The sequence below is a fragment of the Ranitomeya variabilis genome, chromosome 1, assembly GCF_051348905.1.
Source record: "Ranitomeya variabilis isolate aRanVar5 chromosome 1, aRanVar5.hap1, whole genome shotgun sequence".
In the NCBI taxonomy this organism is placed as follows: Eukaryota; Metazoa; Chordata; class Amphibia; order Anura; family Dendrobatidae; genus Ranitomeya; species Ranitomeya variabilis.
In genome coordinates, this window is record NC_135232.1 from 1,111,528,810 (window position 1) to 1,111,817,167 (window position 288,358).

Below are 288,358 nucleotides of genomic sequence, written 5' to 3' on the forward strand. Positions count from 1 at the left end.
GTGTTAAGTCCAGGGTCTGCGGTCAGTACAGTTACCACATTCTCCAGAGTACGTCTCATGCCGCTCCTAGGCCACCAGATCATAACAAGCTTCCTCTTTGAAACCTACTATTTTATATATGGAATTGAAAGAAAAATGGCAGCAACGTTGCGTAGGACGTCAGAGAAGACACTGCCGGGAAAACAACACTGGCACTTTTCTGAAGTGTGTTCTACTTCAAAAACTATGTAGGTACGTCGACATCTAAAAGTCACCGAGTGCCCATACCCTTATGGTGGTATTTGTAGCTGTTGAACTACTGGGTCGCTGACAGAAATTACAATGATAAAAAATTTGAGAGGGGAGTTTAAGGGATTTTGAGCGCTCCTCCTTTAACTTCTGTAAGAATATGTGAATTTTCCCACTAAAACTACAAAGGTCGCTATACCGTAAACGTGTCCATTTGCAACGATTAGCAATGTAGAAGCAGAAGATGCACCAAAGTTACTGCACCGAGGCAGTGGAGACAGGCCAGGGTCAAGACAGGTGGAGTTCTTTTCCAAAAGTTAGATGGGTAGACATGGATGTGGGCAGAAAACAAGTTGATCTATGCAAAATATGCAAATTACATAAACATCTTTGCATAGGTAAAGAACCAAGTGGACGTTTTTGCTCAAACAGGACAATGGACGAGGGTCTGTAATAAAATCCAGGGTTTCAACTGACAGGTGTCTGATCCTGGGTTTCGTCACCACTTCACACGGCTGGAATCTAGCAAAGGAGAGCAGCTCGAGTAGTGTTAACATACACAAGGAGACATAGAAAGTCAATGGCAGCTCGAGCAGGCTTGGCGCATATGAAGAGAGGGAGGGAAGCTCAGTTGTAAAAAGGACTAGCAACATACAGGTGTGCTGCATGTTGTCCCTAAAGGGAAGATTTCACCAGGTTTTTGCTACCCTATATGAGAGCAGCATGATGTAGGGGCTGAGACACTGATTCTAGTGACGTGTCACTTGCTGAGCTGCTTGCTGCAGTTTTCATTAAAAACTGTTTTATCTGCTGTAGATCTACTGTAGATCTACTGGTTTGCTAAAGGCTGAGCTCTGTATAACCCCAACCTCACCTCTGGTTGGCTATTTTCTGTGTACACTGTGCATAGGCTGAAAGCTGCCAATCAGTGATGGGGGCGGGATTACACAGAGCTCATTAATATGGAGGAGTACATAGCAGAAGGTTTACTAGTCCTCTAATGATAAAATCACAGTTTTATCAGCAAGATAAAACAATAGCAAGCAGCCCAGTACGTGACACATCGTTGAAATCAGGGATTCTTCCCCTACATTGTGCTGCTCTGAGATTAGATGGTGAAAAACTGATGACAGATTATCTCTTAGGTTGCTTGCGGATGCAGATGTGGCAGGCCACATCTTCCAGGTGACGCATGATGTCGTGTGCTAAAGAGATTCCCAGGATTAAAAAAAGGTGCTTATTTTCTACACAGTACCACCAATGTCTACAGACAGTGTCTGTTATTGCAGATTATCCATTTTTAAATTACTTCTACAATACTAAACAAAGCTTTTTGGACAAAAGTGGTGCTGTTCCTGAAAAATGAGCAAAACTTTTTTTTTTCCTACAACACTTTCAGCGATCCACCTGCGGCTGTTAACTAGCTAAATGCTGCTGTCAATCTCTGACAGCAGCATTTATCTCGCGCTTCCGGGAAGAGCACCGAAAATCCCGCCCATCGGTGACCCCATTACATGATCGCAGGTCACCGATGGGTTGGCATGACAACCAGAGGTCTACAGTAGATCTCTATGATTTTCATAACCAGATTGCTATAAGTGGCAATCGGCGCTTATAGCAAGTGAGCATTTCTGCTACATACAGGCGATCTGATCATCGCCTGTATGTAGCAGAGCCGATAAAAGTACTGAAGCTTTTAGTCTCCCATGGAGACTATTGAAGCATGCAAAAAGTAAAACAAAAATGTTTTTTAAAAACATAAAAAAAAAATAAATATATATATATATATATATATATATATATATATATATATATATATATATATAAAAGTTCAAATTACCCCCTTCCACCCCATTCAAAATAAAACAATAAAAAAATCAAACATACGCATATTTGGTATCGCCGCATTCAGATTCACCCGATCTATCAATATAAAAAAAGAATTAACCCGATCGCTAAACGGCGTAATGATAAAAAATGTCAAAACTCCAGAATTACGTTTTTTTGGTCACCACAACTTTTCATTAAAATGCAATAACGGGCGATCAAAAGAACGTGTCTGCACCAACATGCTATCATTAAAAAAGTCGGCTCAGCACACAAAAAATAAGTCCTCACCTGACCCCAGATCACGAAAAATGGAGACGCTACGGGTATCAGAAAAGTTATTTATTTTTTTTTAACAAACTGGATTATTTTTCACCACTTAAATTAAAAAGAGCCTACATGTTTGATGTCTATGAACTCGTAATGGCCTGGAGAATCATAATGGCAGGTCAGTTTTAGCATTTGGCGAAAATGGTTAAAAAAAACAACCGTGGGATTGCACTTTTTTTGCAATTTCACCGCACTAGGATTTTTTTTTTCCTGTTTTCCAGTACACGGTATGTTAAAACCAATGATCCCATTCAAAAGTACAACTCATCCCGCAAAAAACAAGCCCTCACATGGCCATTTTGACCAAAAAAAATAAGAAAGTTATGGCTCTGGGAAGACGGGGAGCAAAAAATGAAAATGCAAAAACAAAAATACCTCTGTTTGTTAAGGGGTTAAATGCATATTGCCATCACAGACATTAACAAGTGTGACAAAGTCTCTAGCAAAGTATTGGAGGGGAGATATGTTTCACTAAAGGTACCGTCACACTAAGCGACGCTGCAGCGATAGCGACAGCGATGCCGATCGCTGCAGCGTCGCTGTGTGGTCGCTGGAGAGCTGTCACACAGACCGCTCTCCAGCGACCAGCGATGCCGAGGTCCCCGGGTAACCAGGGTAAACATCGGGTTGCTAAGCGCAGGGCCGCGCTTAGTAACCCGATGTTTACCCTGGTTACCAGCGTAAAAGTTAAAAAAACAAACAGCACATGCTCACCTGCGCGTCCCCCAGCCTCTGCATCCTGACGCTGACTGAGCTCCGGCCCTAACAGCACAGCGGTGACGTCACCGCTGTGCTTTCACTTTCAGTTTAGGGCCGGCGCTTTAGTGTCAGGAAGCAGAGGCTGGGGGACGCGCAGGTGAGTATGTACTGTTTGTTTTTTTAACTTTTACGCTGGTAACCAGGGTAAACATCGGGTTACTAAGCGCGGCCCTGCGCTTAGTAACCCGATGTTTACCCTGGTTACCAGTGTAAAATATCGCTGGTATCGTCGCTTTTGCTGTCAAACACGGCGATACACGGCGACCTAGCGACCAAATAATGTGCAGACCTTCTAGCAGCGACCAGCAATTTCACAGCGGGATCCAGATCGCTGCTGCGTGTCAAATACAGCGATATCGCCATCCAGGTCGCTGCAACGTCACGGATTGCTGGCGATATCGCCTAGTGTGACGGTACCTTAAGGGTGTCAGCTTCAGTGATAGCAACCTAGGAAAATGTTCCAGCACACTATGTGCTGAAAAGGGTTAATCAGCCATGTTTAGTGCTACAGTAGGTTCATTGAACAGCTGTAGAGTGGGAGGAGTCCAGAGGATAAATACCCAGTCTTCTAGAGCATTCGGTGTGGGGTGGGCCTGGAGGTGAAACCTCTGGGCCTCACGAGGGATGTATCTTGCTGGAAATGTCATATAGCTTCCCATTGTCCCCTGACCACCAAGCAAATGGATGGTACCACGGGACACCGGTGTTCATTCCACGCATATCCAGCTTGCAGTGTGAACTGTCCACCTGAATATGGACCCAATGGGCTTCTCTTCTGTGTAATGGGAGAAGAGAAGAAGGTAGTATCACCCAAGGCAGACATTCCTGAGATAGGGATGACCAGAGGAAATTTTAGGTTCACCCAACATAGGGACCTAACTCTAAAAGTGTTCAATAAAGTAACCAATATAAACGGCACAGCACAGGAGTCGGGGGCCGACATCTGGTTTCCCTATTTCATGTTGAATGGGAAATTATTGTACTGGGTTACTAAGGTGAGGGAGGAAATAGCGGAGTAATTGTTGCTACCAGGACCCTATAGACATAGGGTGTTGGACATGGCCCATTTACATGTGTTGGGTGGCCACTTGGGGACAGAGGAATCTCAAGAACGGGTCATGGTAAGGTTCTATTGGTCCGGATGTCGCCAGGAAGTCCTAAGATATTGCGAGTCCTGTCCCAACTGCTACTACCTCTCACTTCCAAAATCCACTCATGCTGCTACCCATCAAGGCAAGGAAAGGGAGGGACCCTGTTGAAACTCCATGTTGGCTGGACAAGCCAAAAGGGGACGCTGAGGATGTCACAGTGACAGAGCCACTGTCACCAACCCAGAAACAACAGGGCCAAGAACTGCTTCAGCGGAACGGGGACCTGTTTTCAGAGTTGCCAGGGCGTACACAGGTCGCTGAACATTAAATCTTGACGAAACCACATGCGGGTGAGCCAAAAGCCGTATAGAATCCCCGAAGCCCGCCGCACGGTAATTTCAAAAGAGGTGAGCAAAAAAATTGTGACCCTGGGTGCAGTCAAGGAATCAAAGAGCGGCAGATTCAGCCCCACCGTCCTTATGCGGAAGCCTGGTGGAGAGTGGCATTTTTGCAGCAGCCACAGGAAACTAAATATGTCTAAATGTGACGTGTATCCGATGCACTGTATCGATGATCTCATAGAGAAGCTAGGTTCAGCCAGATACATCACCGCTCTGGACATAACGAGAGGTTACTGGCAAATCCTTCTCTCAGAGTGCAAAGTAGAAGATGGCCTCTTCTACACCTGACGCTTGCTTCCAGTATACCAGAATTCCGTTCGGGCAGCAAGGAGACCAAGCTACCTTCCCGAGGGCCATGGGATGGATCTTAGGCCCTCACAAAAAGTACACCAGAGCTTTCCTCAATGATATTGTTATATTCAGCCTGAATTGGGGAAGTCATCTGCAAAAGGTCCAGGCCGTGCTGGATGCACTGAGTGTTTGGGGTGTGTGATTTACCATAAACCCCCAAAAAAGTGTGCTATGAGTAAAGAGAAGGAAAAATACTTGGGATACATTGTTGGAAAAGGTGAAATAAAGCCACAAGGGAGAGCAATCCAAAATTGGCATTTCTGGGAATGTTGGGATACTATAGGCAGTTTATCCGAATTTCGCCATGGTAGCCGCATCCCTAAATGACCTTCCTAAGGGCAAGAAGACGTTGATGGCCAAATGGTATTTTGAAGCAGAGAAGGTGTTCCTACAGTTGAAACTCAGGGCTACAGGACTTCAACTTTCATGTGAAACAGAAGCCTAGGAAGCTGTGTGGTAATGCAGATGCCCTGTCTAGACTTTCCCGTTTGGTGACTGAAGGTGCCAAAACCTCTTTCTTTGGGCAGAGGTGGGGGATATGTGACAAAGTCGCTGGCAAAGTACTGGAGGGGAGGTATGTTTCACTAAGGGTGTTAGCTTTAGTGATAGCAACCTAGGAAAATGCTGTAGCACACTATGTGCTGAAAGGGGTTAATCAGTCATATTTAGTACTAGGTTGACTGAACATCTGTAAAGTGGGAGGTCCTGAGGATAAATAGCCAGTCTCCTAGAGCATTCAGTGTGGGTTGGGCCTGAAGTTGAAACTCTGGGACTGTGTTTTCATGTTAAGGAAAGCTGAACATTTTGTGCCATACGTTATGCTTTTGTTTTTCCTCTTAGGTCAGGAACATTGGGTTCATTTTTGCTAATGTTGCACTGGTTTATGCAGTATGCATACTTTTTTTTTAAAACTGAATATTTATTGATTTTTCAAAAACCAGTGGAAGATTTAAAGAGACAGTGTTCCTGTGTCTACCTCTATGTGCAGCCAAGTGAGCCAATCTACCACACCAAATATACCATAAATGCCTTGTGAATGTGGGTCCCACCTCTGGGACCTGCACCTGAGTCAGGAGCACCGTGGTCAAGGTAGAAAATGAGTGGACTGAGGCTGAAAGCCATTGATGCATTGGCATAGAACTTTCAGAGGAATTTTACAGTATATGCAATAAGTTACAGCTTATAAAATACTGAGCAGTATGTTGTGTAAAAAAAAATCTTAAAATGTAACAAACTTTTCACCAAAAAGAGTGCCCACATTGTATCGCAGCAATTATATCAACCTTTATAGCACACTATAAAACAAAGATTCCAAAATCCCTGACCGTCTATATCAATGTTCTAAAGTATATAAGCTGGTTTTGTTGGGGATACCTATAATCAAGACCCTGTTATTACAGGCGATGCAGCATTCCGCCCAGATTGCAGGGAGTTCCCGGTTGTGCTGTAGGTATCATGTCTCATCTTTATGCTTCCTGGACGAGTACAATAGTTGTGAGTTTTGCAATACAGGTGCCATTGTCCCTGAAATTATAGAGCAGAAGTTCTAAAAGTGAGTGGAGAAGTTATCTCCAGGCTTTGATGAGAATTACGACAATTACTAATAAGTTCTCTTTCATGTGCTGAGTTAATAAAACTCAAGTGATCCAATCATGGGAATAATGTCATCTATAAAAAAGGTCAGAGCACAGGACGAAACTTGTAGCTTCTGGGCTCTATTCTTTATTCTTCCCCCTAAAAATAATTGCAGACTTTAAGGGACCAAATTCACCCACTAAGGCCCCTTTCACACGTCCTGATATTACCGGTACTGGGAAAACAAGTACCGGTTCTATCCGTGTCCGTGTGTTACATACGTGTTGCATCCGTGTGCCGTCACTGTGCTGCATCAGTGTGTGCCGTACCCGTGTGCCTCATCCGGATTGCATGGCTGAGCAGTGGCATGATGCGACCGCTCAGCTGTAAATCCAGGAGACACTCAGCATGAGCGGGCAACTTCAGTGAACTGCGCTGATATCATTGAGGTTACCGCAGGTCACAGGCAGCCGCGTTCCCACGGACAGTTCAGTGTAAGCCGGAAGATTAACTGCAGTAACCTTTGTGACATTGTTGCCACCACACAAGAGCAAGTGAGAAGAACGAAGGCTAACTCAGAGTTAGAATGGGAAGCAGGGGAACGTAGCTACCTAGACTTGCGGTGCTGCGCCCCCTGCTGGTAGAACCTCAGATGAACTCAAGCGTGAGAAAATAATCAGAAAAATTCCCACGCTCGAGTTCATCTGAGGTTATGCCAGCAAGAGGCGCAGCACCGCAAGTCTAGGTAGCTACATTCCCCTGCTTTCCATTCATTCCCCAGATTTTACAGCCAGGAGCACAGCTGCATTAGCAGAGCTCCTGCTTGTAAAATTATTTAACCCCTTCAGATGGATTTACATCGTGGAACAAGACTGAACGACGGAAGGTATGGGATATTGTTGATTTTTTATTTTAACTTTGTTTCAGGTGACAAGGGTCTTCAATTGGATTGAGAGTATAATAAACTATTACAACACCCTGTGTCTTTATTTCAATAAAATACTTTTTTCCTAATGTGTGTGTGCTTTATTAACCATTTACTACTATTGGATTAATAATGGATAGGTGTCTTATTGACACCTCTCCATTATTAACCTGGCTTAATGTCACCTTGCAATAGCAAGGTGACATTAACCCTTCATTACCCCATATCCCACCGCTACACGGGAGTGGGAAGAGAGTGGCCAAGTGCCAGAATAGGCGCATCTTCCAGATGTGCCTTTTCTGGGGTGGCTGGGGGCAGATGTTTTTAGCCAGGGGGGGCCAATAACCATAGACCCTCTCTAGGCTATTAATATCTGCCCTCAGTCACTGGCTTTACCACTCTGGCGGAGAAAATTGCACGGGAGCCCACGCCAGTTTTTTCCACGATTTAACCCTTTATTTTTAACAGCTAGAGCCCCAAAATTTTGCACACAGACACTTGGAACATTATTAGTGAGGAATATGTAAAAAAAATAAAGGATATGAAATGGTTTACTGTATGTAAACCATGTCTCATATCATGTCGGGTATGGGAAGAAGATAGGAAAAACCGGCAATTGAATTACCGGCTTTTCTGCTATCTAGCGCTGTATGAAATATAAATATATATATGCGTCTCACTGACATATATATATTATATATACACTCACCGGCCACTTTATTAGGTACACCATGCTAGTAACGGGTTGGACCCCCTTTTGCCTTCAGAACTGCCTCAATTCTTCGTGGCATAGATTCAACAAGGTGCTGGAAGCATTCCTCAGAGATTTTGGTCCATATTGACATGATGGCATCACACAGTTGCCGCAGATTTGTCGGCTGCACATCCCAAAGATGCTCCATACAAGGCAGGATGGATCCATGCTTTCATGTTGTTTACGCCAAATTCTGACCCTACCATCCGAATGTCGCAGCAGAAATCGAGACTCATCAGACCAAGCAACGTTTTTCCAATCTTCTACTGTCCAATTTCGATGAGCTTGTACAAATTGTAGCCTCAGTTTCCTGTTCTTAGCTGAAAGGAGTGGTACCCGGTGTGGTCTTCTGCTGCTGTAGCCCATCTGCCTCAAAGTTCGACGCACTGTGCGTTCAGAGATGCTCTTAGGCCTACCTTGGTTGTAACGGGTGGCGATTTGAGTCACTGTTGCCTTTCTATCAGCTCGAACCAGTCTGCCCATTCTCCTCTGACCTCTGGCATCAACAAGGCATTTCCGCCCACAGAACTGCCGCTCACTGGATTTTTTTTCTTTTTCGGACCATTCTCTGTAAACCCTAGAGATGGTTGTGCGTGAAAATCCCAGTAGATCAGCAGTTTCTGAAATACTCAGACCAGCCCTTCTGGCACCGACAACCATGCCACGTTCAAAGGCACTCAAATCACCTTTCTTCCCCATACTGATGCTCGGTATGAACTGCAGGAGATTGTCTTGACCATGTCTACATGCCTAAATGCACTGAGTTGCCGCCATGTGATTGGCTGATTAGAAATTAAGTGTTAACAAGAAGTTGGACAGGTGTACCTAATAAAGTGGCCAGTGAGTGTATATATATACCCCTATACTATGTGTAGACATTTATTTTCTCTATTCTATTCTATTCTGTCAGTGTGATTTTACTGTACACCGCACTGAATTACCGGCTTTTCTATAGAACACCGCTGCGTATTTCTCGCAAGTCACTCGCATGGTCCGTGTGTAATCCGTATTTTTCTTGCCCCCATTGACTTTCATTGGCGGATTTTTGCGCAATATGCTGACAAACGCAGCATGCTGCGATTTTCTACTGCCGTACAAGACCATAAAATACGGATGCGTAAAATACGCCAGATAGGAGCTGGGCCATAGAGAATCATTGTACCATGTGCAATCCGTATTTTCTGCGCCTCTCATACGTCCGTAAAACTCGCTAGTGTGATGCCGACCTCAGAGTCTGATCCGAGTGTCATCTTAGTGTGGTCGAATTCTCTTGTATGAGGGAATCGCAGCACAACTGCAGAGAAGATGGAGAACTTAATTTCTCCATCTTCTCCATTGTCTTTGTACTAATCAGACTGCACTGGGATAACATCCGAATGCAGTACAATGTTTCACACACATCCATAGGCTTGTGTGGGTGCATGTCAGCCGAGTCTTGCAGCCACTCGATGTGATTGTTTTCTCGCGAATCGGCATGAGAAAATAATCACTGATCAGTTCTGCCCCATAGAATAACAGTGGTCAAGCCACTATCCAATAAAACATCCGTGTTATATACCAGTGTGAGGGAACCCTTAGGCTACGTTCTCACTAGAAGATTTTGATGACTTTTTTATGTTGCAGATTTTCTGCACCAGTTACCGTAGGTAAGTTTGTTGACTTGTGTTTTTTTCATTTAGTTTTTATTGCATTTTTGTCTCTTTTTGGTGTGTCATGTTTAAAGTTAATGTTTGTTTTTGATTCTTTCTCGTATTTCGCTTTGATAAAACATTATTGATACAGTCATGTGCGGATTACATGCGTTTTTAGTGCTTTTCCGTGTCTAAGGCAATTCTATGAGGAAATTTTTTTTTTTTTTTTTTGCCGCAGCATCAAAAACTAATTGTGGGAACTTAACCTAACCCAATCTGGAGGGTTTAGGGAGGGATCCATCAGGCTGCAGCGCTCGGCTTGTTAGGAGTTGTGAGCCAAGCACATGATCTCAGTCAGGTGGTGACTCACATCCAGAACAGGAGAAGCTGCAGGGAGAGAAGGAGGAAGTTTTCTCAGAGTTTCTAGTCTGTGATAGATGAGGACTGGTGTCCAGGCTGAGGACATGCTCTTGTAGACATGAGGACCACGCTGACAAGTCTCCGCTGGACGACCCCGGCTCTGGGCCTCCTGCTAGGTGAGTGCTGATCCTTTTTAAAATCAATTTTATAATTTTGCTTAAAACATGTCGGGGCTTGTATATAAATATATGGACTAATAGATGTCACAGAGCTACCATCGGTAATTCCTATTTTTTAATTTGTTTCATTGCAGTCCTATGTAAAACTACCGGCAGCACGTTCTGATAGCAACTAACAATTTCAATTTTACCGAGTTTCGTTTTTTTTTTTTTTTCTCGGCGCACATGTGGTTATTGTCCAGTCTAACACGCTCATCTAATTGCACCTTTTATGCACGCTTAAAAAAAACATAAACGATTATTCGTCGACTCTTGTGTCAATAGCAGAAGATCTGTTGATAATTATGAATTTGTATGATGGAAAATCGTTAGTATAAACTCCTCCACTAATCGATGCTACATCTGAACAAAAATATCAGGCAACGATCGACTTCCAATATCTTCGGCCGAGGCTCATTATGATCAATCTGTGTGAAATATCCCTTAGCAGAGCTGGTTTGTGGACCTCCCCTTCCAACATTCTCCCTCTACACCAGGGGGCACAATTTTTTATTTTTATTTTTGCTACTCCCAATGCCCACAAAAAGGGGCATTTCTATTTCATAACTAAAAACAGTATATGCCAAAATAAAGTGTATGATTTTTTTTATTTATTTTTTTTATTTATTTTTTTCAATTCCACTTTGGAGAATAGAAGTTCCACTGCTTTAGAGAAAATAAATAGAGGTGGCCACACATAATGACTATTTACATGTAGTTTTGACATTTCCGGAAACAGACAAAGTTTTCACATACCATAAAATATGATGGAGAGACTGGCAGACACCGGCAGAAGACGCCCCTGTGCAAGAACAATATATGGGTGGCAGTGGACCCACCAGTAACTAATGCTAGGGACCTACTTTTCAACTACATGCAAATATGACAATATCCTAAACCATAAATTTATATAACTGGGTAGGTTTCTAAATGAATAAGGTGCTGCCTTTGTCTGTATATAGTGATTCAATTATATTGTGCCAAATACTGCTCCTATAAGCCTGGGAAAGGGACAATTAAACACGGAGCTTCCCAGGATAGTAATATCAGCTCACGGCTGTATACTTAACTATTAATGGTTATTTAAAAAGTGAGGACCCCCTCTTTTTTAATAACCAGCAAAGGCTAAGCAGACAGCTGCAGGCTGATATTAATAGGCTGGGAAGGGGCCATGGATATGCACCCTCTCAGATTAATAAAAATTAGCCTTCAGTCGCTCCATAAATAGCACATCCATTAGATTTGCCAATTCTTGCGATTAGCCTCTGCTCTTCCCGATTTGCCCTGGTGCGGTGGCAATCAGTGTAATGAATAGTTTTGCGGTTGATGTTAGGCCTCTTTAACACTTCCATCTTTTAGCTCCCGTCACAATCCGTCAATTTTTGAGAATGCAGGATCCTGCAAAAAAATTTGCGGGATCCTGCATTTTCTCATAGACTTGTATTAGTGACGGATTGTGACGGATGGCCATCCATTTCATCCATCTTTCACTGGATCCTGCATAAAAAAAACGGTCCGTCGGGCAGAGAAAATGTTCAGAGGTACGTTTTTTTGCACGTCAGAAAATCGGTCAGCGACGCATCCTGCGCTACCCGTCACTGGCGTCCTGACTGTGAAAAGCAGGAATCCAGTGATGGGTCCCGTCTTTTCACACTGAGCATGCGTGGAAGAATTCCCCGTCAGGGAAATTCTCTCTCACTCCTTCTTTTTACTATTGATGCTGCCTATGCAGCATCAATAGTAACAAGATATATATTGTTAAAAATAATAAAAGAAAAATAAGAAATCACAATATTCTCACCTACCGACGTCCCGCGCAGCGTCACCGATGCTCCCGGCAGCTAGCGTTCCTAGTAATACATTGCGAAATCTACTATTCTAAACTAAATATTGTGTAGACATTTATTCTACCTATTCTATTCTATTCTGTCAGTGTGATTTTACTGTACACCGCACTGAATTGCCGGCTTTTCTAGAGAACACCGGTGCGTATTTCTCGCAAGTCACACGCATGGTCCGTGTGTAATCCGTAATTTTCTCGCCCCCATAGACTTTCATTGGCGTATTTTTTGCGCTATATGCTGACAAATGCAGCATGCTGCGAATTTCTACACCCGTAACATACCGTATATTACGGATGCGTAATATACGGCTGATAGGAGCTGCCCCATAGAGAATCATTGTACCGTGTGCAATCCGTATTTTCTGGACGTATTTTCTGCGCTCATACATCCGTAAAACTCTCTAAAGTGATGCCGGCCTAATGGATGCTTCATTTTTGAGGCAGCTGAGGGCTGGTGTTATTAGTCTGGGATGGGGCTGATATCCATGGCCCCTTCCCAGTCTATTAATATCAGCCCACGGCTGTTTGCTTAGCCTTTGCTGAATATTAACAATAAGGGGTACTCCACGTTTTTGTTTTTTTTAATTACCAGTAAAGGCTAAGTAAACAGCTGTTAGCTGATATTAATGGACTGGGAAGCTCCATGTTTATTGCCTCCTTCTCAGGCTATTAAGACCAGCTCTCAGCTGTCTGCTTTCCCTCAGTTGGTTAATAGAAATAAGGGTGACCCCAAGCCATTTTTTTTATTTATTAGGTAAATACAAGTACAGAAAACTACACATGCAAAGTACTGATTTATATATGTATGTCTGTCAATCTTTAGTACAGTAATTCTCTGTCATTAGTTTATGTAAAAGCTGATGTTAAAAGCGGATTACATAAGGATTGTAATCGCATGACATACGGATGATAGGTAAGAAAAAAAAAAAAAAGCATGACACTCTCTCCAATTTTTCTGGCTGAGAATTTCAGCTACTTTATACACACAGGTGTGAGGGAACCCATATGCACAATTTTTCACCTGTTTTGGAGGTAGAAATGGGCCCCGTTACTTCTTGAGCTGCTGTATGGTTGTGGAGCGCCCCCACACCGCCGCAGGGCCGAGGGGTACCCGGAGCCGGGCCTCTAGGTCTCAGTCCTGGGGTTGTCACGGTGGCTAGACCCGGTCCGTGGCCCCGTCTGTCAGTGGGGGACGTCCGGTGCAATAAGTGATGTTGTAGCGGTGCAGTTGTGGGGTGCAGGTCGCGGTAAATAACGAGGACACCAGGTTGCAGTCTCTTTACCTCTTTACTGAAGCTCTCTGGGTCCTCAGTCCGGAATACGGCTCACCAGGCTGCGCAAGTCCGGCCGGTCCAATGGCACTTCCAGAGCTCTCCTTGCAGGTGGAAATCGGTGCCTTCCTTCTAGCGCTATGTGTTGCAGTCCTTCCCTGCTGTGCTTACGGAAAGTACCCCACAACTGTTGTGTCTGTTTCTCGTGTTCCCTCACAACAACTTAATTCGCAATGATCTTCCTCGTCCCTCCAGATACTATGGTAGGAACGCACCCGTATGACGGGGAGGCTCGGAGATCTTCCGGGACTCTATCTGCGCCCCTCTCCTGTTGGTACCCCCCTTTGCCTTCCTGGGTGATGCGTGAGACAGTCCGCCTCAAGCTAACTGCCCTGCCGTAGGTCTGAGGTATGGCTTGAAACTCTTTACCTCCTCGGCGTTCCGGCCACCGGTAGTGCGCCTCAGTAAGGTGCTGCCTCTTTCAGCACAACCCTCACTGGTATCTCCTTTCGCTTGATTTCGTTTCTCACTCAGCACAATCTATCTCGCTTCTTAGTCCTTCCTTGGGCACCGCCGCTATGCTGAGCAGGCACGGTCCCTTTACGTTCTTTCCATGCCAAGCCTCTGCCAGGATCCCACCCCTGGCAGAGACCCTACAGTCTCTCCCTTCACAACACCCTCTGCCACCAGGTGTTGCTCCGTTCAATCCCGTCAGCGTTCTCTCTAACTTTCTGCCTGACCCCCAGTTTACCCACTATGGTGGGGAGTGGCCTAATGAATAGCACCCTTAGCTCCCCCCGGAGGCCCAGCTGTGAAATGTCTTGGTGACTGTGATACCTGCTCAGAGAACTCCTTCCGTGCCATCGAACGCAGCATGGCCCCCCTTAGTGGCTGAACCATGCTACTGCAACGACCAGGACTCTGGGGCGCTGCACTCCCCCCTGGTTAAACACAGTACTCCGGGACTGGGAAGAAAAACAACAATACAGGTTAGCAAAAAGACATACAATTTTGTTGAGTGCAAATAACAATAAGTATACTTAAGTAGGCTTCCCTTTATGGGAGGTGAGGACACTTGTAACGTTACAAACATAATTAACCTTATAATTTACAGAGTATAAATAACTTCTGTTACCCAACCGGGTATTCTATTTAGTGCAATTTTTGAAATAATAACTTAACATTGCCTTTAAGAAACTCACACTCTTAGTCTATCAAAGGCCATCCTATAATCACATTATAAGGCATTTCAACTTTACATTCTCCTTCTTGTGAACCTGCAGGACCGCCTGTCCCTACGGCACCAGACCTACTGCCTCTCCTTTCTTCTACAGGACCGCCCTGTTCAGCCAGGGCCTACTGCCTTTCGCTACTATACACAGTATAGACATAACATTCCTTTCGGTTGAAGAACTCTGAGCCAGCTCTACTCGGCCCCTTTAAGGACTCACTCTCTAACCCCTACGGGTTCACTCTCTGTCCTTAGTAACAAAGTAACTTTTCAATGGGGACGCAGGGTTTACCTTCTATCCTCACCCTCATTATTACTTCTCTTACTTTCAACTATGCAGACCTCCACTTCTACCCCTACGGGCTCTCTGCATCCTTCCTGTCTTCAAAACATTATTCAAATTTCACATTTTAACAAATTCAACACATATAACTCGGCATGTAAAACAGTTACATTTCTTTTCAAGGCATCATTATGGCATTACTGTTCTGCAACAGTATCTCTCTCAAGTTCAGTTTCTCACATCCCCTTTAAGAGGAGACCAAGTCTTTCTAAGATAGCTCGTCTTCTCAGCCTACCGGCCCATGCAAAGGTTCCGGCATGGTATCTTCGCAAAGTGTCTTTAACTAGAACCGGTAGGAAAGGTATCTTCACAAAGTGTCTTTGGTTCAAACAAATAGGGCAAACATCTTCGCAAAGTGTCTTTGGCTAAAACCAGTAAGGAGCACCTTTAAGAAGGTGCAAACTATTTACAAAGGAAGTTCGAATCATGCACAGTCCATGATTTCTGCAGTTTGTATAACTTTTGTGCAACATCTTCAGAAAAGGAAAACAAACAAAGAGGATCCCGGGTTAACAGAGGGATCCATTAACCCTGGGCGGGTTTAGCAGCAACAGGAACAGTTAAAACAATAAAGTAGCAACTATGTACATTTTCATAACATTGGAAGCTATGTCTTACTGAGGTTCTACGGGAGGTGACCTTCTCCCTGGCTTCACCAGACTCACAGATCGGCCAGGTGAGCCAGGACGCCGTTCTGGTCCCAGTAAGGATAGAATCCCTCTCCGGGAGGTCCTTCTCGTCGGTAGGTGCACCCGCCTCTCCGGGGCGCGGTGAGGTCGAACTTCCCCTGGTTCCGCGGGGTCAGGTCCCGCTGCCTTTCCTCCAGGACTATCCTCTTCTGGTGTCCCAGCAGCAGCCTGGAGGGCGACACATCGTTGGACCCCCCGGGCAAACCAGCCCGTCTCACTGGTGTTCTTTCTCCACCTCGTATAGGTGACGGCGTCCCCCGGCTCCAGATTGCAATCAGACCGCCTGCCAGAAGGTTCCACCTCTTCTCGGTCCACCCGGACCTGGATCGGCTCCCCGATCTCCTGTATGACCCCTCTCCCTTGCTGGGGATGGAAGGCCACCACAACACCCCAGTGTGAGGGCGAAATCTCGGGGAACCTAACCAAGTCCACTTGTTCTGCAGGCTGGGGCCGGCTCCGCCACCCTGCCATAAGGCGCCGTAAGTGCTCCGCATCCGGCATGATCTTCAGACCCGGTGCAGGTAGGGCGCCTTCAGCCGGGTCCGGGTAAGGAGCAATGGGAGACAGCTTAATCTCGGTGGGTTGGCCCACCCGGGTGAGCACGCGGGCATCGGCCCTCAGTCGGCGGGTCAGCTGGCGGGCCTCGGCCGCAGCCACACGTTCCTCCGATAACGGCGTCGGAGGTCGGCCCATCGGGGACTCGGTAAGGGTCAGACCTCCCAGCAGCGGTGCCTCGGAGCCTATCTCGGACGCCGCGGCCTCAGACTGAGCCGACTCAGCTCCGCGTGGTGCTTCGGGTGCCGCCATCTTTTTCTCCTCTCCCGCGTCTTCTTCCCGCGGTCTCTTCCGTGGGCGGCCCCGTCCCCATGGTCTCCACCCTCCGACCAAGATCAGGAGGCGTACCTCAGCTGTTGACGGGCACGTCCTCAGGACACAGAAATACTTAGACTGGGCGGCCATTACTGTTCGCGCTCTCCAGCTCGTCTACGCCCACTCCACGCCCCTCTTCTCTTCCTGCGCTTTCCTCAGCGCTGCAATGGCGGCGAATTTTGGCGGCAAATGGCACAGCACACAGTCTTGCAATAAAGTACAGTCCAAACACAGTAAATCACAGTCTCTAGGCACACATGACCTGATTCTTCAGGCTTAAGTAGATCCTGTTCGTGACGCCAAGTTGGAGTGCCCCCACACCGCCGCAGGGCCGAGGGGTACCCGGAGCCGGGCCTCTAGGTCTCAGTCCTGGGGTTGTCACGGTGGCTAGACCCGGTCCGTGGCCCCGTCTGTCAGTGGGGGACGTCCGGTGCAATAAGTGATGTTGTAGCGGTGCAGTTGTGGGGTGCAGGTCGCGGTAAATAACGAGGACACCAGGTTGCAGTCTCTTTACCTCTTTACTGAAGCTCTCTGGGTCCTCAGTCCGGAATACGGCTCACCAGGCTGCGCAAGTCCGGCCGGTCCAATGGCACTTCCAGAGCTCTCCTTGCAGGTGGAAATCGGTGCCTTCCTTCTAGCGCTATGTGTTGCAGTCCTTCCCTGCTGTGCTTACGGAAAGTACCCCACAACTGTTGTGTCTGTTTCTCGTGTTCCCTCACAACAACTTAATTCGCAATGATCTTCCTCGTCCCTCCAGATACTATGGTAGGAACGCACCCGTATGACGGGGAGGCTCGGAGATCTTCCGGGACTCTATCTGCGCCCCTCTCCTGTTGGTACCCCCCTTTGCCTTCCTGGGTGATGCGTGAGACAGTCCGCCTCAAGCTAACTGCCCTGCCGTAGGTCTGAGGTATGGCTTGAAACTCTTTACCTCCTCGGCGTTCCGGCCACCGGTAGTGCGCCTCAGTAAGGTGCTGCCTCTTTCAGCACAACCCTCACTGGTATCTCCTTTCGCTTGATTTCGTTTCTCACTCAGCACAATCTATCTCGCTTCTTAGTCCTTCCTTGGGCACCGCCGCTATGCTGAGCAGGCACGGTCCCTTTACGTTCTTTCCATGCCAAGCCTCTGCCAGGATCCCACCCCTGGCAGAGACCCTACAGTGTCTCCCTTCACAACACCCTCTGCCACCAGGTGTTGCTCCGTTCAATCCCGTCAGCGTTCTCTCTAACTTTCTGCCTGACCCCCAGTTTACCCACTATGGTGGGGAGTGGCCTAATGAATAGCACCCTTAGCTCCCCCCGGAGGCCCAGCTGTGAAATGTCTTGGTGACTGTGATACCTGCTCAGAGAACTCCTTCCGTGCCATCGAACGCAGCATGGCCCCCCTTAGTGGCTGAACCATGCTACTGCAACGACCAGGACTCTGGGGCGCTGCAGTTGCACCAATGATATGTCTGCCCCTGGATGGAGAAACTGAAGAGTCCTAAATATGGGAGACCGGAGATGGCTTGGTGCCGCACACCTGGGCAGTGCAGAAGAGAGATTTCGCACCCCTTCTTGTATAGGTTGTCTCGTGAATTTAATCCATGTATTCATGCACAATTAAGGCTATGTGCACACATTCCGTTTTTTCCGCTATAAAAACTCGATAAAACCGCAAAAAAAATGCATCCATTAAGCATCCTATTAATAGAATGCAATCTGCAATTTTTGTGCATATGTTGTGTTTTGTTCAGCGAAAAAAAAAAAAAAAACGCATTGCGGAAAAAAACGCAGCATGTTCATTAACTTGCAGATTTTTCGTGGATTTCCCACTATTTAATGCATTGGGGAGCTCCGGGGAAAAAAAAAAAGTGAAAAATCCGCACGAAAAACACGCAAAAAACGCATGCGGATTTCCTGTGGGAAAAAGTCCGGTTTTGTTCAGGAAATTTCTGCAAATAAACCTGACGTGTGCACATAGCCTAAGACATACAGAACGGGGTTGAGTAGCATGTTACATTTCCACATCGATGTTGAGAGACCCCGTCGCCTGCCAGGTGAGAAGGTTGGCGAGCTAACCATTGCACGATCTGTCCCACCCAGTGTGCCGTAGGGTATCTTAATGGCTGATGTGTAAATATAAAGACGTAAACTAGCAGAATGACTGTATAGGTCCTAGTACATCAAGAAAGATTATACCTATCCTGTAGCAATCCAATGTACTAGCTGTGAAGAATAAAGCTTTGAAGCCATATGCAAATTACTCTGGGAGTGCATTGGGGGCGTGTTAAGCCATTTGGAGTATATTGACACTCCCACATCGGATTACTACAAGGCAGGTGTCATTTTTCTTGTTGTACTAGGACCTATGTACCAGTAGTTTCAGTAGAATAATCATTCTGACAGGTTCCTCTTTAAGTTAAAAGTATAAGTTTACCAGCCATAGTTGTACCTAATGTCAAGCTCCGCTCTCCTGTACCAGACGCACACGTTGCGCTTCATCAGTTTGTCAGACTTTCAGCATGTCCGTGTTACTTCATGTTAATCACTTGATTTAGATTAATAATGGCAGACGTCATCTTCTTCCCACTCATTACTTTTCTATCATTTTTCCACAGCATGGGCAGTCATGTGCCAGCTCACCACCACCATCACCCCCTCAACCTCGCCCGATACCAACTGCACTACAGTAAATACCTCGTCCTGCGGGGCCTGCGCCCCTGGAACACATTCCGACAATGGTGAGTAAAGATGGGGGTAATAAGTTGTGAGGGGGGCTCCGGACCCCCATTCTAGAGATAAAGTTGTGTATTTGTAATAAATGCACTTTATTGGGACACTCCCATCAAATTGTAATATTCCGACACCACTTACGGACGCCTGCTGAAGGGGAATTGCGACCTGTAGTAATTCCTTTACAATGAACTTACAATTTAGGCAACTATAATGGATCTTTTTTTTTTTTTAAGATTTCTAACATTTAGATAATTTCAAAGAAATTAGCATTACTTTATTTAAAGTGATGACATCCTGTCTATCGTGACCATTGAAGATAAAGGTGCCTGGATATTGACCTTTGTGGGAACACTAAGGGATTTCATTAGGGGCACTATCTGTGTGGGTACACAAAAAAGAACTATGCGGGTTAGGGATGTGGACTAGCTGTCACTCATTGCTGTCCTTCAGAGTTAGGATGTATGTCTCTGAGACTGTCCCGGGTAGAGGAAACTGTGCCCGCAGTGAAGAGTAGAGGAGAATTTCCGCTCTAGTAGTGAGTTGCCCCTGTAGCGAGACCAGAACTGCGGAAGAGCAGGTGGCAAAGATGGCCCCTCAAAGGGAGCGAAAGAAGAGACCAACCCCTGAGGAGACCGAAATGTAGTCACCAGGAGAAAGTGGTGAGTTTCCGCCCCATGAGGGAGATCATGCACAAAAATTTGTCGTCAAGTCTTTACCCAGGAGTAACAGTCCTGTGGGTGAAGAGTAAGGAATTAGAGACTGAGTGTCTGCAAAGACTTGGTGACTAAAGAGGGGGTGCCACCTCCAGCAGAGGAAGCAGCCCGGAGCGACGGGTCTGGAGAACTGGACAGTCCTTAGAGGGGATGCGAGGCTTTTACGGAAGAAATGTCTACAGAGGGACTGTACATAAGTAATTGCTGAAACATTTAAGAAGTCTATACCTCGATAAATGTTGTCAATTACCAGTAAGACAGATTCCTCCATGCCGCCCTGAGAAAGGGATCCCCAGCCGGGGTCCGTCCTGCAGGCTACACGAGGTCCCGTATTCCACATAACGAGGTTTGATACAATGATATAAATGGTCAAATGTCGTGTTCTCATGTTGATGTTCTCTGTGTAGGAACGCTCTGTGGATTTGGGTTATTTCCCTTTTTTGTGGTCCTGTGACTCAAGAATACAAAAATGACTGGATTAAAAGAAAATAAACAAAACTATCAATAGTGTTCATTATACACAGTGGCCAGGGGGATTTTGGGAGACAAAAAATGTAACTGTTGACTAAACGTGAAGATAATCTAATCGGTGTCCCCATGACTGCAATTCCTTTCGTTTAATACCTCATTCAGACACTCATGGTTTGTCGGGGGGGGGGGTTTCTTCTTTTTTTTTATACTAGAGAAAAGGCGGTGTGTGCAGAATTAGATTTTTTTTTTTTTTCTCGGTCCTTGTCTGTTTTTACGATCAGTGTGGCATATGCAAAAAAATGTTCTCTCAGCATTTTTCACAGAACATGTACCCATTAAAGTCCATGGGACTGTCACATGTCTGTGTGTTGTTTTTTTTTTGTTTGTTTTTTTTTTATAAAAAAATTGTGTTTTGAACAGTTACAGATCAAATATAAAATTCACACATTCAAATCAATGGCTTCGTGAAAAAAGGCAGCTCACCAGTGCCACATGCATGATGTCCACTTTCTAATTTTTAAAATTTAAAATGGAGGAAAACTGGATTTATTTCCCCACGCACCACAAATTTTTATTTTTCCCGTCTCCCATGACAGCACACCTGAGAGAGGGGATCCGCCCAGTCAGGACAGGAAACCTACTGAAATAAAAGGGCGGTACCTCTCCCTCGCTTCAGTTGGGTTTCCTGTCCTGATGGGAGCCCTAGTTCTGGAATCACGGCGGTTTTGAAGACTCACCCACTCCTGTCCCGGCACTGGAAGAACAGGCAGAGAGCCTGTATGCCGGCCTTCAGGCTGTGGAAGCGCCGTTCGCAGGTCCTGGGGCCTTCGCGCACGTGCAGGCGTCGGTTCAGCACAGTCTGGAGTCCTGTGGCTCTTCTGCGGCTGCCACGCCGCTCTCTGCCCCCTCTGCTGCTGCCTTCGGCCCTGGGCCTAGCTTCCGGGTGCGCAGCAGGCGTTGCGCGCAGGGCACGCTGGGAATGGGCGTGCCCGCGTGACGTCAGTGCTGCGCGCTGGATCCAAGATGGCGGCGCCCATAGACAAACGCTGGCCGATTCACAGGGATCTTCTGGCGGTCTCCTGGTGGGCGCAGAGGTGGGAGAGGAGCAATTTCTGAACCGGATGAGGCGGTCAGCAGAGTGGATCACCCTTCAAAAGGTGGTGAGTCCACAGTGGAAGTGCTCACATCTACAGAGCTCCACTATGGAGGATTGTATGGAGCAGCACCCAAAACAGCCATTGCTACAGCAGCAGCAGCAAGAGATCTTACCAGGTGCTATGTCTGGTCACCAGCATACTAAGAGGAGAAGCGGCAGTCGTCCGGATCGAAAGTCGCAGGACTCCTCAGCTTCTAGGAGGGACGTTGTCCGTACTCCAGATCGGCCTCAAAATCCGGTACCCTTGAGTGTCAGCGGGTGGTGAGTGATCTTCGTGAATTTCACATTGGTGATAACAGGCTACATTTCTCTGCTTACTTGTCAGGCTCCGAGGAAGGCTAGCGCCAAGTCAAAGAACAAAGAATGTGCCCTCTGTAAAGTCCCGCTAGCAGTCCAATGGCAGAAAAGCCTCTGTGCGGACTGTATCCAAAAGACTATTCAGGCTGAATCCCCTGGCTTTGCCTCTAGCCTCAGGGCCATGATTAGGGCAGAGGTTAAAGGGTCTTTAAAATCAGTCCTTAAAAAGAAAAGTAGCAAAAGCCTAGAGACTGTTTCGGATTCTGGTGCCTCAGTCTGGCGAGGAATATCAAGAGGAACCTCTGTCTCCCTTTTCATCCTCTTCTATGTCCTCTGGCTCCTCTTCAGATAGCGATGTTGGGGGTCGACCATGCTTTCTAACTGAGAACACAGACAAACTGGTGAAATCAGTTAGGGCTACAATGGGCCTTAAGGATGAGAAAGCGTCTAGATCGGTAGAGGACGTTATGTTTGGTGGTTTGGAGGAGAAAAGGAAGCGTACTTTCCCAGTTAATACTAAAGTAAAAGCCCTTATAGAAAAAGAGTGGAAGAAGCCTGAGAAGTCTGGTAGCCTTCCCTCAGCTTCTAAGAGACGGTATCCTTTTGAGGAAAAGGATTCAGAAGTATGGGATAAAGTCCCTAAGATTGATGGTGCGGTGGCTAGGTCATCTAAAAAGTCATCCCTACCCTTAGAGGATTCGGGCGTCCTAAGAGACCCTTTAGACAAAAAAGCAGATGCTTTTTTGAAACATACCTGGGAGGCAGCCGCAGGAGGTCTAAAACCGGCAATAGCCGGAACATGTGTTGCCCGCTCCCTTATTGTCTGGCTGCAACAAATAGAGGATCAGTTGAAATCTAAAGTGCCGAGAGAAGAGGTCTTAGCCAATATGGCAATGGCACAAGGAGCGGCAGCTTTCATAGCAGATTCCTCAGCAGACTCTGTAAGACTAGCAGCTAGGGCAGCGGGATTGTCTAACGCAGCAAGACGTGCCTTGTGGTTAAAGGGGTGCCCAGGGGACTTACCCTAAAAAAATAGACTTTGTTCCATTCCGTCCACCTCGACAGACTTTTGTGTTGACAAACTTGACACCACACAGAAAACTTCCGGAGGAACAGCTAGCTCTGGAAACAGAGGTATTGGGGCTAGTTCTAAAACGGGTCCTAGTAGAAGTTCAAATGGAAGAGGAGGGAAAAGGTTTTTATTCCCCTCTCTTTTTGATATGAAAACCAGATGGCTCGCTAAGGACTATTGTCAACTTAAGAAAACTCAATCGGTCAGTAATAAATTACTCCTTCAAGATGGAGTCGGTAAACTCAGCAATAAAGATGCTGTTCCTGGACTGCTTCATGGCAGCTATAGATTTAAAAGACGCTTACTACTAGTAGTCCAATTCATCGGGACTATCAAAAATTTCTGAGGGTAGCAGTGTTTGTCCAAGGGCAACTCAAACACTACCAGTATGCTGCCCTTCCATTTGGTCTATTGATAGCGCCAAGAATATTTACAAAATTAATGTCAGAGGTCATGTCCTTCCTCCGTTCCCGGGACATAGTCATTGTTCCGTACCTAGACTACTTCCTTGTAATAGGCAGATCAGTGGATCACTGTCTTGCACAAATAGAAGAGGTGACTACGACCCTAGCAGTGTTAGGTTGGAAAATAAATGTCGCCAAGTGGAGATTAACACCAGAGAAAGTTCAGTCCTTCCTGGGGTTGGTTCTGGACTCCACGCGCCAACTCTGTCTCCTGCCGGAGAGCAAGGTATCCAAAATACAAAGTCTTGTGGAATTGGCGATACATCAGCCTGTAATGACACTGAGGAAGGCGATGTCCCTGCTAGGGTCACTAACATCCTGTATTCCCGCTGTAAAATGGGCACAGTTTCACCTGAGGCAATTACAGTGGGAGGTCCTGTCAACACAAAGATTGTTTGAAGGGCGTTTTGGAGGGAAAAGTTCACCTTTCAGTAGGCGTCAGAGATTCCCTAATCTGGTGGTCAGTAAGGGATCACTTGAGCTCAGGGGTTCAGTGGCTAACTCCGATAGAAGACGTGATCACAACAGACGCGAGTGGTACAGGATGGGGTGCACATCTAGGGACCCTTTCGATACATGGATCCTGGTCCCATACAGAAACACATCAGACATCCAATGTAAGGGTTATGGGCTGTAGAAAGGGCAGTAAGACATGTCCTTCCTATCCTTCAGGGTCGTCATACCAGAGTTATGTCCGACAACTACGCAGTAGTAGCCTATATCAACCATCAGGGGGGGAACAAGGTCCCTTTCACTTATGGGGGCAACATTTGTTCTTCAGTTAGCAGAATCTCACGTACTGTCCCTCACAGCTCTGCACATAAAGGGGGTCGAAAACACGAAAGCGGACTACTTAAGTCGCAAAAAGCTAAGACAGGGAGAATGGTCGCTGAGTCCCAGGGTATTCCAACAGATAGTGCAGGCCTGGGGCAAACCGGTAATAGACTTATTTGCCACTCTTCACAACAGGAAGGTGGAGAGGTTCTGCTCGTTAGACCCGAGGGGGAACCCAGTTGCAGTAGATGCCCTTCAAATACCGTGGAAATTCAGCCTCACTTACGTGTTTCCACCGATAGCATTAATTCCGGTAGTAGTAAGGAAGATCAGAATGGAGCAGGCGAGAGTGATTCTGATTGCTCCATTGTGGCCGAAAAGACCATGGTTTTCTCTCCTAAGACAAATGTCGGTAACCGATCCATGGATTCTACCAGAGGTTCTGGACCTGCTTACCCAGGGACCAGTATGCCACTCTCAATTGAAGGGCTTCCATCTGGCAGCCTGGAATTTGAGAGGGCATTACTAAGCCGACAGGGATTCTCGCCAGGGCTAGTCTCCACCCTGTTGAGAAGTAGGAAGCCGATTACATCGAGAATTTATGGTAGGACATGGAAGCGGTTTCTAGAGCTCCTGTGGGTGCTATTTTAGAGTTTCTACAAGCAGGCTTACAACTAGGGTTGGCAACCAATACGCTTAAAGTTCAAGTGTCAGCGTTAGGAGCTTTATATCATTGTAATTTAGCCTCCAATAAGTGGGTAGCCCGTTTCATTAAATCATGTAGTAGGTCTAGACTGTAGTATTTCAGAAAATTCCTCCCTTGGATTTGAATCTGGTTTTAGATGCTCTAACTAAAAGTCCTTTTGAGCCTTTGCAAGAGTTATCTGTAAAATTTCTCTCTAAAAACAGTGCTACTAGTAGCTTTAACGTCTGCACGTAGGGTGAGTGACTTGCAAGCCCTGTCCATTTGTCCTCCATACACACAGATATATGATGACAGGGTGGTTCTAAGACCAGATCCGGCTTATCTACCTAAGGTAGTTCTTAAATTTCATAGGAGTCAGGAGATTGTATTACCCTCATTTTGTGTTAATCCTAGAAATCCAGGTGAGGAAAGGTTTCATACTGTTGATGTAAGGAGGTCTATGTTACAGTACATATCCTTAACCAGTCAGTGGAGGAAAGATCAGTCTCTATTTGTAGCTTTCCAGGGTAGCAGGAAAGGTCATGGGGTGTCCAAAGGTACTATTGCCAGATGGATTAGGGAGGCCATTAGCTTTCCCATGCTGCATGTGGCGTTCCGATCCCTGAAGGCATCAAGGCTCACTCCACCAGGGCCGTGGCTACTTCCTGGGCTGAAAAAGCAGAGGTATCGATTGATCAGATATGTAAGGCCGCTACCTGGTCCTCACCGTCTACCTTCTTCAAACACTACCGACTGAATTTATCTTCCTCTACTGACCTTACCTTTGGTAGAAGGGTACTGCAAGCGGTGGTCCCTCCCTAAGGTGTTCCTTTCTCCAAAAATCTCTCAGGTGTGCTGTCATGGGAGACGGGAAAACACCAAGGTTACTTACCGGTAGCTGGTTTTTCCGGAGCCCATGACAGCACCTGTACATTCCCTCCCTTCTTTTTCACCCTATGGTGCGCACTTTTAATTGGGTGTTTTTTGTTATTATTATAATGTGGTGGTAGACTGCCATGTGAACTAACCAAGGGGGCCTCTCATGCTCTGAAAACCAACTGAAGCGAGGGAGAGGTACCGCCCTTTTATTTCAGTAGGTTTCCTGTCCTGACTGGGCGGATCCCCTCTCAGGTGTGCTGTCATGGGCTCTGGAAAAAACGGCTACCGGTAAGTAACCTTGGTGGGCTTTTTTTTTTTTTAAAAACCCAACTCAATTCTGTCACAGATGAGCTTTCATTTTGACAGCTGTCATTTTATATTTTTAATTAAAAAAAAAATAAAATAAAAAAATTTGAGGGTCCCCACTATTTTTAATAACCAGCAAAAGCTAAGCAGACAACTGCAGGCTAATATTACTAGGCTGGGAAGGGACGATGGATATTAATAATAAAACCAGCCCTCAGCCACCCCAGAAATTGGAAATCCATTAGATGCCCCAATTCTGGCGATTATCCTCTGCTCATCCCAATTCCCCTGGTGTGTTGGCAATCGGGGTATTAATTTTGGGGTTGATCTCCACTGACATCAAGCCCAGGAGTTAGTATTGAAGAGTTGTGAGGCACCCCCATTACTAACCCCGTAGTCAAAGAAATAATGCGGGTGTCTGATTGACAACTCTTCATTATTAACCCCTGGGCTTGATGTCAGCTGACATCAAATCCAAAACTAATGCCAGAATTGGGGCATCTAATGCATGCACTATTTCTGGTGAGAATGAGGGCTGGTGAGATCAGCGTGACCAGGAGACAACTAATTGTCTCCTCCTTGGGAGTTGTCAAAGAGCGGGACACGTACCTGCCCCTGGAAACAAGCAGTACAATTCGCATTGTTCCCAGGCGCCAGTGGTTGAAGACAGCTCTCATCATTGTCACTTGGTCTCCATGAAATCAGCGCAAACAGGAGACAATGATGGGACTTGTATTCAGCACTTGCTGTATCCCTACTGTGTAAAATAAGTAAATAATAAAAAAAAATAGCATGGGCTCCCATGTAGTTTTCATTTATCCAGCAGAGGGAAAGCCCATGGCTGATGTTAATAATCTAGGGGACAATACCCCATAAGGTTCCCAGGCTATAAATAACAGCTCACAGATATTTGCTTAGTCTTTCCTACTGAATTTAGGGGGGGGGCAGAAAAAAATGATGTTGGGTACCCCTAAAAATTCAAACAAGCAAAGGTTAAACAGACAGCTGAGAGTTGATATTAATGGGAGGGGCCAGAAATATTTAACATCCCCCCCCCCCCATCATCCTCTGGCTGCCAACATCAGCCCTCATCCGCCTCAGAAAAGGAGCATCCATAAGATGCGCCAAATCTTGCTCTTAGCCTCGCATTTCCCACTTGCCCTGGTGCGGTGTCAAGTGGGGTAGTAAGGTTGGGGTTGATGTCACCTTTGTATTGTCAGCTGACATCAAGCCCAGGGGTTAGTAATGGAGAGACATTAGACACCCTCATTACTAACCCCATAGTCATATTGTAAAAAAAGACAGTCAAAATAAAGTCCTTTTTATTTTAAATTCAACACCCTGTTACACATTTATTTAAAAATAAAGAAAAGTTATACTCCCCTTACACCTATCCCATTGAAGCCCATGTCCTCTGTGTGTGTAAAAAAACAAACACATCCTTCACTTGTCCGAGGTGCAGATAAGCCATACTGTCCTATGTCGTAATCCATATCTGCGATATCTGGTTTTCAACATGAAATGTTACTTCTTCCCAGGCGCCGGTACCATGACACACAAACGGCACACAGACTTGACACACTGACAGCAGACACGGATGCACTGATGTCACATGCAGACACAGATCTCGCCAGTGCTGGTTTTTACAGTACAGGAATCGCCAGGACGTGTGAAGGAGGCCTAACTCTGCTGCCTCATTAGTGAATGGATCCATCAGGCGTGTCATCTCAATCATGTATTTTGTAGATTGAAAGGGAAACCCCGATGTAAGTGCTCGGCAAAGAGCACAGGATAAATGTGACCTTTTTCAAAATGTTATGTTCCCCCAAAATTTCACCAATTAAGGCTTCTTCTCAACCCACAAAAAAAAGTCCCCACTCGGCTCCTTCATCTGTTAATAGAAATACACGAGGCTTCCACGTTACTAGTAGTACAAAGGCTCTTCATCCCACAAAATAAATGCCCCCCTACCTTCTGAGCCCCACAGTGTGCCTAAACTACAGTTAACGTTGACATGTTTGGCATTACTGTATTGATGAGAGCCCACATAATTTACATGGTCCATATCTCCAGAAGCAGGAGCTGGGCACAATGTACGGCACTGTAATGGCAGATTTGCAATTTTCACTTGACAACATCCATTGCTGCTTGATTCTGGAAAACACCCATGGAGTCAAAATCTTCACTAAACCTGTAGATGAATTCTTAGAGGGATGTCATTTCCAAATTGGGGTCACTTGAGGGGGTATTCTGGTTTTCTGGCACTGGGTGGCTCTGTATATGGAGTCTGCAAACTATTTTATGAAAATTTGTTCTAAATGCGCTCCATCCCGCTCTTGTCTCGTGATGTGGCTAAGCAGTACCTGTACAGCCACATAGAGTATTGCTACGTTGAAGAGGTAATGTTTACCTATTTCCTTTTGTGAACATGTAAAATCTGGGGTAAACCACTTTCTTTCTCGCTTCATTGGGTGTATGCTGCTGTCACTAGGAGGCTGACACTATGCAAATAAAGAAGAAATAACTCCTCCCCGGCAGTATACACCCTCCGACGGGCACCGGGCAACTCGGTGCAAAAGCAGTAGTAGGAACAAGTATAAACCAAACTCATCCTATGTACCAACCCACAACAATGGCCAGTACGGTACAACATAAAGGAAGGGTGCTGTGTCCCCCAATGAAGGCTCCAAGAAAGAGATTTTACCCCCAAACCAAAAATCCCTCTTTCTTTCTCGCTTCATTGGGGGACACAGGTAACCATGGGACGTCCAAAAGCAGTCCCCAAGGGGCGGGATATTATGCAGAAAGAGAGAGACTTAGGTCGGCCGGTGAGAAACTGCCGCCTGCAGTATCTTCCTACCCAGGCTCGCAGAAGCCTGAGTATGCACCTTGTAGAATTTAACAAAGGTGTGAATGGGCGACCACGTTGCGGCCTTGCAAACCTGCGAGGCCGAAGCTTGGTAACGAACTGCCCAGGAAGCTCCCACAGCCCGGGTACAGTGAACCCTCACACCTGGAGGAGGCTGTTTGTTTCGGACACGGTATGCCTCCAGAACCGCAGAACAGATCCAACGAGCAATCGTGGATTTGGAGGCAGGGAGCCCCTTTCGACGCCCTTCTGAGACGACAAACAGAGGATCGGACTGACGAAAAGAAGCAGTTCTGGTAAGGTAGACCCAGATAGCCCTGACAACATCCAGTTTGTGGAGAGATTTCTCCAAAGGATGAACTGGGGAAGGGCACAAGGAAGGGAGGACGATGTCCTCATTGATGTGAAACGCCGAAACTACCTTTGGTAGAAAAGAAGGAACCGGTCGAAGAACCACCTTGTCCTGGTGCAGGATTAGAAAGGGAGAATGACAGGACAACGCTGCCAGCTCGGAAACTCTCCTAATAGAGGTGATGGCGACCAAGAAGGCCGCCTTCCATTTGAGAAGCGAGAAGGACATGTCGTGAATCGGTTCAAAAGGCGCACTCTGGAGAGTGCCTAACACGAGGTTGAGGTCCCAAGGTTCGATTGGAGGATGGTAAGGGGGGCTATATGAGCGACCCCTTTTATAAAGGTCCTCACCTCGTTACTCTTGTGAAAATGAAAAATGTGGGGTTTAAACAAGGTTTTTTGGGAGAAAAAAATAAAACAAAATAAAAATATTAATTTTCAGTCCAATGTTTTAAAATGCTGTGAAACACCTGTGGGTTCAAGGTGATCACTACACCTCTAAATTTACTTGAGGGGTGTAGTATCCAAAATGGAGTCTTTAGGAGAGGTGGTTCCACTGTTTAGGCACATCAGTGGCTCTGCAAACGACACATGGCGTCCACTACCTATTTCAGCCAATTTTGTGTCCAAACGTCAAATAGTTCTCCTGCCGAGCCCTGCTGTGTGCCCAAACATTAGTTTTCCACCACACATGGGGTATTGGCATACTCAAGAGAAATTGGACAACAAACTGTGTGGTCCATTTTCTCCTGTTGCCCTTGTGAAAATGAAAAAAATTGGGGCTAAAGCTGCATTTTTGTGGGAAAACTTAATTTTCCTTTTTTCCTTCCACGTTGTTTTAATTCCTGTGAAGCACCTGAAGGGTTAATAAAGTCCTTGAATGTGATTTTGAGAACCTTGAGTGTCACTTTTGGGTATTTTCTGTCACACACACACAGGCCCCTCAAAGGCATTTCAAATGTGATGTTATCCCTAAAAAAAAAAAAGTTGGTTCTGTAAATTTTGTTGCAAAAATTTAAAATTGCTCAAATTTTAACTCTTCTAAATTCTTAGCATTATTTTTTTTAAACCATTTTTTGGTGATCTATATAAGAATTGTGGTAAATGTTAACTACTTTGAGTTTATGGGCATAAAAATTCAATGTCTTTAAAATTGCTACGTTTTTCTAATTTTTCTAATTTGATATTTTTATAAATACAAATCGTATAGACCAAAATTTACCACTAACATAAAGTACAATGTGTCACGAAAAAATAATCTTCGAATTATTGGGATAAGCGTTTGAGTTATTACCTCATAAAGTGACAATGGACCGTTTATATAAATGAGGTTTGGTCATTAACGTACAAAGTGGCTCTGTCCCTAAGGGGTTAAACAGAAGAGGCAGTTACCCGCGTGATGTCTGATGGCCCGTTCCCTGACCTCACTGCAGAGCTGTGTTTAATTATACCTGACACAGATGCGTGTTCCTCTCAGCTTCAGCATTCCTTCTCTCAGGCAAACTGGGCTGCAATATTATGAAAAACCACAGCAATTCTAGGGCAAAACTTTGAGGGGTATTCCCATCTCCAGGATCTTATCCCAATATATGGTAGGTGTTGCAATAATAGCAAATACCAATTAGAAATGTTGTATAGTTCTTCTGATTCGCTATGTCTTTTTCCTCATGTGCAGGCATTGCAGGACCTTATGTATCCATGGCTACGACCACTAGCAACTAGCTGACACTATATCAGTGGTCGTAACCATGGATACCTAAGGTCCTGCAATGCCTGCACATGAGGATAGAGACATAGCGAATCAGAAAAACTATACTACATTTCTAATTTAATTATATTACACCTTATACATACTGGGATAGAATCTTGGTGATGGAATATTCATTTAATTTTTTATACCCCTCATATTATCCATGAAAACCACTCAGTGCATCATTTTCCTACATCCCTTTTGACCTGGAGGAAATATTCTGGTTATCATTGATTTACTTTCCAAAATAATGCCTCTCATGGGGCAGGATTTTTCTTTCTTTGCTCGACCCTACAGAGACATTATTTGGCTAGGAAACTTAAGTGGCCGAGGTTTTCCTTCCTTTTTTCATAAATCGTCTCATTTTATAAAGAGAAGTGAAACTGTTGGCCAATGTGGTCCAGTAATAACCTTCCACTCCCTCCCACTCCGACCATGTTCATTTGTGATAAGATAATGATTAATCAAGTTATCTTCTTATATTTTCCGCAATGAATACATAGCAAGATTGTTGATTAGCAGATTTTACAGTGGATACCACCGATATGCACAGGCGAAATCCACACTGAAAATCTGCAATGATCTTTCAGACTTGTCTGCATACACGTGGACACAAGCAGAAAAGGGCCCCTATGCAAGAACAATATATTGGCCCTTTACCATACCTTCCAACTTTCAAAGCCTAGAGATGAGCTATCGACTCACTGGTCTGTGGTCCAACGTCCAGATCGATGCTACCTGGCAGCTGGAGTCCACGAATCTCTAACCTTCTGGGGTCCCCGGCGCAGCTTTTGATTATCCCAGACTGGCGCAACTTCATCTGTGTGCCCTGTTCATCTCTAGTTGGGACCTGTGGATTTAATTTTTGTTCCTTCATTCAGTAGGATCCGACAGAACTTTCTCATCTTTATGTAACTTCACTACATGACATCCAGCTTTTGTGTCTGTATGGTCGTGTTCATGTGAGAGGCAGAACCAGGGCCGTAGTCCTGGCTGAGGATTGCGGTATATCTGGGCCCTGGCCTCCTATCACATGCAAAAAATGTCCATTAGTCAGCGTACCTGTGACCTCTTTCTGCACCGTCAGGATCTTCTCTGCATTGCTGAAAACTCTCTCCACACTGTTTTGCACAGATTGAGACACAGTCCATTTCAACTTTCATATGAACAACTTTACTGACTTCGTTACACAGCGTTACAACGGTTTGGCGTACCCTCATCTGTTTCGCACCAGACTTATGCTACGTGCACACGTTGCGGAAAGTCCTGCTGATTTTTCTGGACTGATTTTGGTAAATCCGCAGGTAAACCGCACTGTGGATTACCTGCGGATCTACCGCAACCTGCGGTTTTACAACTGCGGATTCCTATTATGGAGCAGGTGTAAACCGGAGCGGAATCCGCACAAAGAATTGACATGCTGCTGAATAAATGCAGAGTTTCCGCATGTTTTTTTCCGCAGCATGTGCACTGTGGATTTTGTTTTCCATAGGTTTAAATTGTACTGTAAACTCATGGAAAACAGCTGCGAATCCATAGCGTCAAAACCGCTGCGGATCCGCAGCAAAATCAACAGTGTGTGCACATAGCCTAAAGGTCTTCAGCCTCTGAAGTCAGCTGCCACATGGTGAGCGACCTGCCCGACTGCACTGTCCCTTGCGGTAATAGTGTCCTCCTTATTCACACTCACTGTGTTTGGGGATCCCTCAGCTGTTTCGCACCGGATCTGAGGGCATCAGCCCATGCAATGAGCAGCCTGTGTACCCACCTTGTCCTGTCCTTGTTCCCAGACTGCGTTCCAACTCTGCTGCAGCCTGATACTGTCCTGGCCTGCTACTGTGGCTGGCTGGGCTCCTTCATATATAATGTTGCGGGGCTACTGGGTTTTCCTGGGCATTAAGCCCGTCTGGACTGACGGGGCACTCAGGCCCTCCTGAGCTGTTCAGATCCCAAGCTACTCTGAACAAAAAAAAACCAGGAAGCTTTCTGTTATCCCACAGTAGCCCCTCCTAAATTAACTACTGTATTTACTAAATGTAACTTCTGTCTATACTATGCCCACTATAATGCCCCCCATCTAGTGGCCAGAAATGGGCACTACATCTTCCCTATAGTAAAACATACGTAATACAGGAGCAATAGATAAATACACCATGAAATATACTATCAAACAGTAAAACCTTATATGTACGATCAGACATACTGGGACGAATGTGGGGGAAATAGTACCGCCTTTGTACCCCCTTACATTCACACGCAGCAAATATACCATATTTTTTTGTTTTCTAAAGGGTCTGCACCAAACTACACAAAAACATACACAAAAACAATCTTCTGTGATAATTGCTGCATTTTTTTTCCCCCTTATTTAATGCATTTTTTTTTTGTGCAGATGTAAAGGCACGTTTTAAATTTTTTTTTAAAATACAGAAAAGTTTTAATTCTGCACTTAATATAGTATCTGCAGTCTCTTACATGCATTTTTTTTAGGCTTGGGTACCACAACTGCACTGTTCAGCAGCGCAGACCACAGGGGGCACAGTTTTCATAAAATCACATGCACTTTGTTTGGACAGTTAAATAGCAGAAGTTTTGTGCAAAATAGCAGTAGAAAATAAGCTACATATGAACACGGTCAAAATTTTGAAGCAAAGTAGGTGTGTTTCCATGAAAACTCTGCCCTCCGTGGTCTGAATATGCTGCTGAACGCTGCGGTTTTGGTGCATTTTTCCTCTATAGACTTCTTGTGGAAAAAAAAACAAACACATGACTAAAAACCTGTTACTGCATTTTTTTTTTAGAAAAATATTTGGAATTGAGTCTTCAGTGGTTGACACCTTTTTAATGGCTAACTGAAAAGATGGTAACAAATTGCAAGCTTTCGAGACTACTCAGGTCTCTTCATCAAGCATAGACTAATACAAATTCTGAAGAATCAGATATTTATGCATAACACAGCACAGAAAATGCTGTAGATAAGACAGGTGATGTGAAGCAGAATTACCATTATGCGAGTGATAAACAGTTATGTCCATTAATATTGGACCAGTTCTTAGATAAGTAATGTGAATGTTTTATTGTCCTCTGATTGGGGTCTGGTTCTGTTATGGTGACCCCACATGGTCTAAGGAGCAAATTCCTTAGTTGGATGTAAAAAGACATAAATCCATGCAACACATTCATTCCTGCACTAAGACTGTCAAAGGTCCTCATCAGCTTATATTCCCAGACTCTTCTGTCTCTCTGAGATTTCAAGTTGCCTTTGAATACAAGTAATTTCATGTCCATAATGCTATGGGGAGACAAAAATGTATTGCCACAGGTAGATCTATTCTCTTTTCTTTTATTGTGTGGCGATGAGAGTTTATCCTTCTTCTCAGTTTCTGCCCTGGCTCCCCCACATACAGACCCCCAGTTGGACATTTAGTACAAATAATTAAGTACACCACGTTAGAAGTGATGCAGCTGAAAGTACCTTGGATCTTGTAATCCTGATGTGAATTGGGGATCATTATCTTGTCCGTGGTCCTTATAATTGGACAGGTTTTACATTTTTTTCTGGTTGCAAGGAAAGGTTCCTGCAGCTGTTGGAGAGGACAGCGAGCTTCTGATAATGATACTTCTTAGATTTGGGGGCTGCCTAAAACACAGTAGTGGAGGGTCTGGAAAAATGGATTGTAAGTGTGAAGCCCCAGGGTCCTGGTTGTCACAGTGGCAGTGCTTTCCTCACGGGGAGAGTGATGTTATGCTTGGAAGCGATGAAGGATGGCTCTCACCAGGTAACACAAACATGCAACATGTTCACACTCCAGGCCAGAAGGAGGAGCTTTTGATCCTATTTCTAGGTGACTCCCCTGCATACAGAGATATATTGTGGGTTGGAGGGTAAGTTAGTCAGATAGTGCCGGAGAGCAGACTGGAGCGGTCTGAGGCAGGAAGGACATATGAGGAGCTGTGCAGCCACGAGAAAGTGCTGCAGCTCCTGGACATTGATAGTACCAAAAGCCGAACAGATTGTAGTAAGCGTGTGGGGGAGCGAAGCACAAGAGATGGACACAAGTGGAGCAGAGCAGTGAATTAGCTACCTCCCTGACTGGCGCAGATTACCAGTAGCCGGAACACCGAGGTTGTGAGGGACTCTAAGACTGACAGCAGAAACTGTCAGGACAGCTGGATTACACATCACCTGTCCGTCTTTACACCCAGGAGGCACAGTGACACATAGAGCCCGGGTCATGATAGAGCTCCTGTAAAAAGGCTCGAGTCACCTGCCATACGGGTTTATGTCCCACCTTTATGGAGGACAGAGAAGAACTGTGAGGACCTTATCAGAAGCCATAGGCAGTAACGGACTACACCACCACCGCGCTATGAGGAAGGCTTTTAACTCCACCTGGTGAAGGGGACTCTGAATTCGCTTCCAAGCCAGCCAGACCCTGCCTATCCTGTGATCTGGTACCCTGGACTGCAGTTGCCTGAAGCTTCAGTAAACCAGGTAAAAGACTGCAAACCTGTGTCCTCGTTTTTCACTGCATCATTCACCATCTCCATTTATCTACATGAGAGCCCTGGGGACCTACTTCACCTGTGGGAAGTTATACCATCTAGCTGCCATACCATCACCCCAGGGGACCCCTTTAAGCAGTCGGTCCCTACTGACTGAATACCACAGGTGGCGTCCCGAACAAACGTTATTCTCAAATTCCCCTTAAAGACCTTCTCCTTTATTTGGGTGCCCAGGGCCACGGACCGGGTCGCAGCCACCGTGATATCTCCTTTAAGTACCGGACCCGGTACAGAGTACCCCACTGCCCTGGTATGCGTTCCATAAGCGGGCATCTTTTTGTAGTAAAGGTTGTAATTTCTGTGCCGCTCCCCTTAGCACCTCCAGACTTGGATTGTAGGTGACTACTAGAGGCATTCGATTATTTTCTTCTTTAGCTTTGTAATGTAGCAGGTGATTCCTTGATATTCTAGTTGCTCTCATAATTTGGTTTTGAATTGTTCTCGGATGGTAGCCCTGATTCAAAACAGTCTTTCTGAGGCGACCAAGGTGTTCATCCCTATCCATGGGGTTGGATACGATTGTATCTGATGGCTTGGCTTTAGACAATAGAGTTTTTTGTGATTTGGATGGAAACTGTCCCATTTAAGGTATGTTGGACGGTCGATTGGCTTCTGATACAGTGATGTCTCTATTTTATTGTTCTGCAGCTTAATGATGGTGTCCAAAAAGTTAATTTCAGTGCAGGAGTAATAGTGTCAAGTTGATGGTAGGATGAAACTGATTAAACTGTTCATGGAACTTCTTTAGCTGTGGCTCAGACTCCGTCCAGATGATTAAAATATCATCATTGTAGCGGTAGTAGGCCAGAGGCCTGATGGAACATGAGGACAAAAAGTCGCTTTCAAGTTGGCCAAATCAGGAGGTGCTAAGGGGAGCTGCATGGAAATTACAACCTTTACTACAAAAAGATGCCCGCTTACAATCCATTTTTCCAGACCCCCCACTACTGTGTTTTAGGCAGCCCCCAAATCTAAGAAGTATCATTATCAGAAGCTCACTGTCCTCTCCAACAGCTGCAGGAACCTTTCCTTGCAACCAGAAAAAATTAAAAACCTGTCCGTTTATAATGACCACAGACAAGATAAAGATCCCCCATTCACATCAGGACTACAAGATCCCAGGTACTTTCAGCTGCGTCACTTCTAATGTGGTGTATTTAATTATTTGTACTAAATGTCCAACTGGGGGTCTGTATGTGGGGGAGGCAGGGCAGAAACTGAGAACAAGGATGAACTCTCATAGCCATACAATAAGGGGAAAAAAAGAATTGATCTACCTGTGGCAATACATTTTTGTCTCCCCCGATCATAGCAGTATGGACATGAAATTACTTGTATTAAAAGGTAGCTTCAAATCTCAGAGAGACAGAAGAGTCTGGGAATGTAAACTAATGATGACCTTTGACACTCTCAGTGCAGGAATGAATGTGTCGCATGGATTTGTCTTTTTCAACAACTAAGGAATTTGCTCTTCAGACCATGTGGGGTCATCATAACAGAACCAGACCCCAATCGGAGGACAATAAAATATTCACACTCCTTATCTATGAACTGTTCCAATATTTATGGACATAACTGTTTATCACTCACATAATGGTAATTCTGCTTCACATCACCTGTCTTATCTATGGCATTTCTCTGTGCTGTGTTGTGCATAAAAAATGTGATTCTTCGGAATTTCTATTAGTCTATGCCTGATGAAGAGACCTGAGCTTGCAATTTGTTACCATCTTTTCAGTTAGCCATTAAAAGGTATCAACCACTGAGGACTCTCAATTCTAAATATTTTTCTATCCACTGGCTAACACGGTACCAAGATACATATCTTTCCTGCATCATGCATTTTTAAGTGCAGAATCAAAGCTTTTCTGTACTATTGAAAAGTGTTAAAAACTCTGCTTCATGGCTTCCCAGAGAGAATCTGATCAATCCATCTGCCCTAATCGCCCATCCATGACCCAAAGAATATCCTATAGTAGTTGTATATGAAGAGAATTTTGAGATATCGGAGTAGACGCTGCTTTCGGTCACGGCATTCCTGCAGGCCTGAAGCCTTGGCCTAGATTTTGGATCTGCACGCATCTCGGCAGCAGGGCGGGTGGTGAGTACCGGACAGAGACAGAATTTGAAGGGGAGGAGACCCCATAGTGTGAATGTTGTCACGGGGTGAGTCCAGCTTCCCTAATATTCCCAAATGGTTGACGCGAGGCCATGCGAGGAGACCATGAGTCTGTCTGCAGATGCTCTCTGCTTACCTGCGGGTGACACCTCTCTTCTCCGTGTGCGGGCAGATCCGGCTCCCTTCCCCTGGAGGGCCCCGTGTGTCGGGGGGGTGGTCTGCTGGGAGAGCTGGAGGTGGAATCCGGGACCCCAGACCCCCCTCTCCATATACTTTTTTTTTTTTTTTTTTTTTTCGCCATGCGCGGCCATCTTGTAGGCTCCCTATTGTTTTGTAGTCAAAGGGCGCTGATTCCCGATACAGAGACACTGAAGGGGTTTCTTTTTACACTGGGTTTCGGACTCTGCAAAGCCTCATTTGAATTGCAGTAGGTAATAGATCACTGCACAACCTGTCAACTCTGCAAATATGCAAATTTATATCATACTATTTCTCAATCCTCTGCAGAAGATCTGAATCTTGACATAAGACACTATATCATGTGTACAAGCACCATCTAGTTTTCTTTGTGGAAGATGGCAGCTTACAGACTTATCTGGGGTACATCACCACCTTTGTACCACAATCTATGGATATCCAGATAAACCAGAAACTTTTACAAAGGTCTGACATCAATATCAATAATGCAATATAACATTAGACCTGGTCTAATTACACCTAACCTGGAACTCCTGGGAAAAAGTGTGACATGGAGATGATGGGTTGAGCACAAAAGCCACCTTGCCCTAAGGCTCTAGACACCTAATATGGATGAATTCTCCTGCCCTATTTCTATTGACTTTGCTGAGGATGCCTGGAAAACACAGAGAACTTGACATAAGATCTTCTACTCCACCTACATGTGCTGAAGAGTTGCAGAGTAACACAATTGGGTGATTTTTCTCACAGATTAACCCTCCCCTGTCTAACATGGCTCCAATGCCTAACTCATCAAGTAACTTAAAGGGGTCTACCAAACGCCCCAGACAGTCCACCCGCAAGGCCTCTGTTGACCTCATGAAGGAGCCACCTTCTGTCTTTCCATCTCCAGAAGACTCGGGTCAGTCATGTGCAGCGCCCCAGAGTCCTGGTCGTTGCAGTACTGTGGCTCCGCCACTATGGGGAGCTATGGTGCGTCCGATGGCACTGAAGGAGTTCATCTGATCAGGTATCACAGACACCAATACATTTCACAGCCGGGCCTCCGGGGGGAGCTAAGGGTTCTATTCATTAGGCCACTCCCCACCATAGTGGGTAAACTGGGGGTCAGGCAGGAAGTTAGATCAGAAAGCTGACTGGATTGGACGAAGCAACACCTAGTGGCAGAGGGTGTTGTGGAGGAAGAGACAGTAGGGTCTCTGTCAGGGGTGGGATCCTGACAGAGGCTTGGCATTGAAAAGAACGTAACGGGTCCGCGCCAGCTCCGGGAAGCGGCGGGACCCAAGAAAGGACTAGAAGCGAGATAGATTGTGCTGAGTGAGAAACGAGATCAAGCAATAGGAGAATTCCAGTAGGGGTCGTGCTGTAAGACCGGAGCAACGCTCTACTGAGGCGCACTACCGGTGGCCGGAACGCCGAGGGAGTATTATAACATTCAGCTTCAAGCAATACTCTAAACAGCGGCAGGACAGTCAGTTTAAGGCGGGCTGTCTAACTCAAATCACCTATGAAGTCTTGGGAGGCAATTGCGGGAGAGGGGCGTCTCTAGGGTCCCGGAAGAACTCCAGGCCTACCCGACAAATGGGTGCCGTTCTAACTGTAACATCAGGAAGGGATGGACGATTAGAAGAACATCATTTAATCGAGTTGTGAGGGAACTTAAGAAACAGACACAACAGTTGTGGGGTACTTTCCGTAAGCACAGCAGGGAAGGACTACAACACATAGCGCTAAGAAGGAAGGCACCGATTTCCACCTGTGAAGTGAACTCTGGAGGTGCCATTGGACCGGCCGGACTTGCGCAGCCTGGTGAACCGTATTCTGGACTGAGGACTCAGAGATCTCCAGTAAAGAGGTAAAGAGACTGCAACCTGGTGTCCTCGTTATTTATCGCGACCTGCACCCCACAACTGCACCGTTACAACACCACTTATTGCACCGGACGTCCCCCACTGACACACAGGGCCACGGACCAGGTCTAGCCACCGTGACAACCCCAGGACTGAGACCTAGTGGCCCGGCTCCGGGTACCCCTGGGCCCTGCGGCGGTGTGGGGGCGCTCCAGAACTTGGCGTCACGAACAGGATCTACTTAAGCCTGAAAAATCAGGTCATGTGTGCCTTGGAACTGTGATTTGCTGTGCCTGAACTGTATTTTATTGCAAAGACTGTGGATTGTCACTTGCCGCCAAAAGTTCGCGCCAAAAGCCGCCGCCATTGCTACGCCAGAGAAGGAGGGCGTGCCATGGGAGGAGACTACCAGGGTGGCGCGAGAAATGGCTACCGCCCCCTGCGCTTCTGGCTGCAAAATGAGGACCTGCCTTCAAGGAGAGGACGACCCCCTGATTCGCAACGGCGGGAAGCAGGAGATGGAGAAGCTCGGCCCCGGAGAAATGGCGGAGTCCGATGCATGCATTGCCACCGATCAGCGGACCATGACGAAGAACAGCGAGTGCCGGAACGGGGAAGGAGCAGTCCCGGTTTGCCCCCGTTCACCGGAGGCGGACCCGTGTCCCCTGCAGCCGGAGGATCCGAAGCCCCTGGAACGGATAGCGGAGCTGAGTCCACCAATCCCGACCTCGGAGCCAGCGGAGGAGGAACCACGGCGAGTGGAGCCGCGTCCGGGGACCGTATTGGAGGAGCCGCAGTCCGGGCAGCAGCCGACTCCAGCGTTCTTGTCAGCGGACCGGATCGACACCGGTGGAACCACATCAGGCGCAGGTACGACAGATACCCCTGCCCTAACGCTCGACCCCGCTCCCGCGACCGATCCTCCCCGCCGCAGTAATCCTTCGTTCACCATCGAGCGGGTGGTACTCGGCCCCAGCGCGATCGGGAAGTTGCTGCCGCCACTACCAACCAGGTGGGGGGAGCCCATAGAGATGGGCCCGGATGGAGTGATGTTCCGGTGGGACACCCCCTGGGTTGAGCAGGATGGGGTTCCGGTGGATGGTCTCACCATCGCGATACTTACCTGGGACCAGTACAATCAATGCGTGCTCCAGCACTGGAAACAGCGAAATGAAGTTGAACAACGGGAGACGCAACGCAAGAAGTCTGTGCATGGCAGGAAAGACGTGGTAAAGCGAGGAAGGGTGTTGGTCTTCCACCCGAAGAAAGGATGGGGCTCAATACAGGAACCGGGCCTATCGACTGACGTCTTCGTTGCCAGCTATGACGTGGAAACTCCCTGCTGTGATCGGGATGGCGAACCATTGCGAGAGGGGGATCAGGTGACGTACGCCCATCACTGGAATGAACAGGGGTGGCGTGCCCGGAATGTTCAGCGATGTGAGCCTGAAGGAGTGTCACCTGTGGCCCCGATCATGGTTGATCCAGGTTTGCCCGATCTCGTTACTGTTTCCACTGTGCGCTTTGTAGTAGCCCCCGAACTAGCCAGCAGGATCAGTCTTCAAATTCAGACACCGGGTGACCTGGAGGTCCCTGCGGGGCCTGCCGCTGGTATCCGTGCCACAGTAGTCGGGGGCCCGGAGCCAAGGCCACCTGAACAAGAATAAACCTCGATACCCTGAATCTGTAAATAGTTACTGTTCCACTACTTTGTTGCTATACCCGTAAAGGGTTAACTCTTAAAGGGATCCCTTTGTTGACCCGGGATCCTTCTTGTTTGTTTATTTTTCCTCAAGTTTTAAAAACTGCTGAATCATGAACAGTGCATGATCCGAACTCTTCTTTGTAAATAGTTTACACCTTCTTAAGGGTGTTTCCTACTGGTTTTACTTAAAGACTCTTTGTGAAGATACCTTTCCTACTGGTTTTTACTTAAACAAGGACTCTTTGCGAAGATACCGCACTGGAACCTTTGAGTATGGACTGGTAGCTTGAGAAGATACGCTACCTCACAGAGACTTGGTCCTCTCTTAAAGGGAATGTTCACATGTTTGCACTTAGAGAAATGGTATTGCTTTAAGACTGATAGATAAGAGAAAATGATGATGCTTACATGTAAAAGTTATATGTACCCAACTGGTTAAATGTGAAAAGATAGTTGATAATGGTGATAAGAAAAAGGGGGGGAATAGAAGGTAAACCCTGCGTTCCCCATCGAAAGTACAGAAAGTGAACCTGTAAGGGTTAGTGGGTGAGTCATTATAGGAGCCAAGTAGAGCTGGCTCAGCGTTCGCAAACTGAAAGAAAAGTTATGTTCTATACTGTGTATAGTAGTTGAAAAGGCAGTAGGCCCTGGCTGAACGGGGCGGTCCTGTAGCGGAACGGAGAGGCAGTAGGTCTGGTGCCGATAGGACAGGCGGTCCTGCAGATTCAAAGTAGGGGAATGAGAAAGTTAAAATGCCTTATAATGTGATTATAGGAAGGTCTTTAGTGGATAAAGAGTGTATGTCCTTAAAGGCAAAGTTAAATTATTGTTCAATAATGTTTGCACTTAGTAGAATACCCGGTTGGGTAAGAAAAGTTAATTATAGCATGTTGCTATGTTATCTAACCATGTTTGTAACGTTCAAGTGTCCTCACCTCCCATAAAGGGAAGCCTGTTCAAGTATACTTACCGTTATTGCACTCAAACAAAACTGTATGTCTTTTTGCTAACTTGTATTGTTATTTTTCTTCCCAGTCCCGGAGTACTGTGTTTAACCAGGGGGGAGTGCAGCGCCCCAGAGTCCTGGTCGTTGCAGTACTGTGGCTCCGCCACTATGGGGAGCTATGGTGCGTCCGATGGCACTGAAGGAGTTCATCTGATCAGGTATCACAGACACCAATACATTTCACAGCCGGGCCTCCGGGGGGAGCTAAGGGTTCTATTCATTAGGCCACTCCCCACCATAGTGGGTAAACTGGGGGTCAGGCAGGAAGTTAGATCAGAAAGCTGACTGGATTGGACGAAGCAACACCTAGTGGCAGAGGGTGTTGTGGAGGAAGAGACAGTAGGGTCTCTGTCAGGGGTGGGATCCTGACAGAGGCTTGGCATTGAAAAGAACGTAACGGGTCCGCGCCAGCTCCGGGAAGCGGCGGGACCCAAGAAAGGACTAGAAGCGAGATAGATTGTGCTGAGTGAGAAATGAGATCAAGCAATAGGAGAATTCCAGTAGGGGTCGTGCTGTAAGACCGGAGCAACGCTCTACTGAGGCGCACTACCGGTGGCCGGAACGCCGAGGGAGTATTATAACATTCAGCTTCAAGCAATACTCTAAACAGCGGCAGGACAGTCAGTTTAAGGCGGGCTGTCTAACACATATCACCTATGAAGTCTTGGGAGGCAATTGCGGGAGAGGGGCGTCTCTAGGGTCCCGGAAGAACTCCAGGCCTACCCGACAAACGGGTGCCGTTCTAACTGTAACATCAGGAAGGGACGGACGATTAGAAGAACATCATTTAATCGAGTTGTGAGGGAACTTAAGAAACAGACACAACAGTTGTGGGGTACTTTCCGTAAGCACAGCAGGGAAGGACTACAACACATAGCGCTAAGAAGGAAGGCACCGATTTCCACCTGTGAAGTGAACTCTGGAGGTGCCATTGGACCGGCCGGACTTGCGCAGCCTGGTGAACCGTATTCTGGACTGAGGACTCAGAGATCTCCAGTAAAGAGGTAAAGAGACTGCAACCTGGTGTCCTCGTTATTTATCGCGACCTGCACCCCACAACTGCACCGTTACAACACCACTTATTGCACCGGACGTCCCCCACTGACACACAGGGCCACGGACCGGGTCTAGCCACCGTGACAACCCCAGGACTGAGACCTAGTGGCCCGGCTCCGGGTACCCCTGGGCCCTGCGGCGGTGTGGGGGCGCTCCACATGCATCTCGGAAGAAGCAAGAAACATGTCAGTCCATTACAATGAGCCAGTCCTACTCTGTGGCTAATCAAGGAAACACAATATCCTCTTCTGCAATGCATTCAGACCTAATATGGTCTGCGGGTATTGACTCAGGCCGTGCCAACGAAGCAGGACATTGACTTCCTAGCACAGAGGATAGAGACATCACACCAGCAAGCCAATGACTTGCTGTGAGATTAGAATAATCTTTTGGCCTCCAGGACAACAGTTGCAGAAGGTGCTTCTAGGAATCACTTAGATAGCAGGATTCAAGATCTGGAAAATAAACATGAAACCCTCTTTGCTCAGGTACAAAATACGTGCCTTCTCATCGATTACCAAGAAAACGGTGGCAGAAGAAACATTTGCATTAAAGGATTGCCAGAAAATGGAAGCAAGGACGATCTGAAATCTACTGTTATCGCCCTTTTTAACAAAATCTCACAAAGACCCCCAAGATGCAACTTTCGTCATTGACACAGTGCATAGTCATGAGAATGGGCATCATTGACATTAATAATCCAAGAGATGTTTTATGTAGACTCCACTATTTTACAGATAAAGAGGACATTCTGCTGAACGCATGGGTTGCGGACCTCATATCCATGGATGAAGCAGAAATTAAACTTTTCCCAGATGTCTCGGGTTGTACTTTCTACATGAGGCGTATCATACAACCTCTGCTGGTAAAAATCGGTAAGATTGGTGCTTCATACAGATGGTCACCCCTTCCATCTAATTGTTAAAAAAGAGAATGCTACCTTTGCCCTCAAACGACACACAGATTTTCCTGCACTCTTTAACTTCGTGGGTCAAGAACCAATTGCTAACTGGCCCTTGTTAGATGGATATCCTACCATGCCACAGAGGTCAAGACAGAAAAGACAAGATCACATGCCACAAGATCCTATCTGAGACCAACAGGAACATTTCACTCCTGTTTATGAATCTGAGGACCTCTCTCCAATATTGATCTTTATTACACCACCCACCATATTGGCAAAACTCACCTGAGATGTTTAAGCTGTTAAATCTTTATATCCTTTTTACTTGCTCCTGTCTTTGCCTTGATACCAGTTAATGTTGTTTCATGGTCTGTTTTACTGGAGATTTTTTTAGCTATTTGTTTGGATAAGTATTTTTGTCAGAAATAGACCTTATCGGGCAGACAAGGGTAGCAGGGGAGTCGGGTGGGTGATGTGGAGGGAGGCTGAGGAGGAACATATGAAGCGCCCCCACTGCCGCAGGGCCGAGGGGTACCCGGTACCGGGCCTCTGAGTCTCTGTTCTGGGGGTTGTCACGGTGGCTAGACCCGGTCCGTGACCCTGCTGTGGGGCGTCCAGTGAAAGGTGGTGGTAATGGTGGTGAGGTAGCGGTGCTGTGCAGGTCGCAGTAAATAACGAGGACACCAGGTTGCAGTCTCTTTACCTCTTTACTGAAGAATTCTGACCCCCTCAATCCGGAATACGGTTAACCAGGCTGCGCAAGTCCGGCCGGTCCGATGGCACCTCCAGAGTTCCCTTTGCAGGTGGAAATCTGTGCATTCCTGCTAGCGCTATGTGTTGTGGTCCTCCCCTGCTGTGCTTACGGGATAGTCCCCACAACCGTTGTCTGTTTCTCGTGTTCCCTCACAACTCGATTAGATGTTCTGCTAATCCGTCCCTCCCTGATGTTACGGTTGGGACACACCCGTATGACGGGTAGGCTCGGAGCTCTTCCGGGACCCTAGAGTCGCCCCTCTCCACAGGTTGCCCCCTATGTCTTCGTAGGTGATTTAGGTGAGACAGCCCGCCTGTGACTGACTGTCCTGCCGTTGGTTTGAAGTATTGCCTGGAGCTATATAGATATACTTCCTCGGCGTTCCGGCCGCCGGTTGTGCGCCTCAGTAGGATGTTGCCTCGGTCTTACAGCACGACCCCTACTGGTATTCTCCTTCTTGCTTTGATCTCGTTTCTCACTCAGCACAATAAATCTCGCTTCTTATCCTTTCTTGGGGCACCGCCGCGATACTGTGCAGGTACGGTCCCGTAACGTTCTCTCTGGTTGCCAGGCCTCTGTCAGAATCCCACCCCTGACAGGGACCCTACCGAATCTTCCCCCACAACACCCTCTGCCACAAGGTGTTGCCTGGTTCCAACCCAGTCAGCTTTCTCAACTAACTTCCTGCCTGACCCCCAGTTTTACCAGTATGTGAGGAGTGGCCTAGTGAATAGTACCCTTAGCTCCCCCTGGAGGCCCGACTGTGAAATGTATTGGTGTATGTGATACCTGGTCAGATGAACTCCTTCAGTGCCATCAGACGTAACATCACTCCCCTTAGCGGCAGAGCGACATTACTGCAACGACCAGGACTCTGGGGCGCTGCACTCCCCCCATCCCCCCCCCCCCCCGGTTAAATCCAGTACTCCTGGACTGGGAAGAAAAACAACAATACATGTCAGCAAAAAGACATACAATTTTTGTGAGTGCAATAACAAGTAAACTTTAACAGAGCTTCCCTTTATGGGAGGTGAGGACACTTGAACGTTACAAACATGGTTAAATACTTTGAATAACTTAGTATAAATAACTTTTCTCACCCAACCGGGTATTCTACTTAGTGCAAATTTTTTTGAACAATAATTTAACATTGCCTTTTAAGGACGTACACTCTGCATCCACTAAAGACCTTCTTATAATCACATTATAAGGCAATTAACTTCATTCTCCTTCTTTAAGTCTGCAGGACCGCCTGTCCTAACTGCTCCAGGCCTACTGCCTCTCCTTTCCATACAGGACCGCCCCTTTCCATACAGGACCGCCCCTTTCCGCCCGAGCCTACTGCCTTTTCCACTACTATACACAGTATAGAACATATCATTTTTCCTTCAGTTCAAGATTACTGAGCCATCTCTATATGGCTCCTAGGAGGACTCACTAACTAACCCCGTCCGGGTTCACTTTCTGTCCTCATTCTTCCATCAACATTATCAAACATTTCTCACAATTAACTAGTTAGTTACATATAACTTCTTCATATCAGCATCATTACTTCTTCTCTCAAGACATTGCCATTCAACCATCTTAAGGCAACGCTGTTCATAAGTGCAACACGTGTGAACATCCCCTTTAAGAGGGGACCAAGTCTCTGAGGTAGTGCAACTTCTCAAGCTGCAAGTCTGTATGCAGCAAGGACACCGGTGCGGGTTCCAAGAACCGTATCTTCGCAAAGAGTCCTCCTTTTAAGTAAAACCAGTAAAGAGCACCTTTAAGAAGGTGCAAACTATTTACAATATCAGTTTGTGAATCATTCACCGTCCATGATTCGGCAGTCTTTAGAACTGGTGCAAAAAGTGGAAAGAAAAACAAAAGCAATAGGGATCCCGAGTCAACAAAGGGATCCCTTTAAGAATAACCCTAGACGGGTTTGAGCAGCAAAAGCAGGAAAGCAACAGTTAACTATTTACAGGTTCAGGTTTCCGAGGTTTAGTTGGACGGCTTCCAGGGCTGCACCTGGCACTTAACCCCTCTTGGCCTGGGAAAAGTGAGGTCCAGGGTTACACCCAGTGCTGGACAAACACCGTTAATCCGTCTTTCATGTACGGTTAAATCATGCGCAGCGATGGAGGTCTGCGCAGCTTGAGTATGGGCATATGCTGCAGCAGAGGTAGCAGCTGCTACATGATCAGTCACTGGAACAGAGTCAGCTGCTGTGGCACTAGCAGTCACTGAAGTGGTGTCAGGTGTCAGGGCAGGGTCGTCCTTCATACCTGCTTCAGACGTGGTCCCTCCGGTGCCGGTCTGCTCCGTCTCCGCTGGGGCCTGGAACTCTGGTTGCGGGGCCTTGTGCTGCGACGTTGTCATCTCTGCTTGCAGCATCCCGCTTTCCAGCAGGGCCTTGCTTTCCAGCTTCGGAGTGCTGGAACTTCTTTCCTGCTCCGGACCAGACGAGGTTGCTGACAGGCGTCTGGTGAGGCTCCCGATGAAGGTCTTCTTCCACCCGGCCTCAGTGCTCAGCTGCGTCTGCAGGGGTTGGCGGATCAGCCCGTCCGCTCCGGTCTGCAGGAGGTCAGCGTCAACTGTGGAGGTCTGGCTGCGGTGCCTCTCCGGGTAGCTGGGGGAGTCCTCGGCTCCGACCCCACGCTCCGGCTCCGGGCGGCTGGCCATGGCGTCCTCCATGTCGCTGACTTCTTCTTCCTGGTCCTTTTCCTGCTCTCTCCTTCGTGGGCGGTTTCGTTTTCGTTGTCTCCGCCCTCCATTGAGGATGAGGAGGCGGATCTCGGCTGCTGACAGACACGTCCTCAAGGGGCAGAAATACTTAGACTGGGCGGCCATTGTCTTTCGCGCTCTTCAGCTTGTTTATGCCCACTTCCATGCCCTTCTTCTTCTCCTGCACTCCTCTTAGTGCTGTAATGGCGGCGGTTTTGGCGGGAACTTCTGGCGGCAAGTGGCAATACACAGTCTTTGCAATAAAGCACAGTCCAAGCACAGTAAATCACAGTTCCAAGGCACACATGACCTGATTCTTCAGGCTTAAGTAGATCCTGTTCGTGACGCCAAAAATGAAGCGCCCCCACTGCCGCACGGCCGAGGGGTACCCGGTTCCGGGCCTCTGAGTCTCTGTTCTGGGGGTTATCACGGTGGCTAGACGCGGTCCGTGACCCTGCTGTGGCGCGTCCAGTGAAAGGTGGTGGTAATGGTGGTGAGGTAGTGGTGCTGTGCAGGTCGCAGTAAATAACGAGGACACCAGGTTGCAGTCTCTTTACCTCTTTACTGAAGAATTCTGAGTCCTCAATCCGGAATACGGTTAACCAGGCTGCGCAAGTCTGGCCGGTCCGATAGCACCTCCAGAGTTCCCTTTGCAGGTGGAAATCTGTGCCTTCCTGCTAGCGCTATGTGTTGTGGTCCTCCCCTGCTGTGCTTACGGGATAGTCCCCACAACTGTTGTCTGTTTCTCGTGTTCCCTCACAACTCGATTAGATGATGTTCTGCTAATCCTCCGTCCCTCCCTGATGTTGCGTTTGGGATGCACCCGTATGACGGGTAGGCTCGGAGCTCTTCCGGGACCCTAGAGTCGCCCCTCTCCACAGGTTGCCCCCTATGTCTTCGTAGGTGATTTAGGTGAGACAGCCCGCCTGTGACTGACTGTCCTGCCGTTGGTTTGAAGTATTGCTTGGAGCCTAATACTTCCTCGGCGTTCCGGCCGCCGGCTGTGCGCCTCAGTAGGATGTTGCCTCGGTCTAACAGCACGACCCCTACTGGTATTCTCCTTCTTGCTTTGATCTCGTTTCTCACTCAGCACAATAAATCTCGCTTCTTATCCTTTCTTAGGGCACCGCCGCTATACTGTGCAGGCACGGTCCCGTAACGTTCTCTCTGGTTGCCAGGCCTCTGTCAGGATCCCACCCCTGACAGGGACCCTACCGAATCTTCCCCCACAACACCCTCTGCCACAAGGTGTTGCCTGGTTCCAACCCAGTCAGCTTTCTCAACTAACTTCCTGCCTGACCCCCAGTTTTACCAGTATGTGAGGAGTGGCCTAGTGAATAGTACCCTTAGCTCCCCCTGGAGGCCCGACTGTGAAATGTATTGGTGCATGTGATACCTGGTCAGATGAACTCCTTCAGTGCCATCAGATGTAACATCACTCCCCTTAGCGGCAGAGCGACATTACTGCAACGACCAGGACTCTGGGGCGCTGCACAATACAAGGGTTTCAACATGGACTTGAATGTCGTTAATGTTAGTAAAACTTTTGTGCTTCCTTCTTACTTTTCGTCTCCTAAGTATATTCTCTTAACAGGAAATTGTCACCTAAGTCTACCTTTTATTTCATCAACAATATACTCTCATTGATCCACCTAATAAAATTATTTCTGACCTCTATCCTGGGAAAGAGAGACTCAGTTTTGTTTTTTTTCCCCCCCTATGGGTAATTTTCCTTATCCCCCCTAACCTCCCAGTTCATGGAGGCTGTCCAGAAATTCACCTTGGACATTTTAGCATTAGCTTTGTTCTCTCCTTTTGCAATCTGTTAAGCTTTTCTTCTTTCTTGTTCTCCCTCCTTTTTGTCCATCTCTTGTCTACTTCCCTTGCCAAACCCATTGTCTCCTCCTGTCTCCCCCTGCCCCTATACCTATCCCATTTTATTACAGAATGACTCATGAACAGTATTCAGAACTCACGGTGGGCTCCTTAAATGTTAAGGGGACTAAATTGCCCAGAGAAGAGTTCTATACTACTAAATCTCCTGAGTAAAAAAAAACTAGACCTCGCATTCCTACAGGAAACGCTGTATTGCCAAAATTAAAACTTATAAGCTCTCTAACTATAGATTTCCAACGGGGTACCATAGTCCCTCTCCTAACTCCAAATCCAGAGGCTCATGCATACGAATATCTCGTTCAGTACCGTGGGTGTTCAGTGACTCCTGTACCAATTAATGGTCAAAAGGTCTCATAGGTCCCAATAAGGTAAAGTTTGCTTTACTGTATCTATCCCACTCGGGACAGGACACAGCCCTTTCTGGATACTTAGACCAGGTGGCGACTTTTGTGGAAGGAACACTGATACTAGGGGCGAATTCAGTATATCCTTTGATCCCTCTATAGACAATTCTAAGGGTACATCATCTTTCTTGCCTCATACATAGATGTGTATTGGGAACAGTTCAGGAACACCAATTGATTGACATCTGGAGGCTTCTCCACCCAGCAGACAAGGATTTTTCCTTCTACTCTAACCCCTATGAAATATATACAAGAATTGACTATTTCCTGCTAAGACATCATTACATTTCCTTGCTACTTAAAGCAAATATAGATAACTTTATCTTCTCTGATCACGCACTTGTTAGTATCTCTATAGCTCTTCCCACTTTTAAGACGAAACGGTGTCACTGGCGTCTGAACCGATCTCTCCTTGATGACCCATTAGTCAAGACTAGGGTTGAGCGAATCGGATCGGACAAATTAAAAAATCGCCCACTTTCGGCAGTCGGGTTTCATGAAACCCGACCTGATCCTAGTGTGGGATCGGCCATGCTGTCGGCGATCTGCGCGCCAAAGTCGCGTTTCATATGACGCTTTCAGCGCCATTTCTCAGCCAATGAAGGAGGACGCAGAGTGTGGGCAGCGTGATGACATAGGTCTCGGTCCCCACTATCTTAGAGAAGGGCATGACAGTGATTGGCTTGCTTTCTGCAGCGTCACATTGGCTATAAAGGGGCGTGCACGCCGACCGCCATCTTACTTCTGCCGATCGTAGCATAGGGAGAGGTTTCTGCAGCTTCGTCAGAAGCAGGGATATAGTTAGGGAGGGAAGATTAACCCCCAAACCGCTTGTGCTGTAGCGATTTCCACTGTCCAACACCAGCTTTTTTTGCAGGGACAGTGGAGGCTAGATTTTTGTGCATCAGCTCTGTAGGTTATAAGGCTCCCTGATAGTTGCGTTGCTGTTTGTACGCTGCTGTGCAAACCAACTGCTTTTTTTAAAAGCAAATATCCTGTTGCTCCTTCTTGCACAGTTATCTTGTTTTTGTCCACACTTTTGTGTGCAGCAGTCCTTTTTATTGCTGCCATACTTGTCCTGAGATCATTGTAGGGAGATTGAAATTGTAGTACAGTCCTTGTATTTTTTCATATATCTTCCAGCCACTGTCTGCCACTTACATTGTGTTGTTTTATACACTGGGCCTGAGTTTTGGTTCAGTCTCCCCCCAAAAAAAGGGAGATTGAAATTCTCAACAAGTTTATATACACCTTCTACCTCATTTTACAGTACCATATAACGGTTCAAAGTGACAGGAGACAGCATTTGTCCAGTATGGTTACGAACTATTTTTCCTCCCTTTATCGATGTTCTCCCTCACAGGTCATTCCCCATTGATTACTGGGCATCTAAAATAGACACCTGGCCTGAGTTGGCAGAATATGCATTACAGGAGCTTGCTTGCCCAGCTGCTAGTGTGCTATCAGAAAGAGTCTTCAGTGCTGCTGGTTCAATACTGACCGAAAAAAGGACACGTCTGGCTACCCAAAATGTTGATGACCTAACCTTCATTAAAATGAACCAATCATGGATTTCAAATTATTTTGCCCCACCTTCCCCTGCTGACACGTAGCTTGCCTGAAAAATGTCTTGCTTTTTGGCCTCCTCTTACTGACTGCTCCAATTCCTCCATTTGCAGCTGCTGAATGTCCACCATAGGCCATTTTTTTACCTCCTCTAAATGGGCTGACTCCCCCCACAGGACCGTGGTCACCACCTGGCGCAAGCACCTGTGCGAGTGCCAATTGCCTGGACAGCTGGGTGTGCCCACTCTTGGGCGACGGGGCTGGCACAGGGTCCCTCATAGTACAATGAAGTGTCTCTGGCGGTGGTGCACACCCAACGTCAGACACACCGTCGTAATATGAGGGTCCCTGTGCCAGTACCGCCGCCCACGAGAGAGTTCCCCCCAGCTCAAACAGTGCTCTACCACTTGAAATACTTACCTCTCCCTGCTCCACCACTGTGTAGTCTGTGCTGTTAAATCCTTCAATGGCACTGCCAATACAAATTTGTTAAAATGATAGATGATAGTTAAAATATACAGGGGCCCTGGCCTCCATTTAGACCAGTTAATACTTTACGCCTACTACCACTGTCTGCTACTCAGCAGAGGAGCTCACCCCTGTACCTAGCTATGCCACCTGTTTATTTATGAACAATTTTTTGGCAGACATTTTGCCCACTTTATTATTTGGGCCTACTCACTGTGTCTGCCACTCATTAGTTGTCCTCCACTGAACAAACCAATGCAGCCTGTTTAGTCCTGTTACCAATTTTGAACTGCATTTAGCCCACTTTATTATTTGGGCCTATATCTGTGTTTCCTCCTCATCCTGCCCATTGCCCAGCCACTGCTAGATGAGTCTGCTGGTACATTGACCCAGACCACTACATTCCCCTTGCACTCTACACAGCCAGAATCTGACCCTGCTGAAAGTCAGGTTCCCCTTCCCGCATACTATACCACCTTACACGGGGACAAAGAGGAAGGTGCAGATGAAAGTGCAGGTTCCTTCATCAGGTGGGGGGGGGGCATACTTGTTGGCAACGTCCCTGACACAGGGCCCCTCATAGTACGCAAAAGTGTCTCTGCCGGTGGGAGGCGCCACTGCCGTCAAACACACTGCCGTACTTTGAGGGGCCCTGTGCCAGTGGCAATGCTAATGAGTGGGCCCCCCCTGCTTGCTCAGGATCACAGCACTTGCAAAGTTGAAATACTTACCTCTCCCTGCTCCACCGCCGTTACGTATTCTGCTTTTCCTGGGCCTACGAAAATCTTGAGCCAGCCCTACCCCCACAACTTTAGCCAAATGACCCCCAGTTTTTAATGCCTAACTATTATTATAAAGTAAATTAAGATTGACAAGCTTCAGTAATAAGAATTGATGTTTTTGGCATTAAAATGGGCACTGTAGGTGTTTTCCTGTCCTCCACTCACTGCCAACTTTGATTCCCCATTGACTTGCATTGGGTTTCGTGTTTCAGTCGGCCCCCGACTTTTCGCAATAATCGTCCGATTTCACCCAACCCGACTTTTCACAAAGTCGGGTTTCGCAAAACCCGACTCGATCCCAAAAAAGTAAAAGTTGCTCAACTCTAGTCAGGACAGATTTGCAAAATTCCATGGACACATTTTTCAGAAAACACTGTGGAGGGAACAGATCCGTGTATTGTGTGGGAGGCACACAAGTACATGATTAGAGGTATTCTTGTCAAACATGGGGCCTGCAGGAAAAGGGAACGAGCTCGAGAGAGAACTTGTCTGCTGGGTGAGATTGAAAACCTTGAGGGATCACATAAATGCTCTGTCTGAGGACATCAGAAGGTCTTTAATAGTTAAATGTGAATCCCTACGCTCATTACTCCTACACACAGCAAAAGCACATCTCACTAAATGTCAAGGTTATGACTACGAAAATGGCAACAAAAGTGGTAAGTCCTTGGCTAGAGCCCTTAGATTACGAAGAGCTAACACATATATTCCTTCAATAATGCATCAAACGGGGAATAACAGGAATCGCCTACTCTGACATCACAGAACTTTTAAAACTTTTTACTCCTTTTATACTCAATAGACACATCTAATCCAACTACACATAGTGCTGATTTTAAATCGCGTATTAGAGCATATATTGAAGAGTCTGACCTCCCATCTTTACAGAAAGATGAAATAGACTAGCTCAAATCACCTTTTACTATGGAGGAATTACAAACTGCGGTAAAAGAGACAAAAACAGGGAAAGCCCCCGGCCCAGATGGGTTCTCTGTACCATACTACAAAAATGTCTATGGAGTCATTGTCTTCAACCCCCCCCATCTTATTTCCAGTCTCAATGCTCTCTAAAGGCTCATCCTTTCCAGGAGACTCACTGCAAGAACACCTCTCGGTCATACACAAGGACGTAATCTCAGTGCGCAAGTTACAGACCTATTTCTGTTTTCAACATAAACTTTAAGCTTTCTGCAAAAAATGATCGCATCTAGAATAGCTCCTCTTCTCTCAAACATCATCCACCTGGATCAGGTGGGGTTCATGAGGGGTAAGGAAGCAAGAGACAACACAACAAAAGCTTTGAACCTAATTTAAAGAACTAGACTCAAGTCACAGCTACTGTCTGCTGATGCAGAAAAGGCATTTGATATGGTGAACTGGACCTTCATGAATGAGACGCTCTCCCCACTAGGCCTGGAGTCCAATATTCTACTGTGGATTTTGGTCTCATACCCAAAACCATCTGCCAGTGTAAAAGTAAATGGGGGTCCTCTCCAAGGATCTTAATATATGAAACGGTACAAGACACGGGTGTCCGCTATCCCCGCTGATCTTCCTTCTCACATTAGAACCTTTCCTCAGTAGAATGCGATCTAACAATGACATAGCGGGTCCCTGCATTGATGGCTCTCCGTACAAAATTGCGGCTTATGCAGATGATCTGCTTTTCTTTAACAAACCAAAAACTTTCCTACCCAATTTAATTACAAAATTCAGCACTTAACGATAGCTTCTCAAACTGTAAAACTAACTTTTCTAAGTCTGAAGCCTTGAACATCAACATTCCACACTCTGTCCTAAATTCATCTGGATGGGAAAACCACATTAGAGCTACATTGTCACCCTAAATCCTCAGAGGGTTATAGGCTTCCAGATTTCAGATCATATTATATTGCCTCTCACCTTTCAAGAGTATTAGACTGGTGCAGGAATTGGTCTGGGAAAGCATGGGTTGGAATTAAACAGAGCTTTACAAACACCCCATTAATAACCATCCCCTGGCTCGTGATATCCACGGTCTCTACACTCAATTCTCATCCTATAGTTGGGGCCACCGTGGCATCCTGCAACAATCCCTCGGAAAATTTACCATTCTATTCCTCCATGTATCCTGTCTTGGGCAATCCACTTTTTTCCCCTTTGGAATTGAGGATGAGGTTTTCCGCTCCTGCTTCGAAAAGGGCAATTATAGAGTGTCACATTTTGGACAAGAGAACATTTGGCAGTCAAAGACCAACTTCAGGTTCTCAAAACAGCTCTGCCCTTTGGCCACTGGAAAATTGGGCAACTTGCTCGTTTTTTCTATTCTTTGCCACCGATAACCTTTTATAAAAAATGAGAACAAATTTTGAGATAGAATGTTCAAAGACCAGCCACTTAAGACACAGCTTGTCATTCTCATATTCCCTCCTGATGGAACCCCCAGACCAGCTTAAAACACTTTTTCAAACTCAATGTGAGATGGACCTGAATTGTACTGCAGCGCCCCAGAGTTCTGGTCGTTGCAGTACTGTGGCTTCGCCGCTAAGGGGAGCCATGGTACGTTCGATGGCACCGAAGGAGTTCCTCCAATCAGGTATCACAGACACCAATATATTTCACAGCTGGGCCTCCGGGGGGAGCTAAGGGTGCTATTCATTAGGCCACTCCCCACCATAGTGGGTAAACTGGGGGTCAGGCAGAAAGTTAGGGAGAACGCTGACGGGATTGAACGGAGCAACACCCTGTGGCAGGGGGTGTTGTGAAGGGAGAGACTGTAGGGTCTCTGCCAGGGGTGGGATCCTGGCAGAGGCTTGGCATTGAAAGAACGTAACGGGTCCGCGCAGGCTCCTGGAAGCGGCGGGACTCAGGAAAGGACTAGAAGCGAGAGAGATTGTGCTGAGTGAGAAACGAGATCAAGCAGAAGGAGAATACCAGCAGGGGTTTTGTTGAAAGAGGCAGCACCCTGCTGAGGCGCAATACCGGTGGCCGGAACGCCGAGGGAGTGGATTAGAATACAGCTTCAAGCCATACTCTAAACAGCGGCAGGACAGTCGGTCTCAGGCGGGCTGTCTACCACATATCACCTATGAAGTCTTGGGGGGGCAATTGCGGGAGAGGGGCGACTCTAGGGTCCCGGAAGAACTCCAGGCCTACCTGACAAACGGGTGCCATTCCAACCTGAATACAGGGAAGGGGTGGATTGCAGAGGAACATCAAATCGAGTTGTGAGGGAACTTAAGAAACAGACACAACCGTTGTGGGGTTACTTTCCGTAAGCACAGCAGGGAAGGACTACAACACATAGCGCTAGAAGGAAGGCACAGATTTCCACCTGAGAGGAGAACTCTGGAGGTGCCATTGGACCGGCCGGACTTGCGTAGCCTGGTGAACCGTGTTCCGGACTGAGGACTCAGAGATCTCCAGTAAAGAGCTAAAGAGACTGCAACCTGGTGTCCTCGTTATTTACCGCGACTTACACCCCACAACTGCACCGTTCCATCTCTATCATTACTACCACCTATTTCACCGGACGTCCCCCACTGACGGACAGGGCCACGGACCGGGTCTAGCCACCGTGACAACCCCGAGACTGAGACCCAGAGGCCCGGCTCCGGGTACCCCTTGGCCCTGCGGCGGTGTGGGGGCGCTCCAGTACCTTGACAAATGATCAATGGAGGCGCTTCTTTATCTTGACACGGAAAACATCCATCAGCTCACGATTTCAAGAGGCCGGGTACATATGACTTTCTCTATGGTGCAGAGTTCCAACTCACCTACACTCTATATTTCCAGAGGCCAGTCCTATGTGTTGGAGATGTAGGGAGGAGGAAGAAAGCCTTCTACATATTTCTGGGAAAAAGTACAACTAGTGATTCGTAGATTCACGGATCTCATTTCTGACCTTGACTCGGCTATCGCTCTCCTTCAGCACAGTGACATCCCCCTAAAAACGTATAAAAACTCGATTCTGAGACACCACCTCGACAGTCTCACTTTAGTTCAACGATCACCAACACTCATGATAACTTCTACAAAACATGGTTTTATTGACTGGAATTTAGATCCTCAGCAGATTACCTGGACCCTATGGAAGATGGATAAGCATACACCTCAAGATGTTCTCAGATGTCCCCCTTTTCCCTTCATATTCCCTTCCCTCATTCCTCTTGTCTTGGTGTTTGTGTTATGTCTCTTAATTCTTTCTCTCATTCTTTTGCGTTAATTTATTTGGGCAGGTAACGATTCGTTTCAGTACGACTCATAAATCTGCTGTTTTACTCTAAAAATGTTGAATCAATGTATAATTTGCAATTATACTGCAGTATATACTCTTATCTTTTTGTTATATAAGACACGCTACTGATGTTTTCAATTAAGGCTTCTGTTATGAATTGTACTTGTTTCCCTTTACAAAAATTAATAAGTTAAATAAAAAAAGGCTTCATATCTGTCCCACAATTGCATCAAATAAGAGGGAAAATGCATAAAAGAAAAGCTGCAAATAAGCAATAATCAGAGAAGATTGTTATTGCGTTGTGTGATGAGGACACCCGCAGAAAAAAAGCAGCAGAAACAATTCAGTATTTTCTCTAGATGTGAACACTGCTGTAGCATTACAGTTTTATAAAGAAAAAAAATTATGGGTTTAATAGAGAACAAATATCAATTACGCCATTTTTTTTTTTACGTCATTTACTGATTCTTGTACATGCAATCGTTAAAGCAATTACCAAATTCTACTGTCTACGTCATCGTGGGCTGTGGCTCCTAGATAAAGCAAAAGCATGAAAACGTGGAAATGTGAGTTTCGGGGAGAACGGGGAAGTCGGGATGGAGGAAAAGTGAATAATTAATGTACTGAGCAGAGAGAAGTGGCCCTGCCCCAGAGTTCACAGGAGACCATGATACTTGACATGCAAAGCACTACGATGGTATTGCTGTGTATGTTACAAGTGTTAGGAAAATCGCTGGTTCAAGTCCTCTAAAGACACGAACATATACAGTAAAAAATTAAAATGAAAAATTTTTTTTTTTAAATAACCCAACTCCCCCCCCCCCCCCCCCCCATTAAAAATAAAAAAATAAATAAAAATAAACATTTGATTTTGCTGAGTACATAAAAGTCCGATCTATTAAAATATAAAATTAATTAACTCGGTAGGTGAATGGCACAATGATGAAAAAAAAATCGAAATACCAGAATTACACTTTTTCGGCAGCTGCAACAATGCAGTAAGATAAGAATCTATCAAAACATCGTATCTACCCCAAAATGGTATCAAAATCGTCAATACGGGGCGCAAAAAAATAAACCTCCAAATTCTCAAATTCTTATTTTATTTTTTTTTTACCACTTTTTTTTTTTTTCTTCTTATTTAACTATACCTGTTTGGCTAGGTCGGTTTTACTGTATCGTGAACATGGTTTAAAAAAAAAAAAAAAAAAAAAGCAATTGCAGAAGTTTTGCTTTTTTTTATTTTTTCTCTACTTTGGCACGCTTGGAATTTTTTTCCAGTTTTACAGGGCATTGCATGATAAAATAAACATTTTTCATCATTGAAAAGTACAACCCTGGACACAGGACATTGTGTGTGGGGGTAGGAATTTCCCAAAGCGGAGACTCTCTGTGATATGAAATCTTTCCTTTTCTTCCAGATACAGAATCTTGTTTCTGCTGCGTCAGTGGCTTCTGTGTAAGTCCTTCTGATTGCCCGCCTTGCTCTTCTGGCTTTTACCAGCCATGGGGCGGTCAGGTGTCATGTCTGCCGTGTCCCGCTGGACTTTATACCAAGTAAGGAACCATTTCATATTTATAAAATGTATCACAGGGATTGTGTGTATTTTCTCAGAAGAAAGCGGCAGTGTGTTTTTGTTTGTGTATATATTTTTTTTTTATCCTGGACAATGTATAATAATAATCTTTTATTTATATAGCGCCAACATATTCCGCAGCGCTTTACAGACATTATCGCTGTCCCCAATGGGGCTCACGATCTAGATTCCCTATCATCATGTCTTCGGAATGTGGGCGGAAACTAGAGCACTTGGAGGAAACCCACGGAAACGTGGGGAGAACATACAAACTCCTTGCAGATATTGTTCTTGGTGGGATTTGAACGCAGGAACTCTGTGCTGCAAAGAAACTATGCTAACCACTGAGCCACCATGCTGCCCAATGTCTTTTTAAATTGGAGAAAAATGTATTTAAATGTTTTGAAAGTTTCTGAATATTCAGTAAATAAAACTTCTGCAGTTGCTCTGTTATTCCTCCTGGAAATGTATGTACAGGGTGGGCAATTTATATGGATAGACCTAAATAAAATGGGAAAGGTTGGTGATATCAACTTCCTGTTTGTGGCACATTAGTATATGGCAGAGGGAAAACTTGTCAGCCATTTTGAAGTCGGCCATTTTGGATCCAACTTTATATTTTCAAATGGGAAAGAGGGTCATGTGACACATCAAACTTATTGAGAATTTCACAAGAAAAACAATGGTGTGTTTGGTTTTAACATAACTTTTATTTTTTCATGAGTTATTGACAAGTTTATGACCACTTATAAAATGTGTTCAAAGTGCTGCCCATTGACCATAAACGGTAGCACTAAATTGGAAAAAAAAAAAAAAGTCCCCATCTCTAGAACTATATGATGGAATTGAAGAAAAAATAAATCCATAATACTCAAGGAAGCAGAGGAAATAAAATAAGAGTAAAAACTGTCATTTTTTTTTTACTTGGTGACAGGTCCTTTTTGAATGGAACTTGCACACTGTGAACTCCCAGTTTTACAATTTATGCACAGTGTAAACTTAAACGCTTAGTTTAATAAATGAAAATTGTAAATGCGAAGCATCATTTATATCATAGAATGTACCGTTTCCCTGCAGTGGCTGCTACTGGGGAAATGTAGTATTACAGGCCAACATTGTTTTTTCCCCAGATGACCTGCATACAGTCGTTCTCCATCCAGTCACCAGGTATAAGCTCTGTCATATAACGTCTCTGTACTTACCATGGATATCTGAGCCGTGCATTTCTATTTTTCATCACAGCACTACGGGAAGTGTAATCTGCCAGTCGTGCGACCCTGGGTATTTCACAAATGAGACGGCATCTGTATCTTGTAGGCCTTGTGAAAAAGGTAAGACCAGACGTGTACATTAACTAAAGTGGTGCCCAGTACTAACAGATCTACATTAATGCCCCTTTATCAATCTACATAATCTAACATTTCTCAGCCTTCCTTGCAGGTGCAGTATCTGCTCAGAACTCTTCAGTGTGAACTGTAGCTTACACTAGAAACTTACATATGCCAGGAACACTAACACTTCCCTGTATTATACACGCTCGGCTAATCTGCCAGGGACTGTCAACCGTATGTACTAGTGCAGCACCCCAGGTCACTGGTTGCTGCAGTGATGTTACTTTTCCTTCGGAGAAGGTGATTTCATGCTCAGAGGCAAAGGAGTTCTCTTTACCAGGTAAGGCACACACATGCAACACATTCCGAATCCAGGCCAGGAGGGGGAGCTCAATACCCGGATTCAGGGGAGCTTCCCTTTTTTTGTTTCCTGACCTGGAGGAGGAGTTAGGTTAGTTGCAGGGAGACACTGAAGTGGAAGGACGTCTGGAGCAGACATGAGAGGTCTGGCAGCCACGTGGAGCTGCAGCCTCTGGAAAGGAGCAACAACCTGAGGGGTTGTATGTGGAGTTGCTGGAAGGGAAGGGGCACCAGAAAGAGACAGAGCTCAGAGGGGAATTGTGGCTGGGCACCCTCAGACAGTGAGTGCAGACCATACTTTGCCAGCAAGCTTAAGGCCGCAGGGACCTCACACATAATCACTACTTGGAAAAGGCTCACGGACCTCTACTGGTATAGGAGAACTCCCACTTGCCTCTAAGTCGGCCGGACCACCATCAATCCGTGCCTGGTACCCTGGACTGTGGCCTGTCACTCACAAGTAAACCAGGTAAAGACTTATCACTTGTCTCCTCTATTTATTCACCGGCTACACCATCTACGCCACACACCTGGGGACCCCGCTTCACCTGTGGGAAGTGTAACATCTGGGCAACATCTCCCTATTGACGGAACTCCACAGGTGGGGTCACCACAAACATTGAACATTAACCCCTTTAGCGTTGATGCCCAGGGCCACGGACCGGGTCGCAGCCACCGTCACATCCCTCTCTTGCGACCGGACCCGGTACCGAGTACCCCACTGCCCTGTAGACGCGTCACTAACGAGCAGCAGAATTGTGAATGCAGCTCTAGAATATAGTGGAGAAACACATACACAACATATTTTACATGCGAACAGTTCAGTGTCAGTCAGCTGGACATACAGTCGAATGATCCTGAAATTATTCTGCTCATTTATAAATCTGATAAGTGTTATTTAAATACGGTGAAAAAAAAAGATGAAAATATCCCATGACACTCCTGGTCTTAATTATTTCTGTGTTTTGCTTTCGAAGCCAAGAAGGAGGTAATGTCACTAGGGGGATAATAGCTAAAAAATGTACATAATTTTAAGAAAAGTCTCCTATTTCAGACAGAAATACTGTGTATCACATATACAGAAAAGGATATAATTGGTATCTCATTGCTCCTTATGATGTGTGGGTCCCATATCATTAAAGTGCAAGTGTAAGGCAGTGGACAAGAGAGAAGAAGAGTACAACTGAAGATAGCTGAGTAATTTCAAGTCAACACCATCATCTGTTGGTCAAAGGCACAAGTGAGGGTAAAGAAAGAATTACAGTAGTAGGAACCTAATAGTGGGAACCTATTTTCCAACCGGAAGGATTTGAAGACGACAACAGGTCAGGTGACATCTGTGTCACAGTGATTAATTATAAAAGACCTGGCAGAGGCGAGAAGAGGGAGTTGGCGTCAGAACCTGGACAGGTTGTGTGGCTGAGGGGGACTTGCAGTCACTATCGCCACATAAGGGTCCAAGAGTGATCAGATGTCGAAAAAGGCCTGAGCTGAGAGGAAGATCGTTGACCTTGGCTGATGGGAAGATCTGATACTAAAAGCAGTGCTAATCAAATGAAACAAAAGGAGTGATCACACCGTACTGGGCTGTTGCATGCTTGATTAATCTTGCGGAGTACTGTGTCCAAAAGTACTGACCCACAGAGAAATCCACAAAAATGTATAAGGGAGGAAGGCATGTTAAAATTTCATCAAGGCTTTATTTCACATTTACAAAAGATAAAATCTTCACGTGTTAGCAGGAAACACTGACACGTTTCTGGATTACAGTGAGAAAAAATGAACTATTCCTCCCACCAAGAGACACAAAGTATCGCTAAAGAAGGTGAAAAACGTGACCCCATAGGGGCTTCTCTGGTTTGGGAAAAAAATTATGTTCCAACAAGCCATTAAAATGAATTCTTTCAGTTCCTCTGAATACGCACTATGTCGGTCCAAATTGAAAGAGATGGCTTGTAACGCTAAATCGTATGGGAGGTAAGAATATAAATTCTGTCACAAGATATCTATCTATCTATCTATCTATCTATCTATCTATCTATCTATATATAATTGTCTAAGGGTTTTTCTGTCTGTCTGTCCCGTTTATTCATTCTCTGATTGGTCGAGGCCGCCTGGTCCTCAACCAATCAGCGACGGGCATAGCATGGCGACGATGATGTCATAATGGAAATCCCGCGTCTCTGATTGGTCGAGGCCGCCAGGCCTCGACCAATCAGCGACGGGCACAGTCGGAATCATCATTGTCCATATACTACGGGGACATGCATATTCTAGAATACCCGATGCGTTAGAATTGGGCCACAATCTAGTAAAAGTATAATTGTCTTCCCACACCATATTATCAAAGGCTTGTAGAACTGAAGTACTATCACGTAAAAAAACAGGCGTGCGTAATAGTAGGGGCTGAAGGTGTCGATCAACCCATGTGCTTAGTTAGGCCTCTTTTACACTTCCGTTTTTTACAATCAGTCACAATCCATCAAATTGTTGAAAAGACGGATCCTGTGCAGATTGTAAAGAACGGGTGCACTGGGTCTGTTTTTTGACGGATCCGTTGAGGCTATGTGCGCACGTTGTGTATGCATCTTTGCCGCGTTTTTCTGCTGCGAAAACGCATACACAACACAACCCAGGTTAAAAATAATAAAAAATAAAAAAATCGTGATATTCCTTCCGGCGTCACCCACAGTCTTCCTGTGGCCTTCCCGATGCTGCCGGCAGCTCCCGTTCCCAGTAATGCCTTGCAGGGCCGCCATCAGGGCATTACTGCCCTGACTGGCGTATGGGGCCCGGTGGCCAGAGGGGGCCCCATACGCCGCATAAACAGGGCCCTTAGTGGCGCTGCGGCAACACTATTGACGTGCGGGCGTGGGGTCAATAGTTAACAGCCGCCAGCCATTCGGAGGCTGGCAGTTGACGTCAGCCGTAGGGCGCACGTTGACGGCATCTGACATGTCAGTTGCCAGCAAGTGCGCGCTTCAGCTGAGTGGAGGGAGCTTCGCCTTCGCTGCAGGAGTGCGGCCAGGTAAGAAGAACTTTTTTTTTTTCGATCCGGGGGGCCCCGGGGCAGAATGCAGGAGACACTGGGGGCAGAATGAAAGACATGAGGGCAGGATTGGATCATGGGGCAGGATGGATATGATGGAGACAGATTGGGCAGGATGGGGAGATCATATGGGGCAGAATGGATACTCATGAGGGCAGGATGGGAGAACATATGGCTGGAGCCAGGAATGACACACACAGGGCCCAGGATGGGGAAATATTATTACCATAGGGGCTAATTAAGGGATATTACTGCAGTCATGTATTCATTTTATTTTTTGAGGATACCGTTTTAAATGGGGGGGCGGTCCTGTTACTGTGTAGAGTGATACTATGTCGCCTTTTTTTTCTTCATGTGGTGTAATGTAGAAGTTGGGAAAAATTAAGTAATGTGTTCTGCAAGTGGAGCTCGAGATAACTGTTATTTTCTGTAGAGACGAGCCCTGGCTGGAAGAAATGGAGGGCTGTGCTGGATGAAAGATGAAATACAAAGATGAAGGACTTCACCTAGAGATGTCACTGGTGAGTCAGTGTGTTACCTATACACTGACACTATACACTGTATACTATATACAGAGCTCCTGTGTATAATACCACCAGTGATGACTATTACCTGTACACACACTGCATACGAAGTACAGATCTCCTGTGTATAATGGCACTGATGGTGATAGTATTGTTTTTTTTTATTATTACTGATCAGTATTGTAGTATTCAGTCACTATGTTATTATTATTTATTGTTATAGCGCCATTTATTCCATGGCGCTTTACACGTGAACTATGTGGTGGTAATATGTGGTCTGGTCATGGTGTTGTGGTATTTGTTCCCTGTATTTGATATTATTCGATCACTGTGGTGGTAATATGGTGTCTGATCATGGTGTTGTGGTATTTGTTCTTTGTATATATTATTCGGTCACTGGTGGTAATATGTGGTCTGGACATGGTGCGGTGGTATTTGTTGGTTGTTTGTGATATTATTGGTCATTTTAAAAATTGAAAAATATACCTAAATTGTATTGCATATTTTAACAGATATTTAGTAGATTACAGTAGAGTAGGGCCCGGCCAAAAGTGTCTACCGTGTTATGGTGGTGGCTTAAAAAAAATCTTTTGGCCAAATCAAAAGCTGCCGGCTATATGTGTGATCTGGTGATGGCGGGAACTGGAATGTGTGATAGATGAGAAGTGGAGTTTTTTTCCAAGAGAGAGCGGTGGGACTGTGGACATTTCAAGGGGTGGAGGCGGGGCTGGGGTGGAGCCTGGGCGGAGTCTCAAAGGGGCCCCAAAAATTTTGCCAGTATGGGGCCCCAAAATTTCTAGTGGCAGCCCTGATGCCTTGCGAGCAATGAACTGTGATGACGTAGTGGTCTCGCGAGACCGCTACATCATAGGGTCATTTCGCTATGCACCACTAGGAACCGAAGCTGCCGGCAGCATCGCGAGCATCGGGAAGACTGCGGTGACGCCAGAAGGTAGGAATATCACAATAGATCCAGGAGAAAATGGACCTATACAATTTGTTCTGCAATTTCTCCTGAATACAATAATACCCCACATGCGGTGGAAAACTTCTGTTTGGGCGCACGGCAGGGCTCAGAAGGGAAGGAGTGCCAATTAATTCTGGAGCACAATTTTGGCTGAAATAGATTGCAAATGCCTTGTCACATTTGAAGAGCTCCTGACATGCCAAATAGTAGAAACCCCCCACAATTGACCCCATTTTGGATACCACATATCTGGAGAAATTCATCTAGGGTGTGTAGTTAGCATCTTTAACCCTCAGGCAATTCAATGAATTGTATAACATTGGGAAATTACTATATTTTTTTTCCACTAAAATGTTACTTTGGTCCCAAGTTTTCAATTTTCAAAAGGGATAATGGGAGAAAAAGAATGGTACAATTTACCGTATTTTTCGGACTAGAAGACTCACCGGACCATAAGACGCACCCCAAATTTGGGGTGAAAATTGCAGAAAAAAAGATTTTTTTATAAGATGGGGGTCCGTCTTATTGTCCGAATTTAAGATCTCTTACCTGAGGGCAGGCAGTGGCACAGCAGGGTCACAGGAGGCATGGTGGTGGTGGCAGAGATGAGGTGATGCTGAGGTGCGGTGGGCGGAACGGCGTGCACCTGAGCAGGGTCCCATCCTGCTTAGGTGGGCGACGCCATGGCCTGGTGTCCATGGGGAAGTTGCGGCAGTGCTGTGGCGGCGGCAGATGTGCGGTCACTTCCTCAGGTGGCAGCGGCCAGGGTCCCTTCCACATTTGAGGTGACGCCACTGCAGTATTGAAGGAGAGCAGCAGAGCTGGGTGAGTCACGGTTTTCCCGGCATTGTGGCGGCGACAGAGGTGCGGGGATGATGTGGCGTGGTGACCGATATGGCGTGAGCAGGGTCCCGTCCACATTTGAGGTGAATCCGCGGCCCGGTATTGAAGGAGAGCAGCAGAGCTGGGTGAGTTACGGTTATTCCGGTGGCGGCGGCCATCTTTCTGAGGCCGCGCGTGCGCAGATTCAGTACTCTGCTTCCCAGGGCTTCAGGAAAATGGCCGCGGGAGGCCGCGCGTGCGCAGATGGAGATCGCGGCGGCCATTTTCCTGAAGCCGAGATCTCAATCTGCGAACTCGGCTTCAGGAAAATGGCCGCCGCGATCTCCATCTGCGCACGTGCGGCCTCCCGCGGCCATTTTCCTGAAGCCCCAGAAAGCAGAAAACTCAATCTGCGCACGCGCGGCCTCAGGAAGATGGCCGCCGCCACCGGGAAAACCGTAACTCACCCAGCTCTGCTGCTCTCCTTCAATACCGGGCCGCAGATTCACCTCAAATGTGGACGGGACCCTGCTCACGCCATACCGGTCACTGCGCCACATCATCCCCGCACCTCTGTCGCTGCCACAATGCCGGTAAGCCTATGTTCCAACTATAAGACGCACCCTCCATTTTCCTCACAATTTTTTTGGAGAAAAAGTGCGTCTTATAGTCGGAAAAACACAGTAAGCAACTTCTCCTGAGTACGCAGATACCCCATGTGTGGTCAAAAACTACTTTTGAGGCACAGTACAAAGCTCAGAAGGGAAGAAGCGCCATAATGGAGTTCAGATGTTGCTGGAATGATTTGAGGTTGCCATGTCACATTGGCAAAGGTGCCAGTACAACACCAAGTCCCTATAATTGACCCAATCTTACAAACTACATCCCTCAATGAATTCATCTAGGGGTGCAGTGATCATATTGACATCACATGTGCCTCACAGAATTATGATATGTGGTGCGCCTAGGTCCCTCCACTACCCAGATTACATTTTCACACTGTGAAATTTGTAAAAGTGGCACCAGTATTTGTCACACAATTTCTGCTGAATGTGGCAGTATCCCATATGTGGCCGTACAGACTACACTTCTTGACCACATGACGAGACTCTGGGGGGATGGAGCGCTATTCGACTCCTGGAGAACAAATTAATAGAACAGTTTGCGGACTCCATATACAGAGCCCTTAAGTGTTAAGAGCAGAATCCCCCTCAAGTGACCCCATTTTAGAAATTATACCCTTTTTTGGGAATTTCTCTACAGATGTAGTGACTAGGGTTGAGGGAAACGGATCGGACATTTTCAAAAGTCGCCGACTTTCAGCAAAGTCGGGTTTCATGAAACCCGACCCGATCCCACTGTGGGATCGGCCATGCGGTCGGCGATCTTCGTGCCAAAGTCGCGTTTCATATGACGCTTTCCCCGCCATTTTTTCAGCCAATGAAGGAGTGTGGGCAGCGTGATGACATAGGTTCCGGCTTGCTTTGTGCGGCGTCACATGGGGTAAAACCGCCATCTTAACGTTTGGGATATAGCGATTTGCACAGTGAAACACAAACTTTGCAGGGACGGAGGAGAGAGAGAGAGAGAGAAATAAATACCCATTGACCTGCATTGGGTTTCGTGTTTCGGTTGGCCCCCGACTTTTCACAATAATCGGCCGATTTCACATGATCCGACTTTCGAGACAGTCGGGTTTCACGAGACCCGACTCGATCCTAAAAAAGCAAAAGTCGCTCAACCCTAGTAGTGACAATTTTGACTCCATGGGTGTTTTCCAGAAACGAGCAGTAGTGGATGATTTCAAATAAAAATTGCAAATCTACTATTGAAGTCCCCAGTACCTTTCAGACCAGTACGTTGTAGGGACCAGGTCATGCTTCTGGAGACATGCACTCATAAATTAGGCGGGCTCTCATTGCTGCACAAATGCTAAATATAAAACCTACTAGGGAAAAAATGAGCAAAAACCCTGCCATAAATAAAAAGCAAAAAGTGCATCTAAATAAGTTTTTAGTAATACTGTTTTTGATCAAAAATAGCATAAAAGCCATCCCACCACGACAAGGTAACTCTTATCCTACACTGTCTAATATTAACCTTACCATGTGTCAATGTTTGACCTCAGTGTGAATAAGGAATGCCAAACATGTAGACGCTTTATGTGGTTTAGGACAGATATATATCTTTGTACCGTGTTAGCCAGTAGATAGAAAAATCTTTAGAATTGAGCCACTGAGGACTCTAAATTCTAAATATTTTTTTTATGTGGTTTAGGCACATAGAGGCTCAAAAGGGAGGGGGCATTTGGAAGTACAGAATTTGCTGGATTTCTTTTGGGGTGTGAGGAGCCATGGTACTTTTTCTAGAGCCTTTGTACTAACAGTAACTTGGAAAGCCCTCTATGTCGGGGTCGTCACGACAATAACCCTCATTCACCAGTCATTCCAAATTAAAGTATGCGCAGAGCATCTGGTACCGGGTAAGAATGAGTCAGACAAAAGCTGGTTCAATCTTAGTTGATGCTCGTGCGTCCACAAGTGTCGGCAATGATCACAGCAACTGCGTTTATTTCCGGATACACAGTACTATATTGTTCTACAAAAAGGAATGCATTAGGCGGGGTTTAAGCAGTATATGTCTAGTATTCAGTCTTTCTGATTTGTCCTGATGTCTCCTGGCGAATCCTCCTTTCTTCACATTCCTGAAGTTTCAATTTCAGAAGAAATGATACTTCTTTCCTCAGAGACAAAAACTAGGGCAAAGGTGAATACTAGCAGCCATTTTAAATACAGTTACATCTGCAAGCATAGGAAAAACTTATTGTTTCACAGTATAAGATTATATAAAAGTACAAAAAGGTATAAAGATATATATTTTCACCTTGACAATCCCCCCCTAAACACTAAGTTTTTCCCTTCAAGAAAGATCCTTCGAGACTGTCCATGTGATGGGGAAAGGGGAGGTGGATTTCTTCATTCAGACACCTCAGAAGCTCTCCCCTTGCGAGAGGCCTCCAGGCAGCTGAACCCTTCACTAACCTCACATGGAGTTCTCCTGCTGTCCCTAAACTAAGTCTCTTAGCGTCATCTGAGAATAGGGGGTTTTGTCTAATTTCTTGAGGGGGACATACTTAGGGATCTCCCCTGGATTAGTACCATCGTACTCTAGTGGGTCTACTTCTTGATTGAGGAAGGTGCCAGTCGGAATTGCTTTGGCAATAACCTTTTTATACAAGGGAATGACACAACAGAGAATTATCGATCCAATTATAAGGAGGGCAATCAATACCAAACAAGCTTGTTGAAAGAATCCCTTGAGCCCACCCAACCAGCCGGAAAAGAAAGATGTGTCTACTCCAGCATTAGTTTTCAATTCTGCTGCTAACCCAGTTATCTTTTTAAGGGCTATCATGGTTTTTCCGTTTACTCCAGAGTTCTGAGGGATATAGGTACAACATTCTTCTCCTACCATCCCACAAACTCCTCCTTTCTCAGCTAAAATCATATCAAGGGCTAGTCGGTTTTGGAGAATCATTCTAGTGTTAGGGCTTAATTCCTCAACTATACCCTGAAAGGCATCTTGGCTAAAGTTGACGAACCTTTGTTCACTGTAATATATGTAATTGATCCAATCAACATTTTTATTAATCTGCACCTGTGGGATTAGAGAAGCAAAGCCGGCATAAATCTGGTTCTGAGCTTTAAACTGGTCAGGCACCCCCCTTGGCACTCCAATGGCATCAATATATACTAGTGGATCTTCTTCATAACTCATGTGGAGCTGATCGAGACTTCTCCTCTTTCTGGTAGGTTCATCTGGTACCTCTGGATTCCAAGGTAAAATCTTGAGCTGCATAGCCAGTTTAACTAGGGTGCATTGACCTGTCCAGGCATTAGGCAACCTAGGACGGAGCTTACCATGTCCACATAACCAATAAATATCATACATATATTGTGTATGTTTAATTAGCAAGTCAGTATCTAGAGAACTGTTCTCTTTGCAGAAACCTGTCTCGAAGATCCCTACTGGTGTACCTGTGGTGTCGTGGGAATTATAGCAGGTGTAATTGTCAGTTAATACGGTTACTTCTCCTGGGACCTTTAGTTTGGGTTTCTCATGAATTAGTGGGACGTAATCTGGGCAATCAGTGGACTTCAGACCTTTCAACAGATTCATGACACAGGCAGTGGTGTTGTCATCAGGAAAAAGCAATGCATGTGTGTACAGATGCGTATTCGCAGCAGCACAAGCAATACATCCTACAGAGATATTCTGGACTCTTACATTGTATCTCACCCATTCTAACCATAGGTTTTTCCTTGGGGCTGTTTGTGTTTCTATGGAGAAAACTTCTTGCCAACTGAGACCTGGAATGGGGATTACTTCATTAACTACATTTTGCAAACGCTCACCTGGGCCTGTTTTAGCTGTACTGGTAACAGGGGCCTTGGTTGGTCTGAAGCTAATATCCTGGAGCTGTATGTGGCCTAAATTTCCATTGTATCCACCATTAAATACATAATGATAATGCCTTCCCAGTACAAACGTCTGCAGGTCAGCAGATTGGGGGCTTTCAAGATTTAGGAGGAGGGGGTGACAGTTTCTACCCCATTTACAGCCCCTAGGTGGTTGCGGAAGGGCTGTTAGATGCATTCTCCCATGAAGACTCCTACCTGTCCCATCCTTAGGGAACATGGCTTCGCTAGGTTTATATCCCCAATCATCCCCCGTATTCCAGGCAGCATCTGACCAATAATAACAATTATTGTTGTCATTTCGGGTAACACACATATAAAACTGGATGATTCCCTCTACCACCCGTTGAGTCTCATGGCACTTGACTACATCACAGAAATCAAATCGCCAGATATTTACCGGGGCCGTTAGGTTCACCCAGAGAATAGTGGCACCAGAATTCTTATTTACAATAGGGGCCGAAGAGGTAGGTGCGAGGATGGCCCCCAGCCCCTGGACCAAAAACAACAGCAACATTTTCCTTCAATCATTACTGTGACTAAACGCTGGTTCGGTCTCTTTTACAATGTGAGGCGTGGATCCAGCTAGGTTTTCTTTCGAGCTTGACAGCTGTGGCTGTGGTCAGGAGCACTTGGTATGGTCTGTCAAATCTTGGTACCAGGCTCTTCCGGAAGTGCCGCTTTATCACTACCTAGTCTCCTGGCTCCAAGGGATGGTGTCCAGGAACCTTGTCTGGGTCTGGAAGAGAACTGAAGACAGTTAAATGCACTTTGGCAAGGTGTCCATGTAAGGCCTGCACATAGCTAGTCAAGTCCTGGTACTTGAGCTGCAACTGTTGTGGAAAGAAACATTCAAGATTGGGGCTCCTGCCAAACAGAATCTCATATGGTGACAGTCCTGTCTTCCTGTTTGGGGTATATCTTACTGAAAACAAAGCTAGAGGAAGGCATTCTGTCCACGGTTTACCAGTCTCTGCCATTGCCTTCTGGATTTTAAGCTTAAGAGTTCCATTTAGTCTCTCCACTTTTCCACTGCTCTGCAGATGGTACGGAGTATGCATGCTTGACTTACCCCCAGTGCTGCCATTACCTCTGACATGATCTCTCCAGCAAAATGGGAACCCTAATCGCTTTCAATAACTTCAGGAACTCCACACCTGCATATGATCTCAGCCATCAGTTTCTTCGCCGTTGTCTTAGCCGTAGCTTTGGCAACTGGGTAGGCTCCTGGCCAACCTGAAAATAAATCAATGCAGACCAACACATACTCATACGTCCCTACCCTAGGTAACTGAATATAATCAATCTGCAGTCTCTGGAATGGGTAAAGGGGCCGGGGAGTGTGTTTGGATGGGGTTTTCACTGTCCTACTCTGATTATGTGTGGCACATATCATGCAGCTCTGTACCTGCCTTTCTGCGCAGGTGGAAAACCCGGGGGCAATCCATTGTTTCTGTAGGGTGTCACACATGGCCGTCTTCGAGTGGTGCACATTCCCGTGCAGAACCTGTGCCATCATTGGGTACAGTACCTGTGGTAGGCAGACCTTTTCACCCCTCCCCCATAGTCCAGTGACGGTATCAGAGCAAGCCCCTATCCTTTGCCACCTATCTTTCTCCTCCTTACTTGCCTGTTCTTGTAACCGGGCTAAGATGTCTTTTGACACAAGTGGAGATGGTGGGGTGTCTAGGTGATGTACTTTAGAGGCTACAGGAGTGCTTGCTGCTTTCTTGGCAGCCTGGTCTGCCAGTGCGTTACCCTTTGCCTGTCCATCAGTGCCTTTGGTATGTGCCTTTACCTTTATGATGCCTGCTTGGGTGGGAATCTGTAGTGCATTCATAAGTTGCTGGACTGCCTCAGCATGTTTAATGGGGTGGCCATTTGCTGTCAGGAAAGCCCTGGCTCTCCAAATAGGCCCATAATCGTGTGCAATGCCAAAAGCATACCTGGAATTAGTGTAGATATTTACAGTCTTACCTTCTGCTAGTTTGCACGCTTCTATGAGCGCCTTGAGCTCTGCTTCTTGTGCAGACATATGAGCTGGCATTGACTCTGCCTTGATTACCTCATGTTCTGAGACCACAGCATATCCGGTACAGAAGCGTCCTTGGTCATCTTGGTGACGGGATCCATCTACAAAAAGCTCAAAATCAGCATTAGATATAGGCACACTAGAGACAGTAGGGAGACCAGCCGTTTCCTGAGACATCAATTCTAGACAATCATGTGGTTTGGAAATCTGATCTTGTTCCTCTGGATCCATTCTAGAAAGAAAAAGTGTGTCCTTTTTCATGTCACCTACTCCTCATCAACCAATCCCCCCCTTTGGATCCATAGGAACTAGAGAAAAGTAGCAGGGTTTAGGACAGTGCACCTTTTCAAAGTCACATTAGTAGGCATGAGAATAGCACACTGAAGACACAGCTGTCCAGCCACAGACATGTGGCTAGGTTGTACTTGGTTAAGGATACTATGTACATCATATGGGGTATGGACCGTCAGTGGGTGATCCAAAACAATCTCTGAAGACTTGTGTAGCAACAGCTGGACAGACAACACAGCCCGAACACAGGAGGGGCTTTCTCTTGCCACTGTATCCAAGCGGTCGCTGTAATAAACAACAGGTCTCTGTTTGTCTCCATGAAGCTGAGTCAGCACACCTGTAACATGTCCTGCATAGATGAGCACTGTCTGCAAGGCAGTCTGCAATACTGTACGGCAGTGCTCGGGTGTCTTGTAATCATATACGGGGCCTGCGGCGTGTAACACTATATCACAGGGAAAATTCCCCTCCTTGGGTGGACATAGCGTCTCCTGGTTGCAAGGGGCCATAAATGGCAAGGTAGGCCTGACACTCTTGGGCTATGACTGGGCCTCCCTTTTTTTTTTTTTTTTCCAGCTATCTGTTGGGCCAAACCACCTCTATGTGACAGGGTAGAGTTGGCTGGGTTCACTATGGCTGCCACCTGGTGGGTAATTATATCCCCATACCCTACTGAGAAAAGAACCTGGGAGCCCTGAGGTGTGATGTAGTAGCGTGAATGACAGGGGAACCAAACTTCAGGTTCTTGGAGAGTCTGGCCTTGTAGGTGTGAGGGTTTCACGGGAAGAGGAGATCTAGGGGCCTTTCCGGGCTGGGGGTCTGCCATCTACACCGATTAAAACAAGCTCTTGGTCTGAGAATTGACATGACAGGTCTTGGGAGGGAGATTCCCAGACATAGGGTTAAAAAGGGATATTGGAAGGTGAGACTGGATTTGTGTACGGTGGGAGGAGGGCAGGAGCTGAAATCTGTTACATGGGCAACTGATAAGGAACTAGAACTGCGTCCTTGTACTGCGGTGGGGGCTAGAGAGCGAGTAAGAATCGCTGTGGCTGCTGATTTAACCTTTAATTTCCCTGCTGATACAGAATGGGCTTTTTGTTACAATGAGAATCTCAGATCTTTAAATACTATCATAAGACACGCATAGAACTTCTCGGCAGTCCAGGATATATTGGTGCCTTGGCTTTAAGGGACATAGGGCTTACAGTCGGGAGTAGAGGCTTAATTACCTGGGGAGGGACCATATTATCCAACAGGGAGCCCCCCTATTTCAGATTATTATTTTTAATTATTTATCTTTCTAACACATTACCCTCAATCACTTTCTCAATTCCTTCTTGCACCACAAAACATCCAGTTTTTTATCATAGTAATAGACAACTTTCCTTTTTCAACGTAGCAAAAACAATCAAAATTCACATCCTCTGTTGATCTTCAATTTACTATATATCAACCACTCAACTTGAAGCAGGTAAATCTTTTACCAATCTTTCAATTACACTGATAACCAAACAATCACTTACAAATTTCCTTCTAAAACTAGGTACTAGATTTCACTTTCAATTTACAATATTTCTTTATACTTCAAAACAATATTGTCGCTTTAACAAAACACAGATCTACCAGCGCATACTACACCAAGAAAATACAGAGCGAACGCAGCTACAGTATATGCCCAGTCCATTCCAAGGACACAGAGATAAGAAAAATCACAGCATTCCTCTACACAGAGAAAGAAGAAAACAATAACACAGCTGTGTGACCCCTCCCATCGGGTATTTTAGAAATAAACACAGAAACGGAATACAGCAGTTCTCAGACTTAATTTCTACAAAACCTTCCTCTGATCCTCCCTCTCAATCAACCTCTTTCCATGCTTCGTTCTTTAAGCCTCGCGCAACTTGTAAATGAGCTTGCGCTTGTTCTCACAATCCCTTATCCTTCAACATGCCCCTTTTGTTCTCTATGAGATTGTGCCATGTAGACGGCTGCAATCTCCCTGACGAGGGCAGTCCTACATGCTCGTACAACCTCTCAACATTCTTGACTGCCTTCTTACCCTCCCGTGACTCTACTATTGTCTTGACTTCCACAGCATCCTCACTTAACTTGTGGGGCACAGAATTCTTCTGCTTTAAGATACGCAGCATGACTTTACAGAATACTATGTCCTGCTACAGCAGACCACTGACAGCGATATCAACACTGTGTCCTATACCACGGAACTTCGCGTTCAACGTACTAGGAAAAGAGCCTCACGCTCAATATTTCCTGTCCCTAACCTGAACAACAGTGATTAACAGACTATCCTGTCACGATATTCCAAACCGTCGGGAGGCGGTCTCCTAGTGAGAGCCCTCCACAAAAAATACAGGTGGTCCCCTCTCGGGACGTCTTGAATTACCTAGTTGGTACAATATCACAGAAGCTGCATCTCCTAATCCTTTCTCTAAGCCGCCCCGCAATCTACAACTTGCTCAATCTTTCACTCCACTTCACTACTAGACAATAGTCACGGGTAGGGTGGTTGAATGGAGTACAGTGACCGGTGGAGGAGGTGTGGTGTACATGAGGACGCGCAGGATGCGACGTCTCTCAGTTGCTGGTTCAGAGCGTGGCACGGGATCGCGCTCGGTCTCACCACTCGACCGGTCACCTCTCGGACCCAAGGAGACCACAGACAAACCAATAACGGCTGAGACACTAGCAAGTGTGACACATACAAAGTATATGATCTCCACTTACCGTGTTTGGAGGGTGATCAGTCCTCGAGGTCAGCCACTACGGGTGTCATCCACGGACGTCCAGGCATGGGTCCAGGGGGTCTCGGATCGCTGGCCACGCCCCACGTTGGTCACGCCAAATTGTCGGGGTCGTCACGACAATAACCCTCATTCACCAGTCATTCCAAATTAAAGTATGCGCAGAGCATCTGGTACCGGGTAAGAATGAGTCAGACAAAAGCTGGTTCAATCTTAGTTGATGCTCGTGCGTCCACAAGTGTCGGCAACGATCACAGCAACTGCGTTTATTTCCGGATACACAGTACTATATTGTTCTACAAAAAGGAATGCATTAGGCGGGGTTTAAGCAGTATATGTCTAGTATTCAGTCTTTCTGATTTGTCCTGATGTCTCCTGGCGAATCCTCCTTTCTTCACATTCCTGAAGTTTCAATTTCAGAAGAAATGATACTTCTTTCCTCAGAGACAAAAACTAGGGCAAAGGTGAATACTAGCAGCCATTTTAAATACAGTTACATCTGCAAGCATAATAATAATAATAATAATAATTTTATTTATATAGCGCCAACATATTCCGCAGCGCTTTACAACTTATAGAGGGGACTTATACAGACAACAGACATTACAGCATAGCAGAAATCACAGTTCAAAACAGATACCAGGAGGAATGAGGGCCCTGCTCGCAAGCTTACAAACTATGAGGAAAAGGGGAGACACGAGAGGTGGATGGTAACAATTGCTTTAGTTATTTGGACCAGCCATAGTGTAAGGCTCGGGTGTTCATGTAAAGCTGCATGAACCAGTTAACTGCCTAAGTATGTAACAGTACAGACACAGAGGCTATTAACTGCATAAAGTGTATGAGAACATGATGGAGGAACGTGATTATGTTGTTGTTTTTTATTAATAGGCCACACAGGGATAATTAGGTTAATGCGTTGAGGCGGTAAAACAGCATAGGAAAAACTTATTGTTTCACAGTATAAGATTATATAAAAGTACAAAAAGGTAAATATATATTTTCACCTTGACCTCTATATTTACGATACCACATGACGGACCAGAGTAGGGACCTTTTTTTGTGGATTGATTTGAAGCTTTTGTTAGGAACATTTTATATAACATATGGGATCACATTTATCCTTCGCTCTACACTGAGCACGTGCATCGGGATTTACATCTAAATCTCCAAGTGAGCTGATTCAGATGAAACACCTGAGGGATTCATTCACTAATGAGGCAGCAGAGTTACTCTGGACTCCATCTGGCTGTAATGTGCCCAGGATGGCACCCATGGGTGAGCTGCTGCTTCGTAACACCTTGGCACATTACAAATAAATCTTTTCCAAGTACATAAGTGTTGTGCTGTGTACATTGCATTGTACTCACTTGAAGCCCGGAGGCCTTCACTGTCTCAATGTCCATAGTTCCTGGACCAGCCGCACACAGGACATTTCAGTCATTTTCTTACATTCAGATTGAACTATGCCTACTTTAACAGGTCATTAGCCATAGGGATTCCTTGTCCAGTACCGCAGTATTCCCGAGCTCCGCTACTTTTTCCTCATGGGGTATCCCGTCTGGTTTCCTCTGTATGGAAAGGATTGAGGCACTCTCCTCAGTGCCTATTTTGGGCCGTAGACTCCAGACGTGGCAGGAGGCTCTGCAAGAAATTTGGTATGACCTCATACTGCCAGAACAATATGGACTTCATGAGCCACAGGTCCTATGGCATCCACAGTTCTTCCATTTGCCTCATTATATGGACTCTTCTGCCGGAGGTTCCATCTGCATCATGTGCTTCAGAGATTTACACAGTGTAAGCGCTCAGAGCAGAGCGCAAGATAAATGTGTGCCTATCCTTACTGCAATCTTTGGGAGGCACAGTGAAAAAATCAACAACAGGTGAAGAATTGGTTTTATTTATTTTTACGCTGTTCCTCCTGCGGTATAAGTGATTAGACAACTTTATTCTTCAGGTCGGTGCGAACACAGCGATACCCGATTTTATTTTTTGTTTTGATGCTGTCACACACTTAAGTTTTTTTTTTTTTGCTGCAAAAAGTCTTTGTATCGCCATATTCTGATAACTACAATTTTTCTGTATGTCTGTCAACAGTCATGTGTGGGTTTTTCGAGAAACTATTTGACATTTTTATTTGTACTGTTTTGGGGCAAATTACATTTTTTTGATCGCTTTCCATTCTGATATTTGGGAGGTAGAATGATCAAAAATCAGCAATTTAGGAAATCTGTTTATGTTTATGTCTGTTTAATGGCTTTCAATGTGGGGTATAATTGATAAGGCAGATTTATTCTTCGGGTCAGAACGATTACAGCAATACCTCATTTATATAATATTTTTTATGTTTTACCGCTTTTACACAAACTATTTTATAGAGAAAAATATATATTTTTGCGCCTCTTTATTCTAAGCGCTATAACTTTCTTACTACTTCGCGCATGGAGCTGCAAGCTGCATGGTAGCTTGATTTTTCTGTGACAAAATTACGTTTTCATCGATGACACATTTATCTACATTTTTTACTTTTTGATCGCTTTGTATTTCCACTTTTTGTTCGGTATGGTGAAAAAAAACTTTTTGCCATGTTTTATTATTTTTTTTATGGTATTTACTGAAGAGGTTAACTGTGACAATTTTAGAGGTCAGGTGATGCCAATGAGTTGTACTTCTTTTTTGTTTGTTTTTACATAAATTGGTATAATTTCTTTTTGTGATATTTACAAAAAAAATAAAAATTCTTACAATTTTTTTTTCAACTTTAAAATTTAGCGTTACAATACACCAGTTTGCAATGCATTACACCTTTCAGTGTTACACATACAGAAGCCTTTTAGATTATGCTCCTGGCATGGTCTAAACAGGCTACCGTAGCTGACAGACCCGGATGGCCTCGGGTCTCCATGATGACAACCGACAGCCCGTGATCACATTGAGAGGAGCCAATCGCGTGGGAAAGGAAGCCTCGTTCCATATCAGTGAGGCTGTATAAACCTTTTATGAAAGTTTACCCTAATTCTCCATCCACCTACCTGATTGACATCTCCTCAGTGCCCCTCTTTCCTGCTACTGCTGCTTAATTTCCACTTATCTAGCCTCAATGACAGCTCCTGAGGGTCCCTCCTCTCTTCTGCTACTGAATCTCTGTGCACCTAGGCGGCTGACTGCTCCTCAGTCTCTCCTCCCTGCTGCTGAATCCTCTTCCCATTATCTGATTGACAGATCCTCAGTGTCTCTCCTCCCTGCTGCTGCTAAGATCTCACACTGCTCAGCACAAGCTGCAGTTGTCAGGCTGGGTGGACAAAGCTTAAATACACTTGGACACATGAGATATTTCATCCTATGGCTTATCTCCTAAAATGCTCTTCTTAATATAAGGATTATATAGCCATTCTGAAAGGTATAGATTTTTTTCAAAGTACACCAGCCTCACCAGGTTAGAGATCTATCTAATGTATGCTGTTTGTACTGTGAAATTTGGTGACCCATCTCCTTGAAGTTGTATATAAAGGCTTCTAGTGACAGTATCAGGAACTGTAATGGTATGGTGGTGATCACCCAGAAATGGAGATACGGTAAGTAGGAAACTGCTGACTGGACTGTGGGACAACCTGATGGGAGGAAAACTCAAGGATAAGTGTTTCACAGCTGTAAATGCTTTATATATATCGGACACGATAAAATACAAGGAGCCAGCCTGCAGCATCCTGACATTGGGCACCAGAACGATCTATCAGATGATTACTTAAATATTGTGATTGTCATTATCTTTTTTGTTTAAGGTCACTTTGCATCTGCACAGAATGCATCGCTCTGCAAGCCTTGTCCGGAGGACACATTTTGCAAGTAATTTTTTTTAAATTCTGTCTTATTTCATTTTTTGTATATAATTTTTTTTATTTTTTTTATTTAGTGACTTGCAATGTTCATACATAGAGTACAAGATGTAATTCACATATTGTCTCCTGAAAAGCCCCAACTGCTGCTCTGCTCCTTCATGCTTTACGCTGCAGATCTGCTTGGCTGCTCCATAGAAGCTCCAGTTCGCCAGGATGCCAATGCATGGAGAATGGATTTAAATTGCAGTACAATTAGCATAAACTTGGAAATGGAAGAATTGGGAATATACAGTGTGTACTGAAAGTATTCAGAAACAAAAAACTGTAAAATAAATTATTCCCCTGCTATTCCGCAAAATATACAGTTGGTGCAGAAAGTATTCAGACCCCTTTAAGTTTTTCACTCTGTCATTACAGCCATTTGGTAAATTCCATAAAGTTCATTTTTTTCTCATTAATGTACACTCTGCACACCATCTTGACTGAAAAAAACCCAAAATGTAGATTTTTTTGCAAATTTATTAAAAAAGAAAAACTGAAATATCCCATGGATATAAGTCTTCAGACCCTTTGCTCAGTATTGGGTAGAAGCCCCTTTTGAGCTAGTACAGCCATGAGTGTTCTTGGGAAAAATGCAGCAAGTTTTTCACACCTGGATTTGGGGATCCTCTGCCATTCTTCCTTGCAGATATTCTCCAGTTATATCAGGTTGGATGGTGAACGTTGGTGGACAGCCATTTTTCAGGTCTCTCCAGAGATGCTCAGTTGGGTTTAGGTCTGGGCTCTGACTGGGCCAGACAAGAATGGTCACAGAGTTGTTCTGAAGCCACTCCTTTGTTATTTTAGCTGTGTGCTTAGGGTCATTGTCTTGTTGGAAGGTGAACCTTCGGCCAAGTCTGAGGTCCAGAGCACTCTGGAAGAGGTTGTCATCCAGGATATCTCTGCACTTCGCCGCATTCATGTTTCCTTCAATGACAACCAGTCGTCCTGTCCCTGCAGCTGAAAAACACCCCCATAGCATGATGCTGCCACCACCATGTTTCACTGTTGGGATTGTATTGGGCAGGTGATGAGCAGTGCCTGGTTTTCTCCACACATATCGCTTAGAATTATCACCAAAAAGGTCTATCTTCGTGTCATCAGACCAGATTATGTCTCATAGTCTGGGATTCCTTCATGTGTTTTTTTAGCAAACTCTATGCGGGCTTTCATATGTCTTGCACTGAGGAGAGGCTTCCGTCGGGCGACTCTGCCATAAAGGCCCGACTGCTGGAGGGCTGCAGTGATAGTTGACTTTGGTGGAACTTTCTTCCATCTCCCTACTGCGTCTCTGGAGCTCAGCCACAGTGATCTTGGGGTTCTTCTTTACCTCTCTCACCGAGGCTCTTCTCCCACGATTGCTCAGTTTGGCTAGACAGCCAGGTCTAGGAAAACTTCTGGTGGTCCCAAACTTCTTCCACTTAAGGATTATGGAGGCTACTGTGCTCTTTGGAACCTTGAGTACTGCAGAAATTCTGTTGTGACCTTTGCCAGATCTGTACCTTGCCACAATTCTGTCTCTGAGCTCCTCGGCCAGTTCCTTTGACCTCATGATTCTCATTTGGTCTGACATGCACTGTGAGCTGTGAGGTCTTATATAGACAGGTGTGCGCCTTTCCAAATCAAGTCCTATCAGTTTAAACACAGCTGGCCTCCAATGAAGGAGAACCATCTCAAAGAGGATCACAAGGAAATGGACAGAATGTGACTTTTATATGAGTCTCTGAGCAAAAGGTCTGAATACTTATGACCTCAACAGGGCACACAAAGTACGCCTGCACCGGAGCTGCGGCATGAAGACGTCACCGTAAGAAGATGGGAGGCCCCGGACCGTGACACCCACTGCAGTGGGACCGCCCCTGGGTGAGTATAATCTAACCTCTTTTTCTGATCTTTCAGGTTACATCGGGGGCTTATCTACAGCATCCCAGAATGCTGTAGATAAGCCCCTGATGCCAGTGGGCTTAGCTCAACCTACATTTTGGGGGTGACCGGTTCCCTTTAATGTGAAAAAAAAGAACTTTTTTGGATTTACCAAATGGCTGCAATGAAACAGAGTGAAAAATGTAAAGGTGTCTGAATACTTTCTGTACCCACTGTATATTTTGCAGAATAGCAGGGGAATAATTATATTTTTTTTTCCCCTTTACGATATGTGATCACTTCCAGATTGTCAAACGACCCCCACAATCCTCGCAGTGTTAGTTAAAGGTTACTCCCATCATAGCAAGTTATCCACAAGATAGGTGATAACTTCCTGCTCGCCTAGGAATGGGGGCTTTAAATGCCCATTTGAATGGAGCAATTGCTGCTCATGATGGCGTCTACTGTTGTCTATGGGACTGGGGTACATAGCCGCGCTCATCATGAGCAGCCGTTGCCCCATTCTTAAAATCCATGGGGTCCCAGATGATTATATGGAAATATCCTTTAAGCGCCTATTCCCATGAATGAAGTGATGTCTCAGTTCCCTGAAGCGCTGCCAGATGCTCGTTGGCCATTGAACTTTTTTGTCTTTGGAGGCCATGTAATCTGTGTAACTAATAATATATTTCTTTTATGTCTGCAGCACATCCTCGTGTACCCACTGCACAATGTGCCCTGAAGGGCAGGAATCTCTCAACCTCGGCTCCGCAGTGTGCACCTTGTGTCCTCCCGGTAAATATTAATGCATCATTAATTCTGTGGGAACGGAACTCTGCAGATCAGATTTTGCTTTTCTTGGTCCGGCCATCCATACACATTGGATACAAGGTCTCTCATGGAGATATTAGAGATTGGGCATGTTGAAATTCTACATGCCTGACCCTGCCTAACCCATTGCTGGTGAAGTCTGGTATCTGCTTATTACCACTCTCCATAATAAAATAAACACTCGCACAAGCCAAAGATTTGGCCGCCGAAGAGTGAAAGTTGCAGATTCGGCCACATTCTATGTGGGCTCTTTGTTAGGATGGCTAATGTGTACCGGAGAACAAGCCGGATATCTTCTCCTGTTCCCATATTATTCTCCTGTTCCCATATTCTCCTACTTGTTTTCGTCACCTACCTAGGTATGTATAAAGGACATGGAGACGATCGATGCAAATATTGCCATGATGGTGAATACCAAGTGAATTCGGGAGGAGAACGCTGTGAAGAGTGTCCTAAAGATCACTACTGTCCTGTAAGTATATAGGTGCACGGGGAAGAAGACCCAGTCTTCCGTAAGGGTTATTAAAACATTGGTCTTCAAGGTTTTCCATTAGAATTCCTCTCCCCACCCCAAAAAAACTGGATTTTGATGGAGTCATTCACTATTGAGGCCGACATTGTCAATTTGGACTGCTTTGCATTGTGGTCAACCATCGGACCGATTTTTATGGACGTCTGAATGTACCCGGATAGTGAATGGCTCCATCTGGGTTTCCGTTTACCTCCTGTATCTCAGGGACTCCGATAGAAAGTCCAACTCTCTGTTCATCAGAGAACACTGTGTGTGACCTTGACCGTATGAAACCGTAATGCAGCCCCCCTTGGAAATCTAGACTTGGACCATGAAAATCGGATGTGATGTGATGTCTGGACCGGCCACGGTTTTGCAGCCAGAAGGACACATATGAGGCTGTCCAGTTCGGGTCATGCGTCCATACTCCGACAACAACACTTCGGCATGATGTTAACTCAGAATTCTCTTGATCAGTCTGGAAATCGTGGTCTGTACTTGACGGTGAAACCTGTGTATATGAAGCTGGCCTGTTACTGTAGGACGGTGGAAAGAACAACAAGCGTCCAAAAGTTTCAACGAGAGGGTGGGAGAGTAATGTGGACGAAAGGAAGCAAAAGTCAAGCCCTGTACTTAGATTATTTGGCTTTACTTTCTATATTATTATTATTATTATTAATTTTTATAGCGCCATTTATTCCATGGCGCTTTACATGTGAAATACGGGTCAAATATAGACAAATACATTAAACATGAGCAAAAAACAAGGCACACGGGTACATAAGGAGGGAGGACCCTGCCCGCGAGGGCTCACAATCTGCAGTAAGTAACTTCATAAGATGTCTTCTCTTACGCACAGAGTCCAGATATTAATCCCATCAGTTGTCCTGAAGATGCTTTTTGTCCCTCTGGGAGCTCCGAACCGAGTTATTGCATGGAGACATTCTTGCGTAAGGATGGAGAGTCCTGTCGACTGGCTCCTTTAACTATCGCGATACTTGTAGTTTGCATAGTTGGTAAGTTGAGCAATTTCTATGTTTCATTACTCAGTTCCAAGAGTGGAAGGCAGTGTTCTTTTAGGACCATCCCAGCCAGCACTGCAGCTTCAACTGCAAATGTAGATGGCAACTACCAAACTCGCCCATTTTCGCATTATGAGCTGACCATCATATGGTAAGGGCTTTTGGCTGATGTTAGTTGGCAGAGGCTGGCTCAACAGATATTAAGGGGATTGGAGTCCGAATGGGCATGTTTTATCGTACTTGCAACTGTATCGGCATCCTGGATGCCAATAAGGTTGAAAGCAATTTTGGAAGAGGGAGTGTCACTGATGCTCCCTCCCCCATTTAAGGGCCCCATTCCTAGGATGTCACTATTTTGCGTCCACTGTGCCGAGCAGTGAAGAGCTTCAGATCACTAGCTGCCGAGACTGGAGCAGCAGGGAAACAACGAGAGAGAGAAAAAAGAAAAACAAACAAAATGCACAGTGCCACCAATGCCCATGTAGTTCGGGAGCACGGAACAGCATTTTTTTTCCTTGCAAGCAGCGATGAGCTGAATAGGAAAAGGGATACAACTCCACGGAGTCAAACATTTCTTTATTAGTTAATGAATTCAGTTCCAATAGTGAGGGTTTAAATACTCTATCAAAGGCATCGCATAGCTATGAAGTGCACAGTCCATGACTCAATGGCCAGATGACCATCATAAGGCTGGATAACACCAGAAACTTGTAGACCGCCTGGTCTGTTGTCTGACCATTGAGTCATTTACTGTGCACTTCATAGCCATGTTATGCCTTTGATATATTATCACTAATCAAGAAAAGTTTTACTCTGTATGGAGGACTGTCAAAGGCCATTATACTGTACGGAGCACTATGCAGAGCCCATTGCATTATACTGTATGGAGCACTATGCGGGGCCCATTATACTGTATGGAGGGCTATGTGGGGCTTGCTGTTTGTTCTGTATGGAGGACTATGTCAAAGGTCATTATACTGTATGGAGCACTCAGTGCTCCATACAGTATAATGGGCCCCAGAGTGCTCCATACAGTATAATGGGCCCCACAATGCAGAGCCCATTACATTATACTGTATGGAGCACTAGGTGGGGCCCATTATACTGAATGGAGGACTATGTGGGGTCCATTATGCTATGTGGAGATCACAATACTTAGCTGGGGGTGGTAAAGTAGGGTCATCACACATTGTGTCTGGATGAATTCATGGTGGGATATCCTACTGTTCGGGGGGGGGCACTTTTGCTGGTATCATACTTTATGGGGGTAATCAAAGGGGAATCAAGGGGCTTCAATAGGAGGAAAATTACTTTGAAAGGGTGTGTTCAGATGATCAGTAATCGGCAGCGCTTTGAACGCAGCATGTTTGCTGCCTCCAAAGCGCTGTCGGCTATTAAAGGAAAGTCCGCATGTGATCACAGAACCGTGTGGATTCACCGCGACCAATAAATTGTATTGTACATCAAGGCTGGCCGGCGACTTTGTCAGGGGTTTCTTTTTTTTTTTTACATTTTGTCCCCCTGTATTGAGTTTGACATCATTGGCCAAGTGTTCCCAATAAGGCAAACAGAGTGCATGTGTGGGAAGGTTTAGTGTACATGGTGGTATCCACCCCCCCCCCCCCCCCCGCAAAAAAAGGAAAAATCAGCTCTCGTAATGTTTTCTCTTTCTCGCTTCAGTAATACTTCTTGGCGTGATGTACATAATTGGAAAACAGATGTCGTCGAGAAGACGGGTCATAAGTCTGAGCCCCAAGTCTCCTCTTCTACACCCAAAGCGATCTAGTTCTATATATGGGATCACATATGACGCAGAACCTGTATACGCTGGATGGTAACATGGCGGCCCACCCTATATGACGCCACCTGTGCTCACTGGATGGATGGTGACTGGCGCGTGTTTCTACTGACTTGAAACTACATTGTTGTTCTCTTATGTTCATTTATTATTTTGTACATTCTGTGAATAGTCTTTATGCAAGGTTCTCTCTCGTTCTGCAGGTCTGTGGGGTATAGCACTCTTATTTATAGTGGTTTGTAAAAATGTTCTCCTGTACATACAGTTGTAAAACGTGTTACATCATATGTGGATTTTTTTTTTTTTTTTGGCCACTCCACCCCCACTTATTGGGTTATCAAGGCTAAGTGCCATATAAACAAGCATTTGGTTTGTGGGTTTTTTTTGTAGCTTTTTTTTTTTTTTTTTTTTTTTCCTTTACCAGCGTGGTATAATGTTTTTGGTTAAAATAAAAAATTTAAATAAATGCAATAAACATTTTCTCATGAAGCGGTAATAGATCTTGGACCCTAAAATGCAAAAGGTGGCTACTTTTGTGTGAGTAAGCAGCCAATGGGAAGATGATTGAGTGACATGAGGAACATATTTCGCATTGTGATCTTGAAACACTGAGCCCAGACTGTGACTATTTTGTAGAAGATTTGTGCCAAAATTCTGTCTGGGTATTCTGGACCCTTGTTCACGTGTCCGAATCCATATGTATAAGCCAAAAAGGCTACAAAACACAGTAGCCCTGATCATCAGTTTGCACCAGAATTCTACCATAAAACAGAGTTGTGCAAAAATTTTGTGAAAACAAAGTTGCAAAATTTTAAGTAGTAACTTCTCAAAGTGATTGGCCACCATGGAAGGGGCATGGCCAACAAAGCCATCCACCATACTAGACACCAGAAAGTGGCACAAATTACAACAAATGTTCTCCTGATGCTCACTGGCGTATATTTCTTGGTTCATGGTGACTAGAACATGTGCCAAAATCATTAATGTCTAAGCCAGTCTAACTCCAGCACACGATCCATCCCAGACTATGGCTACTGGGCTGGCAATTCTATTTGCTCATCTTAGAATTTTGCCTACGTAAAAGGAGTATGGTCATTCTCCGATGATCCCTCTGAGGTCCAGAAAATGTAAAGTCAGGATTACATAAAAGGGCTGTGAGCACTGAATGTTTGGCTCAAAAATTCTCTCAATCCTCAAAAACTTGAGTTTTTGCTCCGAAAACCCTATACACAGTACCCGGGACTTGCTAGGAGGCCAGGAAAGGTTTCTTCGGCAAGAACCAACTTGACTCTTCAACCATCTCTCGTGCTAATTATGCTTCTCCATAAAATGTAAACCGGGTTTGGTGGTTGAGAAACTCATTTCAAGCTTTTCTGTATTTATCAAAAAAAATACGAGTGGTTCTTGGAGATGGGTGAGGAAAAACAACGTTTAGTTGTGTCACTGCATTGGATTGTATATCATAAGAGTATGGATCTCCTGACCATCGGTGTATGTGACTGAGCACAGACAGACGGGAGTAGTTTGTTCTTGAATAGTGAGGAGCGGACCGGTGGAAGTTTAAAGTTAAGTTTGGGCGAGTACCAGAACCTAAAGTGCGGTTTGGACACCTGAACCCTATTGAAATGCATGGGATCCTGGACTTTACATATCGCTCTCTGACATCCCACCCTCGGAAAACCAGACTACCAGGTGAAGTGAGTTTGGCAGATAACATCGGACACTTACCTTCCAGTACAGATACTGAACAGTACAAGTCAGGTTTGCTCATCGCTATTATAGAAGTATTTTCTTGAAAGACAGCAAAAAAAGTTTGGGAGCCTTGAAATATACTTATTTTTGATATATCCTCTGCTCAGTAAAATGCCCACAGCTTCTGTATCAGTGTGCATAAACTTTCTATTGAGCTCCTGCGGAAGGACCTGAACTGTTACATTTCTTTGGGTCCTGAGAAACTTTCTCACCGCTGATTGCTTGGTGCTCTGCAGATTCCAGGCCTCCTCTAGCGGTATCAGCACAAACACTGCACTCCCGCCGAGCAGCTGCACCTGCCTTACTTCACCAAGCACAAGGCCAAGCGTCGGATGGAGTGATCTAAAGCCACCACCAGTGGACTCTGGAGGAGATGTGTTCTGTGCAGTGATGGATTACACGTCTTTATCTGCTTCTCATAGAAGGGTTTGGTGAATGCCAGGTGAACGTTACCTGCCTGTATTGTGTTGTACAGTCTTAGGATAAAACTACGGGGGTGTTTTGTTTTGAGGAATCAGCCCATTAGTTCCAGTTGAAGAGGTTGTCCACTACAATATGTAGCAGGTGAATCGTTCTTCAAATATCTTGCATTTCAAAATGTGCCTGTGAGTGGCGCTATCCGCTCATCCCCATCACTTGATTTTCAGCTGCCTCTGATGTCACAAATTTAAAAAATTGGAAGATGATTCGGCAGGACCCAGTCTCCCGAAGTGACTGGGCTGTGGGCAGAGCTTCACCGCAGGTTACAGTCTAGTATTGCGCAGACTCTTTCCTGCACAGAGAGCAGCAAGCCCGCACAATAATGTGCGGTGAAGTTCCAGCCACAGCCCAGTCACTCGGGAACATTGGGTCCCGCCTTGGTGATGCCACATCATCTTCCAATTCCAGAAGTTGACGTGAATGCATCAGATATCGGTGACAGCTGTAGCTGTGGAATCACGTGATGGTGATGAGTGGACAGCGATAGCATCACGCACAGGCACATTTGGAAACTGGGGTAGTTGAAGGAAGCCTTATTTCCAAGGTTTCTTGATCTGCCCACTACACGTTGTAGTAGACAACTGCTGTAAGGGAAATCTTAATGCTTCACCGTACCAGCTATTATGGACAATTGCAGCTTCCAGCTTTGTGGGAACAGTTTGGGGAAGACCCATTTCTGTTCTCCATTACTGTGCCCAGTACACAAGGTCCATAAAGACACAGAGGGAAGAACAAGACCACACAGAGCCCAGACCTCAGCCCCATCCAACACCTTCTGGATGAAGCAAAATGGAGATTGTGAGCCCATCCTCCCCCAACATCAGGGTCTGAGCTTACAAACCTTATTCTGGATGAAGGAGCAAAAATTCCCAGACTATTCCAAAATCTTATAGAAAACGTTTTGACAAGAGCCAAGGCTGTATTAATGTCCAAATGTAGACCGGGGGGGTCAGAAAAAGCACAATTTTGTTCAATAAGGCCCCGATTTATCAAAGTAATTGTGGAGTAAATAGCTTTGAAAAGGCACAATTTTTGCAACTTTTGAAGGTCTTTCCCATTTCTACCTGCTCTGCCAAAATGGGCACAATGGGGGCCAGACAGGGACAGGAGTCAGGTTAGTGGCGAAGAAGCCCATGCCTTTTACTGAATCAGAAGCATCAGACGAGTGGCATGTGCCTCTTAAGTCAGAGGTGTTTGAAGCCTACATGTCCCCTCATTAAGCAGAGAAAAAAAAAAAAAACACGCTGGAACCAGGGCCATGATGTAGAAAGTGTATATTTTATATCTCTCATGACAGGACGCTAACTAAACACAGCCGAGTGCAATGACATCACTACAGCTCTGTACATAATCAGGTGCCTTGTTGGGTGGGATGTGTAGCTTTCTTTTGGCGCAGTTACTACAACCGGTCCCTTCTGGGGGGGGTCAAGGTCATACAGCGATATCACAGCTTTAGTAGCAGGGTGGTTCAACTGCACCGATCACCAGGAAACCCCATGATAATTGATGATAGATTCTGTTTAAAAGGGAATCTGGATGTAGCATCATATAGAGACAGATGGGATGGTAAAGAAAAGATGAACGAGTCTCCAATTTCAACAATGTGTTACTTACTGGGCTGCTAGCTGCAGTTTTGATAATATCACAGTTAATGGCTGCAGACCTACTAGTTCTTGGAATGCTGAGCTCTCTATAACCCCGCCCACACCACTTGTGTACACTACGCATTAGCTGCTTTGTGCCCATCAGTGAAGGGGGCGGGGTTATACAGAGCTCAGCATTCCAAGAACTAGTAGATCTGCAGCCAATAAAACAGTGATATTATCAAAACTACAGCTGGCAGCCCAGTAAGTGACACATCGATGGAATCAGGAATTCTGTCCCAACATCATGGTGCTCTCAGAGAATCTCATCACCAGGTTTTTGCCATCAATATGCTCTAACTGTGGGAAATCAGATAGCTGAAATGTGCCCATATTGGGCCCGTGTAAAAGCAGTTTTATGCATCTTTTGGAAAATAAATCACAACCGGACACATTAAGTAATGAAAACTCTATTCGGACAGCTTGTGAAAAACAAAAATAAAGATACATTTTTGTATTAAGTTCAAGTTGAATAATTGATAAAATAAAGGCATTACATGTAATAAAGTGCGTCTTTCATTGCTGATGAACAGTTTTTTTTTGTTTTGTTTTTTTTTAAACAACTTCAACAAATGGGAATCAGAAGTCCAGATTCTTCAATATACGAGTTGTGACTATATCCGGCCTTTAATACCAGGATCCAATAACGTACAGCCTACTACTTATACAGATTTATGCTCTTCCTTAGGACAAAATATAAAAGGGAGCTCAAGATCTACAGTTCAACCTATTTTCTAAAAAATACGCTTAAAGATGGAGGTGCAGACGGATTTAAAGGGGCCGAACTATGCAAATATCTTCCCTCCCCCGAGCACCTAAGAAGTGATGTCCGAGATTAGAACAACATGGCTGCTACCAGTTATGCCGGATTCACACGTCCCTATGTCGTGGTCCCATTACGGACCGGTCACAGGGCTTCCTGACCCCCAACGTCACAGCCTCACCTATGCCTACGAAGATGATGAGTTCGGGTCAGGAGAGCTGCGGCCGGCCCGTAACTCACAAGTGTCATATTGCACCTCATACTCCTTCACTTCGAATGGAGCAGAAATGCAATACCAGACCCAACCTGTAGGCCGGTGTGGCGCTGTTGCTGCAGGAAAGCAGCTATGCTTTTCTAATCGTGGACAAACCTTCTAAATACCCCTTTATGAGGTCAGATCATGCAAAAATATCAGATGTTCCCTTTTTATCTTATTTTTTTACATATTGTAATAAATCAAAAAATTTGATCCCGACAGATTTTATTAAACATCAGTTTAGGTTTGATAAGGATCTCCAAAATGCACCGTATAAATCAAATAAACTTATCACTACCCGCCATCACCACCAGGAGGCGCTGAACAGCACACTGAACTCAACAAATATGTATGCAGTGAGCTCCCTCTAGTGGAGGCACATGGTAGTTAAATGATAACATTTTAGCTATGAGGATGGAGGACCTGCAGGGCATCGGGAGGCAACATTCACACCCCAAGCACATACTTATGCCCAAACTCCACAGACTCAGATGCCTATGAAGCTGTCGTGATCAGTGACCAGACTTGGGCACCACATCCAGTGAAACCGGCCATACAGTGACATAGTTACCGCCGCATATAAAAAGATATGTAAAAAAAAAACCAAAAAACATTCTGCACAGTAAAATGAGCTATAAAATGCATGGTGTTAAAATTGGACATTACCTTCCACGATCGCCAAGAATCCTGGCCAAGTAATCCATCCACGGTCCTAAATCCCAATTTCTACTTTTCCCAGTAAAAAGGAGAGAAAAAAAAAAAAAAAACACACCTCAAAAATATTTGCCAAGCCTGCTTTCTATAACAGCCACCTTTGCAGAATGAAAACCCAAAACACTAATGATGAGCGACATAAGGTGTTATCTGAGCATGCTCCAGTGCTAACAGTGTCTAACGGCGTGCTTGAAAAACATGTTAAAGTCCCCGCGCCGGCACGTAGGGATTGCTTAACAAACAGGCAATCCCTTCATGTGTTGCGCTCTCAAACAGCTGCGAGACATGCAGCTGTGGGGACTCGAGCATGCTCAGATAACACCTTATCAAGATACGTGTACAATGTGTATTCTCCCTGACCCTGCACACATACATTGATTATCCACAGAAAATGACGCTAAAACTAAACGGTGTGGTGGAGTCCCAGCCTGAGCGTACGGAGGTATATGACACCATGTAACTGTATAAAAATAAAAAATATAATTTTATATAATATATATTTAAAAAAAAAAACAAAAAAAAAAAAAAACAACTTCCTCCTCCCAAAGGAGAGTTCTCAGAAGCTTGAGATGACAAAGCCATGAGGTTGCAGGTTTACATCAATCCTTAAAAGCACACGGGGACGCTCCGCAGCAGCATGGAGGAATATTTTGCAGTCCCATTGCAATATTTAAAAAAAAAATTAAAAAAAATAAAAGTTAATTTGGGAGCCACACTTAATAGCCAGGTGAGGTAGCAACTGTACATTTGTAAAACGAGCACACTACTGTGACTGAATACAAGAGAAAAACTTTATAATAGAAAAACCCATAGCAATAACGTTCTCACAGTCAAGCTTAAAATGTTAAGAACGTGCTAAAAATAAAAATGCGGTTGACAGCACAGTTTAACTGGCAGGTCATATGGCTGTGTGACCGTGGAAAAAGGGCCATTGGAAATGTTACAGCCCGCTGTGCGCCATTAGCGATACCGTTTTATGTAGCACATTTTCAAGACTGTTGCATGCAGCGCTTCATTAACAATCTCACTGAATGCAGCGCACCATTTTCAAGACTGTTGCACGCAGCGCTCCATTATCAACACTGTTGCACGCATCGCACCATCAAAACTGTTGCAAGCAGGGCGCATTATCAATCTCATTGCACGCAGCACGCCATTATCAAGCCCGTTGCATGCAGCGCTCATTTATCAAGACTGTTGAACGCAGCGCTCCATTATCAATCTTATTGCATGCAGCGCACCATTTTCAAGACTGTTGCATGCAGTGCTCCATTATCAACACTGTTGCACCATCAAAACTGTTTCAAGCAGGGTGTATCCTCACTCATTGCACGCAGCATGCCATTATCAAGCCCGTTGTGTTGCACGCAGCGCGCTCCTTTATCAAGACTGTTGAACGCAGCCGCTCCATTATCACTCATTGCACGCAGCACGCCATTATCAAGACTGTTGAACGCAGCGCTCCATTATCAATCATTGCACGCAGCACGCCATTATCAACTGTTGAACGCAGCGCTCCATTATCACTCATTGCACGCAGCATGCCATTATCAAGACTGTTGAACGCAGCGCTCCATTATCAAGACTGTTGAACGCAGCGCTCCATTATCACATCGCACGCAGCACACCATTATCAAGACTGTTGAACGCAGCGCTCCATTATCACTCATTGCACGCAGCACACCATTATCAAGCCCGTTGCGTTACATGCAGCACTTATTTATCAAGACTGTTGAACGCAGCGCTCCATTATCAATCTCATTGCATGCAGCGCACCATTTTCAAGACTGTTGCATGCAGCGCTCCATTAGCTACACCGTTGCACACATCACACCATCAAAACTGTTGCAAGCAGGGCGTATTATCACTCATTGCATGCAGCATGCCATTATCAAGCCCGTTGTGTTGCACGCAGCGCTCCATTATCACTCATTGCAAGCAGCACACCATTATGAAGCCCGTTGCGTTGCATGCAGCGCTCATTTATCAAGACTGTTGCATGCAGCGCTCCATTATCAACACTGTTGCACGCATCGCACCATCTAAACTGTTGCAAGCAGGGCGCATTATCAACCTCATTGCACGCAGCACGCCATTATAAAGCCCAAGTCTTAATAATGGCGCGCTGCATACTACGGGCTTCAAAATGTTGTGAAAATGCACACAGCGGGGCATTGAACCTGGTGCTGCCATTATTGAGCCTGCAGAGCACCATGCCTCCACTATTGACCCCAGTGCACACAGCACTGTCATCAATAAGCCCTTGCAGCAAAAGAACCAATTTAAAAAAAAAAAATCTAAAAGTATTGGGTTAAATGTACCTAAAGTTTCTTGGAAAAAAAAAGTGTAAATGCAGAGAACCTTTAGGACTAGTATAAAAACAAAAAAGCGTAAAAGATATGGATTTCCACGGCGGAGCCAATAGTGTCTTGTTTTACAAAAAGAAAATATTTGCTGTAAGCGGCTCCTTCCCATTGGTGAGGGATATAGCGGTAATGCAGTGTAAGTGTGGGTGTCGTATTATACGGAGAGTGAGCGATGGCAGGAGCAGTTGGCGATCAGTGCAGACGCAGCCAAGGCTGCAGAGGGTGGCTCAGTGGGTATGTTCTGTCCTGAATCGGGGTATATCACAAGAGGGTACAGCAATCAAAGCGATAAGCTTCAGTCTCCCCCATTATCGATATTCACAAACAGTCCTATGTACACTAGTGTTGCAGTCCGCTCGTTATCTGCTCCTCAGGCTCTTTTTACACTTGGCTTTCGAGCGCTCGTTCGGCATACATTCAGCTTGTACTTCATTGAACTCGTCCGGGTCGTGGTCCAGACAGCAGAGTCTGCCGTCCGACGTCTTGCTGTACAGTCCATCCTCGTGGTGACTTTTGCAAAATGAGTTTGGACACACGCTGCAAAAGCTCACCGAAGCCTTTCCACAGACATCGCAGTGATGCCACGGGCAATCCCACTTCCCTGTAAGTAAAGTTCATATCAATTAATGTGTTTTTCATCACACCCCAGCTCCAAATCACCCGCACAGACACTGAATTATTCCACAAGCACCACTAGGGGGAGCTCACTGCTCTCAGTAAAAGTGAATGCGGTGAGCTCCCCTTAGTGGTGACAGCAGGGATCTAGAATCCTGTAATGTCACACCGCATCTATGCATCAGAAAGAGCGACAGCTATAAAGCTATATTAAAGGGGTTATCCAGTGTGTCACAACTGATGGCCTACCCTTACAATAGGCTATACATAGGGGGTTCATTATTCAGCACCACCTTTTGGGTCTTCAGCTGGCCAAAACTATCAAACCATCACTAGCCAGCGATCATGCCTGCTGGAGAAGGCAATGGGTGCCAAAATTGATGCCCTATTGGGATTCAGCTCCTGAGCCCGCTCCATACATCATTGCTACCACCACTACATCCTGTGGAGGGCGCTGTGGCCCTCACAGCCTTCTCATCACTTACCTCGCCACCGCAGCCCCCTTAAACCTCTAACTGGTGGGGTGTGCTGAGGGTCGGACCCCTACAGACCTAATACGGTTTTTATTTAGACTAGGCCATCAAGGATGTTAATGCTCAGCTTTAGGAAACCGGCGCAATACATGTTGGGCGTTACTCACCGAACGGCGGTTTGCTGAGGTCGAGACACGACAGGTGGTAGGTCTTCGTACACAACTTCCTGTCGCAGAGAATTAGCTCGCCACCGTCGTTACAGCGGAAGCAGTAATCCTCAGATTCTTTCTTCCCTTCGCCTTTAGTCTTGCGTCTTTTCGGCTTTTTCTTGGCCTTCTTGGCTTTCTCGTCATGCGATGACGCTGTGGAATTCTAAAATATCAGACGGAAAAAGAACCGTGAAGGCGAGCTCTGGAGTCTGAGGGGATGCCGAACCCAGTTACCAGGGTACAGGCTGCAACCATGATGGCCACGGCTGTGACATGGGGGGCAGTGGCAAGTCTGAACCACATCTTTTAAGCTAGGGTTTAGACATGTTGGTGGGAGGAGGCACAGACCACCTATGTTGGTCGAGGAAGAGGCATCAAATGGAGTGCGCCAGATCGGGCGACTATATGTGAGGAGTGAGGAAGTTCGGATAAGGTGTTCTCTGGGCAAACTCGAGAGCTAATAGTGTCTCTGGCGCGCTCAAATAATATGTTCAAGTCCCCACGGCTGATCGACAGCCACAACACCTGCAGGAACAGCTGTGAGACACTCGACGACAGCCACAACACCTGCAGGAACAGCCGTGAGACACTCGACGACAGCCACAACACCTGCAGGAACAGCCGTGAGACACTCGACTCTTGATGCCCAAACTGTGCGGATCTTCCCCGCACCACCCCCGGTGATTGACAGGCCTCTCCTTATGTACGCTGTTTGGAGAAACACGGAGCCTGCTTGGATTAACACCCGATAGGTCTCCTGACAGCAGCATAAATGCCCACACACATTAATAGGGGAACACAATGGACAATTGTTTCCATGATTGTTCTTTGGATGGTTTTCATCTATAATGCTTGGAGGCCTTACTGTAGCAGGGGAGATCTTGTATCCCCTATAGGGCCTATACATTGCTGAGGATGGATGGCATTTGTCACCCATGTGCTTGGCATACGACATACGCTCGTATGCGCACATCGGCATTATGAGCACATATAGACAAACCTTGGGTCGATCTCCAAGGAATCCACTACAATTGGGAGCCCCGCATCTGCAGACGGTTTTCTCATTTCCAAGGCAATCCAAATTATAGTTGAATGTTAGCTCTTCTCCTGCAAAATGAAGAGATATAGAAGGAGAAAGAACACGACCCTTGTATGCCCTGAACAAGCAGCACAGAGGATCGCCTTGATCACACTAGAGAGGTCTTCGTAAAAGCAGGAAGGTCAGGGAGAACAACCCTTTAACCCCTTCACCCCCGGAGCTTTTTCCGTTTTTCCGTTTTCGTTTTTCGCTCCCCTCCTTCCCAGAGCCATAACTTTTTTATTTTTCCATCAATTTGGCCATGTGAGGGCTTATTTTTTGCGGGACGAGTTGTACTTTTGAACGACATCATTGGTTTTAGCATGTCGTGTACTAGAAAACGGGAAAAAAATTCCAAGTGCAGTGAAATTGCAAAAAAAGTGCAATCCCACACTTGTTTTTTGCTTGCCTATTTTGCTAGGTTCACTAAATGCTAAAACTGACCTGCCATTATGATTCTCCAGGTCACTACGAGTTCATAGACACCTAACATGACTAGGTTATTTTTCACCTAAGTGGTGAAAAAAAATTCCAAACTTTGCAAAAAACAAAACAAAACAAAATTGCGCCATTTTCCGATACTCGTAGCGTCTCCATTTTTCGTGATCTGGGGTCAGGTGAGGGCTTATTTTTTGCGTGCCGAGCTGGCATTTTTAATGATAGCATTTTGGTGTAGATACGTTCTTTTGATCGCCCGTTATTGCATTTTAATGCAATGTCGTGGCGACCAAAAAAACGTAAATCTGGCGTTTCGAATTTTTTTCTCATTACGCCATTTAGCGATCAGGTTAATGCTTTTTTTTAATTGATAGATCGGGCGATTCTGAACGCGGCGATACCAAATATGTGTAGGTTTTTGGTTTTTTTTATTGATTTATTTTGATTGGGGCGAAAGGGGGGTGATTTAAACTTTTATGTTTTTTTTATTTTTTTCACATTTTTAAAAACTTTTTTTTTTTACTTTTGCCATGCTTCTATAGCCTCCATGGGAGGCTAGAAGCAGGCACAGCCCGATCGGCTCTGCTACATAACAGCGATCATCAGATCGCTGTTATGTAGCTAAAATGCAGGTGTGCTGTGAGCGCCGACCACAGGGGGGCGCTCACAGCCACCGGCAATCAGTAACCATAGAGGTCTCAAGGACCTCTATGGTTACAATGGAGGAGCATCGCCGACCCCCGATCATGTGACAGGGGTCGGCGATGCGCTCATATCCGGCCGCACGGCCGGATGCGGTAGTTAAATGCCGCTGTCTGCGCTTGACAGCGGCATTTAACTAGTTAATAGCGGCGGGTGATCGCGATTTCACCCGCCGCTATTGCGCGCACATGTCAGCTGTAAAAAACAGCTGACATGTCGCGACTTTGATGTGCGCTCACCGCCGGAGCGCACATCAAAGCGGGGGTCCCGACATGTGACGTACTATACCGTCACATGTCGGGAAGGGGTTAAGTGACGGTATATTCTAGGATTTAATTTTGTTACCTATCCACGATAACTTGGGAACCCCAACGATACCAAAAACAGTCACAGATGATGGAGGAGAAGCGTGTGCTGAGGCATTTCAGGACCCCATTCGTGGGGTTGTTGTCCCATCTGGACCGGAGCCCTGAAATCTGTTTCCTACCCGACAGCATCCGACTTCTCTTTTCATTAGACAGTCTGTTCAGTTGCGTCGATGACGTTGACACAGACCGGCTAATCGAATCACTATCGTAATAAACCCTCCACCGGGAGTAAATGGACTCGGATCGTTACCTGCAGGGATGTCCCGCACAGCTAAGAGGCCCACACGGGTGTCTCCATTTACGGTCCATTTCTGGGTCTCACAGTTTGGCTGACAGCTGTGGTTCATGAAGCGGGAAAAGTTGCCCTTTGGTCCTGCGTCAATGATCCGGTCCTGCAAGAAAATACCCAAACGGTCAGACATTAAAATGGACACAAACCTGCTTCTTGTCACTTGCATACCCTGACCTGTGCTTTTTTACATGTATATTTGCATGGGTCAGGAGATGGTGCAGGCAGTGTCATACAGCCAGCATCTGCCTCTTACACCAGCGATAGGAGCTGCGGACCATCTCACACTGCGACATGTAGTTGGTGCCCTCCTTCTGCCGTTCATCGCACCCCTTACACCCTACCACATGATTCGGGGCAGACAGGCTGCCAGCCCAGATCGGTGCCTGCGGATGACCCCAGCAGCCATCTTTGTACAGGGATTCATAGGAAATCGGAATCTAAACCAATTTTAGTGTTCAATACTCTTTCCCTGTGTCATTTCTCATCTAATATATAATTGCCTAGAATACTACTTCCTGCAATTTGTGCCAACTTCCGTGGCTTTGTCCGGAGCTAATGTCCGGAGCTAATGTCCGGAGCTAAGTGACGTCACCAGTGTCCTACACCCAGGCAGAGCACAGTGGCCCCAGGCAGAGCACAGGGGCCCCAGGCAGCATATGGGGCCCCAGGCAGAGCACAGTGGTCCCAGGCAGAGCACAGGGGCCCCAGGCAGAGCACAGGGGCCCCAGGCAGAGCACAGTGGCCCCAGGCAGAGCACAGGGGCCCCAGGCAGCATATGGGGCCCCAGGCAGCATATGGGGCCCCAGGCAGAGCACAGGGGCCCCAGGCAGAACATGGGGCCCCAGGCAGAGCACAGGGGCCCCAGGCAGAGCACAGGGGCCCCAGGCAGCATATGGGGCCCCAGGCAGCATATGGGGCCCCAGGCAGAGCACAGTGGCCCCAGGCAGAGCACAGTGGCCCCAGGCAGAACATGGGGCCCCAGGCAGAGCACAGGGGCCCCAGGCAGAGCACAGGGGCCCCAGGCAGCATATGGGGCCCCAGGCAGCATATGGGGCCCCAGGCAGCATATGGGGCCCCAGGCAGAGCACAGTGGCCCCAGGCAGCATATGGGGCCCCAGGCAGAGCACAGTGGCCCCAGGCAGAGCACAGGGGCCCCAGGCAGCATATGGGGCCCCAGGCAGCATATGGAGCCCCAGGCAGAGCACAGGGGCCCCAGGCAGAACATGGGGCCCCAGGCAGAGCACAGGGGCCCCAGGCAGAGCACAGGGGCCCCAGGCAGCATATGGGGCCCCAGGCAGCATATGGGGCCCCAGGCAGAGCACAGTGGCCCCAGGCAGAGCACAGTGGCCCCAGGCAGAACATGGGGCCCCAGGCAGAGCACAGGGGCCCCAGGCAGAGCACAGGGGCCCCAGGCAGCATATGGGGCCCCAGGCAGCATATGGGGCCCCAGGCAGAGCACAGGGGCCCCAGGCAGCATATGGGGCCCCAGGCAGAGCACAGTGGCCCCAGGCAGCATATGGGGCCCCAGGCAGAGCACAGTGGCCCCAGGCAGAGCACAGGGGCCCCAGGCAGCATATGGGGCCCCAGGCAGAGCACAGTGGTCCCAGGCAGAGCACAGGGGCCCCAGGCAGAGCACAGTGGCCCCAGGCAGAACATGGGGCCCCAGGCAGAGCACAGTGGCCCCAGGCAGAGCACAGGGGCCCCAGGCAGAGCACAGGGGCCCCAGGCAGAGCACAGGGGCCCCAGGCAGCATATGGGGCCCCAGGCAGAGCACAGGGGCCCCAGGCAGCATATGGGGCCCCAGGCAGAGCACACACCAAATCGGAGGCCGAGGGGCCCCGCCAACCAAATCGGAGGCCGAGGGGCCCCGCCAACCAAATCGGAGGCCGAGGGGCCCCGCCAACCAAATCGGAGGCCGAGGAGCCCCGCCCACAAAATCGAAGGCCGAGCGGCCCCGCCCACCAAAGCGGAGGCCGAGGGGCCCCGCCCACCAAAGCGGAGGCCGAGGGTCCCCGCCCACCAAAGCGGAGGCCGAGGGTCCCCGCCCACCACATCGGAGGCCGAGGGTCCCCGCCCACCAAATCGGAGGCCGAGGGTCCCCGCCCACCAAATCGGAGGCCGAGGGTCCCCGCCCACCAAATCGGAGGCCGAGGGTCCCCGCCCACCAAATCGGAGGCCGAGGGTCCCCGCCCACCAAATCGGAGGCCGAGGGTCCCCGCCCACCAAATCGGAGGCCGAGGGGCCCCGCCAACCAAATCGGAGGCCGAGGGGCCCCGCCCACCAAATCGAAGGTCGAGGGGCCCCGCCCACGAAAGCGGAGGCCGAGGGTCCCCGCACACCAAATCGGAGGCAGAGGGACCCCGCCCACCAAATCGGAGGCCGAGGGGTCCCGCCCACCAAAGCGGAGGCCGAGGGCCCCCGACCACCAAATCGGAGGCCGAGGGGCCCCGCCCACCAAATCGGAGGCCGAGGGTCCCCGCCCACCAAATCGGAGGCCGAGGGGCCCCGCCCACCAAATCGGAGGCCGAGAGTCCCCGCCCACCAAATCGGAGGCCGAGGGGCCCCGCCAACCAAATCGGAGGCCGAGGAGCCCCGCCCACCAAAAGTAAGTGCGGCCCCAAAAGTAAGTGCGCCCCCGGGTGCAAAAGTAAGTGCGCCCCCGGGTGCAAAAGTAAGTGCGCCCCCGGGTGCAAAAGTAAGTGCGCCCCCGGGTGCAAAAGTAAGTGCGCCCCCGGGTGCAAAAGTAAGTGCGCCCCCGGGTGCAAAAGTAAGTGCGCCCCCGGGTGCAAAAGTAAGTGCGCCCCCGGGTGCAAAAGTAAGTGCGCCCCCGGGTGCAAAAGTAAGTGCGCCCCCGGGTGCAAAAGTAAGTGCGCGCCCCCGGGTGCAAAAGTGCGCGCGCCCCCGGGTGCAAAAGTAAATGCGCCACCGGGTGCAAAAGTAAGTGCGCCCCCGGGTGCAAAAGTAAGTGCGCCCCCGGGTGCAAAAGTAAGTGCGCCCCCGGGTGCAAAAGTAAGTGCGCCCCCGGGTGCAAAAGTAAGTGCGCCCCCGGGTGCAAAAGTAAGCGCGCCCCCCAGTCCCGTGTGTGAAAAGTGCTGCTGTAAAGCTGGTAGCGCTGTTCAAGCACCATGTATTTCCTTCAGGAAATGCCCATCTAATATATAATTGCCTAGAATACTACTTCCTGCAATTTGTGCCAAGAAAGAACATACCAATATACATAGTTATTGATACATATTATTTATTATTTACATTATTGTTCTTAAGCAAAGAACCGTTGTTGTGGCATTTGCCACAACACGCAAAGTTGTTGTCTGATGTCTTTCATCCCTCTCCTCATAAGCATGTTCATGGATCCTGTGCAACTGTACCTTAAATAACAAGAATTGTCAAGAGCTGGTGAGTGCAGCCATTTTTTGTTCTTTCTTACTATTATTTATTAATTGTATTATTCTTACATTTGAATAAATAAAGTATATATGGATTCTAGACTCCCGATTCTTTAGAATCGGGCTGCCATCTAGTTATTACATAACAATTTATGAACATCTATGGCGAATATAATATATATATATATATATATATATATATATATATATATATATATATATATATATATATATAATCTCTACTATATCATTGTCTAAGGGTCACTTCCGTCTTTCTGTCTGTCTGTCACGGATATTCATTGGTCGCGGCCTCTGTCTGTCATGGAAATCCAAGTAGCTGATTGGTTGTGGCAAAACACCCACGACCAATCAGCGACGGCCATAGTCTGGCAGCTAAATGGCTGCTGCTTTACTGCCCTGCAGTCAGCGCTGAGCGCTCACACAGGGTTAATGCCAGTGTTAACGGACCGCGGTGTAACGCACTCCGTTAACGCAGCTATTAACCCTGTGTGACCAACTTTTTACTATTGATGCTGCGTATGCAGCATAATAATAATAAAAAAAAGGTTATTCTCACCTTCCGACATCGCCCGCTGTCCTCGGGAGTGCAAGCGGCAGGTTCCAGTGCGAAGGATGCTATGCGAGAAGGACATGCCATGATGTCACGGTCATGTGACCGCGATGTCATCACAGGTCCTGCGCTCATACCAACCCTGGGACCGGAAGCTGCCGCGTGCACCACACACAGGCGCCAGGACTTCAAGGGGCCCTCGGAAGGTGAGTATATGTTTTTATTTTAACCCCTTCACCCCCAAGGGTGGTTTGCACGTTAATGACCGGGCCAATTTTTACAATTCTGACCACTGTCCCTTTATGAGGCTATAACTCTGGAACGCTTTGACGGATCTTGGCGATTCTGACATTGTTTTCTCGTGACATATTGTACTTCATGTTAGTGGTAAAATTTATTCGATATAACTTGCGTTTATTTGTGAAAAAAATGGAAATTTGGCGAAAATTTTGAAAATTTTGCAATTTTCCAACTTTGAATTTTTATGCCCTTAAATCACAGACATATGTCACGCAAAATACTTAATAAGTAACATTTCCCACATGTCTACTTTACATCAGTACAATTTTGGAACCAAAATTTTTTTTTTTGTGACGGAGTTATAAGGGTTAAAAGTTGACCAGCAATTTCTCATTTTTACAACACCATTTTTTTTTAGGGACCACATCTCATTTGAAGTCATTTTGAGGGGTCTATATGATAGAAAATACTCAAGTGTGACACCATTCTAAAAACTGCACCCCTCAAGGTGCTCAAAACCACATTCAAGAAGTTTATTAACCCTTCAGGTGTTTCACAGGAATTTTTGGAATGTTTAAATAAAAATGAGCATTTAACTTTTTTTCACACACAATTTATTTCAGCTCCAATTTGTTTTATTTTACCAAGGGTAACAGGAGAAAATGGACCCCCAAAGTTGTTGTACAATTTGTCCTGAGTACGCTGATACCCCATATGTGAGGGTAAACCACTGTTTGGGCGTATGGCAGAGCTCGGAAGGAAAGGAGCGCCATTTGACTTTTCAATGCAAAATTGACTGGAATTGAGATGGGACGCCATGTTGCGTTTGGAGAGCCCCTGATGTGCCTAAACACTGAAACCCCCTACAAGTGACACCATTTTGGAAAGTAGACCCCCTAAGGAACTTATCTAGATGTGTGGTGAGCACTTTGACCCACCAAGTGCTTCACAGAAGTTTATAATGCAGAGCCGTAAAAATAAAAAATCATATTTTTTCACAAAAATGATCTTTTTGCCCCCAATTTTTTATTTTCCCAAGGGTAAGAGAAGAAATTGGACACCAAAAAATGTTGTGCAATTTGTCCTGAGTACGATGATACCCCATATGTGGGTGTAAACCATTGTTTGGGCGCATGGCAGAGCTTGGAAGGGAAGGAGCGCCATTTGACTTTTCAATGCAAAATTGACTGGAATTGAGATGGGACGCCATGTTGCGTTTGGAGAGCCCCTGATGTGCCTAAACATTGAAACTCCCTACAAGTGACACCATTTTGGAAAGTAGACCCCCTAAGGAACTTATCTAGATGTGTGGTGAGCACTTTGACCCACCAAGTGCTTCACAGAAGTTTATAATGCAGAGCCGTAAAAATAAAAAATCATATTTTTTCACAAAAATGATCTTTTTGCCCCCAATTTTTTATTTTCCCAAGGGTAAGAGAAGAAATTGGACCCCAAAAAATGTTGTGTAATTTGTCCTGAGTACGCTGATTCCCCATATGTGCGTGTAAACCATTGTTTGGGCGCATGGCAGAGCTTGGAAGGGAAGGAGCGCCATTTGACTTTTCAATGCAAAATTGACTGGAATTGAGATGGGACGCCATGTTGCGTTTGGAGAGCCCCTGATGTGCCTAAACATTGAAACTCCCTACAAGTGACACCATTTTGGAAAGTAGACCCCCTAAGGAACTTATCTAGATGTGTTTTGAGAGCTTTGAACCCCCAAGTGTTTCACTACAGATTATAACGCAGAGCCGTGAAAATAATTTTTATTTTTTTTCTCAAAAATGATTTTTTAGCACCCAGCTTTGTATTTTTACAAGGGTAACAGAATAAATTGGACCCCAAAATTTGTTTTCCAATTTGTCCTGAGTACGCTGATACCCCATATGTGGGGGGGAACCACTGTTTGGGCGCATGACAGAGCTCGGAAGGGAAGGAGCGCCATTTGGAATGCAGCCTTAAATGGATTGGTCTGCAGGCGTCACGTTGCATTTGCAGAGCCCCTGATGTACCCAAACAGTACAAACCCCCCACAAGTGACCCCATATTGGAAACTAGACCTCCCAAGGAACTTATCTAGATGTGTTGTGAGAACTTTGAACCCCCAAGTGTTTCACTACAGTTTATAACGCAGAGCCGTGAAAATAAAACATCTTTTTTTTCCCACAAAAATGATTTTTAGCCCCCCCAATTTTTATTTTCCTAAGGATAACAAGAGAACTTGGACCCCAGAAGTTGTTGTTCAATTTGTCCCGAGTACGCTGATAACACATATGTTGGGGTAAACCCCTTTTTGGGCGCACGGGAGAGCTCGGAAGGGAAGGAGCACTGTTTTACTTTTTCAACGCAGAATTGGCTGGAATTGAGATTGGACGCCATGTCGCGCTTGGAGAGCCCCTGATGTGCCTGGACAGTGGAAACCCCCCAATTCTACCTGAAACCCTAACCCAAACACACCCCTAACCCTAATCCCAACGGTAACCCTAACCACACCCCTAGCCCTGACACACCCATAATTCTAATCCCAACCCTAATCCAAACGTAAATGTAATCCAAACCCCAACCCTAACTTTAGCCCCAACCCTAACTTTAGCCCCAACCCTAACTTTACCTCCAACCCTAGCCCTAACCCTACCCCTACCCCTAAACGTGACTGAAATACGTGGCACTGAAATACGTGGCACTGAAATACGTGGCACTGAAATACGTGGTACTAAAATATGTGGCACTGAAATACGTGATACGTGGCACTGAAATACGTGATACGTGGCACTGAAATACGTGGCACTGAAATACGTGGCACTGAAACACGTGGCACTGAAATACGTGGCACTGAAATACGTGGCACTGAAATACGTGGCACTATGACTGTCAGAAAATGTTCATTAAACGGTTAGGGGTGAGGTTAGGGGTAGAGTTAGGGTTAGGGTTTGGATCCCTTTATCACCTTGATGGTGGTGGGTGGCTTTTCAGTGTGTTTTCTGTTTTTTTTTTCGAAAAAATGCATGCGTTTTTAACGCAAACAAACGCATGTGCTTAAAAACGCAAGAAAATACTGCAGGTTGTATTTCTGAAAATGAACGTATGCAGAAAAAAAACGCATGCGTTTGAAAACGCGACCAAACGCGTACAAAAAAACCGCATGCGTTTTCAATGTTAAATATAGGGAAAAAACGCATGCGTTTTTTTGTGCAAAAAACGCTGCAGACAAAAACGCAAGTGTGAAACCAGCGACGCTTTTTATAGCAAAAAAGTTTTTGCGTCTCCACATTTTGAGACCTATAATTTTTCCACATTTTGCTCCACAGAGTCATGTGAGATCTTGTTTTTTGCGGGACGAGTTGACGTTTTTACTGGTAACATTTTCGGACACGTGACCGTTTTTGATCGCTTTTTATTCCGATTTTTGTGAGGCAGAATGACCAAAAACCAGCTATTCATGAATTTCTTTTGGGGGAGGCGTTTATACCGTTCCGCGTTTGGTAAAATTGATAAAGCAGTTTTATTCGTCGGGTCAGTACGATTACAGCGATATCTCATTTATATCATTTTTTTATGTTTTGGCGCTTTTATACGATAAAAACTAAAATATAGAAAAAATAATTATTTTGGTATCGCTTTATTCTCAGGACTATAACTTTTTTATTTTTTTGCTGATGATGCTGTATGGCGGCTTGTTTTTTGCGGGACAAGATGACGTTTTCAGCGGTACCATGGATATTTATATCAGTCTTTTTGATCGCGTGTTATTCCACTTTTTGTTCGGCGGTATGGTAATAAAGCGTTGTTTTTTGCCTCGTTTTTTTTTTTTTTCTTACGGTGTTTACTGAAGGGGTTAACTAGTGGGGCAGTTTTATAGGTTGGGTCGTTACGGACGCGGCGATACTAAATATGTGTACTTTTATTGTTTTGTTTTTTTTATTTAGATAAAGAAATGTATTTATGGGAATAATATATATATTTTTTTTTTATTATTTATTTAGGATTTTTTTTTTTTTTTTTTTTACACATGTGGAAAATTTTTTTTTTTACTTTTTTACTTTGTCCCAGGGGGGGACATCACAGATAATTGATTTGGCAGTGTGCACAGCACTCTGCCAGATCGACGATCTGCTGTGCAGGGCTGCAGGCTTACCAAGTGTCTGCTCTGAGCAGACACTCGGTAAGCCACCTCCTTCCCTGCAGGACCCGGATGCCGCGGCCATCTTGGATCCGGGACCTGCAGCCAGGAAGGAGGTAGGAGACCCTCGCAGCAACGCGATCACATCGCGTTGCTCCGGGGGTCTCAGGGAAGCCCGCAGGGAGCCCCCTCCCTGCGCGATGCTTCCCTATACCGCCGGTACACTGCGATCATGTTTGATCGCGGTGTGCCGGGGGTTAATGTGCCGGGGGCGGTCCATGACGGCTCCTGGCACATAGTGCCGGATGTCAGCTGCGATATGCAGCTGACACCCGGCCGCCATCGGCCGCGCTCCCCCCGTGAGCGCCGCTGATCGGTGATGACGTACTATCCCGTCGGCGGTCATACGGGCCCACCCCACCTCGACGGGATAGTACGTCAAATGTCGGGAAGGGGTTAAGTCTTTTTTAACCACGCATATAGTGCCCACATTGCTATATACTACGTGGGCTGTGTTACATACTGCGTGGGCTCTGTTATATACTACATCTCTGTGCTATATACTATGTAGCTGGGCAATATACAACGTGACTGTGCAATATACAACGTGACTGTCCAATATACTACGTGGCTGTGCAATATACTATGTGCTCTGTGTTATATACTACGTAGCTGTGCAATATACTATGTGGCGGTGGCGGTTCTGTTATATACTACGTCGACTGTGCAATATACTACGTGGCTCTGTTATATACTACGTGGCTGTGCAATATACTACATAGCTATGCAATATACTATATGCCTCTACAATATACTACGTGGCTATGTTATATATTACGTGACTCTGCTATATACTACGTCGCTGACCAATATGCTACATACAGTCATGGCCAAAAGTATTGACACCCCTGCAATTCTGTCAGATAATACTCAGTTTCTTCTTGAAAATGATTGCAAACACATTCTTTGGTATTATCTTCATTTAATTTGCCTTAAATAAAAAAAACATAAAAAGAATTGTCGTAACGCCAAATTGGATATAATTCCACACCAAACATAAAAGAGGGGATGGACAAAAGTATTGGCACTGTTCGAAAAATCATGTGACGCTTCTCTAGTTTGTGTAATTAACAGCACCTGTAACTTACCTGTGGCACCTAACAGGTGTTGGCAATAACTAAATCACACTTGCAGCCAGTTGACATGGATTAAAGTTGACTCAACCTCTGTCCTGTGTCCTTGTGCAATACACTATGTAGCTGTGCAATACACTACGTGACTGTTATATACTATGTGGCTGTGCAATATACTACGTGGCTGTCCAATATACTACGTGGCTGTGTCGGTTCTGTTATATACTACGTGGCTCTGTTATATACTACGTGGCTGTGCAATATACTACGTGGCTGTGCAATATACTACGTGGCTGTGCAATATACTACGTGGCTGTGCAATATACTACGTGGCTGTGCAATATACTACGTGGCTGTGCAATATACTACGTAGCTATGCAATATACTAAGTGCCTCTACAATATACTACGTGGCTATATTATATACTACGTGGCTCTGCTATATACTATTTCGCTGGCCAATATACTACATAGCTGTGCAATATACTATGTGGCTCTACAATATACAGTACTACATGACTATGTAATATACTACATGACTATGTAATATACTACATGGCTGTGCAATATACTATGTGGCTCTACAATATACTACATGGCTATGTTATATACTACGTGGCTCTGCTATATACTACTTCGCTGACCAATATACTACATAGCTGTGCAATACACTACATGACTTATATACTACATGGCTGTGCAATATACTATGTGACTCAACAATATACTACATGGCTATGTTATATACTACGTGGCTCTGCTACATACTACGTGGCTGACCAATATACTACATACCTGTGCAATACACTACGTGGCTATGTTATATACTACGTGGCTGTTACAGTGCCTACAAGTAGTATTCAACCCCCTGCAGATTTAGCAGGATTACACATTTGGAATTAACTTGGCATTGTGACATTTGGACTGTAGATCAGCCTGGAAGTGTGAAATGCACTGCAGCAAAAAAGAATGTTATTTCTTTGTTTATTTTTTTTTTAAATTGTGAAAAGTTTTTTCAGAGGGTCATTTATTATTCAGCCCCTCAACCCACCAGAATTCTGTTTGGTTCCCCTAAAGTATTAAGAAGTAGTTCAGGCACAAAGAACAATGAGCTTCACATGTTTGGATTAATTATCTCTTTTTCCAGCCTTTTCTGACTATTTAAGACCCTCCCCAAACTTGTGAACAGCACTCATACATGGTCAACATGGGAAAGACAAAGGAGCATTCCAAGGCCATCAGAGACAAGATCGTGGAGGGTCACAAGGCTGGCAAGGGGTACAAAACCCTTTCCAAGGAGTTGGGCCTACCTGTCTCCACTGTTGGGAGCATCATCCGAAAGTGGAAGACTTATGGAACTACTGTTAGCCTTCCACGGCCTGGACAGCCTTTGAAAGTTTCCTCCCGTGCCGAGGCCAGGCTTGTCCGAAGAGTCAAGGCTAACCCAAGGACAACAAGGAAGGAGCTCCGGGAAGATCTCATGGCAGTGGGGACATTGGTTTCAGTCAATACCATAAGTAACGTACCCCACCGCAATGGTCTCCGTTCCAGACGAGCCCGTAAGGTACCTTTACTTTCAAAGCGTCATGTCAAGGCTCGTCTACAGTTTGCTCATGATCACTTGGAGGACTCTGAGACTGACTGGTTCAAGGTTCTCTGGTCTGATGAGACCAAGATCGAGATCTTTGGTGCCAACCACACACGTGACGTTTGGAGACTGGATGGCACTGCATACGACCCCAAGAATACCATCCCTACAGTCAAGCATGGTGGTGGCAGCATCATGCTGTGGGGCTGTTTCTCAGCCAAGGGGCCTGGCCATCTGGTCCGCATCCATGGGAAGATGGATAGCACAGCCTACCTGGAGATTTTGGCCAAGAACCTCCGCTCCTCCATCAAGGATCTTAAGATGGGTCGTCATTTCATCTTCCAACAAGACAACGACCCAATGCACACAGCCAAGAAAACCAAGGCCTGGTTCAAGAGGCAAAAAATCAAGGTGTTGCAGTGGCCTAGTCAGTCTCCTGACCTTAACCCAATTGAAAACTTGTGGAAGGAGCTCAAGATTAAAGTCCACATGAGACACCCAAAGAACCTAGATAACTTGGAGAAGATCTGCATGGAGGAGTGGGCCAAGATAACTCCAGAGACCTGTGCCGGCCTGATCAGGTCTTATAAAAGACGATTATTAGCTGTAATTGCAAACAAAGGTTATTCCACAAAATATTAAACCTAGGGGTTGAATAATAATTGACCCACACTTTTAAGTTTAAAATTTATAAAAATTTAGCTGAGCAACAAAACTTTTTGGTTTGTAAGATTTATGCATCTGTTAATAAATCCTGCTCTTGTTTGAAGTTTGAAGGCTCTAACTTATTTGCATCTTATTAAACCTGCTAAATCTGCAGGGGGTTGAATACTACTTGTAGGCATTGTATATACTACGTAGCTTTGCTATATACTACGTGCGCTGTTACATACTACGCCGGTAGTGTTATATACTACGTCACTGTGCAATATAGTACGTAGCCTGTGCTATATACTACCTACATATTCTAGATTACCCGATACGTTACGATACCGGGATTGGCATCTGCACCGTCGCAGCTACAGCCACAAAATTTTGCCCCCGCGCATTCCAATTCACCAAACAATTTTGCCCCTATCTACATAATGGGGAAAAAGTGAAAGGAAAGGTGACAGCCAGGAGGAGATGGCATACAGGTATATACTATATACAGGGGAGATTACATACACGTATATACTATATACAGGAGATGACATACAGCTATATATTATATACAGGAGGAGATGACACAGGTATATACTATATACAGGGGAGAAAACTTACAGGTATATACTATATACAGGAGATGACATACAGGTATATACTATATACAGGAGATGACATACAGGTATATGCTATATACAGGATAGATGACACATACATACTATATACAGGGGAGATGACATACAGGTATATACTATATCCAGGGAAGATGACATACAGGTATATACTATATACAGATGACATACAGGTATATACTATATACAGGGGAGATGATGTACAGGTATATACAGGAGATGACATACAGGTATATACAGGAGGAGATGACATACAGCTATATATTATATACAGGAGGAGATGACATACAGGTATATACTATATACAGGGGAGATGACATACAGGTATATACTATATACAGGGGAGATGAATTACAGGTATATACTATATACAGGGGAAAAAGAAACCCAAACAACCGGATAATAGAACCACAGAGAAACAACATACAGGAAGTAAATTATAAAATGCCTTTATTATATATCATTGGCAACAACATAAATCAATAATTTGTGCGCTATACCGGACTCAGAGCCAATTAATATATATGCTCTACATACATAATGACGACCCTGTTAGCATGTGGCAGTAACCTCAGCAGTGCAAAAAAGTGTGCAACAGTGCAAAGAAGCTCTGGTATACAAAGCATATACACCAGAGGTGTGTTTTATATAAGGGCTTAAAAGTGCCTTGTGCCATCACAAAATACAAATATCATATGCCAATATAAGGATAAAGTGCAGAGTGACAGCAAAAAAAGATAGGAGAAAAGGTTAATATGTGCTGGGTATTACCTACAGGGATCGCCATGTCCAATATAACGCACCCCGACGCGCGTTTCGGACCTACAGTCCTTCGTCAGGGGTAGCTATTGTTGTAAAACGGGGGCTTTTTATATGAACTGATCTATCACCGCGGCCCGGGCGTGTGCGGCGCGTGCGCGGTCAGGAGGATCCGGAAGTCCAGGCATCCGCATCACGTGACCGCACGTACGGGGGCTGAGTACCGGACGTTGCCATGACACAGAGACGTGGGACGACGAGACTCCGGATCACAAACTGCGCACGCGCACCACCAGGAGCGCGACCTAGGAGACCAAACAGTATGTGCGCAAATCAAATCAACGGAGCGCCCCAACATGTAATAATAATAAATAATAATAATAATAATTTTATTTATATAGCGCCAACATATTCCGCAGCGCTTTACAACTTATAGAGGGGACTTATACAGACAACAGACATTACAGCATAACAGAAATCACAGTTCAAAACAGATACCAGGAGGAATGAGGGCCCTGCTGCTCGCAAGCTTACAATCTATGAGGAAAAGGGGAGACACGAGAGGTGGATGGTAACAATTGCTTTAGTTATTTGGACCAGCCATAGTGTAAGGCTCGGGTGTTCATGTAAAGCTGCATGAACCAGTTAACTGCCTAAGTATGTAACAGTACAGACACAGAGGCTATTAACTGCATAAAGTGTATGAGAACATGATGGAGGAACGTGATTATGTTGTTGTTTTTTATTAATAGGCCACACAGGGATAATTAGGTTAATGCGTTGAGGCGGTAGGCCAATCTGAACAAATGAGTTTTTAGTGCACGCTTAAAACTGTGGGGATTGGGGATTAATTGTATTAACCTAGGTAGTGCATTCCAAAGAATCGGCGCCGCACGTGTAAAGTCTTGGAGACGGGAGTGGGAGGTTCTGATTATTGAGGATGCTAACCTGAGGTCATTAGCAGAGCGGAGGGCACGGGTAGGTTGGTAGACTGAGACCAGAGAGGAGATGTAGGGTGGTGCTGAGCCATGGAGTGCTTTGTGGATGAGGGTAGTAGTTTTGTACTGGATTCTGGATTGGATGGGTAGCCAGTGTAATGACTGGCACAAGGTAGAGGCATCGGAGCAAGACCGGATACATACGGTGATTAACACAGCAGCAGTTACACGTATATCCATACTGTAGATTACAAACAATTCACCAATGTAACTACATATATTGGCATAAACAGTGGTGTTAATCTAACAAATATATATATATATATATACACACACACACACGGGGAGATGACATACAGGTATATACTATATAGAGGAGGAGATGACATACAGTTATATACTATATACAGGGGAAATGACATACAGGTATATACTATATACAGGAGATGACATACAGGCATATACAATATACAGGAGGAGATGACATACAGTTATATACTATATACAGGGGAAATGACATACAGGTAATATACTATATACAGAAGAGATGACATACAGGTATATACTGAGGGGAAAATAAGAGGTGTGAGGTGAAAATGAAGAGGTGTGAGTGCAAAAGGAGAGGAGTGAGGGGAAAATAGTGGAGTGATTGGAAAAAGACAGGTGTGAGGTCAAAATGACAGGTGTTAAGGGGGGGAAATGAGAGAAGTGAGGGGAAAAATGAGGTGTGAGGGGGAAAAAGACGTGAGGGAGAAAATGAGAGGCGTGATGGGAAAATGAGAGAAGTGAGGTGCTATAACTAACAGTTAGTTACTATGTCTGGGCAACGCCGGGCTCTTCAGCTAGTATGAATATATAATTGGAAAAAATTGCATGTACATACCGTATTTTTCAGACTATAACACGCACTTTTTTCCTCCAAATATGTGGAGGAAAATGGGGGGTGCGTCTTCTAGTCCAGATGTCCCTAATAAGGCTGTGGTGGGAAGGTGGGGGAGCAGCAGCGGGTCACAGGACGCCCGAGCCGGCTACCGCGGTTAACTCCTGTGCCCGCTGCTAAAGAAAGTGCCCGCTGCTAGACAAATGAATATTCACTCCATTCCACGCCCAAAGGACATTTTTTTGCTTCACTACAATTTCCTGATATGGAACTGGGCCCACAAGACTACTGGGATACAGGTGGTCAAGGAACACAGCAGGGCTTTTATGAGAGACACTAGATGGCAGCCCGATTCTAAAGAATCGGGAGTCTAGAATCCATATATACTTTATTTATTCAAATGTAAGAATAATTTGGTGGGCGGGGACCCTCGGCCTCCGATTTGGTTGGCGGGGCCCCACGGCCTCCGATTTGGTGGGTGGGGTCCCTCTGCCTCCGCTTTGGTGGGCGGGGCAGCTCGGCCTTCGATTTGGTGGGCGGGGCTCCTCGGCCTCCGATTTGGTTGGTGGGGCCCCTCGGCCTCCGATTTGGTGGGCGGGGACCCTCGGCCTCCGATTTGGTGGGCGGGGCCCCACGGCCTCCGATTTGGTGGGCGGGGTCCCTCTGCCTCCGATTTGGTGGGCGGGGACCCTCGGCCTCCGCTTTGGTTGGCGGGGCCCCACGGCCTCCGATTTGGTGGGCGGGGTCCCTCTGCCTCCGATTTGGTGGGCGGGGACCCTCGGCCTCCGCTTTGGTTGGCGGGGCCCCACGGCCTCCGATTTGGTGGGCGGGGTCCCTCTGCCTCCGCTTTGGTGGGCGGGGCCGCTCGGCCTTCGATTTGGTGGGCGGGGCTCCTCGGCCTCCGATTTGGTTGGCGAAGCCCCTCGGCCTCCGATTTGGTGGGCGGGGCCCCTTGGCCTCCGATTTGGTTGGCGGGGCCCCTCGGCCTCCGATTTGGTGTGTGCTCTGCCTGGGGCCACTGTGCTCTGCCTGGGGCCCCATATGCTGCCTGGGGCCCCTGTGCTCTGCCTGGGGCCCCATATGCTGCCTGGGGCCCCTGTGCTCTGCCTGGGGCCCCATATGCTGCCTGGGGCCCCTGTGCTCTGCCTGGGGCCTCATATGCTGCCTGGGGCCCCTGTGCTCTGCCTGGGGCCACTGTGCTCTGCCTGGGGCCCCATGTTCTGCCTGGGGCCCCATGTTCTGCCTGGGGCCCCATAAGCTGCCTGGGGCCCCTGTGCTCTGCCTGGGACCACTGTGCTCTGCCTGGGGCCCCTGTGCTCTGCCTGGGGCCACTGTACTCTGCCTGGGGCCCCATATGCTGCCTGGGGCCACTGTGCTGTGCCCCCATATGCTGCCTGGGGCCCCTGTGCTCTGCCTGGGGCCCCATATGCTGCCTGGGGCCCCTGTGCTCTGCCTGGGGCCCCTGTGTTCTGCCTGGGGCCCCTGTGCTCTGCCTGGGGCCCCTGTGTTCTGCCTGGGGCCCCTGTGCTCTGCCTGGGGCCCCATATGCTGCCTGGGGCCCCTGTGCTCTGCCTGGGGCCCCATATGCTGCCTGGGGCCCCTGTGCTCTGCCTGGGGCCACTGTGCTCTGCCTGGGGCCCCATAGGCTGCCTGGGGCCCCTGTGCTCTGCCTGGGACCACTGTGCTCTGCCTGGGGCCCCATAGGCTGCCTGGGGCCCCTGTGCTCTGCCTGGGACCACTGTGCTTTGCCTGGGGCCCCATATGCTGCCTGGGGCCCCTGTGCTCTGCCTGGGTGTAGGACACTGGTGACGTCACTTAGCTCCGGACATTAGCTCCGGACATTAGCTCCGGACATTAGCTCCGGACAAAGCCACGGAAGTTGGCACAAATTGCAGGAAGTAGTATTCTAGGCAATTATATATTAGATGGTGGGGGGAACCTTTAACGTTTGTGACATCTGGCTGCAAACTCTATCTTGTTCTCTGGAAGACGAAGTTCCTGTCTCTCTGATTCCAACAAGAGCTCCAAAAATTCCTGCAGCTTCTGGGGTTCTAGACTTGCCTTCTATAGATTTAAGAGCCAACCTAAGTTTTTTTTTTTTTTTTTTTAAGGTAGAGATCTCTTAACTGAACCCCGCAGTGATGGACTGAATTTCATATAACTAGGAAGTAGTCTAGATAAGGGACAACACGTCTTTTGCCTGAGGTGAGCCATTACCTCGGCAATCACTTTTGTAAACACCAGATGGGTTACCGCTAGACCAAAAGGAAAGACCCTGTACTGAAAGTGACCAACTATTCTGCCCATGGTTACAGCCACCCTGAGGAACTTCTGGTCTTTTGTGAGTGGGCATATGATAATAGGCATCCTTCAGGTCCAAGACCGCCAAGAAACAATCTGGAAAGAGGATTTTTATTGTTGATTTTATAGACTCCATCTTGAACGACTGAACCTTTAAGAATCTGTTTAAGCCTCTTAAGTTGACTATAGTCCTGAACGTTCCATGTGGCTTTCTTATCAAGGATAGTAAAACCTTTCCTCTTTTTCATAGAATGTTAGAGTTGGAAGGTACCAACCAGGGGGTTGGACACGATGACCCTAGAGGCCATCTCTAACCCACTCAGGGAGATCGTATAGGGACTTCTAGAAAAACAGCGTTTTCCACCAAATCCAGGACTTCGGATTCCAATGCCAGCTGCTTACTCGGTGAGGCCTGTGGGGGTTTTTGGGTAAACTGAGTTAATGACTGAAATTCCAGCCGTAGGCTTGTTCTCATCAGGCAGAGAATCCACTTGTTTCCAGATACTCTTTCACAAGCAGGGAAAAAGGGGAAGAGAGCATTAACCACCACCTAGGAACAGGAGTCACTGGGAATAATAATAATAATTTTTATTTATATAGCGTCAACATATTCCGCAGCGCTTTACAACTTATAGAGGGGACTTGTACTGGGAAGATTTTTTACCATCATGGGTGGGAACTCCAAACATAAAGCCTCTGTTCTTTTTTCTTAGATCACCCATCTATTCAGATTTCCGGAGAGGTGGGGTTCTCCGATTAAATCTTCTTTTCCAAAAAAACTTTATACTCTGGTAAGGACAGATAAGGAAACCCTTTTTGCCATCTCCTGCCTTCTCCAAAATATCGTCCAGGGCTGGGCTGAATAGATATTCCCCTTCACTTGGAATAGAGCATAACTTTTATGAAACAGATATTTTTTATTAAAGTTTTCAGAACATAACAGAATTTCCAAAATACCCCACAATCTTTTCCCCATTCCTAACCGCTCCCCCCCCTACCAAACCCTGGTCCAATGATAAAATATATCAAAAGAAAAATACAGACATAGATAAGGCACATATCCCAAGGCACCAGTCATGGAGTACAACTAAATCACTTTCAGGGTGATATAAACATGGTATCACGAGAATAAACTTACAGACGGTAAGCCCGGAACATTCAACCATCCTGCCCAAATTTTCTCAAACACTGCCGGTCTACCCTGTTTAAGATAAATGGCCTTCTCTCTGCATAGTATGAGGTTTAGCTTATTTACATATTCTTTCCTCGTGGGAACTTTATCTGAGATCCAGTGATATGCTATTAATTTTCTAGCAGTAACAAGCATTCTGGCAACAGCTATTTGTGAATAATCATCTCCTCCCGCCTCGTCAACATATCCAAGCACACAGACAATAGGATCTCTGGGAATATCCTGCTCTGTGGCAATATATATTAAGTTGAGAACCATAATCCAGAATATTTGTATACAGGGACAAGTCCAGAACATATGTAGGATATCTGCATTATCGAGCGTACACTTGGGACATTTTGAATTTGGCCTTAGACCTAAATCAAACAGCCACTTAGGAGTCCTATAAACAGGGTGGATTGATTTAAATCACGCCGATTTAAATCATGATTTAAATCACGATTTAAATCAAAAGATTTTTTTCTATTTAAATCGGATCGATTTAAATCATGATTTTAATCATGATTTAAATCACTGATTTAAATCAAAAGGTTTTTTTTAATATAAATCACGATTAAAATGAGAAGTGAGAGCAGTGCGCATGTGCGCCCATAGTTACACGGACGAAACTAGGGGCAACGATCTAACGCCAGGGTGAGGGGGGGACCCCAAAGTAAGTAAAAATCTTTTTTGTTTTACTATATGGCAATAGGTAGGTGTTTAAAAGCAGCATGTCTTAATTGTATAAACTATTAATAGCCTCCACATTTTGTTCATACTGCCCCTTTAATTCCACACTTCTAGCTTGGTTTCACTTTTGGTTTAGTTTCTTTTTCCATTCAGTTGACATGCCCAAACTTGTTGGATAGTCAGCAGTACTTGGCTGTAGTAACAATCAAACTTCATAAGTGATCTGTGTGAGCCATGGCAGGTCGTAAGAGAGACCCTATTTGGGTTCATTTTGTTGAGATGCCAGCAGCAGATCTTGGAAAGAAAGGTGCAAGAGCAAAGTGCAAATACTGTCAAAAGGATATCCAAGGACTTGTTTGCCGTTTGAAATCACATTATGAAAACTGCAACCAGAAGGGAAATGAAGATGTTGATAGTGAAGTGTTTCTTTGGTCATCTTCATCACCGCACTTCTCATGATGTTGCCTCATTCACACCACCAGGCCTTGCATCTCTTTGTTGCATCGTTTGCATTTTGCACGCATGCCTGCCTTACCGATAGGCGAAGGAGCTTCATTAAAATATTCCCAAACTGGGTCTCTTTTACGGCCTGCTGCCATTATAAGGAAAGAATGTAATAAACCTCAGATCGTACACACAAACAGATCCAGACTTGTCTGTCTGTGGCTATGCTGCAGTATTGTGCTCAAAGTTTCACTTTCATTTTTTTGTCTGCTTGCCCTTCCTCCTCAAAACACTTAGATTCACATTCTTCTTGTGTTGTGCAGATCTATTCCACTCCAAACAATCAGAAACATATTGTCTAACTTCTTGGACTTGGCACTGAAGGGGTTGATTCTGTATTCATAGGTTTGTAGAACAATAGGATTAAGGTCTTTTTCTCAACTCTGTTCATGTTGTAACATTTTTGCCATGAAGAAGAGGCTGGGACCTCTGCGGAGTCAAATTCAGTTTTGAGAACTGCGTAAGTAAAGCGAGCGTCTGTGATAATATAGGAGAGAAACTGCCCACTAATCCTACAGAAACCTCTGGAAGAGCATGGCATTGTGAATGTTACACATATACAGCCTTTATTCTACTGAGTTAAACATCTCAGCTTTATCTCATGATGGAAGAACCTTTGGATGGTAAAATATTTTCCTCAAAAAGCAGTTTATTGAAAAAAATCCGATTTAAATCAAAAAAATCCGATTTAAATCAAAAAAATCCGATTTTTTTTAAAAAACATTGATTTTTATCCACCCTGCCTATAAACGATATATAGTTGAGACAGACGGTTAGGCTCACTGAGGGACAACTTAGGGATCATTTTCATTATTGACTCCCATTGATCTACCGAAATCCCACCACTTGTTGTTCCCATTTCGCTAATGCAGTCATCGGGTGACCTAATAGCACCCTCGAGAGGAGCTCCGCGTACACGAATGAAATTAGTCCCCTTGTAGATGCCTGTAAACCGAGCCTATTAATAACAGTATCATGATGTATAATAATAGGGTGTATATGAGTCTGCATTATATAAGCGTGTCTTACTTGTAAATACTGATAAAATATAGAATGCTGAAGTGAGAACTCCTTTCGTAAGTCCTCAAATGATTTAAAGACACCCCCATCTATCAGCTGTGAGAGCCACCAGATACCCACTCGTCGCCATTGCGCAAAACCCTTCAATGTCCTCAGTTGCCGCAGATATGGATTATCCCATATAGGGGTATACCTCGTGAACCCAGTAATTCACCTTAAACTTTTAATTTTACCCCACACTTTGACCATAAGCATTACCGTCGGAAATTTAGACACCCACGGTTTAAATTTGTTCGCCTCTAACTTAGACAAAGAATAGAGCATAACTTTCATTTAGCCTGAATATGTCCCTGCCAGCACTTCAGCCAGAAAACCTAACTGGCCGTATTGGAAAGCGCTGCCGACCTGACCGCCAAGTCTTACTGAATCGGCTGAAGCATCTGACTGGAATGATGTTGCTCCCCGCGTTAGCGGAACTGTGGCTAAAACATTGTCCCTAGACTCCTTATCCTTTATCTGATCTTCTAAGTGATCTGACCAGATTATCAAATATCTCGCAGTACATGTTGCTGAAATTGTTGGCTTCAAGGCTCCATCTAAAGCTTCCCAGGTAGAAAGTTGTCGGCCTTCCTGTCCAGGGGATCGTTTAGCATCCCCGTATCTTCAAAAGCTAGAGCAAATTTAGGAGCTTTATCCCAGGAAGACTATGCAGCTTCATCAAAAGGACACTTTCTTTTGAAAGATGGGGGAAAGGAACCTCTTCTGGTTTCTTCCACTCTCTCAAAAGCTTGAATTATTTTGTTAATGGGTTCGACGCTTCCTCTGCTCTAGGCCACCAAACATGGATCTAACCGGTTTCACCAACTTATTGGTATCCTCTATAAGGAATCAGTGACGCCCCGCCTGTATAATCATTTGATGAGGACATTGAAGAGGATTCTGAAAACCCATCTTCATCCTCTGATTTGCTAGAAGCATCCGACTCTGGAGATAAATTGCTAGAACTTTTACTTCTGTTTTTCTCCCATCTTCTGCTTGGAACAGGGAATTTTTTACCTCGGCCCCAACGATAGATCTTGGCTCAGAGGCAAAAGTTAGAGGACTGATGGATCCATCCACCTTACTGGTGCTCCGGCTCTGCTGCCACCTGCAGTGCCAAGTCTTCCTTCAGAGTGACCACCAATGCCACAGTATCGCTGACCTTCCACCTGCTGCTGCTCCTCCTCCATACTGTCTGAGGGGATTGCAGGAGCAAAGGGAACCTCTCTACAGGCGGTCTCACCGCAACTTAACGTAGGACCTGCCCCCGATACAGCCCGTTTATCCTCAGGTGACTCTTCCGGGGCCCATCCCTGAAAGTTTCAGGTAAAATGTCACAAGAGGGCGTCATCAGGGCACGCCTCCTGGGACATGCGCTGTCTGAAAAGCGCAGAAGTCTGCTAACCACATAGGTGATGGCACTCCCATGAACCCACTACTGTAGCTCCTTCAGGTCCCCTGCACCGGCCCCGAGTGAGTGGACCGGCTAGGCCTGGGAATGATCTTGTTTCTTCACGCACCACTTGATCTCGACGAAATGTTCCCCCGTCAACTACAGAAAACCAACTGATGCGTGGGAGAGGTACCACTCTAAGGCTACGTTCACATTTGCGTTGTTGTGTGTTGCGTCGGCGACGCATCGGCGACGCAACGCACAACGCATGCAAAACGCATGCAAAACGCATTGTTTTGTGACGCATGCGTCTTTTTTGCTTGATTTTGGACGCACAAAAAATGCAACTTGCTGCGTCCTCTGCGCCCTGACGCGTGCGCCGCAGTGACGCATACATCACAAAACGCAAGTGCAACACATGTCCATGCGCCCCCATGTTAAATATAGGGGCGCATGACGCATGCGGCGCCCGACGCTGCGTCGCACAACGCTAATGTGAACGTAGCCTAACACTGTAGGTTTCTTGTCCTTGAAGGGCGGATCCCCTCTCTACCTGGTGCAGTCATGGGTGCTTGAAAAAGTTGTTCTGCAGTTTGCACAAGAGCTGTAGCCACACAAAGTGGTTAAATATTGGCTCACCCTTCCCTGATAATAATAATCTTTATTTATATAGCGCCAACATATTCCGCAGCGCTTTACAGCTTAACAGTTTCAAACACAACAGTCATAAGTAACAACGTTAGCAATACAATAATTAAAGCAAAATAAGACGACCCTGCTCGTGAGAGCTTACAATCTACAATGAGGTGGGGGGGATACAAAGTACAGGTGTGTTTACAATGATGTATTTCCCTGATGTAAGTAGCATATACAGTTTGCATGTATGCATGTAAGCACATCATGGAGCAGGCACACACAGGGCATGTTCCAGGGGTTGGGTGGGTGCCATCAGTTAGGTTAACCATTGCTACCATGATGTAGTCATGGGGCGCAGTTGGATACCATCACATCTGGAGACCGGCTGATAGCCCCCCCCGTCACAGCTACCTGTTAGACATCGTGGGAGATTATGATTCTTAAAAACTACAAATCTTCAAAAACAAAATTAAAAAAAGAAAGACTTCTGGAATAAAAATTTTTAAGCCAAGTATCCAACTACTAAAGCGAGGTACCAGCCCAGCAGGAGCATCATACTGTAAACGGAGAGCCTGCACAGGACTAGGAGTTTTTCCATTTTACCCTGGTGGCTCTGGAGGGAATATTAGGGATTATTAGGTCACCATTGTATAGAAAAAGAATAGATTGTGGTATGCAGCGTCTACACAGGTTTTCATTGAGTTTGCAGCAAAACTGTTCACGTTACAGGCAGAGCGGTTCACAGTCACGTACCTTGTCAATGGTCAGCATGTAAAAGTGCATGATATCGTTCTCTTGTGCGCGGCGAATTCTTGCCATACACTCCTCTTCATCTATAAGCTCCCCTATATATTCATTTACAAACTCTCCCTGCAAATGAAAGACATTAATTAATAAGACTTTTTACATTGCTTTGGGCGACCTCCGTGCTTCCCTATAGGGAGGAAAGAAGCATGCACATGACTTATAATAGTTAAGTGACTTTCCCCTTTATAGGGAAACAATGAATCTGCACAACTAAAGAGTTCGTTCCATTTTCATAGATGACATTGTCAGCTAGAGATTGTAAATATCCATTAACCATTTTGCTACAGTAGAGCATTTAAGTCCTTAATCTAGGTCGCTGATCTATGAAAATGTTACAAATCTGTAAGAACCCGAGCTCCTGGATCTGTTCTCTACCCTTGTCTCGGTGTTAGAGAGACTAGAAAGAAGGAGTATTTGCCGAGATCTAAAGTGTGGAGAGGGGAGAAAGCACTTACAGTCTCAGGGAGGGCAGATTATATATATATATATATATATATATATATATATATATATATATATATATACACACACACATATGGAGAGGCAATTAGAGGAAGATGAAAGCTAGTGAAGACTGCAGCATCCTGGACAACACATCCAGCCTATATTACAGAAAAATTAACTTAAGAGAAAAATTGTAAACTTGCAAAAGGTGGGAAAATGAACAGGGGGTCTAAAAATGAATGAAGGATGGAAGATAGGTTGATACTGCAATTTTATTAGCCAGCCACTAACATTTGTAAAAAAAAAATTAAATCATTTTTTCCATGTCAAGAGGTGTTTATAGTCTTTAAAGTAAGATCAAGCTGCAGATTACCTTTTTTATGTCTCTTGTAGCAATGAGACCCCATCCTTTGCCCTCGGTTTTGATGATCTTAGTTTCTGGATACAGACGTTTGGTGAAATTCTGATTCTGACATTTATCCCCAGCGGGGCACACTTGTGGGTGGCATTCGTACATCAGCATACGATTCAGACATTCAGAGTCAAGTCCGCAGGGTTTGTAGCTGGTCGGCTTACAATTGCACTTGGGTATTTCAGAGATATCAGCAGTGTAAACTTGGACTTTCCCATAAGGTTTGTTTACCTAGAGGAAAAATAAAACTTAGGCTGGGTTCACATTGCGTTTACAGCGGCCCGTTCAACACATACGGTAATGGGCTGCTGTAAAAGCAAGTGCCGGTATGGCAGCACGCTAGCGCAGACAGAGCATCTGCTAGCTCTATCTGCGCTAGCAGTGATGGACCCGGAAACGCTGCAGCCCGCATCTCAGGGTCCGTAACTGAATGACGGCACATCCCTAGCGCATGCCCATTGTGGGCGTGCGCTAGCGATGCGTCCGACATAGGAAGTAATGGCGGCCGTAACGGACTACGTTACACCGCGTTTATGCCGCTGTGTAACGTAGTCCGACTAACAAACGCCCATAACGTAATGTGAACCCAGCCTTAGATTAAAAGGTGTTAAGAGAAAAAAAAAATCCGCTATTCACAAAACGCATGCCCACTAAGCCCCCCAGATCTTGACAGCGTGAGAATCAGGTGCTCACTTTTAATGGATTGCTAGTGAGCATGCACGACCACCGCTTCATTCACTTCTATGGGAGTTGTCTGTGGGAATGATGGTGCAGTACAATGAATGGAGCAGTGGTGGCATATGCTCACTAGGACTCCATTCACACAGATCCCCATTCTTACCAATGCAGCCGCTGTTATGAGCAGAAATCTCATCATCGTACCTTTATGTGCTTATAAGGAGGCGGCTTCCTTTCGTTTTCCTGAGTTTCTTTTGCTTTTCGTTGCAATTCGATCTCAATAAATCGTTCTTCAGCTTCTTGTAAAGCTTTAAGGGAATAAAAAGAAGTAGAATTTACTGAGCATTTATTTTCTAATAAGAAAAAGGTTTCTAACATCCAACCAGAAATTAACCAATGTCAAAAACCAGCCACACAAATGCAACAGCACAACACTAATATATTTTTTTATGTATATCTATATATATAATTGTCTAAGGGTCTGTTTGTCTGTAACCGAAATCCCGCGTCGCTGATTGGTCGCACCCGGCTGGCCTCGACCAATCAGCGTTCATAAATAAACTACATACATATACTAGAACGAGAATAACATGAAGGACAGTCTGTGAGGGAGAGAATAACATGGAGGACAGTCTGTGAGGGCGAGAATAACATGGAGGACAGTGTGAGGGCGAGAATAACATGGAGAACAGTCTGTGAGGGCGAGAATAACATGGAGGACAGTGTGAGGGCGAGAATAACATGGAGGACAGTCTGTGAGGGAGAGAATAACATGGAGGACAGTGCGTCAGGGAGAGAATAACATGAAGGACAGTCTGTGAGGGAGAGAATAACATGGAGGACAGTGTGAGGGAGAGAATAACATGGAGGACAGTCTGTGAGGGAGAGAATAACATGGAGGACAGTGTGAGGGAGAGAATAACATGGAGGACAGTCTGTGAGGGAGAGAATAACATGGAGGACAGTGCGTCAGGGAGAGAATAATATGAAGGACAGTCTGTGAGGGAGAGAATAACATGGAGGACAGTCTGTGAGGGAGAGAATAACATGGAGGACAGTGCGTCAGGGAGAGAATAACATGAAGGACAGTCTGTGAGGGAGAGAATAACATGGAGGACAGTCTGTGAGGGAGAGAATAACATGGAGGACAGTCTGTGAGGGAAAGAATAACATGGAGGACAGTGCGTCAGGGAGAGAATAACATGAAGGACAGTCTGAGGGCGAGAATAACATGGAGGACAGTCTGTGAGGGAGAGAATAACATGGAGGACAGTGCGTCAGGGAGAGAATAACATGAAGGACAGTCTGTGAGGGAGAGAATAACATGGAGGACAGTCTGTGAGGGAGAGAATAACATGGAGGAGTCTGTGAGGGAGAGAATAACATGGAGGACAGTCTGTGAGGGAGAGAATAACATGGAGGACAGTGCGTCAGGGAGAGAATAACATGAAGGACAGTCTGTGAGGGAGAGAATAACATGGAGGACAGTCTGTGAGGGAGAGAATAACATGGAGGACAGTGCGTCAGGGAGAGAATAACATGGAGGACAGTCTGTGAGGGAGAGAATAACATGGAGGACAGTGCGTCAGGGAGAGAATAAAAATGTTCCCCGTTTTTAAGTTTATCATATGGTAAAATAAATGGTGTCTTTGAAAACTAAGTCATCCTGTAGAAAACAAGCTGTCATACAGAGATAGAGGACTAATAAAGTTTTGACTCTTAAAATAAAGACAGGAAAAAAACAATGGCAGTGTGTCCAATGGGTTAAAAAACATAAATGTAAGCACTAATGTTTATATGAATACTAGACGGTGGCCCGATTCTAACGCATCGGGTATCTACTATATAATCGTCTAATTCTGTCAGGTTTTCTGTAATGGAAATCCCGTTGGTACAGACCAAAAGTTTGGACACATCTTCTCATTTAAAGATTTTTCTGTATTTTCATGACTATGAAAACTGTACATTCACACTGAAGGCATCAAAACTATGAATTAACACATGTGGAATTATATACTTAACAAAAAAGTGTGAAACAACTGAAAATATGTCTTATATTCTAGGTTCTTCAAAGTAGCCACCTTTTGCTTTGATGACTGCTTTGCACACTCTTGGTATTCTCTTGATGAGCTTCAAGAGGTAGTCACCGGGAATGGTCTTCCAACAATCTTGAAGGAGTTCCCAGGATGCTTAGCACTTGTTGGCCCTTTTGCCTTCACTCTGCGGTCCAGCTCACCCCAAACCATCTCGATTGGGTTCAGGTCTGGTGACTGTGGAGGCCAGGTCATCTGGCGTAGCACCCCATCACTCTCCTTCTTGGTCAAATAGCCCTTACACAGCCTGGAGGTGTGTTTGGGGTCATTGTCCTGTTGAAAAATAAATGATGGTCCAACTAAACGCAAACTGGATGAAGTAGCATGCTGCTGCAAGATGCTGTGGTAGCCATACTGGTTCAGTATGCCTTCAATTTTGAATAAACCCCCAACAGTGTCACCAGCAAAGCACCCCCACACCATCACACCTCCTCCTCCATGCTTCACGGTGGGAACCAGGCATGTAGAGTCCATCCGTTCACCTTTTCTGCGTCGCACAAAGACACGGTGGTTGGAACCAAAGATCTCAAATTTGGACTCCTCAGAACAAAGCACAGATTTCCACTGGTCTAATGTCCATTCCTTGTGTTCTTTAGCCCAAACAAGTCTCTTCTGCTTGTTGCCTGTCCTTAGCAGTGGTTTACTAGCAGCTGTTTTACCATGAAGGCCTGCTGCACAAAGTCTCCTCTTAACAATTGTTGTAGAGATGTGTCTGCTGCTAGAACTCTGTGTGGCATTGACCTGGTCTCTAATCTGAGCTGCTGTTAACCTGCGATTTCTTAAAGTAATGATGGCCACTCATTTTTCTTTACTTAGCTGCTTTTTTCTTGCCATAATACAAATTCTAACAGTCTATTCAGTAGGACTATCAGCTGTGTATCCACCAGACTTCTGCACAACACAACTGATGGTCCCAACCCCATTTATAAGGCAAGAAATCCCACTTATTAAACCTGACAGGGCACAGCTGTGAAGTGAAAACCATTCCCGGTGACTACCTCTTGGAGATCATCAAGAGAATGCCAAGAGTGTGCAAAGCAGTCATCAAAGCAAAAGGTGGCTACTTTGAAGAACCTAGAATATAAGACATAATTTCAGTTGTTTCACACTTTTTTGTTAAGTATATAATTCCACATGTGTTAATTCATAGTTTTGATGCCTCCAGTGTGAATGTCCAATTTTCATAGTCATGAAAATACAGAAAAATCTAAATGAGAAGATGTGTCCAAATTTTTGGTCTGAATTTTATTATCATTTGAACAATTTCATGTAAAATTTGGAATCCCTCATAGGGATTTTTATAGATGTCTGCAGCTGAAACATGCCATATTGTACCAATTCCCACTTCCTAGAATGCGACTATCTAGATATCCACTAATAGGAATATTGTCAACTCAGGGACCTACAGGTGTGGTATCCTCCCTGTATACCTTTTTTGTTAAATTCCAAAATTGCTTCTACCCAACTGGCTGTGGAGGTTAAATAGAGGCACCAAATCTCCTCTATCACTGATGACCAGTGGAATGAAGCACTGGAAGCGCATACGATGGTGTCTCCAGCAGCAAATAATAAATTAATTCAATTATATATGTTCCAACAATCCTATTTACCGTATACACTCGAGTATAAGTCGACCCGAGTATCAGCTGATACCCCTAATTTTGCCACAAAAAACTGAAAACTTAATGACTCGAGTATAAGCCTAGGGTGGAAAATGCAGCAGCTACCGGTAAATGTCAAAAATAAAAATAGATACCAATAAAAGTAAAATTAATTGAGACATCAGTAGGTTAAGTGTTTTTGAATATCCATATTGAATCAGGAGCCCCATATAATGCTCCATAAAGTTCATGATGGGCCCCATAAGATGCTCCATACAAAATACGCCCCATATAATGCTGCACAAATGCCGATTATGGCCCCATAAAATGCTCCATACAGTCATTTGCCCCATGTAATGCTCCATAAATACTGATTATAGCCCCATAAGATGCTCCGTACAGTCATTTGCCCCATGTAATGCTCCACAAATGCTGATTATGGCCCCATAAGATGCTCCGTACAGTCATTTGCCCCATGTAATGCTCCACAAATGCTGATTATGGCCCCATAAGATGCTCCGTACAATCATTTGCCCCATGTAATGCTCCACAAATGCTGATTATGGCCCCGTAAGATGCTCCGTACAGTCATTTGCCCCATGTAATGCTCCACAAATACTGATTATAGCCCCATAAGATGCTCCATACAGTCATTTGCCCCATGTAATGCTCCACAAATGCTGATTATGGCCCCGTAAGATGCTCCGTACAGTCATTTGCCCCATGTAATGCTCCACAAATACTGATTATAGCCCCATAAGATGCTCCATACAGTCATTTCATTTGCCCCATATAATGCTCCACAAATGCTGATTATGGCCCCATAAGATGCTCCGTAGTCATTTGCCCCATGTAATGCTCCATAAATGCTGATTATGGCCCAATAAGATGCTCCATACAGTCATTTGCCCCATATGCTGTTGCTGCGATAAAAAAAAAAAATCACATACTCCCCTCTCGTCGCTCAGGTCCCAGGCACTTTCTATATTCACCTGTTCGCGTTCCACCGCTGTCAGCCGCCGCTACGTTCCCTGTCCACTGCACTGACTGCTCAGGCAGACGGCGGCACGCACTAATCGTGTCACCGCGCCCTCTGACCTGAGCGTCAGTGCAGAGGATGCAGAAGACACAGCGGCAGCCGGCGAAGGTGGAACAGGTGAATATTGCGCACTGCTTATACTCACCTGCTCCTGGCGCTGTCCCTGCTTCCCCGGCAGCTTCTTCCTGTAGTGAGAGGTCACATGGCACCGCTCATTACAGTAACGAATATGCGGCTCCACCCCTATGGGAGTGGGGTCGGGTCCATATTCATTACTGTAATGAGCGGTACCATGTGACCGCTCACTACAGTAAAAAGCTGCTGGCGCTGGGGAACCAGGGACACCGCGCCAGGAGCAGGTGAGTATGATTAGAGGAACTATGCTACATTTCTAACTGGAGATGCTCATTAATTTATTATTCCTACTACATAATGGAATGGGTTTTTAGGTTAAATGTTTATATTTAATAAAATTTTTTTTTTTAGCTTTTTTTGTAGTTTCATGTCACTCAAATAGTACCTTGCAATATTTAGACTGGGCAATAGGCGTTATAGTTGACTACTATGGACCGACAGATTGACTGACCCTTTTTGATTTGTATGGAGACATTATATGCTCATGCTTTGACTTGGGAAAAGGTCTTTGTGAAGAGAAAGGGAGGTGGTGAGCTGTGACCTTACCTATTGTGGATTCTGTGTAATCTATTGTATATAGAGGTGTTATCAGTCATTGTAGAGGAGGTGAGCTGTGACATCACCTGTTGTGAATGGTGGATCCTGGGTTATCTACTGTATATAGAGGTGTTATCAGTCATTGTACAGGAGGAGGAGGTGAGCTGTAACGTCACCTATTGTGAATGGTGGATCTTGTGTTACCAACTGTATAAAGAGGTGTTATCAGTCATTGTACAGGAGGAGGTGAGCTGTGACATCACCTATTGTGAATGGTGGATCCTGTGTTATCTACTGTATATAGATGTGTTATCAGTCATTGTACAGGAGGAGGAGGTGAGCTGTGACATCCCCTATTGTGAATGGAGAGTCCATATTATCTAATGTACAGAGAGGAGTAGTTCGTAATCCTGTCTGTGATGTAATGAGGCTGCTGAAAACTGCTGTACAGAACAGAAAGTGTGAGTCCAGTATAAAGTATAGAGAGGCTTTAATACACACAGTGCTATAAAAAAAAATCCTCAAAACTTTGAGATATAGAACATGCAAACCAAATTTAATGTGAACCTGTCACCAGGTTTAACCGATATGAGGCAAGACCACCACATTACAGCACTCCAAATTTCTGCAGTGCGCAGGCGCAATATGCTGATCCCTCAACAGGGCAGAGAAGTACGCCTGTGCAGGAGCACGATGCCGAGGAGACTGTGTGGATGAGGTAGGGACTAGTGATGAGCGAATGTACTCGTTACTCGAGAATTCCTGAGCACGCTCGGGTGTCCTCTTAGTATTTTTTAGTGCTCGGAGATTTAGTTTTCTTCGCCGCAGCTGGATGATTTTCAGCTACTAAACAGCATAAGTACATGTGGGGATTCCCTAGCAACCAGGCAACCCCCACATGTACTTATGCTGGCTAACAGATGTAAATCATCCAGCTGCGGAGATAAAAACTAACTCTAATGAAGTAAATGGCCAAGATGATTGATCACATTTGCAAAATGCTTGTAAAATCAATCATTTTCTGATATATTCTCTTTGCAAAACTATGAGTCGTGCATAACTAAACCCAGCCGCCCCTGATCAGAGAGAAGCGGGAGCAGGAGGTAATCACTCGCCTGTCCTGGTGGCCACAAGGGGACATCCCATCAGTTATACTAGTCGATCTATTAATGGATGGTCACAACCCCTAACACCTGAGAAAACACATACCTCTTGGATATGGCCACCAGTCCTTGCTGGCTGTATGTGACACTCGACAGTTCTGCATTGATTTTGGGAAGTGACTGGCAGCTCTCATCACTAATATAAACGGTTATGCGAGTGTGGCGAATCATAAGGAGCCCGATTACACCGACCGATATGATTGAATACTGTAAAAAGACATTTTATATCAAGATTCGGCCATTTTTGTAATCTCACCATTTTTAAACACTTTGCCGATGCCTTTCACGCCGTGATGTTTAGAGCCACGATCCCCCTCCATGTACGGAAACACCCGTGCGTGGTGCGTCCAGTAATAGTCTTTGGAGCCGAAGAAGTAAACTGGGAACTCCCCGATCTCATGTTTCATTTTCTGGATATTTGGAGGGATGTTTTTGGGGTGACGTACTTCTGCGGGCCACCATCTATTAAAAAAAAACAAAAACAAAAAAAAAACGAAAGCAAACATGTTTACAATGACATACTACATAATCCAGAATTATTTTCCGTGGCTGGAATCACACGGATTTATTTTGATGAAGTTTTGTTTTCTGAACCAAGGCCGATTTAATAATTTAATTTTTCTCACTTCATCACATAAGATTTTGGGTCAAAATGTGCGTGTGATTCCAGCCCGTTATGGACCGGCTTTGGGTCTCCTGACCCAAACACAGCAGCCTTATACACAAGGCTGTCAAGTTCGACTCAGACGATACACGGCCAGTCTGTACACCACGGTTTCCAGTTTTGGGTAATAGATGGTGGTCTTTAACCCCTTCACCCCCGGAGCTTTTTCCGTTTTTCGCTCCCCTCCTTCCCAGAGCCATAGCTTTTTTATTTTTCCGTCAATTTGGCCATGTGAGGGCTTATTTTTTGCGGGACGAGTTGTACTTTTGAACGACATCATTGGTTTTACCATGTCGTGTACTAGAAAACGTGAAAAAAATTCCAAGTGCAGTGAAACTGCAAAAAAAGTGCAATCCCACACTTGTTTTTTGCTTGCCTATTTTGCTAGGTTCACTAAATGCTAAAACTGACCTGCCATTATGATTCTCCAGGTCAGTACGAGTTCATAGATACCTCACATGTCTAGGTTATTTTTCACCTAAGTGGTGAAAAAAAATTCCAAACTTTGCAAAAAACAAAACAAAACAAAATTGCGCCATTTTCCGATACTCGTAGCGTCTCCATTTTTCGTGATCTGGGGTCAGGTGAGGGCTTATTTTTTGCGTGCCGAGCTGGCATTTTTAATGATAGCATTTTGGTGCAGATACGTTCTTTTGATCGCCCGTTATTGCATTTTAATGCAATGTCGTGGCGACCAAAAAAACGTAAATCTGGCGTTTCGATTTTTTTTCTCATTACGCCGTTTAGCGATCAGGTTAATGCTTTTTTTTTATTGATAGATCGGGCGATTCTGAACGCGGCGATACCAAATATGTGTAGGTTGGGTTTTTTTTTTATTGATTTATTTTGATTGGGGCGAAAGGGGGGTGATTTAAACTTTTATATTATTTTTATTTTTTTCACATTTTTTTAACTTTTTTTTTTACTTTTGCCATGCTTCTATAGCCTCCATGGGAGGCTAGAAGCAGGCACAACGCGATCGGCTCTGCTATGTAGCAGCGATCATAAGATCGCTGCTACACAGCAGATTTGCAGGTGTGCTGTGAGCGCCGACCACAGGGGGGCGCTCACAGCCACCGGCAATCAGTAACCATAGAGGTCTCAAGGACCTCTATGGTTACCTTCCTGACTCATCGCCGACCCCCGATCATGTGACGGGGGTCGGCGATGCGCTCATATCCGGCCGCACGGCCGGATGCGGTAGTTAAATGCCGCTGTCTGCGTTTGACAGCGGCATTTAACTAGTTAATAGCGGCAGGTGATCGCGATTTCACCCGCCGCTATTGCGCGCACATGTCAGCTGTAAAAAACAGCTGACATGTCGCGACTTTGATGTGCGCTCACCGCCGGAGCCCTGCATCAAAGCAGGGGACCCGACATCTGACGTACTATAACGTCAGATGTCGGGAAGGGGTTAATAAAGACCCTGAATCACACAATACATGGTATCCTGTCCCTTCTGATCTTGTTGGGACAGTATGGTCTTTAGGAAAATCTGGGTGTATTGACCTTGAGTAGTGATGAGCGACTGTGCTCAGATAACGTGTTATCTGAGCATGCTCGGGTACTAACCAAATGTCTTTGGTGTGCTCGCAAATATGTTTGAGGCTCCGCGGCTGCATGTCTTGCATCTGTTCGACATCTGCAACACATGCGGGGATTGTCTTAACAAACAGGTAATCCCCGCATGTGATGCGGCTGTTGAAAAGGAGATTTTTGTGTACTCACCGTAAAATCTCTCTCTTAGCCTCTAATTGGGGGACACAGGACCATGGGTGTTATGCTGCTGTCCACTAGGAGGCGACACTATGCATAATCTGAAAAAGATTAACCGTGGCTCCTCCTCTGCAGTATACACCCCTGGACGGCGTCAACCTTCTCCAGTTTTGTGCAAAAGCAGTAGGAGGAATGTAACATGAATAACATAGGCAAGCCTATAAGAAGGCCACCATGTACGAGCTCAAAGAACAATATGAGAACTCAACAGTAACAACGGCCCGAAAAGGGCAACAGGGTGGGAGCTGTGTCCCCCAATTAGAGGCTAAGAGAAAGATTTTACGGTGAGTACACAAAAATCTCCTTTACTCTGTCGCCTCATTGGGGGACACAGGACCATGGGACGTCCCAAAGCAGTCCCTGGGTGGGAAGCAATGGACGAATATTGTGCAGACAGGCCCCTATACTTGGGGCACCGCCGCCTGCAGAACACATCTACCCAGGCTCGCTTCCGCTGAGGACTGGGTATGAACCCTGTAGTGTTTAGTATAGTCCAAGTGGCCGCCTTACACACTTGTTGTGCCGAAGCCTAGAGCCGAATGGCCCAGGAGGTCCGTACCGCCCGTGTAGAGTGTGCCGTAATACCGGCTGGAAGAGGAGAATTCTTAATGCAGTAGGCCTCTTGTATGGTGGATGTGATCTTCCTGGCAAAGGTAGCTTTGGAAGCTGGCAGACCCTTGCGGCCGCCTTCCGGAAGAAGGAAAAGGGATCAGACCTCTGGAAGAACGCAGTCCTAGACACATATACGCAATGCCCTGACAAGGTCAAGCGCATGCAGAGACTTCTCCACTCTATGAACCGGGACCGGACAAAGGGAAGGCAGAGAAATTTCCTCATTGAGGTGGAAGTTGGACACAACCTTCGGAAGGAAGGATGGGACCGTACGGAGAACTACCTTGTCCTGGTGAAAAACCAGGAAGGGTCGTCTGCAGGAGAGTGCTGTCAGTTCAGACACCCTGCGTAGCGAGGTGATTCCCAAAATGTGTTTTTTTCCTGGTGGCAGAGAAGGCGGAGCGGGACCTCCTTAAGGGGTTCGAAAGGTGGTTCCCGCAATGCTGTCAGGACCAGGTTGAGGTCCCACGATTCTAGTGGTCATCTGTAGGGGAGAACCAATCGGGAAACCCCCTGAAGAAAAGTCCTTACTCGCGGCTTGGTAGCAATGCGCTTTTGAAAAAAAGCACAGAGAGCTGACACCTGGCTCTTAGGCGAGGCCAGGGACAGCCTGGCCTCCAGACCCGATTGGAGAAAAACCAGGTAGTTTGGGGAGGGAAGAAGGGAATGGGGTCTGGCCGCAATATTCGCACCAGGTAAAGAGAACTTTCCATGTACGGTCATAGATCTTGGCAGAGGCTGGCTTCCGTGCCCTGATCATGGTCCTAATGACGTCCGTCGAGAGCCCTGCCTGGGTTAGAACCCAGGTTTCAAGGGCCACGCCGTCAAATTGAGAGCCCCTGAGTTCTGGTTGTAGAACGGGCCTTGTGATCGAAGATCCGGGCGGTCGGGGAGGCGCCAGGGGGCGTCTGCTGAAAGTTGTACGACGTCGGCTTACCATGTACGTCTGGGCCAGACCGGTGCAATTAAGATGGTTGGAACTCAATCTTGCTTGATCTTCCTCACCACTCTGGATAACAGGGGGAGAGGTGGAAAAATGTACAGAAGCTGGAACTGGGTCCAGTCCTAAACCAGAGCGTCTGCTCCGAGAGACCGCGGATCGTGTGCTCTGGCCATGAAGTTGGAGACCTTGGCATTGAAGTGGGATGCCATTAGGTCCACATCTGGGGTTCCCCAGCTATGGCAGCTCTGGCAAAAAATTTCGGGATGGAGAGACCACTCTCCCGAATCTATTCCTTGTTGCCTGAGGAAGTCTGCTTCCCAGTTGTCCACACCCGGAATGTGGACCGCCGAGAGAACCAAGCCTGTATCCTCCACCCAGTGGAGGATGTGTGACACTTCTCGCATCGCCTGGGTACTGCGGTCCCCCCTTGGTGATTCACATATGCCACAGTCGTGGCATTGTCCGATTGTATTCTGATGTGAGAGGCTGCCAGTAAGTGATGGAAGGCCCTCAATGCCAGGAGGATGGCACGAATTTCCAGGATGTTGATGGGCATGGTCGCTTACACTGGGGACCACTTGCCCTGTGGTGTGGTGTGGTGCACTGCACTCCAACCAGTCAGGCTCGCATCGGTGGTCAGAACCTTCCATTGACCTGTGAGAAAGGATTTCTCCTTCGCTAGCGAGGTTGGCTTGAGCAACCAGTGCAGGGACCTCCTGGTTGACGACATTAGCTGGAATTACCTGTCGAGAGGAAAAAGGATTTCTGTCCCAGGACTTGAGAATGGCTAGTTGGAGAGGCCTGAGGTGAAACTGGGCCAAATGGGACCGCTTCTATTGCTGCCCCCATCCTGCCGAGGACTCATGGAAATCCGGAGAGGTGGAGGGGGTTTGCGGAGGAGGATGCGAACTCCTAGGCGGAGAGCCAGTGCCTTGTCCCTGGGAAAGAGCACTAGACCCCTGGAGGTGTTGTATAGCATTCCCAGGAAGGTCAGAGACTGACTCAGGGTTGGTGATGACCTTTGTAGGTTGACTAACCAGCCCATGTGACTCAGTGTCGGTTGTGATGGAGACGCTGAGCTCGCAGTCCTTGAAGGTAGGAGCCTTGATGAGTAGATCGTCGAGGTATGGAACAACTACTATGCCTCTGGAGTGCAGGATGTCCATGGTGGCTGCCATGACCTTGGTAAACACTCTGGGAGCCGTGGCGAGTACGAACGGGAGAGCCACAAACTGGTAGTGGTCCTGGTCGATTGCGAACCTGAGAAAAAACTCTGATGAGCAGGTGCAATCGGTATATGCAGGTATGCGTCTTGTATATCTATGAAGGTGAGATATTCTCACTTCTCCATGGACGCAATGATGGACTGAATTGGAAGTGACAAACCCATACGTATTTGTGGAGTTGCTTTAGGTCCAGTATAGACCGTACTCTGCCTCCTTTCTTGGGGACTACAAATAGATTGGAGTAGAACCATCAGAAGCGCCCGGCCGCTGGAACCGGTACTATGACTCCTGCTTGAAGAAGCGAGGAAACCGCTTGGTGGAAGGCACGAGCCTTGGCTGGTGGTTTTGGGGGAACAGAGAGGAAGAATCGGTTCGGTGGGTTGGAAGTTGAACTCTATCTTGTATCCAGAAGACACTAGTTCCCTGACCCACCTGTCTTCTGTAGTAGGCATCCAGACTTGCTGAAAAGAGCAAAGTCGCCTATGGGTGGGATGTCTTCCGGAGTCCTTGAGTCATGAGGAGGAAAAAAGTCTGAGGTTTTCCTCCTTTGGGCTTTGACTGGCCTGCTTTTAACTGCCAGGTCTTGTCCGACCTTCGCGTCGACCGTGAGTTGTCCCGTGTGGGGAACGGTTACGTGCTGGACGCGAGACGGACCAGCCCGAGGAATTCCGAAAGGATCGGAATCGGGTTTGTTACACTTCTTGTAAGTGCGTATAGGTTTCAGTGGAGGGAGAGAGGTACTCTTACCCCTGGTGGCGTTGGGTATCATTGTGTCAAACTCTTCACCGAAAGTCACCCACTGAGATACGGGAGGTGCGTGAGGGACTTCTTTGAGGCTGCGTCCGCTTTCCATTCCGCAGCCAGAGGATACGCCGAATCGTGATGGCGTTTGATGCTATCCCCACTATGCTCCTTGCTGAATCCAGAGCTGCATGAAGCATGTAATCTGCTACAACGGCTATTTGAACCGCTTGGTCCGACAGCTCAGGAGCAGATGCTTGGAGGCCAGCTTGTAAATTTTTGGCCCAAGCCAGGGGCCTTGGCAGCCCAAACTGAAGCGAGCGCGGGAGCCAGGGAGGCCCCTGCCGCCTCGAATAATTGAACGAGCCATGCGTTCTACCTGCCGGTCTGCTGCGTCCCTGAGGGTTGAGCTATCTGGCAGTGAAAAGAGGGTCTGTGCTGCTAGTCTAGAGACTGAGGGGTCCACTTCGGGTGGATCTGTCCATTCCTTGGTGTCCTTCTGTGGGAAAAGGTACTTTGCCTCCAGATATTTGGGATTAGCAAATTTGTTCCCAGGGTGTGAGAGCTGCTTTTTAAGGATCGCTTTAAACTCTGGGTGGTTAGAGAAAACCTTAGGCGGCTTCAGAGGTCCATCAAAGGAAATCTTGTTCTGGGGCCTCTGGTGGCAGATTAGAAATGTTCAGCACCCGATGGATGGAAGAGATTATGTCCTCGACTAGCACTGTATTGCTAGGGGGATTGGGATCAGGGACCCCTCCGTTAACAACCCAGCTGTGATCTTACCCCACCAGTTTGCCCCTAGGTCCAGCGCCGAAGATCCACAGTTCTGTGCCCCCCGGAGACTGGCTGGCCTGGTCCTGCTGACCGGGAGATGCAGGGTTAATCCTTGCTGCAGTAGAAATGGCTGCCGAGGAGAAGAGGCAGGGGGAGAAGGGGACGGAGAGCTGAGAAAAAAGGCGGCAAAGCTGTGTAAAAACGTGCCCTTTCTGTCTCGATCCACCCCCTCTATGACACCGTAGAGTGTCATATTTGTCATCCGGGGGCGAGCTGGGGGGGCGAAGAGGAGACGGTGGCTTCTGCTAGGCCGAAGCCGGGGCCTAAATTAGATGCCTGATGCCCAGAAAGGCTCCAGGCCGACGCGGAAGTCCGAAGGGGGGGGGGGAAGGGTCGGATCTGAATCGCACCCCCCCCCCCCCCGGATTTAAAGGCAGGATGGCGGTGGGGCTATAAGCGGAAGGGGGAGCCCGTTGTTGGGGTCCCCCTGAGGCAGTATATAACTGGTGCTGCCGCAGAGACAGGGGCGCAGGGAGCCCTGTGTCTGTATGTGCCATGCCTGCCTGCACTCCCCCCGGCCCCGACAGGAGCCCGCAGCTGGGCTGGTGTCCCTGGATGCAGGCGCAGTGTGCTGGCCCATTGCTGGGAGCTGTAGGATGCTGCCTGTACAGGCCCTACCTGAGGCGTCTTAACCTAATGCCCCCAGAGGGGGATTAGGGAGGGTGCTGTTGTCACCTTCAGGGGCCTTTGTCCTCGCCTTGACCTCAACCCAGAAACCAAGTGGAATTGGGGAAGGAGGGGGGGGGTCTCGACTTCGACCCAGCACCCGAGGGACTGGGGAAGGAGTGACATGGGGAATAGCCATCTCTACTTCAAGCGGGCACCCCATAATAGGGGGCCGAGGAAGGAGCCATGCCGGGAGTCTCACAGGAGACCCACTTTTCTTCATCTGTAATCCGTCAGAAAAAAAACGTAGTAAAAAATCTTAGGTGTGCCTCCTATGCGACACTAAGCAAAAACTGGAGAAGGCTGACGCCGTCCAGGGGTGTATACTGAAGAGGAGGAGCCACAGTTAATCTATTTCAGATTATGCATAGTGTCGCCTCCTAGTGGACAGCAGCATAACACCCATGGCCCTGTGTCCCCCAATGAGGCGACAGAGTAATGTATTTTTCTAACAGGTAGAAGACACTTGGTTAGCACCCGAGCATGCTCAGATAACTCCTAAACTGAGCACGCTCACATCGCTAATCTTGAGCTTTTTTATGGCTTCCGCTCACTTTCCATCCCTCTACAAGCAGTGCCATTTGTACAACACTCGTACCTGTAGTTGCCTAGCTTCACCCAAATAATGTCCTGAAATCGTGGCTTCTTTCCCGCTCTGCAGTCGTTGCAAAACCAGGTGCCGTTGGGCATTTCAATATTCAAGCAGTCAGGATGAAAAGCAGCAGGACAGGACTCGCAGCACAGCAGATTGCCACCTACAAATATAAAGAGGGCACAGAAGTATTGGATTGTGTTATTACTTTGCACTCAGTGTCTTAGGGCAGGATGTAACCGTGCAGACAGACATACATACCTTTGGAGCACACGAAACACCAGCATATATTGACGTGGGCATGGTGACTTTTGCCCTTTTTGGCGACAAAGTGAGCAGAGCAGATGATGCTGTACGGGGAAATAACCGTGCATCCTGCAGATATACAGGAGTCTCCCACGTGGTATGCCACCGGGCAGCGGACACAACGGGTCAATTTAGCTAGAAAACAGGAAGAACAGCATCTTAAACATCCGGCACCAGAAACCTTTATCCAAGCACAGGACACACCATGGACGGATACCCACTGACCTTTGACTACCCGGGTACAGGAGCGCTGGGGCATAAGACAGCTGGCACAGCGATGCAGCGGGCAGCGCACGGTTTTCCCATCAATTATGGCATTAGGATACATCTGTAGACAGGACCCGTGGTAAAATTTGCCACAGTTTGATGCGGTGCAGCGCTTCACATCGCCATCCTTTTTTTTGCATATAAAACATGAGTGAATACCTGCAGAGGAACACAAAGCCACGGGGGCGTCAGAAAGCCATGATGGGGGGGGGGGGGGGGGGGGAGGGGGCTTTCAGAAAGGGTGAAAATTAAATATTGTTTTCTATTTTGTTTCTACAGCCCTTAAGCAGACCTATGCGCATCCATGACGATAGATTGCAATTCCGACACAGACAGACACCAGCCAGTCACACGTTCCCTCCACAGAGAAACCCTCGACAGTCACACGTTCCCTTCCACAGAGCGACCCCGCCAGTCACACGTTCCCTCCACAGAGAGACCCTCGACAGTCACACGTTCCCTCCACAGAGAGACCCTTGACAGTCACACGTTCCCTCCACAGAGAGACCCTTGACAGTCACACGTTCCCTCCACAGAGAGACCCTTGACAGTCACACGTTCCCTCCACAGAGCGAACCCTGCCAGTCACTCGTTCCCTCCACAGAGCGACCCTTGACAGTCACACGTTCCCTCCACAGAGCGAACCCCGCCAGTCACACGTTCCCTCCACAGAGCGACCCTTGACAGTCACCCGTTCCCTCCACAGAGCGACCCTTGACAGTCACACGTTCCCTCCACAGAGCGAACCCTGCCAGTCACTCGTTCCCTCCACAGAGCGACCCTTGACAGTCACACGTTCCCTCCACAGAGCGACCCTTGACAGTCACCCGTTCCCTCCACAGAGCGACCCTTGACAGTCACCCGTTCCCTCCACAGAGCGACCCTCGACAGTCACACGTTCCCTCCACAGAGCGACCCTCGACGGTCATACGTTCCCTCCACAGAAAGACCCCCACCAGTCAGGCATTCCCTCCACAGAGCAAACCCCGCCAGTCACACATTCCCTCCACAGAGCGACCCCCGCCAGGCACACATTCCCTCCACAGAGAGACTCCGCCAGTCATGCTCCCTTCTGTCCTTTTCTTCTTGCTAATCTATCAGACGGCACAAAAGCACATAGGGAAATAGGACTGCAGACAATACTAGAGTGCTAAATGTGTGGTGCAGGTAATTTTATCCTCATCCTCCTACCTGATGTACATTCTTCACATTGAAATGGGCCATTTGGTCTTTCTGAGCGTCCAAGACATGATAAATGGAAAGCAGAGAAGCACAGACCTTCACATAACACGAGATCACCTGTTTTTTCACAGAGCTAGAAGGAAAAAAAAATATTGAAATGCAAAATAACGAGAAAAAAAATCTGCACAATAAGGATGATTGTTGGGTATTGGGTAAAACAAATGAAAAATAATGAAAAAAAATTATATATATATAATATATATATATTTGATTAGGAAAAAACAATGAAGAGTAAAAAAAATATATATATACAATTTTTTTACTCCATTTTTTTCCCACCCTTTTTAAATATGGCCAACATGAATAGGGCAAGGTGCCTCCTATGGTTGTCTGGGCCATTCTGTTGCACCATCACTTGAATTTTTTATAATATATCTACATGAATATACACATACTTTCCACTTGAAACTCTTAAAAAAGAATTTATCCTGCTGTGCGATCAGCTGATCACTGTGGATCTAGTCTGTTAAAGGGAAATGTGCTACCAAAAAAAAAGAAAAAAAAAAAGATTTTTGTGAGATTTATTTTTTCAAATGTGTGTCAAGTTTTTTTCATATGATCTTCATTTAAAAAAAGAAAAAATAAATAGTAAATTTGCAATTTTCAGACTGGCCACTGGGGGCAGTTTTATACTCACACTTCGTGTACTTTCAGTAAGTTTTTCATCAGGCTCACTATCACCACAGACAGGATTACAATTACCGGTAACACCACTATACAAGGCTCCTTTCACAACAACATTTGCACACGCTCATTAGCAGCTTCAATACAAAAATAGGGTCATTGTGGCTAATGTTCATGCATTTCCTGAAAAGTCTCAGTGGCATGTGAGAAAATTGCAAGATTTAACATTTTTATTTTTAATACAGATTGTGATTTGCCGGAAAAAAAAATTCTGAAAATTAATAAAAACTACATTTTAAACATATAAAGTTTATTAAAAAGTATACGGATGTACATAAATCAATGCAAATACAGTTTTCATAAGGGCAAGATCTACGCCAATGAGATATTAAAATGTGAATATGCACAATATCAACAGTGACATTACAATAAAAGTAAAAAACAAGTATAGCCACCATGTGCGTTTTTCTCATTAAAAACAAGGGATTACAGATATATTATGATTAGTCGGAAGTGAAGCAAAGGTCCTTCTCAACCTCAGAGTCCTCCTTTATGACCCCCACAGCTGACTATAAGGGTACGTAAGGCGAGACAGCGGAGGTCCGAGAAAAGCAAAGTCCATCTGTCTGAGATTTTAGAAAATTTATCGTGGTGACATCGGCGTATATAAATGCTATTTTAAAAAAGTCAACAGACAAGTTCATCGGCGATATAAAAAAAACAATAATGGGTACCCTCCGAGACATCCAGTATCCGACAACACACGTTCGGGTGACAAACAAGGGCCTGGATTCATCACTGCATTTACGCCTGGCTTTATGTGCCATTTTTTAAATTGCTTATACGCGTGTTTGCAAGTGTGTTTTCTTTTTTTGTTTATCACTGTAGATCAGGGCGACGGAGTCCATTTTGGTGGAGTCGGAGTAATGGAAATTGAGGAGTCGGAGGTTTTTATTTAAAAAAAAAATAAAAAATAAAAAAAGGGGGATAAAAGATAGCAAAACAAAAAAAGGGTGTTAACACCCCCCCCCCCAAAAAAAAAAAAAAAAAAATAATAAAAAAGGGGGTCTAAAAGTGTAAGAAAGGGACTTTTTTTTACAGGTTGTGTGGAATGCACGAACTGTGTGCGCCATTTTGATGAATTTGACACCCTGTACCAACTGCAAAATAAATGGCCCCGACAATACATAAGGCACAAGTTTGGTATCATGCGGCTCAGCAGCACCTCAGCTAGTGGGCAATATCTTACACAGTAGGTGGAGAATTTGGGAACTGGGCCAGCAGGAAGTGCCCAAGTTGTAGGAAGTGGAATTCTTCCTTTAGGGTATTGAATGGCTTAAAGCCAAATAGATCAGAGATAAACATACCAGATATGCCCTCTAAGGCAGTGCTCTTAACTGCTGAACTGCTGCCCAGACAAATTAGTGGACAATTTTTACACTGTGTTCCAAATTATTATGCAAATTGAATTTAAGTGTCAAAGATTTAATTGTTTTGTTTTTCAAATAAACTCATGGATGGTATTGTGTCTCAGGGCTCAATGGATCACTGAAATCAATCTTAAACACATGTGATAATTACCGTATATACTCGAGTATAAGCCGAGATTTTCAGCCCAAATTTTTGGGCTGAAAGTGCCCCTCTCGGCTTATACTCGAGTCATGATCGGTGGTGGGGTCGGCGGGTGAGCACTGTCATATACTTACCTGCTTCCGGGGCTCTTGACGCTCCCCCTGCCCGTCCAACGGTCTTCGGTGCCGCAGCCTCTTCCCCTGTTCAGCGGTCACGTGGGACCGCTCATTAGAGAAATGAATAGGCTGCTCCACCTCCCATAGGGGCGGAGCCGCATAATTCATTTCTCTAATCAGCGGTGTCGGTGACCGCTGACAGAGGAAGAGCTGCGGCACCGAAGACCAGCTGTCCGGGGGAAGGAGCGGGACGCCGGGAGCAGGTAAGTATCGCATATTCACCTGTCCTCGTTCCACACGCCGGGCGTCGCGCCATCTTCCCGGCGTCTCTCCGCACTGACTGTGCAGGTCAGAGGGCGCGATGACGCATATACTGTGCGCGCCGCCCTCTGCCTGATCAGTCAGTGCAGGGAGACGCCGGGAAGATGGCGCCGAGGAGCTGCAAGCAAGAGAGGTGAGTATGTGTTTTTTTTTTTTTTATTGCAGCAGCAATGGCACAGATTTATGTGGAGCATCTATGGGGCAATGGTGCAGAGCACTATATGGCACAGCTATGGGGCAACGGTGCAGAGCACTATATGGCACAGCTATGGGGCAAAGGTGCAGAGCACTATATGGCACAGCTATGGGGCAACGGTGCAGAGCACTATATGGCACAGCTATGGGGCAACGGTGCAGAGCACTATATGGCACAGCTATCTATGGGGCAACGGTGCAGAGCACTATATGGCACAGCTATCTATGGGGCAACGGTGCAGAGCACTATATGGCACAGCTATGGGGCAACGGTGCAGAGCATTATATATATGGCACAGCTATCTATGGGGCAACGGTGCAGAGCACTATATGGCACAGCTATCTATGGGGCAACGGTGCAGAGCACTATATGGCACAGCTATGGGGCAACGGTGTAGAGCACTATATGGCACAGCTATGGGGCAACGGTGCAGAGCATTATATATATGGCACAGCTATGGGGCAACGGTGCAGAGCATTATATATATGGCACAGCTATGGGGCAACGGTGCAGAGCATTATATATATGGCACAGCTATGGGGCAACGGTGCAGAGCATTATATATATGGCACAGCTATGGGGCAACGGTGCAGAGCATTATATATATGGCACAGCTATCTATGGGGCAACGGTGCAGAGCATTATATATGGCACAGCTTTATGTGGAGCATCTATGGGGCCATAATGAATGGTATGGAGCATCTATTTTTAATTTTGAAATTCACCGGTACCTGCTGCATTTTCCACCCTAGGCTTATACTCGAGTCAATAAGTTTTCCCAGTTTTTTGTGGCAAAATTAGGGGGGTCGGCTTATACTCGGGTCGGCTTATACTCGAGTACATACGGTAGTTCTCCAGGTGATTCTAATTAAAGGAAAACTACTTAATGATGTTCCACATTATTAAGCAGGCCACAATTTTCAAGTAACATGGGAAAGAAAAAGGATCTCTCTGCTGCCGAGAAGCATCAAATAGTGCAATGCCTTCGTCAGGGGTGAAAACATAAGATATTTCCTGAAAACGTAAGCGTGATCATCGTACTGTTATGAGATTTGTGGCTGAATCTGACCACAGATGTGTTTGTGCTGATAAAGGCATAATGAGGAAGGTTTCTGCCAGGCAAGTTCATCGGATTAACAGAGCAGCTGCTAAAAAGCCATTACAAACCAGCAAACAGATATTTGAAGCTGCTGGTGCCTCTGGAGTCCCTCGAACCTCAAGGTGTAGGATCCTTCAAAGGCCTGCTTTGGTTCATAAACCTACTATTCGGCCACCCATAAACAGTGTTCACAAGCAGAAACGGTTGCAGCGGGCCCAGACATACATGAAGACTAATTTTCAAACAGTCTTGTTTACTGATGAGTGTCGAGCAACCCTGGATGGTCCAGATGGGTGGAGTAGTGGATGGTTGGTGGATGGCCACCATGTCCCAACAAGGCTGCGACGTCAGCAAGGAGGTGGAGGAGTCATGTTTTGGGCCGGATCATGGGGAAACAGCAGGTAGGGCCCTTTAACCCCTTCACGCCGCAGCCCTTTTTCATTTTTGCGTTTTTGTTTTCGCTCCCCTCCTTCCCAGAGGCATAACTTTTTTATTTTTCCGTCAATATGGTCATGTGAGGACTTATTTGTGGCGGGACGAGTTGTACTTTTGAACGACACCACTGGTTTTACCAGGTCTTGTACTAGATAACAGGGAAAAAATTCCAAGTGTGGTGAAATTGCAAAAAAAGTGCAATCCCACACTTGTTTTTAGTTTGGCTTGTATGCTAGGTTCACTAAATGCTAAAACTGACCTGATATTATGATTCTCCAGGTCATTACGAGTCCATAGACAACTAACATGTCTAGGTTATTTTTTTAACTAAGTAAAGAAAAAAAATTCAAAACTTAGCTAAAAAAAAAAAAGCGCCATTTTCCGATACCTGTAGCGTCTCCATTTTTCATCATCTGGGGTTGGTTGAGGGCTTATTTTTTGCGTGCCGAGCTGATGTTTTTAATGATACCACTTTTGTGCAGATATGTTCTTATGATTGCCCGTTATTGCATTTTAATGCAATGTCGCGGAGACCAAAAAAACGTAATTCTGGCGTTTCAAATTTTTTTCTCGCTACACTGTTTAGCGATCATGTTAATGCTTTTTTTTATTGATAGATCAGGCGATTATGAACGCGGCGATACCAAATATGTGTATGTTTGATATATATATTTTCTTTAATTGTTTTATTTTGGATGGGGCGAAAGGGGGGGTGATTTAAACTTTTATATATTTTTTTCATATTTTTAAAAACATTTTTTTTTTTACTTTTGCCATGCTTCAATAGCCTCCATGGAAGGCTAGAAGCTGGCACAACTTGATCGGCTCTGCTACATAGCAGCGATCATCAGATCGCTGCTATGTAGCTGAAATGCAGGCTTGCTATGAGTGCCGACCACAGGGTGGCGCTCACAGCAGGCCGGCATCAGTAACCATAGGGGTCTTAAGGACCTCTATTGGTTACCATCCTGACGCATCGCCGACCCCCGATCATGTGACGGAGGTCGGCGATGAGCTCATTTCCGGCCACGCGGCCGGAAGCGGTAGTTAAATGCCGCTGTCACTGTTTGACAGCAGCATTTAACAGGATAATAGCGGCGGGTGAATCGCGATTTCACCCGCCGCTATTGCGCTCATGTCAGCTGTTCAAAACAGCTGACATATCCCGGCTTTGATGTGGGCTCACCGCCGGAGCCCAAATCAAAGGGGGAGACACGACATGCGCCGTACTAGTAAGGGGCATGTTGTGAAGGGGTTAAGGTTCCTGATGGTGTGAAAATTACCTCTGCAAAGTATATAGAGTTTCTGACTGACAACTTTCTTCCATGGTATAAAAAGCAGAAACGTGCCTTCAGGAGCAAAAATCATCTTCATGCTGACAATGCCCCATCTCATGCTGCCAAGAATACCTCTGAGTCATTGGCTGCTATGGGCATAAAATGATATAAACTCATGGTGTGGCCTCCATCTTCCCCTGACCTCAACCCTATAGAGAACCTTTGGAGTATCATCAAGCAAAAGATCTATGAGGGTGGGAGGTAGTTCACATGAAAACAGCAGCTCTGGGAGGCTATTCTGACTTCATGCAAAGAAATACAAGCAGAAACTCTCCAAAAACTCACAAGATCAAGGGATGCAAGAATTGTGAAGGTGATATCAAATGATTCCTATGTTAGCATGTAACTTGGCCTGTTAGGATGTTTTGGAGTTAAATAGCTTTTTGTTCAGTGAATGTGACCTCCTAATGCTGCAAATTCCACAAATGAGCATTTTCAGTTCTTTAAAACATATCAAATGTTTAGAAAAACTACTGTGCCTAATAATTTGGAACAGCACATTGAGGTTTTATTCATTTTAGAGATTATACTGTTATCATTGGGAGGTTTCTTCAATAAAATTCGATGTATACTCTATCGGGTGATGACTTATTAGACTGACTGTCATTTGCACCGACCATTTAGGAAAGTCCGAGAAAAATATCGTTTGCATAATAATTTGGAACATGGTGTGTGCCTATACAACACACCAGTCAGAACAGTATATGCAATGGGTGAGCGAGGGTCATATGGATTGTCCCACAGAAAAAGTACACTAATCAATACATCTTGGAATAATAATTTGCACAATTGGATTTGTTAATAAAATGTTCCTGTGCTGAGATAATCTTATAAATGTGCCCCTGCTGTGTACTGTGTAATGGCTGCGTCTGACCGTGCAGGAACATGGGCTGATCTTACCACAGCTCCTGGGCGGGGGAGGACGCGAAAGAGTTTACAAACAGGACAGAACAGGATCATAAATGAAACTTTGCGTCTCTGAGGTAAAAGAAAAAACCTTGCGTGCCTGAGGTAAAAGAAAAAACCTTGCAACTGAGGTAAAAAATAAACCTTGCGCCTGAGGTAAAAGAAAAAAACACCTTGCGTCTCTGAGGTAAAAGAAAAAAACCTTGCATCTCTGAGGTAAAAGAAAAAACCTTGCATCTCTGAGGTAAAAGAAAAAACCTTGCATCTCTGAGGTAGAAAAAAACATTGCGTGTCTGAGGTAAAGGAAAAAAACACTGCGTGTCTGAGGTAAAAGAAAAAACCTTGCGTGTCTGAGGTAAAAGAAAAAAACCTTGCGTGTCTGAGGTAAAAGAAAAAAACCTTGCGTGTCTGAGGTAAAAGAAAAAAACCTTGCGTGTCTGAGGTAAAAGAAAAAAACCTTGCGTGTCTGAGGTAAAAGAAAAAAACCTTGCGTGTCTGAGGTAAAAGAAAAAAACCTTGCGTGTCTGAGGTAAAAGAAAAAAACCTTGCGTGTCTGAAGTAAAAGAAAAACCTTGCGTATCTGAGGTAAAAAAAAAACATTGTTTTTAAATAGGCAGGGAGAGGCTTTACCTCACAGGAAGAATCAGCTGTGATTCCCTGCTGTCCTGTCTGCAAACGCTCTTTTTCCGTGTTCCCCTGCCCTGGAGATCTATTTTGTTTAGACCATGTCTCTGCACGGTCAGACACCGCCATTACACAGGGCAGCGCACAGAGAACCATTGACCCAGACTAGTGTAGAGCTGTTTTATCTGGGTGATTGGTCCAAATCTCAGCTTTGGCTAAAAGTATATATTTTTTTAAACATAGAAACCCGATGTAAATAAAAGGCGATTATCACATTCCCTTTAAACCCCCTGCTTTCTCTAGGGACATTGTCTTCTAGACTATGCGGAGAGCACTCTTATCGAACGCCGGCTAGATCCGCAGAGAACAACTGACCGCACACAAGGCTGAACTTCAAAAAAAAGTTTGAGTACATTAAGCAAATAGTTTTTTTTGGGGACTAAAAAGATGTAAATGCAATAAATGTTCAAAATTGTGGTTTTTCAGCTCGTGCCAAAATACTCGGGGGGATGCTGATAGTTGCAGTTCTGGAACACTGGAGTGCCACAGATTGAAAATCAGGTTCAATACTTAATTTAAAATAGGGATCAAAATTTGGAAATTGGTTCGTCATGCCATAAAATGCAAAGCAAGAATTGATTCGTACATTGTATACTGATTTGTACATAGAAAGAAGCACTGAACTGTTCAGCCCCGTCATGATGCACCGAGCGCCTGTGCTTGGTTTGAACAGTCATTCTGAGCTGACACGAGTCCTTTTGAAAGGGGTTGTCCAATGAAAACAAGTGATAATCTACCCAATGCTGATGGTCCGACCTGCTCTTTTATCCATGATATAATGGGGAATCAGTGCACGATTGACCGCCGCTCCATTCATGCTTTTTGGGGCTGCTGAGTGCAGAACTTTTCTTTTTTCCAGAGAATGAATGGAGCAAGTGTCGGACGTCTGACCTGCCGCGCCATTTTGTAAAGGGCATATGAGTTCCCTATTCTACAGATGGGGCAGATACAAGAGGTCAGACCCCCACTGATCACCGGAGAACCCCTTTACTTTCCATTATACCCTAAATAAGCTTTATCGGCAATAGGAGTCACTGCACGCCCAGAATAAGGTGGCAGGTGGGATTCGGGATCAATCAGGGCGCCATACTATTACGTAGTTAGCTGGTGCCATGAAATGTAAAGTTGTCATGTGTTACCAGGCACACAAGTTCCTTCTTTCCTTTTTCGGATTTCTTGCACATTAACAATTCATCGGCACTTTCAGAAGGAGACTCTGATCTTTCATCAGACACCTACGACAGAAGAAAAACGTAGTTTAAAAACATCGGACATCACCACTATCTGTCCATACGCATAACATTGTGAAGAGACTTTGAACCAAGAATTGGACAATAGTCCGTGTCTGCTACGCCAGAGCCCTGCCAACCTTCTTACCTACATCCCTGTGCCTCTTCCGATACGTAGGACCTGTAACTTCATGCGTGCACCATGCCGCAAAGATTAGATTGCATCGGGCCTACTAATCAGAAGGGCACCAGTGGCTAGCAATTTACTCACAGCGCTCCGATCTGGCGGTCACGTACTGCCAATATGGCTGCTGGACCAGGACTTGGCTATTTTTTTTTGTTGTTGTTCAACTAACCATTGCAAAAAAAATAAAAAATCCCTTGTCTGCAAAATACCGCCATATAGTCCAAGCATGGCGCTGCACATAAAACAAAGGTAAAACAGGACGGTGCATACCTCGTTCTCAATCATAGACACAGGAGATGAACTCTTGCTCGCGGCCAGTGTGACCGAGGCCAGGTCAGAATTGCGAGTCCTCTTCTTCAGTGGCTTACAGGCATCAGACAGGTTATGCACTGCTGCAAAACAAAAAGTCTCCCTTTACTGCACCACTGTGGACACTAGCTACTAGTGAACATTATACTGGTCAACACAAAAAAGAAAATATGTCTGTTTTATGGAGTTTGATGTGCTTATTCCAAAAATATGCACAGTTTTGCTCTATCACAAAGTTTCTGAGATAGAAGTATTTTTGTTATTACTTTATTTCTGCATTTTCAATGTATGTGGTTTTTCCTATGTTACTCCCATTTCTTTGCTTGTCTTAATTGTGAATTTTCTTACAGGGACAACATCAGTAAAGGTTTTAGTGAGTTTTATGGGAAGGAGTATTGACAGTGCAGTCAATCAATGACTGCTTCTCGGAAAGTCACATGTTATGGGGAGGAGCTAACTTATGAGGCGGTAAGATTTGAGTCAGTCAGAAAAAGAGTGATGGCAGCAAGAACTGGTATGTGAGACTGACAGGAGACAGGCCTCTACAGGGATCGGAGCCCTGCCACAGAGCGAGAGAAGGGAAGGCAGCAGACAGCCACCATTGTGAGAGAACTTTCACTGCATTTCTGGGAGGGCAAGTCACCTTAGAGGGAAGAAAACAGCTCAGCCACTGAGGTGTAACTGAGTGAGGGTCTCCACAGAGAGAGAACCTGAAAGCAGCCAATATCACACTGAGAAACTTCCTGTCTGCAAATGTTCATCTGTAAGGAGTAGGCTGACCCGTTTACCTCACAACTGTATATAGTTATCTACCAGATTACCGCCAGTAAAATCAGTTCTAAATACAAGCTGCCGGTCATCTCTCAGGAAATATCTACATATAGTCGGTCGACTCATCGCATTTTTTTTTTAGTTTGTCACCACCATTGAACTGAACTTACTCTACTGTTGATCTGATTTAAAGCAGAAAAATGCCCCGACAGAGTATCAACCATCCAAACAGATTGTGCTGTGTGTGTCTCTTTTACACCAGAATGCCAAGTACGTTCACTCATGATATTAAAAAGATGTACCAGATGTACTTTAAGTGTCCACTTGGTGATCAAGACAAAAGCTGGGCTCCTCATGTGATATGCTCAAATGGTCTTCATGCCTGATTGAATATGAGGAAAGTGGCCATGCCATTTGCTCTTCCCATGATTTGGAGAGAACCCAAAAATCAGAGGGATCACTGCTACTTTTGTTTTGCCAAACTGAAGGGCTTTTCTACAAAGAACAAACATAAGATAAGATTAATTACCCTGAACTTGAATCTGTGATTAGTCCAGTTCCACATGATGGTACCTTGCCAGTTCCTGTACCACCATGGTCTGGAACTAGAATATGAAGACTATGGAGCTGAAGCTATTGGCGAAGACATGGAGACCTCAATTCAAGATGAGTATGTACCTGATGGACCAGCCGAGCAGCCAGAATGCTTTACTCAACATGAGTTAAATGATCTCATCAGAAAACTTTCATTTTCAAAAGATAAAGCTGAACTACTTGCATCTAGGTTGAAACAGGATTTTCATGATGATGTCAAAGTGTGTTATTACCGAAACGGAAGTAACTCTTTAGCACAATTATTTAGTTGATGGACCAATGATGTACTGTAACAATGTGAACGGCCTCTTTGAAGAACTGAATGTTGCAGATTGGCGATTGTTTATTGACTCATCCCAGAGAAGTTTGAAAGCAGTGTTGCTTCACAATGGTAATATGAAACCATCAATCCCTATTGCTCACTCATGTCATCTGAAGGAAAGTTATGAAAATTGTCAGTTGTTTTGGATGCTATACAATATACGCATCATCAATGGAATATCTGTGAAAATTTGAAAGTGATTGGTCTGCTAATGGGAATGCAAGGAGGTTTCACAAAATATTGTTGCCTCTTATATTTATGGGACAGGATAAATACAGATTATGTGCGTCGTGATTGGGGACAGAGAAACATCTATGCTCCAGGTAGAGACAATGTTCAGCATAATCCTTCAGTTACTCCAACAAAAATCTTTCTTCCTCCACTACATAATAAAGTTAGGATTGATTAAAAACTTTGCGAAAGCCATGGCAGAGACAAATTAACCCCTTTCTGACCTCGGACGGGACAGTACGTCCGAGGTCAGAAGCCCCGCTTTGATGCGGGCTCCAGCACATTTCACAGAAATTATCTCTAAATGATAAGGAATCGAGCTTCACATGGATCTATGAAAACTTCTTAGGAAAAAAAAAAATCTCCAGAATATGTTGAAGGCGATGAACAAGGCGAGAGGTTTCACCAGGACATTGAAGTAATGGAACACCGCTACCAGGGTTTTTGGAATGACTCAATGATGGCATATTACTGTTGGATGTTATATAGGGACAACCCTGAAAAATCGTATCCACGACAGTCTAATGTCAAGCACTTTTAATTTCTGCTCATATTTTGCATGTGAAATTATTTTGGTTCAATAAAAACTGTTTTGTAAGGTGAAGCATTTTTTTTTTCTTTCCTGATATGTAGATTACTGTTTTCTTAATGTTGCCAGTATATTTCCTATACCTTATAATAATGATGCTGCTCCGTGGAAACTATACGTGCTACAGAAAAACGATATACATATTTTAAATCAGGACAAAAAGAGGATTCAGAAAAAGTACAAAATCACCTGTGATGATTACAAAAAGAAAATGTTTTTGTAGATCTGTGTTATGAAATTAAAATGATGCAGCAAAGCTTCTAAACAAAAAGCAAACAAACAAAAAAAAACAAAACACAACAATCTCAGAAACAAGCCAGGACTGCAGGTTAGGCTGGATTGATTGACAGGTCTCTCCTTATACGTGTATAGTGAGGCCCATCAATCAAACCAAAGCTGGACAGGTAGACACCATGGGGAACCTCCAGGGGACACGTGTCCCTATTACCCAGCTCATTTTAATACTATATTTTTTTTTGTGGGGTCGGCTCCACACACCCAAATTTACAGACTGATGTAGAGACCGGCCGCTGGTCCTGACTTGAATCAAACACCCAAAATTAGGGGTCTCAGAGGCCAGACCAGCCGTGATCATAAATTATAAAAAAGGGTCAATCTGTGCAGAAAACCACACTTGGAAGATGTTTTGATATATTGTTATATATTTGTAAGGTGACCACCCATATTTGCCAAAGTAAACTTCTGGGTGGGTGGTCTTTCTCATAGAAGATGGCCAGTATGTAGAATTAATGTCACAAGATATCGGATCTGGAGAAGATGATGTGCGTTACCTGTCTGGGTCCTAACGGGGGCGCTTTCTCTGCTACGACAGGGTCTGGAGGACTTTTCGTTATTGGTCTCCACATTCTAGAGTTTTGGGGAGAAAAAAAAAAGATCAATATTTCTTAACCTTACAGTTCATCAGTATCTTAAAAGCCTATTTCTGCATGAAATGAGCGGCCGATAGGTGAGACGTGGGGGGCAGGGAGGGGGCAACATAAGAATAGTCCCATCATGCCGTACACCTGTCCTTGGCTGCCATCTAGCGGACACACTGCAGAAGGGCAGCCTTCAACCAGCAGCTGCGTAAACAGGAAGTGACATGACGCTGTACCTCTGCAGCATGATGTGCATGGAGAAGGAGGGGGTACAAAAAAAAAAAAAAAAAAAAAGAGGCACAAACTGAAATCTGTGGTGACTGAATCGAAGGACGGGCTTGTGATTGCTGTTTTATTAATGTAGAGCTTATATGTAAACCAGACATTACAGCTCATTCCATTGACGAGATTCCAAGAAGGGGGGGGGGGGGGGGTATGGTAGGAAAAAAACAATTTTTTTAACTTATTATTATCCTTTTAAAATGTCTCCTTTATGGGATTATGGAGAAATTGGAGTCTATTCATGGCAAAAAAAAGGTCTTAGCTGCAGATTTAACTTGCTAATGTGTTACGGAGACATTAGGGGGATTTATTAAAGTTGGGGAAAAAAAACAAAATAACACCAGAAGTTTTCAATAGTCAGAGAATGACTTAAGCAATCGGATTGGCTGCTGTGGGTAAAGGTGCCACATTTATATGTGCAGTGTATACCCGGGGATCCAGGCCACCCGATCTGCCAGGAAATCTGCCGCCACTCCAGTCTGCACTGGTAGTAAATCTGCGGGAACCTTGTGACTTACAGATCTGTGCAAGGAGGAGGTCATTTGGCCTTTTCCCCAGGCTTGGACTGGATAGCTGCATCCTTTCCGCTGCTACAGATCCGGTGCTGGCCATGTAGACATATTGCACGGCGTACCACTTCTAAAGAACGCCATTTGTGTCATCTCTGCAAACAGTTTTCTGCATACACACGGCTGGAAAGGGCAGAACAATCCTGCAGACCTCTGAAATATCTCACTCACCCAGAATCTGCAGAGCGCTGCACGCAGAAAGGAAGGTTTGTTTTTTCTAAGTGCGTTTAATTTTTTTTAAACTATTTAATTTTTTTTTTAACTGCATTTAGTCTTATTACTTTTATAAGAGCATTTTTTTTTAAGTGCATTTAATTTACGTGAATTTAAGTGATTTTTTTTATTTTTTAAGAGCATTTTTTTAGTTAACAGCATTTAATTTTTGAAAGTGTATTTAAGTGTATTTATTTTTATAAGTGCATTTAATATTTTTTAAGTATTTTTTCCACTTTTTAAGCGCATTTAAATTTTGTATTTCTAAGTTTTTTTTACTGCATTTACCATAGTTGATTTTACATTTGTATAGTGCATTTAAATTTTATGTTTGTTTTTTAGTTAACTGCATCTAATTTTGTATTTATTTTTAAAGAGGTAAATTGGGGAAAATTGCAATAAAAACGGTTGCAATGTGGGAATAAAACCACCCCTCCCATCAGTAGTATTATAAATTAGTATGTAAGAGTGAATGATTCTCCAAGCGATTCGGAGGTCTTGCGGCTACATGTGGTACTACAGGACAGGATATGGTTTTATTATTATACATTTTTATTATTAGAAGGACTGATTATTGTGAGGTATAACACTTATAGGATATATAGGGTCTGGACGGGTGCAGCAGGATCTGTTGTCTTACAAGATTGGATAGTAATATACTGTAGCAGTGAGAATACATGGGGGGGCTTTGATCAGTTGCTTCTACAATGTTGAGGGTACATTTAAAACTTAAGGGGGTAATATTTTTTCATACATGCATGTATTTGGGGCTTAAATCATTTTTGCAAATTGGGTTTCATTAAGAATTTTGCACCATTTGACTTCCCTAGTCTCTGTGCTGCACCGACTGCAGAATGAGTTAACTAAGAATCTGTCAGTGAGCTCAGCCTGGTGGGAGATCTTGTAACTCTAAAAGGAGTCAGACGGCAGTATAACTTGGGCAACGATCACAATGGCCGGCGGCTCTGCCGACCAGAAAGTGACAGCTGCATAGGAATACATGAAGAGATCAGGTCAGGAGAGCCGACGGCCAGGCCATGATCCTCGTCCGCCGTGTGACTCTTCCCCAAGGCTGTGGTTCCTACAAAAGAATGAAAGTATGAAAACCAAAAATCTATTTAAAACCCGAAATATCATAAAAAAAAAAAAAAAACCCGTATAAAACGTTTCAGGAAAAAAAAAAAAAATACCACTGTTGTCTGTAAGACGTCATGAGCTCATTTAAGGCTATATGCCCACGTTGCAGAATCTTTGCAGAATTTTCCTCATCCAAACCGTACTCCCTTGCCAGGAAATCCGCTTGCATTTTTTTTGCGTATTTGTTGTGTTTTTCTCGCGTTTTTAGTCATACGTCCCAATACCATTCTTTAGCGGCAAAATCGCCGCAATTCTGCAAAATTAATGAACATGCAGCGGAAAAAAAAAGCAGCATGGGTACAACAATGCGGAACGCCATTAAAAATAATGGGATGCGTTTTGAAAGCTTTTCCGCAGTGGAAAAATGCTGCGAAAACACAACGTGGGAACACAGCCTGAGACTGTCGAAAACGTCAGTGGAAATCGCTTCTGGAAACTCTTCCACATTCAGGAGTTTCTCATTTTCTAAAAGCGGTTTTAAAAGACTTTTTGCAGCATTTTGATTGGACGGCACCTAGTTTGGAGCATGAGCTTTTTTGCCCAAAGTGGAACAAAAAAAAACTATCAAAAACACAGAACAGATGAAGAACAAAGTGGTTTGACAATAGACATAAAGAGGTAGTCTTCAGCGATTCCTCAGGCAGTTTTTCTTTGGAATGGATGCACTGGACAAAAAAAAACCCTCCTGTTTTAGGATCCCACACCACATCAAAGTTGATTGAACAAGGCCTGTAAAAGCCGTTCAACTTTGATGTGGTCATAAATCAGCACAGCAGAGCCAAGAAAGACATATAAAATTTTGCCAACTTTCCCATCAGACTGAGCTCACTCATGGATTCTTAGTTAACTCCTTCTGCAGCCAGCATTACACTTATGGAAGAGAAATTGTTAATGAAGTCCAATGGCCAAAATCATTTTTTTTTAGCCCAAAAGACATGCATTTACGGAAATAAATAAATAAAATGATTGTCCATAAAGATTGATTTAGATTAGATTGATTTAGACTTCCGCCAGTCTTTGGTAACCGATGTAAAGCTACGTTAAATCGGTCACATGGCACTTGTTCTGCATAAAGAAGAATGATCCTGTGTAAAAGTAACCTGGAGATTTAGGCTCACCACGATGTTGTTGAAGTCTACCAGTGTGACACTAGGAAAGGGTTAAAGCCAAGTGACAAACCTTTTGTCACTGAGCAAATCTCATAAGATCGCCATTATGTGCTGTATCAGTTTGGCAGTGAATGTAATATTTTTCCTCTGTGTTCACAGTTATACAACGGGCTTCTTCCCAACGGCTGCACAATGTCGTCGTCGGCTGCAGGGTTAGATCTACTTTGTTAGTATATTACTACTATGGCAGATGGAAAGACGTTACCTTCTGAGTCTGGGTCCTGAGCCTCTTCCTAGGAGCCGCTTCCTCGTCGGGGGCTTTGCCGTCCGCCTCTATGTGGCTTCGTGTGTTTTCATGCAATCTACCTTTAGAGGGAGGTTGTGAAACGTGTATGAAAATCCCAGGAATAAGAAAGGTGCTCCTCTCCAGCCCCTCATATAACATTCGGTCACATTTTATATGCCAGATCTAATAGCAAGTAGGCCTTTTTTTTCCTGCATATATGTAAAAGATGATAGCAGCAAAGCAGTCCCCAGCGGACAGGTCCGAGGCTTACGCCATAAATGTATGATCCATTGGTACGCCAACAATTGCCAGAGCTGCCCCAATTGGCTTTTCCATGGAGAAAGCACAACATTTTCTGCCAGTCTGGGGGTGGGAGGTGGGGGCATACTGCACTTTTAATGCATTATTTTTGGTACCCTGCCAAATGGATCATACATTAAAGTCTAAAGTTTGAACCCTAGGGGGTCTAGGTGCATGATTGCTAAACAACAAAGGGGGCAAATGAGCCGATCACCAGACCCCCCCCCCCCATCTATCAACCCTGGGAGTGAATCCATTTAGGACACCAAAAAAAAAAGGAAAAACCAGAGCACTGGGGAATTTCAAAATATCTGGTGGAGCTATGCAGGATGTGTGCGCGGAGGGGGCTGGCTGGTTCATATCAAGCCAGCCAATGTATAGGAAATAGGGAGTAATTAGCGCTATTTTATACGATTCCAAATCTTACTATGTGCATGGTACTGGGTTGTCCATTTCTTGCAAATGAGTTTAGTTATAAAGTTTGCATTTTCCATTATTCTAAATTATTATTAATATTTATCATTTTAACAGGTTGTGGCTTCCTGCACATTGAGCTTTGATGTGGTCATAAATCAGGCAAGAGGTGATCACAATATAAAAAAAAAAAAAAAAAAGAGACAAACTCCCCATCTGACCAATTCTCAGTTAACTCACTCTGCAGCTAAAGCAAGACAGCGCAATACAGAAGCTGCAGAATGCAAAACGGTGCAAATAAATGTCATCTCTGCTTGAAATTGGAAACACATGGATACACAAGATAAATCGGCACAGTGTTGCATTAAAAGGTGCACTTATCTGGAATTCATCCGGCGCTGTGGTTTTTCCTTGTACTTTTTCGGCTACTAGGTGGCTCGTATGTATGTGTAGTGTGCACAAAGACAGGACGTAAAGCAACGCCAGGTAAAAGGTCAATTGTTTTATTTATTGCTGGCTAAGGTCACCCATTTAAAACCTTAAAGAAAGTGAAAGCGTCGGATGCACAGCATATAAATAATCACAGTTTTCCTTCCGTCATCATCATCATCATCATCATCACTGTGTTTAGCGTGATTTTTTCCGGTAATACATGCGACTCGGATAAGTGTCCGCCCCGCGCACAAAGGAAGAAGAGAATGGGAAGGAAACTTTTGTCATCTCGGACATAGCTAGCATAGTTGCAACAACCACTATAGTTACTCCATGTAAGAAAAAACAGATGAAATGACTTTGTTTATTAGGATGGACAGGTTTACCATTAGGGAGGACCACTGTGCCGATACAACGTGTGACTGCACAACGAAGGGGAAAGGGGAAAAAGAACCACGAGAACAGAAAAAGAAAAAAAATATATATATTTTTTTTTGACAAGCAGTCTCTTCATAAGGAAGCCGTACGACAGTAAAAAGTACAAGTGTGTGTCCAGAAGCCGGCGACCTCGGAGAAAGCGAGCTCCTCGGCACCGGACTCGGCTTAATATCTAACTGGACGGGAGTATATATATATATATATATCCAAAAGAGATGCTGAACCAAACTCTGCAACTTTGTGATATTACATGCAGTTGTGAGTGGTGTTTTTTTTTTTTTTTTAAAAAAAGGGTTAAAAAATAATAAATTGGGGAAAAACATAAAATAAAGAAGTTAGAAGAACCCATCTCTACGCTCCATTTACAAAGAATTCCATTTCTGATCGGAAGTGAACGGACAACATGAATTTCATTTACTTCTTGATCTCCTCTCTGGTCGCTCTTCGCACACATTTCGCTCGACGTCCTCCGTGGCGCTCTTCTGCTTTGTACCTTGGAAGGATACAGAAGTTTTTTTTGTTTCATTGTTCGCCAATATTCCATGACAAATTGCTGAGAAAAAGGGCAAAAAAAAAAATTCACTGCTCCAATGGTGAGATACTATGATCAAAGGGGGCGGGAGGACGGACCGCCAGAAATGCTTTTAGGGTGGCCTGAGATACAAAGTAAAGTTTTTTATGGGTCGCTACCTACAAGAGACATTTTTCTTCTGAAGGACCAGCGCCAATTTACAGACTTGCCAGGATGCCGGCCCCCTTTGTGTATGTGAAGGGGACCGGCTGACGGTCTCGTGTCATTTACAGTCACATTTCATTGTATTATTTATTTATTTTTTTTTGGGGGGGGGGGCCTTATAGCAGCATTTTATAACCTAAAAAGACTTTATGCTGGACCCTGGGTGTGGTATTAAGCCGACTTAAAGAGGAATTCCCATCTCCAAAATCCGATCCCATTATGTAGTAAGTGTAATAATATTAGCAAATCCCTTCAATTAGAAGTGTAGCATAGTCTTTTTTTTTATTCGCTGTCTCTTTCCTCATGTGAAGGCATTGCAGGACCTTAGGTATCCATGGTTACATCCACTGATGAAGTGACAGTTAGCTAGTTGCTAGTGGTCGTAACCATGGATACCTAAGCTCCTGCAATGTCTGCCCATGAGGAAAGAGACAGAGCAAATCAGAAAAACTATACTACATTTCTAATTAGAGGTATTTGCTAATATTATTACATCTACTACATGTTGGGATAGGATCTTGGAAATGGGAATTCCCCTTTAAGGACACAAGAGGTAAAGAAAATTGAAAATTAAAGGGTTGTCCAGCTAAAAAAAAAAAAAAGTCTTAACCCATCTCTTCCCATCGCAGCAAAGTTCAGCTGTTTATTTTCACTCCCCTTCTTCCAAGAGCCTTAAAGGGGTATTCCCATCTCTAAGATTCTATCCCAATATGTAGTAGATTTGGAGTTACCTTTTTTTTTTTTTTTTTTTTGCTTCGGGTTACATAACTTTACAACTAGAAAGATTGGACTTGTATGGATGAGGAGACAATTTTTTATGCATATATTTTTAACAGGAAAAAAAAAAGTCTCTTGAAATTTTAGGATTTGTTTTTAAATATTTCAAAAACATTTTTTTTATTTTTTCATACTTAAGGGACTTGAACCTGTGATCGTCCGATCACTTGTTCTATATACTTCAATACCACCATCTCAGTATATAGCTAAAATCTCAGTCTCTTACAGCTTGAGTCAGGGAACGCACACCTTAAATACCGCTGTTCGAAATGGTCAGCAGCATTTAAAGGGGTTAGCAGCAGTGATTAGAGCTAGCTCCGCTCGCTGCTGCTACAGGCAGAAGCCGGATGTGTAACACAGCCTGCATGTACAAGATATGGTGCGGGCTCGGCTCCTCAGCCTAATCCAAATACCAGCAAACAGATTGACAAACCCAAGTTTCTGTGACAATGGAGGCCTCCTCTAGATTAGTAGGCCATATGAAGGCATGCAATTACACTTTAGCTGGACAATCCCTTTAAAAAGGGGTCTTACAACTAGATATATGCCATAAAAGACTAATCAGGGGTGGGAACAGAAATTAGTTCCCATTACTAGACCCCCAAAACAGGTTTTTAAACTTATCCTATTAACTTGAAATATTCATTTCCTAAAAAGGAGCATCAGAGATTGATAAATGTAAACTGTCGCCCATGTTCAGCCGCCTCTATATCGTACTTGCACCGAGAAGTGTTTCTTCCCTCCGTTTAAAAAAAAAAAAACAAACAAAAAAAAACTCTATTTGCATTTGGATAAAATAACTGCCCACATAGTATAATGGATAGAGCTCGTAAAAACAATCACTTTTGTAATTTACTGCTTGTTAAAATTTGCAGCCGTTCTTGAGATATTAACATTTGTTTAAAAGCTCATTGCCCTGGAGACCGACCATGGCTGATAAGCAGCAGAGATGGTCGGTCTCCTAGGCAACGAGTTAGAAGCATTAGTGTTAATATCTCAGGAACAGATGAAAATTTTAACATGCAGTAAATTGCAAAAGTGATTGTTTTTACGAGGACTATCTGACAATATTGATATCTAGGAAGATGGGAATAACCCTTTAACTCATAATGGATTATTTCGAAATGAGACTTGTATTTTTTTTTTAGCCTTATTGACCACTTAATAAGCAGCATTTTTAAGCCGTAATTTTAAAGTTTTCTGTTCACGTAGCAGCATAAGGGGTTGTTTTGTGAGTGAAAAGTGGTGCTTTATATACATGCCCCATAGTGGTGCTATTTTTTTATGGCCTCTTATTTGGGTGGGGGGAGGGTGAAAATCAAAATCAGCCACCCCAATTGTTTTAATGTGCTTTTTCACTGCTGTTCAACATTATTTTATGTCTTATTCTGATTGCGGTGGTAACCAAGGATAATATTTTTAGATTAAACTTGTTTTCCTTTAATTGTAGACTCAGCCCTGATTTTTTTTCTCCCATGACATTATAGTTTTCCCTTTTGCTGGAGCATTTTTTGTTAGAAATCTTAATCCTCTGTTACTCCTCCTTCATTCACTTCTAGGTGTTTTATCTATCCACTTTTATTTAAAAAAAAAAAGCTGGACTTCTTGTGCCACCTTTAGGAAATAGCAATCTTAAGGGGGTTAAGCACTAATTGGCATTTTTTTGTTATAAAAATGTATATATTTGGGGCTATAATAAATATTTTTTTAACAATTGGGTTTCATTAACAATTTAGCACAATTTGACTTTTACAGGCTGTTTCCCAGAGCATTCAACTTTGTTGTGGTCTATGGTAATCTCAGAAAAAGACAAAAACTCTCCAATCCGTCAATGAGAGGGAACTCACTGATGAATTCTCAGTTAACTCATTCTGCAGCCAGAAATAGGAAATGCAATACGAAGGCTATAGAAAAAAAAGGTGCAAAATTTCTAACGTAGCCCAATTATAAAAATGATTTTTTTTAGCCCTAAATGCATTTAAGGGGAAATAAAAAAAAAAGTGTCCTTGGAGTCAATGTCTGCAACACAACGAAGACCAAGTCTCCTTCCATCTGCATTCAGATGTTTCACGGTACTTGCCCCTCATCAGCGCAGAACAAGGGTCTGGGTCAGAGACCACGGACTTGAGTCTAGAAGGGGTGGTAGGGACTGCCAGAGAGATAATTTGCAGCCTCCATAAGAAAAAAAACCTACACTCCCCATTTCCAGGAGGAGTAACAGAGGGACAACACAAGGAACATTTATTTTATGGGGCGAGCAGACTTATCCACTTACGTCAACCGCCCACAGACAAATGTACATTTTACATAAGGTGTGAAGGCGCCCCTTTAATGAAGTGGTCTTAAAGGCATTGCACTTAACCTTTCAATAAAGAGCTAACTAAACGGCGGTTACAGGAAACAGCAGCGTTATAACGGTGAGGCGGGTTACAGCTCCAGATAACGGCCGTACATATTATACAGAATATATTCGGGTCGTATAGCCATCGTGGGTGCCATTTTTGTTTTTTTCTAACTAAAAATGGCAGCAAAAGCTGCGGCAGAACCACAACGTGTGTGTATAATTCCTTTAGTAAGAAAAATGAATAATTACATAAATTGAACTAAAAATATGCAGTCAGGCGCAAAAAAAAAAAATTGGTACAGACGCTTCCAATATGGCGGAAAGCATCTCGGCCAAATGTAAAAACCAGGAAAGGGAGGATTTTTGTTGTTTTTTTTTTTTTTTTTTTCTTTCCTCCCGTTGGCTTTTTTTTTTTTCATTGCTATAAAATAGACTCTACATCTGCGTTATACGTAAAACAATAGAAGAGGAGGACGAGGAGGAGATGTAACTACGTCAGCGGGAACATACAAAACAATGGCCGATAGATATAGTAAAAGGGATTAGTAGAAAGGTGGGGTTTTTTTTGCTCCCATTTAAAAGCATGATGAAAGCTATTTAAATGCCTTAGAGTACAGTGCAGTATCATGTTTACCAGAGTCTTCTTCAGATTTGGGCGAGGTGATTATGGCAAACTTTGTATTATAGCGGGCTTTTTGTTTATCGCTGAGCATGTTCCATTGTGACTCGAGTAACTCTTCGATCTCTTCGCTGGAAGCGTCGGGATGTTCGCTTATTACCTAGGGAAGGGAGAGAAGGGGGAAGAGTTCACAAAAATCACGGCAAATCCTTCTACATACACGTGTGGCACTGACAATTGAGGAACTCCAACCTTATACGATACGGACAGTGAGGGTTTTATTTAAAATGCTACACATCACCCATTTTTTACCATTTAACAGCATACACTGATTGTTTTTTTTCAGTTGACCTTTGCAAAATCCCTTTCTCGTTGACTACATTGGGGGAGGAAACAGGTATACGACTTGCGGAAAGGAAGCTTGCCATCGAGTAGAAGTAAAAAAAAAAAAAAAAAAAAAAAAGCTTTGGCGGCGACACCTGGTGAGCTATACCCGCTGCTCCTCAGACATCAGGAGCAAGGCTTAGTGCCAAAGCAGTGGGAGAGTAACACAAAAAACATTCACTAGGAAAAACAAAACTAGGAATCAATATCACTTGAAACCAGGAAATAAAAATCACAGACAACCAGAACGGACCCCAGGACCAAGGACAGAGGGGATTCTCCACCACCACTGTATTCAACGAGATACAGGAAAGATATATATCTTGGTACCGTGTTAGCCAGTAGATTGAGGACTCTCAATTCTAAACATTTTTCAACGAGATAGGGATTTTACAGCAAGTACAAAAAGAGGGATTTTTGGTATTCACCTTAAAAACTCTTTCTTGGAGTCTTCATTGGGGGACACAGGTAACCATGGGTGTATGCTGCTGTCGCTAGGAGGCCGACACTAGGCAAAAAAGGAAAATAGCTCCTCCCCAGCAGTATACACCCACCGACAGGCACCAAGTATCTCAATCTTAAAGCAGTAGGAGAAGCAACCCAAACTCAACATATGTACCAACCCAACAACAAAGGCCCATAGACCCAAAAGCGATCCCCTAATGAAGGCTCCAAGAAAGATTTTACGGTGAGTACCAAAAATCGCTCTTTACTGCTTCATTGGGGGACACTGGTAACCATGGGGCTTCCCAAAGCAGTCCCAAGGGTGGGAACAGAAAGAATGCAAAGAAAAAGGACTTCGGTCAGCCGGTGCGTAAACGCCGCCTGCAGCACCTTCCTTCCCAGGCCTGCATCAGACGAGGTATGGGTATGAACCCCGCACAATCTCGCAAAAGGTGTGCAAGGACGACCAGGAAGCGTTCTTACAAATCAGTAGAGCCAAGGTCTGGTGACGAACGGCCCAGGAAGCCCCCACGGCCCGAGTGGAGTGAGCATTCACCCTCGGAGGAGGCTGTATGTCCTGAACGTGGCATGCCTCCAGTATTGCCAAACGAATCTAACAAGCAATAGTGGACTTAGAAGCTGGGAGCCCCCTACGACGACCTTCAGAGAGGACGAAAAGGGCATCGGATTAACAAAAGGAAGCAGTCCTTGAGAGGTAGACTCAGATAGATCTGACCAGATCTATCTTGTGGAGGGACTTCTCCAGGGGATGGACCCGAGAGGGACATAGAAAAGGAAAGACAATGTCTTCATTGATGTGAAATGAAGAGACCACCTTAGGTAGGAGGGAACAGGCCTGAGAACTACCTTGTCCTGATGTAGAATCAGGAACAGGGAACGGTAGGACAATGCCGCTAACAAACTCTCCTGATGGTTGTAATGGTGCCTAAAAAGGCAACTTTCCATGACAGGAGAGAAAACAAAATATCCTGAATGGGCTCAAAAGGAACATGCTGGAGCGCGCCAAGGACAAGGTTAAGATCCTATTACATTATTTATGTAAGCCACGGCCGTGTCGTTGTCCGACTGTATGCAGAGCAGCTGGCCTGTGAGGTGGGTCTGCCAGCGGCGAAGGTCAAGGAAAATTGCTCAGATCTAAAGGAGATTAATGGGGAGAGTGGCTTCTTGGGCGTTCCAGCGGCCCTGTGCTGTGTGATGTAGAAAGAAAGCTCCCTAACCGAGGAGACTGGCGTCGGTGATGACGACCTGCCACTGGAGAGGAAGAAAGGACTTCCCGCGTAGGACTGAGGCTGATAGCATCCACCAGGTCAGGGACTGCCTCATCTTGAAGCAGAAGCACGGGCCGATCCAGGGAGACGGTCATTTTGTCCCAAGCCGACAAGAAGGCCAGCTCAAGAGGACAGGTATGGAACTGGGCAAACGGAACGGCTTCCATGGCGGCAATCATCTTTCCCAGAACGCTCATGCAGGAGTGTAGTGGAAGAGGAGCTGGTTGCTTTAGCGTGTGGATCGCCTGGCAGAGGGATGAAAACTTCTCCTTTGGAAGGAAGACACAGGCTTTGGTTGTGTCGAACCTCATACCCAGGAACACCAGGTGCTGAGCTAGGGTCAAGGAGGACTTCTCTCTGTTGATCATCCATCCGAGTTGGATTAGAGTGTCCAGAGAGAGCAGAAGACTCTGGTCGCAGTCTCGGCAGGACGGCCCCTTGATCAGAAGATTGTCCAAGTAAGGAATTAGGAGAATCCCCTTCGAAGGATGGAAAAAAACAGCTACCATGACCTTCATGAACACTCTGGGGGCAGAGGCCAGGTCGAAAGGAAGGGCCGTGAACTGATGAGGATTCTCCTGGATTGCAAACCGTAGGAATCTCTGATACTAAGCCAAAATGTTTGCATTGCAGAAATGCACTCCATCCTGAAACGGTGGGTCCGAACATGACGGTTCAGTCGCTTGAGTCCAAAATCGGACTGAGCAATCTGTCTTTTTTCGGGACTACGAAAAGATTGGGAGTAGAACCCTGAAAACTGTTAGCAGGGAACAGACAGCCTGAAACGGATGTCTTGGCGGGAGAGACGGAAAGAAATGCTTTCCTGGGGAAGGGGGTAGAGAAAAGTGGATTTTGTAACCAGAAGTGACTCTCTCTTTGACCCAGGCGTCGACCACCGACAACCAATGCGTCCTGGAAGAGAACAAGTCGGCCTCCCACCCTGGAAAGATTCCAGGGTGAGGGGAGACCCGTCAAGCCGAGTTGAACCTGTTGGCGCAAGATCCTGAAGGCTTGGAAGAGCGACTCTTTGTTCGCCAGTGAGAAGCTGGTTTGAAGGACGGCTTCTTCCTTTCCCCCTGGGCAGAAGAGCGGTCCTGTTGTGAGGAGGTCCCTGAAGAAGAGGGGCCGAAAGAAGCAAAATTGAAGAGACCGCTTCATATTGAAAGGGTGCTTAGGTTTGGACTGAGGCAGCAAGGTGCTCTCCCCGCTGGTAGCATCCGAAATTATTTGATCCAGCTTGGACCCGAAAAGTCTAGAGCCCTGGAAGGCTAGACCAGTGAGGAACTTTTTTCATGGTGGATCTGTATTCCACGCTTTCAACCAGAGGATGCGGTGTATAGCAAAGATGTTGCTAGAAGCCCTGGCAGAGCAACCTGCCGCATCTAAGGAAGCAGACAAAAGATATTTGCCGGCATGGGTAATCTGACCTGCCAAATCCGCCATCTCCTCCGGAGGAGCTGCCGCTAGAATACCCGGATTAAACATTTTTACCCAGGTAGACAGACTTTGTCACCCAGGGGAGGCAAAAATGGGGCAGAGGGAGGCACCAGCTACTTCAAAACCGATTTAGCCAAGGATTCAATCTGTCTATTCGTAGAATCCTTAAGAGATGCACCGTCCGGTAGAGGCAATTGTCTTAGAAAACAGGCGAGAAACCGGTGGATCCACGTTAGGGGATTCTGCCCACTTACCAATGAGGTCTGGACTAAAAGGGATAGAGCATGTCAAGATGCTTCCTTCCTGGGAAACGATTCTCAGGGTGTTCCCAGTGTTTAGATAAGATTGCTTCAAACTTCCTGTGATTAGGGAAATTCTGGGAAGGACGTTTTACCCGTTTGAAGGAAACGGAGTGCTCCTGAGCAGGTGCCTCGTCCTCCTTTAGGCTCAAAGTTTGGGTAATTGCCAAGATGAGGCTATGTACTATATCCTGCAACTTTGAGGTCTGGTCCGTATCGGACTCGACTTAGAATCCCCATCCGACCTAAAATCCGCCTCCGGGGAGGGATAATGGGGTGAAGAATGCATCCAGGAGTATGCAGAGGGACCGGAGAACCAGAGGAAGAACTGGAAAGAGACCGCTTCCTTTGAAGCCAATTTGTCCCTGTGAAGGTCGCAGTCAGGTGCGTGTGAATCACCGTTGGAGGTGTTTAAAGCACTTGTGGCTTTAGAAAAATGTGGAAGTCGCTCCAGGACCTGGACCAGGGACTGTGAAACTTTTGTCAGGTAGGAGACTGACAGACATGGCAACAGCCCACTCTGGAGGGAGGGGTGTGCTCTCATCCCAGGTGTTAGAGGGCTCGTGTGGGGCAGACATGGTGGTGGGGCTGCAGGACTGGCAGAAGGGGGGAGGGCTGGCCTGAAGACCACTTCTTTTTGCAGAGTGCACAGGCGTAGTGAATTACAGTGGCCTTAGAGGGGCATGAAGAAACCTCTCAAAGGTTGGGCATAAGTTGAGCCTTGGGGATACTGCTGAGAAGGAGCCCAGACAAAAAGAATCAGAGCATACCTGATGCCAGCGATGACCAGCAGAAAAAGCTGTGAAAGCCGTGTTCCCCTGTGAGCAGAGAATCGGCAAATCTGAGAAGCGCAGAATACAGCGGTATCCCCCCGTGTGCAGAGCGTCCTCTGGTCTGCAGTGAGCGCACAATATGGTGACGTACTAAGCCAGATGCAGGCTCACTGCGTCACCCGCAGGCTTAAGTCTGCCGGCCGGTGAAAGGAAAAGCTAACATCCTATTGGCTGAAATGCTGGGGGCTTGAACAACCTGAGAGATCTGCCGGCCGACCAAAATCAAAAAAGCCCCCTGCAATTGTCTGATACGCCGTGGGCAAGATGGTGCAGAAGACTGCATCAATCCCTTAAAAGAAGGGGGAAGGTCACCGCTGGTAACCGCCGTCTTCCTCCCAGCCCTCTCCGAGGAGAGGGGTGAGGAGGGGAAAAGGCAAGGACTGGCCACCGGAATCACCCGTAAGGGTGACAGGGAATAAAGTCCTGCCTGTGGGTCTGAGAGTGGGCGGTGTGGGGGACACAACACTGCTCCCTTGGTCGCATACGTACGGGAAAACAGGGTGAGAAATTACACCCCGTTACCCTAAGAAAAAGGAACCTGAAAAATAAAATGAAAGATTATCAAACACAGAATCTTCAAAGGAAAATGCAAATCTGGGAGCAGATCCAGGTCCACCTCCTACAGCCACTAAGCTTAAACTGAGGTACCTGGCGCCCGTCGGTGGGTGTATACTGCTGAGGAGCCATTTTCCTTTTTTGCCTAGTGTCAGCCATGGTTACCTGTGTCCCCCAATGAAGAGATAAAGAAATCCCAATTTTTGTAATAGCATTAAGGGGACACATGACCGGGGAAGGGTGTCCTAGAACAGCTAACGATGTGCACCACCTAGCAGACAGTGCCATATTACAACTTACACCTAAAGCTGGCATAGGATGAAACCATAGAGTAGATTTAGAAGTTGGTGGAGGTGTGGACAGAGGCCCAGGTGGCAGAGTCTTGCAGATTGGTAAAACAGAGGTCTAATGCTTGATCGCCCAGGAGGTCCCCGATCGCCCTTGTGAAATTAAACCAGAAGCGTGCAAATTTGTCATTGGCCTTTAGGGGTTCCACAATAGCATAACTGAATCATTTGGAAATGGTCGTCTTGGAGGCCGATCGTTTCTGATGTGGTTCTCAGCCTGGATGGTCGTATCTTGGCACCGTTCAGCTTGAAAACTGTTTATCGCGGACATGGATTATGGCGTGGGACAGAACATTGGACAGGTGAGGGATATCGTTTTTTATTTTATTACAGTATTACAGTGTCAGCAAATTGAGATTCTGTTTTGGCTTTTATCCCAAGTCATGAGACAAGGCTCGTTAACGGGTCGACATTGACTGTTAGGATCGCTACTTCCAATAGGTGGCACTAGAGTTCTAGTCCACTTGCTCTCTGAAGAGACAATTTGCATATTTCCCAGAGGAGCATTGCGGCTTTAAGTCTCCTCATCTCCACATGCTTAGCATGTCACTCTCCGCAAGGAGAAATGATACATCTTATTTTATTACAGGAAACTTTGGATTCACTATAATGGGCGTTAGGGGAGTATAACTTATTTTAAAATAAAGTAAAAGTGTGTTTTTTTTATTTCAAATAAAGGACTTTATTCTGGCTTTGTCTTTATTTACTGTACTACTATAGGATTAGTAATGGATGGGTCTCTTCTAGAAGCTTTTCCATTAGTGGGCTTGATGTCCCCAGATAATACAAAAGGTGACATAAACCCCACAAATATGAACCCGACTTGCCACCACCACAGGGCAAGTAGGAAGAGTGGGGCAAAGTGCCATAATTGGCGCATCTAATAGATACACCTTTTCTGGGCTGTTGCGGGCTGCTATTTTTAGGCTGAGGGGGGCAATATCCATGGCCCCTTACAGCCCCCAGCTGTCCGCTTTAGCTTGGCTGGTTGTTAAAAATGGGAGGGGGGGGGGGGGGGGGAAGGGACCCAAGCCATTTTTTTAACAGTATTTAAATAGTTAAAATGGTGTGAGGATCCCTCTATTCTTGATAACCAATCTTGCTGAAGCGGACAGCTGAAGGTTGCAGCCCACAGCTGTCAGTTTTGCCTTACTGGTTATCAAAAAAATACAGTGGAAACCAACACCTTTTCTTTAAAAAAAAAAAGAAAAAAATTAAATTATTTATTTATTTACAGCGCAGGTGCCGGCTGATAAATACTCCCATCAGCCGCCGCCTGCTCTTGGTGTTATAAGCAGCAGGCATAAGCTGATGGGAGTAGTAGTCCCGTCAGCCGAAGCCAGTGACCGGAGGTAAACTTTTTACCTCCAGTCACAGTTGCGTGCTCACGATATGATAGTGTGGGAGCCGCGGCTCTCTCACCTGTGGTAATGAGTTTACCGCCGATCAAAGGGAGTGTTTGCCACGCTGTCATGCACATGACAACATGGCAAACACTGGATATTTGGCCCCCCCATTCAAGTGACTGTTCCGCCAGACCCGAACATCCAGGGGTTCGCCCATCACTACATCAGTCATTGTACTGAAGGAGGTGATCTGTGACATCACCTGTTGTGAATGTTAGATCATATCTTGTGTTATCTACTGTACATGGAGGTGTTATCAGTAGTGATGAGCGAACGTTCTCAGATAACGTGTTATTAGAGCATGCTCGGGTGTTATTCTAGTATCTTGGACGTGCTCAGATAACATGATCAAGTCCCTTCGGCTGCATGTCTCGCGGCAGTAGATAGCCTCAATACATGAGGGAATTGCCTAAAAGGCATGTGTAGCGGCTGTCTACCGCCACTAATCATACAGCTGCAGGGTCTCGAATTATCCGAGCATGCCCAAGATACTCACATGCTCTAAACGCGTTATCAGATCATGTTCACTCATCACTAGTTATCAGTCACTGTACAGGAGGAGGAGGTGAGCCGTGACATCACCTATTGTGAATGGTGGATCCTGTGTTATCTACTGTATATAGAGGTGTGATCAGTCATTGTACAGGAGGAGGAGGAGAGCTGTGATATCAACTATTGTGAATGGTGGATCCCGTGTAACCTACTGTACTACTGTATATAGAGGTGTCATCAGTCACTGTACAGGAGGAGGTGAGCTGTGACATCACCTATTGTGAATGGTGGATCCTGTGTTATCTACTGTATATAGAGGTGTTATCAGTAATTGTACAGGAGGTGGTGAGCTGTGACATCACCTATTGTGAATGGTGGATTCTGTGTTATCTACTGTATATAGAGGTGTGATCAGTCATTGTACAAGAGAAGGAGGTGAGTTGTGACATCACCTATTGTGAATGGTGGATCCTGTGTTATCTACTGTATATAGAGGTGTTATCAGTCAATGTACAGGAGGAGGAGGTGAGCTGTGACATCACCTATCAAGATTGGAGGATAATGTGGCATTTGCTTTGTATCATACACTACTATCACCTGAAAGTGGTCAGTTTCCTGTGACTTTTCCGAATAAATGCCGTGGTGGAGGCTAGCTACTATGAGGTTTCCCATACACTACACACGAGAGGGGATTCCTGCTCTCTGGTTTCTATGCAAAACATCCTCAGAAGCAGCAGGAAAAACATTACACAGCAGTACTGAGCAGTGTAGATGTGAGCCCAGCTCTGGGGTAAACTAAACAATAAAAAGCAGAAGCACAGTCAGTGTGTGCTTCTGCCTCTCCATGAACATCTATAAGCAGCTGTAACCTGATCCCTCAGTGAACTTAAAATCCCATCTTCTCTCTCAAGACAGATTTTAGCAGTATTAAAGTGAATGATGAATTTAGGAGGCAGAGGTGAGAAAGATATGGCTCATACATGAAGAAACCGTTTCTTATAGTCACTTGTGCTATACATTTATGTCAAGTTTGTTAAAATAAAAGAATCCCCAAATAAACCATGTGCAATACTAAGAAACTAATGCCGCAAGGTAAGGAAAACACGGATGACCAACCTCGTCTTTGTGCTTCTGGCAAAATACTAGAAACTGGTTCACAGCATCTCCCTTTCTTCCTCTTGCACCGTGCCCTCCGGATTTCCTTTTCTGCGGAGGTGACGTCATGCCACTTTTCGGCTCCGAGCTCGCGGTAGTGGTTTTCCAATCAGGGTCAGTGTCTTGACAGCTAGAAGATGAATTCCTGGACGCCCTCCGCCTCTTGCTGGGCACTTCATCATCTTTCTTGGGGCTCTCTGGTGGCTCGTCTTCTTCATCATCTTCTTCATTGTTAGCCTCCACGGGGATAGCCGCTTCCCCGGATACTTTAGGGTTAAGATGGGGACGGTCCTTGATGTAGATGAAAGTAAACTTATCCTTCCTCTCCTCCTTAGACATAGATATCGCTTCTTTAGCTTGCTCTATACCCATGTCCCATTGGGTTTTAAGTTTACCGGAGATCGGTTTTAAAAGCTGAAAAACAACAACAACAACAAAAAAAAACATTAAAAGGGCAACTACATCACGGCAGACCACTAATATTAATTGGTGGGGGGCCAAGAGCTTCCAAAAATGCAAGGGAACCAGTGGTAAGTATTTCTGGGGCAAGTGCCGCCGCCAAATAGGGGATTCTGCACTAAACCGAAGATGCATCATTCTGGGGATGGTGAGGGGGTGACTTACAGATATAGGATCACTTATAAAGATAGAAATAAGCATTGGGGAAAAAAATTTGCAAAACATACAACAACAAACATTGACGTCAGTTACACACCTTGAGTTTTTCAGCTTTGGGCGCTTGTTTCGCGCTCTCTTGGCACAGACGATCGTACTCGTGCTCTCCTTTGAAGTTCACTAAACTCTTCTCAAATATCCAAGCTCTTTCAGGTGCGTTGCCAAAAAACTGCACGTGGTATTGGCGGATACTCTTTTTTTGCCCTAAAAAAACATGACAAAACATTAGCACCTAAAAAGCGTTTGTCATGGTCAAATTCATATCTACAGACAAATGTTGGTAACGACCGCAATGACTAGAGGCTACAAGTAAGAGCATGAGTGGAGGGGCCCAAACGCTGAGAGTCCCCCCCCCAATCCCAGACGCCGGGAGCCCCCCCCCCCCGCCAATCACAGACGCCGGGAGTCTCCCCCCACCAAACCCAAACACCGGTAGTCCACCCCGCCAATCTCAAACGCCAGGAGTCCACCCTGCCAAGCCCAAACACCGGGAGTCCCCCCCCCCCCCACCAATCCCAAACACCGGGAGTAAACCCCCCCCCCACACACCAATCCAAAACACTGGGAGTCCCACCGCCAGTCCCAAACACCAGGAATCCCACCGCCAGTCCCAAACACCAGGAATCCCACCGCCAGTCCCAAACACCAGGAATCCCACCGCCAGTCCCAAACACCAGGAATCCCCCCGCCAGTCCCAAACACCAGGAGTCCTCCTCCCCCCCACCAATCCCAGAGACGCCGGGAGTCCCCCGCGACAATCCCAAACGCCGGGTGTACCCCCCCACCAATCCCAAACGCCGGGAGTCCCCACCCCCGCCAATCCCAAACACTGGGAGTCCCCCTGCCAATCCCAAATACCGGAGTCCCTTTGTCAATCCCTAACACGAGTGTCTGATTGGCTCACCATTGTGGCCACATATATATGGAGGTCACACTAGCAAAATGAATGATGGGTGTGGCAACAATTCATCTTTTTAGGTGGATGTATAGGGTCTTACCGATTCAACAGATATCTGTGACCCATCAAATGTGGATATATATTACACCCGATATAAGAGAAGATTTTACCTTTCATCTTAGTGTGGCTGTGCAGGACAGGGTCGGACGTCACCATACATGGCCACCAGGGATAGCCGGACACTTTGGACCAAACCAAATCTCCAACTGAGAATTTTGTTTCTTCATGTTCTTGGAGGTCGGAGGTGTTCAAATCCGAAGACGACTATGGGGATAAAATAAATATTACAGCAAAGATTCCTCTGCCCAGAACAAGGCGACTTAAATTGTGCATGCGCCGATCCTATACCCTATACCGTATGGCACAAGCAGGAGATTATGACTGCAGTGTGGATGACGAAGAGGACAACATCCACGGCAAGCAAGAGAAAAAGGGCCTGCTTTGCTAAACTAGTTTGCTAGCTTATAAAACACAAAGTTTAGGTTTGGAAACACCAATACCTTCTCTTCAGGGGCTTCAGATGTACTGGACTCTTCTGGAGTGGTTTCCTCACAGGTTTTATCCTCCTCATTTGGCTCCAACTTTATACTTTTCCGTTTCCTTCCTCTCTTGCCTTTTGTCTCCGTCGCCTGGGGTTTCGGAGCTTCTTCCCCTTGCTCTCCACATATAGAAGATTCGAAAAGGGGTTTCCCGTTCATGTAGGTTTTGGTGATTTTCAGTTTTATCTCTGGGGATCCGTTCTTGGTTGGAGTGGTGTTGGGTGGAGTCTCAAGGCCTTGAATTTCTTGTGCGTCGATACGCACTTTGGCTTCTTGAGCTCCCGATTCCCCATTAAAAACCCGAGACGTCAGATCCTTCAGTTTGTCCGTCGGCAGGAATGGCAAGGCGTCATGGCCGTTCAGCTTCTGTATTACTCCCTCTTTTTGTATTGTGGTGGAAATCTGTGCTCTTCCCAGGAAGACCGAGCACTCCCGACTCACTTCTGGGGTTGACGTCTTGGCGGCGGGATTGGGAATGATATGAGGAACTTGCTTCATTGTGCTCAAGTGTTATAACTTCTGTGCAGAACTTCAAGTAGTCGTCCGGACTCACACCACTGCAAAAACAAAAGTGGGTAAAAACCTTCAGAAACTGGGTCCTTCTTCAAAAACAAACCATGGGCCAAGACGACACAAATACTGTATCCCATTGTCTTTACCATCCTACAACATACATTATATGGACCATTTCCCATAAAGCCAGCCACACAGGTTAAATAATTTTATACTGGACGTTTAAAGACACAGCGAGGGCAAGCTTTTAATAGGGCAAAAGGGGACAATTTTTTTTAAAAACATTTCTTTATAAACTTTTCTTTGAAAGCGGCGACTTAAACTGGAGTGTACACATGAACAGAGGAGATGATAGACATGGCCATTGGGTGGCCATACACATTAGATGCAAGCCGATTGCAGCCTGTACTCACTAATCCTTAGACATAAAATGTTAACTATCAGAAGATTATCTCCCCCAACGTCATCTGCCCTGTGGCCCAAATACATATTAGATGGTCAGTGGTCCTGCCAAAATATGTGCAATACACATGGCCAAGCTTAGCTTTAGTATAATACTATTATACTCCATGTACAATTACTAAATGCCCAGTCCGGTTACTTAACCCCTTCACCCCCAAGGGTGGTTTGCACGTTAATGACCGGGCCAATTTTTACAATTCTGACCACTGTCCCTTTATGAGGCTATAACTCTGGAACGCTTTGACGGATCTTGGCGATTCTGACATTGTTTTCTCGTGACATATTGTACTTCATGTTAGTGGTAAAATTTATTCGATATAACTTGCATTTATTTGTGAAAAAAACGAATATTTGGCGAAAATTTTGAAAATTTCGCAATTTTCCAACTTTGAATTTTTATGCCCTTAAATCACAGACATATGTCACGCAAAATACTTAATAAGTAACATTTCCCACATGTCTACTTTACATCAGTACAATTTTGGAACCAAAATTTTTTTTTGTGACGGAGTTATAAGGGTTAAAAGTTGACCAGCAATTTCTCATTTTTACAACACCATTTTTTTTTAGGGACCACATCTCATTTGAAGTCATTTTGAGGGGTCTATATGATAGAAAATACTCAAGTGTGACACCATTCTAAAAACTGCACCCCTCAAGGTGCTCAAAACCACATTCAAGAAGTTTATTAACCCTTCAGGTGTTTCACAGGAATTTTTTGAATGTTTAAATAAAAATGAGCATTTAACTTTTTTTCACACACAATTTATTTCAGCTCCAATTTGTTTTATTTTACCAAGGGTAACAGGAGAAAATGGACCCCCAAAGTTGTTGTACAATTTGTCCTGAGTACGCTGATACCCCATATGTGAGGGTAAACCACTGTTTGGGCGTATGGCAGAGCTCGGAAGGAAAGGAGCGCCATTTGACTTTTCAATGCAAAATTGACTGGAATTGAGATGGGACGCCATGTTGCGTTTGGAGAGCCCCTGATGTGCCTAAACACTGAAACCCCCTACAAGTGACACCATTTTGGAAAGTAGACCCCCTAAGGAACTTATCTTGATGTGTGGTGAGCACTTTGACCCACCAAGTGCTTCACAGAAGTTTATAATGCAGAGCCGTAAAAATAAAAAATCATATTTTTTCACAAAAATGATCTTTTTGCCCCCAATTTATTATTTTCCCAAGGGTAAGAGAAGAAATTGGACCCCAAAAAATGTTGTGCAATTTGTCCTGAGTACGATGATACCCCATATGTGGGTGTAAACCATTGTTTGGGCGCATGGCAGAGCTTGGAAGGGAAGGAGCGCCATTTGACTTTTCAATGCAAAATTGACTGGAATTGAGATGGGACGCCATGTTGCGTTTGGAGAGCCCCTGATGTGCCTAAACATTGAAACTCCCTACAAGTGACACCATTTTGGAAAGTAGACCCCCTAAGGAACTTATCTAGATGTGTGGTGAGCACTTTGACCCACCAAGTGCTTCACAGAAGTTTATAATGCAGAGCCGTAAAAATAAAAAATCATATTTTTTCACAAAAATGATCTTTTTGCCCCCAATTTTTTATTTTCCCAAGGGTAAGAGAAGAAATTGGACCCCAAAAAATGTTGTGCAATTTGTCCTGAGTACGCTGATACCCCATATGTGGGTGTAAACCATTGTTTGGGCGCATGGCAGAGCTTGGAAGGGAAGGAGCGCCATTTGACTTTTCAATGCAAAATTGACTGGAATTGAGATGGGACGCCATGTTGCGTTTGGAGAGCCCCTGATGTGCCTAAACATTGAAACTCCCTACAAGTGACACCATTTTGGAAAGTAGACCCCCTAAGGAACTTATCTAGATGTGTGGTGAGCACTTTGACCCACCAAGTGCTTCACAGAAGTTTATAATGCAGAGCCGTAAAAATAAAAAATCATATTTTTTCACAAAAATGATCTTTTTGCCCCCAATTTTTTATTTTCCCAAGGGTAAGAGAAGAAATTGGACCCCAAAAAATGTTGTGCAATTTGTCCTGAGTACGCTGATACCCCATATGTGGGTGTAAACCATTGTTTGGGCGCATGGCAGAGCTTGGAAGGGAAGGAGCGCCATTTGACTTTTCAATGCAAAATTGACTGGAATTGAGATGGGACGCCATGTTGCGTTTGGAGAGCCCCTGATGTGCCTAAACATTGAAACTCCCTACAAGTGACACCATTTTGGAAAGTAGACCCCCTAAGGAACTTATCTAGATGTGTTTTGAGAGCTTTGAACCCCCAAGTGTTTCACTACAGATTATAACGCAGAGCCGTGAAAATAATTTTTATTTTTTTTCTCAAAAATGATTTTTTAGCACCCAGCTTTGTATTTTTACAAGGGTAACAGAATAAATTGGACCCCAAAATTTGTTTTCCAATTTGTCCTGAGTACGCTGATACCCCATATGTGGGGGGGAACCACTGTTTGGGCGCATGACAGAGCTCGGAAGGGAAGGAGCGCCATTTGGAATGCAGACTTAAATGGATTGGTCAGCAGCCGTCACGTTGCATTTGCAGAGCCCCTGATGTACCCAAACAGTACAAACCCCCCACAAGTGACCCCATATTGGAAACTAGACCTCCCAAAGAACTTATCTAGATGTGTTTTGAGAACTTTGAACCCCCAAGTGTTTCACTAAAGTTTATAGCGCAAAGCCGTGAAAATAAAAATTCTTTTTTTTTTTCACAAAAATGATTTTTTTAGCCCCCAGTTTTGTATTTTCACAAGGGTAACAGGATAAATTAGACCCCAAAAGTTGTTGTCCAATTTGTCCTGAGTACGCTGATACCCCATATGTGGGGGGGAACCACTGTTTGGGTGCATGACAGAGCTCGGAAGGGAAGGAGCGCCATTTGGAATGCAGCCTTAAATGGATTGGTCTGCAGGCGTCACGTTGCATTTGCAGAGCCCCTGATGTACCCAAACAGTACAAACCCCCCACAAGTGACCCCATATTGGAAACTAGACCTCCCAAGGAACTTATCTAGATGTGTTGTGAGAACTTTGAACCCCCAAGTGTTTCACTACAGTTTATAACGCAGAGCCGTGAAAATAAAACATCTTTTTTTTCCCACAAAAATGATTTTTAGCCCCCCAAATTTTTATTTTCCTAAGGATAACAAGAGAACTTGGACCCCAGAAGTTGTTGTTCAATTTGTCCCGAGTACGCTGATAACACATATGTTGGGGTAAACCCCTTTTTGGGCGCACGGGAGAGCTCGGAAGGGAAGGAGCACTGTTTTACTTTTTCAACGCAGAATTGGCTGGAATTGAGATTGGACGCCATGTCGCGCTTGTAGAGCCCCTGATGTGCCTGGACAGTGGAAACTCCCCAATTCTACCTGAAACCCTAACCCAAACACACCCCTAACCCTAATCCCAACGGTAACCCTAACCACACCCCTAGCCCTGACACACCCATAATTCTAATCCCAACCCTAATCCAAACGTAAATGTAATCCAAACCCTAACCCTAACTTTAGCCCCAACCCTAACTTTAGCCCCAACCCTAACTTTACCTCCAACCCTAGCCCTAACCCTAACCCTAACCCTACCCCTAACCCTAACCCTAAACGTGACTGAAATACGTGGCACTGAAATACGTGGCACTGAAATACGTGGCACTGAAATACGTGGCACTGAAATACGTGGCACTGAAATACGTGGCACTGAAATACGTGATACGTGGCACTTAAATACGTGGCACTGAAACACGTGGCACTGAAATACGTGATACGTGGCACTGAAATACGTGGCACTGAAATACGTGGCACTGAAATACGTGGCACTGAAATACGTGGCACTGAAATACGTGGCACTGAAATACGTGGCACTGAAATATGTGATACGTGGCACTGAAATACGTGGCACTGAAATACGTGGCACTGAAATACGTGGCACTGAAATACGTGGCACTGAAATACGTGGCACTGAAATATGTGGCACTGAAATACGTGATATGTGGCACTGAAATACGTGATACGTGGCACTGAAATATGTGATACGTGGCACTGAAATACGTGGCACTGAAACACGTGGCACTGAAATACGTGGCACTGAAATACGTGGCACTGAAATACGTGGCACTATGACTGTCAGAAAATGTTCATTAAACGGTTAGGGGTAGAGTTAGGGTTAGGGTTTGGATCCCTTTATCACCTTGATGGTGGTGGGTGGCTTTTCAGTGTGTTTAAATGCATGTGTTTTTAACGCAAACAAACGCATGTGCTTAAAAACGCAAGAAAATACTGCAGGTTGTATTTCTGAAAATGAACGCATGCAGAAAAAAACCGCATGCGTTTGAAAACGCGACCAAACGCGTACAAAAAAACCGCATGCGTTTTCAATGTTAAATATAGGGAAAAAACGCATGCTTTTTTTGTGCAAAAAACGCTGCAGACAAAAACGCAAGTGTGAAACCAGCGACGCTTTTTATAGCAAAAAAGTTTTTGCGTCTCCACATTTTGAGACCTATAATTTTTCCACATTTTGCTCCACAGAGTCATGTGAGGTCTTGTTTTTTGCGGGACGAGTTGACGTTTTTATTGGTAACATTTTCGGACACGTGACCGTTTTTGATCGCTTTTTATTCCGATTTTTGTGAGGCAGAATGACCAAAAACCAGCTATTCATGAATTTCTTTTGGGGGAGGCGTTTATACCGTTCCGCGTTTGGTAAAATTGATAAAGCAGTTTTATTCTTCGGGTCAGTACGATTACAGCGATATCTCATTTATATCATTTTTTTATGTTTTGGCGCTTTTATACGATAAAAACTAAAATATAGAAAAAATAATTATTTTCGTATCGCTTTATTCTCAGGACTATAACTTTTTTATTTTTTTGCTGATAATGTTGTATGGCGGCTTGTTTTTTGCGGGACAAGATGACGTTTTCAGCGGTACCATGGATATTTATATCAGTCTTTTTGATCGCGTGTTATTCCACTTTTTGTTCGGCGGTATGGTAATAAAGCGTTGTTTTTTGCCTCGTTTTTTTTTTTTTTTTCTTACGGTGTTTACTGAAGGGGTTAACTAGTGGGGCAGTTTTATAGGTTGGGTCGTTACGGACGCGGCAATACTAAATATGTGTACTTTTATTGTTTTGTTTTTTTTATTTAGATAAAGAAATGTATTTATGGGAATAATATATATTTTTTTTTTATTATTTATTTAGGATTTTTTTTTTATTTTTTTTTACACATGTGGAAAAAATTTTTTTTAACTTTTTTACTTTGTCCCAGGGGGGGGACATCACAGATCATTGATCTGGCAGTGTGCACAGCACTCTGCCAGATCGACGATCTGCTGTGCAGGGCTGCAGGCTTACCAAGTGTCTGCTCTGAGCAGACACTCGGTAAGCCACCTCCTTCCCTGCAGGACCCGGATGCCGCGGCCATCTTGGATCCGGGACCTGCAGCCAGGAAGGAGGTAGGAGACCCTCGCAGCAACGCGATCACATCGCGTTGCTCCGGGGGTCTCAGGGAAGCCCGCAGGGAGCCCCCTCCCTGCGCGATGCTTCCCTATACCGCCGGTACACCGCGATCATGTTTGATCGCGGTGTGCCGGGGGTTAATGTGCCGGGGGCGGTCCGTGACCGCTCCTGGCACATAGTGCCGGATGTCAGCTGCGATATGCAGCTGACACCCGGCCGCGATCGGCCGCGCTCCCCCCGTGAGCGCCGCTGATCGGTGATGACGTACTATCCCGTCGGCGGTCATACGGGCCCACCCCACCTCGACGGGATAGTACGTCAAATGTCGGGAAGGGGTTAAAGAATGACTCTATGGAATTAGCAAATCTTCTCAAAATTTAATGTGCCAACAACTTCACCCAAAACGTCAATCGTTGCAACACTCCGAAAAATCACACACAAAAAAAACCCCTAAGGCTATGTGCACACGTTGCAGATTTGCCTGTGGAGTTTTCTGTGCAGATTCTGCATTTCTTGGCAGAAAACGCAGGTAAAAAACTGCACGGATTAGATGTGGTTTTGATGCGGATTTTCATGCGGATTTGTGTACGTTTTGTAGGCTAAATAAAGATCTATTATTGAACAAAAAAAAAGTACTGTGACGTCTGTCATGATTGATGCTACCTATGCTAATAGGTTGTTTTATGTTGTGGTTTCTGTAATATTTTCAATAAAAATTTATATAAAAAAAAAAAAAAAAAAAAAAGAATTGTGATGAAATTTCTTGTCCAACCTCTTCATTTACATACTCCATTGAACAGTGTTTACACACAGTAAGATAGAGGATAGACCTATAGATAGAGGATAAGACCTATAGATAGAGGATAAGACCTATAGATAGAGGATAAGACCTATAGATAGAGGATAAGACCTATAGATAGAGGATAAGACCTATAGATAGAGGATAAGACCTATAGATAGAGGATGCATTATAATAAAGAATAAAATGATGAATACCAGGTCTGCATCCAGTCATGGAAGCCCGGACTGGACCACTGGTCATCTGCTCCGTTCAGGGAATCATTGTCACCCAAGACGACAGACCAACCAGGAAAGACCCGTAATTCACGACTCGGCCGTATGAGATACCGTATACCCGGCTGTACGGTTTTGCCATCACACATTCATATCTTTACTTGCAAATGCATTAAAAAAAATACATGGGGGGTAGGGGGCAGCTGATAGACGCAGACGCCAAGCTCAGGGACTCCGGCACTTAGCCGCTTCTCTTCCCACTGCCCTGTAGAAGTGGCATATGGGGTAATAGTTTGGGGGTGATTCCACCTTTGAATTGTAAGGAGACATCAAGCCGGCTTAGTAATGGAGAGGCGTCAATAAGAAACCAATCCATTACTAATCCTATAGTTGTGAAAGGGTTAAAACAGACAGCCAGAAAAAAAAGTATTTTAATGAAAAAACACTACACAGTTTTGCCAATCCATGCAGTGCCCTCGATCTCCTGAAAAAAAGGAGATTTTTGTGTACTCACCGTAAAATCTCTTTCTCTTAGCCTCTAATTGGGGGACACAGGACCATGGGTGTTATGCTGCTGTCCACTAGGAGGCGACACTATGCATAATCTGAAAAAGATTAACTGTGGCTCCTCCTCTGCAGTATACACCCCTGGACGGCGTCAGCCATCTCCAGTTTTGTGCAAAAGCAGTAGGAGGAACGTAACATGAATAACATAATTATGCCTGTAAGAAGGCAAATATGTACGAGCTCAAGAAAACAATATGAGAACTCAACAGTTACAACGGCCCGGAAAGGGCAACAGGGTGGGAGCTGTGTCCCCCAATTAGAGGAAAAGAGAAAGATTTTACGGTGAGTACACAAAAATCTCCTTTACTCTGTCACCTCATTGGGGGACACAGGACCATGGGACGTCCTAAAGCAGTCCCTGGGTGGGAAGCAATGGACGAATATTGTGCAGACAGGCCCGTATACTTAGGGCACCGCCGCCTGCAGAACACATCTACCCAGGCTCGCGTCCGCTGAGGACTGGGTATGAACCCTGTAGGGTTTAGTAAACGTGTGTAGGCTAGTCCAAGTGGCCGCCTTACACACTTGTTGTGCCGAATGGCCCAGGAGGCCCCTACCGCCTGTGTAGAGTGTGCCGTAATACCAGCTGGAAGAGGAGAATTCTTAAGGCGGCTGGCCACTTGTATGGTGGATTTGATCCACCTGGTAAGGGTAGCTTTGGAAGCTGGCAGACCCTTGTGGCCGCCTTCCTTAAGGAGGAAAAGAGAATCAGACCTCCGGAAGGACGCAGTCCTAGACACATATATACACAATGCCCTGACAAGGTCAAGCGTATGCAGAGCCTTCTCCACTCTATGAACCGGTACCGGACAAAGGGATGGTAGTGAAATTTCCTCATTGAGGTGGAAGTTGGACACAACCTTCGGAAGGAAGGATTGGACCGTACGAAGAACTACCTTGTCCTGGTGAAAAGCCAGGAAGGGCAGTCTGCAGGAGAGTGCTGTCAGTTCAGACACCCTGTGTAGCGAAGTGATTGTCAATAGGAAAACCACCTTCTGGGAGAGAAGGCGGAGCGGGACCTCCTTAAGGGGTTCAAAGGGTGGTTCCTGCAATGCTGTCAGGACCAGGTTGAGGTCCCACGTTTCTAGTGGTCGTCTGTAGAGGGGAACCAATCGGGAAACCCCCTGAAGAAAAGTCCTTACTTGCGGCTTGGTAGCAATGCGCCTTTGAAAAAGCACTGAGAGGGCTGACACCTAGCTCTTAAGCGAGCCCAATGACAGCCTGGCCTCCAGACCGGATTGGAGAAAACCAAGTATTTTGGGTAGGGAGTGGGGTCTGGCCACGAGATTCGCACCAGGTAAAGAAAGCTTTCCAGGTACAGTAATAAATCTTGGCAGAGGCTGGCTTCCGTGCCCTGATCATGGTTCCAATGACGTCCGGCGAGAGCCCTGCCTGGGTTAGAACCCAGGTCTCAAGGGCCACGCTGTCAAATTGAGAGCCCCCCTAAGTTCTGGTTGTAGAACGGGCCTTGTGATAGAAGATCGTGGCGGTCGGGGAGACGCCAGGGGGTGTCTGCTGTAAGTTGTACGATGTCGGCGTACCATATACGTCTGGGCCAGTCCGGTGCAATTAGGATGGTTGGAACTCCCTCGTTTGATCTTCCTCACCACTCTGGATATCAGGGGGAGAGGTAGAAAAATGTACAGAAGCTGGAACTGGGTCCAGTCCTGAACCAGAGCATCTGCTCCGAGCGACCGCGAATCGTGTGTTCTGACCATGAAGTTGGAGACCTTGGCATTGAAGTGGGATGCCATTAGGTCCACATCCGGGGTCCCCCAGCAATGGCAGATCTGGCGAAAAATTTCGGGATGGAGAGACCACTCTCCCGAGTCTATTTCTTGTCGGCTGAGGAAGTCTGCTTCCCAGTTGTCCACACCTGGAATGTGGACCACCGAGAGAACCGACCCTGTGTTCTCCGCCCAGTGGAGAATATGTGACACTTCTCGCATCGCCTGGGTACTGCGGGTCCCCCCCCTTGGTGATTGACATATGTATGCCACAGCTGTGGCGTTATCTGACTGTATTCTGATGTGAGAGGCTGCCAGTAAGTGATGAAAGGCCCTCAATGCCAGGAGGATGGCACGAATTTCCAGGATGTTGATGTGCAAATTGCCTCTTCTGAGAAAAAGAGGACTTAACTCTATAGCACCACCTGTTGGAAGTAGCGATCCTACAAGTCACAATCAACCCATTAACGAGTCGTGCAATATGACTTAGGATAAAAGCCAAATCAGTATCTCAATTCGCAGACACGGTGTTTCGGGCTGTTGGCCCTCGTCAGTGCGAAGCATGAGAACTGATTTGGCTAGGTGAGAGGCTCTGGACTGGGGTCTAAGTGGTAACATTTCTCCTTGTGGAGAGTGACATACCAGCTGGCTTGTCAAGGATGGACATGGTCGCTCCTACTGGGGACCACTTGCCCTGTGGTGTAGGTGCACTGCATCCCAACCCTTCAGGCTCGCATCGGTGGTCAGAACTTTCCAATGACTTGTGAGAAAGGATTTCCCCTTTGCTAGCGAGGTTGGCTTGAGCCACCAGTGCAGGGACCTCCTGATTGACGTTAGCCGGAACTCCCTGTCGAGAGAGAAAGGGTTCTTGTCCCAGAATTTGAGGATGGCTAGTTGGAGAGGCCTGAGGCGAAACTGGGCAAATGGGACGGATTCTATTGCTGCCCCCATCCTGCCGAGGACTCTCATGGCAAACCGGAGAGATCGAGGGGGTTTGCGGAGGAGGGTGCAAACTCCTAGACGGAGAGCCAGTGCCTTGTCCTTGGGAAGGAGCACTAGACCCCTGGAGGTGTTGAATAGCATTCCCAGGAAGGTCAGAGACTGACTTGGGGTTGGTGAAGACTTTTGCAGGTTGACTAAACATCCCATGCGACTCAGAGTGTCGGTTGTGATTGAGACGCTGAGCTCGCAGTCCTTGAAGGTGGGAGCCTTGATGAGTAGATCGTCCAAGTATGGAACGACTAGTATGCCTCTGGAGTGCAGGACGTCCATGGTGGCAGCCATGACTTTGGTAAACACTCTGGGAGCCGTGGCGAGTCCGAACGGGAGAACCACGAACTGGTAGTGGTCCTGGTCGATTGCAAATCTGAGAAATCTCTGATGAGCAGGTGCAATCGGTATATGCAGGTATGCGTCTTGTATGTCTATGGAGGCGAGATATTCTTCCTTCTCCGTGGACGCAATGATGGACCGAAGTGACTCCATGCGGAAGTGACGGACCCGTACGTATTTGTTGAGTTGTTTTAGGTCCAGTATGGGCCGCACGCTGCCTCCTTTCTTGGGGACTACGAATAGATTGGAGTAGAACCCTCGGAAGCGCTCGGCCGTGGGGATCGGTACTATGACTCCTGCTTGAAAAAGCGAGGCGACCGCTTGCTGGAAGGCATGAGCCTTGGCTGGTGGTTTTTGGGGGACAGAGAGGAAGAATCAGTTCGGTGGGTTGGAGGTGAAGTCTATTTTGTATCCGGAAGACACTAGTTCCCTGACCCACCCGTCTTCTGTAATAGGCAGCCATACTTGATGAAAGAGCAAAAGTCGGCCGCCTACGGGTGTGGTGTCTTCCGGGGTCCATGAGTCATGATGAGAAAGTGAGATTTTCCTCCTCCTCTGGGTTTAGACTGGGCTGCCTTTGACTGCCAGGTCTTGTCCGACCTTTGCGTTGATCGTGAGTTGTCCCCGCGTGGGGAACGGTTACGATTTTGTGCTGGACGCAAGACGGACCAGCCCGAAGAATTCCGAAAGGATCGGAATAGAGTTTGGTTACGCTTCTTGTAAGTGCGTTTAGGTTTAAGTTGGGGAAGAGAGGTACTCTTAGTTGGGGAAGAGAGGTACTCTTACCCCCGGTGATGTTGGATATCATCGTGTCCAACTGTTCACCGAAAAGTTGCCCACTTAGGTAGGGGAGGTGTGTGGGGGATTTCTTTGAGGCTGCGTCGGCTTTCCATTCCCGCAGCCAGAGGATATGCCGAATTGTGATGGCGTTTGATGTTATCCCCGCTACACCCCTTGCTGAATCCAGAGCTGCATGAAGCATGTAATCTGCTACGACTGCTATTTGAACCGCTTGGTCCGACAGCTCAGGAGCGGATGCTTGGAGGCCAGCTTGTAAATTTTTGGCCCAGGCCAGAACGGCCTTGGCAGCCCAAACTGACACGAACGCGGGAGCAAGGGATGCCCCTGCGGCCTCAAAAATTGAACGAGCCATGCGTTCTACCTGCCGGTCTGCTGCATTCCTGAGGGTTGAGCTATCTGGCAGTGAAATAAGGGTCTGTGCTGCTAGTCTAGAGACTGGGGAGTCCACTTTGGGTGGGTCTGTCCACCCCTTGGTATCCTTCTGCGGGAAGGGGTACCCCGCCTCCAGATATTTGCGATTAGCGAATTTTTTCTCAGGATGCGAGAACTGCTTTTTAAGGATCACCTTAAACTCTGGGTGGTTTGAGAAAACCTTAGGCGGATTCAGAGGTCCTTCAAAGGAAATCTTGTGTTCTGGGGCCTCTGGTGGCGGATCAGAAATGTCCAGCACCCGATGGATGGAAGAGATTATGTCCTCAACTAGCGCTGTATTGCTAGGGGGATTGGGATCAGGGACCCCCTCCATTTCCTTGTCTGAGTCGGAGTCACAGATGCCTTCCGAATCCTGTGTATCACTGAGGCGTCCCCTGCTGGGTGAGCTGGGGAGGAGGCCTTCTCTGGTCGGGGACTGCGGAGATCTGCATTGTCTGTCCCTAGAAGGGGACAGTCTAGATGACCTGGAACTACGGTGTCTCTCCCTAGAAGGGGATGACGAGTGCTATGGGATGACGTAGATGGACTGTGGGTCCGCTTGCGTCCTGACCTAGACGTGGATGTGCCAGGTCGTCCTGTCCCTGAGCCAAGCTCTCCCTTTGCTGGGTAACGGTCATAGCCGAGGCATGACTCTGCAGAGCCTGAAGCAATGTGGAGGTTAGGTTATCTATAGACTGCGTCATAGATTGCGACATCTGAGTGACCCATTCCAGCATGGCATTAGACACCGACTGCATTGGCAGGGGCCTCTTGGGGCTCTGACAAAGTAGTCTGAGTGCAGCCCTGGCAGTGTGGGTATATACTGCCACTGGGGAGAGCGGTCCTGCAGGCTGTGCAGAATGCATAATAGCAGTCCTGCCTGATTCTCTTGGACCTTGAGCCCGGCATAGGGCTACTTGCAGATGGACCTTACAGGGGTAGCTATGCAGAGGATCCTATAGGGGAGCCTTATAGGGAATATGGATTCACAGCCGAGTAAAACAACCCAGCTGTGATCTTACCCCACCAGTTTGCCCCTAGGTCCAGCGCCGAAGATCCACAGTCCTGTGCCCCCCGGAGACTGGCTGGCCTGATCCTGCTGACCGGGAGATGCAGGGTTAATCCTTGCTGCAGTAGAAATGGCCACCGAGGAGAAGAGGCAGGGGGAGAAGGGGGGCGGAGAGCTGAGAAAAACGCGGCAAAGCTGTGTAAAAACGTGCCCTTTCTGTCTCGATCTGCCCCCTCTATGACACTGTAGAGCAGAGGTGTCAAACTGCATTCCTCGAGGGCCGCCAACAGGTCATGTTTTCAGGATTTCCTTGTATTGCACTGGTGATAATTTAATCACCTGCACAGAATGATTCCAGCACCTTGTGGAATGCTAAGGAAATCCTGAAAACATGACCTGTTGGCGGCCCTCGAGGAATGCAGTTTGACACCTCTGCTGTAGAGTGTCATATTTGTCATCCGGGGGGCGGGCTGGGGGGTGGAGAGGAGGCGGCGGCTAGCTAGGCCGAAGTCGGGGCCTAAATTAGATGCCTGATGCCCAGAAGGGCTCCAGGCCGGCGCAAAAGTCCGGGAGGGGGTCGGATCTGAACCGGACCCCCCCCCCCGGATTTAAAGGCAGGATAGCGGTGGGGCTGTAAGCGGAAGGGGGGCCCGGTGAGGGGTCCCCCTGAGGCAGTATAGAGCTGGTGCTGCCGCAGAGACAGAGGCGCAGGGAGCCCTGTGTCTGTATGTGCCATGCCTGCCTGCACTCCCCCCGGCCCCGACAGGAGCCCGGAGCTGGGCTGGGGTCCCTGGATGCAGGCGCAGTATGCTGGCCCATTGCTGGGAGCTGTAGAATGCTGCCTGTACAGGCACTACCTGAGGCGTCTTAACCTAATACCCCCAGAGGGGGATTAGGGAGGGTGCTTATGTCACCTTCAGGGGCCTTTATCCTCGCCTCGACCTCAACCCAGAAACCAAAAGGAATTGGGGAAGGAGGGGTGGTCTCGACTTCGAACCAGCACCCGAGGGACTGGGGAAGGAGCAACATGGGGAATAGCCATCTCTACTTCAACCGGGCACCCCATAATAGGGGGCAGAGGAAGGAGCCATGCGGGAGTCTCGCAGGAGACCCACTTTTCTTCATCTGTAATCCGTCGGGAAAAAACGGAGTAAAAGAGAAAAAAGTCTTAGGTGTGCCTCCACTAAGCAAAAACTGGAGAAGGCTGACGCCGTCCAGGGGTGAATACTGCAGAGGAGGAGCCACAGAATCTTTTTCAGATTATGCATAGTGTCGCCTCCTAGTGGACAGCAGCATAACACCCATGGTCCTGTGTCCCCCAATGAGGCAACAGAGTAAAAATAATAAACCAACACAAATACTCCCTGGTCCGACGCAGTCCATTTAATAACGAGTGTCCCACGACGATCTCCCCCTATAGAGCTGTCACATCAGGAGATATGACTGCTCTATAGGCCTTCAGTGACACACTGACAGGAGACAATGGAGAGCACCACTGAAGAGGTTACCTGAGTTCAGGCTCTCACTTTACGGCAACGCTGCGTGAGAATTTTCCCACGCAGCAGTGCTGCAAGTGACAGCGACCTCTGACGGCAGAGTGATACAGTGCGGAGGATTACCTCCTGTCACTGTCACCGGAGCTCTGGAGAGCGGTCGCATCGGCCGATGTGACAGCTCTCCACGGGAAATCGTCATGGGACAGACACTGGTTATTAAATGGATTACATTGGATCAGGGAGTATACTTTTTTTTGTTTTATTTTTTTTCCAGGTGATCGAGGGCTTTGGGGACTAGGAGTTTGGTGAGTATGTACTGTATGTCTACATGTGTGGGGTTTTTTTTAACACTTGAACACAGTAGGCGGATGATGTGACTACAACTGTCCCATCATTCGGCTAGCCGTCACTGTAGCAGGCATAGCTGGATGGGACTAGTAGTCCCATCAGACGATGCCAGACACACACAGCCCCGCACACACAGAGACAAACACCCGCACATCTTCTCCGCTCACACACAGTCTCCTTCCACACACATTCTCCCCTCCCAATCTGCAGCGTTTCTCGCAGGCACATCCGAAGCAAAACCGCAGATCTTTTTTAAACCTGCGGTTTTGCGGACACAATGGAAGTCAATGGGTGCAGAAACGCTGCAGATCCGCAAAAAAAATTGACATGCTGCGGAAAATAAATTGATGCAAATCCGTGTGTTTTTTTCCGCAGCATGTGCACAATTCTCAATTTGACATTGACTAACATTGCTTATGCACTACACTGCGGATTTGAATAAATTCCGCGGGTCCAAAAACGCTGCGGCTCCGCATCAAAATCCGCAACGTGTGCACATAGCCTAACAATCAGATTTTAAAAATAAAAACTCGGGTTCTAATCTTTGAAAGCAGAGTTGATTGTGCAAGCGCTTATATTCATACTATGAACACTGATCTACAAAGCCATCCACAACCTGTCCCCTCCCTATATCTCTGAACTAATCTCCCACTATCTTCCCTCATGTAATCTTCGATCCTCCCAAGACCTCCTACTCTCCTTCACACTTATTCGTTCCTCACATAGCCACCTCCAAGATTTCTCCCAAATATCGACCATCCTCTGGAATTCCATGCCTCAACACGTCCGATTATCCACCACCCTCGGATCCTTCAGACGGAACCTGAAAACCCATCTCTTCAAGAAAGCCTACAGCCTGCAGTAACCATTCTGCCGCCTCGCCATCGCCAGAGTGGCCGCCTCGCCCCTATCTTCTGCCTCTTCCCCACTATCCCATAGAATGTAAGTCCGCAAGGACAGGGTCCTCTCCCCTCTGTACCAGTCTGTCATTGTAAACTTGTTTACTGTAAACGATATCTATAACTCTGTATGTAACCCCTTTCTCATGTACAGCACTATGGAATTAGTGGTGCTATATAAATAAATTATAATAATAATATAGCCGGAGAATGCAGATTTGTTACAGGCATTTACATACATATTAACAGGGTTGTGTCGGCGGCGTGCACATACATTTCTGCTATCCACCCATTGACTGGAAAAGTTGCAGAATGAAATCTGCAATACAACTGGTCAAACGTTCATCAGACTCCCGGTTTCAGCAAAATGATCAATATACAGTTGGTGGGGGATGGGAAAAAAAAAGGTGAAAGTGCACCCATCCAGAGTGCGGCCCCTGGCGAGGAGGCTGGAAGGGCGCCCGTCCAGAGTGCGGCCCCCGGCGAGGAGGCTGGAAGGGCGCCCGTCCAGAGTGCGGCCCCCGGCGAGGAGGCTGGAAGGGCGCCCGTCCAGAGTGCGGCCCCCGGCGAGGAGGCTGGAAGGGCGCCCGTCTAGAGTGCGGCCCCCGGCGAGGAGGCTGGAAGGGCGCCCGTCCAGAGTGCGGCCCCCGGCGAGGAGGCTGGAAGGGCGCCCGTCCAGAGTGCGGCCCCCGGCGAGGAGGCTGGAAGGGCGCCCGTCCAGAGTGCGGCCCCCGGCGAGGAGGCTGGAAGGGCGCCCGTCCAGAGTGCGGCCCCCGGCGAGGAGGCTGGAAGGGCGCCCGTCCAGAGTGCGGCCCCCGGCGAGAAGGCTGGAAGGGCGCCCGTCCAGAGTGCGGCCCCCGGCGAGGAGGCTGGAAGGGCGCCCGTCCAGAGTGCGGCCCCCGGCGAGGAGGCTGGAAGGGCACCCGTCCAGAGTGCGGCCCCCGGCGAGGAGGCTGGAAGGGCACCCGTCCAGAGTGCGGCCCCCGGCGAGGAGGCTGGAAGGGCACCCGTCCAGAGTGCGGCCCCCGGCGAGGAGGCTGGAAGGGCACCCGTCCAGAGTGCGGCCCCCGGCGAGGAGGCTGGAAGGGCACCCGTCCAGAGTGCGGCCCCCGGCGAGGAGGCTGGAAGGGCACCCGGCACCCGTCCAGAGTGCGGCCCCCGGCGAGGAGGCTGGAAGGGCACCCGTCCAGAGTGCTGCCCCCGGCGAGGAGGCTGGAAGGGCACCCGGCACCCGTCCAGAGTGCGGCCCCCGGCGAGGAGGCTGGAAGGGCGCCCGTCCAGAGTGCGGCCCCCGGCGAGGAGGCTGGAAGGGCGCCCGTCCAGAGTGCGGCCACCAGTGAGAAGGCTGGAAGGGCACTGCCCAGAGTGCATTTTCCGTATCGTCACCCGAGACGACACACCAACCAGGAAAGACACATAATTCCCGACTCGGCTGCATGAGATGCCGTATACCCGACTGCATGAGATGCCGTATACCCGACTGCATGAGATGCCGTATACCCGACTGCATGAGATGCCGTATACCAGGCTGCATGAGATGCCGCATGAGATGCCGTATACCAGGCCGCATGAGATGCCGTATACCCGGCCGCATGAGATGCCGTATACCCGGCCGCATGAGATGCCGTATACCCGGCCGCATGAGATGCCGTATACCCGGCCGCATGAGATGCCGTATACCCGGCCGCATGAGATGCCGTATACCCGGCCGCATGAGATGCCGTATACCCGACCGCATGAGATGCCGTATACCCGACCGCATGAGATGCCGTATACCCGACCGCATGAGATGCCGTATACCCGACCGCATGAGATGCCGTATACCCGACCGCATGAGATGCCGTATACCCGACCGCATGAGATGCCGTATACCCGACCGCATGAGATGCCGTATACCCGACCGCATGAGATGCCGTATACCCGACCGCATGAGATGCCGTATACCCGACCGCATGAGATGCCGTATACCCGACCGCATGAGATGCCGTATACCCGACCGCATGAGATGCCGTATACCCGACCGCATGAGATGCCGTATACCCGACCGCATGAGATGCCGTATACCCGACTGCATGAGATACCGTATACCAGGCTGTATGAAATACCTTATACCCGGCTGTATGCGATACCGTATACCCGGCTGTATGAGATGCCGTATACCTGGCTGCATGAGATACCGTATACCTGGCCGTATGAGATGCCGCATACCCGGCCGTATGAGATACCGTATACCCGGCTGTATAAGATGCCATATACACGGCTGTATGATTTGTTTTGCCATCACACATTCATATCTTTTCTTGCGAATGCATATATGGGGGAGGGGGCAGCTGATAGACGCAGACACCAAGCTCAGGGACTCCCCACAAGACAGGAGAAAGTGAAGATGTTATGATCCGAAGAGCTAAAATAAAAAAAAGGAACAAATCCCCCTATATAATAATGTAAGGGAACCTCTTTGCCTTAAAGGGGGTGCGGTGTCTCTTTAAGAAAGCTGCAGTCTGGCTGACTACAGGGAAAACCAATCAGAGCGGAAGCAAACGCACAATTAGGATTTATAGCGCCGGGATAATGCAATGCAAACGGATCGCTTTACTGAATGCTAATGAAAGCTGCTAATAAAAAGCAGAAATAAGCAAAATGGAAAAGAAATAAAACCCGTGGTGCACGTACAGACTATGGAGGGGGACTCAGCGCTGCGGAGCCAGGACTGACAGGAGGGTCCTCGGCTGTGAGCTATTAATATAGACCGGATGTAAAGCCGCTGCCAGAGCGGGGAGTCACAGGACAGCAGGCTGCGGACCACCCTACACATCAATCACCCGAAATAGCAGGAGGAAAGGCTCATCCCTCTCTTCAGCCCTTACATTTTTTTGTACGCATGTTTGCTCAGGGTCAGAAAGGAGGATGTAAAGACCCCACTATTGGGAGGTACAATACGAGCCCAAAGAGAACAAAATTAATGCCATATGTCAGAGCAATTGTTCTACAAGCGAGGTTTCTCCACCAGACATAGGTGGCCGGGCAATGCAGCCTGGGAAAAAAAATATGCAAATGAGCTCTCCTCTAGAAGAATGAACGCCGGCTCTCTACTGCCATCTATTGGAAATAGTTGACCTACAAAGTTTTGCATCATGAGAGGCGTTAAACCAGGCTCTAGATGGGGTATTTTAATGGAACCACGTTTTTAATGGCTGTCAAAAATTAATGCCTTTTATGTAGAGATCAGATAAAAGTAATAAGAAATGTAGTCATATGCAAATTAGGCTGGAAGTGCATTGAGGCGTGTCAAGCACGCCCCCAGGGCACTTACTGTCTGATTTGCATATGACTAGATTGATTGCATAGAACATACCTTCTTTGGAGACAAGCGCCTGCATTCATCTCTAACTTCTTCATGTAAAAATATGTTAAAGAGAACCTGCAGTCCGATCTGTGGAGAGCACGGCACTGAGCAGAATGAGGAGTCCAGTGGGTGGGACTACACATGGAGGAAGACTGTCAGCCACTTACTAGGCCCGCCCACTGGACTCCTATGCATCCCAGAAATGTATATAGAGAGATCAACTCCTCCTGCTCTATAACATCTTCCTGCAGATCAGACACCACTTCCAACAATGACCGGTCCCCTTTAAATCTCCTTCTCGTGGAGACCACCAATTGGCAAAGGTAGACTTATAGATCAAGCAACGCTTGTAAGATTATGCAAATTAGCTCCCCAGAATAAAGCTGGCTCGTGCCATACAAGTCAATAGCTGAGCCTTAAAGGCCTCAGACAATGGTCTCGGGGGTCAACTAAAGGGTCTACGTAGGCAGCCTGCAGACGTAAGGCGGGGAAGATACCTCCATTGTAAGAACCAGGGACTACTACAGTATGGATATAGCTGTGTGCCGACATCTGTGTCAGCATATGGTCAGGGCGACTATATAAAAGAGAAAGAAACACAATGTCATAATGAACAAAAAAAAAAACCTTCTGCCTGTGGCCCTTGTCTGCATCGACAGTGGCACCATCTCGGCTCTCCTCTTTCATCACTTTCATACGGAAATACGCGGCTCCAGCAATCATGGAAGCAGAAGCTCGAGAAGCCAGAGCCAAACAATGTGAATGAGGATTATTTATCACTGACAGCAAGCAGAGATAGTGGAGAGGAAGTGAAACCAATCACATGCTTGAAACAAAGTTGTTTACCCACAATTTTGGAAAAGTGACAACAATTTTTTCCAGCCCAATTTGTGTCGTTCAAATACACAGAATGCACAAACATGCGTAGGTGCAATAATTTTCTGGGAGAAACACTTTCGGCTGTGCGATTATACACTGCACCAAAAAATAAAGGGATCACTTAAACAACAGAATATAACTCCAAGTAAATCAAACTTCTGTGAAACCAAACTGTCCACTTAGGAAGCAACACTGACTGACAATCAGTTTCACATGCTGTTGTGCAAATGGAATAGACAACAGATGGAAATTATTGGCAATTATCAAGACCCCCTCAATAAACGAGTGGTTCTGCAGCTGGGGACCACAGACCACATCTCAGTACCAATGCTTTCTGGCTGATGTTTTGGTCACTTTAGAATGCTGGTTGTGCTTTCACACACGTGGTAGCATTAGACGTACTCTACAACCCACACAAGTGGCTCAGGTGCAGCTCATCCAGGATGGCACATCAATGCGAGCTGTGGCAAGGTTTGCTGTGTCTGTCAGCATAGTGTCCAGAGGCTGGAGGCGCTACCAGGAGACAGGCCAGTACACTAGGAGACATGGAGGGGGCCGTAGGAGGGCAACAACCCAGCAGCAGGACTGCTACCTCAGCCTTTGTGCAAAGAGGAACAGGAGGAGCACTGCCAGAGCCCTGCAAAATGACCTCCAGCAGGCCACAAATGTGCACTTGTCTGCACAAACGGTTAGAAACCAACTCCATAAGGATGGTCTGAGTGCCCGACGTCCACAGATCTGGCTTGTGCTCACAGCCCAACACCGTGCAGGACGCTTGGCATTTGCCACAGAACACCAGGATTGGCAAAGTCACCACTGGAACCCTGTGCTCTTCACAGATGAAAGCAGGTTAACACTGAGCACATGTGACAGATGTGACAGTCTGGAGACGCCATGGAGAGAAATGTGCTGCCTGCAACATCCTTCAGCACGACCGGTTTGGCAGTGGGTCAGTAATGGTGTGGGGTGGCATTTCTGTGGAGGGCCGCACAGCCCTCCATGTGATCGCCAGAGGTAGCCTGACTGCCATTAGGTACTGAAATGAGATCCTCAGACCCCTTGTGAGACCATATGCTGGTGCGGTTGGCCCTGGGTTCCTCCTAATGCAGGACAATGCCAGACCTCATGTGTCTGGTGTCAGCAGTTCCTGCAAGATGAAGGCATTGAAGCTATGGACTGGCCCGCCCGTTCCCCACACCTGAATCCGATTGAGCACATCTGGGACATCATGTCTCGCACCAACGTCACATTGCACCACAGACTGTCCAGGAGTTGGCGGATGCTTTAGTCCAGGTCTGGGAGATCCCTCAGGAGACCATCCGCCGCCTCTTCAGTGCCCAGGTGTTGTAGGGAGGTCATACAGGCACGTGGAGGCCACACACACTACTGAGCATCATTTCCTTGTCTTGAGGCATTTCCACTGAAGGTGGATCAGCCAGTAACTTAATTTTCCACTTTGATTTTGAGCATCCTTCCAACTCCAGACCTCCGTGGGATATTAGTTCTGATTTATGTTGATCATTTTTAGGTTTTATTGTTCTCAACACATTCCACTATGTAATGAATAAAGATTTACAACAGGAATATTTCATTCAGTGATATCAAGGATGTGGGATTTTAATGTTCCCTTTATTTTATTTGAGCAGTGTATATACATACATAAAAAATAAAAGTGACTCGAAGTCAATCACATTTCAGTGAAATCAACCTGTCCAGTTATGAAGAAACACTGATTGTGAATCAATTTCTCCTGCTGCTGTGCAAATGGAACAGACAACAGGTAGAAATGATAGGAAATTAGCAAGAAACACCCTATAAATGTGTGTTTCTGCAGGGGGTGACAACATACCATTTCTCTGTTCTCATTCTTTTTGGTTGTTTTAGTCACTTTTGCATTTGGTCATTGCTCTCACCCCTAGAGGTACTGTACAGTAGCATGATGCGGTGTCCACAACCTACAGATGTTGCTCAGGTAGTGCAGCTCACCCAGGATGGCACATCAATGCGAGCTGTGACAAGAAGGGTAGCTGTGTGTCAGCAGTGTCCAGAGAATGGAGCAGATACCAGGAGACAGGTAGGAAACTTCGGGAGACATGGAGCGGGCCTTTGTGAACGGAGGAGTAGGAGCAGTGCCAGAGCCCTGCAAAATGACCTCCAGCAAGTCACTAACATCCATGTGTCTGCTCAAACCGTCAGAAACTGACTCCATGAGGGTGGTATGAGGGACTGACGTCCACAAGTGGGTGTTGCGCTTACAGCCCAACACCGTGCAGAGTGATTGTCATTTGCCAGAGAAAACCAAAATTGGCAGATTCGGCATTGACGCTCTACGCTCTTCGCGGATGAGAGAAGGTTGACACTGAGCACGTGACAGCCTGTAGACTACGTGGAGAACGTTCTGCTGCATGAAACATCCTCAGTCATGGCCGGTTTGACAGTGGGTCAGCAATGATGTGGGGAGGCATTTCCTTGGAGGGCCACAGTCCATGTGCTCGCCAGAGGTACCCTGAACGCCATTAGGTACCAGGATGAGATCCTTAGACCTATTGTGAGACCAGATACAGGTGCATTGGGTTCCTTCTGATGAATGACAATGCTAGGCCTCATGTGGCTGATGTGTGTCAGCAGTTCCTGCATGATGAAGGCATTGATGCTATGGACTGGCCCACCCGTTCCCCAGACCTGAATCCGATAGAGCACATCTGGGACACGTCTCATTCCATCCACCAACACCACGTTAAACCACGGACTGTTCAGGAGTTGACTGCTGCTTTAATCCAGATCTGGGAGGACATCACTCAGGAGAACATCCACCGGCTCATCAGGAGCATGCCCAGGCATTGTATGAAGGTCATACAGGCACGTGGAGGCCACACACACTACTGAGCATCATTTCCTTATTTAGAGGCATTTCAATTGATGTTGGATCAGCCTGTAATTTGATTTTCCACTTTGATTTTGACTATCATTCCAAATCCAGAACCTCCATGGGATATTAATTTTAATACACAATGGTCATTTTTATGTTTAATTGTTCTCTAGGCATCAAACTATGTAATGAATAAAGATTTACAACTGGAATATTTCATTCAGTGACATCTAGGATGTGGGATTTTAGTGTTCTCTTTATTTTTTCAAAGCGGTGAATATTTTAATGAGCAATGGGTAAAACATTGTCCCTACAGGTGAAATAAAGTAAGATGGCTGATCAATTGCTGCTGGTTCCTCTACACAAGTCAGCTGTTCGCCAGGGACCCCTACAGCGGGATGGACACCCCATGATCAACTATAAGGAAAAAGTGAAGCGAACCACATGCAATGACAAATCTCCCCCCCAAAAAAACCAGATGCAACAGTGAATAATAGTCACAATCACCAACATTAATACAGTGGCATGTAAAAGTTTGGGCACCCCTGGTCAAAATTACAGTTATTGTGAACAGTTAAACAAGATGAAGACAAAATGATCTCTAAACGGCCTAAAGTTAAAGATGACACATTTCCTTTGTATTTTAGGCAAAAAATATATTGTCATATTTTACATTTTAAAAATTACAAAAAGGAAAATGGGCCAACATAAAAGTTTGGCTACCCTTGAGAGATGTGTGCTCAGATAAATTTTAAGTTGTCCTTTCCTCAGTTCGAAATGTAATTAAGAAATGGCAGCTAACAGGAACAGTGGAGGTCAAGATAAGGTCTGGAAAACCAAGCAAAATTTAAAAGAGATCTGCTCGTAGGATTGCTAGAGAGGCAAATCAGAACCTCCACTTGACTGCAAAAGACCTTCAGAAAGATTTAGCAGACTCTGGAGTTGTGGTACATTGTTCTACTTTTCAGAGACACACGTAGAAATATGGCCTTCATGGGAGTCATCAGAAGAAAACCTCTCCTGCGCCCTCACCATAAAATTCAGTGCTAGAAGTATGCAAAAGAACATCTGAACAAGCCTGATGCATTTTGGAAGAAAGTCTTGAGGACCAATGAGGGCAAAATAGAAATCTTTGGCCACAATGATCAAAGGTAAATGTGGAGAAAAAAGGGCACAGAATTTCTGGAAAAGAACATCTCGCCAACCACTAAGCATGGTGGTGGATCAATCATGCTTTGGGGTTGTGTTGCAGCCAATGGCACAGGGAACATTTCACAGGTAGAGGAAAGAATGGATGCAATGAAACTTCAACACATTTTTGATGCAAAACATAACACCATCTGTAAAAAGGCTCAAGTTGAAAAGAGGATGGCTTCTACAAATGGATAAAGACCCTAAACACATGGCAAAATCCACAATAGACAACCTCAAAAGGCGCAAGCTGAAGGTTTTACTATGTCCCTCACAGTCCGCTGATCTGAACATCATTGATTATCTGTGGCTAAACCTCAAAGTAACAAGAGGATGCAAGACGACCCAGGAATCTAACAGAACTGGAAGAATTTTCTAAGGAAGAATGAATGAAAATCCCTCAAACAAGAACTGAAAGACTGGCTACAAAAAGCATTTACAAACTGTGATACTTTCAAAAGGGGGTGCTACTAGGTACTAACCATACAGAGTGCCCAAACCTTTGCATCGGGCTATTTTCTTTTTTGCAATTTTTACAATGTAAGAAATGACAAGATATGAGAATTTTCCTTTGTATTTTAGGCAAAAAATGTGTCATCTGTAACTTTAGGCCTTTTAGAGGTCATGTCACCTTCAACTTGTTTTACTAATTTTGACCAGGGGTGCCCAAACTTTTACTTACCACTGTCTAGGCCTAACAAAACTCATGATAAAATATTTCATGATGCAATATATATATATATATATATATATATATATATATATATATATATATATATATATATATATTTATTTATTTACGGCGGCCCACTGCTGTTCTTTTCAGACTGTGCTGCTTTTATTGCGAGGTGGCTCGTACAATAGGAATCACTTGGCGGCTTACGTACAGGATCCAGGGTCAGCTACTGAGCATGTGCGAACATCTGCAATGGACACGTGAGATGGACACTCCGAGAAAGAATCTAAAGAACAGCAGAGGGTGCCATCACAAATTTTTTTAATAATTCCTATTGAAAAGTTAAAAAGGGTTTGACTAAAAAAACTGATTTCAAGAGATGAGAGCTGGACATGGCACTAATATTTCCGGCTCATCACCACGACATGTATGAAAAGGAGTCCTCTCCTCCATCATGGGCCACGCATCAACAATGTAGTGAGACCCTAAGTGAAGACCCCAAATATCGAGCAATGCGAGTCACAACACAAAGTGCATTCATTAATTCCGGCGGTTACTAGAAAAAAATAAAAATATATTGCGCACTTTTAAATCAATTTCTAACCGTTTATGCTCACAGCTCCTATACTGATTAATGTGTCCCCATGGCGACAGACCACAAACGCTGCGTCATCTCGTGCCTCAGTCATTCCCTTCTATCTCCTACTTGGCTTTTTTTTTTTTTTGCACAAAGCAAAAGAGATATGGAGGGAAGCAAAACCGCAGCTGCAAAACTTTTGTCATCTGCTACCATGGAGACACACAGGTCTGCGTATGAGCTGTGGAAACAAAACAAGGAATTTTTTTTTTTTTTTTTTTAATCGACACGTAATGCAAAGTTGCTTACTTTTTTTTTTTTTTTTTTTTTTTTTTTCATTTTAGATGTAACGGACTAGTAGAAAAAAATATAATAAATAAAATTAGCAAAAAAAACGGGCCGGACATAAAACCAAAATAATGCAAGTCTTGATTTCAAGGTATTAAGTCATGCAAAACATGAAAAAGCCGTCTTTACCAAAGAGATAGGTGACTTAAAAAGGCATAAAACATACCGTAATTTACACATGCTTTAGTTTGCCGTCAGCCACCACCGTGTCTGCTCAGCCTCCCCCCATACACATGCATGCTCGGTTGAGGCGAGTGTGCATGTTGAAATTCAGCCCAATCTTTTCCCAATCTGATGCTGTAGCAAAGTTAGGACACACTAGATGGTCAGCTGCCAGCTGCGGCTGACACGGCCGTTCTTGAGTTCTGCAGCTCAGCTCCTACTAAAGTGAATGTGACCTGAGCCGCAGTACCCAAGAACGGCCACTACACGGTGTATGGAGCTGCAGTGTTCAGCTGTTGCATCTGATCAGTGGAGATATAGATTGCCGGTCCCCCACCGATCCGATATTGATGACCTGGTTCCCCCACAAAGCTCCGGCCATGGTAAACAAAAAAATACCACAATAAAATACACATACCGAAACACTAAACCCCCCTCACCAAGCAATGCCAAATCCCAGCGACCCCATTTCCAGGAATGTACGGATGAATGACTACGACTGAGTCACAGGAAATCGGATTAGGCCCGTTCTCCTGACTTCCGACCATGCCGCACACACTTGTAATCTGCATTGCTGAAAGCCAATGAACCCTCATAATATGGGGCCCCGTCAGCCATCTCTCCAGAGTAAAAAGATTTGGGTATATTGTTCTCTCCCCTGATATAGGCAGGGTACAGGACGACCCGGTACCCACCATGACTAATCCCTGCTCAACTTTCACCCTATTCCAGGCGCCCGGCAGGGCAGCTGCTCCCGAGCAGTCTCATGGAGGCCAGAAGCTCCTCAATGGGGGGCTGCAAAAATGCAGTTTAGCATTGCTGTAAAGACCCCCGAGAGTGCATGATGACTCCCCTGCAGCAAAGGCATCCATCTAGTACACAAGAAGTGCAAACATGGGGGGCGATTCTGCAACAGACCTTTCTCCGGCATTGTATTGTTTGAAAAAAAAGACGTCGAGGAAAACAGGCCCTGAAGCGACTCTCATTCAGCGAGATTACACCCTGCGAGGAGCAGCGCTTTATATTAGCATTCCTCTGCTGTTATTACACACAGATCCTTTCACCGCTGGCTGCAGAGCTGAAATCCGGGTGATACGGCCTCCTCTACAGGCACCAAGGGGGCATCTGTGGTGAGCCAGCGCACGTCACAGCCCCCATACAACCCATGACGCAGCTGCTGCTGGCACATTGACCGGACGAGATTAGATTGCACGGAGACCCAGCAATGATCGCATAGCGTGGAACGGCAGGAAAAGGAGCAATTGAAAAAGAAAAAAAAAAAAAAAAAAAAAAAGAGACTAGGGAATTGTTATACTGGCAATTCCTTCATACACAACTATTGCATCCGCTATTACCGGCTCCTACAGTCCTCCTGGTGTTGAGTCCTTTATAAGACTCATTCAGATGTTCTCCATGTATGATGCGCGGCCCGGACGTGGGTCTCCTGACCTAAACTTGACAGCCTCATGTACGCCTTTCAGGCCGTCAAGTTGGGGTCTGGACCCCCGCATCTGGTCATGGCTTCTACATCTGCAAAACAAAAGGAAGGTGCTAACGCCCCAATGGAGGCAATGCAAGAGCAATCCCAGTGCAACCTCAACTCTGAGCCGCCACGAAAAGATGGCCGCCCATAATGAAATGTGACTACCACACCGGTCAGAGACGAGAGGCAGAAACGTACACGATGGTCAATAAGCCATGCAAACGAGACTAGGATGATAGCTAACCAATCCCAAGAAGATGGGCCGGCAACGTCCTAAATCAATGAGATTAATCCAGCGGCAGCGCCGGGCCCAGCCACACAGCGAGCCAAAAACAGTGGCAGATCCAGTAGGAAAAGAAGTACAACCCCTGCATTTCTATTTCCCGGTCTCATAGAATCCATTCATGACCTCAGACTAAAAAGAACTGTATCCAGATTTGTAAAAACCGCTTTAATGAGACTGCGCCAACATCTGCCCTTCCCACTAGGCCATGTCAATGGGCCCCTGTATTCTGCCAGCTGCCCGAGGGAGTAGCTCATGACGGAAGACACGTCTTTTTTTTTTTTTTATAAATGCAGAAAATTAGACACAAAGCCGTGCACATTTCCGCATAATTTGTGCGGTTTGCTATGTATTAATTAGCACTTTTTTTTTCTTTTATTACAGTTGAAAAAAGCATTTTGATATGCAAACAAAAAAAAAAAAAAAAAAAAGTAGAATGGACGTCATTCATCCTGCGCATTAGGAAGATAAAAGCATAAAATCCACAACCCGGCGGTGTGTGCACAGGAATTATCGGACGCTCCAAAAATAGCTGCGGTGCGTTGCGGTATCGGTGCAATGCAAAGGGTCAAATCCATGGCATATTATACGCACCGGCCACATCCCACTGTGGATGAAACTCATACAGGACGCTGTCACTAATAGACTGCAGAAAACCATGGCCTATCTGCCGTACCCCAATAGTGGTACATAGGGGTGAAGGCACTCAGTGCGTCTAGCAAGTTACACGGGACACAAATAACGGGGCTCATTGCCATTATTGCATCCATGATACCATGCATTAGCATACAGTGCGGGCTCAGAAGCTGATCCAGCTACACACAGGGTAGGTGCCGGCTGTGTTATACAGCCAACACCTGAGTCTAAGATGGCTGTAGAGTTGGGAACGCAATGCTCGGACTGGCCGGTGACTCTCCAGACCAGAGAGTAACAGCTGCTGTACCCCCCACCACATGATGAGTGTCGTCTGCCATGTGTGTACCCCCCACCACATGATGAGTGTCGTCTGCCATGTGTGTACCCCCCACCACATGATGAGTGTCGTCTGCCATGTGTGTACCCCCCATCACATGATGAGTGTCGTCTGCCATGTGTGTACCCCCCATCACATGATGAGTGTCGTCTGCCATGTGTGTAACCCCCATCACATGATGAGTGTCGTCTGCCATGTGTGTAACCCCCATCACATGATGAGTGTCGTCTGCCATGTGTGTACCCCCCATCACATGATGAGTGTCGTCTGCCATGTGTGTACCCCCCATCACATGATGAGTGTCGTCTGCCATGTGTGTACCCCCCATCACATGATGAGTGTCGTCTGCCATGTGTGTACCCCCCATCACATGATGAGTGTCGTCTGCCATGTGTGTACCCCCATCACATGATGAGTGTCGTCTGCCATGTGTGTAACCCCCATCACATGATGAGTGTCGTCTGCCATGTGTGTAACCCCCATCACATGATGAGTGTCGTCTGCCATGTGTGTACCCCCCATCACATGATGAGTGTCGTCTGCCATGTGTGTAACCCCCATCACATGATGAGTGTCGTCTGCCATGTGTGTACCCCCCATCACATGATGAGTGTCGTCTGCCATGTGTGTACCCCCCATCACATGATGAGTGTCGTCTGCCATGTGTGTACCCCCCATCACATGATGAGTGTCGTCTGCCATGTGTGTACCCCCCATCACATGACGAGTGTCGTCTGCCATGTTGGTACCCCCATCACATGATGTGTCGTCTGCCATGTTGGTACCCCCATCACATGATGTGTCGTCTGCCATGTTGGTACCCCCATCACATGATGTGTCGTCTGCCGTGTTGGTACCCCCATCACATGACGAGTGTCGTCTGCCGTGTTGGTACCCCCATCACATGACGAGTGTCGTCTGCCATGTTGGTACCCCCATCACATGACGAGTGTCGTCTGCCATGTTGGTACCCCCATCACATGACGAGTGTCGTCTGCCACGTTGGTACCCCAATCACATGATGAGTGTCGTCTGCCATGTTGGTACCCCCATCACATGAGTGTCGTCTGCGATGTACCCCATCACATCATGAGTGTCGTCTGCCATGTAGCCCATCACATGATGTGTCGTCTGCCGTGTTGGTACCCCCATCACATGATGAGTGTCGTCTGCCATGTTGGTACCCCCATCACATGACGAGTGTCGTCTGCCATGTTGGTATCCCTGGGGCCTGCGATTGGACATCATAGGGCGGGAATCCCACAATAACCGGCAATATTACAGTCCGGCGCTCTATCATACAAGTGCTAAAGTCATCGTGGGTTTAACTCCCAGAAAGGAACAACAAATATAAAAAAATATTCTTAAAAAATAAATAAATAAAAGTAGACAAGTTCGTATCATCCCCATTTTTTACAATAACATTTATCGCCTTATAAAGTATAATATTTCTCCAATAAGGCAAAAGGGGGCAAAAAAAGAGACAGGGCAGAAGCAGTGCTATCTGGTCACTTTGCCCCCAACATGGCATCAATGGCCCCCGCAGCGGCTCTGTTACAATGTATCAGCTGAGGAGGAGATAATACAGCAGGGGCCCCTGGGAAATAGGGCCCATACTAGGATCTGCACACCTGTCCCCGGGGCCTGAGGGGGGCATGCTGGGAGCTGTAGTTTTCCAACAGGTTGTAGCCGATCGCTAGTGTACAGAAGCCGTGTGGTGTGCACAGGGGCCGCCGCTGACAGGCGGATAATGGAGGCCCGCACCGCACACGGAGCAGAGGCGATCCCGCCAAGTTTCAGGCCCAGCCGCCCACCTCCCGCCCAGCACAGGGACCCTGGAGCGGCTGCTGGCGGTCAGGCCCGGGCGCACAAACACGCACGTACGGCGGGCGGGGAGGGACACACGGGGGCGCACACACGGCCGGCGCTCACCTGTCTGTGGCATCCTTCAGCGACGGCGGAGGTGAGAGCTGCTCCTGGCTGGCAATCAATGGAGACAGACAGACAGCACACGGCGACGGCAGGCCACTCCCCCGCAGCCACAGGGACACGCCCACTAGAGAGGGGCCCAGGACACGCCCTCTCTTCGCAGCAGCCCGCGGGAAAATCTCCGGCCTGTGATTGGCTGCAGGAGTGCGGGGGGGAGGAGGCAGCGGCGGCGCAACCGGACATTTCAAATTTAACGTTTATAGTGTGACGTCAGGAGGGAGGGAGGATAAAGGCGGTGGAGGAGGAGCGCGGTTCCGTCCGTTATTAATAACAGCGAATCCTCCTCACTGCAGTCACAGGGGTTATAGCAGAGCGTGTCCTTGTCTGTCGGGGGCCAAACGTGTAACCGTGAGGAGTCAGTCACCGCCGTGACGTCACACACCTCATACTACATCGCCGCCGTGACGTCACACACCTCATACTACATCACATCGCCGCCGTGACGTCACACACCTCATACTACATCACATCGCCGCCGTGACGTCACACACCTCATACATCACATCGCCACATAATGCTTCACCACGACCTCACCATGCAGCACAGCACCGCCATGGCATCACCATGTATTACTGTACATTGCCGCCGTGCCATCACAGCTCCGTGCAATAAAGCTTCATTGTGACAGACATCACCGTAAAATATGACGCTGCCGTCATATCATTCTGCAATATTATTATTATACATTTTTATAGCGCCATTTATTCCATGGCGCTCTACATGTGAATACGGGGCAAATATAGACAAGTACAATAAACATGAGCAAAAAAAACGAGGCACTAACAGGTACAGAAGGAGGGAGTATCCTGCCCGCGAGGGCTCACAGTCTGCAGGGGATGGGTGAGGATACACTAGGAGAGGGTAGAGCTGGTTGTGTGGCGGTTCAGTAGGTTGAGGATCACTGCAGGCTGTAGACTTGTCGGAAGAGGTGAGTCTTCAGGTTCTTTTTGAAGGTTTCTATGGTAGGCGAGAGTCTGATGTGTTGGGGTAGAGAGTTCCAGAGTATGGGGGAAGCACAGGAGAAGTCTTGGATGCGGTTGTGGGAAGAAGAGATGAGAGGGGAGTAGAGAAGGAGATCTTGTGAGGATCGGAGGTGGCGTGTAGGTAATTCCCGGGAGACCATGTCACAGATGTATGGAGGAGACAGGTTGTGGATGGCTTTGTATGTCATGGTGAGGGTTTTGAACTGGAGTCTCTGGACGATAGGAAGCCAGTGAAGGGCTTGGCATAGGGGAGAGGCCGGGGAATAGCAGGGAGACGGGTGGATTAGTCGGGCAGCAGAGTGTAGGATGGATTGGAGTGGTGCCAGAGTGCTAGAGGGGAGGCCAGAGAGTAGGAGGTTGCAGTATTCGAGGCGGGAGATGATGAGGGCATGTACTTGTGGTTTTGTGGTCAAGGAATGCGCGGATCCGGGAAATGTTTTTGAGTTTGAGTCGGCAGGAGGAGGCAAGAGCTTGGATGTGTGGCTTGAAAGAAAGGGCAGAGTTGAGGATCACCCCGAGGCACCGGGTGTGTGGGACTGGGGAAAGTGAGCAGCCATTGACATTGATGGATAGGTTTGGTGGAGGGGCAGAGTGAGATGGAGGAAAGATTAATTCTGTTTTGTCCACGTTCAGTTTTAGAAATCGAGCAGAAAAGAAAGCTGAAATAGACATTGTGGGATTTTGGTCAGTAAGGACGTGAGATAGATAGATCTGCGTGTCATCAGCGTAGAGATGATACTGCAAACCGTGGTATTCTATGAGCTGTCCCAGGCCGAAGGTGTAGATGGAGAAGAGTAGGGGTCCTAGAACAGAGCCTTGGGGAACACCGACAGACAAGGGGCGGAGTGAGGAGGTGGTGTGGGAGAGGGAGACACTGAATGTTCCGTCTGTCAGATTAGTCCATGAGCCAAGAACCAAATTTGACGATATCGGTACCAAGCGGAGTGACTAATTCTCTTTGGTATTTTTAGGTAGATGCATGTCTGTAGTTTATTTTTTGATATGATAGCCCTTACATATACGTAGCTTATTAACCCCTTCAGCCCTAGGCCTATTTGTACCCAAGTGCCTAAGCCAATCTGACCTGTGCCACTTCATGGGCTAATAACTTTGGAACGCTTTCACCTATCCAAGCCATTCTGAGATTGTTTTCTCGTGACATATTGTACTTCACGTCAGTGCTAAATGGGAGTCAATATATTTTACCTTTCTATATAAAAAAATGCTAAATATTCGGAAATTTTGGAAAAATCGGCAATTTTTTAACTTTGAAATTCTCTGCTTTTTACAAAAATACTGATACCCCCCATAATAGTTATTAATTTACACTCCCCACATGTTTACTTCATATTGGCATCATTTTGAAAATGAAACCTTATTGTTTTACGACGTAATAGGGCTTATAGTTTTATGCGCAATTTTTCACATTTACAGCAAAACCCACTTTTCAAAGGACCAAGTCACTTCTGAAGTCACTTTAAGGGGCTTACATAACAGAAACCACCCATAAATTACCCCATTTTGCAAACTACACCCCTCAAGCTGTTCAAAACTCATTTTTAAAAACTGTTAACCCTTTAGGTGTTCCACAGGAATTTTAGCATGAGCCAAGAACCAAATATGACGATATCGGTACCACCCGGAGTGACTAGATGTAGTATTTGTAACAAAATTTAATCCAAGTTATGTAAATACACACTGAACATGTCATGTGCATATATATATATATATATATATATATATATATATATATATATATATATATATATATATATATATATATATATATATATATATATATATATATATATATATATATATATATGTTACTCCATAATATCTTCAACATCGGACTCTGAATCTGACTGTTGTTCTACTGGCTCGTCTTCAGTACCCTTGTTCTGGCATGTCTGTAATCTGCACATGTCTGTGCACTTCAGGCCATTGCTGAGGCAACTACACTGAGGAAGTTCACATGACCGCACACACTTGCAGGACAGTAGCTGTATAATAGCTTCTGGTGCTGGTGCCCCTTGCATCCACTTGACAACAAGCTTTCCGTCGTTATCTATCATCCAACCGCAGTCTGTTGGGTTTGCAACCCATGGCTGGCTCTGCAGACTTCTCCTCCAGATCGCAGCCTGGTAGTTTGCACGCAGTGCATGCATGAAAAGGCAGTCCTGGCAAGGAGGGAGTTGACTTGACTCTACCACTCCACGTCTGGCACAGAACAGCTGATAACGGAGCCTGTTTACCTCAGTTGTTTGGGTAGTTGGCAGGTACATGTGGCAGGTGATTTCCTGTAACTTCTCAAAAAGTTCGGTAGACACTTCCCATGAACGACCAACTTCCTGAAAGGCATCCTGGTATGTCTTGTTCATCTTCAACTGCTTGAGTGTCGTCATCTTCCCACGGCCAGCGAATGCACTGACGGTGTCACAGCCTGTAAATGCATGCATACCAATCAATGAATCACATACGCTGCCTCCCAATGTTCGGCTCAGAGTGGTGATATCCAGGAATCTTGTCCGGTTCTGTGTACCGCATTTCTGGAACAGGTGGGATGGGATTTTGTGGCACATGCCCAGACACAGGACCATGACATCAGTATCCTCCGAAGTGATGATGACCGACTTGTAACCAGATTCTGCTGCATGAAGAGCATGGAGAAGGAGGCGTGTGTCTGCTTCTTCTTGATTTGACTTAAGGTCAGCAGCCTCTTCCCACTGTTCTTTGGTGATCTTAAAGCAGAGCTGCTCACATGTGACATACAGCTCCTTCTCCTCAAGCTTCTCCCTGTGGTGTTTCGCCTTCCATTCTTCTACCAGAAACTTTATGAGACTTGCCTTGTTGGAGGAACTACTTAGAAGCTTTTTCCACTGCTGGATGTTGTGCCCATGTTGAATGTTCTTGAAATGGATCCCTGTGCCTTCATATCTGTTGACTCTTTCTGTATCTTTGATGGATGTCTCCTTGTAGACGTCAAAGACAATATCAATGCGCTTGCTCTTAGCACCCTCATGGATAGCGCGACTCATTGCTGTGCCTGCTAGCTGGCCAAATGTTGCATTGTTTCCCTTCAGTTTCTGAACCAGGCTCATCCCATCAATGATGGTTGCAGAGGGCTCGGGGATCACTTCTGCAGGACGAGCATTCCTCTCCAACTCCCTTGCGAGGGCAGCCTTGTTGGTCTTGCGGATAGACCCATCACCATTGGCAAGTGCCCATGGCAATGGACCCAGGGGATGAGTCAAGACATCACTCATTTGTAGCTTTCTGTTCTCAGCTACAAGTATCATCTGGCCAAATAGGTTTCTGTCAGCCTTCAAAATTACCTCCTTGCCAAGACCTTGTCTGCGTGTCTTCATTTGGATGTTAGAGAACGTTTTAAGTTTGTTCTTCGTCATCTTGTCATGAAACAATGTAGTTGGCTTATCGGTACCCAAACGCTCATCCTTGAATGTTTGATATGCATCCTCTCCTATACTGTATGCCCCTTGAAGGTCTTTGGCTACATCTGGTGGTGCTACAGTCGCTGTTGACAAACTGATAAGTTCACCATTATGCTCTTTGTTGAAGGGGTTCACCCAACCTGTCTCCAGCAGTTGAACGAAAGATTGGACATCGGCTTCATCTCTTCTAATCCTAGACACCTGTAGGTCTGAATGGCTGAAGTCAGTATATTGTTGGCCTACCAGGGCCCTCAGCTGCCTCAAGTACATACTGCGGTACTCTGATGTCAGGTAGAACCTGGAAACAGCTCCAACTTTGAGGCTGAAGCCTTTTGTGCCCCCTGGTGTCTGGGTGTCTTTGTTGATTGTCTCTTCAATGGTCTGGTCCACAGGAATTCGTCCAAAAGGATTCTTGCTACCGATCTGGACCGAAAAGCCACCTTGAGCCTAAATGAGCCTAAAATGACACCTTCATGTAAAAAATGCACTTTTTCCATTTTCTCAACCAAGTGTTTCCAACTACTGTGAAACACTGGTTGGGTCAAAGTGGTCACTATACCCCCTAAAAGATTCCTTGGGGGTGTAGTTTCCAAAATAGGGTCACTTTTTGGGGTTTCCACTGTGGGGGTACCTCAGGCAGCCTTCAAATGTGACATGGCCCCCTAGATTTCTTCCAGTGAATCCGCCACCCAAAAACCACATAGCGCTCCTTCCGTGTTGAGCTGTGCTGTGTGCCCATACTTTAGTTTACGAGTACATGTGGGGTGTTTCTATAAACTGCAGAATTAGGGTAACCAAGTTTGGGTTTGCCGTTAACCCTTGCTAGGTTGCAGGTAAAATTGGATTACAATGTAATATCTGGAAAAAAAATGAAATTTTGAAATTTCGCCTTCATTCTGCTAAAATTCCTGTGGAACACCTAAAGGGTTAACAGTTTTTAAAAATGAGTTTTGAACAGCTTGAGGGGTGTAGTTTGCAAAATGGGGTAATTTATGGGTGGTTTCTGTTATGTAAGCCCCTTAAAGTGACTTCAGAAGTGACTTGGTCCTTTGAAAAGTGGGTTTTGCTGTAAATGTGAAAAATTGCGCATAAAACTATAAGCCCTATTACGTCGTAAAACAATAAGGTTTCATTTTCAAAATGATGCCAATATGAAGTAAACATGTGGGGAGTGTAAATTAATAACTATTATGGGGGGTATCAGTATTTTTGTAAAAAGCAGAGAATTTCAAAGTTAAAAAATTGCCGATTTTTCCAAAATTTCCGAATATTTAGCATTTTTTTATATAGAAAGGTAAAATATATTGACTCCCATTTAGCACTGACGTGAAGTACAATATGTCACGAGAAAACAATCTCAGAATGGCTTGGATAGGTGAAAGCGTTCCAAAGTTATTAGCCCATGAAGTGGCACAGGTCAGATTGGCTTAGGCACTTGGGTACAAATAGGCCTAGGGCTGAAGGGGTTAATAAGCTACGTATATGTAAGGGCTATCATATCAAAAAATAAACTACAGACATGCATCTACCTAAAAATACCAAAGAAAATTAGTCACTCCGGGTGGTACCGATATCTGGCCCGGCTCATGGACTAGATATGATGAGATCCAGGATAGGGCCAAGTCTGTGATGCCGAGAGATGAGAGAATCTGTAGCAGGAGGGAATGGTCAACAGTGTTAAAGGCAGAAGACAGGTCCAGGAGAAGGACAGAGTAGTGTCGCTTGCTCTTGGCGGTTAGTAGGTCATTGGTGATTTTAATTAGGGCAGTTTCAGTTGAGTGTTGCGTTCAGAAGCCAGATTGTAACCGATCAAAGAGGGAGCAGGAGGAGAGGTGGGAGGACAGTTCAAGATGGACATGCTGTTCCAGTAGTTTTGAGGCATAAGAGATATTGGGCGATAGCTAGACACAGAGGATGGGTCGAGGGAGGGCTTTTTGAGGATGGGTGTGATCTTGTCTTGCTTGAAGGATGAGGGGAAGACACCAGTTGTGAGAGGTTGAAGAGGTGTGTTAGAGTTGGGATGAAGACTGGCGAGGTTAGGGATGAGGTGGGACAGGTGCGGGTCAAGTGTGCAAGTGGTGAGATGTGATCTTGACAGGAGGGTGGAGAGCTGATCTGTCATGGTGGAGAAGTTGGTTTTGGAGGAAAAGGGCTGAGCACCTAAGAGGAGCAGTGGGGGCTGCGGGCCAAAGTTTTCTCTGATTGTATCAATCTTCTTAACGAAAGAGGCAAAGTCTTCAGCAGAAATGAGAGAAGGGGGAGGTGCTGGGGGACGGAGTGGAGAATTGAAAGTGTTGAAAAGCTGTTTAGGGTTGTGAGACAGGGAGGATATGAGAGATGAGAAGTTTGTTTTGCAGCAGTGAGTGTGGACTTGAAGCTGGCGAGGGACTGCTTGTATCCAGTGAAGTGGTCAGCAGAGCGGGATCGCTTCCGTCTCCGCTCAGCGATCCTGGAAGCCCGTCTCAGTTCTTTGGTCAGGCTGGTCAGCCAGGGCTGTCTGTTGATTGTACGAGTTTTGCTGTGCGTGAGGGGGCAGCCAAGTCAAGTGTTGCTGTTATTGGTGTTATAAAAAGTGGCAGCAGAATCTGTGTCATGAAGGGAAGCTACAGTATGTCTGTAAGAGGGAGAAGGGACTCAGAGAGATTGTAAATTGAGGTGTTTGAGATTTCTGCCAGGGTGAGTGAGTTTGTGGAGTGGGGGTTGCGCACTAGGAGAGGAGAGGGAAGAGAATGTCAGTAGGTTGTGGTCAGACAGGGGGAGGGGTGAGTTAGTGAGATTAGTAAGGGAACAGAGGCGGGTGAAGATGAGGTCCAGCGTGTGGCCATCTTTGTGAGTGGCCGTGGAGGACCATTGAGTGAGGCCAAAGGAGGCAGTGAGCGATAGAAGTTTAGAGGCAGCTGGGGTGGAAGCGCCAATGGGGATGTTGAAGTCACCCATGATGATAGTGGGGATGTCAACAGAGAGGAAATTAAGTAGCCAGGTGGTGAAGTGTTCGAAAAAGGTGGAGATGGCTAGTTCTGGGGGGCGGTAGATAACAGCCAACTGGAGGTTGGAGGGGGAGTAGACGCAGATGGAGTGCACATCAAACGAGGGAAGAGTAGCAGAGGGTGGTAGTGGAATTGGGGTAAAGGAGCAGGTGTCTGACAGGAGCAAGCCAACTCCTCCACCACATTTGTTCCGCCATAAGAAAGTGCAGCCGAAGAGGCTGAGTCAGAGGGGGTGAGCCAGGTTTCAGTGATGCCAAGGAAGGAGAGTTTGTTGGTAATAAAGAGGTCATGGATAAATGGAAGTTTATTGCAGACAGTGTGCGTTCCATAGTGCTCCAGGTAAGGGGACTGGGGTAGTGGGGCTGGATGAATGGGTATGAGGTTAGCATGGTTGGGAAAACGTGTAGTGGATGGTGGCAGGGGGTTAGAACTGAGTGTGGGGATATGTCGAGGAGGGCCAGGATTTGGGGATACGTTGCCAGCAACGAGGAGTAGTAGACAGAGCGTTAGAAGGTGGGATTAGGATATGATGTGGCCATGTGTTTCTGGAGAAAAAGGATTGTATGTGGAGGAACAGTTCTGAGGAGAAGGTGAGATGGCTGGGGAGTATTGAAGGAGAAAAGACAAGTTCTTTGCTGGGCGGAGGGATTGCAGGAGATTGTAAGAAAGAAAGTAGTACGGGGGTGAAAGAGAAAAGAAACCAAAACATTGTAGTGGTTTTATATTCCTTTACCTTATAGTCAATTCCATTCCAATTCTAGTCTAATGCAGAGTAGTGTAATTAGAAATCTGTAATTTGAAAGATGGCTGGGGCAGACTATGTCTCGGACACATGGCTCGGAATATATCTGCGGCTAATGACAATCAGGTGTGAGTGAGGGGTTGGGTGTGAATAGCCAGAATACAGAGCTCCACCGTGACATCACCGTGTAGTACCGTGTGCCACATTCAGCCTTTTGGCTTTTCCAGTCACTTCTGGGGACCAGAACAGTCAGAGGTGCAGGAAATCCAATGCAGCGCAGCATCACGGTGTGCACTTGGCCTAATCCCAATACACACTAGATGGCTGTTGGCCAAACGATACTTGCCCTGCTCCTCTGGCAGGCAGATATCTTGGCTATCTCTCCCATACACAGAGGCACACACTTGGCCGAGCCCTTCTGTTGTTTCTATGAAAAAACTGGACATGCACGATCAACATCTTCCCCGACCATCAAGTCGTCCGGCGCCACCGAACACATTAGCCCAAGGGCTGAACTCAATGGTATTGAGGGGTGCGTCCCGCATTATTATAATGTGTACGAGGGGCTTTAGACGCAGGTCAGGTGCACACATGGTGATGGAGATCCCCGGGGACAGCACAGTAGCGTAGTTTCCCGAGGGGGCGGTCTCCCTAGGCTGCACACACTGAGGTGCCCCCCTGAATCTACGCTACTGTAACTGTATCGGCACGCCCATACAGCTACACTCTGTGGCAGAGCAGGGAGAGTCGATCTCCCTGCACTGTCACCCAGCCGCTATGCAATATAGACTCTGCCTATGGGGAGTGCATTATACTATAGAGGCCTATGGGAGTGCATTATACTATAGAATCTACCTATGGGAGGTGCTTTATCCTATAGAGGCCTATGGGGATGCATTATACAATATAGAGTCTGGCTATGGGGGTGCATTATACTCTAGAATCAGCCTATGGGGTTGCATTATACTATAGAATCTGCCTATGGGCGGTGCTTTATACTATAGAGGCCTATGGGGAGTGCATTATATTATATAGAGTCTGCCTATGGGGGTGCATTATACTATATAGAGTCTGCCTATGGGGATTGCAATATACTATAGAATCTACCTATGGGTGGTGCTTTATACTATATAGGCCTATGGGGAGCATTATACAATATAGAGTCTGCCTATGGGGGGTCATTATACTATAGAATCTACCTATGGGTGGTGCTTTATACTAAAGAGGCTTCTGGGGAGTGCATTATACTATATAGAGTCTGACTATGGGGAGTGCATTATACTATATAGAGTCTGCCTATGGGGAGTGCATTATACTATTTAGAATCTGCCTATGGGGAGTGCATTATACTATAGAATCTACCTATGGGAGGTGTTTTATACTATAGAGGCCTATGGGGGTGTATTGTACAATAAAGTCTGGCTATGGGGGTGCATTATACTCTAGAATCAGCCTATGGGGGTGCATTATACTATAGAATTTGCCTATGGGCGGTGCTTTATACTATAGAGGCCTATGGGGAGTGCATTATACTATATAGAGTCTGCCTATGGGGGTGTATTATACTATATAGAGTCGGCCTATGGGGATTGCATTATACTATAGAATCTACCTATGGGTGGTGCTTTATACTATAGAGGCCTATGGGGCGCATTATACAATATAGATTCTGCCTATAGGGGGGTCATTATACTATAGAATCTACCTATGGGTGGTGCTTTATACTAAAGAGGCCTCTGGGGAGTGCATTATACTATATAGAATCAGACTATGGGGAGTACATTATACTATATAGAGTCTGCCTATTGGAAGTGCATTATACTATATACTGTAGAGTCTGCCTATGGGGAGTGCATTATACTATAGAATCTACCTATGGGTGATGCATTATACTATAGAGGCCTATGGGGGTGCATTTTACAATATAGGGTCTGTCCATGGGGGGTGCATTATGCAATATATAGCTATCTATGGGGGGTGCATTATACACTATAAATTCTTCCTATGTGAGTTGTGAGGTATATAGAATCTGCCTATAGGGGTGCAATATACTATATAGAGTCTGTCTATGGGGGTGCATTATACTATATAGAGTCTGCCTATAAGGGTGCATTATACTATATAGAGTCTGCCTATGGGGGTGCATTATACTATATAGAGACTGCCTATAAGGGTGCAATACTATATAGAGTCTGCATATGGGGGTGCATTATACTACCGTATTTTCTGGTGTATAAGATGACTGGGCGTATAAGACGACCCCCAACTTTTCCATATAAAATATGGAGTTTGGGATATACTTGCCGTATAAGACGGGGGTCATCTTATACGCCGGGTGTCGTCTTCTCCGGTCCTTCGCGCAATGCATCCTTGGGAACGGAGGCCGCCGCTTCACCTCTGAGAGCCGGGGGCTGTCGGAAGGTAAGTATATCCATATTTTTATTCTTTTTTTTACATGAATATGGATCCCAGGGCCTGAAGGAGAGTCTCCTCTCCTCCAGACCCTGGGAATCATGCAGGACCGCTCCCTGCACACGCCGTACCCGGCGTATATGACAACCCCTGACTTTTGAGAAGATTTTCAGGGGTTAAAAAGTCGTCTTATACGCCGGAAAATACGGTATATATAGTCTGTCTATGGGGGTGCATTATACAACATAGAATCAGCCTATGGGGAGTGCATTATACTATATAGAGTCTGCCTATAGGGGTGCATTATACAATATAATCTGCCAATAGGGGCACATTATACTATATAGAGTCTGCCTATAGGGGTGCATCATACTATATAGAGACTGCCTATAAGGGTGCAATACTATATAGAATCTGCCTATGGGGGTGCATTATACTATATGGAGTCTGTCTATGGGGGTGCATTATACTATATAGAGTCTGCCTATGGAGGTGCATTATATTTATAGTCTGCCTTAGGGGTGCATTATACTATATAGAGTCTGCCAATGGGGGTGCATTATCCTTTTGAGAAGATTTTCAGGGGTTAAAAAGTCATCTTATATGCCGGAAAATACGGTATATATAATCTGTCTATGGGGGGTGCATTATACAACATAGAATCAGCCTATGGGGAGTGCATTATACTATATAAAGTCTGCCTATAGGGGTGCATTATACTATATAAAGTCTGCCTATGGGGGTGCATTATACTATATAGTCTGCCTATGGGGTGCATTATACTATATAGAATGTGCCTATGGGGGTGCATTGTACTATACACTCACCGGCCACTTTATTAGGTACACCATGCTAGTAACGGGTTGGACCCCTTTTGCCTTCAGAACTGCCTCAATTCTTCGTGGCATAGATTCAACAAGGTGCTGGAAGCATTCCTCAGAGATTTTGGTCCATATTGACATGATGGCATCACACAGTTGCCGCAGATTTGTCGGCTGCACATCCCAAAGATGCTCCATACAAGGCAGGATGGATCCATGCTTTCATGTTGTTTACGCCAAATTCTGACCCTACCATCCGAATGTCGCAGCAGAAATCGAGACTCATCAGACCAAGCAACGTTTTTCCAATCTTCTACTGTCCAATTTCGATGAGCTTGTGCAAATTGTAGCCTCAGTTTCCTGTTCTTAGCTGAAAGGAGTGGTACCCGGTGTGGTCTTCTGCTGCTGTAGCCCATCTGCCTCAAAGTTCGACGCACTGTGCGTTCAGAGATGCTCTTAGGCCTACCTTGGTTGTAACGGGTGGCGATTTGAGTCACTGTTGCCTTTCTATCAGCTCGAACCAGTCTGCCCATTCTCCTCTGACCTCTGGCATCAACAAGGCATTTCCGCCCACAGAACTGCCGCTCACTGGATTTTTTTTCTTTTTCGGGCCATTCTCTGTAAACCCTAGAGATGGTTGTGCGTGAAAATCCCAGTAGATCAGCAGTTTCTGAAATACTCAGACCAGCCCTTCTGGCACCAACAACCATGCCACGTTCAAAGGCACTCAAATCACCTTTCTTCCCCATACTGATGCTCGGTTTGAACTGCAGGAGATTGTCTTGACCATGTCTACATGCCTAAATGCACTGAGTTGCCGCCATGTGATTGGCTGATTAGAAATTAAGTGTTAACAAGAAGTTGGACAGGTGTACCTAATAAAGTGGCCAGTGAGTGTATATATAATGACCTTGTAGGGGGCATTCAGAGTAGAATTTCAATATTTGCAGATGACACTAAACTCTGCAGGGTAATCAATACAGAGGAGGACAATTTTATATTACAGGATGATTTATGTAAACTAGAAGCTTGGGCTGATAAATGGCAAATGAGCTTTAATGGGGATAAATGTAAGGTCATGCACTTGGGTAGAAGTAATAAGATGTATAACTATGTGCTTAATTCTAAAACTCTGCGCAAAACCGTCAATGAAAAATACCTGGGTGTATGGGTGGATGACAAACTCAGATTCAGTGGCCAGTGTCAGGCAGCTGCTACAAAGGCAAATAAAATAATGGGATGCATTAAAAGAGGAATAGATGCTCATGAGGAGAACATAATTTTACCTCTATACAAGTCACTAGTTCGACCACACTTAGAATACTGTGCACAGTTCTGGTCTCCGGTGTATAAGAAAGACGTAGCTGAACTGGAGCGGGTGCAGAGAAGAGCAACCAAGGTTATTAGAGGACTGGGGTGTCTGCAATACCAAGATAGGTTATTACACTTGGGGCTATTTAGTTTGGAAAAACGAAGGCTAAGGGGTGATCTTATTTTAATGTATAAATATATGAGGGGACAGTACAAAGACCTTTCTGATGATCTTTTTAATCATAGACCGGTGACAGGGACAAGGGGGCATCCTCTATTTCTGGAGGAAAAAAGGTTTAAGCATAATAACAGACGCGGATTCTTTACTGTAAGAGCAGTGAGACTATGGAACTCTCTGCCGTATGATGTTGTAATGAGTGATTCATTAATTAAATTTAAGAGGGGACTGGATACCTTCCTGGAAAAGTATAATGTTACAGGGTATATATATTAGATTCTTTGATAGGGCGTTGATCCAGGGAAATAGTCTGATTGCCATATGTGGGGTCGGGAAGGAATTTTTTTCCCCATGGTGGAGTTTACTCTTACCACACGGGGTTTTTTTGCCTTCCCCTGGATCAACATGTTAGGGCATGTTAGGCTATGGGTTGAACTAGATGGACTGAAAGTCTTCCTTCAACCTTAATAACTATGTTACTATGTATATATATTCTGCCTATAGGGGTGCATTATACAATATAGAGCCTGCCTATGGGGGAGCATTATACTATATAGAGTCTGCCTATAGGGGTGCATTATACTATATAGAGTCTGCCAATGGGGGTGCATTATACTATATAGAGTCTGCCTATGAGGGGTGCATTATACAACATAGAATCAGCCTATAGGGAGTGCATTATACTATACAGAGTCTGCCTATGGGGAGTGCATTATATAATATAGTCTACCTATAGGGGTGCATACTATATTAAGTCTGCCTATTGGGGTGCATTATACTATATAGAGTCTGCCTATGGGGGTGCATTATACTATACAGTCTGCCTATGGGGGTACATTATACAATAGTAGCTGTGATTACAATTGTTAAAAGCACTGTAGTATAGAGAGCTTTTAGAGATGAGTTTGAGGAGTCTGAGGTGTGTCAGGGCCAGAGTGAGGCCTGGCAACCCACAGCATACACAGTGGTGCTGCTGTCCATGATGACTGGTCACGGATGTGGACAGGTCTTGTGCCCGGAGGTGAACCGGACTGGCGTGTGTCACAGCTGCAGACAGAAAGATGTCAAGGTCTGTGGAAAGATGTCAAGGTCTGTGTACGGCTGTTAGAAGAGACTGTGATACAGTGGTGCAGGACACCCACGGAACTAGTCAGAGAACGACTACCGTGTGTAGTGACTGCAATCTAAAAGGATGCTGTTATGAACTGGTGTGAATTGAACACTGAAGTTATATGCACTGAAGTTATATGCATTTGTGTGCATTGGAACCTTTTCTGTGTGAAGACAACATATTAAAGAGACTTTTATGTTTGAACTGTGTGGGTCACTGCCTCTTCACTGCATCTGGTGCCTTACAGGGTGCATTATAGTATATAGAGTCTGCCTAAGGGGGTGCATTATACTATATAGAGTCTGTCTATGGGGAGTGTATTATACAATATAGAGTCAGCCTATAAGGGTGCATTATACTAATTAGTCTGCCTATGGGGACTGCATTATACAATGAAAAGTCTGCCTATAGGGGTGAATTATACTATATAGAGTCTGTCTATGGGGAGTTCATTATACTATATAGAGGCCTACGGGGAGTGCATCATACAATATAAAGTCTACCTACGGGGGTGCATTATACAATATAGACTCTGCCTATGGGGAGTGCATTATTCTATAGAGGGCTATGGGGTGCATAATACAATATAGAGTCTGCCTTGCGGGGGTGAATTATACAATATAGAGTCTGCCTATGGGGGTGCATTATACTATATAGAGTCTGTCTATGGGTGGTGCATTATACTCTAGAGGCATATGGGGGGTGCATTATACAATACAGAGTCTGCCTACGGGGAGTGCATGAGACAATATTGAGTCGGCCTATGGGGGAGCATTATACAATATAGAGTCTGCCTATGGGGAGTGCATTATACAATATACAGTCTGCCTATGGAGGTGCATTATACTATATGGAGTTGGCCTATAGGGGTGCATTATACTATATAGAGTCTGTCTATGGGGGGTGCATTATACAATATAGAGTCTGCCTATGGGGGGTGCATTATACAATATAGTCTGCCTATGGGGAATGCATTATACTATAGAGGCCTATGGGGAGTGCATTATACTCTAGAGGCATATGGGGGGTGAATTATACAATATAGAGACTGCCTATGGGGGTGCATTATAGCATATGGAGTCTTCCTATAGGGGTGCATTATACAATATAGAGTCTGTCTATAGGGGGTGCATTATACAATATAGAGTCTGCCTATGGGGAGTTCATTATACTATATAGAGGCCTACGGGGAGTGCATTATACAATATAGAGTCTGCCTATGGGGGTGCATTATACAATATACAGTCTGCCTATGAGGAGTGCATTAAACTACAGAGCACTATGGGGAGGGCATTATACTCGAGGCATATGGGGGGTGAATTATACAATATAGACTGCCTATGGGGGTGCATTATACTATAGTCTGCCTATAGGGGTGCATTAGACTATATAGAGTCTGTCTATGGGGATGTATTATACAATATAGAGTCTGCCTATGGGGAGTGCATTATACTATAGAGGCCTATGGGGGTGCATTATACAATATAGTCTGCCTATGGGGAGTGCATTATTCTATAGAGGCCTTTGGGGAGTGCATTATACTATAGAGTCTGCCTACGGGGAGTGCATTATATTATAGAGGACTATGGGGTGTGCATTATACTCTAGAGGCATATGGGGTGTGAATTATACAATATAGAGACTGCCTATGGGGGTGCATTATAATATAGTCTGCCTATAGGGGTGCATTAGACTATATAGAGTCTGCCTATGGGGAGTGCATTATACTATAGAGGCCTATGGGAGTGCATAATACAATATAGAGTCTGCCTATGGGGAGTGCATTATATTATAGAGGCATATGGGGGGCGCATTATACAATATAGTCTGCCTATGGGGGTGCATTATGCTATATAGAGTCTGCCTATAGGGGTGCATTATAGTCTGTCTATGGGGGTGCATTATACAATATAGAGTCTGCCTATGGGGAGTTTATTATACTATATAGAGGCCTACGGGGAGCGCATTATACAATATAGAGTCTGCCTATGGCAGTGCATTATACAACAGAGTCTGCCTATGCCTTATACATTATAGACTCTGCCTATGGGGGTGCATAACACAATATAGAGTCTGCCTACGAGGGTGCAGTATACAATATAGAGTCTGTCTATGGGCGGTGCATTATACAATATAGACTCTGCCTATGGGGAGTGCAATAAACTATAGAGGCCTATGGAGAGTGCATTATACTATATAGAGTCTGCCTACGGCGAGTGCATTATACTATAGAGGCCTATGGGGAGTGCATTATACAATATAGAGTCTGCCTGTAGGGGTACATTATACTATATAGTCTGTCCATGGGGGGTGCATTATACAATATAGAGTCTGCCTATGGGGAGTTCATTATACTATATAGAGGCCTACGGGGAGTGCATTATACAATATAGTCTGCCTACGGGGAGTGCATTATACAATATAGAGTCTGCCTATGAGGGTGCATTATACTATATAGAGTCTACCTATGGGGGTGAATTATAATATATAGTCTGCCTATGGGGGTGTATTATAAAATATAGTCTGCCTATGGGGGTGCATTATATAATATAGAGTCTGCCTATGGGGATGCATTATACTATATAGAATCTGCCTATGGAGAGTGCATTATACTATATAGAGTCTGCCTATGGGAAGTGCATTATACTATATAGAGTCTGCCTATGGGGAGTGCATTATACTATACAGATTCTGCCTATGGAGAGTGCATTATACTATATAGAGTCTGCGTATGGGGAGTACATTATACTATATAGAGGCCTATGGGGAGTTCATTATATTATATAGTGTCTGCCTATGAGGGGTGCATTATACTATATAGTATGACTATGGGAGTACATTATACTATATAGAATCTGCCTATTCGGGTGCATTATACTATACAGAGTCCGCCTATGGGGTGCATTATACTGTATAGAATCTGCCCATGGAGAGTGCATTATACTATATAGAATCTGCCTATGGGGGTGCATTATACTATATAGAATCTGCCTATGGCGGTGCATTATACTACATAGAATCTGCCTATGGAGAAGGCATTATCATATATAGAGGCCTATGGGGAGTGCATTATACTGTATAGAGTCTGCCTATGGAGAGTGCATTACACTATATAGAGTCTGCCTATGGAGAGTACATTATACTATATAGAGACCTATGGGGAGTGCATTATACTGTATAGTCTGCCTATGGGAAGTGCATTATACCATATAGACTCTGCCTATGGGGAGTGCATTATACTATAGAGTCTGCCTATGGAGAGTGCATTATACTATATAGAGGCATATGGGGAGTGCATTATACTGTATAGTCTGCCTATGGGAAGTGCATTATACCATACAGACTCTGCCTATGGGGAGTGCATTATACTATACTAGATTGTGGCCCGATTCTAACGCATCGGGTATTCTAGAATGTGCATGTCCCCGTAGTATATGGACAATGATGATTCCAGAATTCGCGGCAGACTGTGCCCGTCGTTGATTGGTCAAGGCAACCTTTATGACATCATCGTCGCCATGGCAACCATTATGACATCTACGTCGATACTGTGCCCGTCGCTGATTGGTCGAGGCCTGGCGGCCTCGACCAATCAGAGACGCGGGATTTCCAGGACAGACAGACAGACAGACAGAAAAACCCTTAGACAATTATATATATAGATGGAGTCTGCCTATGAGGGTGCATTATACTTTATAGAGGCATATGGGGGTGCATTATACAATATAGAGTCTGCGTATGGGGAGTGCATTATACTATAGAGTCTGCGTATGGGGAGTACATTATAATATATTGTGTGCCTATGGGGCTGCATTATACTATAGAGTCTGCCTATGGGGGTGCATTATGCTATATAGAAGCCTATGGGGGGTGCATTTTACTATATAGAATCTGCCTATGGGAAGTACATTATACTATAGAGATCTATTATAATAATAGTAATATAGTATTGAGCAGAAATGATTTCAACCAATGGGTTCGTCCATCCACAACAGTCACGGCTTCTCATGTAACCCCTTGGGAAAATTTGCCATCCCTGCATCATCCCACTGTCCTCTGGTGACTGTGGATATTTCTACACATCGCCCTCTGGTGACTGTGGATATTTCTATACATCGCCCTCTGGTGATTGTGGATATTTCTTTATTTCGCCCTCTGGTGACTGAATATTCCTATACTCTGGTGACTGTGGATATTCCTACACTCTGGTGACTGTGGATATTCCTACACTCTGGTGACTGTGGATATTCCTACACTCTGGTGACTGTGGATATTCCTACACTCTGGTGACTGTGGATATTCCTATACTCTGGTGACTGTGGATATTTCTATACTCTGGTGACTGTGGATATTTCTATACTCTGGTGACTGTGGATATTTCTATACTCTGGTGACTGTGGATATTTCTATACTCTGGTGACTGTGGATATTTCTATACTCTGGTGACTGTTGATATTGCTATACTCTGGTGACTGTGAATACTCCTAAACTCTGCTGACTGTGGATACTTCTACACTATGATGACTGTGGATATTCCTACACCTTGGTGACTGTGGATATTTCTACACTCTGGTGACTGTGGATATTCCCACACTCTGGTGACTGTGGATATTCCTATACACTACTGACTGTGTATAATCCTATACTCTGGTGACTGAGGATATTCCCACACTCTGGTGACTGAGGATATTCCCACACTCTGGTGACTGTGGATATTCCCACACTCTGGTGACTGTGGATATTCCCACACTCTGGTGACTGTGGATATTCCCACACTCTGGTGACTGTGGATATTCCCACACTCTGGTGACTGTGGATATTCCCACACTCTGGTGACTGTGGATATTCCCACACTCTGGTGACTGTGGATATTCCCACACTCTGGTGACTGTGGATATTCCCACACTCTGGTGACTGTGGATATTCCCACACTCTGGTGACTGTGGATATTCCCACACTCTGGTGACTGTGGATATTCCCACACTCTGGTGACTGTGGATATTCCCACACTCTGGTGACTGTGGATATTCCCACACTCTGGTGACTGTGGATATTCCCACACTCTGGTGACTGTGGATATTCCCACACTCTGGTGACTGTGGATATTCCCACACTCTGGTGACTGTGGATATTCCCACACTCTGGTGACTGTGGATATTCCCACACTCTGGTGACTGTGGATATTCCCACACTCTGGTGACTGTGGATATTCCCACACTCTGGTGACTGTGGATATTCCCACACTCTGGTGACTGTGGATATTCCCACACTCTGGTGACTGTGGATATTCCCACACTCTGGTGACTGTGGATATTCCCACACTCTGGTGACTGTGGATATTCCCACACTCTGGTGACTGTGGATATTCCCACACTCTGGTGACTGTGGATATTCCCACACTCTGGTGACTGTGGATATTCCCACACTCTGGTGACTGTGGATATTCCCACACTCTGGTGACTGTGGATATTCCCACACTCTGGTGACTGTGGATATTCCCACACTCTGGTGACTGTGGATATTCCCACACTCTGGTGACTGTGGATATTCCCACACTCTGGTGACTGTGGATATTCCCACACTCTGGTGACTGTGGATATTCCCACACTCTGGTGACTGTGGATATTCCCACACTCTGGTGACTGTGGATATTCCCACACTCTGGTGACTGTGGATATTCCCACACTCTGGTGACTGTGGATATTCCCACACTCTGGTGACTGTGGATATTCCCACACTCTGGTGACTGTGGATATTCCCACACTCTGGTGACTGTGGATATTCCCACACTCTGGTGACTGTGGATATTCCCACACTCTGGTGACTGTGGATATTCCCACACTCTGGTGACTGTGGATATTCCCACACTCTGGTGACTGTGGATATTCCCACACTCTGGTGACTGTGGATATTCCCACACTCTGGTGACTGTGGATATTCCCACACTCTGGTGACTGTGGATATTCCCACACTCTGGTGACTGTGGATATTCCCACACTCTGGTGACTGTGGATATTCCCACACTCTGGTGACTGTGGATATTCCCACACTCTGGTGACTGTGGATATTCCCACACTCTGGTGACTGTGGATATTCCCACACTCTGGTGACTGTGGATATTCCCACACTCTGGTGACTGTGGATATTCCCACACTCTGGTGACTGTGGATATTCCCACACTCTGGTGACTGTGGATATTCCCACACTCTGGTGACTGTGGATATTCCCACACTCTGGTGACTGTGGATATTCCCACACTCTGGTGACTGTGGATATTCCCACACTCTGGTGACTGTGGATATTCCCACACTCTGGTGACTGTGGATATTCCCACACTCTGGTGACTGTGGATATTCCCACACTCTGGTGACTGTGGATATTCCCACACTCTGGTGACTGTGGATATTCCCACACTCTGGTGACTGTGGATATTCCCACACTCTGGTGACTGTGGATATTCCCACACTCTGGTGACTGTGGATATTCCCACACTCTGGTGACTGTGGATATTCCCACACTCTGGTGACTGTGGATATTCCCACACTCTGGTGACTGTGGATATTCCCACACTCTGGTGACTGTGGATATTCCCACACTCTGGTGACTGTGGATATTCCCACACTCTGGTGACTGTGGATATTCCCACACTCTGGTGACTGTGGATATTCCCACACTCTGGTGACTGTGGATATTCCCACACTCTGGTGACTGTGGATATTCCCACACTCTGGTGACTGTGGATATTCCCACACTCTGGTGACTGTGGATATTCCCACACTCTGGTGACTGTGGATATTCCCACACTCTGGTGACTGTGGATATTCCCACACTCTGGTGACTGTGGATATTCCCACACTCTGGTGACTGTGGATATTCCCACACTCTGGTGACTGTGGATATTCCCACACTCTGGTGACTGTGGATATTCCCACACTCTGGTGACTGTGGATATTCCCACACTCTGGTGACTGTGGATATTCCCACACTCTGGTGACTGTGGATATTCCCACACTCTGGTGACTGTGGATATTCCCACACTCTGGTGACTGTGGATATTCCCACACTCTGGTGACTGTGGATATTCCCACACTCTGGTGACTGTGGATATTCCCACACTCTGGTGACTGTGGATATTCCCACACTCTGGTGACTGTGGATATTCCCACACTCTGGTGACTGTGGATATTCCCACACTCTGGTGACTGTGGATATTCCCACACTCTGGTGACTGTGGATATTCCCACACTCTGGTGACTGTGGATATTCCCACACTCTGGTGACTGTGGATATTCCCACACTCTGGTGACTGTGGATATTCCCACACTCTGGTGACTGTGGATATTCCCACACTCTGGTGACTGTGGATATTCCCACACTCTGGTGACTGTGGATATTCCCACACTCTGGTGACTGTGGATATTCCCACACTCTGGTGACTGTGGATATTCCCACACTCTGGTGACTGTGGATATTCCCACACTCTGGTGACTGTGGATATTCCCACACTCTGGTGACTGTGGATATTCCCACACTCTGGTGACTGTGGATATTCCCACACTCTGGTGACTGTGGATATTCCCACACTCTGGTGACTGTGGATATTCCCACACTCTGGTGACTGTGGATATTCCCACACTCTGGTGACTGTGGATATTCCCACACTCTGGTGACTGTGGATATTCCCACACTCTGGTGACTGTGGATATTCCCACACTCTGGTGACTGTGGATATTCCCACACTCTGGTGACTGTGGATATTCCCACACTCTGGTGACTGTGGATATTCCCACACTCTGGTGACTGTGGATATTCCCACACTCTGGTGACTGTGGATATTCCCACACTCTGGTGACTGTGGATATTCCCACACTCTGGTGACTGTGGATATTCCCACACTCTGGTGACTGTGGATATTCCCACACTCTGGTGACTGTGGATATTCCCACACTCTGGTGACTGTGGATATTCCCACACTCTGGTGACTGTGGATATTCCCACACTCTGGTGACTGTGGATATTCCCACACTCTGGTGACTGTGGATATTCCCACACTCTGGTGACTGTGGATATTCCCACACTCTGGTGACTGTGGATATTCCCACACTCTGGTGACTGTGGATATTCCCACACTCTGGTGACTGTGGATATTCCCACACTCTGGTGACTGTGGATATTCCCACACTCTGGTGACTGTGGATATTCCCACACTCTGGTGACTGTGGATATTCCCACACTCTGGTGACTGTGGATATTCCCACACTCTGGTGACTGTGGATATTCCCACACTCTGGTGACTGTGGATATTCCCACACTCTGGTGACTGTGGATATTCCCACACTCTGGTGACTGTGGATATTCCCACACTCTGGTGACTGTGGATATTCCCACACTCTGGTGACTGTGGATATTCCCACACTCTGGTGACTGTGGATATTCCCACACTCTGGTGACTGTGGATATTCCCACACTCTGGTGACTGTGGATATTCCCACACTCTGGTGACTGTGGATATTCCCACACTCTGGTGACTGTGGATATTCCCACACTCTGGTGACTGTGGATATTCCCACACTCTGGTGACTGTGGATATTCCCACACTCTGGTGACTGTGGATATTCCCACACTCTGGTGACTGTGGATATTCCCACACTCTGGTGACTGTGGATATTCCCACACTCTGGTGACTGTGGATATTCCCACACTCTGGTGACTGTGGATATTCCCACACTCTGGTGACTGTGGATATTCCCACACTCTGGTGACTGTGGATATTCCCACACTCTGGTGACTGTGGATATTCCCACACTCTGGTGACTGTGGATATTCCCACACTCTGGTGACTGTGGATATTCCCACACTCTGGTGACTGTGGATATTCCCACACTCTGGTGACTGTGGATATTCCCACACTCTGGTGACTGTGGATATTCCCACACTCTGGTGACTGTGGATATTCCCACACTCTGGTGACTGTGGATATTCCCACACTCTGGTGACTGTGGATATTCCCACACTCTGGTGACTGTGGATATTCCCACACTCTGGTGACTGTGGATATTCCCACACTCTGGTGACTGTGGATATTCCCACACTCTGGTGACTGTGGATATTCCCACACTCTGGTGACTGTGGATATTCCCACACTCTGGTGACTGTGGATATTCCCACACTCTGGTGACTGTGGATATTCCCACACTCTGGTGACTGTGGATATTCCCACACTCTGGTGACTGTGGATATTCCCACACTCTGGTGACTGTGGATATTCCCACACTCTGGTGACTGTGGATATTCCCACACTCTGGTGACTGTGGATATTCCCACACTCTGGTGACTGTGGATATTCCCACACTCTGGTGACTGTGGATATTCCCACACTCTGGTGACTGTGGATATTCCCACACTCTGGTGACTGTGGATATTCCCACACTCTGGTGACTGTGGATATTCCCACACTCTGGTGACTGTGGATATTCCCACACTCTGGTGACTGTGGATATTCCCACACTCTGGTGACTGTGGATATTCCCACACTCTGGTGACTGTGGATATTCCCACACTCTGGTGACTGTGGATATTCCCACACTCTGGTGACTGTGGATATTCCCACACTCTGGTGACTGTGGATATTCCCACACTCTGGTGACTGTGGATATTCCCACACTCTGGTGACTGTGGATATTCCCACACTCTGGTGACTGTGGATATTCCCACACTCTGGTGACTGTGGATATTCCCACACTCTGGTGACTGTGGATATTCCCACACTCTGGTGACTGTGGATATTCCCACACTCTGGTGACTGTGGATATTCCCACACTCTGGTGACTGTGGATATTCCCACACTCTGGTGACTGTGGATATTCCCACACTCTGGTGACTGTGGATATTCCCACACTCTGGTGACTGTGGATATTCCCACACTCTGGTGACTGTGGATATTCCCACACTCTGGTGACTGTGGATATTCCCACACTCTGGTGACTGTGGATATTCCCACACTCTGGTGACTGTGGATATTCCCACACTCTGGTGACTGTGGATATTCCCACACTCTGGTGACTGTGGATATTCCCACACTCTGGTGACTGTGGATATTCCCACACTCTGGTGACTGTGGATATTCCCACACTCTGGTGACTGTGGATATTCCCACACTCTGGTGACTGTGGATATTCCCACACTCTGGTGACTGTGGATATTCCCACACTCTGGTGACTGTGGATATTCCCACACTCTGGTGACTGTGGATATTCCCACACTCTGGTGACTGTGGATATTCCCACACTCTGGTGACTGTGGATATTCCCACACTCTGGTGACTGTGGATATTCCCACACTCTGGTGACTGTGGATATTCCCACACTCTGGTGACTGTGGATATTCCCACACTCTGGTGACTGTGGATATTCCCACACTCTGGTGACTGTGGATATTCCCACACTCTGGTGACTGTGGATATTCCCACACTCTGGTGACTGTGGATATTCCCACACTCTGGTGACTGTGGATATTCCCACACTCTGGTGACTGTGGATATTCCCACACTCTGGTGACTGTGGATATTCCCACACTCTGGTGACTGTGGATATTCCCACACTCTGGTGACTGTGGATATTCCCACACTCTGGTGACTGTGGATATTCCCACACTCTGGTGACTGTGGATATTCCCACACTCTGGTGACTGTGGATATTCCCACACTCTGGTGACTGTGGATATTCCCACACTCTGGTGACTGTGGATATTCCCACACTCTGGTGACTGTGGATATTCCCACACTCTGGTGACTGTGGATATTCCCACACTCTGGTGACTGTGGATATTCCCACACTCTGGTGACTGTGGATATTCCCACACTCTGGTGACTGTGGATATTCCCACACTCTGGTGACTGTGGATATTCCCACACTCTGGTGACTGTGGATATTCCCACACTCTGGTGACTGTGGATATTCCCACACTCTGGTGACTGTGGATATTCCCACACTCTGGTGACTGTGGATATTCCCACACTCTGGTGACTGTGGATATTCCCACACTCTGGTGACTGTGGATATTCCCACACTCTGGTGACTGTGGATATTCCCACACTCTGGTGACTGTGGATATTCCCACACTCTGGTGACTGTGGATATTCCCACACTCTGGTGACTGTGGATATTCCCACACTCTGGTGACTGTGGATATTCCCACACTCTGGTGACTGTGGATATTCCCACACTCTGGTGACTGTGGATATTCCCACACTCTGGTGACTGTGGATATTCCCACACTCTGGTGACTGTGGATATTCCCACACTCTGGTGACTGTGGATATTCCCACACTCTGGTGACTGTGGATATTCCCACACTCTGGTGACTGTGGATATTCCCACACTCTGGTGACTGTGGATATTCCCACACTCTGGTGACTGTGGATATTCCCACACTCTGGTGACTGTGGATATTCCCACACTCTGGTGACTGTGGATATTCCCACACTCTGGTGACTGTGGATATTCCCACACTCTGGTGACTGTGGATATTCCCACACTCTGGTGACTGTGGATATTCCCACACTCTGGTGACTGTGGATATTCCCACACTCTGGTGACTGTGGATATTCCCACACTCTGGTGACTGTGGATATTCCCACACTCTGGTGACTGTGGATATTCCCACACTCTGGTGACTGTGGATATTCCCACACTCTGGTGACTGTGGATATTCCCACACTCTGGTGACTGTGGATATTCCCACACTCTGGTGACTGTGGATATTCCCACACTCTGGTGACTGTGGATATTCCCACACTCTGGTGACTGTGGATATTCCCACACTCTGGTGACTGTGGATATTCCCACACTCTGGTGACTGTGGATATTCCCACACTCTGGTGACTGTGGATATTCCCACACTCTGGTGACTGTGGATATTCCCACACTCTGGTGACTGTGGATATTCCCACACTCTGGTGACTGTGGATATTCCCACACTCTGGTGACTGTGGATATTCCCACACTCTGGTGACTGTGGATATTCCCACACTCTGGTGACTGTGGATATTCCCACACTCTGGTGACTGTGGATATTCCCACACTCTGGTGACTGTGGATATTCCCACACTCTGGTGACTGTGGATATTCCCACACTCTGGTGACTGTGGATATTCCCACACTCTGGTGACTGTGGATATTCCCACACTCTGGTGACTGTGGATATTCCCACACTCTGGTGACTGTGGATATTCCCACACTCTGGTGACTGTGGATATTCCCACACTCTGGTGACTGTGGATATTCCCACACTCTGGTGACTGTGGATATTCCCACACTCTGGTGACTGTGGATATTCCCACACTCTGGTGACTGTGGATATTCCCACACTCTGGTGACTGTGGATATTCCCACACTCTGGTGACTGTGGATATTCCCACACTCTGGTGACTGTGGATATTCCCACACTCTGGTGACTGTGGATATTCCCACACTCTGGTGACTGTGGATATTCCCACACTCTGGTGACTGTGGATATTCCCACACTCTGGTGACTGTGGATATTCCCACACTCTGGTGACTGTGGATATTCCCACACTCTGGTGACTGTGGATATTCCCACACTCTGGTGACTGTGGATATTCCCACACTCTGGTGACTGTGGATATTCCCACACTCTGGTGACTGTGGATATTCCCACACTCTGGTGACTGTGGATATTCCCACACTCTGGTGACTGTGGATATTCCCACACTCTGGTGACTGTGGATATTCCCACACTCTGGTGACTGTGGATATTCCCACACTCTGGTGACTGTGGATATTCCCACACTCTGGTGACTGTGGATATTCCCACACTCTGGTGACTGTGGATATTCCCACACTCTGGTGACTGTGGATATTCCCACACTCTGGTGACTGTGGATATTCCCACACTCTGGTGACTGTGGATATTCCCACACTCTGGTGACTGTGGATATTCCCACACTCTGGTGACTGTGGATATTCCCACACTCTGGTGACTGTGGATATTCCCACACTCTGGTGACTGTGGATATTCCCACACTCTGGTGACTGTGGATATTCCCACACTCTGGTGACTGTGGATATTCCCACACTCTGGTGACTGTGGATATTCCCACACTCTGGTGACTGTGGATATTCCCACACTCTGGTGACTGTGGATATTCCCACACTCTGGTGACTGTGGATATTCCCACACTCTGGTGACTGTGGATATTCCCACACTCTGGTGACTGTGGATATTCCCACACTCTGGTGACTGTGGATATTCCCACACTCTGGTGACTGTGGATATTCCCACACTCTGGTGACTGTGGATATTCCCACACTCTGGTGACTGTGGATATTCCCACACTCTGGTGACTGTGGATATTCCCACACTCTGGTGACTGTGGATATTCCCACACTCTGGTGACTGTGGATATTCCCACACTCTGGTGACTGTGGATATTCCCACACTCTGGTGACTGTGGATATTCCCACACTCTGGTGACTGTGGATATTCCCACACTCTGGTGACTGTGGATATTCCCACACTCTGGTGACTGTGGATATTCCCACACTCTGGTGACTGTGGATATTCCCACACTCTGGTGACTGTGGATATTCCCACACTCTGGTGACTGTGGATATTCCCACACTCTGGTGACTGTGGATATTCCCACACTCTGGTGACTGTGGATATTCCCACACTCTGGTGACTGTGGATATTCCCACACTCTGGTGACTGTGGATATTCCCACACTCTGGTGACTGTGGATATTCCCACACTCTGGTGACTGTGGATATTCCCACACTCTGGTGACTGTGGATATTCCCACACTCTGGTGACTGTGGATATTCCCACACTCTGGTGACTGTGGATATTCCCACACTCTGGTGACTGTGGATATTCCCACACTCTGGTGACTGTGGATATTCCCACACTCTGGTGACTGTGGATATTCCCACACTCTGGTGACTGTGGATATTCCCACACTCTGGTGACTGTGGATATTCCCACACTCTGGTGACTGTGGATATTCCCACACTCTGGTGACTGTGGATATTCCCACACTCTGGTGACTGTGGATATTCCCACACTCTGGTGACTGTGGATATTCCCACACTCTGGTGACTGTGGATATTCCCACACTCTGGTGACTGTGGATATTCCCACACTCTGGTGACTGTGGATATTCCCACACTCTGGTGACTGTGGATATTCCCACACTCTGGTGACTGTGGATATTCCCACACTCTGGTGACTGTGGATATTCCCACACTCTGGTGACTGTGGATATTCCCACACTCTGGTGACTGTGGATATTCCCACACTCTGGTGACTGTGGATATTCCCACACTCTGGTGACTGTGGATATTCCCACACTCTGGTGACTGTGGATATTCCCACACTCTGGTGACTGTGGATATTCCCACACTCTGGTGACTGTGGATATTCCCACACTCTGGTGACTGTGGATATTCCCACACTCTGGTGACTGTGGATATTCCCACACTCTGGTGACTGTGGATATTCCCACACTCTGGTGACTGTGGATATTCCCACACTCTGGTGACTGTGGATATTCCCACACTCTGGTGACTGTGGATATTCCCACACTCTGGTGACTGTGGATATTCCCACACTCTGGTGACTGTGGATATTCCCACACTCTGGTGACTGTGGATATTCCCACACTCTGGTGACTGTGGATATTCCCACACTCTGGTGACTGTGGATATTCCCACACTCTGGTGACTGTGGATATTCCCACACTCTGGTGACTGTGGATATTCCCACACTCTGGTGACTGTGGATATTCCCACACTCTGGTGACTGTGGATATTCCCACACTCTGGTGACTGTGGATATTCCCACACTCTGGTGACTGTGGATATTCCCACACTCTGGTGACTGTGGATATTCCCACACTCTGGTGACTGTGGATATTCCCACACTCTGGTGACTGTGGATATTCCCACACTCTGGTGACTGTGGATATTCCCACACTCTGGTGACTGTGGATATTCCCACACTCTGGTGACTGTGGATATTCCCACACTCTGGTGACTGTGGATATTCCCACACTCTGGTGACTGTGGATATTCCCACACTCTGGTGACTGTGGATATTCCCACACTCTGGTGACTGTGGATATTCCCACACTCTGGTGACTGTGGATATTCCCACACTCTGGTGACTGTGGATATTCCCACACTCTGGTGACTGTGGATATTCCCACACTCTGGTGACTGTGGATATTCCCACACTCTGGTGACTGTGGATATTCCCACACTCTGGTGACTGTGGATATTCCCACACTCTGGTGACTGTGGATATTCCCACACTCTGGTGACTGTGGATATTCCCACACTCTGGTGACTGTGGATATTCCCACACTCTGGTGACTGTGGATATTCCCACACTCTGGTGACTGTGGATATTCCCACACTCTGGTGACTGTGGATATTCCCACACTCTGGTGACTGTGGATATTCCCACACTCTGGTGACTGTGGATATTCCCACACTCTGGTGACTGTGGATATTCCCACACTCTGGTGACTGTGGATATTCCCACACTCTGGTGACTGTGGATATTCCCACACTCTGGTGACTGTGGATATTCCCACACTCTGGTGACTGTGGATATTCCCACACTCTGGTGACTGTGGATATTCCCACACTCTGGTGACTGTGGATATTCCCACACTCTGGTGACTGTGGATATTCCCACACTCTGGTGACTGTGGATATTCCCACACTCTGGTGACTGTGGATATTCCCACACTCTGGTGACTGTGGATATTCCCACACTCTGGTGACTGTGGATATTCCCACACTCTGGTGACTGTGGATATTCCCACACTCTGGTGACTGTGGATATTCCCACACTCTGGTGACTGTGGATATTCCCACACTCTGGTGACTGTGGATATTCCCACACTCTGGTGACTGTGGATATTCCCACACTCTGGTGACTGTGGATATTCCCACACTCTGGTGACTGTGGATATTCCCACACTCTGGTGACTGTGGATATTCCCACACTCTGGTGACTGTGGATATTCCCACACTCTGGTGACTGTGGATATTCCCACACTCTGGTGACTGTGGATATTCCCACACTCTGGTGACTGTGGATATTCCCACACTCTGGTGACTGTGGATATTCCCACACTCTGGTGACTGTGGATATTCCCACACTCTGGTGACTGTGGATATTCCCACACTCTGGTGACTGTGGATATTCCCACACTCTGGTGACTGTGGATATTCCCACACTCTGGTGACTGTGGATATTCCCACACTCTGGTGACTGTGGATATTCCCACACTCTGGTGACTGTGGATATTCCCACACTCTGGTGACTGTGGATATTCCCACACTCTGGTGACTGTGGATATTCCCACACTCTGGTGACTGTGGATATTCCCACACTCTGGTGACTGTGGATATTCCCACACTCTGGTGACTGTGGATATTCCCACACTCTGGTGACTGTGGATATTCCCACACTCTGGTGACTGTGGATATTCCCACACTCTGGTGACTGTGGATATTCCCACACTCTGGTGACTGTGGATATTCCCACACTCTGGTGACTGTGGATATTCCCACACTCTGGTGACTGTGGATATTCCCACACTCTGGTGACTGTGGATATTCCCACACTCTGGTGACTGTGGATATTCCCACACTCTGGTGACTGTGGATATTCCCACACTCTGGTGACTGTGGATATTCCCACACTCTGGTGACTGTGGATATTCCCACACTCTGGTGACTGTGGATATTCCCACACTCTGGTGACTGTGGATATTCCCACACTCTGGTGACTGTGGATATTCCCACACTCTGGTGACTGTGGATATTCCCACACTCTGGTGACTGTGGATATTCCCACACTCTGGTGACTGTGGATATTCCCACACTCTGGTGACTGTGGATATTCCCACACTCTGGTGACTGTGGATATTCCCACACTCTGGTGACTGTGGATATTCCCACACTCTGGTGACTGTGGATATTCCCACACTCTGGTGACTGTGGATATTCCCACACTCTGGTGACTGTGGATATTCCCACACTCTGGTGACTGTGGATATTCCCACACTCTGGTGACTGTGGATATTCCCACACTCTGGTGACTGTGGATATTCCCACACTCTGGTGACTGTGGATATTCCCACACTCTGGTGACTGTGGATATTCCCACACTCTGGTGACTGTGGATATTCCCACACTCTGGTGACTGTGGATATTCCCACACTCTGGTGACTGTGGATATTCCCACACTCTGGTGACTGTGGATATTCCCACACTCTGGTGACTGTGGATATTCCCACACTCTGGTGACTGTGGATATTCCCACACTCTGGTGACTGTGGATATTCCCACACTCTGGTGACTGTGGATATTCCCACACTCTGGTGACTGTGGATATTCCCACACTCTGGTGACTGTGGATATTCCCACACTCTGGTGACTGTGGATATTCCCACACTCTGGTGACTGTGGATATTCCCACACTCTGGTGACTGTGGATATTCCCACACTCTGGTGACTGTGGATATTCCCACACTCTGGTGACTGTGGATATTCCCACACTCTGGTGACTGTGGATATTCCCACACTCTGGTGACTGTGGATATTCCCACACTCTGGTGACTGTGGATATTCCCACACTCTGGTGACTGTGGATATTCCCACACTCTGGTGACTGTGGATATTCCCACACTCTGGTGACTGTGGATATTCCCACACTCTGGTGACTGTGGATATTCCCACACTCTGGTGACTGTGGATATTCCCACACTCTGGTGACTGTGGATATTCCCACACTCTGGTGACTGTGGATATTCCCACACTCTGGTGACTGTGGATATTCCCACACTCTGGTGACTGTGGATATTCCCACACTCTGGTGACTGTGGATATTCCCACACTCTGGTGACTGTGGATATTCCCACACTCTGGTGACTGTGGATATTCCCACACTCTGGTGACTGTGGATATTCCCACACTCTGGTGACTGTGGATATTCCCACACTCTGGTGACTGTGGATATTCCCACACTCTGGTGACTGTGGATATTCCCACACTCTGGTGACTGTGGATATTCCCACACTCTGGTGACTGTGGATATTCCCACACTCTGGTGACTGTGGATATTCCCACACTCTGGTGACTGTGGATATTCCCACACTCTGGTGACTGTGGATATTCCCACACTCTGGTGACTGTGGATATTCCCACACTCTGGTGACTGTGGATATTCCCACACTCTGGTGACTGTGGATATTCCCACACTCTGGTGACTGTGGATATTCCCACACTCTGGTGACTGTGGATATTCCCACACTCTGGTGACTGTGGATATTCCCACACTCTGGTGACTGTGGATATTCCCACACTCTGGTGACTGTGGATATTCCCACACTCTGGTGACTGTGGATATTCCCACACTCTGGTGACTGTGGATATTCCCACACTCTGGTGACTGTGGATATTCCCACACTCTGGTGACTGTGGATATTCCCACACTCTGGTGACTGTGGATATTCCCACACTCTGGTGACTGTGGATATTCCCACACTCTGGTGACTGTGGATATTCCCACACTCTGGTGACTGTGGATATTCCCACACTCTGGTGACTGTGGATATTCCCACACTCTGGTGACTGTGGATATTCCCACACTCTGGTGACTGTGGATATTCCCACACTCTGGTGACTGTGGATATTCCCACACTCTGGTGACTGTGGATATTCCCACACTCTGGTGACTGTGGATATTCCCACACTCTGGTGACTGTGGATATTCCCACACTCTGGTGACTGTGGATATTCCTACACTCTGGTGACTGTGGATATTCCTATACTCTGGTGACTGTGGATATTCCTATACTCTGGTGACTGTGGATATTCCTATACTCTGGTGACTGGATATTCCTGTACTCTGGTGACTATGGATATTCCTACACTCTGGTGACTGTGGATATTCCTATACTCTGGTGACTGTGGATATTCCTATACTCTGGTGACTGGATATTCCTGTACTCTGGTGACTATGGATATTCCTACACTCTGGTGACTGTGGATATTCCTACACTCTGGTGACTGTGGATATTCCTACACTCTGGTGACTGTGGATATTCCTACACTCTGGTGACTGTGGATATTCCTATACTCTGGTGACTGTGGATATTCCTATACTCTGGTGACTGTGGATATTCCTATACTCTGGTGACTGTGGATATTCCTATACTCTGGTGACTGTGGATATTCCTATACTCTGGTGACTGGATATTCCTGTACTCTGGTGACTATGGATATTCCTACACTCTGGTGACTGTGGATATTCCTACACTCTGGTGACTGTGGATATTCCTACACTCTGGTGACTGTGGATATTCCTGTACTCTGGTGACTGTGGATATTCCTACACTCTGGTGACTGTGGATATTCCTGTACTCTGGTGACTGTGGATATTCCTGTACTCTGGTGACTGTGGATATTCCTACACTCTGGTGACTGTGGATATTACTATACTCTGGTGACTGTGGATATTCCTACACTCTGGTGACTGTGGATATTACTATACTCTGGTGACTGTGGATATTCCTGTACTCTGGTGACTGTGGATATTCCTATACTCTGGTGACTGTGGATATTCCTATACTCTGGTGACTGTGGATATTCCTATACTCTGGTGACTGGATATTCCTGTACTCTGGTGACTATGGATATTCCTACACTCTGGTGACTGTGGATATTCCTACACTCTGGTGACTGTGGATATTCCTACACTCTGGTGACTGTGGATATTCCTACACTCTGGTGACTGTGGATATTCCTATACTCTGGTGACTGTGGATATTCCTATACTCTGGTGACTGTGGATATTCCTATACTCTGGTGACTGTGGATATTCCTATACTCTGGTGACTGTGGATATTCCTATACTCTGGTGACTGGATATTCCTGTACTCTGGTGACTATGGATATTCCTACACTCTGGTGACTGTGGATATTCCTACACTCTGGTGACTGTGGATATTCCTACACTCTGGTGACTGTGGATATTCCTGTACTCTGGTGACTGTGGATATTCCTACACTCTGGTGACTGTGGATATTCCTGTACTCTGGTGACTGTGGATATTCCTGTACTCTGGTGACTGTGGATATTCCTACACTCTGGTGACTGTGGATATTACTATACTCTGGTGACTGTGGATATTCCTACACTCTGGTGACTGTGGATATTACTATACTCTGGTGACTGTGGATATTCCTGTACTCTGGTGACTGTGGATATTCCTATACTCTGGTGACTGTGGATATTCCTATACTCTGGTGACTGTGGATATTCCTATACTCTGGTGACTGGATATTCCTGTACTCTGGTGACTGTGGATATTCCTACACTCTGGTGACTGTGGATATTCCTATACTCTGGTGACTGTGGATATTCCTACACTCTGGTGACTGTGGATATTCCTGTACTCTGGTGACTGTGGATATTCCTACACTCTGGTGACTGTGGATATTCCTATACTCTGGTGACTGTGGATATTCCTACACTCTGGTGACTGTGGATATTCCTGTACTCTGGTGACTGTGGATATTCCTATACTCTGGTGACTGTGGATATTCCTGTACTCTGGTGACTGTGGATATTCCTATACTCTGGTGACTGTGGATATTCCTGTACTCTGGTGACTGTGGATATTCCTACACTCTGGTGACTGGATATTTCTATACTCTGGTGACTGTGGATATTCCTATACTCTGGTGACTGTGGATATTCCTATACTCTGGTGACTGTGGATATTCCTGTACTCTGGTGACTGTGGATATTCCTGTACTCTGGTGACTGGATATTCCTGTACTCTGGTGACTGTGGATATTCCTACACTCTGGTGACTGTGGATATTCCTACACTCTGGTGACTGTGGATATTCTTATACTCTGGTGACTGTGGATATTCCTATACACTGGTGACTGTGGATATTCCTATACTCTGGTGACTGTGGATATTCCTATACTCTGGTGACTGTGGATATTCCTATACTCTGGTGACTGTGGATATTACTATTCTCTGGTGACTGTGGATATTACTATACTCTGGTGACTGTGGATATTCCTATACTCTGGTGACTGTGGATATTCCTGTACTCTGGTGACTGGATATTCCTGTACTCTGGTGACTATGGATATTCCTACACTCTGGTGACTGTGGATATTCCTACACTCTGGTGACTGTGGATATTCCTATACTCTGGTGACTGTGGATATTCTTATACTCTGGTGACTGTGGATATTCCTATACACTGGTGACTGTGGATATTCCTATACTCTGGTGACTGTGGATATTCCTATACTCTGGTGACTGTGGATATTCCTATACTCTGGTGACTGTGGATATTACTATTCTCTGGTGACTGTGGATATTACTATACTCTGGTGACTGTGGATATTCCTATACTCTGGTGACTGTGGATATTCCTATACTCTGGTGACTGTGGATATTCCTATACTCTGGTGACTGTGGATATTCCTATACTCTGGTGACTGTGGATATTCCTATACTCTGGTGACTGTGGATATTCCTATACTCTGGTGACTGGATATTCTTATACTCTGGTGACTGTGGATATTCCTATACACTGGTGACTGTGGATATTACTACACTCTGGTGACTGTGGATATTCCTACACTCTGGTGACTGTGGATATTCCTATACTCTGGTGACTGTAGATATTCCTATACTCTGGTGACTGTGGATATTCCTATACTCTGGTGACTGTGGATATTCCTGTACTCTGGTGACTGTGGATATTACTATACTCTGGTGACTGTGGATATTCCTATACTCTGGTGACTGTGGATATTCCTATACTCTGGTGACTGGATATTCTTATACTCTGGTGACTGTGGATATTCCTATACACTGGTGACTGTGGATATTACTATACTCTGGTGACTGTGGATATTCCTACACTCTGGTGACTGTGGATATTCCTACACTCTGGTGACTGTAGATATTCCTATACTCTGGTGACTGTGGATATTCCTATACTCTGGTGACTGTGGATATTCCTGTACTCTGGTGACTGTGGATATTACTATACTCTGGTGACTGTGGATATTCCTATACTCTGGTGACTGTGGATATTCCTATACACTGGTGACTGTAGATATTACTATACTCTGGTGACTGTGGATATTCCTATACTCTGGTGACTGTGGATATTCCTACACTCTGGTGACTGTGGATATTCCTGTACTCTGGTGACTGTGGATATTCCCACACTCTGGTGACTGTGGATATTCCTGTACTCTGGTGACTGTGGATATCCTGTACTCTGGTGACTGTGGCTATATTTCCTACACTAGCCTCCCCTCCTGCAGAGTGTTATATAGGTGACACCCGCCGCCATCACACCCCCTGTACACGCAGCAGCGGCGCCCGGGGCAGAGGTGGCCGCCATCAGCAGTCATTGCCAATGTCATTCCTTGACAGCCAGGGGGAGCCAGACCCATCTGACGTCAGAGCAGAGGAAGCCCCGCCCACAGACGGTAAACATGCTATGATGATTGGCTGCCCCGTGTAAATGGGGGCTCAGCGGCCCCGTATATTGCCCGCTCCTTACCGGTCTCCGGTGGTCGCGCAGACGCTGCCCGATGTATAAACTGAGACGGTCACATCGGTATTACCTCTCGAACGGGCGTCGGAATGCTCCTGATATTTTTTGGCGGGAACGTCACGAAGGGTGGGGGCGTGGCCTTGGTGTTTACAAGGTTGTCAACACAGGAGGGCGGGACTTTGTGGTGTCATGGTGACACTGATTGACGTGTGGCCACATACAGTGCTGGCCGGGCCAGCCCCCTCGATAGATCGGAGGGGGGGTCCATCCCTACAAAGTGCAGCAGAGGCAACCGCTAAAAATATGAGGGAACCAAAAAAGTACCCCAAAAAATACATAAGTCTAAGCAATCCACATATAATCGGTACAATAAACGCTGTGAAGAAGAAAAAAATCACACCTCCCTCCAAAATGTAATAAATAGCAATGAAACCCCCCAAATAATGGCTATGAAAACCACAGCTGGCCGCACAAAAAGACAGTCCCTCACCCAGCCCGATCCACGGGGAAAAATGGTCACTGGCCTCGGAAAATGGCCGTACAAACAACATTTCTTTCCCAATTTTTTTTTCAAAAGTCTACATGTTTGGTGTCCGCCGCCATCATATCCACCTGAAGAATAATGTTTTCAGGTAGTTTTTACCTCACAATCAACACCGTAATAAAAAAACAACGGCGGAATCGCGTTTTTTGTTCTTCGTCATTTCGTCCCACGTGGATTTTTTTCTGGAAGAAGTTAAAGAGGGTGTTGAAGAAATAAAATCCCCCTTAAAGGGGTTGTCCACCACTAGGAGAGCCCGTACTTGATCAAAATGTTTGTCCCCCATAAAATAATAAAGAATATACTCCCTTACCGGCGCCTTGCCGCAGGATCGGCCGGTGCCAGCACGGGAGAGGAATATAGGCTTTTTTATTTTATGGGGGTGTGAGAAAATGTTGTCCAAGTAGTGGCCATCCTCTTTAAGGGTTGTAGAAGACTTCACGCCGAGCCAGAGTGAAGACATGATCACCTGTCATGCTGTAAGTGGAACGTCTGCCCGTCAGGGCCGGCACCAGGTTTACGTGGGCCCCGGGTAACGGAGTCCCAGTGGGCCCCTTTAACACACACCACAATTCATGATGAAATACAGGTATAGTACAATGTCAAAGATTTCACTTCTTACATTACATGAGTGATTTCTGTTGTAAATTTTACAATAGCTCAGAAATCACAGAAACCTTGCATCACCCAGTGTGTGCCTTCTGGGGATTCACAATGTCACACACATTATGGGCACCACGTTGTGCTCCATACAGTATTATTGGCACCACATAGTCTTCCATACAGTATTATGGGCATCACATAGTCCTCCATAAAGTAGTATGTGCACCACATAGTCTTCCATACAGTATTATGGGCACCACATAGTCCTTCATAAAGTATTATGGGCACCGCATAGTTCTCAATAAAGAATTATGGGCACCCCATAGTCCTCCATACAGTATTATAGGCACCATATATTCCTCCATACACTATTATGGGCACAATATATTGCTCCACGCAGTATATTGGCACCATGTAATGCTCCATACAGAATAATGAGCCCCATATATTGCTCCATGTAGCATAATTGGCCCCAGATAGTGCTCCATACAGTATAATGGCCCCCATATAATGCTCCATACAGTTCAATGGGTCCCATATAATGATCCACACAATATAATGGCTCCATACAATATAATGACCCCATACATTGCTCCATATAGTATAATGGGCCCCATATATTGCTCCATACAGTATATCATGGCCCTATATGTTGCTCCATACAGTATAATGGGCCCCATATAATTCTGCATACAGAATAATGGCTCCATATAGTGCTCCTTACAGTATAATGGCCCCATCTAGTGCTCCATACAGTATAATGGGCGCCATATATTGCTCCATACAGTATAATGCCGCCTGATATTGCTCCATGCAGTGTATAATAGCCACATAAATTGACCCATACAGTATATTGGCCCCCTATAATGCTACATATAGAATAATGGGACCCATATAATGCTCCATACAGTATACTGGGCCCCATATAATGCTCCATACAGTATACTGGGCCCCATATTACATTACATAAAAAATAAATAATCAATACACTTCTGACTCTGCACTGCTCGGCAGAGGTCTTGCTGTAATGACGTCATTACACCTTCTGCCCTGAGACGCCACAGAGTCAGAAGATGCTGAAGAGACCGAAGCAGCATGGAAACGGTGAGAGGTCAGTATTTGAGGGGGGGTGACTCAGGGCCAGGGCACCAGGCTCCCCCTACTCACAGGCCCCATAACGTGCCGGTGTCCCCGATGGCGAGTGAGGCCCCCCATTCGTCCAGGGTCCCAGCACTTGCCTGGGTGGTGACGCCAGGCCTGCTGCGCATCCCTGGCTTTGCCTGCCAAAATTCTCAGTTTGCTGAAGGTGCCGAAAACCTGTGGATGTGCCAAAAAATATAAAACATTTTTAGTTTTTGTTTTTTAAGGAATGCTCCAGTACTTTTATATTGGTGACCTATGCTGAGGATCATCAATATCAGATCAGACGGACCCCCTCTCATCCACACGCTCGTATGTTCTCGATGCCGATATCGGCTGGCTGTTAGCAGTTCCCACGCTAAATAGCGCAGCTTCGTCCATCATGTAGTGGTCGCTACAAGTTACTGCAGATCTGCCCCGATTAGAATAAACTGGAGAGTTTGAAAAAAATACACCTGGCTGAAACCATGCAGCCAGGCTCTAATTCATGCTGCATCAACAAGAATCCTTCTTGCCTTTAAATGGCTTGTCCAGGACTATTTTTCTTTTTTGTTACTATAGGCCTTAAAAATAACAGGCAGGTAGTTTCTAACAGAGGCAACTACCTGCTTGAACTATTTGGTGCTGGCTCAAAACAGTCATCTACCACTCCTACTGACGATTCTGCTGCTCCACGTCAATAAGCAGCTCTTCCAGGTCGCTCTCTCGACAGGGCGCGACTGCGGAAGTCATGCCAATTGACAGCCAACTTCTCGCCATTAGGCAGCGTGGAACTGACTGTCAATCAGCATGATGTTGGCAGTCATTCCGCATCGACAGAGCAGCCCAGAAGAGCAGCCACCGCTTTGTAGACGTGATGTTAGCAGAAGCCGTTGAATCGCCGGTAGGAGTGGAGTCTGTGACCGCTTCATGCCAGCAGAGATTGGTACCAGACGCAACAGGCAGGTAGTTTTCAACTACCTGCCTGTTAGTTCTTAGGCACATAGTAAAATAATAGTCCTAGTGAAAATTACATTTAGATTGTACAGTAAATCTAAGTTACTAGTGTTAAACAGGATAGGTGATAACCTACTGCTCGCTGAGAGTCTGACCGCTGGGATCTCACCGATTGGCAGAACAGGGCATTTATATTCCAGTTAGAATAGAGCAGCGATGCATACGCTCGAACGTCGCTCCATTCATGTATTATGGGGCTGCTGGGAAAAGTCGAATGCAGCTCATGCCATCCTCGTAGGGAATGAATGGTGCTGTGGTCAAGCAAGGGCACCACCTCTCCATTCTAAAGGGGATAAAAATGCCTCATTTTGCCGATTGGAGCATGTCCCAGCAGTTGGACCCCCAGTGATCATTGATATGGATAAGTGATAACTTTTATTCACCGGACAACCTCTTAAAACCTATTATCCGAGGTATAGTTAGGGACGGTTTCCTGACATACGAGAGAGTTATCTATCCCAGCATGTTTTGTCAGTGTTAGGCCGGCGTCACACTGGCGTGTTTTACGGACGTATGAGAGGCGCAGAAAATACGGATTGCATACGGTACCATGATTCTCTATGGCCCAGCTCCTATCTGCCGTATTTTACTGATCCGTATTATACGGTCTTGTGCGGCCGTAGAAAATTGCAACATGCTGCGTTTGTCAGCGTATTGCGCAAAAAATCCGCCAATGAAAGTCTATGGGGGCGAGAAAATTACGGATTACACACGGACCATGCGTGTGACTTACGAGAAATATGCAGCGGTGTTCTCTAGAAAAGCCGGTAATTCAGTGCGGTGTACAGTAAAATCACACTGACAGAATAGAATAGAATAGGTAGAATAAATGTGTACACATAGAATAGGTATATATATATTTCAGCGCAAGATAGCATAAAAGCCGGTAATTCAATTGACGGCTTTTGCTATCTCCTTCCCAAACCTGACAGGATATGAGACATGGTTTACATACAGTAAACCATCTCATATCCCTTTTATTATGACATATTCCTCTTTACTAACGTAACAAGTGTCTGTGTGTAAAATGTTGAAGCTCTAGCTATTAAAGGGTTAAATCCCGGAAAAAATTGGCGTGGGCTCCCGCGCAAATTTCTCCGCCAGAGTGGGAAAGCCAGTGACTGAGGGCAGATATTAATAGCCTAGGGAGGTACCATGGTTATAGGACCCCCCCTGGCTAAAAACATCTGCCCCCAGCCACCCCAGAAAAGGCACATCTGTAAAATGCGCCTATTCTGGCACTTCCCACTCCCGTGTAGCAGTGGGATATGGGGTAATAAAGGGTTAATGTCACCTTGCTATTGTAAGATGACATTAAGTCAGGTTAATAATGGAGAGGCGTCAATTATGACACCTATCCATTATTAATCCAATAGTATGAAATGGTTAATAAAACACACACGCACACACACACACACATTCACACACATTATTAAAAAGTATTACTGAGATGGTTTTGTTGTAATTAGATTTTTGGTCCGGGATTTAGGAGCGACCAAAGGTGCCAGGGTGGGAAAGGTCGCACCCATACTCCAGTCCGGATCTTACAGGCTTAATAACGGGCAGCTGGGAATAACTCAGCCGAGTGTGTTGGAGTTGGAGAAAGACCATTCAGTCTATGTTTGAGACTGAGAAGTGCTTGTAATAACAAATTAGTGTGACCATTTTATTTACTTTCCCTTACCCAGAGAAAGGACTGTTTGGTTATTCATTTGTACCGAAGAAAGGATGTTTTTTTTTGTAGAGCTGTAAAGTTTATGAAGGACAATAAACTTTATTCTGCTTTGATATAAAAAGCCTGTGCGTATCCAGGCAGCTACCAGAGAGCCGAAACCCCCACAATGTCCATAAAAAAACTCTGACAGGACACATTTGCAATCCCCCCCCCCCCCCCGCTAAAAGTATGTCTGCCCGCGAGTGCGGAGTCTATTAATGCGCAATCACACAACACATGAAACGTCTAACGAGCGTTGATTATTGGAAGGCTTCTGCTGTACCACGGGGAATTTCACTCCCTCGGGAATTAAGGAGGTCTTCCCTTTTTTTTTCGGGAGCCTTTGGGTAAAGGTATGACTAAACCTAATGCTTCTTGATCACATGATGCGTCATATACCATTTTATTTTTTGCTGAATTACTTGGTGACCCTCCCTGAGAAGTTGTGGGTAATCCGAGCATTACGTCTGTTTCTATCTGACTGATCACTTGCTTACTGTTCGTGATATTTTCATCACTTACTCGATGTGTGACACTCGCCCCAAATAAGGTTATGCACCGCACTAATATAGATTTGCATGCACTTTCGGATTGCGTAGGTGATTTTTTTTTTTCCCAGAGCTGTCACCATGCCTATATTAAGGCTACCAGTTGAGATTGTTTTGTAATAAAACCACTTCCTCCAAAGAGCTGAGCCGTGTAATAATAGCATCGACTTAACCCAACACTGTCATAATCATTCACCGGCAATCACACATGGGTTCCCCATTGTACTCTAGAGGTTAGAAGAGTTGAATCACACAGAATATTTATCACCGATGCACAGGATACGCTAAATGGACAGTCACTTGGCAAGAGATTTAATTAACGGGTGCTCATGTGTAGCACGCATGATCGTGGCTTCATCAAAATGGAGGACAAAAGACCCCCTTGTGGAAAAGCATGCGTCACTACTATAGACAGTGAATAAAGCTTTGGTCTACTGCTTCATGACCCCTAGCAATCAGATGTTACTTATCCTGTGGAAATGTTGTAACTCACCCATAGGCCACTACTTGCCTTGTAGAGGCCACATGAGGACCCCTTTTGGCCTCCATTAGTCCAGTATATCTTTTTGATGGTTTGTGGCATAGCATGACAGTCTACTCCTTGGTGATATAGTTGTTTTTTATTTTTTTTAATCTACATTGGGAGGCTATCGATATACATAGATATCCCCCTCAGCTGAGTGAAAAAATGCTAATACTTTCAAAATCCAACTTTGGAAAAGCTGTATCTGACTTCCCAATGGTTAATACTCTCCAGCATGGGTTGCCACTTTGTTTATTTTTTAGTTTCGGAGAAGAGGAGGTGCCTCTCTGTTGTCCCATCCTCAACACACTAGAAATGGACACTCTGCTGGTTTATGTGGTGCCATTTCTGGTTTGTCGAGGACAGGATCCAGCAACAGAGACCAGCAGTGACCAGGTAAGTGATGGAACGAGACCTATAGGGGATCTGGGTGGCTGAATATTACAGGGGTTCTTCAGCTTAGGCCACTCTCTTAGGCCCTGATTCATCAAGACTGATGTTTTGTATGCTATTGGGTGTGCAGGAATAAGATGCACCCAATTCACTAAGTGGTCTACGCCACTTATTGATTTCAGCTCATCGAGCACTGGAGTGCGCCTTTGGAGTAACATTTCTGGACCGGGATCCTGGCTGAACTTGCCGGGTGGGTGTAGCTACGGTTCCTCCCCAGCTTTGCCCATTTTGGTGGAGCTGTTTCAAACTGGCATAAAAACACCAAAAGTCGCAAACACTATGATAAATCGGCTCCTTAAGTGTCTCGTCTTCAGGATTTGCAATAAGGCTGGGGCTGCATAGCAACTTTGCCCATGACATGGGTCACACAGCCAAAGATCGCAGTATGCAGCTTCCAGATTGCAACATAATGGAAGTGTAATGTCGCGTTGCAACCCGCAAGGTACTAAAACTTCAACAAGCAAGCCGCAAAAGGTCAGAACCAGTTTATCATGTAACCCTCGCCTAACTCTTCGATAAACAATGGCCCCAGGAACAGATGTACAGTTTGGTCCATATATTTTTGGACAGAGACATCATTTTTCTAATTTTGGTCATAGACATTACCACAATGAATTTTAAACAAAACAATTCAGATGCAGTTGAAGTTCAGACTTTCAGCTTTCATTTGAGGGTATCCACATTAAAATTGGATGAAGGGTTTAGGAGTTTCAGCTCCTTAACATGTGCCACCCTGTTTTTAAAGGGACCAGAAGTAATTGGACAGATTCAATAATTTTAAATAAAATGTTCATTTTTAGTGCTTGGTTGAAAACCCTTTGTTGGCAATGACTGCCTGATGTCTAGAACTCATGGACATCACCAGACGCTGTGTTTCCTCCTTTTTGATGCTCTGCCAGGCCTTCACTGCGGTGGTTTTCAGTTGCTGTTTGTTTGTGGGCCTTTCTGTCTGAAGTTTAGTCTTTAACAAGTGAAACGCATGCTCAATTGGGTTGAGATCAGGTGACTGACTTGGCCATTCAAGAACATTCCACTCCTTTGCTTTAATAAACTCCTGGGTTGCTTTGGCTTTATGTTTTGGGTCATTGTCCATCCGTAGTATGAAACAACGACCAATCAGTTTTGCTGCATTTGGCTGGATCTGAGCACACAGTATGTCTCTGAATACCTCAGAATTCATTCGGCTGCTTCTGTCCTGTGTCACATCATCAATAAACACTAGTGACCCAGTGCCACTGGCAGCCATGCATGCCCAAGCCATCACACTGCCTCCGCCGTGTTTTACAGATGATGTGGTATGCTTTGGACCATGAGCTGTACCACACCTTTGCCATACTTTTCTCTTTCCATCATTCTGGTAGAGGTTGATCTTGGTTTCATCTGTCCAAAGAATGTTCTTCCAGAACTGTTCTGGCTTTTTTAGATGTTTTTTAGCATAGTCCATTCTAGCCATTTTATTCTTGATGCTTATGAGTGACTTGCACCGTGCAGTGAACCCTCTGTATTTACTTTCATGCAGTCTTCTCTTTATGGTAGATTTGGATATTGATGCGCCTACCTCCTGAAGAGTGTTGTTCAATTGGTTGGCTGTTGTGAAGGGGTTTCTCTTCACCATGGAGATTATTCTGCGATCATCCACCACTGTTGTCTTCCGTGGGCGCTCAGGTCTTTTTGCATTGATGAGTTCACCAGTGCTTTCTTTCTTTCTCAGGATGTACCAAACTGTAGATAATGCCACTCCTAATATTGTAGCTATTTCTCGGATGGGTTTTTTCTGTTTTTGCAGCTTAAGGATGGCTTGTTTCACCTGCATGGAGAGCTCCTTTGACCGCATGTTTACTTCACAGCAAAACCTTCCAAATGCAAGCACCACACCTCAAATCATCTCCAGGCCTTTTATCTGCTTAATTGAGAATGACATAACAAAGGGATTGCCCACACCTGTCCATGAAATAGCCTTGGAGTCAATTGTCCAATTACTTTTGGTCCCTTTAAAAACAGGGTGGCATATGTTAAGGAGCTGAAACTCCTAAACCTTTCATCCAATTTTAATGCGGATACCCTCAAATGAAAGCTGAAAGTCTGAACTTCAACTGCATCTGAATGGTTTTGTATAAAATTCATTGTGGTAATGTCTATAACCAAAATTAGAAAAATGTTGTGTCTGTCCAAATATATATGGACCTAACTGTATGTGTGGCTGTCTGGAGATGGACATGCTACCCACGTTTTCCCTTGAAGAACCTAGTTTAAAATGTTATGTGTTGTAATGTGAATTGTGATTATTATTATTTATTTATATAGCACCATTAATTCCATGGTGCTGTACATGAGAAAAGGGTTACGTACAGAGTTATAGATATCGTTTACAGTAAACAAATTTACAATGACAGACTGGTACAGAGGGGAGAGGACCCTGTCCTTACGGACTTACATTCTACGGGATGTGCGTTAAAGGTATTGGTAATATGGATAGTGTCACGTAGTGACAAGGGACTGTGGGCACCTACCCGATCCCTCGCACTAGGGGCACCCTCGTCTATACCTATCCCTTCAATTACTCCTGAATGTGGAGACAACGGGTTCTCGTACCTATCTATGCTCCTACCCTTACCTGATCCCTTCCCCACCCAGGGAGGTGAGGGGCTGAAGTGTATAGGAAAACACTAACCAGACAGACAGGGCTAACAGACAGGTATAAAATCAAACTACAATCATACAAATACATTCACAAAACAACATTGTGGGAAACAGAGGAGGTATAGGAAGGGGAAACCAAATGTGAGAGTATAAGGGAAAACACGCAAACCAACTTCACTCAACAATCTCCAGAAAAACTCTCCAACCGCCAACTCCAAATACTGACCTTTCTCCTTCACCACCACACCAGGAAGTAGAACGATTACTGACAACTCCCAAGTGCCAATATGCGAAAATATATACTAAAGTGTATTGGCCAACACAGAACAGCTTAGGCAGTTAAGGATGGAGAGCTCCAGAAGATCAACTGAACTGATTAACCCTTGCCATGACAGCAAGGAAATCTGTACTGTTTAATAACATGGTGAAGCAGTTCTAATAAGTACAGGTGTTCGTGTAACCAGATGCAGCGACCTTCTGCCCCCTTTTTGTCACGGTATCCCTGTTACAGTACCCCACCCTCCTAAGAGGGATCTCCGGAACCTCAGTACCAGGTTTTTCTGGATGTGATGTGTGAAAAGACCGGAACAACCTGTTCACATGAACATCAGACGCTAGTACACAGATCCTGAGGACCGTAACCTTTCTAATTAACCAAATATTAAAGAGACCGGCGTACCAAGTGAGAATCGATACTCTTCGCTATATTACATTCCTGATTCCCATCAACAATGACTGGGAAACGTGGTGGTGGAGATGGTTCAGAGGAAGCAATATATTTTTGGAGATGTGATCTGTAAAACACATTATGAATCTTAAAAGTGGGTGGCAGAGCAAGGTGAAACATTACAGGATTAACGTCTGCAAATATCTTATCGGGACTGAAGAATCTGGGTCCCAATTTCCAAGAAGGAACCCTTAACTTATTGTTTTTCAAGGACCAAATCACCAACACATAGGTCCGGACCCACAAAGCGTCTCCGATCAGACATAATCTTATATTTTGACCCCATCTTTCTCAAGTTATTAAGAACCCCTTGCCTCACTGATGTAATTGACAAAGAAAACTGTTCCTCCTCAAGTACTCCTGAAGAACAATTCCTATTTAAGGAGCAGAATTAAGGATGAAAACCGTATGTTCTGAAGAACGGGGACTTGCCAGTACATTCATGTCAATGGTTATTCACAGTGAACTCAGCCAGAGGTAAATAAGAAACCCAATCCTCCTGATTTTCAGACACAAAGCACCTAAGATATGTTTCAAGATTCTGGTTCACTCTTTGAGTTTGCCCATTAGACTGTGGATGAAAGATTTATAAAAATGAAAGATGAATCCCTATGGAAGCACAAAACGCTTTCCAAAATTTGGAATTAAATTGAACCCCCTCGGTGGGAAAAATATCAGAAGGAATTCAATGTAATTTCACGATTTCTTTCATAAAAATTTGTGCCAACGTCTTGACATTTGGTAAAGCAGGTAGTGCAATGAAATGAGCTATATTGCTGAATTTATCCACCACCACCAATATTACAGTGTTCCCTACTGAAGAGGGTAGATCAGTAATTAAATCTACAGACAAATTTGTCCATGGTCTACATAGAATTGGCAAAGGTTGAAGAGCCCTTAGAATGTGCTCAAGTGCTGCAGGCAGCTACACATTCCTGAACGACGAGTAAGATCTGTGGTGGCTTTACTACCAGGATGTCCAGCCAGGACCAAAGCATGATGTTCACTCAAAATTTTAAGATGGAAATTCACAGGAACGAACAGTTTACCTGAAGGACAGGCAGCAGGCGAATCCCCCTGAGCCTCTACAACCTTCTCCAGATCAGAACATATAGCAGCAATAATTACACTCTTCTGTTATATAGGAAAAGGCTTGCAATTACTTCCTCCCCCTGGAAAACGAGATAAAGCATCCGCCTTAATGTTCTTATTCTCTGGCCTATAAGTCACAAAAAGTTGAATGTAGTAAAGAACAATGACCATCTTGCCTGTCAAGGCTTCAGACGTTTGGCAATTCCAAATACAATAGATTTTTAAGAAACGGTGATTACCATGACCGGATTAACTGCCCATTCCAAAAGATGACACCACTCCTCAAAGGTCCACTCTATTGTTAAGAGTTCCCTATTACCAATGTCATAATTTCTTTCAGTGGAAGACAGTTTCTTGGAGAAGTATGCAAACAGACGCCATTTACTTGGAAATGAACCCTGCGACAATTCAGCCTCTACCTCTGATGCGTCAACCTCTACAATGAATGGCTGAGTGACGTCAGGCTGCATAAGAATCAGCGCAGAAGCAAAACATTTCTTTAAGTAGCAAATGCCTCACTTGTCAGACTGGACCATTTAGAAAAGTTTGTCCCTTTCCTGGTCATATCTGTCAGTGGCTTGGCCACTGCCAAAAAGTTCTTGATGAACTTATGGTAATAGTTGGCAAATCCTACAATCCTTTATAAAACTTTAAAGGCTTCAGGACGCTGGATCCATGAGAAAACCAGTGGCCGATAACAAATATCCCAAAAAAGGATCTCCTGAACTGAAAACATACATTTCTCTGGTAACGTCTTATCTGAGCACGCTCTGGTGTTATCCGTGTATCTTGGGAGTGCTCGTATATTATGTTTGCGTCCGTTTGGCTGCACGATCTGCGTTGTTATACAGCCTGAACACATTTAGGGATTCCCTAACAAACAGGAAATCTAACAGCCGCAAATCATGAAGCCATGGGGATGGGAACATAATATACGAGAATGCCCAAATCACCCGATCATGCTCGGATAAGACGTTATGCAAGCACGTTCGCTCATCATTAGTGTAGAATAAATAGCGATTATAGGTATACGTCTAGACAATTTATGAGGATTGAGACCCTGGTCCTGGACAAACCAGGCGTAAATCAGATTAAACCCCGGCCCACTGCCCAAAAAGGCTGAATTAACCACCTTTCTTTCTCAAAAATGGATCTCGGCCTGTAAAAAGAATTGTGAATTACCCACAAAGGAAATATGTACACCCGGGTTGCTAACCTCCTTGCAACGTGGGCTCCTTAGTTTTCCAGCGGCTGTCTGCAGATACGTATAGATGAATAAGTACCAACAAAATGACCCTTCTTGCCACAGAAAAAAACACTCCCTCTTTGCTCCGAACGTCAGGAGAACTGGAAAAAATGAGTTGTTTCCCCCCCAACTGCATGGGTTTCTCGGTAGACTCAGCCCTAGGTTCCAGTGACCCCTGCCCCCCCGATAGTAGAGGTGTCTCTTTATGTCTCTGACATAGACGGCGGTCCACTAGCATAGCTAGAGACATGACCACTTCCAGGGAAATCTGAGTCCATACAGAGCAAAGGCATTCTTTACCCTCCCAGAAAGCCCCTGACCGAACTGACTACGCAGCGCAGGGTCAATCTACTTAGTATCTGTAGACCACTTATGGAACTTATGGAAGCAATACTCCTTCGCTGGCCGCAGGTGATGTAGATTGGACTTTGCCAGAGAAACACGGTCGGGGTCGTCATAGATTAGAGCTAGAGCCAGAAAAAATTCATTAACCTTCTGAAGCAACTGGAAATCAGATGGGAGAGAAAATGCCCAGGCTTGAGGGTCACCCTGGATAACAGAGATGACGATCCCCAACCGTTGCTCCTCGGTACCTGAGGAATGAGGATGTAAACTAAAACAAAGTTTGCAGGCCTCTCTGAAAACAACAAACTTATCCCGACCCCCAGAGAACCTATCTGGCAAAGCGCCACCATGGGTTGCTCGCAAGCCGCAGGTCCTAAGCCTAAAGTCGAAGGGTGCTTTAAAGGCACGTCACGCAAGTATGCCACTTCCAGCAGAGGTAGCTGCCCTGCCAGAGCAACCACAGGATCCATAATGGATCCAAAAATGTTGGACCAGTGAAAATGTCACGTAGTGACAAGAAAATGTGGGCACCTATCTGATATTTTTAACTAGGGGTGCCCTAGTCTATCCCTGTCACCTGGATTACTCCTGAAGGAGGGTTCTTGTATCTATCTATGCTCCTAACTTACCCTCATCTGATCCCTCCTTCACCCAGGGAGGTGAGGGGCTGAAGTGTATAAGAAAACATTAACCAGACAGACAGGGCTAAAAGACAGGGATAAAAGCAAACAGCAATCATACAAATACACTCACAAAACAACAGAGTGGAAAACAGAGGAGGTATAGTAAGGGGAAACCAAATGTGAGAGGATAAGGAAAAACATGCAAACCAACACAGTAATCTCCAGAAAAACTCTCCAATCGCCAATTCCAAACACTGAACTTTCTCCTTCACCACCAAACCAGGAAGTAGCACGATCACTGGCAACTCCCAAGTGCCTTTGGCGAGCATATATACCAGAGGGGAGTGGCCAACACAGAACAGCTAAGGCAATTCAGGATGGAAAGGTCCAGGAGACCAATTGAACTGATTAACCTTTGCCATGACAGCAAGGAAACCTGCACTGTTTAATAGGATGGTGAAGCAGTTCTAATAAGTGCAGGAGTTCGTGTAACCAGATGCCATGATCTTCTGGCCCCTCTCTATCGTGGTATCCTCTTGACAGATAGTGTATATAGTTTGATAGTGGGAGTTGGTGTATAGGACTAGTCCAGAGTGTGAGTAGCTGAGTTGAAGGGGAAGTGACGATTTCCTGTTAATCAGGTAAGGCATGGAGTGCATAGAGAAAGGACCTCAGGTCCATTGTGAGCAGTGCAGCATTCTGGGGTGTCCCTGAAGTGAGAAGAGTTGGAAGGAAGAGATAGCAAGATCCAGAGCAGAAGTGACTAAATGAAGTGACAGAATGATAGATCAGAAATGGCCTAGACAGGATTGAGTACGTGAGACGAGTAGAAAGTCCCAGGCGGGTGTACCAGAGCATCAGAGAGCTTGGAGCTGAGTACGGCCATACTGGTACCCTAAAGAGAAAGAATACGTGGAATACACACTTTTGCTAGGGAGGACTGTAATACTGAGCTGGGTTGTGGTGATGTAGTGAGAAACGGTGGAGAAAGAGGACAAGTAGAGAGAGTAAAGATATACATTCCATACCATGTTCCCGTTCAGTAAACAGTTTATTATGGAATGGTGGTCTCCCTCATTTAACAGTCTTGGCCTTCATGTAATGTCCCGGGGCGTAAGAGACGAGTACCTTGCCCACAGCTACCACCCTGCGCCACGTTACCTAGCTTTCTCTACCGTACTTCTTTGGGAGCTCCAAAAATTGCTGAGCATGCTTGCTCCTGCTACTTTGGCTTAATACAATTTTTTTTCAGCAGTAGAGGACAAGTGCAAGTTTTACCTTGTGACTTTCTTTTGTATTTCATTGATCTGATCTTTCATACTAGTTGTGAATGTCACCAGGGCACATTCATAACAAGATTTGATTGGACTTGTGCAATTTTTAAAGAAAATTAGCTGCTATATTTCACATCTGTCTGGGCTGGGCAATCCTCAAATTTTAACAAAACAAAAATGGCATCTGGATATAAAGGCAGCTACTTCTGATACCTCGTCTCCCATTTCCCTCCATGTCTTTGTGAGAGGGAAGCTTTTCTTCATGGCCTCTTATGTCAGGACTCCACAGCCTCCCGCTGTGCTTTATTTTATTTTTTTTTAGAAGAATTGAACAGAAGCGCCAAGATCAGAGGGGCCAGCCGAATATAATGGTCAGGTGGGGGAAGGGACCACACATCGAAATACCATGCAATTAATATAGGGCCTTGGCGCAAAGTAAAAGCATCTCTAACAGATTATTAATGGTAACGCATGCAACACCACTTGGACCGCATGATGCTAAAATTTTACTCCTTTCCAGTACGTAAATGTTGCATAACTTTCCATTAAAAGTTATTAAATATGCGCAAAAGAAAACATATTTCATCTTTTTCCATTCTCGGAATATTAAATATAATAATTGAATTCTAAAATGCAAACCCGCTCAAGCTGAGAAGGACCTGGTATGCGGTAACTGGGTTAATAAGCCCCCTGGGTCCTTATCAGAATATTTTAGTTACTTTTTAATTTTTCTTTTTTTTTTTTTAAATGTTAGGAAAACCGGAATCACATTTTTAATTGGATGCATAAAAACTATGCAGTAAAATTCTATTGTGGATCATTCACAGGGGAGTGTTATGTGAAAAGAACCTCAATATTATAATGAAAATGTTTTTTTTTAATCCCATCTTAACCAAACGTACATTTTTTGCGCTTTTTTTTTTTTTTTACTCTTTTTCCAAGTTTCATAACTTTTTGTTTGTAACCTGTCTATCGACACAGCTGTAATGGAGCTTGTTTTTTTCTTGACAAGAAAGAATTATGAATAACACCTTTTATTTTACCATATGATATAATTCTGAAGAATGGGTACATTTTTTTTAAGTTGGTTACAATGGTGCAAATAAAACTCCAAACACGCAATTCCGTCCTTGTTTTGGGGGTTTTGTTTTTATTGCATTCATTGTGCGGTAAAAATAATCAGGCACCATCATTATTCAGGTCAGTACAAGTATGACGATACCAAATATATATAGTTTATGTGTAGTATATTTTAGTGGTTAAAAATTTTCAACACTTTTGTTAAAAATTGGGAAAAATTTTTTTTGTATTTGTCGCAATTTTCTAAGATCTGTACAGTTTTAACCCCTTAACCCCCGGAGCTTTTTTCGGTTTTGCGTTTTCGTTTTTCGCTCCCCTTCTTCCCAGAGCCATAACTTTTTTATTTTTCCGTCAATATGGCCATGTGAGGGCTTATTTTTTGCGGGACGAGTTGTACTTTTGAACGACACCATTGGTTTTACCATGTCGTGTACTAGAAAATGGGAAAAAAATCCACGTGCGGTGAAATTGCAAAAAAAGTGCAATCCCACAATTATTTTTTGCTTGGTTTTTTTACTAGGTTCACTAAATGCTAAAACTGACCTGCCATTATGATTCTCCAGGTCATTATGAGTTCATAGACGCCAAACATGTCTAGGTTCTTTTTTATCTAAAGCTACTTTCACACTAGCGTCGTTTGCAATATGTTGCAATGCGTTGTTTAGGAGAAAAAACGCATCCTGCAAAGTTGTCTGCAGGATGCGTTTTTTCCCCATAGACTTACATTACTGACGCATTGCGACGTATCGCCACACTTCGCAACTGTCGTACGACGGTTGCGTCATGTTTTGGCGGACCGTCGGCACAAAAAAAGTTACATGTAACGTTTTATTGTGCGTCGATTCCGCCATTTTCAACCGCGCATGCGCGGCCGAAACTCCGCCCTCTCCTCCCCGGACATTACAATGGGGCAGCGGAAGCGTCGTAAGACTGCTTCCGCTGCCCACGTCGGGCATTTATTTCACAACGCGTGTCGGCACGTCGGGCCGATGCATAGCGACGGCCCCGTGCCGACGCTAGTGTGAAAGCAGCCTTAGTGGTGAAAAAAAATTCCAAAAATTGCACCATTTTCCGTTACCCTTAGTGTCTCCATTTTTCGTGATTTTGGGTTAGGTGAGGGCTTATTTTTTGAGTGCCGAGCTGACGTTTTTAATTATACTATCATAGTGCAGATACATTGTTTTGATCACCCGTTATTGCATTTTAATGCAATGTCGCAACGACCAAAAAACGTAATTCTGGCGTTTTGACTTTTTTTCTCGCTGCGCAGTTTAGCAATCAGATTAATCCTTTTTTTATTGATAGACCAGGCGATTCTGAATGCAGCGATATCAAATATGTGTATGTTTGATTTTATCTTTATTGTTTTATTTTGAATGGGGCGAAAGGGGGATGATTTGAACTTTTATGGGTTTAAAAAAAACCAAAAAAAAACAAACATTTTTTTTTTACTTTTGGCATGCTTCAATAGTCTCCATAGGAGACTAGAAGCTGCCACAACCCGATCGGCTCTGCAACACAGAAGCGATGATCAGATCGCCTCTATATAGCAGATTTGCTCACTTGCTATGAGCGCCGACCACTGGGCGGTGCTCATAGCAATCTGGCACTGACAACCATAGATGTCTCCACGAAACCTCAGGTTGTCATACCAGCACATTGGTGTCCTGCGATCACGTGACGGGGGTCACCGGTGTGTGTATTTCCGGCGCGATTGCTGGAAGCGCTTGTTAAGTGCCGAGTTTGACAGAGCATTTAACTGGTTAATAGCCGCGGGTGGATCGCGAATTCACCCGCAGCTATAGCGGGCACATGTCAGCTGTTCAAAAAGTGGAAACAAAAAAATGCAATTCTGGGGTGTTATTATTTATTTTTTACATTTTACTCTTGCTCTATGGCAAGCGTGGAGCCTGCGATGAACTGTTCTCTGGAGAACTACAATGCTCGGGCCGAAGGGACCGTTTTGCTGGCTGTGGGCCCTTTATTTCTTCCACTCGCACGCAGAGTACTAAATGCTGCGGTGCGTGCAATTAAAGATTATGTCCTGATGCTGGACAGTTCCTGCTTCAGGACATTCTCTGTGGGCGGTGATAGCTCTTGATGAACTCTTGTCCCATAGATAAAGACAGCAGCAGTCCCAGCATCTCCTGTGATGTATCTGTTCCTTTCCCAGCATCTGTTGTGGTGTATATGCTCCTGCCACAGCATCTCCTTTGATGTATGTGCTCCAGCCCCAGTGTCTCCTCTGTGATGTATACCGTAGTTTGGATGTCTCCTATTTGTTGTTTACAGCAATCTTGATGTTTCCTATGTGATATATATTCCTCAGTCTCTGTGTCTCCTATGTGATGTATATACAGCAGTCTCTGTGTCTCCTATGTGATGTATATACAAGTCTCTGTCTCCTATGTGACGCACCTTCAGCAGTCTCAGTGTCTACTATGTGATGTATATAGAGAAGCCTTCGTGTCTCCTATATGATGTATATTCTGCAGCCTCAGTGTATCCTATGTGATGTATATACAGCAGTTTCAGTTTCTCTTATGCAACATATTCATTAGTCGTATATTCAGTAGTCTTGGTGTCTCCTTTGTGATTTATATAGAGCAGTCTCTGTGTGTCCTATGTGACGTACATAGAGCAGTCTCGGTGTCTTCTAAGTGATGTATATTCAGCAGTCTCTGTGTCTCCTACATTACATATATACTGCAGTCTCAGTGTATCCTGTGTGATGTATATAGAGCAGCCTTGGTGTCTCCTATGTGATGTATCTTCAGTAGTCTCAGTATCTCCTATATTATCTATGTAGCAGTCTCAGTGTATCCTACGTGATGTATATAGAGCAGTCTCAGTGTACTTATGTGGTGTATATTCAGCCATCTAGATGTCTCCTATATAATGTGCATATATAGCAGTCTCGGTATCTCCTATTTAATGTTCACAGCAGACCTCCCACTGCTTGAGTCTTATGTTATATGAGCAGTGATGAATTTCGCACTGTGAGGAGATTTGATTTCTGTACGTCTTACTGCTGCGAGTTCTTTACAGAACTTATCATCACAAAGAGTCACCTGCGCTCCAGACCAACTCAAATCTGGAAAAGCAGTTGCGAGTAGCAACATAAATCATACCGCCTAACATCACAGCCGCACCAAAGAGGAGCCGCTCCAGCCATCACATTAGGGGTGCGGTAATTAAATGTTTGATCAAATATACCAGGATGAATTTTAAGCTGATAATTTTGTGATGATATAAATATCCAGAAAAAAGGTTCCCCACCCCTGTTTTTTGGAATTTACAGTACCATATGGGTTAAAGAAATGTAATATTTTCTTAGATTGGACTTTTTTGGACACATGAACAAATGTGTTTATTTTTTTATTTTTAAATTTGAGATTGTTTAAAGTTTTATAGCTTTTTAAATACTTTTTTTTTTACGTTTATATAATTTCTCCTAAAATTACTGTCAAATTATTGATCTCCTATGAAGACCTGGCACAGACTGATCTTCAAAGGGGGAACCAACATGGTGGCAGAGGGACCTTGTGTAAGCAACCCATTGCTTCATCGTGATCGTGTCAGAATGATGGGGAATAGCATTTTGTGGAACAACTTTGCCAGGCAATTGGGCCATTTAAATACTGGGGTGAGAGATTGACCAACTCGCTGACTCCGGTCACTGGTGTAATGTAGGCGGCACTTGTCCAGTATGAAGTGAGAATAATGCCTGAACCCACTCTGTATACCCACACCCAACATAGGGCAGGGGTTAAAGAGGTTTACCTGCAAAACTAATGGTGTGAAAGGTGCCCCGATCACCATGTTGCCCCTCCATCCTGGCAGTGTCTCATTCTCTCCATTGCTTAACTCAATGGTGTTTTTAATTGATTAGGGCTTAAAAAAATTACTTTGAGCGATTGTCCTATCAGCCTTTTGGACTTATTTATTTTAGTTCAAACTTTTAGTCCCTCTGCTTTTCCTTGTGGAAATCTATCAAGAAACTGAGTGTTACCATTCCCTTTAGGTCCAAACACAGTCTATCACTGATTGGACACATTCACACTGTATACAGACATACACCATTGACAAACAGAATGATAACGCCCGCTTGTCAATCTAGTCAAGTATTTTCAGGAGGAATAACAGAGAAATGACGCAATGAAGAGAATTAAGAAAAAGTGCTCTTATTTGATTGAGAAATATGAAGTCTGGTAAATCTGTTTGTTTTATTATTTCCTATTCAGAACTTTAATTTCCCTGCATAGCACAGAAGACTGACGGCATAAACATGTAGCATTGGTTTAGCCTCGATCACATATCAAATTTCGGCCCGTGGGCCAAATCTGGTCCACAGGGTGGTTATATTTGGCCCGCAACAGCAGAAACGTCACCCCTATGTGGTGCCCATTATACTGTATGGAGCACTATAAGAGGCCCATTATTCTGTATTGAGGACTATGTAAGGCCATTATTCTGTATGGAGCACTATGTGGGGCAAATTATTCTGTATGAAGGACTATGTGGGGCCCATTATTCTGTATGGAGGACTATGTGGTGCCCTTTATTCTGTATGGAGGACTATGTGGGGCCCGTTATTCTGTATGGAAAACTATGTGGGGCCCATTATTCTGTATGGAGGACTATGTGGTGCCCTTTATTCTGTATGGAAAACTATGTGGGGCCCATTATTCTGTATGGAGGACTGTATGGGTCCCATTATTCTGTATGGAAGACTATGTGAGGCCCATTATTCTGTATGGAGGACTGTATGGGGCCCATTATTCTGTATGAAGGACTATGTGGGGCCCATTATTCTGTATGGAGGACTATGTGGTGCCCTTTATTCTGTATGGAGGACTATGTGGGGCCCATTATTCTGTATGGAAAACTATGTGGGGCCCATTATTCTGTATGGAGGACTATGTGGGGCCCATTATTCTGTATGGAGGACTATGTGGTGCCCTTTATTCTGTATGGAGGACAATGTGGTGCCCTTTATTCTGTATGAAGGACTATGTGGGGCCCATTATTCTGTATGGAGGACTATGTGGTGCCCTTTATTCTGTATGGAGGACTATGTGGTGCCCTTTATTCTGTATGAAGGACTATGTGGGGCCCATTATTCTATATGGAAAACTATGTGGGGTCCATTATTCTGTATGGAGGACAGCGTGGGGCCCATTATTCTGTATGGAGGAGTGTGTGGTCCCCATTATTCTGTATAGAGGACCATGTGGGGCCATTATTCTAAGTGGGGCCCATTATTCTGTATGGAGGACTATGGGGGCCATTATTCTGTATGGAGGACTGTGTGGGGCCCATTATTTTGGAAGGAGGATTATGTGAGGCCCATTATTCTGTATGAAGAACTATAGGGGGCCCATTATTCTGTATGGAGGACTGTATGGGGCCCATTATTCTGTATGGAAGACTATGTGGGGCACTCAACTTTATTCAAGTTTTTTATTTTGTCCCTCTGCGTGTTTGATTTTCACATCCCTGCCCTAGATGGACCTGGCACATCACCACCGATCTCTAGACACAGCGGTCACATAGATAGCAGCGACCAGCGGAGACCAGATGTCTTAACCCACTGAGGATCATGTGGGGCTCATTACTCTATGGAGGATTATGTGGAGCCCATTATTCTGTATGGAGGACTATGTGGGGCCCACTATTCGTATGAAGGACTACGTGGGGACCATTCTGTATGGAGGACTATGTGGGGCCCATTATTCAGAATGGAAGACTATGTGGGCCCATTATTCTGTATGGATGACAGTGTGGGGCCCATTATTCTGTATTAAGGACTATATGGGGCCCATTCTGTATGGAAGACTATGTGGGGGCCATTATTCTGTATGGAGGACTATGTGGGGCCCATTATTATGTATGGAAAACTATGTAGGGTCCATTATTCTGTATGGAAAACTGTGTGGGCCCCATTATTCTGTATGGAGGACTTTGGAGGGCCCATTATTCTGTATGAAGGATTATGTGGGGCACTTTATTCTGTATGGAGGACTATGGGGGCTCCATTATTATGTATGGAGGACTCTGGGGGGCATTATTCTGTATGGAGGACTATGTGGGGCCATTATTCTGTATGGAGGACAATGGGGGCCATTATTCTGTATGGAAGACTATGTGGGGCCCATTATTCTGTATGGAGGACTTTGGGGGTTCATTATTCTGTATAGTGAACTATGGGGGGCATTATTCTGTATGGAGGACTATGTGGGGCCCATTATTCTGTCTTGAAGACCATGTGGGGCGCATTATTCTGTATGGAGGACTATGTGGTGCCCATTATTCTGTATGAAGGATTACGTGAGGCCCATTATTCTGTATGGAGGACTTTGGGGGTTCATTATTCTGTATAGAGAACTATGGGGGGCATTATTCTGTATGGAGGACTATGTGGGGCCATTATTCTGTATGGAGGACTTTGGGGGGCCCATTATTCTGTATGGAGGACTATGGGGGGGCCATTATTCTGTATGGAGGACTATGTGTGGCCCATTATTCTGGATTGAGGACTGTATGGAGGACTATATGGGGCCCATTATTCTGTCTTGAAGACCATGTGGGGCCCATTATTCTGTATGGAGGACTGTATGGGACCCATCATTCTGTATGGAAGGCTATGTGGGGCGCTGTCATGAATCCCAATGGCTAGGGATAGCACAGGACAAGCAAGGTACAAATAAATAACGGACGAGCTCTAGGATGATGGAACCTGGGCTGACCGCTGCCCTACGCCTGACAAACGCAACTAGAGATAGCCAGGGAGCGTGCCTACGTTGGTTCTAGACGCCATGCACCAGCCTAAGAGCTAACTAGTACTGCAGAGAAAATAAAGACCTCACTTGCCTCCAGAGGAATGAACCCCAAAAGGTATAGTTGCCCCCCACATGTATTGACGGTGAAATGAGAGGAAGGCACACACATAGAGATGATATATATAGGTTTAGCAAATTGAGGCCCGCTGTAAACTAGAAAGCAGAACGATACAAAAGGGGTCTGAGCGGTCAGCAAAAAACCCTAATAAAAAAAAAAAAACCATCCTGAGATTACAAGAACCCATGTGCCAACTCATGGCACATGGGGAGAACCTCAGTCCACTAGAGCTACCAGCTAGCATAGAGACATAATAAGCAGGCTGGACAAAAAAAACCAAACAACTGAAAATCAGCACTTAGCTTATCCTGAAAGATCTGGGAGCAGGTAGGCAGGAACTAAACAGAGCACATCTGAATACATTGATAGCCGGCAAGGGAATGACAGAAAGGCCAGGTAAAATAGGAAACACCCAGCCTCTGATGGACAGGTGGAAACCAAAGGCCGCAACCCACCAAAGTCACCCAGTACCAGCAGTAACCACCAGAGGGAGCCCACAAACAGAATCCACAACAGGGCGCTCAACTTTGTTCAACTTTTTCACTTTGTCTCTCTGTGTGTTTGACCAGAAGTGCTGCGGCTTAACCCACTGAGGATTATGTGGGGCTCATTATTCTGTATGGAGGACTATGAGGGGCCCATTATTCATATGATGTATTATGTGGGGCCCATTCTGTATGGAGGACTATGTGGGGCCCATTATTCTGTATGGAAGACTATGTGGGGCCCATTATTCTGTATGGAGGACAGTGTGGTGCCCATTATTCTGTATGAAGGACTATATGGGGCCCATTCTGTATGGAGGACTATGTGGGGCCCATTATTCTGTATGGAGGACTATGTGGGGCCCATTCTGTATGGAGGACTATGTGGGGCCCATTATTCTGTATGGAAAACAATGTGGGGCCCATTATTCTGTATGGAGGACAGTGTGGTGCCCATTATTCTGTATGAAGGACTATATGGGGCCCATTCTGTATGGAGGACTATGTGGGGCCCATTATTCTGTATGGCGGACTATGTGGGGCCCATTATTGTGTATGGAAGACTATGTAGGGCCCATTATTCTGTATGAAGGACAATGTGGGGCCCATTATTCTGTATGGAGGGCTATGGGGGCCCCATTATTCTGTATCGAGGACTATGTGGGGGCCATTATTCTGTATTGAGGACTATGTGTGGCCCATTATTCTGTATGGGGGACTATGTGGGCCATTATTCTGTATGGAGGACTATGGGGGCCCTTTATTCTGTATGGAGGACAATGGGGGCCATTATTCTGTATGGAGGACTATGTGGGGCCCATTATTCTGTATAGAGGGCTATGGGGCCCCCATTATTCTGTATGGAGGACAATGGGGGGGCATTATTCTGTATGGAGGACTATGTGGGCCATTATTCTGTATGGAGGACTATGGGGGCCATTATTCTGTATGGAGGACTTTGGGGGGCCCATTATTCTGTATGAAGGACTATGTGGGGCCCATTATTCTGTATGGAGGGCTATGGGGGCCCCATTATTCTGTATGGAGGACAATGGGGGGGCATTATTCTGTATGGAGGACTATGTGGGGCCATTATTCTGTATGGAGGACTATGTGGGGGCCATTATTCTGTATTGAGGACTATGTGTGGCCCATTATTCTGTATGAGGGACTATGTGGGCCATTATTCTGTATGGAGGACTATGGGGGGCCATTATTCTGTCTGGAGGACTTTGTGGGGCCCATTATTCTGTATTGAGGACTGTGGGGCCCATTATTCTGTATGGTGGATTATGTGAGGCCCATTATTCTGTATGGAGGATTATGTGAGGCCCATTATTCTGTATGGAAGGCTATGTGGGCCACGCAACTTTGTTGAACTTTTTCACTTTGGCCCTCTGTGTGTTTGATTTTCACATCCTTGACCTAGATGGCACATCACCACCGATCACTAGACCCCGTGGTCACAGAGATAGCAGCGATCAGAGGAGACCAGAAGTGCTGCGGCTTAACCCCATTAACCCCGCCAATGATGTGTTCTGTTTTTACAGTGTTCGTTGTGTTGTAAAATTGACCTGTAAATATGATTCCTGAGGTCGGTACAATTACTGCGATACCAAACTTATCAAAATCATCTTAATGGGCATAAAAAGTTTTAATCTTTTTGTTGCAGTTTTTGAAAGAGATGTGACACTGAAAAACAGCAGATTGTCTTGTTTATTTTTGCTCTACGGTGTTTACCTTACTGTGAGATAATTTTATATTTTGATAGACTGAACTTTTAGGGATGTGGCAATACTAAATGTATTTTTTCCTCATGAATGGGGGGGGAAAGAGCAGTGATTCCAGATTATAGGTTTTTTTTCTTTTTTTTCATTTTACAAAATTTGTAATTTTTTAAGGGGACTTGGCCCTTTGTTTTTTTTTTTTCGCTATTATTATATAATGAAATGCAACTGTATTTGTATGTAGAGAAAATCACAGTTGCCTATGACTGGGCATCACAGGAGTACCAGGGGGACCTGGGGAGAGCTCACAGAATGGTGTTCCCCCTGAACTGGGCGCCTTAAACACCTCTGGGGGTGAACAGTGGCAATTGAAGCTTTGCTGATCGTTGCTGTTGCAGGAAGATGCTGACTGTGTAACACTGCCAGCATTATTGTTTATTATGAATTAATCTGCCATATGCATATGGTACTGTGCAAAACTCATGAAACCGTTTATCCGCACAGATCTTGTGCTCCCCCTAGTGGAACATTTGTGTATCGCGTGCTCTACGTTACAGGGTCAAAATTTGCAATGACTTCCTCAAAAAAAGTAATCACAAGCTGCAGATTTATGTTTTAAAAATATTTCTTACATCCTTAAGGATGGGGTCTGATTTGGTCACAGAGCGCAAACATCTATTTTCCTTTATAAAATCATCAAATTCGATTTTTAGTTCTATTTTCTACATTCGTTTTTTGACGCTTTTTTTTTTTTTTGTGAGACGAGTAGCATTTCTCCATGGCACTATTTCGGGGAGTACAGCTAACTTAATACCTAACTTTTATTAACTGTTTTTGGGAATAACTAGAAAAAAAGCAACCTTTTTTTTACATTTACAATTTACTGCTTTTCACGTGCCGCATAAAGTGATCTCTTTATTCTGTAGTTTGGTTCAAGATCAAATTTATGTAGTTTTAATTGTTTGGTTACTTTTCTACAATAAATACGCTGTTTGTGAAAAAAAAATACTTGTATTTATGTCACCTTCTTTTGAGAAACATAGTTTTACACTTTTCCATCAACGGAGCTAAATGAGAGCTTATTTTATATGACAATATGTAGTTTTCATAGGTAAAATTTTTGGGGTATATATGACTTTTTCACCACAGTATTAACCCTTTTTGGTGGGGAATGAAACAATAAAATAATTGTGGATTTGTTTTAATACTGTTACTCATACAGTTTGACATGTTCACTTTATTCAGCAGGATGAAACGATAACAACAATAACAAATTTACTCTGTATTTATTCAATATTGCACAACAAAAATGCAAAAAAAACCTTTTGAGGGGAGGCAGAAGGGATTGTTGTATTCTGAGACACATAACATTGTCGTGTTCTTCTTGAGATAAGCTATAGTTTCCATTGGTGTCATTTTATTGGGTACATATGACTTTTAATTTTTTGTTGTTGTGGTAGAATGAACGAGAAACAGCAATTCTTTTTTTTTTTTACGTCATTCATTGTACTGGATTAATACAGTTTTATGTTTTACTAGATGGTGGCCCGATTCTAACGCATCGGGTATTCTAGAACATGCATGTCCACGTAGTATATTGCCCAGTGACGTAGTATATTGCCTAGTGACGTAGTATATTGCCTAGTGACGTAGTATATTGCCCAGTGACGTAGTATATTGCCCAGTTACGTACTATATTGCCCAGTGACGCAGTATATTGCCCAGTGATGTAGTATATTGCCCAGTTACGTAGTATATTGCCCAGCTACGTAGTATACAGCACAGAGCCACGTAGTATATTGCACAGCGACGTAGTATACAGCACAGAGCCACGTAGTATATTGGCCAGTTACGTAGTATATTGCCCAGTGACGTAGTATATTGCCCAGTGACGTAGTATACAGCACAGAGCCACGTAGTATATTGCCCAGTGACGTAGTATACTGTTATGACCTGGTGGTTAAGAGGCCACACTGATATGACCTGGTGGATAAAATGCAAAATGGGATGAGCTCTGAGGAGGTGGTATCTCTACTGACCGCAGTCCCTAATCCTAACAACAACACTAGTAATAGCCGTGGGATGTTCCTGACTCTCCCTAGACACCTCTTCACAGCCTAAGAACTAACTACCCCTAAAGTAGGAAATAGAAAGCTATCTTGCCTCAGAGAAAACCCCAAAAGGAAAGACAGCCCCCCACAAATATTGACTGTGAGTGGAGAGGGAAATGACGTACACAGAAATGAAATCAGATTTCAGCAAAGGAGGCCAATACTAAACTTGATAGACAGAGAGAAAAGGATACTGTGCGGTCAGTATAAAAAACTACAAAATCCACCCAGAGTTTACAAAAATGAACTCCACACCGACTCACGGTGTGGAGGGGCAAATCTGCAACCCCAGAGCTTCCAGCTAGCCTGAATATGACATAGTGACAAGCTGGACAAAAAGAGACATATTTGCAGAGCAATAGAGTCCAAAACAAATGGACAAACAAGAACTAGCAAAAACTTATCTTTTGCTGACAAGGACAGGCCATGTGAGAAATCCAAGGAGAGAACCAAATCCAACCAAGAACATTGACAGCTGGCATGAACTAAAGCCCAGAGCAGGTTTAAATAACAAACCCAGGCAAGGCGATCAGTGAAGGCAGCTGCTACAGCTACCTAAAGGAGCAGCAGTTCCACTCGAAACCACCAGAGGGAGCCCAAGGGCAGAACCCACAAAAATACCATTAGCAACCACAGGAGGGAGCTCCAGAACGTAATTCACAACAGTATACAGCACAGAGCCATGTAGTATATTGCCCAGCCATGTATGTCACAGGTTAAAAAATAAACATATACTCACCTTCCGAGGGCCCCTTGTAGTTTTGTCGCCTGTGTTCGGTTCAGGCGGCAGCTTTCAGTCCGAGGGTGTGATGACGTCGCGGTCACATGACTGTGACATCATGGCAGGTCCTTCTCGCGCAGGCGCGCAGAGCCTGTGATGACGTCATGGTCACATGACCGTGACGTCATGGCAGGTCCTTGTCGCACACCAACCTTAGCACCGGAACCTGCCGCTTGCATGGACCGGTCACCGGAGCGTCGGAAAGGCGGCGGAAGGTGAGTATATAATGATTTGTTATTTTTTTTTTAATTATTTTTAACATTAGATGTTTTTACTATTGAGGCTGCATAGGCAGCCTCAATAGTAAAAACTTGGTCACACAGGGTTAATAGCGGCGGTAACGGAGTGAGTTACCCGTGGCATAACGCGGTCCGTTACCGCTGGCATTAACTCTGTGTGAGCCGTGACTGCGGGGAGTATGGAGCGGGCGCCGGGCACTGACTGCAGGGGAGTAGGGAGGGACTAATCGGACTGTGCCCGTCGCTGATTGGTCGCGGCAGCCATGACAGGCAGCTGGCGAGACCAATCAGCGAATGAATATCCGAGACGGTAGTTGCTGACAGAAAGACGGAAGTACCCCTTAGACAATTATATATATAGATAGTACGGCTAGTTATGAACAAATCTAGATGGTGGCCCGATTCTAACGCATCGGGTATTCTAGAATATGTATGTATGTATATAGCAGCCACATAGTATATAGCACAGGCCACATAGTATATAGGAGTACTACGTGGCCTGTGGTTTATACGATGTGGCTGCTATATACATACATATTGTAGAATACCCGTTGCGTTAATATACGCCACGCAGTAAATAACACAGCCCACACAGTATATAGCAGCCACGCAGTATATAGCAGCCACGCAGTATATAGCAGCCATGCAGTATATAACACAGCCCACGTAGTATGTAACACTGGCCACATAATATATAACACAGCCCACGTATTATATAGCACAGCCCACATAGTATCTAACAGTGGCCACGTAGTATATAGCACGCAGTATAGAACACAGCCATGTACTATATAACACTGCCCACGTAGTATATAGCAGCCATGTAGTATATAACGCAGCCAAAAAGAAAAAGCCTACTGACAAGAATATGCACACCAATAATGATACATGAATGAATAAATACAAAACTGCTTTTATTTGGAAATCCAACAACATCACAAACAATTAAAACACAATTAAAAATTCACATCATCCATAATACACAAAAATAGAGATCCAATAACAATATATGTAATAAAGAACCCCCCACAAACAAAATACGCCCACCCCAAACTACTGGCTCATGGGAAAGTAAAGACCATGATGAAAGGGGCCTCATATGATATGCTGAATAACCACACGCCAGCAGGCTGTGTGAAATATTAGAAAACCATGACCCCAATTAGAAGTACAAGGCCAGCCAAGAATGGGGAAGGGGAGAAGGATAAAGGGTTAGAGATAACCCATGAGCATGAAAGGACCAACTATATCTCAGGACTATAAAAGGAGGAAACCCTCCATGAAAATACAACCTGATATGGTATGGCGATGCCGACGCGTATCGCCTGACAAGCAGGCTTCCTCAGGGAAGATGTGCCTTGGACGTCCAGAGTAACTATAAATAATGTGAGCCTAATAGCTCATACAGTGCCGGTGTGCGGGAATCGCCACACCGGAAATGGCAGGGGGAAGCCTGATAGTGCTGGAAAGTACGGCCAGCATAACGTTCCTAGTAAAAAAGGGGACTACACAGAGCGCATGCGCAAACATCGTGCATCCAGGTACAGATCCAAGCCGCAGCAGCAGGGGCATAAGACCGCACCTGGGATAAAGATAGCTGGTACAGCTGGTCGTCACTGATTAGTAAAGAAGATAAAACATGCGCAGGGCATGGTGCACCGAAAGTGTAGAACAGCGGCTGCACCAAGTGAAGCGCATGAGTGCATACCATGCACATAAGGAAAAATAAACATGGAAATAAATCAAAACAGTGACGACCATGTACTAAGGTGAAAAAATGCATATATATTTTGGACAGAAACGTGCCAAGGTGGCTATCTGCATACAGTGAATAACACACTCACAGCTGTAATACATACATGACAGTGGAGATGAAAAAGCAGATACAAAGATATCATACCCTGCACATATATCCAAAAACAGCATACCCCCGGGGGCATTCATGCATACAGCCCACCACTCTAACCATAGACATGCACACAGAATGCACATATTGTAAATAAAAAAGTGCACGTTTATGCAAAAGTATTTTATTAAACAATTGTTAGTACCACACCAAGACCCCATGAACAGTTCAATAATACCCATGTTGATGAACAGTAGATAACGGTAATAGAGCGAGGGACAAAGTGGGCAACAAGGACCTAAACCACCCGGAAGAATGGTAATGAAAGGGGGACAGACCAGGGTATTTATTGGAGCCAGCAATTGAACCCATGTATACTCCCCATGAGCCAAGTATATACCTGCCCAGATGAGCCAGTATAGAACCCCACACAACCCCAGAGGCCATAAGGCCAAAAGAGCAGAGGACAGCAAATATCAAAAACCAAAAACCAAAAGTAGGCAAAAATGAGGCCCCCAACAGAGTAACAGTAAGGGGGTTCCCTACCCAACACAACCATGGCTACATGACCATAGGACCAATCAAAATGAACCATGTCCTAAGTCCAAAGGAATATCAGGGAGAGGGAAACTCCACAGGTCCAGAAGAAGATCCTCATGTCAAAGAGAAGTTCCACCGATCCAGAGATAGTCTACATGACGGTGAGAAGATTAAGATGGTTATCCCAGGAATCAGGGCCGGACTGGGACTAAAATTCAGCCCTGGCATTTGAAGTTACACAGGCCCACTTGTCACATGGTGACTGTATAATATCTTTGTACACTTGTAGGCAGGGCCGGTTTTAGGCAAAGTGGGGCCCTAGGTAAAGTTTAAAATGGGGCCCCAAATGCTAACATATTGCACATCACACAGAAGCCTTTCTGTTGTATTTACGTGCGCTGAGTTCAGGCCGCTAAACGAGTTTGATCGACAATACTGAAGTTGTTCAACGCTTGTTTCCCGGCCTCTTTCCACCAGCTGAGGAATAATGATGAGACAGAACGATCACTAATAGATCACCATACAGTATCATGTTTTCAGCAGCACATCTACAGTTTACACTGGCAATGTGCTGCTGACAACAAGGCTTTTTGTTCCAGCAAAAACAATCCGAATATGCAGCATTTTACTTGTTTAGTAAAATACACCCCATAGTCCTCCATATATTATAATGTGCTCCATAGTCCTCCATATAGTATAATACACTCCCTATAGTCCTCCATATATTAAAATACACTGCTCAGTCCTCCACATAGTATAATACACTCCTCATAGTCCTCCATATAGCATAATACAATCCTCATAGTCCTCCATATAGCATAATACAATCCTCATAGTGCTCCATATAGTATAATGCACCGCCACAGTCATCCATGTAGTACAATTCACTTCCCATAGTATAATGCACCCCATAGTTCTTCATATAGTATAACGTATTCCCCATAGTCCTCGATACAGTATAATGCAGCCCACATATAGTATAATGCAGCCACCCCAGAGTATAATGCAGCCACCCCAGAGTATAATGCAGCCACCCCAGAGTATAATGCAGCCACCCCAGAGTATAATGCAGCCACCCCACAGAGTATAATGCAGCCACCCCAGAGTATGTAACCCCCATAGAATATAATACAGCCCACCTCCCCATAATATATAATGTAGCCCCCCATAGAATATAATGCAGCCCCCCATAGTATATAACGCAGCCTCCCCCATAGAATATAATATACCCCCACAATAGTATATAACATAGCCACATAGTACATAACATGGCCTCCCCCATAGAATATAATATACTCCCCATAGTATATAGCAAAGCCCGCATATTATATAGCACAAACCGCATAGTATACAGCACAGCCTGCATACTATAGCACAGCTCGCGTAGTAGATAACACAGCCCACACAGCAGTATTCAGCACAGACCACACAGTAGTATACAGCACAGACCACACAGTAGTATACAGCACAGCCCACGTAGAAGTATACAGCACAGTCCACACAGTAGTATACAGCACAGCCCACAGAGTAATATATACAGCACAGCCCACAAAGTAATATATACAGCACAGCCCACAAAGTAATATATACAGCACAGCCCACAGAGAACTATATACAGCACAGCCCACAGAGAACTATATACAGCACAGCCCACAGAGAACTATATAAAGCACAGCCCAGAGTACTATATACAGCACAGCCCAGAGTACTATATAAAGCACAGCCCAGAGAGTACTATATACAGCACAGCCCAGAGAGTACTATATACAGCACAGCCCAGAGAGTACTATATACAGCACAGCCCAGAGAGTACTATATACAGCACAGCCCACAGAGTACTATACACAGCACAGCCCACAGAGTACTATACACAGCACAGCCCACAGAGTACTATATACAGCACAGCCCACAGAGTACTATATACAGCACAGCCCACAGAGTACTATATACAGCACAGCCCACAGAGAACTATATACAGCACACAGTAGTATACAGCACAGAGCACAGCCCACAGAGAACTATATACAGCCCACAGTAGTATACAGCACAAAGCACAGCCCACAGAGAACTATATACAGCCCACAGTAGTATACAGCACAGAGCACAGCCCACAGAGAACTATATACAGCACAGAGCACAGCCCACAGAGAACTATATACAGCCCACAGTAGCATACAGCACAGAGCACAGCCCACAGATAACTATATACAGCCCACAGTAGTATACAGCACAGAGCACAGCCCACAGAGTACTATATACAGCCCACAGTAGTATACAGCACAGAGCACAGCCCACAGTAGTATACAGCACAGAGCACAGCCCAGAGAACTATATATAGCACACAGTAGTATACAGCACAGAGCACAGCCCACAGAGTACTATATATAGCACAGAGCACACAGTAGTATACAGCACAGAGCACAGCCCACAGAGAGCTATATACAGCCCACAGTAGTATACAGCACAGAGCACAGCCCACAGAGAACTATATACAGCCCACAGTAGTATACAGCACAGAGCACAGCCCACAGAGAGCTATATACAGCCCACAGTAGTATACAGCACAGAGCACAGCCCACAGAGAGCTATATACAGCCCACAGTAGTATACAGCACAGAGCACAGCCCACAGAGAACTATATACAGCCCACAGTGGTATACAGCACAGAGCACAGCCCACAGAGAACTATATACAGCCCACAGTAGTATACAGCACAGAGCACAGCCCACAGAGTACTATATACAGCCCACAGTAGTATACAGCACAGAGCACAGCCCAGAGAACTATATATAGCACACAGTAGTATACAGCACAGAGCACAGCCCACAGAGTACTATATATAGCACAGAGCACACAGTAGTATACAGCACAGAGCACAGCCCACAGAGAGCTATATACAGCACACAGTAGTATACAGCACAGAGCACAGCCCACAGAGAGCTATATACAGCCCACAGCAGTATACAGCACAGAGCACAGCCCACAGAGTACTATATACAGCCCACAGTAGTATACAGCACAGAGCACAGCCCACAGAGTACTATATACAGCCCACAGTAGTATACAGCACAGAGCACAGCCCAGAGTACTATATACAGCCCACAGTAGTATACAGCACAGAGCACAGCCCAGAGAACTATATATAGCACACAGTAGTATACAGCACAGAGCACAGCCCACAGAGTACTATATATAGCACAGAGCACACAGTAGTATACAGCACAGAGCACAGCCCAGAGAACTATATATAGCACACAGTAGTATACAGCACAGAGCACAGCCCACAGAGTACTATATATAGCACAGAGCACACAGCAGTATACAGCACAGCCCACAGAGAGCTATATACAGCCCACAGTAGTATACAGCACAGAGTACAGCCCACAGAGAGCTATATACAACCCACAGTAGTATACAGCACAGAGCACAGCCCACAGAGAGCTATATACAGCCCACAGCAGTATACAGCACAGAGCACAGCCCAGAGTACTATATACAGCCCACAGTAGTATACAGCACAGAGCACAGCCCAGAGAACTATATATAGCACACAGTAGTATACAGCACAGAGCACAGCCCACAGAGTACTATATATAGCACAGAGCACACAGTAGTATACAGCACAGAGCACAGCCCAGAGAACTATATATAGCACACAGTAGTATACAGCACAGAGCACAGCCCACAGAGTACTATATATAGCACAGAGCACACAGCAGTATACAGCACAGCCCAGAGAGCTATATACAGCCCACAGTAGTATACAGCACAGAGTACAGCCCACAGAGAGCTATATACAACCCACAGTAGTATACAGCACAGAGCACAGCCCACAGAGAGCTATATACAGCCCACAGCAGTATACAGCACAGAGCACAGCCCACAGAGTACTATATACAGCCCACAGTAGTATACAGCACAGAGCACAGCCCACAGAGAACTATATACAGCCCACAGCAGTATACAGCACAGAGCACAGCCCACAGAGTACTATATACAGCCCACAGTAGTATACAGCACAGAGCACAGCCCACAGAGAACTATATACAGCCCACAGCAGTATACAGCACAGAGCACAGCCCACAGAGTACTATATACAGCCCACAGTAGTATACAGCACAGAGCACAGCCCACAGAGAACTATATACAGCCCACAGCAGTATACAGTACAGAGCACAGCCCACAGAGTACTATATACAGCCCACAGTAGTATACAGCACAGAGCACAGCCCACAGAGAACTATATACAGCCCACATCTCTTCTCTTCCTCCCCTCCCCTCCTCCGAGAATGGCCCCACAGTCCAGAAAAAAAAAAAACTCTCCTCACCTCTCCTCGTGCCCAGCGTTGCTTCCTGGTTCCTGCTCCTGTCTCAGCAGCTGCAGTCTGCCCGGGACACAGCAGGTGCGCGATGATATGACATCATCGCGCACCCGCAGTGTCAGAGGCAGAGCGGGGAATGATGGGAGAGGAGCGTCTGTAGACGCTCTCTCCTCCATCATTGCATTCAACTGTACCGGCGTCTATACGCCGGTATAGTTGAATGCGACGGCGGGGGCGGCGGATTGAGCGGCCCACCACTGGCACCGGCCCTTCTGGCATTTGCCAGAAGTGCCCTATGGCCAGTCCGGCCCTGCCAGGAATCCTGTAAATAATAATTCTTCATTCAGACCTGTAGGGGTGGTAGAGCCAAGATTAAAAATCCATTTAGCTTCCATACGTAAGAGCAACTGCTTAGATTCCCCCCCCCTATTTGACAATTGAATCCTATCCAGACCCACAATTTTGATTCCGGAAACCCGACCACCATGTTGTGTCAAGAAATGAGAAGCCACTGGAGTAAGTACCCTGCCCTTAAGAGCATCGGAGCGCGCAAGATTAATAGTGGAAAGATGTTTTTGTATTCTACGTCGCAGTTCCTGAGAAGTCTGGCCAACGTAAATGCGTTGGCAAGGGCAGATAAGGGCATATATGACACAGGCCGTTTTGCAATTAACATAGGATCGCAATCTATGTTTACTGCCATCCCCTGGATGCACAAAAAAATCCCCAATCGGGAGCATGTACGGGCAGATGCTACAATTGCCACAAGCAAAGGATCCACGATGTTCAATACCCCGATGTAATTTGACAGTGGGACGCTTATAATGGCTCCTAGTCAGAAGATCCCTAAAATTAGGGGCTCTTCTCGCTGTAAGTAGTGGCCGATCACCCACTACCAAGGAGGTACATAAATCAGTGGTAAGGATACCCCAATGTCTGCTAAGGATATCTGTTGTGAATTTGGATTCTGGGCTCCCCCGGTGGCTACTGGTGGAATTGAACTGGTGTCTTCATCTTCTCTGTTCACCTGTTCCCATCAAGATGTGGGAGTCGCTATATAACCTTGCTGCTCTGTTAGTTGCTTGCCGGTCAACAATGTTATCAGAAGCCTCTCTGTGCTTGTTCCTGCTCCTAGACAACTACTAGATAAGTTGGACTCTTGTCCATGTTTGTTTTTGCATTTTGTTCCAGTTCACAGCTGTAGTTTCGTTACTGTGTCTGGAAAGCTCTTGTGAACGGGAATTGCCACTCTGGTGTTATGAGTTAATGCCAGAGTTTTAAAGTAATTTCTGGATGGTGTTTTTTGATAGGGTTTTCAGCTGACCATGAAAGTGTCCTTTCTGTCTTCTGCTATGTAGTAAGTGGACCTCAAATTTGCTAAACCTATTTTCATACTACGTTTGTTATTTCATCTCAACTCACCGCCAATACATGTGGGGGGCCTCTGTCTCCTTTCGGGGTATTTCTCTAGAGGTGAGCTAGGACTAATATTTTCCTCTGCTAGCTTTATTTAGTCCTCCGGCTGGGCTGGGCATCTAGAATCAACGTAGGCATGCTACCCGGCCACTGCTAGTTGTGCGTTAGGTTTAGTTCATGGTCAGCTCAGTTCCCATCTTCCAAGAGCTAGTTCCTATATATGCTTATGCTATGTTCTCTTGCCATTGAGATCATGACAGTTTGACCGGACAGCAAAGTGTTAATTGTTTGGGCTGAAGCAGGAGAAAAAGAAGTGTTGAAGGGAAATTTTTTTTTTTTTTTCCCCCTCAGAGTTTGGCTGCCTAGCCCTTAATTGCTGTCTAGCTGCTTCTTACCTCCTCTTAACCCTTGAATGGCTCTGTGTCCACCTGTTTGTAATGGATCTTCAGAGTGTAACTGCAGGTTTGAATAATCTCGCCACGAAGGTACAAAATTTGCAAGATTTTGTTTGTCATGCACCTGTATCTGAGCCGAGAATTCCTTTGCCGGAATTTTTCTCGGGGAATAGATCCGGGTTTCAGAATTTTCGAAATAATTGCAAATTATTTTTGTCTCTGAAATCTCGCTCTGCCGGAGACCCTGCACAGCAGGTCAGGATTGTGATTTCCTTGCTCCGGGGCGACCCTCAAGACTGGGCTTTTTCATTGACACCAGGGGATCCTGCGTTGCTCAATGTGGATGCGTTTTTTCTGGCCTTGGGGTTGCTTTATGACGAACCTCATTTGGAGCTTCAGGCAGAAAAAACTTTGATGTCCCTATCTCAGGGGCAAGATGAAGCGGAAATTTACTGCCAAAGATTCCGTAAATGGTCTGTGCTTACTCAGTGGAATGAGTGCGCCCTGGCGGCGACTTTCAGAGAGGGTCTCTCTGATGCCATTAAGGATGTTATGGTGGGGTTCCCTGTGCCTGCGGGTCTGAATGAGTCCATGACAATGGCTATTCAGATCGATAGGCGTTTGCGGGAGCGCAAACCAGTGCACCATCTGGCTGTGTCCACTGAGAAGTCGCCAGAGAGTATGCAGTGTGATAGAATTCTGTCCCGAAGCGAGCGGCAGAATTTTAGACGGAAAAATGGGTTGTGTTTCTATTGTGGTGATTCTACTCATGTTATATCAGCATGCTCTAAGCGCACTAAAAAGCTTGGTAAATCTGTTTCCATTTGCACCTTACCGTCTAAATTTATTCTATCTGTGACCCTGATTTGCTCTTTGTCATCTATTACCACGGACGCCTATGTCGACTCTGGCGCCGCTTTGAGTCTTATGGATTGGTCCTTTGCCAAACGCTGTGGGTATGATTTAGAGCCTTTGGAGACTTCTATTCCTCTGAAGGGGATCGACTCCACCCCATTGGCTAATAATAAACCACAATACTGGACACAAGTAACTATGCGTATTAATCCGGATCACCAGGAGATTATTCGCTTTCTGGTGCTGTATAATCTACATGATGATTTGGTGCTAGGATTGCCTTGGCTGCAATCTCACAACCCAGTCCTCGACTGGAGAGCTATGTCTGTGTTGAGCTGGGGATGTAAGGGGGCTCATGGGGATGTACCTGTGGTTTCCATTTCATCATCCATTCCCTCTGAAATTCCTGAGTTCCTGTCTGACTATCGTGACGTCTTTGAAGAATCCAAGCTTGGTTCGTTACCTCCGCACCGAGAGTGCGATTGTGCCATAGATTTAATCCCGGGTAGTAAATACCCAAAGGGTCGTTTATTTAATCTGTCTGTGCCTGAACATGCTGCTATGCGAGAATATATAAAGGAGTCCTTGGAAAAGGGACATATTCGTCCATCGTCATCTCCCTTAGGAGCCGGTTTTTTCTTTGTGTCAAAAAAAGACGGCTCTTTGAGACCATGTATTGATTATCGGCTTTTGAATAAAATCACTGTTAAATATCAATACCCATTGCCGTTGCTGACTGATTTGTTTGCTCGCATAAAGGGGGCCAAGTGGTTCTCTAAGATTGACCTTCGTGGGGCGTATAATTTGGTGCGAATCAGGCAGGGGGATGAGTGGAAAACCGCATTTAATACGCCCGAGGGCCACTTTGAGTATTTAGTGATGCCTTTTGGTCTTTCTAATGCTCCGTCAGTTTTCCAGTCCTTTATGCATGATATTTTTCGCGATTATTTGGATAAATTTATGATTGTGTATCTGGATGATATTCTGATTTTTTCGGATGACTGGGACTCTCATGTCCAGCAAGTCAGGAGGGTTTTTCAGGTTTTGCGGTCTAATTCTTTGTGTGTGAAGGGTTCTAAGTGTGTTTTTGGGGTACAGAGGATTTCCTTTTTGGGATATATTTTTTCCCCCTCTTCCATTGAAATGGATCCTGTCAAGGTTCAAGCTATTTGTGATTGGACGCAGCCCTCTTCTCTTAAGAGTCTTCAGAAATTTTTGGGCTTTGCTAACTTTTATCGTCTATTTATTGCTGGTTTTTCGGATATTGCTAAGCCATTGACCGATTTGACTAAGAAGGGTGCTGATGTTGCTGATTGGTCCCCTGATGCTGTGGAGGCCTTTCGGGAGCTTAAGCGCCGTTTTTCCTCTGCCCCTGTGTTGCGTCAGCCTGATGTTGCTCTACCTTTTCAGGTTGAGGTCGACGCTTCTGAGATCGGAGCTGGGGCAGTGTTGTCGCAGAAAAGTTCTGACTGCTCCGTGATGAGGCCTTGTGCCTTCTTTTCCCGTAAATTTTCGCCCGCTGAGCGGAATTATGATGTTGGGAATCGGGAGCTTTTGGCCATGAAGTGGGCTTTTGAGGAGTGGCGCCATTGGCTCGAGGGGGCCAGACATCAGGTGGTGGTATTGACTGACCACAAAAATTTGATTTATCTTGAGACCGCCAGGCGCCTGAATCCTAGACAGGCGCGCTGGTCATTATTTTTCTCTCGGTTTAATTTTGTGGTGTCATACCTACCGGGTTCTAAGAATGTTAAGGCGGATGCCCTTTCTAGGAGTTTTGAGCCTGACTCGCCTGGTAACTCTGAGCCCACAGGTATCCTTAAGGATGGAGTGGTATTGTCAGCCGTTTCTCCAGACCTGCGGCGGGCCTTGCAGGAGTTTCAGGCGGAGAGACCTGATCGTTGCCCACCTGATAAACTGTTTGTTCCTGATGATTGGACCAGTAGAGTCATCTCTGAGGTTCATTCTTCTGCGTTGGCAGGTCATCCTGGCATTTTTGGTACCAGGGATTTGGTGGCAAGGTCCTTCTGGTGGCCTTCCCTGTCACGAGATGTGCGAGGCTTTGTGCAGTCTTGTGACGTTTGTGCTCGGGCCAAGCCTTGTTGTTCTCGGGCTAGTGGATTATTGTTGCCCTTGCCTATTCCTAAGAGGCCTTGGACGCACATCTCGATGGATTTTATTTCAGATCTGCCTGTTTCTCAGAAGATGTCTGTCATCTGGGTGGTGTGTGACCGTTTTTCTAAGATGGTCCATTTGGTTCCTCTGCCCAAGTTACCTTCTTCTTCCGAGTTGGTTCCTCTGTTTTTTCAAAATGTTGTTCGTTTGCATGGTATTCCTGAGAATATCGTTTCTGACAGAGGGACCCAATTCGTGTCTAGATTTTGGCGGGCATTCTGTGCTAGGATGGGCATAGATTTATCTTTTTCGTCCGCTTTCCATCCTCAGACGAATGGCCAGACCGAGCGGATTAATCAGACCCTGGAGACATATCTGAGGTGTTTTGTGTCTGCTGACCAGGATGATTGGGTTGCTTTTTTGCCATTGGCGGAGTTCGCTCTCAATAATCGGGCCAGCTCTGCCACTTTGGTGTCCCCGTTTTTCTGTAATTCGGGGTTTCATCCTCGATTTTCCTCTGGTCAGGTGGAATCTTCGGATTGTCCTGGAGTGGATGCTGTGGTGGAGAGATTGCATCAGATCTGGGGGCAGGTGGTGGACAATTTGAGGTTGTCCCAGGAGAAGACTCAGCTTTTTGCCAACCGCCACCGTCGTGTTGGTCCTCGGCTTTCTGTTGGGGATTTGGTGTGGTTGTCTTCTCGTTTTGTCCCTATGAGGGTCTCTTCTCCTAAGTTTAAGCCTCGGTTTATCGGCCCGTATAAGATATTGGAGATTCTTAACCCTGTTTCCTTCCGTTTGGACCTCCCTGCATCCTTTTCTATTCATAACGTTTTTCATCGGTCATTATTGCGCAGGTATGAGGTACCGGTTGTGCCTTCCGTTGAGCCTCCTGCTCCGGTGTTGGTTGAGGGTGAGTTGGAGTACGTTGTGGAGAAAATCTTGGACTCTCGTGTTTCCAGACGGAGACTCCAGTATCTGGTCAAGTGGAAGGGATACGGCCAGGAGGATAATTCTTGGGTGAATGCATCTGATGTTCATGCCTCCGATCTGGTTCGTGCCTTTCATAGGGCCCATCCTGATCGCCCTGGTGGTTCTGGTGAGGGTTCGGTGCCCCCTCCTTGAGGGGGGGGTACTGTTGTGAATTTGGATTCTGGGCTCCCCCGGTGGCTACTGGTGGAATTGAACTGGTGTCTTCATCTTCTCTGTTCACCTGTTCCCATCAAGATGTGGGAGTCGCTATATAACCTTGCTGCTCTGTTAGTTGCTTGCCGGTCAACAATGTTATCAGAAGCCTCTCTGTGCTTGTTCCTGCTCCTAGACAACTACTAGATAAGTTGGACTCTTGTCCATGTTTGTTTTTGCATTTTGTTCCAGTTCACAGCTGTAGTTTCGTTACTGTGTCTGGAAAGCTCTTGTGAACGGGAATTGCCACTCTGGTGTTATGAGTTAATGCCAGAGTTTTAAAGTAATTTCTGGATGGTGTTTTTTGATAGGGTTTTCAGCTGACCATGAAAGTGTCCTTTCTGTCTTCTGCTATGTAGTAAGTGGACCTCAAATTTGCTAAACCTATTTTCATACTACGTTTGTTATTTCATCTCAACTCACCGCCAATACATGTGGGGGGCCTCTGTCTCCTTTCGGGGTATTTCTCTAGAGGTGAGCTAGGACTAATATTTTCCTCTGCTAGCTTTATTTAGTCCTCCGGCTGGGCTGGGCATCTAGAATCAACGTAGGCATGCTACCCGGCCACTGCTAGTTGTGCGTTAGGTTTAGTTCATGGTCAGCTCAGTTCCCATCTTCCAAGAGCTAGTTCCTATATATGCTTATGCTATGTTCTCTTGCCATTGAGATCATGACAGATATCCCTAATTTGTGACCAATTGTTGTTATAGTTGGTGATGATCCTTGGCTTATTATCCCGTACCTTATTTTTGGGCAGCAGAAGCGACTCCTGTGTATGTGTCCTAGCCCGTTGGTAAGCTGCACTGATACTTCTCCGTGGATAATGTCTCTGTTTAAATCGATCCGTAAGCTTGAGGGCCTCATGATGAAAATCCTCGTCCGAGGTACAGTTCCGTCTAATCCTAAGGAATTGTCCCATAGGTACTCCATTTTTAGTATGTTGGGGGTGAAAACTTCTATAGTCTAAAAGACTATTTGTAGCGGTCGGCTTTCGATATAAACTGGTGGATAGCGAGCCATCACCCACCACCACCTGAAGATCCAAGAAAGAGACTGTAGTGGAAGAGAGAGAATATGTAAGCAGTATATTATGACAATTCTCATTCAAAGAATGAATGAAATTGAGACACTCCTCTCTACTACCCGTCCACACAAAGAACAGATCGTCGATGTAACGACTCCAGTGGCGTACATACTTCCTAAACTCCTCCCGGGTGTAGACCATGGTAGCCTCCCACCAACCCAAAAAGAGATTGGCAACGGCCGGGGCACACCTGGCCCCCATGGCCACACCCGAGATCTGGAGAAAGTAAGTCCTGTCAAAGAGGAAGAAGTTATGCTTCATGATGAACTCCAGAAGGTCAACCACTAAGGAGTCGTGCATCCTGTCCGAATGCCCCAGTTGGTCAAGAAAATACAGGGTTGCTGTAACCCCATCCTCATGGCTAATGTTCGAATAAAGCGACTCCACGTCGCAGGTTACCAATAAGGAGTCAGGGGGCAGAGAGACATCACGGCAGATCCGAATAAAGTGTGACGAGTCCTGTACAAACGAGGGCAGATTACTGACAAGGGGCTGAAGGAAGTAGTCCACATATATACAGGCTTTCTCACAGAGGCTGCCAATGCCGGCTACAATAGGCCGGCCCGGCGGCCTCTGTAGATCCTTGTGGACCTTCGGCAACATGTAAAATGTAGCCGTAACCGGTGATTCCACCCACATGAAGTCAAACTCCCTAAAGGTGATGATACCTAGGTCCCTTGCCCTTTCCAAAAGCCGTCTAAGTTTGACGGCAAACACCGCCGTAGGATCTGATGGAAGCCTCCTGTAAAACCGAGTGTTTCCAAGCTGGCGATGTGCCTCCTCTAGGTAAAGTGAATGTGGCCACAAGACCACATTGCCCCCCTTGTCCGCCTCCTTGATCAAGAATGCATGATTGTCCCTAAGACCATTAAGGGCACGTCTCTCCTCCCCACTAAGGTTGCCAGGGACAGAAGTCCGAGGACGCAGGGCCATGATGTCCCTTTTGGTAAGCTCGAAAAACACCCTAATGGCAGGGACCAATGAAAAGGGCGGGGCCACACGAGACTTGTTTTTAAGCGGACAAAGACTCTTACCATCATCTGGACTGTTTTCTTGTAGGAGTTGTAGAAGGTCCCGAAAGACTTGTTGGTCCGTTGGCTCCACACCTTCCATTATCCGAGGTCTGTTGTGTAGCACCTGCAGTAGAAGATGTCGACAAAACAAATATAAATCTTTCACCAGGGTAAACTTGTCCAAAGTGTGGACAGGAGAGAAGGTAAGGCCACGTTGTAAAACAGAAAGCTCCATAGGGGACAAAGTATAGTCCGATAGGTTAATGACCTGTAATGTCCCAATAGGTGCCTGGCCGTCAACAGCCGAGTCCTCAAGAGGCCCAGGTGCCTCTATTTGCGATTGTTCCTGTGGGCCCTCTGTGTAGGGGGTCTGTGTCCTCCATATCTGGTGGACCGTGGTGGCAGGAAAGCGACGCTTCCGCCCCCTCCTAATCCGATGTCGGGCTCGCTTTCCACTGACGATAAAAAATCGCTCTCTGAGGTACCTTCATTCCTCCTAGATGTATCACATTTCGTATCCACCACCCTCTGAACTTGTGGTCCTCGTCTTCCATTACCCTGGTGCTTCCATTTAAATGCTGCATGAGTGTCAAAATCATTGCGGTCCCTAAGGAATTTATTTTTCTTTTTAGCCATAATGTCATGGTCATACTTGTCCAGACCCTCCTTTAACTTGGCTCTAAACGGTTGAACCTGTTTAGTATCGTCAAAACCAACCAATTTAGCTTCCAGGTCCCTAATTTTTGTTTTAGTATCAGTCAATAGTTGCCTATCATGCTCCAAAAGCATGTTCATAATAATACTAGAACATTTTAATAAGCCCTGTTCCCATGTGGCCCGGAACTCAGGGGAAGGCTCCCATGCAGGATAAATGGGTACCCTGAGACCCCGGGGCACGATATTAAGCTTAATGTACTCCTCCAGACTACGGACATTCCACCAGAGCCTTATACCCGCTCGGTGTGCCGCTGATAGCTCTGAGGAGAGTTTATTAAAATTAGAGTCTGGTGTAGCCAGTTCCCCTACTGCAAAGATGTTATTGGATTGGGCCCTCCAGGCGGCCTCCCGGGCTTCCCAATCCATGGCTAGGCAACTCAACCAACACCCCGATCACTGCAAAAGCAAAGAAAATAAACAGGGCACACAATTACAATAAATATAGGTGAAGCCCCAATATATATAGAAAATTCACAATAGAATGCGTGCTACCCAAGGAGAAACACCTACCATAAGGTAGGCAAAACAACCATATCTAGTAAGCAAGGTAATGGGTGCACCGCCATAGAGCAATAAGGCAAATAATGGGTGCAAAGTCAGTAATGAAACTGTAGAACCAAAAAGAAAAAGCCTACTGACAAGAATATGCACACCAATAATGATACATGAATGAATAAATACAAAACTGCTTTTATTTGGAAATCCAACAACATCACAAACAATTAAAACACAATTAAAAATTCACATCATCCATAATACACAAAAATAGAGATCCAATAACAATATATGTAATAAAGAACCCCCCACAAACAAAATACGCCCACCCCAAACTACTGGCTCATGGGAAAGTAAAGACCATGATGAAAGGGGCCTCATATGATATGCTGAATAACCACTCGCCAGCAGGCTGTGTGAAATATTAGAAAACCATGACCCCAATTAGAAGTACAAGGCCAGCCAAGAATGGCGAAGGGGAAGGGGAGAAGGATAAAGGGTTAGAGATAACCCATGAGCATGAAAGGACCAACTATATCTCAGGACTATAAAAGGAGGAAACCCTCCATGAAAATACAACCTGATATGGTATGGCGATGCCGACGCGTATCGCCTGACAAGCAGGCTTCCTCAGGGAACATGTGCCTTGGACGTCCAGAGTAACTATAAATAATGTGAGCCTAATAGCTCATACAGTGCCGGTGTGCGGGAATCGCCACACCGGAAATGGCAGGGGGAAGCCTGATAGTGCTGGAAAGTACGGCCAGCATAACGTTCCTAGTAAAAAAGGGGACTACACAGAGCGCATGCGCAAACATCGTGCATCCAGGTACAGATCCAAGCCGCAGCAGCAGGGGCATAAGACCGCACCTGGGATAAAGATAGCTGGTACAGCTGGTCGTCACTGATTAGTAAAGAAGATAAAACATGCGCAGGGCATGGTGCACCGAAAGTGTAGAACAGCGGCTGCACCAAGTGAAGCGCATGAGTGCATACCATGCACATAAGGAAAAATAAACATGGAAATAAATCAAAACAGTGACGACCATGTACTAAGGTGAAAAAATGCATATATATTTTGGACAGAAACGTGCCAAGGTGGCTATCTGCATACAGTGAATAACACACTCACAGCTGTAATACATACATGACAGTGGAGATGAAAAAGCAGATACAAAGATATCATACCCTGCACATATATCCAAAAACAGCATACCCCCGGGGGCATTCATGCATACAGCCCACCACTCTAACCATAGACATGCACACAGAATGCACATATTGTAAATAAAAAAGTGCACGTTTATGCAAAAGTATTTTATTAAACAATTGTTAGTACCACACCAAGACCCCATGAACAGTTCAATAATACCCATGTTGATGAACAGTAGATAACGGTAATAGAGCGAGGGACAAAGTGGGCAACAAGGACCTAAACCACCCGGAAGAATGGTAATGAAAGGGGGACAGACCAGGGTATTTATTGGAGCCAGCAATTGAACCCATGTATACTCCCCATGAGCCAAGTATATACCTGCCCAGATGAGCCAGTATAGAACCCCACACAACCCCAGAGGCCATAAGGCCAAAAGAGCAGAGGACAGCAAATATCAAAAACCAAAAACCAAAAGTAGGCAAAAATGAGGCCCCCAACAGAGTAACAGTAAGGGGGTTCCCTACCCAACACAACCATGGCTACATGACCATAGGACCAATCAAAATGAACCATGTCCTAAGTCCAAAGGAATATCAGGGAGAGGGAAACTCCACAGGTCCAGAAGAAGATCCTCATGTCAAAGAGAAGTTCCACCGATCCAGAGATAGTCTACATGACGGTGAGAAGATTAAGATGGTTATCCCAGGAATCCTGTAAATAATAATTCTTCATTCAGACCTGTAGGGGTGGTAGAGCCAAGATTAAAAATCCATTTAGCTTCCATACGTAAGAGCAACTGCTTAGATTCCCCCCCCCTATTTGACAATTGAATCCTATCCAGACCCACAATTTTGATTCCGGAAACCCGACCACCATGTTGTGTCAAGAAATGAGAAGCCACTGGAGTAAGTACCCTGCCCTTAAGAGCATCGGAGCGCGCAAGATTAATAGTGGAAAGTGTGTTATTCACTGTATGCAGATAGCCACCTTGGCACGTTTCTGTCCAAAATATATATGCATTTTTTCACCTTAGTACATGGTCGTCACTGTTTTGATTTATTTCCATGTTTATTTTTCCTTATGTGCATGGTATGCACTCATGCGCTTCACTTGGTGCAGCCGCTGTTCTACACTTTCGGTGCACCATGCCCTGCGCATGTTTTATCTTCTTTACTAATCAGTGACGACCAGCTGTACCAGCTATCTTTATCCCAGGTGCGGTCTTATGCCCCTGCTGCTGCGGCTTGGATCTGTACCTGGATGCACGATGTTTGCGCATGCGCTCTGTGTAGTCCCCTTTTTTACTAGGAACGTTATGCTGGCCGTACTTTCCAGCACTATCAGGCTTCCCCCTGCCATTTCCGGTGTGGCGATTCCCGCACACCGGCACTGTATGAGCTATTAGGCTCACATTATTTATAGTTACTCTGGACGTCCAAGGCACATCTTCCCTGAGGAAGCCTGCTTGTCAGGCGATACGCGTCGGCATCGCCATACCATATCAGGTTGTATTTTCATGGAGGGTTTCCTCCTTTTATAGTCCTGAGATATAGTTGGTCCTTTCATGCTCATGGGTTATCTCTAACCCTTTATCCTTCTCCCCTTCCCCTTCCCCATTCTTGGCTGGCCTTGTACTTCTAATTGGGGTCATGGTTTTCTAATATTTCACACAGCCTGCTGGCGTGTGGTTATTCAGCATATCATATGAGGCCCCTTTCATCATGGTCTTTACTTTCCCATGAGCCAGTAGTTTGGGGTGGGCGTATTTTGTTTGTGGGGGGTTCTTTATTACATATATTGTTATTGGATCTCTATTTTTGTGTATTATGGATGATGTGAATTTTTAATTGTGTTTTAATTGTTTGTGATGTTGTTGGATTTCCAAATAAAAGCAGTTTTGTATTTATTCATTCATGTATCATTATTGGTGTGCATATTCTTGTCAGTAGGCTTTTTCTTTTTGGTTCTACAGTTTCATTACTGACTTTGCACCCATTATTTGCCTTATTGCTCTATGGCGGTGCACCCATTACCTTGCTTACTGTATATAACGCAGCCCACGCAGTATAGAACACAGCCCACATAGTATCTAACACTGGCCAGGTAGTATATAGCAGCCACGCGGTATCTAACACAGCCCACGTAGTATACAGCAGCCAAGCGGTATCTAACACAGCCCAGGTAGTATTTAGCAGTGTGGGCACCATATCCCTGTTAAAAAAATAAATTAGTTATATGCTCACCCGCCGGGATCCAGCGTAGATCCAGCGAACCTCTGGAGATGCGCGCGCGGCTGCCGCCGCCATCTTTCATTCCCAGGATGCATTGCGAAATTACCCAGATCACTTAGCGGTCTCGCGAGACCGCTAAGTCTACTGGGTAATTTCGCAATGCATCTCTGGGAACGGAAGATGGCGGTAGGCAGCATCAATAGTAAAAACTTGGTCACACAGGGTTAATAGCGGCGGTAACGGAGTGTTACCGGCAGCATAACGCGGTCCGTTACCGCTGGCATTAACCCTGTGTTAGCGGCAGGGCCGGACTAGGACTAAAATTCAGCCCTGGCATTTGAAGTTACACAGGCCCACTTGTCACACGGTGACCGTATAATATATTTGTACACTTTTAGGCAGGGCCGGTTTTAGGCAAAGTGGGGCCCTAGGCAAAGTTTAAAGGGAACCTGTCACCCCGTTTTTTCCGTATGAGATAAAAATACTGTTAAATAGGGCCTGAGCTGTGCATTGCAATAGTGTAGTTTGTGTACCCCGATTTCCCACCTATGCTGCCGAAATACGTTACCAAAGTAGTCGTTTTCGCCTGTCAATCAGGCTGGTCTGGTCAAAAGGGCGTGGTGTCTTCCCCCAGATTTTGCTTAGTTTTCCGTTGGTGGCGTAGTGGTGTGCGCATGCCCAAGGTCCCGAATCCACTGCACAGGGGAGTGGAAAGAGCGCGATGTGCACGATTTCATTGGTGATGGGTGGGCGCGGCCATCTTCCTTTGGCCGCGCGTGCGCAGAAGCGGCGCTCTGCTGGCCGCGGCTTCAGGAAAATGGCCGCGGGATGCCGCGCGTGCGCAGATGTAGATTGCAGCGGCCATTTTCCTGAAGCAGAGTTCGCATCTCTGCTTCAGGAAAATGGCCGCTGCGATCTCCATCTGCGCACGCGCGGCATCCCGCGGCCATTTTCCTGAAGCCGCGGCCAGCAGAGCGCCGCTTCTGCGCACGCGCGGCCAAAGGAAGATGGCCGCGCCCACCCATCACCAATGAAATCGTGCACATCGCGCTCTTTCCACTCCCCTGTGCAGTGGATTCGGGACCTTGGGCATGCGCACACCACTACGCCACCAACGGAAAACTAAGCAAAATCTGGGGGAAGACACCACGCCCTTTTGACCAGACCAGCCTGATTGACAGGCGAAAACGACTACTTTGGTAACGTATTTCGGCAGCATAGGTGGGAAATCGGGGTCCACAAACTACACTATTGTAATGCACAGCTCAGGCCCTATTTAACAGTATTTTTATCTCATACGGAAAAAACGGGGTGACAGGTGCCCTTTAAAATGGGGCCCCAAATGCTAACATATTGCACATCACACAAAAGCATTTCGGTTGTATTTACTTACATGCGCTGATCTCAGGCCGCTAAATGAGTTTGATCGACCATACTGAAGTTGTTCAACGCTTGTTTCCCGGCCTCTTTCCACCGTCTGAGACAGAATGATGGGACAGAATGATCACTAACAGATGACCATACAGTATCATGTTATCAGCAGCACATCTACAGTTTACGCTGGCGATGTGCTGCTGAGAACAATGATTTCTGTTCCGGCAAAAACAATCTGAATATGCAGCATTTTACTTGTTTAGTAAAATATACCCCATAGTCCTCCATATATTATAATGTGCACCGTAGTCCTCCATATATTAAAATACACTGCTCAGTCCTCCACAGAGCATAATACACTCCTCAAAGTGCTCCATATAGTATAATGCACCGCCATAGTCATCCATGTAGTACAATTCACTTCCCATAGTATAATGC

At 45.9% G+C, this 288,358-nt stretch overlaps 2 protein-coding genes across 3 annotated transcripts; one reads left to right on the forward strand and one right to left on the reverse strand.

The window, feature by feature from the left end:
* Positions 1 to 10,159: 10,159 nt before the first annotated feature.
* On the forward strand, positions 10,160 to 86,336 carry LOC143793317 (uncharacterized). The gene is made up of 9 exons (XM_077280187.1): positions 10,160 to 10,408; positions 19,298 to 19,420; positions 58,823 to 58,958; positions 60,221 to 60,309; positions 79,383 to 79,446; positions 82,048 to 82,136; positions 82,532 to 82,644; positions 83,543 to 83,699; positions 85,386 to 86,336. Exons 1-9 carry the CDS (start codon positions 10,351 to 10,353, stop codon positions 85,541 to 85,543), a joined length of 987 nt encoding a protein of 328 aa, XP_077136302.1. The 5' UTR covers positions 10,160 to 10,350; the 3' UTR covers positions 85,544 to 86,336.
* Positions 86,337 to 89,548: 3,212 nt separating this feature from the next.
* On the reverse strand, positions 89,549 to 202,924 carry NSD2 (nuclear receptor binding SET domain protein 2). Of its 2 annotated transcripts, none has more exons than XM_077280188.1 (23): positions 202,700 to 202,896; positions 171,906 to 172,501; positions 171,516 to 171,669; positions 170,488 to 170,651; positions 169,734 to 170,186; positions 161,147 to 161,291; positions 157,074 to 157,208; positions 155,051 to 155,151; positions 151,389 to 151,464; positions 148,052 to 148,173; positions 147,505 to 147,600; positions 139,025 to 139,148; positions 137,792 to 137,992; positions 137,522 to 137,701; positions 137,267 to 137,423; positions 129,463 to 129,668; positions 122,843 to 122,946; positions 121,922 to 122,191; positions 121,051 to 121,167; positions 97,611 to 97,752; positions 95,775 to 95,881; positions 94,733 to 94,937; positions 89,549 to 94,078 (listed from the first exon to the last, which is right to left on the reverse strand). In XM_077280188.1, exons 2-23 carry the CDS (start codon positions 172,440 to 172,442, stop codon positions 93,837 to 93,839), a joined length of 4,038 nt encoding a protein of 1,345 aa, XP_077136303.1. In that variant the 5' UTR covers positions 172,443 to 172,501; positions 202,700 to 202,896; the 3' UTR covers positions 89,549 to 93,836. The 2 variants fall into 2 exon arrangements, with proteins under 2 accessions (XP_077136303.1, XP_077136304.1); XM_077280189.1 differs by having other exon boundaries at positions 89,550 to 94,078; positions 157,074 to 157,148; positions 202,700 to 202,924.
* Positions 202,925 to 288,358: the final 85,434 nt, after the last annotated feature.

What these genes read in the sequence shown, in the direction of transcription:
- NSD2 (XM_077280188.1), bottom strand. Translation starts at nt 172,442, where the DNA reads ATGAAGCAAGTTCCTCATATCATTCCCAATCCCGCCGCCAAGACGTCA. An exon ending in CTGAAGCCCCTGAAGAGAAG is followed by an intron (nt 171,670 to 171,905) that starts GTATTGGTGTTT and finishes TTATCCCCATAG; the next exon opens with TCGTCTTCGGATTTGAACAC. An exon ending in CAGCCACACTAAGATGAAAG is followed by an intron (nt 170,652 to 171,515) that starts GTAAAATCTTCT and finishes ATGTTTTTTTAG; the next exon opens with GGCAAAAAAAGAGTATCCGC.
- LOC143793317 (XM_077280187.1), top strand. Translation starts at nt 10,351, where the DNA reads ATGAGGACCACGCTGACAAGTCTCCGCTGGACGACCCCGGCTCTGGGC. An exon ending in TTGTAGGCCTTGTGAAAAAG is followed by an intron (nt 60,310 to 79,382) that starts GTAAGACCAGAC and finishes TTTTTGTTTAAG; the next exon opens with GTCACTTTGCATCTGCACAG. An exon ending in CTAAAGATCACTACTGTCCT is followed by an intron (nt 82,645 to 83,542) that starts GTAAGTATATAG and finishes TCTTACGCACAG; the next exon opens with AGTCCAGATATTAATCCCAT.